Source organism: Tauraco erythrolophus, chromosome 12, assembly GCF_009769465.1.
Source record: "Tauraco erythrolophus isolate bTauEry1 chromosome 12, bTauEry1.pri, whole genome shotgun sequence".
Taxonomy (NCBI): Eukaryota; Metazoa; Chordata; class Aves; order Musophagiformes; family Musophagidae; genus Tauraco; species Tauraco erythrolophus.
In genome coordinates, this window is record NC_141476.1 from 6,248,250 (window position 1) to 6,536,607 (window position 288,358).

Sequence of the window (288,358 nt, forward strand, 5' to 3'; positions counted from 1 at the left end):
CTGGCTGTAAGAAATCCTGTCATCCATATTTTCCTTTGCAGCTTTATTCTTTGGTGGAGAAAAGGATATATTGTGATCCCCTCATAAGTATTTTTTGTAGGTTGCTGCTGAGAAAAGCCACTGTGGCAGATTTGAGAGCTTTTGAGGGATGTCTTTAACTCCAAGGTCTCATAGATCATGTGTAACAAGCAGTTCCAAAAGCCACAATACAGATAATTATTGGAAAAAACCCCAAACCAACACATTCTTAACTCAACAGTGAGACTGGAAAGCAACATCATGAACCAGCAAATACTGTGGGTCAAATCCTTTTACGAGGGAAACTGATGTACTTTGGCAGAAAACAGATGCTGATCCTTGCTATTCAGTCCTCTGGGGTGAATTTGGTAACTTCAGTCTGGAGAATCCTTCTAGGCAGCAGGTAAATCTACGGGTGCTGGTAACTCTTTCCTATTTTTCTCCTACCACTGTCTTTCTCTTAACCCTGCTGGGCATTGGTGAATTTTGCTGCACCCTCTGTTGAGGTCGGTGACTAAAGGATAAGAACTAGCATTAAATATTAGACCATCTAACACGTATTTTAATTTTTAAAATATGCGAATGCCTGGACTATCAATTCAGAGTTGGCTGTTTCAGTTTCTGTCACCCAGGGATGACGTTGACTGTCACAAGATGCTGCTGGAAAGAGCATTGCAAGGTGGAAGTTGCAGGTTATATGGACACAACATCCATAGGGTAAAATTGTAAGCTCGGGCTCACAATTTTGAAATCTCCATTCAATTCTGCTCAAATCAGAGAATTAGAAATGGGTTACAGGAGCTAGAGCTGTAAACAAATCAAAGTTGTCTAATGTTAAAAAGAAAAAGATGGGATATAAAAAAGTGTTTCAGTTATGGGAGCAGGTTGGAATACTGCTTACAATCCCATGGTGAAGAAGCGATGAGATTAGCTTTACTGAATAAGACCAACAGGCTCTTATCATCTGTCTTGTTTTGTATGTCAGTAAAAGAATAGGCTTTTGTGTAAGCAGAATATAATTTTCTCTGTCTAGGACAAAGGAAGGGTGGAGATGGGATGAAATGGAGATATGCTATAATAATATTTAGAAATCAGGTGCTGAGAGAGTAGAAAAGCTATCAGAGAACATGATATTCTTATAATAATCACATCTTAGCACAGCTGGACAGAAAAGGCCACTGTAGGCTTATAACAGTTTTAGGGCTTCGGGTGCCAGAATTTTCCCCTGCCCTTGCCTTTCTGAGTCTTCCCTTTCTCCTACACCAGCTCAGGAGAAAGCAGTGCAAGGACATACCACTACGGCCACTGTGATCTTCCACCTTTTTTTCCCATCTAGTCACTGTCTGTGCTGTTTTGAGCCCGTCAGTTCTTGGAAGTCAAGGTCAGAAGAAAATGAAGCCAAATGAATGAAGCATTCATTGAAGCTGCCTCTTGGAAGTACGCATCCACACTATGATACTTCTTTGTTGCATGAGCAGTTGCTACTTAGCTCATATGTATTTGAGAATCTGATGGCCGAACAGGATGGAGGAAAATAGCCAAGCTCCTTAAGGAAAAGCATCATAGCCTGATCATTCCTCTTGAGCAGCTTTGAACATATATGCCACCAAACGCTGCTAAAAGAGCAGGTAATTATAATGAGGTCGTATGCCTTCCTCAGTAGGAAAGCTTTATGTTGACTGCTGTACTGTGTTGGAAAGTCCTAAGTGCTGTTATCACACATACCCATCAAAGTCAGGCCAGCCTTAGATTGGTGAAAGTGAGCAAAGATACCAATCTGCTTACAGTGGATCCGGTGCAACCCCTTTGGCAGTAGGCACTCAGAGCTAAATGCTAATCTTGCCATTGGCAGAATTAAAGAAAAGCTGGAGAGTGCCTGGAGGTAGCACTGAGAGGCAGCCATGCCTTTGTGACAGGTCTCCTTCCCTGCTTATGTTCATTACTAAGACTTAAATGGGTCTCAAGGTGACCCATTAGAAGCAAAGCTAGTGGAAGATTGGACTAAGGGCTCAAATTCAACAGCCAAGCACATTTTGTCTTTTAGGCTTTCTAGCTGATCTTCAGCATTAATTCAGTATTGAGGTTCTTCACGTTGCAGAATGCTTTGAAGGTTGACATTTTGTTTCGAAGATACTTTCCAGGAAGATTTATTTGAAGCAGAGGAAGGACACGGAGGCCATTGTCTTCAGCCTGTAACATTTCCTAACTGTTGCTTTGTTTTACATTAGTATCTGTGAGATACTAGTAGGGCGTTAGGGACTTGATGCCAGGTTTGTAAAAACTCTGGACCACTTTACATGAGGTATCATGTCAGCTCTCAAGTCTAGATAGCAGAGTTGTTCAGAAAGAAAATGCAACTGAAAGAGCACCAGGAAAAAAGAGTCCAGAAAAAAACCTAAGGTGTCTGTGCTTGGATCCCATATTGTGCACTTAGCAGCAACTTGGCCTGTTCTTCACTCTCTATTTCAAGTCCAAGAAAAATCTGATCAAATTGATAGTGATAAATTTTCCTCTTGCAGAGACATAAACTAATGGCAAGCCCTCAATTGTCACTGTGCCAAGTTCTTGGTTCTGATCAAAGGACATGAACCTGTAGGAGAAGCAACAAACAGGAGAGGTTCAGTGAAGGTGAGGAGCTGACAATTAACAACTCTGCTGCAAATCAAGTGCCAGCAGCATCTGCTTTGTACAATTGGGCACACCTGAGATGGACCTTGTGGCCCTGAGCCGGGAATTGCTGGTGCAGGCAGTGCAAATACGGGGAGCTGCTGGCACAGCAGCTGCAGCGAGGTTGGGATCTCACCTTCCAAAGTTCACAGGAAAAAGGAAAAGAGAGAAGATCATATAAATCACTGCAGTTGAGGGGAACAGATCCCTGAACCGGGTCCTGACAGGACAGCTGTATTTCTTTAGTCTGTGGGGTAGTAGTGGCGATAAAAGACTAATAGAGATGGATGAAAATAATTAAGAGGTGTGAAAGAGAGGGGCTGAGATGAAATGAAAATGAAATGAAATAGGAAATTAAGAGGAATGGCAAGGGGGAGGAAGAAATTGCGTATTCCTCTGAGCAATATTTTAGGTTATGGGTAGTTTGCTTCAAGCCTAGGTGGATCTCTAGCCCTCATTTCTAACTGAATCAAGGACAGTCATCTGACAAGGAAAGCAGATGAAAAATAATAGGAATCAGGTCAGTAACCTGATACTCAAACAAATATATTGTTTCTGGTCATACAAATTTGACCATATTCCTGCATGGTGGGAAAACAATAATCCAACAATGATTGCTGAATGAAAAGATGTCGTACCCAGGCCTGTCATGTGGGAAAGACCTCTGTACATTTCTGAGCTGCACTCAGGAATCAGAGGTACTTGTCAAGCAACAGCAAGTGCTTTCATCCAAGATCTGCCAAGTGTGCTCACAGATGAATATTTGTCAAAAATAGTGATTTTTTTTTCCCCCAGGACAGTTAGCCTGTGTAGTATTCTCCCCCCCGGCAGTTGTCCTCATGTTTTTCAGTTGAGAACAAGTTATTTGTGCTTCTTGTTGACTGGTTCAGGCATTTTCTGGTATGAGGGAAATGTATGCTTTCTCTGCTCAAAATCAACTTTTACATGAAAATCGTTCTATCAGGTGGGCATCTCTGAGAAATTGTGACTTCCAAAAGAAGGACTGTTGGCTAGACCTGTTTCTCAGCCTACCAGGGGTACACACAGCCGTTTCTGCACCTTCTTCCATCTCTGCTTTGATCTGAAAGGTTTGAAGCAGCTTCCACTAAGGAGCCATGAAACCAAACCATGGCAAGACTGCGTCCCTGTGGGAGCAGAAGATGTTAGAGTAGGTCTTGTGGTGGTCTTCCGTGCACCAGTGGTTTGAAAATCCCAGCTGAAGGAACGTGAACAAGCTTTGAGCAGTTGGTGCTTGCAGATGACTGTCCACACTTGACTGCAGGCACCCTAAATCTGCTCTCTGTGACCTGAGCTAAAAGCCAGGGTCTGCTGTCAGTGAAATTTTGCTGATGTGAACTGTAGATGAACCATCTGCAATGATGACCTAAAATCCAGGAGTCCTCAGTTCTACTGCTGGCTCTGCTGCTGTTTTTTAGCATAACCTTAGGCAGGTCTCAAGTCTTACAAGTCTCCATTTCCTACCTGCAAAGCAGAGGATTCCATTTCTTTTCCTCAGAGCAGCACAGTTGTATAAAGTACAAATATTTGTGAAGTTAAGCGTTTTGACTGTGTGAGCATTTCAGAGAAGAAACCATAAATATGTGTCAGGCCTATGATCTGAATTCAAACCGGTGAGCTAGAAAAAGTGTTGACAGCCTTAAACCAACTGCCCTGTACACACATCTCCTTCTGTCTACCTGAAAGATTATTTGTGGAATGTGTTTCTATTTTTCTCTGACAAAAAAATAGAATACCAAGCAAAGAAGCATGACCTATTTCTTTGTCAGGCAAGCTCTAAACCCTGCTTACTGGGATGTGACTGAGGTATTGATAAAAGAGAAGCTCATCTCAGGCCACAATATTCACCCCACCACTGAAGAAGAAGCAGAGAATGTCACCTTCAGATGAAATGGATGTGCTTTCCCAGCCATATTTATCTCCTCCCATATTTATCTCCTCCACAACTTCTCTATGATCTGTAATTATATTTGGGCCATATAGTGAAACAGAAAAGTGGCAAATGAGGAGAGTCAGGAGCATAACAAATCATTTTGTAAGAGGAAAATGTACAAGCAATGCACCACTGAAAGTATCTGCAAACTCTGTTAATGGGTGATCAACAGGGCTGATAAGAGCATCGCTCACCATAAACTGTATCACCTTCAGTAATTTTTGACAGTCCTTTCTCTGTGTAATGCCAAGTTTGGGTGCACATCATGCTGTTCATAACAGTTGGCCATAGGAATAGACTTTCTCCATGGGTCTTTTTTCTTCAAATATAGCATGTAGCATATTCAAAGCAATTTCAAGTCATACCACACTGAGCTCTTTATTACCAGAGATTTTTGGACAGAAGCACATAATCTAGATTTTCTGAATCAATAGGCAGATGGTAGCTACTTTTTTTTTTTTTATCGGTATTTTCTCCAACTTGTACATTTTAGATTTACATAACTTGGTTTCACACATCTGAAGAAGAAACACTGACATAAATCTAAATTTATCTTCAATGCATTTACAAATATTTTTCTTTTTTTTTTTTCCCTGATATGTCTCTGTCTAGACTTCTGCCAGAAAGCAGGAACTTTAACTTTCTCTTCTGTTAATGTGAATACCTTTTAACATTGTGCAGAGAACGACATGACTCTCACTTTCTTATGAGGATGTGGGACCCATTCACTCCATCACTGAAACACACTGGGTTTCCATCGGCCAAGGTAAGCAGCTCTGACATCTTCCCACTAGACACTGTGTTACTGTGCATATCCCTGAAATACATGATCATTGTGACTCCAGGCTGGTTGATTTTTTTTTATTATTGTTTTCAATTTGGTTCACTGAAACAATGAAGGTTAGCTGCATCCAGCTTTTAATTTGACTTCACGTTTTATTAGTCATTATTTTTGCAAAGGCCTTAATTCCCCTCTAAAACATTTTAATTAAAACAGCAATTTCTCAGTGCCGCACTTCATGAGCAGATTTTGCAGCAACTTCAAAGAGACGCAGATGTTTACTGAATTCGGTGTGGTGATATTTGAGGCTGCCTACTGGCAAAGAAAAATTCATAAACATCTCTAAGAAACTTTGCTGTGGTAATGACAACATTTCCTTCTTATATTTTAGCAAGTCTAATATGTCCTAATTCAACAGGCATATTTCATAGACACAGGCATAAGCACCGTTATCTACTCCCAGTTTGAGCCACGTCAGATACACTGCTATGGGGTAAATACCTCTCAATGGTGATACCTTAAGAGGCCATGGGTTAGTTTGTTGTGTGTGTGTCTTCTCATAGGGCATCAGTAGACTGGGAATAAGGAAACTGAAGTTCAATTTCTGCTTGATTTTCCATAGCCCTCCAATGTGATTTTTACTGGCCATTTGGCTTTAAGTGCCTCCGTTTCCACTGGTAAAGGGATGATGACATATCCTGGCTTTTAATCAATTTATCTCCTGGTGGCAGGATCTGTCTCTTAGTGCACCAAAGCCTTTCCAGCTCTAGAGGATGCTGGGGTTTTCTAAAGTATTGTTCTAGTAAAATTGAGAAATGCTAAGGATTTATTTTGGAGGAGTTTCTGCTTTCTTGTGGCAGGTGAGCCTGGAGCTGGTCTGATGATCTCATTTTGGGACCACACCTTTGGGTAACCAGGCAGGAAGTGGTCCTCTCCGAATTGAGGCAATGGGAATAGGGACACATGGCCATGGCAGACAGTTATCTAAAACACAGACCAGGGCCTAGGTATCTTTGGTGACTAGGCAGGTAGCTGTGGCCAGAAAATAGGTGACCTGTCCATCTGGGCCACCAGTGAGGCTGGTCTTTATGTGCTAGGACCTACAACTGGTGCTGAGGCTCATGCTCCTATTTAGTCTTTCTGTGCATAGAAGAAAAACAAGCTTCTTCCTTGGACACTTTTCACTCTCACATCTTTTTGAAGAGGAATTAACAGAAGTACTTGGAAACAATATATCCATTTCCACTGTGAGCATCACGCAAGGACCAGCACGGACAGCCGGCACGGAGTATGGCGTGACACGTCAGGTAGCTGCTTTAATATACAGTGTAATTATAGTGACAAATTTCTGCCTCTTGAAGCATCAGAGATTGAAGTGGTTGCCCTGAAGGAGAAAGAAAGTTAGTGGGAGAATTTGACCAACTCTAGGTCGGGAAGTGCAGCGCTTCCTCTGCATTGGATTAAAAGTGATTAGCATGGCCAAAGGGTCCTGTGAGAGACAGGTAAGCAGGCTGAAAGGAAATTGGAAATATTAAAGAAATGAAGCTGGACTGGATAGAACAAGTTTTACGATTCCCTATTTCCCTTTGATTTGGTAGCATTAGGCATACTGAAGGGTAGATTGCACAGACTTATGCGTGACAGCAAGATACTTTTCCACACGAATAAACCCCCTGAAATTAATTGGACCGCTCACGAAAGTGCCTGGGAATGTGAACTAGACTTGCACATTTCAGCCCTCAGATTTGATCTTTCTTAAGCAACTCAAGGGTCAGGCTGCACGGCGAACAGCAAGAGCTTAGCCAGAAATGTGAATGCAAGCTGCTCGCAGTTAGCAGATCAATGTCTCTGTGGACGCATCCTTTCTGAAAAGCATCTCACCTCAGCTGAATTCACCTTAGTAAGAAACAGATTCAAATTAAACTGAAAGAAACTATTCCTGAAACGAAAGCAGGGCTCAGACACAGTTTGCTTACCCCAAACTGTTGTGCGTTTGCTGCCCCACGGAATGGCCCACGTGTGTGCTTTGAGCTGGTGGTAAATGATCTCGATGCAACTCAGCCTGGCCTGCAACAAGGGAAGCTTAAATTTAAGTTATTCTCCCCCGTGTGCTGTGGGATAAGAGCACACAGCCAGGCAGTGCCTTGCGTGTGGGTACGCCTGAGCGTTCGAGCTGTCCACAGAGGCATTTGCTCAAGCCGAAATGCTTTTTCACCAACTGCAAATGGGCTCGTGTAAAACCAAACCACAGGTAAAATCCCTCTCGCATGTTTGTCTGGAAAGAAATAGCTTTGTCGTTGTGTCAAAGAATTAGTGAGCGAACAACGCAAAGCTTTGGAGTTGGTTACTGGGTTTTTACTGCAGTCTCTACGAGCTATACAAAGTCTGAAGACATTGTATGTACAGTACATCTTTAATAAGAAGGGAGCTCACAGTCTACCAAACTCTGCCAAATAAACTTTTAATACATACTGTACTTCACTCAGTAGTTGTCCATCTCTTCTTCATGGAATATCTAACAGCTCTAAAAATATTTTCTTGGAAGAGGATAGAATTATCATTGTTATATATCAATCAAGTATGGTTAATGAAGCAAAGCCAGCATGCTAGTATTGCACAAGGGGAAAAGCCTCCAGAACACAAAGTGGAACAACAAATGCCCTCAAAATTCTGCCGAAGGGAACAGGGAGCTCTGGATGCCGCATCGGTAGGATTCGTGTAGCTCTTAGGCGTCCTTGTACTGCAGCAGGTTTGCTTTGCCTCTTCACTGCCACATTTCTCCCTGAAACAGGTAGGGATCTTCCAGACCATTACAAAAAAAGAAAAAAAAAATCTACAGCAGCTGCAGCAAAGTGTGGTACTATTCAATTTCTTGAAGAATGAGGCTTTTATTTCAAAATATCATATATTAATATATATATATTTCTATATATATATACTTTAAATGGTATAAAGTAAATTGTAGATCCAAACTTATACTGTTGTTCGTACTTCGCAATCTTGGAAACATTACCAAAGGAACCATTTTCTTCATTTTTATTTCCAGCTGTCAAAAATCAGGGGCATTATTTCCACTGAATACTTTCTTTCGCACAGTAAAGCCACTGTTGTTATCTGGTAAACAGTCAAAGTGCAAATAAGAAATCCATTTGGCTTGTAAATGCTGAGATGGTTTTAAACTTTCAATACTTTGTCCTCATAAATCAGCAGGGCTTTCATTGTCTCCGTGCAGACGGCACTCTGTTAGGTCCTCGGGTGGATCTGCCGTAAGAAAGTGCGAAAGAGTCAGTTAAATAAAATGCATTATGAGAGGGAAGAAAGACCCAGGCTTCATGGCACTTTGCCCTGCTTGTGATATAGCTGAGTTTAAATTGCAATATTTTGCAGGGGTTCTTTACTCTTGGGGCTGCAGGGATTTAAGGATGTGCAAGAGGCTGACCCTGAGCAAGCTCCTGCCTGTGCCTTGGGAGATGCTGGATGTGCATCGATCGCCTGGGCTGGTGGTACAGGACTGCCAGGACAGCTTGGGGCATGGGGCCATGCTCACGCCAGCCTTCCACCCTCCCCTTCTCAAGAGTGATGCTAATAGCTTCTGCTAGACAAAGACATGCAGATGGATCCATCTTTCAGGTTCATTTGGACCCACCACCAACCCACTTACCAAAAGAACAGCAGGCTAGGAGTGACAAGCTATAAAATAGACTGGAAAGGCTGACCGAATTCGTCTGTGCTCCTCAGGTGAGCTAACACGGCCGTAAAGCCATCACTCTCTGACTAACACCACAATTGATCTGAGCGAGTGCACTAATGGGTTGAAGAGGAAACACCACTGCCCAGAGGTATTTTTTTAGGATGCTGAAATAAGAGTGACTGACCAGGAGCAAAAATAGCTCTCTTGAGGAGAGGTTTTTGTTTCTTTCCCGTGCTGATACACACAGTTGAATGGCACAAGGGATCCAATCCTTTGCTAGTCGACTAGGTCAGCAATGAAACTCGAATTGACTTGAGTACTAGCAGGCTCAGGCATTAAATCAGGGCTACAAATTATTACCCAAGCACTAGATGAGATGATGAAATGCAGCAGTAAGTCTTATAGCAAGAGATATTTACTATCTTGTGCTCTACTGCTTTGAATTGACCTCTTAATTAACAGAGACTTTTATCACAAAAATAGAGGGGTTTCTTCATAGCTCTAAAGGAAAATTAAATCTGGAAATCATCTAACGTATTAACCTAGTTGGACAACTTGATAAAAGAAAATAAAACTCTGGAATCATTTACCATTTCCTTCCTTCCCCCACTTCCCATTTTCTTCTCTCCTGGTTTGCCACTGACGAGTGACCCTGCTGGGTTTTCTCTCTTGGGAAAGAATACATCCCTTTCTGGTTTGTATTTTGTACTCTTGTACACTGCCTCAAGGATTTGTATGGTCGGTGCAAGGGCAGGGAACGATGAGGGACCACAGTGCCAAGGGGCTGTGGGCACCTCAGGTGCTATTTGCTGCAGCGTGAGACGAGCAGTAGCTGCAAAGAAATGTGATGCTCAGGTGCCTCAGGGCACAGTAAAATGTCCTGCATTTCTCTGATGGCAAAATGTACGGTAACCCAAGTGTTACTCTGGAAACTGCAGAGCGGGTGGGCTGTGATGGTGGGTGCAGGCTGTGAAGCTGGAGAGATACTCCAAGTTGAGCTGCTCTGCCAGTCCCCAGGTACTCAAGACTTTGTTTTCCATCCTCCACAGTATCAGCAGAAAAACAGCTTGTTGAAGTATTTAGAGGGCTACTACATGAATGTCAGGTGTTATTAGTGTGGATTACTTAAAAAGGGCATTTTGCAGTGCACTGGGCACATGAGCCCAGGCAGAAAGCCCTGAGGAAGAGCACTGTGCTCCTCAAGGGCCCCCCAAAGCGGTGCAGAGAAGTTCATGTATAGACATCAATCCAATGTCAAGAGCTTGTGAGTGACTCCCTTGCTCAGATGGGAAGTGGCAAAACATGGGATGCACGAAGAGCCATGTTTTCCTGTTTTGCAGCAGCTCTGGTTCTTACAGGCATTAGTGTGCCCTCGTGGGCACCATCTCCCAGCATCCAGACTGAGACTGTGCTCTTGCATTTGCCCTGGTGCCAGTGGCTCTGCTGAAAGGTAGTGATGTGATCTCCAGCCAGGTCCTAGTACAGCTCCAAGAGCCCCACATTTTTAAAGAAAGCATTGAAACTTATGGTCTTAAAAAAAAAGGAGTGAATAGAGATTTAAAAAAGCATTGAAACTGCTCCAAAAATTGAATTGCAGTGTTTTGTCACCTGCTCTGACCATCAATAGAAAACAAATTGATTTACAGAGAGTGTGAGCTTTGTCTCTTTGTTTTTAACAACTTAATTAGTGAGCTATGCTAAAGGACAAAACACAGGAATAAATGCATGAAAAGGAATGGAGGATGTGATGGCAAAGCCTTCATTGGATCTGTTGTCCACCTTCTTCTGACACTGATCAGTATTAATCGCAGTAATACAGTACACTGTAAAATCACATATATTATGTATATACGTGTATTATATATACATACACACATGCTTATATGTGATTTACTGTGGGCCTTGAAGAATACACCAACAGCTATTTTAATCCTGTGAGCCATAAATGCGAATGTTTTCCTTGTCAGGCCAGCAGCTGCCTAACGTAAATGCATTTAGTGTAAGGAAAAGCCTTCATTAAAACAGTTTACAGTTTACAGCCTATGGTGACTTGCTCTAGCTTTTTGGCTAATCACCACAGATGTATCTAGGATGCTGACTGATTTGTCTCGTTTCTTCTGCTTTCTTAACTTCCTTAACTGCATAAATTAGACACACATGGCCCAATCTTGCAGCCTGGGTTGGGGTCAATACAGATTATAGCGTTATCTCGTTCTCTGATGCCATCTGAAATGACAAAACAAAGTAAAAAATGCCTGTTTCAGGATCCGATTGCTTGTATTATTTTATATTTATGTTGCTAGACTTGACACAGAAGTACGGATTCAAGCAAAGTTTCAGGGATTATGAAGTAGAATTGTTGTTTAGAAAATGCAAGAGACGGTTGCTAAGCTCATCATGTCATGTTGCCTTTGTCAATTGGGTTTGGTAATGATATTTTAAAGCAACAAAGCAAAATTCTACTGGAAGCAGCACCATAAGGTACTCCCTTCACAAGCTAATTAAAATAACTCCTGTGGGTAAATGAAGAAATATTTTTTCCGTTATGAGCACTCAGTCTGTAAGTATTTAATTTAAATGAAATACAATAATGCATACTGAATAGATTGGACCGTACATCTGCATATTAATGAAGCTGCTAAATTTCTAGCAATCACTTCTAGATGCAGACTATCGCCTAAAACTAGTTTATATGATGAGGGTTGGGTGAGTTAAAAGCAGGACAATTTCACAGAAAAAAGCAAACGCAATTCCTAAATTATATAATTTGCAGACAGACTGCAGAAATATTGAATTATTGTAATTTAACAAAAGTATAACATACTTCTTCATGTTGCTTATTACTCCTTTAATATCACTTTCTTCCATTTTAATTCCCCAATTCAGTGAACAAAATGTTGCCTCACTGAAAAGGACATGTAGTGAGATTTTTTTTTGGTTTATGTTTAATTGCACTGCAAGGCACATACACCAGGGCACAATCTTCCAGTGGTGTTTCAAGGTGGAGAGATCAGTTGTGAGCACAGAACGGTTTGCAGCAACAGTGACACTGCAGGAAGAATTTGAGTCCAGGAATCACGGTTCCCTCCATGCTTTCTCCTTTGCTCTGGGAGATGACAAAGGGATAATACACATCCTGTTTCATGGGCCACTTGCTGCCCTCTGCAAAGAAAACCTCTTAAATTAATACAGCTCCTAGTAATTTAATGTGGTGGTGAGATTAGCCGTGCCAGAAGGCACTGTTCAAGAAACTAGGACTGCAATACAAATAATTCATCCTGAGGTGATGGTATGGGGATCAGTTGGGGTAAAAATCTCCTCCTTCAACAAAAGCCCTAAAAGACATGAAAAATGACTAGGGTTAGGATTGTATAAAAAGGAAGAAGTCAGGAAATCCTGACACTAAGCTTCGTGTTCCTGTGAATTAGTAGCTGGTAAGAGTATGTAGAATTTCTTAATAAAAAGGGAAAAATTTCTTGAAAATTCACTTTTCTTTTCATTGAGCAGGTTTCAAAAGTTATTTTCTACTTCACTGAAAAGCAAAGTTTATTCATTTATAAAAAATACTTTGAGTTGACAACCCTGTAATTTTCTTGGAAAAAATTCAATTGTGGTATGAAAATAATTTAATCAAAATTGTTGAATACAGGTATAGGTGGCAGTTTTAAGAAAATGATTGAGAAATAATTGCACGATGCAAAAGAAAAGCTAGGATCTATTTTTTAAAAATATTTTTTTTCCCCAAAGGTAATCTCATAGTGGGAGAATTTAGTCACCTCATTCACACTTTCTCTCTTTTCAGCTGTATCTCTGCATTTTCCTGGCAAGGCATGGTGAAAATTGTCGTCACCCGTTGGCCTGTGTTACCTGAATCTTCAGCATCAAAAGAGTAAGTCAGTGCATGGGGCTAGAGCTGCTCTGAAGCAGTGATGTGCACTAGTTTTTCCGAGGTGACAAATGTCTGTAAGAAAGTGACCTGGTGATTCAGGAGCTCCAGTCTTCCAGTTATCAAGCTTGGGCCCAGCTGACCAGCCTGAATCCATCCAAATTTTCACTAAATTATGGCCAGAAGCATTGGGTGGCTGGGAAGGTATGCAGTGATCTTTCAGACTTTTAGAGCAGACATGATGATAGAAAAGATATGGGTGAGCAATCACTAGTGATTCCCCTTCCTATTAAGACCTCCTGGATATAGCCAGAAAGACGACTTACTCTGGTGGTCTTGATTTTATTGCCAGTCGCACACATCCATCCAGAATTATCAGGCAACGTCTTACATTCCTCTCCTTCTAGGCAGGGTTCCATCTCACACCACCATTTCCCAATCACTATTGAAGCTAAAAGAGAAAAGACAATGATCGTAACTATGTTATAATGAAGAATCTAATTAAATAACATCTTAAGGATCTAACACTGCATTTAAGAGGTAGAGTGTCCCTTCCAAACCCTAAATTGAAATTTAGTTGCAAGGATTTCACAGTTAACTACTGGTTTTGCATCCTACATTCTCTAAGACAGTGCACTGTTTTCCATAGCTTCCTTATCCACGAGATTTAGTCTACTATTGTGCTGTGGCTGCTGGGAATGCTGTGATGGCAGCAATATTGACCAAAGGACCATCCACCCTAACAGCCCATCTTCGTGAGTAGCCAGTCTGATCTGTATGAACATATATTAGAACAAGGCATGCTGAAAGAGATTTTCCTCAGAATATTCTCCAGATCTTCAGGACTTGTGGCTCAGGGTATTCCAGAATAAATGGTGTCTGCTTTGCTTTCAACACCTACAGTTGGCTTTTTCTTCTACAGATCTGTGTAGATTTTACTGAACCCATGTAGACTTTTAGCCTTCATGGTATCTTGTGGCAGAGAGCGTCACATCTAGAAATAGAAGGTAAAGTAATACTGAACAGCAGCAGAAGTTTGATCTGTTGAAACATGATTATGAATTTTATAGAAGCCACATTATCTCTAGCAGTAACTTTTAATTTCCAAATGTTTAACATTGTAAATACTGACAGTGTTTGGATCTTGTTGTTTGAATTTCATTGGCACATGTGTTTACAGCCTTGAGTGTACTTTAATGAAGTTTCTTGCATGGGAATTGGTATCTGTCTATAACCTTAACTGTATCTTAATGACATTTTTTGTCTGGGGATTTTGATAAACTTTAGCTCACCTTGCAAACTGTGACTAGCTGGTGCATGAGTGGCTCTGTCTGTCGTTTGTATTCCCTGGCAAGAATTAATTTCATGGTTGCACTCATAAAGCCTTACTGTCAAAGCTTCTTGCACACTCACTCCAATAGAGATGCTTAACCCTTTCGCGTCTCCCCCTGTAGCTGCTTCAAGCCCATGAAATATCTTTGAAGCAGCAGACTACCTTGCATCACACCATTCAGCTCTGGAAAATGCCCTGTTGTGCATGCATTGATTCAAGGACATTTCAGAGTTTATAATTAAAGTCTTGATTTATTTTTTAACTGGTAATCTGTTTATGCTTACAAAGTCCTAAGGAAAAAAACAAAGACATATCTGCAGCCACTGCTAATGTCCATCCCCTGAATTCATAGCAACACAGATGAAGCTACAAGTCCCTTTTTCTCTAATCTCTAACATATGACCAACTCACACTGAAAAACAATTGCACCAAACCCGTAGATACTCCTAGACTGAGAAGCGTGTATCATTATTTCATTTCCTCATGCAAGAAAAGGCTCTGCGTGGCATACAGAGCAGGATACTGTAGAAGAAACAGACTCAACAAGGCATAAAATAGGGACTCCAGCATTTTCAATAAGGCTTGAACTGCACACTTGTTTTTGTGTTAGGAGAGGTGCCATGGCTTCAAAGTTATGTAGCTTCAGCATTAGCTACTCAGAATTACACCCATTGCACTGTCTTACCAGACCTGCTGTTGTCCCACCTAAGCTGCTGACTTTATTGCTCCAATCCTAATTACTAGGAACAGTTCCCCTTTTGATCTTAGCTCTCTCATAGGACTGTTCCGATTCAGCACTTTGTTTTCCAGTGTGGTCTATGAAAAATGAACCACAGCCAACAGGGTCAGCCTTCAGCAACTTTGAACTATTCTGCCAACCTCATGTAATTGCCTCTTCTCCTTAATGCTCCCCTCACTTTCTGATCCAGCTTCCTTTGCTGCAGACTAACAAACAGCACACACACAGATGAAAGCATGTAGGTGTGTAATACTATAAATGTATATTTAAAAATGGGAGTTGTATGTACACATGCTTACATCTAAACTAAGCTAAAGACCTTATTCTTTAGGTAAGAATTTGAAAAAGAGAAATAATTTAGACACAAAAATATGTCATGTGCCCAGAAAGGAAGCTGTTCTTATGTAAAGCTGGTAGTAAACTGGGAAATCAAAATGGTAAATATAGAGTGGGAAGTCCTGCAAAGAAGGTCAAGTATACATTCATTAAATTTCACTTTTATTTCCTCTAAACTGTAATTAAGACTTCCTTTGGAAAGGTGAGATCTTTGGTCCTCAGATAAGCTGAAAAAAACAGCCTCTGCCACTTGTTGAGGTACACGGTTGACCTGAATGGCATATGGTCAGGATATTTGGTGGGCCATGCCTGAGAGCATTCAAGTATAGCCCATCTTAGTGAAAAATAAACCAGAATGACAAGCAATATTTCTGGGTCACGTAATGAACTCTAACGGGAAGCTACTGCAATTCAGGAGTCCAAGTTAGCATCTTTAAAACAGACCATCACTTGGTATGTGGTTGTATCAGCAGACTTGCTGAATAACTGTCCCAACAGGGATATGATTTTCACCTGCTGAGTTTAACTGAAACACAGAGAGAAACACCTTGGGTTTGAAAGCTCCTTTGGTCTGGAAGAAGAGTTGAGTAAGTTGGAGCAAGTGAGCTAAGCTTAGTGTAGAACAGAACAGAATTTAGAATAGAATAGAATAGAATAGAATAGAATAGAATAGAATAGAATAGAATAGAATAGAATAGAATAGAATAGAATAGTTGGAAGGGGCCTACAATGATGGTCTATGTCTGTTTTGTCTTTCTTATTTCTTCTCCCAGCTTATACTTGATTTTTATAATGTAATATATCATTTCTCCATGTATACAACACAAAAAAAAACCCTTTACACCTGTGCTCGCAAGGCAGTTTAATGATGCTATTCACACATCATTTCCAGAAGGGTGTCATTAATGATGCTAACAATGGAGAAAAGAGTTATCTCTCTTTGCTATGCATGAAAAGGCACGAGGGCTGAATCTGCACTCTAATAACAGATTGTACAGCAGGCAAACTGAAAAAACATATCCTGCTAAACACTGGCCTTCACAGCAATCATCAGAGCAGAGCAGCCTCTGAATACATGAGGAGAATCCTGTGATACGGAATCAGGAGCAATGATCACAATTATTTACTAGTAGCAGTGCTGTAGCATTAAATAACCATGGAGAAGGATCCTGTGGTGCTGGGTACTAAAAACCACAAAATTGAACACCCTGGCCCTGGGAGTTTACATTGTAAAATAGGTATGAGATGAACCCAGCCTGAGAGGCAGCATGGAGAAGCAATGCTGTTCTTAGCAATTAAAATGATCTAATTACTCACTGATGCTGTTAAATATAGCCCAAGTATTTAGATATTGACCTTGAAAAGTAATCAAGTGCAAAGTCAGTGCTGAACCCTAACGTCACCTGAGTCATCTAATAGTGTGCAGGTTTTAGCATTTGTATTCATTTGTGATCATGGTGCAGTTACAATCACAGGGTAGACCAGCCAAGGGTCCACCTGTCCCTACCCAGTATACCTGGGCTGGAGAAAAAGCTCATTTTATAAAGGGGGAACTAAGGACGTTTGCAGATGAAAAGCTCCTATTTCTCTCTAATATGTAGGTGGGCAAAATCCCTTGTAAGTCTGAAGCACTACAAAGCCCACTGCGGTCTAGTCCTCAGCACCATGCTGTGGCAGCAGCGTCCAGAGCCCAATGAAAATTATTTCCTTTGAGTCTTGTGTTTATAGGGTTTCTCTTCTATTAAGAGCTTTTTAATCTTTAAGACCAGTTGTCCTTTTTTGGCACTGCTGATCCTTTGAGGTCTACTTGTTTTCAAAGTTTTACACCTCCAGCTCTGTTCAAAGAGGCAGGAAAAAAAAACTTTGAAATGAATCACAGTTTGCTGCGTTTGAGATTAGGTTCACCTGTATGGGGAGGGGGGAAAAAGCTTCCCTGAGGAATATAATTCAGCTTCTCTATGTTGAGGTTACGTTGCTCTGAGATGTGCTGAAGCAGCCATGTGAGAGAGAGAATTATTAAAGTTAAGATGCTTTCCCTTGGGGTGGTTTCCAGACAAGATCTCCCAGATCTTGAGGAACCTGAGCTTCTCAGTGACCTGAACAGCTAATTCTGGATGAGAATTGCAGACTCCCATCAGTCACCAAACATCACAAGCTGTGAGAGCTCACATCATGCTGAATTAGATGCCTGTAATGTTTTGGAATGGTTTTCCTTGTGTTCCTCTCATTGTCTGGGGAATACATGAAGCATGGAGTTTTTTCATGCAAGGCTGATTTGACTGAGACACATACCCTCAACCATGGGGAAAGAAAAAGGATATGATATAAAAGAGGCTTGACTATTCCTGCTTTGTTTGTGTTTTGGTTTGGGTTTCTTTGGTCCCCAGCTACTGCTAGTGTAAACAAAGGATTGCTTATATCTAAGTTCTTTTCAAGAAAATGCCTCTTTTATAAGAATATTAAACTCTAAGCATATAAGTAATGGAGCTGGGGAGAAAAGCAACTTCTTTTCTTCTCTGAAAGGGTTGTCAGCCACTGGAATAGGCTGCCCAGGGAGGTGGTTGAGTCCCCATCCCTGGATGTGTTGAAGAATAGGGAGGATGATCTACTTAGGAATATGGTTTAATGGGGATTAGGGACGGTTGGACTCGATGATCTCTAAGGTCTTTTCCAACCCAGAAATCTATGAAATCTATGAAATTCTTTCAGAAAATTCTTGAGGGTTTTTTTTCCAGTTCAATTCACAGTTTTTTAAATCTTTGTTTGCAAAGCTATACATTTTTTTAAATCAAAATATTTAACTTTTTATGTATTTAGTCTGCGTGGATTAACAGCAAAAAAAGCGTTTGATTGAAGTGCCTTTCGCTCATCATGTGTACCAAACAGAGAAATTACTACAGAGAAGAGATCTGGTGGTCAGATTGAATATAGGGAAAGAGCAAGAGAATAGCTTATGTTTGCTAGTGTTTACACAATTCTATTGCATTTTAAAATGAATTTGTTCCCCTAATGCCTAGAGCCTTAGGTGGCTGCAGGGAACTTCCAGCTTAAACTGAATTCAGTGAGCTTCAGTCTGCAAAGTTCAAGAACCTTTGTAGGTTGCTTAAAGGTAGTGACCGCTTTTTGACTTGTTCTTGTGCATCATCTGGAGCACAAAGGTTTGATGCATGAAGAGAGCTGGCTGGGGATGTTTTTCTCTTGAATTTCAGTAACAAATTATTCCATTACGGGATGACAGTAAAAATGCACTGAACACCTTCAAATGTCTACACCTAAACTGAGATTGAATCAACATGGAAACACTAACCATTCTATCATCTGCCTCTTGAATCGAGCAATATCTGGAAAAAAATTACACAATCCAGTTGATTACAACTTCCTTATTTGTAGGTATTCCCAAACTTGTTGAGTTACTCATTCATCGGTCTTTGAGTTATTGCATTAAACTGCAGCTACTCAGTCGATCAAAGTGGGGACTAACTGCCCTCTTACAGGTGATTAACAGGACATGGGCAGCGGATGGTCTGGGAGAAAATGTGCTGATGCAGCCCAGAAACTTGCAGGCACTTGCTTGTGTCATGTTTGCTACTCTAGTGTGTATAAAAAACGTACAGACTTCTTTTGCAGCTAGAATTATCCTTTAACTTTTCTGCATTTGTATTTAGGAAATTGCTTCAACAATATGACACACTCTATATGGCAATAAGTATAAAGACATTATATTTAACAATGTGACAATACTCACAGAGTAACATATAACTTTAATTCATGTTTATGGAAGACTCTGAAATGTGAAAACAGCAAAGTATCATCATGCATTTTTCAACAGTTTAGAGGGAACATGCTATGTATTAAAATGTTCCAAGATTGCTTCTGTATTTACCATTATAAAGCCACTGCAGCTATCTCTTTTTGCCTGTGATACAGTGTACACAGTTTGTTTATATAGAAACAGGATACAAAGGAATGGAGAGATTAGATTGCGCTTCCCTCTGATCATAGGTATCATGTTACTCCAAGGAATAAGAAACAGAGTTCGTTTCCAAAAGCAGTATGACACTCGTTGCAGGATGGGAAAGTTTTTACTGTAAGTATAAAGCATTCCATTTTAATCTAGTTTCCACCAGAGAAGATTGATATAAATAAAATTTAAATAGAGAACGCATTTCACAGATGCCAGCAGCGAAAAAGACTTTGTCAGCTTAATGAAAAGATATCAATTTTCTCCACTTTATTCAATAAATTGTGAGTCATTTTCTAAATGGATTAGATTAAAGGAAAGTTCAAACTCCCCATGAGAGACTCTTGCACTGATGGAGACTTTTGGCAATGGGAACGGCACAGAGGTAGGTAAAATCTTTCAGGTAGTGTTTTGTGTTTTTTTTTTTTTTTTTTTTTTTTTGTTTTTTGTTTTTTTTTTTAAATACTGCTGATAAAAACTAGAATAGGAGAATCTGTAGCCCTGTGCTCACCTATTCCTTATAAAACAAAATCTCAGAGATTTGAATGAGACATTTAATATCTCTTACTTTATTGGGATGCCATGGGGTGTGGAATGAATTTCACGGGTGGGAACACACTTTCTAGAAGGATGAGAAAACTGGAGTGAAAGAGCATTTCATCTGAAGGGTTATGTATTTCATAAACAGACTGAGATACTGTTTACTCTGGGAGTTGTAAAGCAGTAGTATGATAAGTTAAAGAATACAAACCTGAAACAAAAGATTTCAGGTTGAATAATGCTGTCTAGGAGAAACACAGAATGTTTCCTATAGGGAGTTCATCAAACTATCTCCTTTAATTTAATCTTACTCAATTTTAGAAGCATCAATCTAATGCTCACACAGTGTAATACTTTGCAGACTTTGATAACAGACCTCTCACAACTCTGGGAAAACTGACATTCCTCCAGTTTAAAACACAAGCACAGTGCAATCAGCCTGGCAAGTAACGTCTCGTATCTCTAATTGCCTTGGATCCAGTCTTGCTAAGTTAATTTATTATTTTTAAATTGTAGTAAACATTAAAGAGAGATCATCATATTACATTTTTTTCTTTTAGAACTTTCTGATCTTTGCAATATTCTCTAGGTTTTTGAACAATGGTTTATTAATTCACTGGGAGAAACTTTAGAAATAATCGAAGGTTTTAATATCTTTTTTCCATCTAGGATTCTTGATTTTTCATTGCAATATATTCAGCAGCCAGAGTAGGATATTTTTAAGGATGTAATATGTGTCTGAACAACTCTGTGGGCAGCATTAAAATATACCCACAAAATATGAAAGGGCAGATTAGATGCAAAGAATCCATGAACAATTTCCATTTAAGATCTGCATAAACCAGCAAAAAGGGTGCTAATTCAACAGCATGAGAAGGCTCACTAGTGAAAAACCACTTACATTGCCGTTTTCTAACAGCTGGCTTACTGTTAGGTAAATCTGAAAAAATGACATATGCATGTTGTGTACTTCCCTCATAACAACATGACCGACAGAGATGCTGTTGGTTAATGGGCTAAAAATCAGAAACTCCCAAGGCTTGTTTAATCCCAGCTCTGCTTCTGACTTTCTCTACTACTGCAGGTAAACCATCTTTTTGCTATACCAATTTCCAATTTGTAATCTTATTTACTTAAGAAGACGAGTTATTTTTTGCCTTGTTTCCTTGTGTGTTCCCCTCTGTCTTTACTGACCTGTCGAGCTTCAACACTGTATTGCAGCAATTTTGGACTGACCTGTGTTCTGCATTTGTGTAACTAGAAGAACAGTGTCTTGGACTGAGACTGGCTTTCCTAGGTACTACAATAACAAATAATACTAAAATTATATGAAATCTGTGTGCATCCAGAAGGTTTTTAAGCACCTGCCTGACTTTCAGCTGAATAGAGATGGTCTGTTAAAGGGCAGATTTTATCAAAAATAGCTTAGATCTTGCAAAGGAATTTCTAGCCCTCAGTGGTGTTCAGCCTGGGAGGGTTGTACACTGTAGTTTTGTCATTTTTCCATGTCCCCCTCTTTGCACCTTTGGAAACAAATGTTGCTTAGACATATGGCAGAGTGGCATCCATAACTGAAGCAGGACTGTGATTTCTCATGGGTGGCACCTCCATGGTGAGGGAACGTGCATCTTCACTTCCATGAGTGCATTAAAAATGACAGTACTCAAGTCCTCTGAGTACTTACAAAGTGTGTACAAGCTGTTCAGGGGGAAAAAACTCTGAACATCCAGGTTTTAAGAACTGTAGGATTTGTGTAATTATCTTCTGAATCAGGTAGATCTCAGGGATCTCAGTGGCACTGAACCTTTAATGTTTAGCTACCAGGAAGCCAAATTTGCTTCACATAGATGCTCACAAGTAAAATCTCAACTGCGTATGAGACCTGCCAGTAACTGGCAAAACGTCCAGGCCAATGGAAAGTAATCAAAAAGTTTTCTTGGACCCTATAGTTCAACTTGTGAGATCTTTTCAAAGTCTCAGATTTCAAGGTAATAAAAAGTAAAGCTACTAGAAGCTGTCAGGTTTGGAGGCCAATGGGTTGTAGCGCTTCTTCAGCAGGTCTCAGGTCAGTCAAATTGTGCTTGGCAGCTGGCTCTCAACCCCTGTACAGTTCTCATTTGCTAATACTGTACTCAAAAGATGTCACTGGCTTTTTTAATCATTCCACATTCCACTGAGCTCAGACGTGACCAGTGCTTGATGTTTTTTTCTTACAGTTATGGATCATAGCTGATATTTTAGCTGAATCTTCACTGCATTATCTGTCTGGAAACTTGATTTCTACAATGAAAGGCAGAGCAAGCCTCGACAAAACACGTTTTTGCAGATATCTGTGGCAGAGAGAAAGGACATGAAATGATAAAATACACCACGTATGATAAACTCGTTTCCCCAAAAGTGCGTAATGTATTCTATGACCTTCCAGAGTGCTAGGACAGAGCCTTACACTTTTTTTTTCTTGGAAATTCTTGAATTCATCCACACCAACATACATCTAAGGCAAGCGTCAAGCCACCCACCTTTATTTATAGTTTTATTTGTGTGAGTTTATTGGTGTTTGACATAACCTCGCTGCAAAGACAGTGGGTCATTTGAGAGCAACCTGCTGACACTAATGAGTGCTAATGAGACCAATGAAAAAATGAAATGCTTACACGCAGGGAGCTGAAATGAATGCAGGTGACTGAGGATCCCCCCACAACCCGATGGGAAAATTGATCTGTTGTAGGCTAGGGAGACCCATCGCTGCTATTTATTACTGAAGTTTGGAACTGAATCCATCCCTTACTGCAGAATAAAGCTGAGAGCAGCCTGATAAAATATTTGTTCAGTGTAGCAGTGTTATTTACACCTATTTGAACTGCTTCTAGATAGCCTAGTGAAAGCTTAATCTTATTGTTATATATTTTATGAAACGCCAATGAACTGCAGCATAATTATACATTTTTGGAAAGACAATAGGAAGCTGCTTATAAATATTCACACACATGCTTCAGACCAGGGTTGAGGACGGGTGTGCCATCAAAGAAGAAAAATGTCTCTATGCAATGTGGATTTTTCATTAATAATAATTCATTAATAAAGTAAATGAATGAGTTGAAATGCAGAGAGAGAAGACCCAGGCTGTGAGACTGAGGATAAGGGAGGTACTCAGAGGTTTGTGGGTGGCCTTGCAATGCTATTCCTCCAGTGGCTGCAGGGACTCTAAGTCATATATATGTATATATATGTGTGTGTATGGTCCTGATGCTGCTGTGGAGGTGTTTATAATGCTTTGCTTGGAAACGACTGTGTTGAACCAGAGATATAATTGCTATGATGTTGTCCCTCATGACAGTGGAAACGAGCACCCAAGAGGAACAATTATTGCCTGTTTTTGCATTAGAAACCAATGATCCATGTTTAGGGTCTGATCCAACAGTTACTGAAGAAACAAGAAAAAGTCCTCCTTTGTTTTTGCAGGCTTTGGACCAAATCTGGTGTCTGTAAAAGCTGCTGTTTGCTCAAATGTGAATCCCCTGCGCCGCAGGAGGCTGGGTTCAGCGAGGTGGAATGGAAAAGCTGCATGATGGGCTCTGAAGGGTGAAAGTCTATTACGAAATTTTGACTGAATGAGGTGCCAGGAACATAGCTTAGCAGCAACGCACTCTATGAAAGAACACTGAAAATGGATAAATTATATAACTGTAATGCATTTATAAGGCATAACAAAGCATGCATAATATATTGGAGAGTTATCAGTTATGAAATTAAGTTCTGGTGTGCTGCTTGGGTATAAATCGTGTAGTATTTGTCCCCTGTTTCCAGTTCACAGAGAAGATTCCTGTAAATAAATAAGGAAAATTCTTCCATCGAATCTACAGAAATTAATAACATATAATGCAATGTAATTATGTGTTACCAGTCAATGAAAAACACCTTTTTTAGCCTTGTATATGTTTTTCCAGGGGAAAATGTTTTTTAGTGTTTTTTTTTCCTAAATGTAAGCTATTATATTGTCATTGTTTTTTTCTCTGTGAAAAATACTAAGTTCTCTGTGCTTTAAAGACCTAAGGCTGAATCTCTATGCTTAGAAAATGGCAAAATATGTGGCTGGGGTTCCAGGTGTGCCTCTGTAATAGCGAGGGCTATTACAGGTGGGTACCTGCTGCTGAAGAAAGTGTGTGGACAGGAGAAGTGGCAAAAGAACCGAAAGCACAACAATCAGAGAGGTGTGAGCAGTAAAAGGGTGATCTTTCTCCTTAGATCTGGATATCAGGGAATGTTTGGAAAAAGAAACTGCTAAGAGGTGTGAAATACATGAAGCCATTTGCTATTCTTCCCTTAAAAAGGATGGAAAGAGGATAATAATCAGAGCTGGAAAACTCCTGAATCAAACCACTCCATAATTTTGAGCTCATTATAAGAACCTAATGCCCTAAAAGGGTCTGAGTATCACCGCTGGTCTGAGGCTCTGGCTGGGTTGAGCAGTATGGGCAGATTCAGCAACACACTGAGGTGTGTAACTAAACACACATTTCAACCATCACTTTAGTGTTTCCGGTTTGCAATTTTATAGGAGAACACTTGCTTGAGGTATCATCCCTCTGGACGGGCTGACCTCACCTTGTGAGACTGGTATGGGTTAGGGTCTCAAAATTTATCTCAGAAGGGCACAGCTTAAAATCTGTGTGGAGGAAGCTGTTTTCAAAGGTTAAGTTAAACAAGCCAACAGCCACTCCACAAGGTAATTACTGATTTATTAAAAGTGTTGTATTCATTCAAATCTCTTTGTTCTGTGATGTAAGACAAGTCTAATTTTGTTTTAAAGATTAAAGGAACATTTTTTTTTTGTAAACAAATCCCGAGCTACTATTACAAATTACATCATGCATAATCTTGACATGATAGATTTGGAGATATTTCAGTGCAACAATGCCTGTGCAATCAGAACAAGAACTGCGGGACAGAACAAAAGTTGATGAATTGAGCACACGATATTTTGTATCTCATATCATAGCTTAATTACTGCTTCAATATGCATGGAATAAGAGAAGTAACTCAATTATAAAAGCTTATCAGCAAGACTTAAAAAGAGTGAAATTCATGAGTGGATATTAAACTGACCTTAACCAACAAGCTTTTCTTTGAAATTATGTTTTCCTTCAGTGCTCATAATACTTATTTACTCTGAAACATTTTAGAGAGCTGAGAAGTCTGTTACTGGGCACTTGAAATTTCATGGCCGTGTTGGTATTGGCACAGTTGATGTCTTTTTGCCTCCATTCAATTTAACTCTGAGTTGTATTATTTTAAAAGATGAAAATTCACTACCATTTGCAGGTTTTTTTCCTTTTTTTTTTTTTTAATCTTAGAAAAGTCCCTGGATTGCACTTCTAGATAAGTTTTTGCTATAAATAATTTATATGATGACCTTACTCTGTTGTCCTCAGAGTGAATAATCCTGAATTTATACAAGAATCATTATTTCTTATGTTTGCAATACACAAGATGTGCTCTTGAAAAAATAACCAGATGGAAGGAGCTGTGAGTCTTAGACTCCAGATACTCCAGGAATCTCATGCACACTCCTGTCAGATGATTCTTAGCTATGAAGCTGTAAGCTCTATTCTCATCACTACAAATAGGAATTTAACATTTTATTTTTCACAAACATCTGTCCTTGTTCTACTTGATCTCATTAATGCTCATACAAAATGAATGTAAATGGAGCCTGAGCATGCCCAGTGCAAGTTCTTTTACAAATCTGAGCATGAATTAGCATAAAATGCTTTGCAGAACACGTTCAGCTCTGCCAGTTGCAAAATGTATGCAAGCAGAAGCCCTCCAAAGATGAACAGCTAAACAAAGATACTGAGAATTGTTGTAGTTACTAGCAAACCAAACAGGAAGTTGCTTTATACAAAATTTTATGATACACTTTGTTCATCTTTTTCAAGCACAAGGTTGAAATAGCCAAGTTTTCTTTCTAAACAGCCACCTCCACAAATAAAAAGTAGATCAAATAGGAAAGATAATTGGCTAGTGAATCCCCAAATTCTGGGTATTACGTTGCGGTCCTCAGGTTAGTAAAATCTATGATTTTCTGCAATAACAGTGATCACTAATGGAAGAAAAGACGAATGGAGAAGAGAAGCAGGTGAGCAGACAAGTGTTGGAAAAACTGTAAAGGCTGGATACGAGAAGCTAATGTGAACTGTCATTCCTCATAGAGGGGAGTCTGTCTTTACAAGCACCTTGGTTTTATCAACCATGGTGAGTTCATGGTCTGAGACTTTACAGCAGGAGCATCTCCTGGTCTATCCTGCAGGACCATGAACTGACTTTACCAAGTTCTCAAGAATTCCACGTATCCACCTCAAGAGACTCCTTGAACACAGGATGGTTAAGAAAGCAGCACATGGTAAAGGGAATCATCATTGGACAACTCTTTTTATTTAACTAGATTAATTACCCATTATCTAAATTCTGCAGAAGTACTTCAGTCCTGATTGGCACCTGCCATTTATAAGGTATAAAGTTCTTGACAGCCAGACATGACCATGTGCATGAAGACTGGGACTCAAAAGATGGGAATGTCTACAAGGGAAGTCTTCACCTTATCAACCAACATGGCAAAACTAAGAACTCTGAAGCTGAAGCGTCCTCCCATCTGGAAAGGAATTTCAACGTTTTTTCCGGAGATGTTTTTGCTATCCTGCTGCTGTCATTTTTTATTCAATTTTATTCTTTGCCTGTCCTTTCTTATAACAGATCCCCTTGCACTGTTCAGGTTGATCTGCCATAGAGTCATAGGATTGATATTCTTCCCACTACCACTTACAGTATCTGACTTTTCATTCAATCAATCGATCTGTGTGAGCGATTTCTCGTTTCACTTGCTTCAGGCTTCTACTCAGTACCTCTCTTTCTCCTTCTGCTCATTAATTCAGTCCCCACACTTGTGATCTCAAAGTCAAGGCTGGAAACTGATAGCTCCTCCCATAAGAGAGTGAGCATGGGTAATTAAATTGTCACATACTCCATTGTGTGTCACATTTAGTAGAAACAGCATAAGACAGAAATTTGGGTATTTTGCTTTAAACTTCAGGTGCTGATTTTTTTTTTTTTTTTTTTTTGCTGCTACCTAGATATAATGCTTTGACCCTGGACCTTGTGATAACAGGCAGCAGAAAGGTCTTTTTTGTAGAAGGCAGTCTTCAAAAATTGGTAATTTAACTTTCAATGAAGGTAGAATATGATAATTTATTTTAAGCGCCTTTTGCACGGGCGTCCTCAAATATTTATAAACTCATTTAAATAATTAATCCAGAGTTTTAATAAACTGTTTATATTCACAAAAAGAATGTAATTTGCAGGAAGGACTGCTCAGGTGTTAGGAAACACAGACAGACCACATGAATTAAAAATACTGGCTTGCATCTAAAGTTTATATGACCTTTTTACAGTTTGTCTAGGGTTGCTTTCTTGGGGTGAAAAAGTGCTTCTATTGAGCTGGTTTAGCTATGCACCACACAGACTATTTTAGGAAAGAAAAAAGAATGACCTTCTATTAGCTTGGGGATTGTCAAGATCAAGGTTTATCCAAAGGAACAAAACAGATTATATTAATTTATTAATTAAGCATGTCAACATAAGTATTTTTTTCCTGTGGTGTGGTGTTTGTTTTTTTTTTTTTTTTAGCAATGGTGGCTGCATACTATTCTCAGCAAAGAGAAACCAGTTTTTCATTCATTGGGACAAGTCTGCATTTATCACTACAGCAGATCATTATTTAGTCAAGCATAAGCTATCTATATCAGCCTGTGACCATCCTAATATGGTTAATGACAATAAAATCCTATTAACAAAAGCAATTACTTCACAGGAATCCAGCCAGCTAGGGCTTCCCCATGCCGCCTGGGCAGCAGTGATTGCCTCCCTCTGCCTCTGGAGACAAGATGAGCACATAGCTCTTGTAGGACACCTCCAAGGATGTCAGATTAATGCTACCAAGGCTCAAAGGGGAGTAGCACACTCTCAGCTTTCTCCCATACGTCCCTTTCTATCAGGTTGTGGGATATTTGGCTTGTGTTGAGGTGAAGAGCCTGCTGAGCTGAGCACGTCCCTGGCGTAGCAGGGCTGTACAGGCTGCAGGGCAAAGCTTCTCTGCTAGTGCTGGGCGTGCGCTCTCGTCCTCTGAAACCAGCCTGGACCTGATGCTTAACTTCTGCACTACATCCATATAGCACCGAGAAAACTATTGTTTCCTGCCATCCTCTAGTTAATAAGTAATTGCCGTTGCTGGCTCAAGGCATGTCTCTCGATACATGTGTGGGAAACGCTGCCCTTCGCCCCGGTATCATTTATCCTCTTTGAGGTGAACTTTAAACTTTCCATGACCCACCTAAGCACGAGCAGGTGCACGTAGCTCTTTCTGAAACAGAAGCTATTGCAGGTCCACGAGCTCCTGCCTGAGCACTGAGTCTCCCTTATTCTGAGCCTTGTCCCTTTGAGGTGCCAACTACTTCTACTGCTCCAGGCGGTGTGAACTCAAAGTTGTATCACAAAGCCAAACTTTCACGTAGAAATAGCAGGTGGAGTGGAGACAGATTTCTTTTTTTTTTTAATTTTTCCTCACGTCATCTATAGAAGCACAACCCACCTCCCCCATACCACATTTAGAAAGGCAACCACAGATATTTCAAACACCAAACAAATCCATGCTTATCCTGTAACTTCTTCTGCTATCTTAAAACTCAAGGGTACTACGTTCTGCAAACACCTCCTCTTTGCTGCGCCAGTATAAATCACTAGCAGACTCCAGCTCCAACCCTGGAGAGAGCTTTAGGAATTAAACCAAGGTGGAGAGCAGAGAAAGAGAGGAATGTATGCAAATTTCACTGGGGACTCTGTAATTACTAATTCATAGCAGAACAGATCACAGTATTTCACGCTTATCCCATGTAGTTCAGTCACAGCAGTATCCATTTTACTATTAATTTTAATAGAATAATTACCTTTATAAAGAAGAAAGAAACTACTGTTAGGGGGTCAGATCCTCAGGTGAGGAAGATATGGTGATTTGTGCTAGTCTGATGAATTTTGTAATCTTCCTTTTTCCTCCCTTTGAAAAGGAATTCAGTAATTGACTAGTTGCCAGACTTACAGAGATAATCTATGCTAAATGAAGCAAAAGAAGAAATGGTGAAGTAAAAAAATGCAAACACTTAATGGTAAAATTTACATATCTGCATTTGAATGTTTATGTACATGTGTGCCTGGCAGCCACATGCACACACATCACACAAGTGTCTAAACAGGCAGTTCCCGGTTCATTCCCAACACCGTCTGGCAGGAGAAACAGTTCCCATAGTGACACACTTTGCTGAATTTGTAATGTCCAGATTCAGCTCTGCAAAACGGCAAGGAGTTTGGGATTCCAACAACATCCTTTTTGAGTATTAGCAGAGAGAAGAGGTTAGAATATGAGCTGTATAAATGACCTACAAAATAAGGAACAGACAGTATATTATTATCTCAAGAGCCCAGAGAGATATGCAAACCACTTAAAAATTTTGCTCTTGGTCACCAGAAACTTTTGATAGAGATACTTTATAACCCGCAGCTGTCATAGTTCATATATTTTTGAGAATAGGCTTAGACCTTACCCTCTGCCATTTGCTGTCCTCACATCCATTCTGCCTTTTTTTTTCTGTTTTCCCTAACATTTTCCTTTCCTTGTCTTTTTCTTTCATTTTCCTGTCCAGGCTCAGAGGACCAGCTCCAGCAGATCTGCCTTTTGCCAGAGATGTTGTGGTCAAGAGGAGATAGAAGGAGGTAGAGCTGGGCAGCTCCTGCATCTGCCTCTCATCTTTAACCAGCTTCAGCTGTTGTAATTTAGATACTTCAAGGAGCTGCATTATATTAAAATGAATTGCACTGAGAATTACTACCAAGATTAATTGAATTTATGGCCCCAGCCAGGAGTATATGCCCTCTTGTTGTGATTAAGATAATCCATCGCTTGAAACAGAAGTTAAAATACGTGTCAATTTTGTCAGTCAGCAGTGCTGTTCATTGAAGTTTTTTACCTCAAAAAAAAAAAAGGAGAGAATTTCAAGATAATTGTTTCCTTTCTCTCTGCTAAGGTTTCATATTCAACTATTTTATTTCAGAGTTCTGTTTAAATTGAAACTACTACAGCATTATATGCAAAGAGAAATCAATCTCAGAGGGGGAAAAAAGAAGAACCAAATATAGATTAAAAAGCTGCCTCTCCAAAGATTGTGAAATATGAGAAGCCTGGCTCTGCATGTAAGATTAATGACAGCTACGTGTGTGATGAATAGTTCAGCTCAAATCAGGGGAAAGTTTTACCCTAAGTATCTGCTGTTCCGAATGTTGAAAACCTAATATCATCCAGCCATACAGCAGGTGCACAGGGCTTCCTTGTTCTCCCGGGCTGCACAATGAAGCCAACAACAAAGAGGAATAATATGTATGCTTCTAATCAACCCACATCACTTTATGACAAAAAGGTAATTTCTCTCCCTGGATATCTTTTTTTTTCATTATTTTTATACACAGTAATATATCGGCTTTGTTCGCTTCTTATTAAGAAACGTAGATATGGCACCGGTGACAGAGACTTGTCTCACATAGCGGCTTATGAATGGAGCTATTCTTGTACTTCACATTGTAAGTATTTTTTTGAAGAATGGACAAAATGAATATTCAGTGACTGTGTATTCAGGGGCTCAATTCGTGGCCAGGGAGCATTCAAGACTTCCATTCTGCATTGGGAGCTCATGGGGAGACTTTCCAGCTCTGCCTCGCAGGGAACAACAGTCCTGGCCAGGGAAATGCAGAATGTCTTCTGCAAAGGAGTGTCTTTAGTGGCTGACGTGCTTCAAGATTTTGTATTTTAATATAAATGAATTATTCAAACAGTGTCAGAATTTGTTCATTAAAAAGCAGGTAGAAATAGGCAAACTAGGACAGCTTTTGACCTCCAAAGGCTTTTATAGTAATGGGGAGGCTCATGCTGCAGTAAAGTGGGTCCATCATCACACCACAGCAGTTTCCCATGTCTTTTTAGCACCTCCTCTGCAAAGATCTCAAAGCAGTTTCCAAGCCCTGCCTTGACACAGTAAAGCCCTCCCAAGGTGGAAGGGAAAGCATATTCCTGTCTTCAGATCACTATGGATTGTAGAAGCTGCTCTGAAGGATGTGTGCAGAAAGGGTAAAAATATCAACAATCCTTCAGTAGAAATACTGGCTTATATTTGTGTGCTCTTTTCTGGAGAGAGAGGTTTGTGGCAAGTTCCCTTCCACTTTCTGCTGGCAATTGAATAAAAAGAGACTCATGAATTCTTTAGGAATGGCCATAACATTTTATAGAGCTGTAAAAATAAGGTTTTTCTAATACTAAAAAAAAAAAAAATGACCCAAGAGAGATATATTTATTATTATTTTTTGGAAGGAAATTCTTCAAAAGCTAATGAGTTATGTAAACTTTTTTTAAAGTAATTGTATTTGCTATTACTTTCAAATTAAACGAGTCTGAGAAAACAAATTGTACCGTTGTTAGTGCTTTTTGGTTTAAATTGTAATTTTCTATTTAGAAAACCACTGAGGGTAAGCACTTTAGGTGCCCAAATTTGGAATGTAGATGACTCACTGGAAGCCCTCAGTCCTTAAAAGTGAGATCCTACACACTATCTTGCACTACAGAGAGAGAGAGAGAGGAGCAAAGCTATGTCTGCAACCTCATTAGTGCAGCCTGGTACGTACGTGTTCTGCGTCTGTCTTTGGCAGTCTGCAACGCTCCCCCAAATCATCACTCAGCACAACTGCAAACAGTTTCTCTCTATATATATACCTGAGGAAACTATACAGGATGGGAGAAAACAAAATCTAGACAACCCAGTAGCTGTGAAATGGATTACATACATATACACATCCATATTTCTGCGCTGTCTTTTCTTTTTTTCAGGGCACTGAAAGAGATGGGCAATAGGGACACACAACTTTGCAACATCATCTCCCCATGCAGATACCTGGCTCTATTGCAGTGAAGCTAAATCCCAGCAGCATTTCAGTGAGACCTTGCTAAACTCCAGCGAAGCAAAGGGGAGTCAGATCAGCTCCACAAAGACGATGTAGCTACCTATTCAGTACCCCTAAGGGACTGTCTGTACTGATCTCTCAGTAGAGCACGCTGCATCACTTTTTTGTTCTGCAAGGGTAGAGTAACAAATGGGGCTACCAGAAAGGGCCACAGATGCACATTCTGTCATTTTTAAGAAAACTTGACTTGTAAGAAGTCAGCCATACTGTATGCAAAAGAGAGTCTAAATGTACTGGAATAAGATTGAAGATTTGACATTTAAATTGCAAGTTTGAAATTCTAATGCCTTTTTACATGCGTGCTGTTATGGCTAGGTGGGCAGATGAAGGACAGGAATGAGGAAGTGAAGAAGTATTCACCTTCTGATGACGGCTTGCAAAAGCAAAAAGAGACATTGTTATTTACAGGAATGTTGAGCATATCTTTATAAAATGCACTTGCTTATCATTCAGGACAAAGATCTGGAAATCTCCTGATTTTGCAGAAATTGTTGGAAGATGTGTGCAAATAAGCGGCAGGGTTTCACACTCCTATTGCATTTCTAGTGACACAATGTAAAGAACTTGTCCCTTGCAGCATGCTATATGGTTTTCTTGCAGCTATAATTCGTTAGTTCTGCTGGCCACGAAATTAATAGCAAAGTTTTCCCTGGAAGCTGAAGCTTCCTTTCAGCTTCCCTCCAGCTGAAGCAGGCTGTCTTACATCTGCCAGTACCAATGTTTTGAGAAGCCTCACCAAGGTTCCACTGAAACTCTCTTTATGCTGAATGACAAGACAGAGTTGAAAACAATTTATGTGCAGAGTCAACACATTCAAATTGAATAGTTATGTGAAGAATATATTATCTTTACCTGAAACCTCCAGAAGCCCTCAAAGAGCTGTGTTTTGGGGAGGGGTATTTCTTTCTTTTGTTTCTTTTGGGTTTTTTTGGGAGTGTCATGTGGTGGGTTTTTTTGGGTCATAACTAGGGTTACTGTCTGGTATAGTCTCTTACATACCAGCATTTACAAAATAAGCCTCCTTTCCAATACGTCTTGCCTGACCATTTCTCAGGAAAGTGAGCTGTAAGCAGCAGATAACTTTCTAGTAATAAAAATGGTACAAACACACTTCTAGATCTAGGGCTCATGAGAAAAACCTCACAGCTCCAATCCTGATCCTTCTGCAAACACAGAAGAGTAGAGGCAGAACAGCAACACTTGAAGTCTCCAGCCTAACAAAGACGTGAATCATATATTACTGTAGATGGACTTCTGCCAAGGCTCTAAGCTATAAAACATAAAGTACTCTAAGAAAAACAAAAACTCCCTGCCCTGATTCAACTAGAAGGTGATGGCTGCAAACATGCTTTACAATGTACATGATGAATACGGGCAGAATTGAACATTAAATCCACCAGCACTTCATAATGCAGGACTTCTTCCCAACCAGAAACACAATCTGTTATCTTGCTAATTTTGGTTCTGTCTCTTTCTATCATCTTCGTTTTAGTGGTGACTAGATCTGATTAAGAATTAGTTTGCTCCATTTAATCCTAATTCATGTGTGTCTCTGAGACTTCCTACCTTGTCTGCCTTTCCTGGTGTGCATACCTGTAATGCAATAATCTATAGTTCGCAAGGTTTTAATGATCGCAGAAAGCCAGAGAAGAAGCTTCAACTGAGCCAAACCATACCCGTCATCAACACTAACATAAATGTTGTCTTGTTATCTACATGTCATTTGAAGATAGTCGGGGATTGTTGCAAATGTCCATCTTATGTAGAAGTTTGGACTGGACCTAGGCTGCTGCATGGTGCATGTGGCTAATTCACTTTCAAGAGGCTCAGAAGAAGCCAGGGGAGTTTCAAGAGACGATCAGGCACAGCATCAAAATATCCTCTCAGCTGTCTCTCTTCACTGCTCTTCCAGGGAACTGTGTCAGATACTTAGAGCATCTCCTCCAGAGGCTTCTTACGAGGCAACTCAAGGGTGATACTTCACCCCAATGCACAGCAAATCTTTGCTTGCTTAGTGAGCAGTTCATTTGTACCTCTCTTCCTCAGCAGGGTTGAATTGCTCCTGCAGAGTTTTTCATGGCAGTGGGTAGCAGCAAGAGACTGTCATGTGAGTTAGCTTTTGTTCGTACCAGTTGATCATGACAGAAGAAACCAAGATACACGTCAGTCTAGAAACAATACACAAGGGATATCATAGACAGATTAATCTGGCGCCTTGGAGACAGCATAATTCATTTGGATGAAAAGGGGATTCTCCTCAGTGACACAGAGAAAAATCTCCTTTTATCCTTTTCTTGGCAGAAGCATGAAACACAAGGAGAAGCTCTTCTCCATGAGAAATGAGGAATGGTATTATAATTGCTGACACCACCTTGGCCAGAGATACTCAATTAGTCCCATGTCCAATTCCCTTCTTGGCCATAGGTTTCTCTGGGCACCTGGGCTTTGTAATTTAGTTCCTTAAACGTACCACAGACACAACACCAACTCTTTTGTCCATCTGTCTGCTTGTAATGTGAGGACCAGTGATGTTGTGGGCACTGGTGGAATAACCAGAACAGGAGAATTTCAGGCTCTCCTGGGAGCTGGGACTGAGAGTATTGCACAATTCGTACCAGTCTATAACACAGATCAACAAGTCTTCCCTCTGTAAAGGTTAAGTCCAGGCTAACGAAAGTCACAGGACGTCACTGTACGAGGTACAGCTTCAGCACTGCCAAGCTCTGCCCTCCAGCCTTCCTTTGGAAAATACGTTACTGTAAGCACAGTTAATTCCTTGTAGCTGTCAAGAGGCTTTATTTTTTCTTCTCCTCTGTGATGAATTCCCTGTTAACCAAAATAACATGACAAGGAATAATTGTCAAAGAGGTAAATTCATACTCAGCTCTTTTGATGATTTAGCAGTTTTTGAATTTGCATAGATGGCAAGAAATGTTTTTTCAAATGTATTGGACTTGAATGAAATCTAATGTGCTCACGGTAAAATACCTGTTATTCACATTTCATAACGGAGAGAATCATGGACAGATGTAGGTCAAGATTTCAGAGCAAGACTCACTGGATGTGTTGACTCTATTTTGAGATGGGTAACTTGCCATTCCCCGAAGATATTTGGTTTTCAGAGGGAGCATAGGTCAGCTCTCTTAGAAAATGAGACTTCTATGAAGGTCTGTCCATTTGATGCATCATTATGCACCACTTCATAAAATCTCAAGTAGACTCTTCTCTGCTCTAACTGCTATTTCTGCTGTAAAGATGTGCAAAAGGGGCTATACTCATTTCTCATCAAGAAACTGAATCAACACTCCTGGAAAACTCCCATTAGCTTGAATGTGAATTGCCTTGTGCCAATATAAAGTTATAAATATGGAATAGCACCACTGGCACAGAACTGACACTACTGTAAAATATGAGGTACGATTACCTTGGCCTGTTTTATTCTGCGTGCTGCTTCAGTAATACAGCTTCCAAGGCCTACCAAAGTTTGCAATAATCCCCTAATTTGCATCAGATGTCTATCCTCCACTCAATGGCTTTTTAATGTCCCTGTGATTCCACAGGGCAGTGACACTGGGCATACAGCTTTGGCAGGGGGCCACCTGAAATATGGTGTTTCCTTTTGCAGCATTTTATTAGCAAAAGACTAGGTAATGGAAAGAGTGTTTAAAGAGGTGTAAAAATAATAATAGCACTGAGATATTGATTTATAAGGAACTGGTTTTAGATTACAGCAGGATAAGCAATATAAGCAATACCTAAATTCAACAGCAAGTTAAAAAAAAAAGTATCTAAAATATTGCTATGGAGGGAAATGTGAGACACAGGAGTAACAACCTGAACAGCAGGCTGGAGAAGAGAACAAGGTGTATCATCAGCACAGGGAGTCCTAGAAGAGAGTACAACATATCAGCTTGACACTAGACCTTGGAGAAGGTGATTGATTACATTAGTGTTTTGCAGGCAGGGAAAATAAGAGAGATGAGCAACCTGCCCAAACAAGAGCTAGTAGAAGAACCAAGAAGAAAAGTCAAGACCAAGCCTACAGTCTTCATTTCCACTGGCTGTAACACTGCATTCCTTGGAAAAGGAAATGATATTAAAAGATACTAGTCTGAGAATAGCCCCTGAAGACACTCAGTGAGTGTGTGGCAGTGAGGGACATAAAGGATGGAGAGATCCTGGAGGGAAACGGTGTGGCCACAACACCAGTTTAAGTGCAAAAACCAAAGGGGCAGCTAAACCAAAACAGATTGCGTCACTAAATGACATTTCTTTCTGGAAGGGATGAAGATTAATCAAGACAGAACTAAAAGTGAGTCTTTGATAAAATGCTTAAGTGACCACACTTGAACTGCAAATTATTTGCATCTACTAGAGGATGAAACAGTAGTTTTCCATCATGCCGCAGGAAATAGTGGCTTGCTAAATAACTCTTTTAACTTTCTGCTGGCACCTATTGATTATATCCAATAGAAATTAAGAGTAGAAGGCAATTAAGTTCAAAATTTAATGGTGTTCTGCTCCTGTTAATTTACTGCCTGATCTGATCAATACGTTACACTGGATAATAATCTATTCCAGCAAGGCTTGGTTCCTCCAGTGTCCCTTCCACTAAAATTATAATAATGACGAACAATTAGATTTTAAGCAAAAAAAACCACCATAAAAATAATAAAATAACATATAAAATAATTAAAAATTGAATTATTCACTGTAGTGGTGAAAACAACAGCTTAAAACTAAATTGACTTTCACCACACAGAGTTTAGACTTTGTCAAAATATTAGATAAGCTACAACCTCAGCCTCGTAGAACCCCCTGGAAATCGAAATCTCAAGCAAGTTTTACACATCTCACATACACAGCAGTACAAAAACCTGCCCTTAATCTAGAGGGCAAAATTGAAGTGTGAAACTAAAGATCAATGGTAGTGAAAGAAACAATACTGTGCTGTAGTTGTTCTTTTTTTGTACATATTAGTTAAGGTCTCCGGGTGAATAAATACAGAACAGACTATGTATAACGAGCTCTACCAAAACTTGGAAGAAGTTCTGAGTAGATTTGCATTAGGGTGCAGGCTTTTTGGACCTCTCTCTAAAACCTTGTAAGCACTTTTAAAATAACTAAGCCATTTTCCTAAGAAAACAGGGATGGGGTGGTATTTGTCACCTCCTTTTACTCTCAAAGGTGGCACATGAGGAGATGCACAGAGGTAGAGTGAGAGACAGGTACTCGTCCATCTCCCGTCAACCTGCCTCACAGCTGCTGCCAGTTCCCACAGTGCCATGCAACATTAGGTGGCCTTGGGGACCACAAGGATGCTCCTCTGTCTCATCCTGCAGACATAATCCTTGAAGGGGACAAACCCAAACAATGACCAGCAGTCCAACATGTGTCAAACACAGAGCATTTCTCTGGAGGGGTATCTCTTTCCCAGAGCAGAATCCTCAAGTGAATCTCTCTCCCTCTCTGTGCCTACGTGCACACTTGCATGCCTATGTAACTGGCTGAATTTTATCACTTTTTTGCCAAAATTGAACATGTCAGCATAAAGTCAAAACAAAACATGATGAGGTTTTCTGAAAATATCCTTCTCACTGATCAGCTGTATTCCTACCAGCATTCACTGTGTAGCCAGCACACCATTAATCACTATGAAACATTTTCATTTATTTTGACACCAAAGAGAATTGGGAGGAAGAGTATTTTTGGATAGGAATGGAAAGCAGGCTGTAGGAATATCTCCTTTTACTTTAGGGTTTCCCCAGACTGAGTGCAGAACAGGGCCCTGTGGGTCTGCCCCTTCTCTGCCCCCCATGCTACATTTTTTATCTCATCCTTCATGGATACAGCAACAGCGATCCAAACAGCATATGGTTCAAATCTATTTAGTTACCACACACTTTTTCAGGTTTCTAAGAAAAAAATTCCAAATGTTTGAGGTTGTTTACTGTACCCAGTAATACCTAGCACAGCGAGAGCGCTCCCACTCCACAGTGTAAACTCTCTTCACTCCTGTGGTTCCCACAGCCCAATTTTCCCTTTTCCACCACACGAAGCCTGTTCTCTTGCCCTCACTGGATGCATACTTTATTTTGCAGCATAAACTAATAGTCTGTGGTTCCTTGTTAAACTGCGGAGTGCAAGCATAGCCCCCTTGGTCTCTGCAAATTCCTGGCAAGAACCTCTCAACATCTATGGTGTTGTTTTCTTAGTGAAAAACAAACAAAAATAATACTGCAATAATTCCAGGCACCTGTCATTTTTAGCTGAAAAATGTGGAAGGAAGCAGCAGCATCTACAGTCTTTGACATATCATAGTATGCCATGAAGCAAGCAAATACAAGGGTAGACATAATCAAAATATGTTGTACAGGCAGGGCACTACACAAACGTAGCTGATTTGTATTCTACAGAAAGCTACATTTAGCAAAGATCTGATATTTCAGGAAAAGTCAGCTGAATAAGTGCACAATCCATGCCCTGAGCACAGGGATACTGCAGCAAGCATTGCCCATAATTCTGCTTAAAATCTGTGGACTCAGCAGAGCCAGGCAGGGCTCTGGCTGGCCCTTTTGCTTCTTTTGAGATCTGCCAGTGCTACTAATGCTCCTGGCTACACATTTTCTCCAGGTCTATGACCACTAGACAGTTATATGTAGGAAGGGGAAGTAAAATACAAGAACATCAGAATGAAAATGCAGCAAAATTCAACAAAATGCAATTAGTACTTCCTAAAACGGCATAAGCATCCACCAAAACCAAACAGGGCTGGCACTTACAAAGGTGCTGAAGATGCAGTGTAACAGGTCATTAAGATCCAGGTCATCCTTACAGGATTTCTACTAATGATGCACTGTTAAGTCGAAAGACCAGATTTATTGCCTTACATTTTTAGCAGCAGTCAATAATAGAGACCAGTGCCTTGTATTTGCTTCTTATCTCATACTACGTAAAGCAGAGCCTAGCAAATGCCTCACAGTTAGCAATTTATTTGATTTAGGAATGTATTTTGTGTCCATGAACAATCTGCTCACTGATTGTGCTGATTACACTTTGGTTATTTTAGAATTATTTGGTGAAAAAATTTAAAAAGGGACACTTTTCTCTCCAGCTACTGTGGTAACATTTCAGGCATGTGCTACTGAGAGTTTATTAGCTGGCTTGAAATCCTTCAGTCTAAACCACAGCCAATTTATTCCTGTAACACTGCTTCCTCACAGGTCATCATCTGTATGGATTAGACATGAAATCTGGAGGTTGTTTAAAAATATGATTTTTCTATTAGTTTAATAGTAATCCAATAATAAATTATTCTAATCCCCTTTTATTTTCAAATGCCAGACTATTTTTCTTTACAAATACAGACAGTAAAGGGAAAAAAAAAACCTAACTAAAGAAGGTTAAATCAGCAGGGCAGAAGTTCCTTACAGGGTTTAATGTATAAAAGCATTCACAGATAGTTTTTTTCCTATACCAAACACATTTATTTTAACAGTTAGCCTGTAATATTTGTGACATTTCTGCCCCAGACTTCCATATTGCATCATATTCAGAGGCAAGGTAGCCTTTTCATACCACCCTCGACTGACCTTTACGGGACCAGCTTCCTTACCTCTGAAGACCAGAAGGAAAAAAGAGAAAGAAAGAAAAAAAAAAAAAGCCATGCTCAGTTCCAGCTGCTCCTGGTACAAGTGGTAGAGCAGCCTCACAATTTACCTTCTGACTCCCCAGGATCTGCTCAGCCAAAACATCCCAAAGGTGCCAATTGCCCACAGCTGCTCCCCACCGGCAGTCTCGGACCAGCAGCCTCTCAGGACACGGTCCCATCAAACTGGAGTTGGAAACGGTCGTGTGGGGCTCGTGCCTAATCAGAGCTGCTGATTTTGGAAAGTAGTGCAGAGCAGTGGGAGGCTGCCAACACTAACTTCCTAAAGGTTAATACTTACAACTACATTTTGGCTGATATTTTCAAAGCTGCCTAGAGGGAATGGATGCCCAGTCCCCATTAATTTTAATAGGAACTGGGCAGGCACAGCCCTTATGAGGCTCTGACTATTTCAGCCTATTACTGCTGGTGGCATAAGGTTTGATATTGCAGGAGGCTGATTACCTGCTGGGAGCACTGAAGCTAATGCAGCTCCTATATTTTGGCCTGAAAATTGAATATGCAAAACGCATCAAGAGTGTGGCTACGCTTACCATAAGTAATGAGTTTAAAATGAAAGTGGTTCACATGGAACGGGTCTAACCCAAAGCTTGTTCCTGGTTATTCCAGAAACATACTGGTTCAACACAGCGCACGCTTGCAGGAGTTTTCACTAAAGGCCTGTGCATAAGGGTTGCTATATTCAGAGCACAAGCTTCTAACCTGGTTTGTCAATTAATTCCTTTTATTAGGAAACTGTATCGGCTTTCAAAATGTTTTCATTGCCAGTAAACAGCAACAGCAAAACACAGATCTGGGTGGTATGTAATTACATTTGAATTTTAGGCATTTCAAACCCTCCCCCACTCATTTTATTTACCAAACCTGACTACACACAATACATTTAGACCACGTCCACTGCAACCACAGATCGTTTCTGATCACAGTTGCCATCCTGCCGTGTGTTAATGAGCAAACTCAGCTGCAGAATCTGCAAACTCAAAGTGATACATCTTGCTAGAATCCCCACTTGTGGGCACCAGGGGTCATTTGAAGAATACGAGCCAGGTAACGAGGCTATAATTTACTTGATTTGTGTTTGGCAAGTGCTAGGTTTTTTGCAATGACCCCACAGAACTTACAAGCACTCTTTCAGAGAAGTAGCAGAAGTGGATTCGGCAATATTCCCTCATTATTGCTCATCCAGGGAAGTCCGGCACTGCCATTTCCGACAAACAGAACAGATTAAAAAAATCTAAGTCAATACTTACAAAGGAGAATTAATTGGTTCCACTGCTAAAACTGATTTATCAGCACGTTGTTGCAAATAAATGGATAAAAAAAGATATCAATGTTGGCCAACCAAACAATAAAAAATTACTGTATCAAATAAAGTCAAACTGTCACTAAAGACTTCCAAATGGGATGAAACTTTTCCATATATCTGCTTGGCAGTTTCGTCCCCCTTCATTTGTTAATAAATTCACAACATTGACAAAACATTTTTGTTTTCAAAAATTACATTTCAAAACCATCACACAACCCTCCCAGACTTCATCCTTTAGTTGGTATGAAATGCAGCTGTCTGAAAACTAAACTGTTTTGTTTGTTATAAGATTTTATTTTTTTTTTTTGGCCAGATTGAATCAATTCTTGCTATATTAAAGACAAAGTACATACGCAGTTGATTGTGTCTCTAACGTAGGAATGAATTTTATGAGCCTGCTCTACAGCTTTTCTTGACTTATGTCAGTCTGCAGTACCTCCATTGTTCACCAGTATGCTGCAGTGTGATTTTATCAAATAATACTCATTTCTTTGCCTTTTGTGAGAATGGTAAAAGGCACTGGAAGTCTGCAAATCTAGCTGGCATCCCTACTGGGAAGCTGCTGCCAACCTCCTCTAAGAGTTAGGACTGTTCTTCTAATTTCCAAACCACATTTAATGATGGAGAGTTTATATCTATTAAATCCTCCTCTGTTTTCTCAGCCTTTCTCCATTCCTGCTGCTCACACAGATTCATACTCCTTCATTCTTTACTTTGCTGCCCTACAACTCTTTTCTCCCAACAGAGGCTGCCCGTTCTCCTGAGCAGCCGAAGCCTTTCTCCACACCTGAGCCCGCAAGTTAATCCACCTCCTTTTTTGAAGGTGAGCGGCCAGAACTGCACATCCATCCCGGGAAAGGACCCATCACTGTGCTACAGCGAAGCATTACGCTTCTCCAGCTCTGCCACAAATGCCTCGCCTGATTCCCTGCCTGACATTCGGATGAACCAAATCCATCACGATATACAGACAAACGAGAAACGAATAGCACCAGTGCAATAACGAGGCTGGGCCTTTGCTACTGAGCTGAATCCCAAAGGAAACACAACCTGTCAAAAACTATACGGATTTTCTCCTTTACTGCTTCGTTCCTGTGCTCTGTGGTTCAAAGCAATGGTCACCCTCCTTTCCCCCATCCCGCTCGGAGCAATAGGTATCTGTGTCCCTGGATAACAGTCTCACTAATGTGATACAAGTGTTCGTTGTACTAATGGGCTTTATTTTTATATTTAACAGGCACTACAGGTGCTTTTATTTTAAAATGTGTTCATCCAGTTAGCAATTTTCAAGCGGAGGAAAGGAAATTTCCAAAGGAAATAGAATTAGTTTGATATTTGCATAACTATATTACATACAATCGCATTTGATGGTATTTCGGGAGGGGTCTGAAGAAAAAGGAGAGGGCATTTTATAACATTCAAACTAATACAGAGATATGTTTTCTACTCTCATTTGAGTTAATGGGAGATTTGCCATTGTCCTCAGGACAGTGTCATTTGCTTCTCAATTTCATTCCTGAGTGATGTTTAGTGCTGATGTTTCACACCTTGCTCTTTGTGAGTTCTGGGCGCATTAGGAAGATAAAAAAAATGTACTGACCATGCACATGCATCTTGAAAACTCTCCTGTATGCTTGCTGCCTAGGAATTGTAATCAAAAGGAAATGATTACACAAGACGACATATTAAAAACAATCCATCTGCCTGCAGAATGGGTTTTATGTACGAATGACACAGGGCAGAATGCTGAAATTGTAGAGCACAGCTCCTTTCCACACCACTGTTTTTTGTATGATCGTTTCAAAAGGGAGAGGCAGCGCTTTTTGAATATTATTGAATTTTGCCATACTACATCAGCGCTTGTGCTTGTTTAACCTTGAGCAGTTATTGTAGTAAACTGAACGGTCTACGGAAAAGCTCAAGTCCCTAAGAGGAATAATGCTTTCTTTGAGGTACTGGGTTAGTAAACTGCTTTCTGACACCTACATATAAAGACCTCTTCCAAAATCTGCAGGCTAGGTATGTGCTGAATGGTACACATCCTTGGGACAAAGTCTAAGATTTGAAATAAATCCCTTACTTGCAATGTACTTACTTGATTCCTAAATGTAAGGCAATTCTGCGATCTTAATGCATAAAAATCACCCAGAACAGACTATGGGCTGAAAATTGCTGAGGGATTTGGGTCCTACAGCTACCTGGCTATATTCTGAGAGGAGGAACTGGAAATGTGTCCATGATCAATCTTATGGATAATCAATTCTTCAAAACCAATTAACCACTTGTTGACTTGTCCACCTCTAGTTGCAGTTGCCACATTAATTCATGTAGATCAACACAACAGACAATCCCAGTGCTAAATTAGTGACTCTTATTTGAAATCACTGCATTAATAAAAGGATTAACGATGTGTGTTATTCTTACAAAGATTTGGTCATTGTCTCTTTAAAATTTCAGTGTGTAATAACTTCAGGTTCTTGTCTCTTAGTTTAAAGAGAGCACACTATGTAGCAGCATTTCCCATTTTTACTTAATCATCCACTTCTTTTGTGTTCAAATCCTAATCCTACAAACCACATTCAAGCCTTGTGAACCAGCTCCATGTTTATAGATAGAAGGCAGCTTTGAAAGAAAAGCAAAGACGACTTAATGCTCGGCAATACTCCGACCACGTATTTTCTATACTATATCAGAGACACCTGTAGGCAAGCAGGCATTTCACAGCCCTGGTGCACTGAAAATACAGTATCTGATGCAGAAAAGATGTATGACGTGGGCTTATGCGGAATTAGCCATTCAGTAATGTGGTCCTTCCTGCCCAGATAGATTATCATCTGAATTACTGCAAAGATTTGGTGTAAGGGATACAGCACAGATGCCAACCCGACCTTAACACTTCTGTAAGCTCCTCTTGGCCACCGATGAGCTGAATGCTGGTCCCATATATTCCCGAAAGACCCTGAGCAAAGATTAATAACCAGTTGCCATTCTGTTCATTTTCCTAAACTCACAAACCGTGTCCTCATTTGGCACAAACTAGCAGGTCTCTGTGGATTCAAGAGCCAGTTTACACCAGCTGCAAATCTGTGTCTGGGTGTCAAACTGCCTTCTGAATGCATTTTGAATGTTGTACTCGATGGCAGACGTGTGCTTTGCTGCACAAGACGCAGAGAAACCCAGTGTTTGTTTAAAGGCATGGTGTAAAGGTTTAAACCTTTTACTCCTGAGACAGCACACATCTTGTACCAGCTGGCAACACCACTCCACCACCACTCTGCACAGTTTAGCAAATGGTAGCAAAGCCAAAGTCTTTTTTGCTTTTTATTAGATTATTATTATATATTATATAGATATATACCTAGATAAATACCTATTATATTATTACCTATTATAGATATTGGATTGCCACGCAGGGTAGCTACAGACTGGACTCCATACCTTGCCGTAGCTGTGATGGATAAGAGTACATCAAGGGTCTTACATGCAAGTTCCTTCTAGATATTCAGATTTTCTAAGCTACTTCTGCGTTTCCCCCCAAGCGGAATGTTTTGGCTCTGACGCAGTGCTGCTCACCCCAGCCTTGTGATCTCTTCTTGGACACAGGCTTTTCCATCTAGTTCCTGACATTGGAAATCTCTCTCTCAGCATTGCTGGGTGCCTGCTCGTTGTGCGAGGAGCCTCCCTTAGCATCGCTGAAGCTTTTTTTCCCCCTTACATCTATCATCTGTAGATCTGCAGGGAGGTCGCCGGGGGCTGCTGCCCATCTTCTGGGCTAATCTGGGGTCACCGAGGTAGATCTGCACGTGCAAAAGCTGCGAAAGCTCCTTCTCTTGGCTGTTGTGCGTGCTTGGCCAGGCAGCATGCCTGATCCTTGTGCTACCTGAGCTCACGGGCTCACCTGCATGGTCCTGCCTGTGGCTTCACCCCTGTGAGGGAATTTTCTTTACTTTAGGCTCTCTTTTCCCACCCAGCTTGTGCTTCTTTTTTTCCCTGCCGTGCCTGGCACATCAGTGTGGCCAACTGTCCTTCCGTGCCTACACCTCCTGCCTCCAAAACCCCTTACAGGCTCTTCCAGTGCTATGATTAACACTTCATGCTACCTATAAGAGGAGAAAAACTCCTACTGTTTTGTCCATTAGCCTCTAGTGGGCTTATTGCAAGTATTTTAGAGAAAGGTTACTTTCCTCTGTACGAAGGTGAAGTAATTATATGTTCTGCATGTCTTCACGCTGCTACGCAGCCGTGCCGTTCTCTAATTTCCCCATAAGGCTCCTGCTTGTGCACCTTGGCTGGCTGCGAGGGCTCTGCTCCCTCCGTGTCAGCACTGGAACCCATCAGCTGGAGCATGGAAAAATGACCACCCCTCACGTAGATGGAGATAGTGCCATGACTTATGGCTTTTTCCCACTCTTAAGTAGAAAAAGGAAAGGTATTTTTCTGTGGAAATTGGGATTTTAAGTGAGCTCTCTGCACTTCATCAGGGGTGGATTAGTCAGCTGTTCTATGGGCTTGTATAAAAGGGTGGTTGCTTTGCTACGCAGGAAACCGCAATGTCAATTGGAAAAGAAAGAAATAGAAGACATAGGTAGGGAGATAAATTATAGCTGAGATGAAGATGTACTCACATAAACCCACAGTCAGACGATCTCATTAGCCGACCGTCTTTCACACCAGAAAGACATGATCATCCGTCTACTTCTCCCTAATGCCTGGCGGATGCCTGCATGCGGCACAAACAGCGCAGCCCTCACCCGGAGATGGGGAAGCGCCGGACTCCCACAGCCCTCACTGCCCAATTTGGCTCAGGTCGGCTACAAATCTCACCCTTTAACATCTCCCCCTGTGTACCTTAATCACTGAAAACACATACGTACACGTCTGAACAGCATTCTGATGTACTGCCCATGGCAGGACGACCTACAGCGTGTGCACAGATACACCACACACGTATGTAAGTTATACATAACTCGCTCGGGGTTGCTCACGGGTGGTCTGGGATGAGGGAGGAACGATACTGTGCTCTGACACAAAAGCTCACCCACCATCAGCAGGGTCAGGCACGTACCTCCCTCTGCTCTGTTCAGCCTCTGCCCTGCAGATTAGAAGGCAAACTGGTAATGAGAGCTGCTGTGCCTTGGTAACGAACTAATTACTCTGCGTCGTCACTGACAGTTTTGCTTTTGCTCCCCCTGAAGTCAGCACCTCTCAGGATCTGGCTGCAATTTCAGGGTTGTTACAAGGGTGTTTCAAGAAGACATGTTTCTAGACAAAAGCAAAGTCTTAAAATATTTCCAGTACACAGTTAGGCTTCTCTCTCTCTCTCTCCCCTTTTTTAATAGTGCACGTGATATGTTGTGACTTTTTTTTTGAGCTTACTAAATGGGAGTCAGTGGGGAACAGATACATTTTTTTCCTCCTTACAAATGAAGTCATCTGAATTCACCAAATCAAAAAAATACAAGTCTTCTGCTCAGTTCCAGTGGTGCTGCAGGAGGACAGGGCTATAGATTTTCCCAGGAGAGTGGAATAATTCACCAAGCCTGCTCGTTATTCATATAGACAGTGCATTAATAATAGGGGACCCTGAGATCTCTTATCTAGGCCGAAGCACAGCTAGAGGGATGAGAAGCTGACTCCTTGGATTTTAAAAAACATTCTTTCCCCCTTCTTCAAGAAATAAGAATTGATTGAAAGTATTTTCACAGAGTGGAAAAAAAAAAGGCTTTCTGGTGATACCACCTAAAGTACACATTAGATAAATAGAAACTATTGGAACTATTGGCTTTGTGACTGTGACCTGTTTTCACCTGATGTAAGTGTTGATAGATACAGGATTATATCTAACAAGCATTTACTAAGGACCTGACCCAAAGTCAATAGGAGTCTTTCATTTGACCCTACCAGGCTCCAATCCTGCACTCGTTCCAGGGAGAGCCAGGAAGTTGCCACATCTCCCGTGCCCATCTCTTAGCCAGTGCAAGCTGGGGTAGCACGGGTGCTGTGGGAGGATGGATGAGCTGAGCACCAGCTCAGGGACCCACGGGGGGATATGCTGCACCTCTGTACTGCAGGAACACAGCGCTCTTGAATTATGAATGCTAGCTCTACATTAGGCATCTTATCCATGATTCAAAAAAATACAAGAAATTAGCTCATGCCAACAGCGTGGCTGTACTTTCTGTCTGCCCAAGGAGTTACATAGTAGGTGAGACTTTTTCATTTGCAGGTCCTGGATGAGAGAAAGGAGGGCAAACACCAGCAAAGGGAACAAGTGCTGGTGAACACTGTCCTCTCCTGCTCCCACTATTGTGCATAGCAAAAGGAGGATGTGCAGTACCAACCATCCCGTAGCATGACTGGAGAGTGTGAGGTGCTGACCAGAGAGGCGTTAGAAGTCACGGTGCTCCCAATGGCCATTAGGACTTGTGTTTAGTTTGTTAATGCTGTCCTGAAGAAGTCTGATGTAAATTCACAGGGCTGCGTGGTGGCTAACAATGGATAATCCTCAAACTCATAGAAATCTGAAGTATGTACATGCACGTTAATATTTCATATATTACGGAATGATTTGAAACCTGATGTGGTCCAAAGCCAGCATGGGAGAAAGGGAGATACTGGATTAATTTCATTTTATTGTTCTGTATCAGTGAGTGATTCCTCTTTCCCTCGATGAATGACTGGTACAAAATAGGACAACAGACCATGGAGAGTTAAAACACTAGTCCTGCTGCTTTAGAGCCAATGTTTCAAATCTTGTGCTGCGGACAACATGGAACCAGATCATCTCAGATCTCTGCAGAGACCTTTCTTACAAGAATAATTTAGAGGGAGAGATACTGTGCAGCATTTAGTAGCACCTTCCTTTTTCCTTATTTGTTTTGACCAGTGTAAAACCTAAAAGCACAGGCAACATGAACAACCTTCATGAAAATCTCTTTGTGACTGATTTCAAAGCCAGTGCAGGTGCTTTACTGCTATTCCATACTCTGCGGTCCAACAAATTTCACAGATAATTGTGCAAGAAATATTGAGGCTACATCTGAAAGAGTTTAAAGAAGACTGGAAGAAGGCTGAAGAAAAGAGGACAGAAAAATGCAAGCATTAAAAAAATGTGTCCTGAGAGCATCATTGACTGTAACACAGTAAACTTCAGTATGGATGAACAGATTTTGTGTTCAAAACCCTCAAAGAATACATGGACATAACCACCTACTGATGGTGCAGAATGGTCAATACCACTGTGAATGGTACGGTACAAAGCACATTGTTTCACAGTATAAAAGTAACAGTATTAAAATTATAAATATCTGTATTTTTGTTACATTTTTATAGCAATCATATGAAGTATTAGAACTGAGAGAACATTATTAGAGCTTTTCTGTAAATGTTTACTCAGTAACCCATGGGTTCACTTAGCCTCTGTTCCCACCTCCTTCACACTGGCTATTTGTGACTGGTCTGTTTACTGATATTGTGGAAGGAACGTGAGCAGCTGCTGCAAAGTGCAGTGCAAAGTAAAAGTGTGTATCCTTACAGGGAATGGGGAACTTCCAAGTAGGAGGTTTTTCATATACTTTCAACTAGAGTGTAGAAAAGGTGGAGGACTCCCCGTCCAATCAAACATTGATGTTGTTTACACCAAGTACTAAAATGAACTGCTTAAAAAACCCTAAAACAACAAAACTACAACAAAGAAAAAATAAACGAAGTGGCCACAAGACTGTTTTGCTAATGAAAGCAACCAAAGAAAACTGCAAGTCATGTGTAGACAAGCCATAAAGGAAACAAACAAACAAAAGACATTAGTGTATTAATCAATTCCGTGCTGCCACTTGCTCATTGTTGCTCTCTAGCTCACACAGCCAACTTTATTCATGCCACAGAAGAGAATTTTAGATTGTTCAGGAAAGTGACATTAATTTTGCATGAGGATTTAGGTCAATGAGGAGTGAGAGGTGGACATTACAGTCCTGTCCCCTAATATGACAGTGTTGGTATAACCTTACATTGATACTGTCACAACAAGTTATTCTGAAGTTATGAAACCCTGTATGATGCCAAGATCTGGTAGAACCACCAAACTTGGAGCAGTCTGCAGCTTTTTATTTGAAGAGTGTCTTGGGTGTAAGAAAGCAAAAGCAAAAGAAACATAGCTATTCAGGAGGTAGTGTGAATGCAAATCCCTCAATAATATTGAAATATTTTGAGAATATGCTGAGTACGTCTAAAAAAGGTTCAAATAACAATTTTAAAGGTAGTTAAAGTCACATTTTTTCATCAGGGTTTCACTATGCTCAGTGCGTTCCATACTGAGAAGGAAGATGGGGCAGGAAAAGAAAGCTCTGATGAAGTAATGAACAAGATTAAGAACACCAGATACCTCCACATTATGCCATGAACAATAGAAGAAACCTTGGTTCCACTTGATGTAAAAGATATACTGGGAATGGTGAAAAATTCTAAACAGACAAATATCTATAAAAAAAGATAAAATATGAGATTTTTTCGTTTTGTTTTGTTTGGTTTGGTTTAGTGAATTCTTTCAGTTTTACGTGGAATAACAGAAAATTAACTTCAGAAAAAACAACTAGAATTTTGGAGCCGCTGACTGATGTTTATTCACAGAGGTGAACAGATTTTCTACAGGATGTAGGCTTGACACCTGAAAGGACAATCACCATGTGCCTACTGACCCTACCAGCAAGAGGCATTGCTATAAAGAAGCAGAGAACATTACTGGGAACATCTCTCTTAGATAACCGCAGTACCAAAACAAGAAATTGATTAACAAAGACAAAGGGATAAAAACCTCAACCCACAGGAGAAATTTTACTAGCCATGTGATGGCTAGCGAGGGGACAAATCTCAGCTGTTTGTGCTGACACCTGAGTGCCTTCACAGGCCCACAGAGCCTATTGCAGGAGGAGAAAAATTCAGGGCTTCTGGAACGAGAAAGACAAGCTGTTTGTAAATTTAGTGGAGAGGGAAGGTGCGAATTCAGAAGCGTGGCTAAGAAACCCTTGCAGAAATAGCCTGCGTATCACACAAAAAGTGCCTGCAGTAACAGGAAAACGAGAGAAAGGAGGTCCATCAAAGTGTGAAGCTAGAGGGGTCTGCACATTAGTCTGAGCTGCAAATTCAAGCCTTTGCTGGCCCCAGCTATCTCTGAAGTGTGTGGGAAGGATGGTCGATCGGGAGTTGTCCTGGTACCTCCAGAGAGCCAATGCGCACGCTGTGGTCCAACGGCATTCCTGCGGAGTTGGTTACTGATGCTCTAAGCTGCACAGGTCCCCTGTGCTCTGGAGGGAGCTGGGGGATCCCTGGACATGCTCGACATTGCTTTCTCCAGAAAAAGGGACCCTCTCAAGCTGCTGTAACACAAAGTAAATCCATTTGGGACTTGCTCTGGAGGAGTATTTGGGCAAATGGAGAAAATAGTAACAGCCACAACAGAGAGCTGAACAGACTGATGCCCATGGTTTGTGCTGCTGCCAAGTGGTACACAAGACAAATTGTAGGGAGGGAAGGGAGCGTTCAAAACCATCCTTCAAAAAAAAAAAAAAAAAGCCCTTGAAGCAGTGAAGGGAATCATGAAAGTAAATGTGCAACTGAAGAGGCAAAGAAACAGAAACTGACATCTCTGTTTCATGACAAGATTTGGCTTTGTTTTGCTACTATGTGATTCATTGCCGATTGAGGCAGGTTTTAGGACAGTGTCTACTGAATGAGCTGCAAGGAATAATTTATAACTTCTGAGGCTGTCACAGCCTGGCCTTACTTTACTTTTTTAAGATGAGGCCCCAAAGAAAAAGTTTTCTGGACTTGGCAGGAAGCAATGCTTGGGAATATACGGCAACTTCCCACCTTTCATAGCACCAGTAACACATACTCAGCCTGAATTTCAGCTCATTCAGGAGGAGGACTGCATACGTGGGTCCTAGGTGCTATGATGGTGTGCTACCCATGATCAGATCTCACAACAAGAGGACAAAAGGACCATTTATCACCCCTGATACTTATTAAAACGGTTATGCTGACTCCTACGTATAGTTGTATTCTCTCTTAAATGGAAAACAAAGCCAGCTCTCACACAGTCCCACCCACGCAGCCCGGTTGTGTCCTGAAGCAATGGCTGGTAGGAGTGGAAGGGAAGGCAATGCAATCTCTCCTCTGTAACAGAAACTCAAACTGTCAAGGCATCAGCATCAGATGACAAAATTGAATGAGAAACACAAAAGCTGGATTCTGATCCCATTAAGTCATAGTTAGGCCAATGGTATAAACTGGGCAAGGACTGAGGTTCAGCTTGCTTTATACGCACTACTAAATAGTCATCAGGTGGAGGTGGAGGCAATAATCATGACAGATGGGAGTCAAACTGCTAGCATGGGATCTCCCAGTCCTTGGCACCTCTCAAAGGTGATCAGTCTGTTCGAGTGTGAGTATACTGCTGTACCTGAACACCACGGATTTTTAATTAATGGAACCCAAGCAAGCTTTCTTAGTGACAGATTATGGCTTGAAATCATACAGTATAAACCCAGTGTGAGATTAAATCATAGAAGCATTGAATTATACAATGTCTTTGGTTCAAGGACCTTAAATTATCCACCCAGTTAGAACTCCCCTGCCATGGGCAGGGACACCTTTCACTAGATTCAGGTTTCTTGAAGCTTCATCCCACCTGGCCTTGAACACTTCCAGAGATAGGGCACCCACAACTTCTCTGGGCAAACGGGTTCCAGGTCTCAACAGCCTCAGAGTGAAGAATTTCTTCTTAGATCTAACCTAATCTACCCTCTTTCAGTTTAAAGCCATGCCCCTTGTCTGTCACTACACGCCCTTGTAAAAAGTTCCTCTCCAGCTTTCTTGTAGGCTCCCTTTAGGTACTGGAAAGATCTCTTCGGAGACTTCTCTTCTCCAGGCTGAGTAACCCCCAACTCTCTCAGCCTGTCTTCATAGGAGAGGTGCTCCAGACATCTGATCATCTTTGTGGTCTCCTCTGGACCCGCTCCAACAGCTCCATGTCCTTCTTGTGTTGGGACCCCAGAGTTGAACTCAGTACTGCAGATAGGGTCTCATGAGAGCAGAGTGGAGGCGCAAAATCCCCTTCCTCAGCCTGCTGGCCACACTTCTTGGATGCAGCCCAGGGTACACTTGGCTTTCTGGGCTGCGAGCTCACATTGCTGGCTCATGTTGAGCCTTTCATCAACCAACACCCCCAAGTCCTTCTCCTCAGGGCTTAATGGTCTTAATCCTTCCAATATGGTAGGTAAAGAAGGTAGAAAGTTGCAGATGACCTTCTGAAATGTCTTCATGTACAAAAGAAACAGCAAATCTCAAATCTTTTTGTGAGTTAAAGTACTGACGTCAATGGGACTCCCATGGGAAGTTTTGGGAGTTGTCTTAGCAAGAACAGAACCACTAAATAGGTCAAAGTTTTGACTTAAAACAGGTCAGTATGTCAAAGTTCCAAAGCAAAGTCTGGGATAATACAAAGGCCAAAGAAAATGCCCCTTCCATTAATTTTTACGAGCAGCATATTGGGCTTTTGAACTGTTCACCAGCCATCTACAAAAGAAGCTATGGCTGACTTACAACAACTAGACTTGAAAGGGGAAGACATTCCTTTGTAGTTCACGTTTGCTGGCTTTGAAGTCACTGTGAGTCTTACCAGTGACTTCAATGGGACTAGCTTTGCACTTTTATATTAGCCATTGTTTCATCCTTACTCCTTTCAAAATTCCAGACAATAACATTTCTTTTCATTGTAATCCTGACAGAGCAATTAGGCTCCAGTCCACACCTGCACCCAACTTTTTTCTTAACACAGCATTCTTTGAGCTCCTCTTCTCTGAACAGAATGATAAGATCTGAATTAACGGTGTCTCTCTGCTCTATCTGGTGTCTCTGTTTTTCATGACCTGCTGAAGAACATGAATTTCTTCAAGGCTTATACGGCTGATCTTTGGTTAAGACCAGCTGTAGGTTTCACCTAAGGTTCTATGAGTGTGCTTAACAGAAAAAGCAAAGCTTCTTTTTATCAGGGTAATTAAGCAATAACAGAATGACAGAATGTGGATTAAAGCATAATCATTCACAGGTGCATTCATAGCATGTTTTTAGTCATGAGTTCAGAAGCTGAATCACATTCCCAGGGAAACAAGCTATGAAATTCTGCTTCATAATTTGAAAATTTGAAAGCATTTTTGAAATAATAAGACATTTTCATTCTGTTTAATATATAAACCAGATATGTACACAACACAACTACTTGTTGAGAAAACATGAGGTTCTCAACCCTTCAAGGCACCCCCAATCTCTCATCTTTTTGGTGTTGAACATGTAAGCCTCAGAGCTTTTTCTACGCAATGCTCCAGTCCACAACAGTCACCAATTACTCTTGTCTAACTTCGGGCTACAACTGGACCAGCCCCTGCTCCCTTGGAGGTGCCTTTGCAGCATGAGATTGAGGAAAGGGATCCAGAAGAAACCATTTTTCCCATGTTTGCTTGTACCACTGCCTGCTCTCACTCACTTAAGGGGAAGGTGAATGCCAAACGATAGACTCAAAGAAGAAAGTTGGGTGCTTCCAAAACCTGCACCTACACCACCACCCTTGGAAGCCCAGCCACAGGAAGGACGAGGAGAGCCCAGGGAAGAGCCCACCTCGACCTCTAGCCCAAACAACCCTTGGGTCTTCGAAGCATGTTTGGGCTGTGAGGTGGTATAAACAATGGCACAGATGTTTACCATAAAGAATAGTGAGGAATTTTTACAAGATACTCTGTTTCACAAAGCTGCTGCACAGAGGCATTCTGCGGCACGGAGCAGCTTGTTTGGGAAGGGTAACTAATGGGATTAGTACCACTTACTCCCCGCCTTCTCATGCGATTTATGTTTTGTTAAGCACTACCAAGCCACGGCTCTCTCCCCAGTTGCTGCATGATTTCACCCTGCAGCAGTGGCAGGGGAGCCCCAGAGAGGGATACACCCCGTGGAGCCAGACCTGATAGGAAACCCAGACACAAATAAACACGATGTTTTCCTTCAGAAAAAAATCCCCATGACAAGAACAGCACCAGAGATTTCAGAAGACAAAGATTTTTTTCTCAGCTTTCTGCAGTGTTCGTTACAGGACAATACCACAGGATTCATCTATTTATCTTTCTTGCCACTGACTTTTCAAATGGCTAATTAAATTGAAATGAATGGCTGTTGTTCTTTGAAATATTTATGAATCAAAACTAATGTGGCACCAGGGGGGCCCCGCGAAGTGACGCAAGGGATAATTTTGTCCAGTTATTTATTAAGGGCTTAATCCTGCCACAGAATCTGTTATACTTATCTAAGTACATGTATTGAATGCTGTACTCTTATTTTTGTGAGTAAATCTTAATGTGACATGTGCACAGGACCATGAACTAAAATAGCAAGCAAGGTGGTGTAAATGTATGCTTATGTTTACAGATTTCCCTGTTTTGTCAAATAGAGAACACAACAAAGTTCCTATGCATAATCTATAGACTTAAAGCTATTTACTGGATGGTACACAAACAGAGACATATAACAGGAGCAGTACTTGCCATCAACACAGGAAGGTCTGTTTCTTGTAGTCCCAGCCACTTTCCCCAGGTAGACAGGAGCATTTTACTGTTTGTGATCTTTCCTCAAATCGATTCTTATTACAGCACTCTGTGTGCTGCTAAACTTCACACGTTCCTCCTTCTGGCAAAAAGAAAAAAAAAAAAAAAAAAAGAAAAAAAAGAAAAAAAAAAAAAAAAAAAAAAAAAAAAAAAAAAAAAAAAAAAAAAAAAAAAAAAAAAAAAAAAAAAAAAAAAAAAAAAAAAAAAAAAAAAGAAAAAGAGAATATTGACAGTCTGATTAGAAAGAGCAGCAGTGGCTAATCAAAGCACCCAGGCGTTGCTTCTGTCTGCATCTCTGCACAGCCTCTATACAGGTGGGACTACAACGTTATTTCTCCCATTATGCGTGCTCCTGAATAAGCCAAGTGCTGCTATACTTCAGTTTTAATAGGAAATGCAGATAAATGTCCCTCTACAGTAGATATAGCTTGCCTGTCTTATATTAGAAGCTTCTTTGACAACAGCAGAATTTTTGGCCTAAAAACGACCTTGTCAAGATCTGGTCCTGAAGAAATGTAGGCAGCATACCACAGTAACCTGCAACAACTGGTTGGGTGATTTTATGCTTGTAATACTGGAGGCCTCTTCCTCCAGATATTCCCTCGTACAAGGGTAGGGGCTAAGGGAATACATCTAGAAATAAGCTTTTTCTCCAATATTTGATTCCATACCAGTTCTCAGCCCTTAGAGAATGACAGTCAGCCTCTGCAAATTACAGGATGGTCCAACAGCACTTCCCTTTGCTACCCCACTCACTAAATTGGCAGTTTTAAGGGCAGGAAACATTCCCATTGTGTGCGAGATCATCAGGCTTAATTTGTCTGCTCCCTAATTGTTCTTTAGGAACATTTGCAATAGTTTGATTAGGTGGAGAACACAAAGCAGTGACAGACAGATAGACAATGGCTTAAGGTCTACACACACTTGGTGCTTGTGGCACATGCTATGCACAGAAACGAAGTGCCAAGTATATTATTCCCATTCACCTTAGCAGTGCAGTGCAAGGAGATGAGACACCACAGTGGGCTGATGCACTGCCCAAGCAATTTCTTGATTCCTCAGTTCAGATTTTATCTAGCTCATAATCACCAGGTATTTAATAGTGCCAGTCTGTTCCCCACAGATATTTGGCTACTTTATGAAACTGCAGCATAAATTTGGCAGGATTTGTTTAAACTTAGCACAAAACATCATGCAGAGCCTACTAAAGAGCAGGAGGTGTAAGAAGGTTTGCTAGAAAAGCATTACTACTTTATGCCACTATGAAATGCTAACTGTACATTGCTTTTACTATAGCATAAGAAGCATTATTCCTGTCTTTGGTGTTTACTCTTCTTTCTGAAACAACTTTGGGAGCTTTTGAATACTATAGTAACCCTGCAGCCAGGTAGGAGAATAAGCAATGCGGAGATGCTGATCCACATCTGGCTGTGAACAAGGGATTTTGGAAGAGGTCTGGGAGTCCAGTGGTATCTCTCTGCAGGAGCAAGTCTTGTTACCTGGTGATTCCACAAATGCAATATTTCTGTAGTGAAGCACTGGAGGAGACGGACACGGAGGAATCTCCCTTGACTATAAGCTGTTAAGGTCATACGGTGGTGTGCCATAAGGTGTACCCACAGTAATAAGTGGTACAAAAACTACCAATGAACAGGGACTCCACAAAGTGTGGAAATGTTTTATATTATTAAATTTTCAAACCATTGACCTTCCAGGGTGAGTCAGTGGATGAAAGCCTGTGAACATCCATTAGGGTAAATGAGCTTAGGTTGTGTGGTCGTGGGGTTAAGCACTGATGAGTTTGCAAGCATGAGACAAGACTAACTCTGCAGTAAATATTTAACTCATCTGGAGAGAAATGCTGCTTCATGTATTAGTTATCAGGTGCATTTGGCCCACTGACACTAGCTTTTTGAAAGCCAATAGGTGCCACAGAAGAGAGATCCCAACAATTCAGAAAGCCATCATCTGACAAACGATCTTTTAAGTGTCTCTTAGGAGTGAGAGGAACTGTGACAATCAGCTCAGCCCCAAATGGTCGTATTTTTCTATGAAGCATTTCTTCAGATAAACTCCCTGTTCCCCCATCCAAATCACACTGAAAGCAATGAAAAGATTCTCATTGGCTTAACTCATCTTGTGGTCATGCCGTAAGAGAAGAAAGATTTATGATTTTATTGATTGCAACCTCAACAATAAAGATAATGTACGCAGTAATAAGTGTTTCTAATTTTAGACTACATAGGCTGTATGGTAAAGATCTGTGAAAAAGCTAAAGGCTTAATTTTGTCTATTAATTTGCTGTATGAGTACTAATAACCACATGAGCTAGTCTTGCTTGTTTGGTTATCTGTTCAAAATAATGGGTTGTGGTGTATGAGCTTTATAACGCCTTTAATTGTTATGTGGAAGCTCAAGTTGCTGCAGCAATAAAGAATTTAACTCAAAGTGTATAGTTGTTTCAGAGCAGCAAAACATAATGAAACTATAAAAGCAATGAAAAAAACACTTTTTTTTTTTTTACCACTAGACAGTTAAGTACATTAATTGGAACTTTTATCTGCATGGAATATAACTGTAATGCAAATAATAATAATAACAACAGTAACAAAAAGACCCTTTATAGTGCTGACACAGAACAAAAAATCCATCTCACATGGAGAAAGTTGGGTATGTTACACACCCAGTTTTCCTGGAAAATTTGTTAAGTGGGATCACATTTTTCCATTAAAGCATGTTTAGCCTACGAAGGACTACTGGACAGCATTGCATGCAATGTGTTTTGCTGGTGTATATTTTAGCAACCATGTATACACATGTTAGACTTTCTAAAAGCCATATCTGAAATGCGAATAGATAGTGGTACCCACACAAAAATGATCGGACACAGACTAGGAAAAAACCTCATTGAAACAGCACACTGGATTATGTTAGTCACAGAAATATATATCCCACAAATATACTAGGGGACGCACGCACACGTTCAACTTAACTGACTATTGCAGCTGTACAGATGCGGAGACAAGTTAGAGCAGGGAGAGGAACATGAAACAATCCAGTTTCCACCGAAAAAAAAATTTAACATGTTTAACATGTATATGTGATGTATGTATTCATTGTGTTATTTTTATTTTTTGCTTCCAACTTTCAGTTTTTCTGAGGGGGATGGGAGGATAGGGACAGCACCAAGAAATGCCGTAATACCAACAGCTAAGGACTTCTGCTCCTGATTTAATGATTTTTTCTCAGTGGTTCTTCTAGATTATGGAAGACATAGTGAGATGTTACAGTGCTGGGAGTCCTAAAAAAAACATGAATTATTGACCTGATAGGCTGTGAGTGCAGCAAAAGTTCAAATCCTTGTCACAAAACCCAGAAATGTCTTTTTCTGGAAGTTTATGGTCTATCGAGCTAAGGTAGCTTCTGGCTTTGTTTCCACAATAACAGCCTCATCCAACTCATTCGAGTCAATAGAGGATTTGTCACTGATCTTAAAAGGAGAGGAAAGGGCCCTAAAATCCTCTAAGTAAGTGTCTTCTGAATGTTTTGTTGACAGTTACATTTCATGAAGTGGCTCCTTCATCCACCTGGTACGAAAAATAGCTTATGTGATTTTTAATTCCCTCCTGCCCCAAGAAATAAGAAAAGAGATTAAAGATGAAATAGGAACTTGCAAATCAGAAATAGCTTTGCTCTTTCTACAAGAAGCTTCAGAGGTAAATGAAAATGTCCTAACGTGGCTTACACCCTCTTCACACCAAGCATTAGCAGGACTTGATAGTAAGAACAGCCGACTCTTTATGGGCATTCAGTTCACAGGATGCCCTGAACTTTGCATGAAGGAAATGCGGTGCCTACCAAAGCAAGAGGGACAGAACTGGCTGCTGGGAAGGATTCTGGGCCGTTGAAGATGCAGCTATCTGTGGCATTGCAACTCTGCTCATATTTCATAGCCTTTCGGAAGTCTTTGTTCTGCATAGGCTTAAAATACAGAACTGTAGAAATTGTCCATCATCATGATGGAAATTATCAACTACTGTAAAAGAGGGACAACTGTTTGTTACTCCTGCAAATGGTTTAATTCTAAATGGAGGACACTAAACTCCTGAAAACATGCTCACTTTTATTCTATTATAAAGCCACCTTAAGTTTACACACTGCAGAGTGAAATATTTTATCATAAGTAAGAACCTAGTGTGGGTGGCTGTGATTTAAAATATCTAATCATCTATAGGGTCTGAGTGCATGCCTGGCAGAAGCCAAAAAGCCATCTTCTAGTCATCTCTGTTTTTTATATCTCTAGCTGAGAGGTAATAATAAAAGCATATTTTGCACTTCAAAATTATAACTCGCCTCTGTATTCTAGCCAAGCCTGAACTTATCAGTAAACAAACATAAAAAAGGCAAACAGCAGTACTGATTTGTGTTATACATTGTGGAAGCCATTAACTATGACTCAGGTAGCAAAACTTATACGTTCTCTCTTTGACAGTGATGACAATTTAATAGTATTTGACTCCGCTGACTTACATGGAGCATCCTGCAGCAATGAGAGAGGTTGTTTATCATTTTGATAAACATGTTTTCATTTCCTCCTTGGCTGCACGTATGTGATCAGAAGTCTAAGGCCATCAAGAATTCACTTATTCTGGCCACCAGGCAGACATTAAGCTATTCAGGACCATCTGTGCTTGAAATGAGTTCCACTTAATGGACCTTCCTAGGGCAGGTCAGTCATAATGAATGCATGTGTGCATGAATGCATGAGCAAAGCACCGCTTAGGTGAGACATCTTGGGCTGTTCAGTGCAGGCACAGACGGCTGATAGATAAGATATGCCTTTCTTTTTGGGGTCGTACGCTCAGTGATTTTAGAATTCAGATCCTCTGTTACATTTGCTTCTATCTCAGCGTCAACGCTCCGTGTAACCTAATCCAGTTGAAGGTTGTTGTAGGAACTTGTTCATGTTACTCACAAAAAAATAGTGTCACCCAAACAACTGCATAGGCTTTGCTGGTGAAATTCTGCCCTCTGTTACACTATAAGCCACTTACCATGGGAATATAAGCAAAAGAAATCATATAGACCAATTCTGTCAACATCTCTAGAGAGTTCCTTAGAACTATGACTGTTTTTTCTAGCTCTGTTTATTTACAGAGCCTCAGCTAGACATGTTCCAGTGTTGTCATCCTGTTTGGGGTCATATACCCAGTGATGTTATTCTCATAAATGCTAAAGTATATGCAGATGTTGCTAGACCTAGGCGATCACAGAAAACTTTAGAGAGAATTGAAGCTCTTTAGACTTCAAGCAAATGTTTAACAACATGACAGTAAAAAAATTCTTCAGATAATTGAAGACTGTCTGAAAAGGTGCCTATAGAATCTAATGGGTAAAAAATTTGCCACCTCATGTCTTTATACAAACATCTTAGAAACAAAAAAATGCAATCCTGTGATAGCCATTTTTACATTTGCTAAAAGAATTCAGATTTGGGGGCTGCAGTTTGAAGAGTTTGCAGTTTGAACAAGCTTTGGAAACTTCCCAGGTGTAATTAATACATTCATAAGCTTTAATCAAAATGTTTACGCCAGCTAATGTGCCAGAACTACAGACTACACTGTGCTCAGGGGAAAATACTATACTTTATTTTACTTTAAGAAATAATAAGCCTCTACTACGTTACTTACAAAACAACGTTTTTGCTTCTGACGGGGATATGTAACAGATGGATAAAAAAGTCCCATGTTCCTCCACGAGCCACTTCATAAGTGAACAAATAAAAGACTTCTCTTAGCCACAGTGCAATTACGCTCCAATTTGTGTTTTACGTATAATTCGCTGACGTTCTGTATCTGCTCTAGAAGGAAAAGGATCAAGCCTACAGGATGCATTTCTGCACACAGCGGAGTGTGCCTTTCTGTGCATGGAGAGTGACGATGGCTGCAGAGCAATCAGACGGGGCTTAGAGTCTTCACTCAATTTTATAAGGTCGAGGCTAACTGCACCTCAGGTGCCTGAGTGCTATCAGTTCCAATGAAGTTACAAACCAGCTGAATTTGGCCCATGAACTTTTAAGTGGCACAAAGGTACCATCGGGAAATGGACCCGAGTATAAAAAGTTAGCATTAAGCCCTAGTTAATTCTTTTCCATTATGACAACTGATACACACGGATTCATGGGCTAGTCATTATATAGGGAGTTACAATAACTGTGGGAATCTGTAACGTGCCACACACGCTCCGCAAGCCTTCTGGTTATATACTGCATATTATTTGCCCAGTGGATCAAAATAGACTGCAGTGGTCTATTTCCTAAATGTATATTTATATTTTCATTAATATTCAGTATTTTCATTGTTCATTATGTGGGATCTACATCACTTTCAGTTAGGGAAGGCTCTATGCAACTGCAGCAACATAAGCCATTCCTGCTGTGAGTCATTAAGTTTTAGGGTGGGATACTATCTTCTCGAATGTTGTTGCTATGAAAGGGTTCTGAAGACACAGGGCATCTCCTCTAAAGAAAATGCTTTTTGTTTACAAAACACCAGAATAAGTAGTTCCAGGAGGTATGTGGTTAGTGAAATTTGGTTTCCAACGGATTTGCATCTTGTGGTTCATTTTAAACTCCAATTGAAGCTTCTTTTGACATCTAGTTCACTTAAAAGAGTACTCATGGAGCTCACAGCTCAGCCAGGAGCCCATGGGACTCTTTCCTGGTGGGTGGTGCAACACTCTCGTTCGATTCAGGCCCTGATTCCTGCATCACTGATACAACACCACTATTTCTAGTAAGACCAGAAATGTTATTGTCTTGGTTCATGTTGACCCACTGCACATGTGGTCAGAGTCTGGAGAAGAACTGCTGGACAAAGCAGGTCAGGTACAGACGGAAATTAATTTCATACTAAGCCAAAGTTTTGATTGATTCTGGAGTCAGCATTCAAAAGCTAAGAGAGGCAATGTGCATCCTGCACAGGCATCTCTGGTTATTTATGATGCTATAACACAATTTCCTATGACTACTTTTGACAGAAAAGGCCATTTCCATGAAATCAAACTTTTCTACAAAAATCCGTAACAAAAGAATTTCTAGAGAAAAATAATATCTTTAAAATATTTTGTTCAGTAGAATGTTAATATTTCATTTGAATAGTAACTCTTCTTTTCTTTTCATTTGTATTTTATTTCCTATTCAGTATAATAGGGGAAGCAGGGATATGCAAAGCTCTAATTAGCACATGGATTTGTAGTCTTTCACAATTTTCTACTAATGCTGTCTACCATCAGCCACAGGAGGCTTTTTATCTGAGAGATTTACAGATTCTTATACTTAAACTCAGAATAGACTGATCCTCAAGAACTGGTTTATTCGCAGAAATTAAAAATAAGTCTTTTTTTTAGCAGAGAACCGGTACAGATTCTACTCTTGTATTCACAAAGAAAACCCAGAGCACACCAGTGTATAAGATGTGGGTGGATCTAGGGCAGGCTTATGGATTTCCATATCAAACCAATATACACACCAGAGAATAGGTCTTTCTATTAAAGAGCCTTGCAAATTGATCTCCTGAGAAATTTGCACAGGACCTTATTCTTATGCATATTTAAAAAACAAAAAAATCTGTTAAAGATGAATCAAAGGAAAAATGGTATCCCAAAAAACAAGGCAGTCTTCCAGCAGCTACTGCCTCTGGCACATTGCATCTCAAACTGCAGTGCGATAACCAGCGTCGGCTGAGGTATCCAAGAGGACAACAGGGCAAGAGTGGCTGGAGAGGAATGCTGATGAGGAATCTGCTTCTAGCTCTTATCGAAGCAGAGTTATGGCTAGTTTTAATTATGATTTTGCATGCACGTGTACAGTATACACCTACACCAAAATGACAGAGTTTATGAGAAAAATCTCACCCATTGTGTGTGTATGCTGTCCCTGACAGGCAGCAGAGCGAAGGCCATCAGGCAGAGCTGCCTGCAGAGGACCATACACATACCCCACACGTTTGATTGCTTTTTTGTCATGGGGAGTATTGAAAGTGAATTGTAATAGGTACTATTAGCATTCTTGTATTGATGAACTACAAAAAGCAGATATGTAGCCCACAAGGCAGCCAAGAATCCAATGTTCTCCTAGTGGGGATCTTCAGTCTTTTAATGAGATTTTTTTACTTCAAAGGGAGAACAACTTACAGCAGGTTTGAGAAATGGAGGTTAGAAAATTAGAAGTTCTGGTGGGATTTACAGCTCTGAAATGCCATTAAGAGATGCATATGAAAAGGCAGGATTTCGAAAATTCAGAAAGAGAAGAATGTTATTTTTGAGAAATAACTTAAGTTCCATAACAAAAAGTAATAGGCATTATGACTCTAAATTTCATTGGCTTTCAGTGAGATATGACACTCCTAAAGGTCTATATCACTTGTAAATGGGATTTTGTGGTCTAAATGATGTAGGCCTAGTAAGGCTGAGCATAAAATCTGGAATTATCTTTAAAAGAATCTTGCCCTTAGTCACTTGGGTGGTTTGGAAAATTTAATATCCGATTTGTCAGAGAGAATAAAAAAAACCCACAGTTTGGGCAAAATAGATGTAATACGCTGCATTGAAGCAGTGCTCCTCCTTTAACTTAAACTGCAGCCAGCAGAATAAAACTAGAGATTAAAAAGACCTACTATGCTATTCTGATCACTGCTTTGCAGCTGCACAGTTCTTCCCCAGAACAAATTTTCTAGGTAACATAGCTGTGGAGAAATGAACATTGCTGCTGCTGAACAGAAATGAACATTTCCAATAGTGACATCTCCAGTTCCTTGCCAGAGGACAGTAAAAATCCAAAGTGGAATTAGGCCTGAAAACATCCTAAAAACAAAATTTGAGTGAACCACAGAATATTGTTCTTGGGGCCTCAAAACACTGTTCTTCTAACTGCTGCCAGCAAAAGGCCTCCAAACAATGGATGTTCGGTTAAATGAGTCTTAGAAAAGGCACACAATGAAAGAAAGATAGGATAACTCTCTTTTCATATGGAATAATTAGACTGATAAGAAATATGTGATTTAGATACAGCTGCTGCTGAAAAATGAATATAGAAGCGTGCATGAGAAGTAGTTACTAAGAAAGGATTTAGAAATTATTCTATGTCAACCATGTGAGCACTGGTCCTAACAGAGCCTGGCTTTCGCCCAACAACAGGCTTTCCCCAAGCACCTTGATGTTTCCAGATCTCTAAAACTGCCTGATCCTTTTATTAAATGCCTTTATTTTCAGCCTATTCTCCAAATTAGGAAACTTTATTACTTTTCCCTTCAAACTCAAGAGACCCAAAATTGCTTATCATACTCATAACACACCCTTTACTGTTTCATATGATACATAAAAATCTCACTTTTAGGATTTCTTCTTCATAAATAAATCTACTGATTACAAAGAAGACCAGCAATAACCAACTTCAAAATTCAGGCTTTCAGTAGAGGCAAAATGATGGAAGAGCAGAACAATACTGTTATATACAGTTTGTCTTCTGATATGATTGCTGCAGATAAATTCATCCCCAGATAATTTTACCCACTAAGGTGATTAGCCTATGGAGAGTCTATGATGGGTTTACGGAGCAGTTACATAGTTTATGGTAATGCTCTTGTCATGCTTTATAAATGTGTGAGGTGGGTTTTATGAAGTAGTTAGATAAGGGGTGGTGAAAGTAATGTGATCCATAAAGAATGTACAGTGATGAGGAGCTAGAATTGCAGAGATACTATAGACAGGCTGATATAGAGAATTATACCCAGTGTAGAAGCCGCATTAATCTTCCGAAGGATGGCAATAAATAAAATAACAAGGAGGAATGGGACTAAAACCATTTGGCCAATGTATAAAACTGAGATGTTAGGGAGGGATCAAAGTGAAGATGTTTTGAGTAGAATCTCTTACAGACAAGTTGCCTTGTTATAGTGGCAGTAAACATTTTTGTCAATGGGGTTGACCACATGTTACAAAATCCACAAAAAGGAAAACAAAGGACCATAAGTTACAGCATATGCAATGAAAATGTCAGTGTACAGGTGCTGTGTGCCATGAGCAGCAGCAGTAAATTCTATACTTTGCTGTAGCTAAGCAATGTCAAGCAATCACTTCTCAGTCATTTTTCAGCGGACAAGTGTGCACATTATCCCACTCCATGTATTCCTAGCGTCATTCACACTGTGACCACCAGCAGCTGGTCCTGCAGTTGAGTAGAAAAGGATACCTTTGCCAGGAACTAACTGTACAATGGTATGGAAGAACAGAGGATGGAACTGAAGGAATGGAAGCAATGAGTTGTTTTTGCATCGAAAACGTTTTGCACTGCATACATTATCCATAGCAGAAGAACCTGGTAGCCTCCAGCCTAAGGAATTTATAACACACTCATTACTGAACCTTATTTAGCTTGAGGCAGAGTCAAACACTTCAGTAAACGTTACAGACTGGATACGTGAACAGCAATATTTTAATTTTCAGGCTACTATACTGTGGTTATAAATTAACAAGTTAAAAAAACTCTCTCCCAGAACAATCTATTTCCTTCAGACCTAAGCATGATTAAGCTGTTTTACTACCAGTCAGGACCTAAGTAAGTCTGAGGAAGAGAGAGGGAAGCAGAGGATGACGTGGGATTCAGATCTTACTGTCTTCAAAATTTAACTCTTCATTGCAGCCACTTCTATGGGAAGCCTTAGTGGAAGGGTGCTTGTCTCCTCCTCACCAAAATTTTAAGGGAGAGGACACTGGCAATATTTTACTTCATGATAACGCTCAGTTCCTCTTATTTTCTTCTTTTTGTTTTGTTTCAGTGACATTTGTCTCAAACAAAACAAGTCTGACTGATTTTCTCTTTTTTCAAACTACTTTAAACATTCCCCAAACCTCTTTTCCTACAGTCACTATCCTGAACTGCCTTTTTTTGTGTGTGTGAGTCTCCATGTTTTGATGTCTCTCTCCTCCCTGTTTCTGTTGATGAGCAATATTTTATTTCCTGTCACCTTGATTTGCTCTGTCTTTCTGCTCCAGCTCTCAATATACAATTCTAACCCTGATTTATTCTGGTTCTCCTCTCTCTCTTTTTACCTTTTTTGTAACTGCATTGAATGTTTTTCTCTTTGACAATTTCTTTCTCGTCTCTCTTGAAGCTCCTGGTGAACAACACAATGCAGTACTACCTCCTAATAATTGATCATCTGGCTCCTGTTCAGATTTGTACTGCTTCTTTGAATACATGTGCAATTCAGTTCACTCTGTTCCCTTATAATGTGAATAAAAAGGGCTGCATACTTGAGTGGAAATACATGAAGTCTAGTGAGCAAATAATTTCCTACTTTGAAAGCAACGTGTGATACATTACAGCATTGGCTTGAAATTCATATTAATTTATTTTTTATTAGTTAAACAGTAGCAGTGCACAGGGAGCTCTGCAGTTAGCAGAACCAAAGAGGCCAGGCAGAAAATGCGTTTATTTTTCTCTCTCCTGTTTACCCTTGGTAATGATCCGTATTCATCCAAACACTATCTTGAGAATTTGGAATCAGATTTTTTAATTTAAAGTTAGTTTTTAAGCAAATGGTTCTCCTTCCCTCGATTCTTCTTAAGCTTGTCCCGATGCATGTCCAGCTTTGTCTGCTTTCGAGGTAGGCAGAAAAACCCCATTTCATTCAACTCCAAATGTTTTGCCTCAGATGGTTCAGGTTTAACTGCCATTCCATGGGGTTCACATGCACCCAGGGTGTGCAGCTCCAGGTGACCCCCACCAAAGAAACTACCCTAATGCTCTGAGAGCCCTCAGTTCAGCTAGCTGAATTTCCAATCTTGAAAGTTTTGGATAATGTTGAATATAAACTGGGCTCTCATTACAAATAATTAAAAAAAAAAAAAAGAGAAATGCCTACAAACCAGAAATAGGGCATCTCTGCCAACTCTTTCTAATAGTATGTTGGAAATTAGAAGCAGAAAAGGTCATCTTACCCAGTCCTTTCCCAGTATCAAAATGTTTCCCTCTGCACACTCATGAGCATCTTGCTCAATTTATTTTCACATTATTTAAGCAATTGGGCTTCTGCTGGTGCAACAGGGGATCCTTTGAAGATATCATTCTGGCATTTAATGTGATCTACCATCGGGCTGAGCAGCGAAAAAACGTTCTGTGTTTTCTTTTGCTCAGTTTTCCTCATTAACCCTAATTGTAATGCTATGACCAACTGAACACAACTATTCCCTATTCTATGTTTACAGATGTCAGATATGTTTTAGATGGTCATCGCATCCCCCATCATCATTATCACCACTTATCCAAGCTGTGCATTTGCTGCTTCTCTTCATCTTTCTTCATAAGCCTGCCTCCATCACCTTAATTATGCCTACAGCTCTTTGCATTGACATCATTGGTACTGATGTTTTTAAGATTCCACTATATAACAATAACATTATTATTAACAGTGATAAAAATTCTGTCCTCTTAAGCTGATGAGTATTATCTCCATTTAAGAGAGGAAATCTGCCCTATTTCCCAAGCCAACATTTATCCCCAGTCTGTTCAGTACTGTTAACTAAAACATAGACAAGCAAGAGAAGTTAATCAAGTTTCAAAAATATTTGAGCACCAATGTATAAACTACCACATACACAGACATTTACCTATTACTGCTTAGGCACGTAGGCACTATGGAGATAGACCAGGAATGAAAAACAAGGGATAGATAGAAACAAGCACAGATCCTATGTAACAGAAAATCTACCCAACAGTCTGAGTGTGGACAAGGAATGCCATATCTAATTGAAACGGCGCTCTGTGCTTTCCAGCAGTGTTCTCAACAAGGGAAGAGACTATTACCTCCTGCTCTTTGAGAAAATGCCATCACTTTCCTATTTTTTTCATCCCTACTGTAGCAGCTAGCAATTTTCCAGCAATAATACTTGAATACTTCTTTTCCCAAGATGTATTAGATCACATTTTTCTAGTTCCACTCACATTATTTCCTGAGTCTTCAAATTTTTCTGATGCTTTTTATTATGAGTCTTGGACTTCGGTGACATCTGTCCTAACAAGTATTTTAATATCACTGGTAAATGGACAGAGGGTCTTTATATTTATTTTAAAACTTGAAAGATGAAAGTGATTTCTTGTTTGGCAGAAAAGTAGACCAGCACTTGCAATACCTCGGTGGCCCAAAATGGAGAAAGGGGAACAGAGTTTTAAGCCCAGCCTGCGAAGATATTCAGCACTGCAAAGATGTAGGTTTCTCTCTTTTTCCAAATGGAGTCTTCTCCTTAACATTACCAGACTGCACACTAACAAAGAGGGAATTTAACCCTGCAGCCAGGGAAACTGCTGGCTTTCCACTGAACAAACAAAAATGTAATATCAGAAATACCTTTGAGGCAGGCTTGGTTGACAAACAGGTGTTCTCTCTGTAAGACAGTTTTCTTATTGATCTGTGCTAACATCTTGCAGAAGTGAACAATCTCATTGCCATGTCAAAGGCTAACCATCTGTGAACAAGTAATGCAGCCAGAAAATCCATGTTGCTACAATAATAGTTTTAGGACGTGGGTCTTATTTCAATCACTACAAAAAGAAATCCACAGAAAACACCCACAAAATTCTTCTTCTGATAAACTAGTGTATCTAGAAAATTACGTTTGCTTTCATAAATTTCATCTAAATAAATAATGATAATTTACACACTATCAAGCAGGTAAGCTACTGAAATAATTGGAAAGCTCATTTATCCTATTCCTCGTTTGATACTGCTATCACCTTCTCACAGTCTCATGCATCGTAGTTCTTTTATTTAGAAAACACATCTCTCTCATTTGTCTCTCTGTGGGACAAATCATCTCTTCAATATCTGAATATATATGTTAATACCTTCAGGAGAAGACACTTCTTTCCACATCAATAAACAATATTCAGCCATACTGGAATCAGAATTTTAGACTCCAAGACCATTCTGAGGGATTGATATGCAAGCACAGGATCACACTGAGAGGCAGAATAGCAAATTAATAGTGCTGGAACAGAAATCTAATGGCAGGACTTTTCAGACTGGGAGATGGTCTTATAAGAAATTTTCTAGCTCAGTGAGATAGCACTAGGTCTTAAATAATTGTTATGTCAGAAGATGCTGAGGCTGCTGGGCACAGGTTTTGAGTGAGGGATTTAATAATCTGACTGCTCCCTTAAAAACATGAACCAGAAGCTTTCTTATATCAAGGTCATTAATAATAATAACAATAATCATCATTATTGTTATTATTATCTGCCTTTGAGAAGTTACTCAACATTGTCCAGTCTATATTGAAGTGTTATGTGTATAGTTTTATCTTTGAAGAATCTAAGGTTTTGGCTAGATCTGGAAGGCTTAAACTTTGTCCTCCTGCTCACTGGTCAAGCTCAGAGAACAGCCTTGCAGAGTATCACCAGTGTGGCATCCAGAAACTGTGGTTCCCATCCTCCTGAGGATGACCTGCAAGGAGAAAGGATGAGCTTGTGGTCTCTTCCACACAGGCAAGACTGGTGAGAGCACTTGAGTGCAGATGTTTCACTGGCACAGTTGAATACTGAGATGTTTGGCATAGCTAGCAACTCCTGAAGTGCAAATTTCTGTACCTTCCCATTTAGCTAAGATAATGGTGTCCGTGCAGGGGGCATGGAGCAGAAAGCACATTGGCTTGTAACACTTGAGCTCCTGGTCCTGAGCTACAGCAGAGATGGAGTCAGGGAGGGAATCCTTAACCCCAAGACTTTTCAGCTCAGTGCACAGTGCTAGAGAAAACTGGGTTGGGAAAAGGCACAATGGGATACCGCTGCCCCAAATTTCCCATTTTCCTTCCCTGCTTTGTTCGCTCATGTTTTCATTGCAGCAATCAAAAGCCTATCATCCCCAGCCAACAATGGCAAGCTATCTGTGAGGTCTATTCAATTTGTGCATAAATATTCCACTGTTTGCTGCTTTCCAAACAGATCAAATCTCCTGGGCATTTGTGGTCTCCTCCCTGCTATCACTATTTTGTTGACTTGTTTCAGCTGAAAATATGCACGAACTTGAAACACTGATTCCAATTCTTTTTAAAGTAGGTTGGATAAAGAAAGTATAGTAGAGTCTGACAATAGAAAAAACTACTACAGATAGAAAGTAAAAAATACAGCACTGTCAGTAATTCAGCAAAATCATGGTTCACTTTTCTTTGGCTCTTTCAACCCAAAACCTCAAGACCAACCAATTGGCACTTCTTGATGTATATTTGCAAACTTGTTTACTTTTCAAAGTAATTAGCTTTTGAAGTATTACCAGGGAGCTGAACAAATGTACCATATAGTTCCAAAAACAATACAAGAGAAACTGTTTGCATTTGAATGAATTTACTTTGCTGGTACTATGCACGCATCAGCCGAGTGAACACTTAATGTTGAACATTAATTATACGAACAAAAGAAATGGCACAAAGCTGTTGTCTCTGTTAGTTTTCTTCCAAGATTAATCCTTGTTTATGTTGGAAGTTTTGTGTCCTAAATAAATTACGTGACTGCTTCAAAAGGGACGATATTTAAGATGATTGAAAATATGCATTGATCAATGCCCTAGACAAACAAGCTCTTGATGCTCACTCACTGACCCTCACTCAGTAAGAAATTCTTTTTATCATGCTCTGAATTTCATCAGATGGTCATCAGCATGATGAACTGATGAGGCCCCTGCTCCCTTCTGGCCTGTTATCTAATATATGGACTTTCCGATCAACTGCTGTTGGTTTTATGGTTTTGTTTCTGATCCTTGAGAGAGAGAGAGTAAGCACTTGGGCATCAGAACAATACAAAAAAGAAAAGTGTAAAACTCCACTGAAACTTCTCGAAGAAATACAGGTTTATTTACAATGAATGTTTAAGCTAAACTCCCTAGATACATTTGTCTTGATTGAAAAAAAAAACAAAAACAAAAAAGCAAACCAGACAGAGAAAAGTCATTTTGTAAAAGATGATGGTAATCATCTTTACAAAAATGCAAGATTGCAAATGTCAATGGCAAGAGATGAAATCAAATCTCCTGTTTCAGCCAAATTCCCTTGGGTAGGGATGAAATAGTGTCCTAAGAAAACTCCAATCACTTCACAAAGTAGCAGACACCATCTCATCAAGATTATTTTCTGAGAAATATCATCCACTGCTCTTTGTATCAGTCCCATAAGACAGCAAAGTCTAGTTACTGACTGCCACCCTGCAGATTTCTGAAAGGCCTCCATAGAATTAGGCTTCACTAACCTGGTTATCAAGCCATGACGTCCATCATAGCCTCAATCATTGCTTCCTGATACCAGGTGCTTTTGGTATGTGTGCAACAGGATACACGAACTTTGAAGAGCTTAATCAGATTGTAAAATTCTTTGCCAGATGATTTAGGAATGTTCACAGCCACAAAAGAGTCAACCTCTCTACCTAGTTTCCTTCCATAAAGCCAAATCAGGTATCAGTCTCACTCTTCTGTATGCTATAAGAATTGAAATGAAAAAACCCACAATACAAATATCCTATTCCACTAGGCAAAGAAGACAGCAGTGTTAATATTCCTCATGGAACATTATGGAATGTTCCCTCATAGAAGATGCCTAAACACTATGATGGTGAACGCCAACACAACCCACTAGAAAAGAGTCAAGATTCTGACTTGGACTTAAATTCATGCTGCAGGTGAGGATACTCATCTCTTCACTCCCAGAACTGCATGCAGTTTGGCTGCGTGTCACCATGTCCCACCCCAGAGAAGACTGCACCATAGCATGATTTACAATAACTTTATGTCTTATTTCTTACTGCTTTGCATGAGGTAGAACACCTTTTACAAAGCTTACTTGGCAAACAGACCTAACATATCCTGGTGTGACTTCTCAAATTAATTCAGTTACATGCTTTCTCTCTTATCTGTAGAGGTCTGAGATTTCGGTATGGAAGCCACTACCAGAGAAGGGTGAAAATAAGGGCTTATAATTCATCCAAAGTTCACTATTAAAAAAAACAAGCTGCAAGAAAGTACATACATATCTTCAAGGGAAGGTTCATAATTCTGTGTTTAACAAACTTTTGAACATAACTTTTAGTTTCTCAGGAACAGTAAACGACAGTTATAAGGGCAGCTGTTACACACCACAGTCCTCTGAACAGCTGCTCTGACATACAACAGCAATTCTGCAGCGCTCAGCCTGCATGCAATGTTAGCACTTAACTCCTCTTTTAAGAATAACTAAATCAAGTTTTTCCACAGTACCTGCTGATTTTGAGTGTCTACTTGGAGATGTGCTAAGGGACCTGAGTGCTAGAAAAGGTTAAAGATAAACACACTGAAAACCAGGCACCTTTCAGAAACTTCAATTTTGGCCCCTAAACAGAGTCCTCCAAAATCACTTGCTGTTCTGGAAGGTTTTTTACCTTAGGTCTGACTTTATTCATAAAGAAGCCAATAAAAGTTTGTTAACAAAACTCCGTAAATAACAATATAAAGTGAATAAAAGAGGACAAAAAGTCAGCCACAACTCATTGATGCTCTATACGAGGAGATTAAGCTTCCCAATCATAAAAAGTAAATATTAAACTGGCAGTGACTAATACTAGTTAAGAACAAAATTTGCATGTTTCCAACCAGAACAAGAGTGACTTTCTGGAAGACTATTATTAGGAGTTCTGAACAAGAGGTGTGGTTTGAAATGGTGTGTAATCAGAGCACTGCTAAATGTCAGGGAAATATAAATTTTCACTGTGTCTTCCAGTACCAAATCCAGGAATTATGACAGAATGTGCCACTGAAGGTTCAAACAAACAACGGAGACTTTCTCACACAAGGCAGACAAACCGCAAGTTTTCCATGAGTTCACAAAGTGGTTAGATGAGTAAATGGGAGAAAACTCTTTTAAGAGTTATTAAACACAATCCCCAACTCACAAACTACTGAAAATTGGGAAGGTCTAGGGGGAAACTCCTTATTTGTTTATCACTTCTGTACTCTGCCTTAGCATGTGCTATGACTGCTACTGGAGACAAGATACTGGATCCCTTGCCTGACCCAGTATGGTTGCTTTTATACTCCCAGAGATTGTCCCGATGTCCCAGAGGTCATTCTTCTAGTCATCTGAAAATAGTAACCCACTGCAAAGTATCACCAAGTTATCTAGGACACATATTCCTAATAAATCATATATTGGGAATTACATATCCTTTTGCAGGGCTTGCATTTCCATTATTTCTGTTCTTATCCAGAGCCAATCTCCTTCACGCTTCCATCTCCTATATTCTCTTTGTACTCAAACTACATCATTTTTGACGTGCTCTCTCAAAAGAAGACTTGTGCTATGAAATGCCATCAGAAGTACACACTCAAAGGTTTATTTATTTCACCCACCATCTGACAACCTGCCTTGCGGAGCCTTGTCCAGAGTCACTGCTACAGGACCGAACAAGGAAGGAAATGTCAAAGTTGTCATGCACATTCCCCAAATCTCCCCCAGTGCTTTCATTTCTGCTGCTAGCCACTCCCTCTCCAAAACTTCTTTGTGTTTAGGCTTCAAGCTAAGGATGAATGTCCCATGCGTTGGAGAAATCCTCAGAGTGTCTCAGGGTCACTGTTAAATAGCCCTTAAACATGCACACAAATGGCACACAAATACTGCCACTCTAGATCAATTGCCCATCATCTGTTCTGCACTTGTTCTTACAGATGAAACACAAAAGGCTTCAACGGAACATTAAAGAAGCCCATAAATGGGACAGTTACAGTTTAGCCTCCTTACACACTTATATTCTGGGGAATAAGAGCTCCTATTCCTTCGGAAGCATTTTTAATCCCAGGCAAATTCATGATGTTCAAATGATCCAGCAAAATACCCATATTATTTTATGTCCCTTGTACTACCGGTATGCCATGCATTTCACGTACATTACACACTGTAGTAATAAATATTTTAAACCTGGTTCTCCACATCAGTTTCTGAAATTTCTTGAGTGTTTGCACTCATTCAGTAGGAGAGCTGCAAATATAACTTGTTATTCTGTGTTCCATTTCATGCCTCTTCATGAGTTTTTCTCTGCTGTATGTGGTCACTGACATGTCGATTTTCGCTCATATAAAGCTATTTCCTTGCCTCTCAAACCTATTATGTGGCTCCTCTTAGTTTTCACTGGTGCTTTGAATTTGATGATAGAAGGAGGAATGTGAATCCATCAGTAGATTACATCTTAAATTCTCCTAACGACATTCAGGAATTCGCTAGTCAATCCAGTATTTCCCACCCCATTTTTATCCCGGTGTGCTGGAGCAAGCATTTCAGTAGCCACCAGTTTGGGCACACCTGTTTCACTTTGATGCTGTTTTTTTCCCTGATAACCAATGCTTTCATAATGAATCATCCTCTGCAGTTTCACCAGTTGGGTGATTTTTCCCTCAGCACTACAAGCGCAGTAGGTGGCCCCAGGTGGCACCCCTGGGACTACTCTAGCTCTGCTTTGTAATAATTCTTGGTCTCTTTCTCTATTTTCTTCCTATCCTCTTGGGCTTGAGCTTCCGATATGCTATTCTGCAGTCCCTGCTAGCCCTTAGAAACAATTCACCACACGTTCCCCTGGGTGCTCTTGTCTCTCTGCAGTTTACATCTTGACAACATCACCTTCCCTAGTTCTTCACTTACACGATCCTTCACAGATCCATTATTCATTTTCAGCGCACAGTGTTGCTAACCACGTTGGATCGTGTCAACTATAGTGCACAGTGACCAGATGTTCTGCTCAGGAGACGAATCAGGTCTTTGAATTGAGTAGTTAGGATTTAATTAGAGCCCAGTGCTGTGAGGGACATACACAAGGACTAGCTTTGGCCTAGAGATGATCGTTTAAGCGGCACTTTGAATGCCCATCTCCTTCCATTGAATATAAAGGCAGAATAATGCCCCAAGGATAAAATTAGCCTTTGTGATTTTCCTTCTGTGTACAATTTTTTTTGTTTTTATCAACACTGAAAATCAACTGCTCTTGTAGTACCCATTCATCTAGTTTTCTTAGTCCCTATGAGACTTTGTCGTGTTCTTCAAGACTATCAACTGTATCAATTCGTCTCTCCATGTGCCTCATAAAAAATATTTTTTACGCTGTACTTTTCCAAACTTGCCAGATCATTGCCAAAACCTTTAGTAAATCTAATTTATGGTAAATACATCTCTTAGCACTGAATAATTAACATTAAAAATAAGATATAACTGTAATAAATATTTCTGTGTACCGCTGGAAATACTTGAAAGTAGTGTTAGCACATTAAAGGCATTATTGAAGATAATTCCATCATCTGCACATATGCACCCTCACATGTACACACACTGTTATATGAGCATTATTTCACTTTAATTTGTCTTGGCTACCCAAAGATAAGAAGGTCTTAATTTTAAGACTGGCCTGCATGCAGAGTGAAAGAATTACTACAGCAGGGATCACACACACATTTTAGCAGTGGTTGTGTATGTCACACTGTAAAAATTCTGGATGTACATGCACAGGGTGGGCGATTGCGCACATCAGCATCCATCCAGGTCTGCCACTGTCAGTGCTGAGCATGCCTGACTGTGGTCTGTGTGCAGATATAAAGCGTTTCCCATGTTATCCTCACAAGAAAATCTGTGTTCATTAGGGGTGAACAGTACATTTTTCCATAATTTTTCAGAGCATTACAATATGTTCCATAATATATTTTTAGCTCGGTCCATTAAATACGTGCACAAACATGCTCACATATCTATAATTCCGGCAGGCTACTCTTACAGTATTGCTAAGCAATATTAAACACTGCGTACTGCATATTTTGTGTTTTACTGCTACTGCCTTGAGCTTCACAAACTTAATTGCCAGAGTGACAACATTTCAGACAGAGCTGTGAATTGAGGCCGTTGTTGCAAAGGCTGTGTATTACATCAGAAGTGGTGGAGGGCAGATATTTGACATCAGGGGGTTTGTGTGGAAGGGTTAGAATTTTATTCATGGAAAGCCAATTCTGCTGAATACCGTCCATGGCTACAAGGTGTTGTACGTCACTAAGGGATATATCAAGGCCTTTCTACCACACTGCTGATTCTTAATGCTAATCATCAAAAAGCAATTGGAGAAAAGACAAAAAGCTATCACTCTTGTATATGTTTTTTTAAAACATACTTCAGACTGTGGATAAGAGATGTTGATTCCCCTTCCCAAATAAGGCAACAGGTTAATGCCCTTATGCTTGAGCCTTTTCACAAACTAGCTCCTGTCCACTTTGATTTTCCCTGTGATTGCAGCGGGTCACATGCACATCAGTTTAACTGAACAGCAACACCAATAAATATCTGTAATGCTCAACTCAGCTTCAACTTCTCAGTCTCAAGCTAGGTGATGCGTATGGAGTGAGGAGATATTTCTTCATTCCTATACCTGCTATAAGCAAAATAATTATTGAGTGTCTAAAACATGATTCACAAGTAAAACAGAAAGGAAAAGCTGTCTCTTATAATACACTAGAATCAATAGCAATAATTAGCTGATCACATGGTAGCAACATACAGAAGGAGTGGAATGAAGAAAGAAAAAAAGCTCAAGTTCATAATCAGTAGCATCAGGAATTTGAAGAAAATAGACATTTCCATCTCTGGCTCAGCTCTCACTCACTTTGAATTTCCCCAGTTATTTCAAGCATATGCAGCAAAATCCACTAAAGCACCTTTCTGAAATGCTTCTCAGGAATTAATGTAGCTGAAAAGAAACCTAACTCATCAAGACAGCACATAGTGGTAAAGCTGACAGGAGATTTGCTCCCTATATGCCACACAAAATCTCAAGGTGAAATCCTGGTCCCACTGAAGAAATTGGCAAACGTGGGCAGGACTTCGTTCTATCTGCTTAATTATTTAAACTGAAAACTGCCTTATTTATGGAATGTGGACTGCACAAAATTAATCTTCCTTCATTTTATCTCTGTAACCTTTTACAGCCTGTGGTGAAAGATTCCAACTTCTAAATGCAAGAAGGTAAGTGGAATTCGGAAGTTAGTTTTGTGGAATTGCTCCTTTCTCCCCTGTTCCAGGCTGTAAACGATTCAATTACTATGACATCATCAAAAAGTCATCGAAGTTTATCCACCACACTCCCAAGAATCCAGGTCTTTTCTTAGTTAATTTTGTCACACAGAAGTATCTTTCCATATGTGCTAACCTCCAAGATTGGAAGAATTTATTGTTTTCATTTTCTAGCAAAATAGTTCAAGGAAGAAAAAAGGAGGATGAAATAGAATGTTCAAAGGAACATGCAACGCCAGATCAATGTGTCTGGCTGTTGAAGCTGAAGGGATCCAGCTAAAAAACCTGCTCTACTAAGGGCAGTGTTGCATCCCTTCACTGCTTCTAAAGCAAGGCCCCCAAAATGATGTGAATCAGTGCTCCCTGAAAACTTCAGCAATCCCATAGTATTCTTATGACCTTTGCCGAAGCTTCCCCTTTAATATCAAGTGTTAACTACAATATAAAATATCAGTTGAATTATGCCCTGATAGTTTTTGCTTGAGTAAGATAGACAAGGTTTTACTCTTGGTTACAGTAATATTTAATCTGGAGTAAATTCAGTGTCTACTCTAACTATAAGAAAGAGTAAAATGAAGAAATTAATGCCATATTGCCATTAAGGGATGCCTTCTACCACAACTTGTGGATTTCTTTTATGCGGTGCATTTCTACTCTCCACCAGTAAAACGTCACACGGGAACAACAGAAACAGCACCATGGTTGATTTATGAACCTCTAATAATTTGATTTTGTTCTATCTGCTTAATTATTGTCCAAACCTAAGGAAATGATTACAAAAGGAAATACATTATTTTCATTGAAGTATGTTAAAACTGTTTTTTCCCTCTTTCATTATATTGTCAATATACTGATTGTGTAGTACAGTGGTTTCTTGTTCAGCATAAACCAGTAAGATTTCCACATAAATCAGTCCTTTAAGCATCTTTGTGTCTTAGTATGATGCTAAATTGTGAATATAAATGGTTGCATATGTCATATTCATTCGTACAGAATGTATTTCAAGTGACTAACTAGAACAATATTAATAATACAAATTTAGCAAATTCTCAAGCTGCTGATTGAGCCACTGCATCACAGGGCAAATCTAGCAAGTAACTAATGAAGCAAATTTTGCCCTTTTTCTTCCATCTGTAAACTCTTTTGTCTCTCAATACTTATCAGGTGACAATGCAAGTTGGCATATTATTATTGTAGGAAGTTTTGAATTAGCCATGACAATAATACCACTGAGATCTGATAACTAATGAGTCATGTCACTTACAGCTGAAACAAAGTTAAGATCAGGAGTTAACCAGGCAGCAATCAGCTCGGTCCCTGACAAGGTACATGTTCTCAGAAAAGGCATTTTAGGTGTTCAGGTGACCACTTAATAAGCTTTGATGTTTGCTTTCCAGTCCTCCAGCTTTGCTATGGAACGGCTCAAACATCACAGACATGTACAAAACATTATCAAAAGGTGTCCTAACTGTGACCATATAGTATCCAAACTCCTTCACAATTTCCTTCAACAGCCCTTACAAAACTACTCAAAAGTATGGGTGAAAATAATGAATACTATCTGTACATCATAACATTTGCCTTTTCAACTCTGCTGAAAATATTGCAGAAAACTGAAATACTTCCAAACAGAACATGGTTTTCCTAAGAAAATTCATAAGCTTCAGGTATAAAATGTTGAAACCATTTGGTCCTGCATGATGTTTTTACAAATTTGGACAAAATTATACACCACAATTCCCAAAGCTTTTTGAGTAACACATCATGAACAACTAGGAAACTTTCTCATTAGATCCCTAACATCTAATTTTCGTTAGAAATAACATTATGCAATAATTTAGTTTTGACATTGTAGAATTATACTCCTCCCTACATGAAGAGCTCCATCACGTCTCTAAGGGCTGTAAGCAGTGATCACTGCTAGGGAAGAGCATTTCTAGCAGTGCACATCCCACACTAACCCAGCACTAACTGCTTTAGAAACAACTATATCACCTCTTCCCAGGGATCTACTTCCCAGGGATCCATACTAGCAACTCACTGCTATATGCTTAAATTTACTGTATTTTCTTAAAGGAGAGGTTGTTTGTCTGGCTTGAGACAGTTTTCTACCTGGATGAGTTAATAAAGTAACAAAATATCATTGTATTTGAGAAAGGTTATTGTCACAACAAGAATGACCAGAAGGTACTTGGCAGCTTTTTTTATTTTTGGAAAGAAAACAAAGTTTCAGAAAGAACTTGATTCTTGGATTCTTGCACTTAGCTGGTATGGCTGAGATTTTCCCTTTTTTACTACAAGAGTTGGGCACTAATACAAAATGTTTAAAATTGAATGCTTTTTCAGTTGCTTTCACTGTTTTCCAGCTCAAGCAAATGACTATTAAAGCTCATTTAGAACATGTCCAAAAAAGAGTCTTTATTATCATAAAGTAATAATTATATCTTACATAAAAACCCTAGAACCTTGATAATGGCTTTTATTGGGCTTGCTTCATTTACTATTTTGAGTCCAGATAAAAAGCACTGTCTCATTAAAGGTTACTGATACCCTGCATCGCCTGGAAGGTTTCCTACAAACTTCAAACCTCCCTGCAGGACCTCTTCCTGCCTGGGCTGGGACCATCTTTAGCTCTCAGCATTTCCCAGCATGGGCGAGCTCCTTCCCTGCCTGGTGGGTCCACTTCTTCCCTAACCCCATAAATTCCCTTATGAGTAGCTTCTGAAATGGTCCAGGGAGGCAAGAGATGTTGCCTCTTCCCTCAAATATAAGGATGCTTAATGGCAACATGCACACAACTAATACAATCCCATCCCCAGGAACTTCGTGAGATTATTCTGTAATTTTGCTAATTACATATTTTAGATTCACCAACATAATTTGCGTGGTGTCAGTCACTGTAGAGCCTATTCCCCAAATAAAATCAGAATGAGCCCTTTTGTTTGTGGGGTTTGTTTTGCAGATGGAGCACGACATTTAGTCATCATTCTTCCCATCACAGGTTGTAATCCCATTTTCTTAGTGACTATGCCTCTCATTATTTATCTGCTGCTTTCTTGCTGTTCCTCTAATTCTTTTTTAAACTTTGCACTATCCTACAGTTCCTGAATAGTGATGTCTCCTAGAGTCTTTGTCCCTTGAAAAGCCAGATAATGCAGCAAGTAGTTGCTATAAAAGCAAAATAAAATACTTAACCACATAACCATTTGAGAAATACCACCTCTGTTAAAGCTGAGGAAACCTGTTTCAAGTCACCAAATAGCAGTTATTATGACTTTCATGCAACAGTAGGCTGCATTATGTTTGTTCAAAAGACAGAGCAACAGAAGATAGTAAGAGGGTCATCAATTAATGCTAAAAGATATTATTTATTTTCACCTATAAAATCAGAGACTGAGTGTAACTTCATTCCCTACAATCATCTTTGAAAAAAGTAAATAAAGGAGAATAAGAGAAATGTTATGTATTGACTTTAAGCAGGGCGTATTCTGTACTTAAGTGGAGATTATAATGCCATTGAAGGATGTATTTGCACACGCTTAGAGTGAATATCTCTAAAATCCGTGTACATGTGTACAAACACATACTCATTTTTAAACATACATATGCATAAAGGTTCAGCTAGCTTAGAATTTAAAATTCAATTGTATTTCCCTCACGAGTCTCTGACTATCTTGAAAGATATGTGCAGTTCGCAGATAGCTTCAGGTACATTCAAACAACTGCTCTGCCTTTACCTGCTGTTATTATCAGAAAACAAGAGGAAACCAAGCAATGTCTTCTACTCTCCATCTAAAAACACCACAGGCACTAGTAAGTGTTTTAAACTATCTCTGCTAGAATAGCTTGCTTAATGTCATCTGGCATATCCTGACATTTACTAGCTATTTGCAACTTAGGTAAAAAATTGAATGTATAGATTATTCTCTACAATAAAATGTCACATTTTGGTTATAGTCCTAATTCACTCAATGAATACTAACTTCACATACATCCAGACAGTAGAAATGATGATCCATTACGTTAATTAACTTCATCAGAGTTAGTAACTCATTGGATTATTTTTCTGTTCTCTACTGTCTGAAAAGCAGCAAAATCAGAATCCTGAAATGGATCCATGACTAATGTGAATCCCCACAGCTGTTATTGCTTGATATGTCTACTTGATATAGCTTCAATGATTTAAAATCTGGTTCACAAAGCTAACGTTGCCATGAACTGGATGCAGCACCTCCTGCAAAATTATTCCCTTTCCTAACACAATTTGGTATTACTCTTCTTTATTAGTGTCTTTTAGGTCTTTGTTTTAACATGTCAATACACATAAAACTTATGCAGCTTATTTGGTTGTCATGTGTTATCTACATGACGTTACCAACATTATCAAGCATCTCCTGCCTGGCAGTAGCATTCTGCGCATTAGATCATGCAAAGCTTTTGACTGCAAGGGGGTCTCTGAGCTCGGGTGTCAACATGTGTATTGTAACCATCCAAACCACCGTGAAATTAATCTCTCTTTCTGTGTCGTAACAGAGAAGGGAATATTTGTGGGGTTTTTTTTTTAGCATCTAGCCTGAATTCTTGTCAATTTCCAGGTTTGGATTGCCCTAGATAATTCAGACTAAGCACACATTAATGCTCTCATTCTTTGGCACATGTTGAGATTTCTTTTTTTACAGTCTGTTGCACAGTCCTGACTCACGATTGCTTATTCCTGGTGTTCAATTCCCTTGTTTCTTTGTTTGATCAAAGCCCAACTATGTCATCTACAAATTAGTTGTGACAGTTAAATGCAGCAAATAATGTTTTCAAAGCAATTTTGGATACAGAAAGCAACAAGTTTTAGTGATACAAAGAGAGACGAAGACTTCGTCTGCCTCAACGTTTCAGTCTAATCTTTGATCTTGCTGCTCCATGTGTATACCATTATAAAATCATCACCCACGTGTCCCTGAATTCTCATGTATTTATTCTAGTCCTCACTCTTTCACTCATGCAAACACTTATTCGCACAAGTTCCTCCTGTAGATGCAGCAACCGTTTGGTGTAACTGCGGAAAGCAATCTTCCCCACCGCCTCCTTTGACGTTTGGAAATGATGGATAGCGGGGAAACTGTATCCATCTCCCGCCTGCGTGTCTGTGGCTAATGCGCGGGCACACACACCTCACAGCCTTACAGCCCTCATTACGCATCATTACAAAGCATATTCCCTTCTGTTACAACGAATATAGAAAGCAATCCATATTCATGTTGTTATGATATCAGGGAGGATGGATAAAATCCTGCAGCCCCACTGAGGTGATGAAGTCAATGGGATTTCTATTCAGTAAGAATTGAAACAAAGACTTCAGGAATTTGTCTGATACCACTAAGAGGTCCTTGCTGTATTACCCACTGTTTTCAATCGCAGAATATTTTACAGTTTGTCATATTACACTGCGTGCTGTGTAGAAGTCCTTTCTTATTTAGCAGCTCTTACCACTTTCAGATGGAAGCAATTGGACTCAGATCACATGCAAATCTTTGAGGTGTTATTAAAGACATAAAGAATTTGAGGGATTATTGGAAAAAATGAATTTTATGTCTCTGCTTACCACATAGGCAAATGCTTACTTTTATTCCTGTTTCCAGAGGCAGAGCTCCAAAAATGTTTGAACTACTTAGGAGTAAGCTACCACTTACCATGGTCTTTGCACATATTAGAACAGTAACATTAGAGTGGTGCCAAAGAAAGTCCATACACACCCATGTGGAGAGGTACACAGATGAGTATACATAGATGCACAGCACTACTCTTCAGTCCTAAATTGCTCCTGAAATTTGGATACATCAGATTTCAGATGAATATTTATATTACATCTTAAGGCTCTTCGCTACAAGAAGTAAAATAATTGTTATTAAATTCTCAGCAGATTACAAGGCATCTCCAGAACAGAGTGCAAAGGAGAGACTGGGCCTTTGTGGCTTGCAACTTACTGAGCACTGGGGAAGTGGATTTTGCTTTTTGAAGGATATTTGCCTCTAGCATAATACCAATAATGGAAATAATATCAGATCATATAAAGCTGAAGCTTTTATTCTCTATAGAACTAAGGAATGATGAGAGAAGTACTCTGGGAATTTTACCCTTTAGATTAAATATTTGAGTCGTGAATGTCTGAGACAATCAGTTTCAGTTCTGAAATTACCTTGCTATCTCAAGCATAGGAAGAATAAAAGACACTTTCTGTATTACAATTAAGACATGGAAAATCTTATTTTCAACAATATTTTATGCTTAGCACAAGAGAAGAATTTTTTTTTAAAATAGTGCACATTCCTTGACACCGGCTTTTCCAGCACTAGCGCAACTTCAGCCTGTGTGTTCAAGGAACGACCCCACTGCAGTCCGTTCAGTAGAGAAACGCACCATTTCATTGGAAAGCCATTCAGGAGACCTGCTCCTGGGAGCCGGATCGCTACCCACAGCGCGCTGCCAAACCCTGCCGTGCAGTTTGAGCTCATCAGCACAAACACGGCTCCTTTAAACCGACACCACACCTGCTGACGGTGCCAACCTCATCCCAGGATGAGCCACCGCAGCAGATGTGTAGCGAGGGGGCAGTTAAAACCTTTGGGGTACATCACAGGGGCAGCACATCTCTCAAACACCCGTATAGTGCTATAGTGTAATACGGTGTAATAATATGCTTGAGAAATGTATGGTGCCTATTTATTTATGGATGCAATAGCTTACAAGCTTTCGAACTTTCAGGTACCTAAACCTGTACTAAAATTTTCCCAAGGTATTGGACTTTTTGAAAATGAGAGTTTTATCAGCAGTTTCTACAGACATAGGTTCAGGGCATAAATTTCCTATTTTGTGGAGGTTTTTTTGTTTGGTTTGGTTTTGTTTTTGTTTTTTTTCCTAACACAACTGATAAATTTTACAGTGTAGTTAATGCAGTGTGTTGTTTCAAGTTATTGATCATCCCTTCTGCATCAGAACTAAATAAAGCTCCTTCGCATACTTTTCTGTAGCATGGTACTGGCCACAGGATGGTCACATTTGGGTTTCTGCTCTGGTTGGTTACAGAAAGAGCTCCTCACCAAACAGCATTCAAACCCCAGCCTGATGCCTAATGAATCCCAGCCATCTCCCTACCCCGGATGGGCTGGGAAGGACCCCATCTTAGGTCTAAAGGCTTCCTTGTCCTCTTGGAAAGCATCAGGCTGGCCACCAGCATCCTGGGCAACTCTCAGAGCCAGCAGGCATACAGGATCTCTGGCTATCAGTGGCGCTTGGGGAATCATGGCGGGGCTTTCAGAAGTGTTTAGCTCTCAAGTCACAGGTAAGTAGAGCACCTTTGACAAAAGGGTACTTTTTTTTTCTACCATATTTGGAGCTCAACATAACTATAGTGTAATTTCTTTCTCTTTGCATTTTACTGCAGCGTTTCAGGCTAGTGGACAGATGAGCTGCAGATGTCCTAAACAGTTTACCAAAGGTTTGCTCCCAGAAAATTATACAAATAAGCATAGACCACATGTATTCTGTTTTCATTCCAGCAGGGTTACTTCAGTAAGTTAGGATTTTCTCCACTTTATAAATTTGATCTATAAAGCTCTTATAAAATTTCTAAAGAGATTCCATTGTCTAAACCAAATGGATTATAGACATAGACATGATCGTGAGAGAGGGATTACAAATGTTTGCAGAAGTAATACTATTTATTCTCAGGGACACTTTAACAAGTAGAGAAAGTAGTGTGGGACTAGTATGTGTGTGCACATGCGTATTCAGAGGAGTACATTGTATGTATTTTCTTCACTATAAAGAACACATTAGATGCTAGTTCCAAAGAAGTGACATAATCTCTATGTATGTAAATAACATTAAAAAAAATTTAAAAGATTGATATTTTGAGTAAAAATGGAACATGACAGAGGGGATTTGCCAGGTTGAGAGGGGAGATTCAGTTCATTTCTCCAGTTCATTGGCTTCTGCCTCGGTAAATATGCTTATTCAACAGAGTTTACGATGCTCAGCACTGAAAGAGCTGGATGAAATCCTGTGACCTATATTACCCAAGAGAATGGAATACATAATTCTGGTCACACTTTCTGACCTTAAAAATCTGAGTCAATGGAATAACTCTGTAAAAAAAGGAGGTTTCATACATCTTTGAAATCCTGAGTCCGCGAACCTTGGAAGGATTAATCCCATGTATTCCCTTTTTTAGCTTATTTCCCTTTTTCCATTGCTAAAGGATGTTAAAGGCGTCCATATACATAGGAGATAAAGTCTAGAATTTGATGTAATAATATTTCTGCCTAATTCACTGAAGTCAATATATAATACAAGAAAAATACTTCGAAATATCATAAACTGTGCTCATTAAAATGATAAAGCAGAGTCCGTTTATTACAAAAAAAAAAGGAAAGCTGTATGAAATTTTTGGCAGTAATTGGGAAAAAACTTATTTTCCATAGTCACACCTGAGTTACAGGTATGAAGTATTGGAGCTGGAACATACTGATGCTGAATGGAGACAGTTTCATAGCTCAGCTGCAAGTACAACGGTCTGAGCTTCTCTTGGCCTAAAACAGGCCAACACAGATACTCCAGTGGTCTTCAGAGCTACAAAAGGATGACACAAGCTTGTGAGGTGGAAGGCATGCTATACATGGAGCTACCCAAGCTGCTTTCTGCAGGGTTACAAGGGAAAATCCATGACTATGAAGAAACTACAGAAAAATGAACAAGAATATTACTTGTATACATTATTCTTCTTCAAAAGAACTGTTTGCCTCACACCACAGGTATGGGTGGGCTTGACGATGAAAGAGAAAATGTTGCAAAATAGGAAGGGCAGAGAATTACAATCAAAGAAGCAATAGACTATGTATCACTTGGAGACAACTGGGCTACTTTATGATGAGGCTGAAGGTGTGGAGCTTTCTCCAAAGGCTGTGCAAAGGGAAAGAAATTCCACTCACATAATTAAGCAAACTCCAAGAAACAGAACCTTAAATCTAGTGGAAACAGAGACTAGTATAGCTTGACAGAAAACTTCTAAGTGATTTGAGGACTAACCAAGTACTTTTTAGAGGCATAATGATCTTCGGTAGGATGGCCAAAGACCTTCATGCAGTACTTCGTCTCCACTACTACTTGATTGGAACTATGGAAATAGGGTAAAATGTAAGCTTGACTTATACATAGACCTTAAGTCCTGAATAAATAAACAAACTGGACCAATCCTACTATAGCTAGTGGAGACAAAATAAGCTTCTGGCTTGAAGTTAAGCATTTTTTTTTTTTTTTTTTTTTTTTTAAAGAGAAAGCAAGCTGCAGGTAACAATTTTACCACTTCTAGGTTTCAGCATATGGTTAAGTTATTTTCCAGAAATGGGGTGCAGTCTCAGTGGATTTTGGGTAATTAGTCATGTGCCAAGGGAGTAGTTGCAAAATTCAATCCAGATCTGTACTGTTAGGTGCTGCCAGGAGTCTTAAGAGATCACTGATTTGGAGTTCTGCCATTTTGCTAATAACAGCTAATTACCAAGAACTGCATTGCATTTACTGCCGGTGAGCAACGCATACGTACAGAAAAGAAAATTTGTATGAGGAGTAACATAGTTTATAGAACAGGACAAGTATTGGTGGAGTGAGGGGAAATAGCCCCCAGAATATTTCAGCTTTTCCTCATTCCTTCTGAGTTTGCTTTCCATATACATTTATTACTTACGGATTTACTTGCACAACTTTGAACTGAAAGCTTTTGGTACCTTACAGAACTGTTCCCTCTTATCCTATGTTTTCTTGATTCTTGTAGAAGTGCTGTATGACAAATGACATGTTTTTCTGGACCACCTTCCTCCTATTATTTACTCCCACATACATGCTACCGTAGATGCTGTTAAAAGAAAGGGAGGCAGAAGTAGCAGTGCTTTTGGTTTTCTTGACATTTAATTTTATTTCTAAATTAGATGAAAAGCAGGGAAATGATTAATGATATTTTTTTCCCAACTATTTTCCTTCCAGTTTTAGGACCAGAGCTTCACAAAGGCATGCCACAGGTGGGGAAAAACAAAACAAAACAAAAAAACAACCAAGTTTGAATGCTTTGCCTAAGAACAAACTGTGCAGATGATTGTCAGTTAATGAAAATCTGAGATTTGCAACGTTGTTGAAAGGTTTGGGTATCTGAATTAGCCTCACTGAGGGCAATTCTTGTTTATGCAGGCACCAAACATCAATTAGTTCTATGACAGTGAGAAGTGCTGCGTTTAGCAGGCAAACGGAGTAGAGTCTATATGCATAATACATGAAGACAGAGGAAATTCCACACCCCATTTTGCATGCAAACAGTTTAACCGAAACCTTCAGTACAAATGAAAAAAAAAAAAAAAATCGTGAGCAATGCCTACTAGATCTGATCTCCCACCTACCAAATGAAGGGAGACACTGTGGGCAAACACTATATCCAAGAGCCCCATGACAGGTCCTTGCAAGCCCAAGAAAGCCATCAGCTCTCCACACACAGGACCTCCGCAGCTGGACTAAAGAGATCCACTTCTTTGTGATAAGCTATCAAGTTTTGGAAGCAAAGATCAAACAGCCCAAAGACAAGCTTCATAAAATCATGTCAACCATGTTATCAGCCCTTGATTCATCTAAATGAGGAAAGCTCTGTAAAATTAAGATATACTGTATGTTAACACATAATGACATTTGGGTCTGATATATGTGTGATGCTGTTTGAATAGCTACCGTTTTGTCTGGATGGAGATAATTGTAACTTCATGTTGAGCCAACTATTCACAAAGACACCAGGGGACTCCCATTAACAACTAGCTAGCTTCCAAGTTTCCAAGTGAAAGCGAAAGATGCGTTTCAACTGTTTGTCTACAAATATTCAGCAATTATACAGATATGAAGAGATTCAATAACACTCAGTAGTCATGGCAACCTGCTTTCGCTTTATTTGAAATTGAAATGCAAAGAGTTATTTGACTGGAATAAAGTATGCCATTTTTTATTCTTTATTGATTTAGGAACATGATTTTAAAATTTTGTCCTATGTCGTGAACATGTCATTATGAATATTATATCCTGGCTGCATTGTTGCCTTTTTTTTTCTATTTTCAATTCTCTTTCTATTTGTATAAATAATCTGCATTTTTCCTCACTGTCTCAGTTTTACTTCAGATCTGATGGAAACGCACTGATGAACGGGGCCCTTCCACCTGTCGGCCCTTAGCTTTCCCTCCACGTACCCTCACTTTCTTTCTCTCCTTTTTCTTCATCCTCGTACGATGAATCGCATTAAACTTTTAGATGTAAAGACCATAGCACCTGACAGCTCTGTGCTGTTCGTTTGAAATTATGTTCTTGTTTTCGGCTATAACAAAATGCAGCTAATTTCAAGCCGCTTTATATTGCTGGTTTTTTTCAAAGTCACAGAGACAACGCGGACACAGCTTCTTGGTGCAGATAATGCCTCCTCGCATCAGGGGATGTCGTCAGCCAAGGCAGCGCTAAATGGGTGCCACATCAGCCAGACCAGGAAGATGGGTAAGGTACCAGCTACCATGATCTCACATGCTAGCCCACTACAGAAACTGTTTTAATCATACAAGATAACACACCAAACTGTGGTAAAAATCTGTGCTAACCCACAACACGGATGCTTGATTTGAATCTTTCACGCACCCATTTTATACCCTAACATTCCCTCCACATATTTGGGAACAGGAATCCAACCTTTGAGGACAAAAGGGTACACACATATGAATCTGACAACCACCATTAAGAATATAATATTCTACAACTGGGTCTTGTGAAAAACACAGCATGCTTTAAATTTGGCTGGAACAAACAGTGGTTCAGAATTATTCTGAACCCTGAGAGTCCTTGGTCAATATTGTATTGGTATTTCCAGGCTTGAAACCACTCATCTCAGATAAAACTGGTCATACTTATTTTGCTTTCTTTCTATAAAGCAAACAACTGCCTAGATAAAATCTGAGGGCTTTCTTCTATCTTGCTCTGAAGGACCAGCGGAGGGCCGCAGCTGCTGAAGAGGGGCTGCTGTGGACTAATGAAGGAGGTGGCACGGAGAACATGCATTCACAGACTCTGCCTGTTGTGCTTTCCCCTCTTACCAGCTTCAGGGACGGGAAGGATTTTTTTTTTGCTTTGTGTCAGATCTGCAGGGCTTGCAGGATGGTTGTGCCTTCCTCTTTAGGAGATGTGAGGTTTTCTTGCTGGGATCATGCAGGTACCTCCCACTTCAGAAGGTGCCTGGACTCTCACCCCTCTCCTGTCCTCTGCTCACCACATGCTATTAGTGTCCTGAAGGCTTTGCAGTCTCAATGCGGGATATTCCGACAAAACTAAAAGCACAGCAATTAAGGGCAATCTAAGGAGAGGAAACAGTCATCTTTTGTACCTTACATTCCCTGAAACTACCCAGCTACAAAGGTGGATATAGGCCAATAGTGACTTTTCTGCATGCAAGAAGAATTGAAACAACTATGAAGAAGTAGTTGCATAAACTTGCAAGGCAATAAGCCAGATAGTTTTGCTAAGATCATTTCCAAGCAATGTTCCATTCCCAGTGGAGGTTTCTATTGATCAGTAGCTATTTTTGCTTGCATTCAGCCATAGGCTTGAAAAGCCCCCACCTCTCTAACAGAGTATCTTCATAAAGTGCATCAAAACCAGAGAGGATCTTTTGATTACAGTGTACATCCACTTGTTATTTTATTTCCTCTATCTGCCTTCTGTTTGTTTTTTACTATTTTCTTTTTCCTGTTGCCTAGAATCAATAACAGCTCTGCCACAGTCAGACACCTGATTTTTGACATTTGAGTCGCAGCAGGTAAGGGAGCATCAGTCCCACATCACCCCGCTGAAGTCAGTGGTACTCTGTGCAGAAAAGAGCCTCCGCCAGTGGATACCACTGTGGAGGAGGGTGTAGACAACTGGGTTTTCAGCTGACTTTGTACAGAAATAACACTTTGGGTGATTGCCTTCGACGTGCTTGGAGTAGCCTGGGAGTCTGCATACTGCTAGTGAGGGCAAAGGCAGAGTTTATTTTGTAGGAAACTCCACACCTAACCAATGTTTGCATCCACAGGTCCTTCTTTGCTGTTGTGTTCTACTGCAAGAATGATGTTGCCTATGTGAAACAAATACGTATTTGGCTTTAACCACTGCTAAACGTAGATCTTTATGAATGCAGGTTACTATAGTTACACTGGCATTGTGGGTAATTCTTTCATTATAACTGCTGCATGTTTGTATATAAACAGCTGAGCTGCATTTTTTTTTTACTTTAATCTAAGAAGCCACAGGAAATGCTTTGATTTAAAATTTGCTGATCAAGCCTGCAACATTAAAAATGTGAGATCGGGGTGAAATCAGCACAATTTACTGCTTTATTATTTTAAAACTTAAGGAAAAATGTGCTTCAGAAAGCTGAAAAAATGTTAGAATGACATACACGAGTGAGTCCACAATCCATTATGATTAAACATGTGCTTAACCGTTTCACAGATTCAGATTTTAATGCCAAATGATAGGCTTCTGTTAAGCAGACCATGAATATAAAGGCTTGCTGTATGCTAGTGCTTCTGTGATACATCCAGATCTATTAAAAAGCAAATCTTCCTGCTCAAATTCAACTGTTCAGGGTTTTTTTTGAGGGGGTTTTGTTTTGTTTTTCTTTTTATGGCGTGACTAATCACTACAATAAAATGCTTCCTATTTTAATACACTTTAAAAAGAGTCAATAGCAAATTAGTATTTTCATATTAACTTCAAAAAGAAATGGAAGACCCAACGTAATTCTTTAACTACTTTTGGAAAGAGTCCCTAATTCACTACGCAAATTTTCTCCCAGATGTCACTCTCATTTCTTATTGCACTAATCTAAGGATTTGGTAAGAAGAAAAGCCCAAGATAACATCCTGCGCTTCTTGCAAATGTCTTAAGAGCATCTCTGCTTTGTCTGATGTGCAGCTGTAACCACAAAGCAGGGGTTGAACAGCTTTGAGCTTCCAGGAAACATTGCACAGAAGACAAGTGAGACAACTCGAAAAAGAAGAGCATCGTTGTCTGTAGCTGGTGTCTTGTGCAGAAAGAAGCACAGGGCAAGAGCGAGGAGGCTGAGAGGAAACCACAACATGGAAAGCGTATGGCTCCAAGATCAGCTGGAGGAAAAGGGTGGGATTACTGAGCTCCTTCAGGTGCTCCTCTCTCAAGGACTCCTAACAAATCAGAATGAAGCAACAACAGAAATACCAGAGTGGTTTGCTGTGGCCACTTATTTCAGCCAACAGAGAGAAAAAGGTAATAAACAGTTTCTCACGAAGGCAGACCAAGACCAGTCTATCATCAGCCTATCCATCTCAAAATAACATGACCTCGATTTCATTGACTTCCCCTTCAAAATCAGCATGAAGTGTGATAAGAGAGCATGAAAGTCAAAACCAGCTTTCCATCAGGAACAAGCTGAGTGTTTCAGGAACCAGACAGACCTGCTTAAAACCGGTCCAGACCACTGCACATGTGGTGTACAAAGCACTTGTATCAAAAGCAAGGTAGGATAATGAGGGTTGTAATATCTCTTGTAGTATTAACTATAAATGAATATATTGACTCCAAATCAATTAGTGAAGTTCACTAAACAGAGGGACATGGCTTATTGTCCTTAAACTCTTCATTTTGGGTTAATTAAGAACTAAGGCACTGTGATTTTGTGCCTGAGATTCCTGCACCTCAGTAATGGATATTAAGGAATAGAGTTAAATGGATGATAATTGCAATCTGAATGTCCACCCCCATGTAATCCAGAACAGCTCCTACCTATCTGCTCTAAGATTTCAGCAAAAGGAGCAGCTCTGCTAATATCAAGATCTATATCAAGTGATAACCTATCAATAGTTTAAGATACTTTTGGAACTGCAATAATCAACAGAAGAGGAGAAACCATGCTCTTTATGATCCATGCTAACTTTCGCTGAATACACATGAATTAGTTTAAAGGTTCAAATCCTGAATAGGATTTTTGTCTAAATCAACCTGCCAACCACTCAAGACCTGAACAGAAACCCATGTTGCTTCCGTGGATCCACCAAACTCATTGACAGCAAGTACACAAAGACTTCAACAGGCATCTTCAAAACAAAGGACATAGGATAAAAAATAGGGAAGAATTTTAGAGGGTTTCACCCCTATCTTCCAGCAATAACTGTTCCTACTAATTCTGTTCCTTGCATCTTAACCATTGTAATTCACATCTCAAAATTTTTACTTTTTTTTTAATTTAGGTCTCTTACTCTCAGTTCTATCTGTTGCATTTAATGTCTCTGACTTTATTCATGACAGGTAGGATTGCTTATTTAAAATAACATATTTTTAATATATGCATTAGTGCTGGCGTAGGAACAGAGTAGTCCCTACTTGGTCAGATTAGTGTATCTCTCATTTAATTACAACTCTAAAGGTTAGAAAGTTTTATCATGCACACATATTCTCTGGGAATTATCTGACTCTAAAATATAATTAATCATCCTCTGTCATGCTTTTATTATATCCACCGCTCTCTGGAGTCATTCCTTTATTTCTTCTTCATTCATATTCCTCTGACCTTCCTCTTCATTCTGTTACCACAGACCTCAGGTGAATTTTAGCCTACTGCTCAGAAATGAGTGGATATTGTTAAACCCATTTGTCAACCACATTATCAATTCACAAAAACGAGATCTCTGCATATGTTTAGCATTTTCCATATATAGCAGTCCAAGTATTAACATGGATGGCATCTGTCAATGTTGACTAAAATTAAATTTTGGAACTACTGTAAATAATAAAGCAGTCATATAAAGATTATTTCTCTGGAGCATAAGCTACCAGTAAACATGATTTGCATATTGTGCTTACAGCTGTTTCAACATGAACTGTTTGCTGTGGTTCATTAAAATGATTTGATTTGTCAGATTCCAGGATAGTTGCAAGTCTACATATACCAGCCTGGATGAATGTGGTGACAATTCAGGTTTTCAGAACTATGCACATGTGTACTGGATTAGTGAGCTAAATTGAATAATAAAGCTTAAGACGACATCATTAATCACATGTTTCTGATGAGAGAAATGAAAGAGGGAGTACCTCTGAGAGACATTCCTAAGAAACAAAGAGTACAAATAGCAAAGCAACATCCCCTGTGAAAAGAAAACTTCTTTTATAGACCTACATCTGGCTTCCATTCAACACATTGCAATCTTTTCTATTGACTTAGTGGAAGTTAAACTGGGACTTGAGCACGAAACTTAAATGATATTTCCTTATAATACTCTTGATCTAGATAATAACATCCTTATATCTAGGAAATATTTTACTCTAAGTTACAGTAAATCTGCACAAATAATTTTTTTTTTTATGAACGTTTTCTCTATTTCCTTCTCCTATCACAAGAGTCTGGATCTTCTCTCTTTGCTTCCCTTTATACATAATCACTGCAGAGCAGCAAAGAACAGGCAGAAATTTGATTTCAGCTATGGAACCATCTCTTTCCAACAGAGAAAGGGTAAGATGGCACAAAGACTGAATTAAAAGGAATCCTATGCTGTGAAGGCATACGAATGCACAGGTAAGACTCACCGACGAGCCACAGCACTCATCTACATGATTAGGGCCGTATTTTAGAGTTCAGCTATGGCAGTGAAGAGCAATAGAGAGAGCATCATTGACATCACTTAGAGTTTTGGGACTAATTCATCTTTATGCCAGACCCTCTGGGTGTGAGCCTGAGCTGGTGGGGCTGGCTGTGAGCTTGATGCTGGACCCCAGGTGATTTCAGCTTCCTTACATCACACCCCTCAGTACATTCGGTCCCAGGTTGTATGGGAAATTTAAAAGGCAAATATTGTGAGTAACTAGGACAACAGCAGCTGCCCTCTTTTTGGTTATCTAGCCTTCCTTTCCACCACCTTGTTATCCCTTCTTGCTCTCAGCTGTTGTAAGAGAACCTTATGAGAGGTAAGGTCCTAGATGTGCACTGTTTTTTCTCCCTTTGCAGAGTGTACAAGCAACAGAGAGCAGAACAGAGGAGAGGCACTGCCTGGCTTCTCCCTCTATTGCAGACACAGCAATAGACGTTACACCCACTTGAACAGCTGCATCCTGAGCAAAAACATTCCAATTTTGTCTTCTCTGCCTCTGCAACTCCTTGCTCTTTGCTGTCCTGAAGTACTTTTCAACATTACTGAAAGAGATAAGGATACCATAGTGTGGCACTAAACTTTTATAGCATTTGGACATCACTGAAAGTATCAGTGTAGCTTTTAGAGAGATGTGTTCCAGCCAGGAGCCAACTTAACTGGGAAAGAAATGGATGTGATTACGGAGGTTCTGCAGTAATCCTGATTAATCAGTGCTAACCTGAGAACTTTGGTTGTTAACAAACACATGTCATTTGACTCCTAAGTCTTCAGTTCAAAGATAATGGCGATGTTTCCACTGCTCACAGAACATTACAGGTATTTAAATCCTGTATTTTCCACAATAATCAAAGCTCTAACAAAAATACACATAGAATAACTGTTCATTGAGTGCATGTCCGAGGAAAGTGCTCTGCAAAGTATTTTGCAGCAGCAGAGTCTGTCTCAGAAACAACACACAAGGAAAATATTTCAGCAGAAGAATTCTCTTACTAGTCACAGACAGATATATTTGCTTCCAGGAAAACCTGTCCACTCTCAGAAAGTCGGCTAAGGAAATGTAATGCTTCAAGAACACTGAAACAGGGAGAGAGAGAGAGAGAAAAAATAGCTTCTTCTGTTTCCCAGTCAATTCCAAGATTGAGAAGGAAATTGGTTTAGGTCAAAACATATATGCTTTTCAACAACAACAACTAGACCTCTGCATTTAGCATAGGCACCATCTGAAATGCTTCATTTAACCTCAAATAAAGTATTTTATTGTGGTTTTGGTTTATTCAACTCCTGAACAAAAGATTGTTTCCTTTTTTAGTATGTAGAGCTTTTTAAAAAACTAAAAAAATGCTGATTTGAAGCAAAAAGCTAAGAAGTTGGATCATTAAAGCACTGAAATGAAACATCTTGGCATTTCCCATGAAATGGTTTTGAATTCTTTCTTGTTCCTATACTTTTCATCAGGAGCTATTTATAGGATTTGACCCAAATTCTTTTCTCCCAGCCAGCTCCTATTTTTCAACTAATTTATTAGTTGTCCAGTAAAGGAGTGCCCAGATCTAAAGGTAGCATCAGTTTAGTTACCTAAAGAAAGCAGTGAAAAAAAGACCTTGGACAGGGATAACAATGGGAAGAGAATATTTCTTAACTATGCTTCTATTTTTCAAAAGATTTCCTAAGAAGGGGCCTTCACAATAGACCAACTGTGTTCCAAATGCAGCTTCTCTTATTTGACGACATATTCCTTACTCCATGTCAGCCTGCAGGGATAGTTTTTAAGGCTCATACATATGCTGAAGCCCAAGTATTTGTTATGAAATCACATTAGCGCTCCTGCTCTGCCATCCTTAGGCCCTGATGATGGGATTTGGAGCCGTGCATCCTTCTTTGCAACGCACGCAACAAATTCCCACGAATTTCCATGCATTTAAACAGCAACTTGTGCACTGGATGAAGACTTGGGCAGCAAAGACCCTATTTCTATGGTCAATGAAACAGATTTGGGGTATGACAGCCATCAAATTTTCTTCTAGCAGATATGTTGACTGAACCAGATATTCCAGGTGCAATCTGGATTTTGCTCAGGAGCTGTGTTATGAGTGGCAGAGTAGCTACCAAGGTATGCTTGCTCACGTTTTTCACTGTTTCCTATCACTGCAATTTTTCCATACTCGTGTTGTTTTACAGTTTTCAATTTGAAGCAATTTATTGAAGCCAAATTCTTGTCCAGATGCTGACACCAAATAGCACTCTAGAAGTCGCCACAAAGACTACTTGTGGGTAACTGCTAAACTGGCAGATATAGACTCTTTTATTTTAGTGAGCAGAAAGGTTTTAATATAGTTCAAATTATATAACTACATTTTCTTCTAGAAGGAGAAAGACAGACCTTATTAAAGTCAAAATCAAAACTCCCATTTACTTAAAAGGGCCAGAAAGTTAGAAATCTAAAACTTTTGTAGCTTAAAAAGGAGAATCATAAGAGAACCAGCTATCCCATTCATTTACTGGATCTGTCTGAAGAGTCTGGCCTGACTAGCTTTCTTTAACCTCCAATTTTTTTTTTTTTGAGAAGATTGAAGAAAAGAATTGACTTGCAAAGAGGAAAAGGAAATGAATGATTTTTTTTTTAATTCCGCAGGGAAAAAAGAAAAAGTGATCTTAGTTTTAGGTGCAAGTTATGAAAAATCATTGTAATTTGTACTAACTCAGTCCCTACCCTTTCATTAGCAAAGGCTGCTGCCTGCACCAGACTACTAACGATGGCTTTGTGATGGCCATGGCACAACCAAACCCTCCAAACGTCACACTGAGGTTGTTTAGAATCACATGATGCAGCTGTTACCTTGTACTGCAACTGCAAATCTGATTAAATGATGCAAGCTGCCTCCATAACAATGAGTTTTTGAAAGCATTTATATACTGAAGTCATCAGTGTTAAAAGAAATCACAAAAATTTTAAAAAGAGTTAAGAACGAGCACTTGCAAATTCATAAACAGACATTTGCGCTGTCAGTCAAGTCGCCTGCAGCGAGTAAGGAGAATAAGGAACTGTATATTACCCTGCTGAAGGACAATATGCACAGGACCTTGACAGAGCATTAAATGCTGCAGATGGACAGCAACAAATATTAGGTATCTAAAACTCTCACAAATCAGCCTGCTAACAGCACATGAGCAGGCTTGCAATGACCTCAGCACCATCACACACACTCTTATCTGCTAAATTGCTTTGCGGTAACCTCACCTCATGTCCTTGACCATACTTTTAAAAGTATTTGTGTCTTGCTTTCCAAAGACTGACAGTCTTTCTCTGGGGCTTGGGAATATCAGAAGGATAGGGGTTTTTTTTAATTTATTAACTTGTCTTGCTTTTTCCTCTTTGTAGATGTAGTCCATTCCTCCTTTGTACTACTGATACACAACTAAAGAGCTAAATCAACTTTGGAATATGGTATTCATTAATCACATGTACAGCTACAGCTTCAATTAGCCAACAGGTAGTTGGCAAATGGAAGAATTACCTATGGTAGTTCATGAAATGGGACAGTTTCAAAGGATGCTGTAATAAAGCATCCTTTGAAAAAGAAAAAACAGTTTTTCAGAAAGGAAGGATTTAAAAAACAGAAGAAAACCTCAACACAAACCAGTCTTTTGTACGTAGGTACTTTATAATAGCTGTAGAACAGATGTTGGTGTTTTGGTTTTTTTTTTTTGACACACACTGAATATTGCTGCATGAAATAATGAGGCATTTCAGTGGGTTAACTAGGTGACCTAAGACTGATAATCCCACCTCCTGGGTTTGGTGTACACCACTTCACGGTGGATGTTATTCGCTGCCCCCTTGAATGCTCGTTTCAACTGGAAAGAAAATAGGCAGGTAAGTATGGCCCAGCCACATGCCAGAGTCAGCTTACTAAGGGGGAAAACGCACCTCTCCTACGGTTGTGGAGTCTCCTTAAAACCAGGCTGGTGGTGGTGGTGGTGAGCAACACACATTGGAGCCCCAACTTCTCAGCAAATGCAGAAAAAGGCTGACACTGGCTAACTCAAGCTGGTGAGGTATTACTCATGGGGGAAATATGCTTTCCTAAACCTTCCTTAAGGAACGTCTTTAAGACATGCTTGGAATGCCTGGAGAAAAGCCACTATCCAAGTGGATAATATGACTATAGTAAGTCTTTCTCAGTCCTTCCTCTCTTTTCTATTGTGAGTCTCTCTCCTGGTCTCTCTAGTTTTCTAGAATGAAAGTAATTGACTGTGATATTTGTCTCAATTTAGTTTTTTTTTCCCCTTCTCATTGCCTGTTCTACCCCCTCCTACCTTTTCTATTTACACAGCAAACTTTCTGAAGCAGAGACTTCTCCTGTTCTGTCTGTACTCCGTCTGAAACCAGTGTCCCATCAATGATCAGTCTGTTGGCACAACAATAATAGACTTGATAATTGTTATTGGTCCATGCTATTAAGTTACATCAGTGACATAAATGTGCAAAAACATCAAGCTGCTGGGAAGAATATCTGTAATTATCTTAGCAGATGCGATGTGTGTGCGAGAAGCCGAGGTAAGGAGCTAAACAAGTACAAATATGTTTCAAAATGATGAAAACGCTCAGAAAGGATGGAATTAGTTGGCACAGCACAAAATGGAGGTATCATGGTGCTAGACACTTACTTTACCTATCCTTGTTTTACATCAGGGGTCATACTCCATTACCTTTTGCTCCAAGCTGCAAGTCAAATTTGATTAGAGACTAATCTGATTCCACATAATGAGAATACTATTTAGGACGCATGCTTTAAATGTGGCTTTTAGTCCACAGTTTGTTAGGTTAATGAATTTAACAATTGAGATGATTTGTACGTTCCATGGATGATTTGGCACGGAAGGCATTTGTAAAATGTGCAAAACTGGCTAAAAATGGCATTTGAAGCAAAACAAGCAAATAATTACAGCTGATGCTACAACTTGCATTTGTCCTTCACTCATACATAGGTAGTTAATATTTTTCAGAAGTTTTTAAAAGTACAGTTAGAAATCATGAAATGAGGAAGAATTTCTTGGACAGATAAAATGCAAGAAGAATATTTGATTTTCTGAACAGACCTGGTAAGGACTTTGGTGCTACAACCTCTACACCCAGTGCCTCCAAATGAGAATGAAACATCCCATGCTTGGAGCACAGAGCATGTGAAATCAGCACTCTTGTCTAGCTAGTCATCAGCAGATGTGGGTCAGATGCAGGATTTATCCCCCACTCACCAAATACCCTACTCTCAGTTCATTTCTGTGGGAAGGTCCCACCCAGGACCTTCTCTGAACACACCCATCCAGAGCCTCCTTTCAAAACATGGTCTCTGATCAGTCCTTTAGCCTCTAAAATGTAGTTAATGGTGCTGGAGCTTTCCTTTTTGTTGCACAGAAGTCTTGTAGCTAAAGTATTCAACTAGCACAGCAGAGGCACACATGCCCTCATCATCCACCTCTGTTGAGCACTCTGGTCATCAAATGACGGGCAGAACAACCCCATGCTGCTGGGTAGTGAAGATAATGGGAAAGCAGATAACTACCTCTGGAAAGGTAGAAGCCCTTGATCCTGGACCTCACTTCCAGAAGTACTGGCATATTTTATCCAGTCACTTGAGGCATGCTGTTAACCACAGCATTTAGGTATCCCCAGAAGTGAGTAGCTGGAGGAGTTTTCAGAGTTGCAATTTCAAACACAGGATCCTGAATTTTGCCCAAGCCTTACAGTGATGCTCAAAATCTGTATTGGATTTGTCTTGCTCGTTCCTGCTCCAGGACCTGAGAGACAATTGCTTGTCAGAAGCACTGAAGGAGAGTGGTGGGAGGGCAAAGAAACTCTAATAGCACTACAAATCAATAATGACTTTTCTTATATTACAAGTTTTGTTGCAGCACAAAGCTCTGCAATAAGGTGCTGCACAAATCATTGTCCTTTTTTAAAATTTGGAGGCATGGGGACTGTATTGGTGGAGCTGCCGTGTGAAGCCAGCTATTCTAGGGGAAAGAAAATTGTATTTCCCAGGGCACCACGAGGCTCTTCTTGAAAGCAACAGCAACATGGCCATCTGAACAATGTTCTTACAAAAAAAAAAAGGAGGGGGGGGGGGGGGGAAATCATCTACCACGGTTACACTGCATCTCAGGGCTCACTCCACTGTGTTTCCTTAGAGCTCTACTACAAAGATCATCATGCTACCAGCATGTCATAAATTCCTACTCTCTCCTCTTTGAGTTGAAAGTAAAACCAATAGGGAGAAGTGGTGGCACCTCCAGACAGAAAGGATGATGAGTTCAAAAAATATTGGAGTAGGAGGAACCTCTTGGTGAAGAGAAGCCAGGATGCCTGGAAGGAGCCGCAAAACGTGATGAGACACTCCTTCTCCCTCGTTCTCACTCATGACACGGTGTATGCCACCCATGGCAACCTGCCTTCATTGAAACCCATTTGCCTTTACAGTAGTTTAAATATAATTTACAATTACGCAAGACATCAGGTCAGCCCTCTGTGAGTTTTTTGCTGCTTTGAGTGCAAGTCGGCCCTACTCTGCAAGGCGAAGAGAAGTTGATCCCCTGGCCATCCCTCCTGGGTGAACCATGGCTGGTCGGGCCCACATGGAAATACAGATGTATGGCATAAAAGGGCTTTCAGTTTTGTCACACAAAACCCACAAAAGCTCAAAATTATACTGTTCAGAACCACTGTTGTGTCATCCTATTTAAGGCAGAAACATTATCTCTTGCTTTGCTCTCTCTGTTAAGTACGCAGGGCATATCACAGGCTTCGCCTTAGGGCACAGACTGTAGTGACTACACTTCCTAGCTAATGAGCATCTGAGAAAAGGCTGTATAAGGAAGAGAAAAAGAAGTAGCAGCAATGCTTTCGTCAAATATCAGTCATTTGATCAATCTTATTCCAGCTTGATGTGAATACAAAAACATTAAGGTTCATGCTGTAACTTACTGAGCTACGAGTAGCAGACATGATCTGGGGTGCATCATGACTCTTCCACTGACAATCCAGGATCTGTGACTTCTGAGCAACAGGCTCAAGTACCTGACAACCTGATAGACTTTTATAGAAGTATACTTATTATGGGGTTCATCTTAACTGACACAAATGTACTCAGCTGATTTTTGCCAGCTGAGGATCTCTCCTTGGAACGATGACAGCAGGCCAGGCTGGAGGAACATAATGAGAAATAAACAGTTGGTGTAAGTTCTGCTGTTGTCTTGAAGTGCCTCAATTGAGTTTAATGGTGACTGTTTACAGCACAGAGTGCAATACCAGCCATAAAGTGGGAGAGCAAGTGAACAGATGATGGAGAGAGAAAGGGATATGCATTTCCTTTTCCCAGAGTATGTTACAGAAACCACAGCATTAATTCTCCAAACTTCTTTCCTTTGAGATACCTCCTTATATTGATCTGATGATACTAGGATGCTATACAGTCCAGCATTTATAGAAAATAGCTGGCAGGACTATACTAATATTAGCATTTAGGAGAATTTATCTGCTTGAGTTAGCTTTGGACACATGCATTCTGTTGAAAAAGCACAGGAGGGGATGAGCACAATGCTGAAAGCAAGCCCTGTTGATTGCTGGATGGTGACCAATGCATTAGCGATCCCAACAGCTAGGTGTGTTGTGTGGATATTTAAACATATCTATTGCTCATATCTTCTTCACGGTTTGCTTAACGCTGGCCTTCTGATTTCAGCTACTCATAATAACCACGAGTAATTTGCCAAAGGTAACAATGGTAACAAATAACAACTGTACTTAGGTTTAGCTCCCTTATTGCTACAATAATATAACCGTATTAGCATCTGATGGCAGGGAAGTTTTCAAGTCCCAGCACAGTGAGATAAATGTTACTAAACGTTAGACTACTGTGAAAGATTCAACAAAACATAATTACCATGATTATAGGCTATAAAAAGTAACATTACAAAAGAGCTCACTTAATACAAAGGAGAAGAGGAACAAAAAATAGATTTCTGTCTAGAGGTCCCTTTCACATGATTACAGCACATTCCAGCAATCAATACAAAAAGGCAGGTGGTTGTATCCAGAAAAGCAGAGAGAATTGGGTTTTTCGTTAAACCAGTGTTATCTCCCTCCATCTTCTCTCCCTCCATCTGGTTCTACTGGTTTTGTTCTGATGAGAGTTATTTTGACAGGCCATGACCCACTTGTCACCCTACAAAGCCATTAAGACAATGTATCTTTCACATAAGGAGTTTCACACGACCCACAGCAGCAGATGAAATGAAAGAGACTTTGAAAGGGTCCAAAGCAAACCCAGAAGTAGTTGGAAAACCACATGAACATAAACATTCTACCACAGGCTATATAGAAATATTCCTTCTTTTTGGAGATGCAGAGATGGTTTTCATTAGATTTTCTGTAACCAGACCAGTGGGCTGGCCCCATGCATACAGCACATACAGCACACTGTACGTAACAGTAACGTACACGTCTATATTCAGTGCCACTTTGGGATAGCATTCATTTCAGAATTTGCACTCAAGTCTGCTACTTGAGTGAGTATCCACTCTTCCTCTTCACAGTGTCATCTGCATCAGGTCTATATTTCAGCTTTTGGCTCACTCATGAATGAATTTTGGGGACTTTTTGCTGTTCGACACGAGTGAATGTTTACCAAAATCTTGAAGCTGATCTCCTGTTACATTCCGCTTATATTTTCTCTCTTTCCAGCAGAAAAGCAAGCATACAAAGGCATCCCTTACTAGCAATGCAGCTTGTCAAAAATATTTTAACAACAGATGCTACTTTTTTTTCTTTTTTGGTCTCATCAGGCATTCTTCTTATCGATTACATTTTTCCTCACTGCTACAGTCCTGAGTTGCAGTCAGCTCAGACTCTGCTTTGGCCAGAATTAAAATCATAACCCAGAAATTCCTTACAAACTAAAAATGACTGCCAAAATAATTTAAAATTTTAACTAATGATTCTCTTGTATCATTTATACACACGTCACCATATTCTTGCTCTGGGTAACCTGTTATTTTTCCACTACGGGGAGGCTTTTCTTAGCTAGATCGATAACATTCTGCCCTGCCATTTTGAGAAACTGAAGGACACACAAAAAAAGTTTTGAAAACCATTTTGAGCCCTTTTTTGTGCTTCAGAGAACTCAATTCTCTGTGTGTACTGTAAGAACATAGATCTGTTGTGCCGTTCACAGACTGAATGCAAGCAGTTTGAATTCAGTGGTGATACATTAAAAGAATGCGTACAAAGGATATGGTATTGTTGAAGGGAGAAGATTCATATAAAAAATTGAGTCTGTTTTCTGTATCATGAAAGACAGAGGAGAAGGATGGAGTGGTTTTAAAGTCAGAGGCAACCTAAGGTTCACCTAGGACATGTGAGTTCATTTGAATCTCTGCTCTTGCTGCAGCCTTGATGGGAGCGAGGCACAGAGTGATGCTCTCAGAAGTGCTTGCCTGCATCTTTAGCTACCTAAATAGCATAGGTAATCTTAATCATCATCATCAAAATATCACGTTGTATTTACATGCACTGAAGGCAACATTTCTATTAAGTTCATGCCAGGTATTGAACAAAAGAGAAAAGCAGAAATGAAACCAGCATTTACTGTCTTTGCCTATAGTACATTCTCTAAGGGGTATTTACACAGCACGAGGAATGTCCCAAAAAACAGCCTCATTAGTGGTCTCCCACCTCCTCCTCTGGCTGCAATTTAAGGAAAGACTTCAATCATGACACAATCACAAAGTGCCGAAGAACACAAAGCCAGAAGTTGTTCAGAAACCCACAGCATATTCGTTAACAGCCCTGGGAGAGATGTGCATTCCTCCAGCAGCTTTTCAGGCAGATGCACGTATTGATCTCTGCAAGCTACCTCCTTCAGAGAGACTGCACAGCAGTCCTGATCACATCTTCTGGACATCTTCATCTCTTCTGGAAATAACCATGCTCCGAAGAGCAGGACATTCCGGTTTTACCCTCTTCCACCTTCAAACCCCTCCAGAATTCACTTTCTGTGTCTGCGCTAAAAATCTAGTTACAGCAGCTTCCATATCACCTTCCCACTCTCCCTTCCAAACTGGCATGCCACCAGAACCTCTTTTTTTCCTAAATTACAGCCACCAACAGGAAAAGCAGAGTGACGGCAATGGGTATTGGGCAGGAGGCCAGTTTCGGTGGGGTTTGGAGCAGCTGAGCTCAGCCATGCCATCGTCCGCTCCTTGGTCTGGGGAGAAAACTGCTAATGAGCCACCAGTATAATCTTACCAGGCTTGTAGACTGAAACAAGGCATGTTCTGCAGGCAGGACTTCGTTCCGTCTGCTGTCACTCAGGTGACCGGCCTGCCCACGTCGTGGCTCTGCAACCTTTGGTTTAGGCCTAATTATTTATTATTTTGCAACTCAGCCACAAGCACCAGGACATGGCCCGGTGGGAATCTTTTCCACATACAGAAGCATTTGAACTTCAGCTTTGCTTAGCATCACTTTACAGGATTTGCCAATCACTTAACATGAGTAATGATCAAATCGGAGGTAAAAGTTTCCCGTAAAAGTGATAAAAATCAATGAACGAAGCCTTTACAGTCATTCCAATTATTTTCCAAACTCAGTTCATAGGTGACAAATTAATGCTTAAGCATATTGGGGGAGTATGTGCCCTTTATTTAAACAGCAATATAGATATCAATTAAAGGACAAATTAGTTATACCTTTTGACTTATGTGCAAAGAAGAGAATTACTACAGTATTAAAGAGTTTTTAACTGGTGGGTAGTCTGGTAATTAGGGAGCTGTCAGAGCTTGTTATGTTATCTTGCAGCAGTTGGTGTTCAAAATACTTCTTGCCACTCATGATCTGAGTGGGATGTTGTTAATATGCAGCTACAGTCTACAAGAGTTCAAAGGGTAGAATTTAATTACGATACTGTAAATTCTTAATTTTCAATTACTATGACACTAGGGAACTGCCCTTGAGAAAGGGTAGATAAAAGACATTTTGGCATTTACAAATGTATGAATAAATAGGAAGCCAAAGAGAAATAATATTTGCAGGATTGATACATTTGCAAGTTCTGCAGTTGCTTTTTTAATTTGTTTTTGCTGTACTAGATCGCGAAACAGTTTTCCCATGTCAAGTTACAATGCATCATTTGCAGATATTATCTCACTCCAGGCAGCAGTTTCAAGGCCAACAAAAATAATACTTTGATCTGCAGTGTATTGTAAGCCCATGCTCATCTGATGGCCACAAAAGTTATGTACAGAAAACGCTTTTTCTAGGAAAAATCCTTATTTGGAATCAAATGCCCAGCTACCTTGCAAGTCTCCTTTATTGTCGAATTCACAAGACCACCTAGGCCAGTGATATGCAAATATTTGGGAGAAGACCTTTCTCTACCATCCAATTTTATCACCAGTCACCACTGACCTCACCACCAAACTCAGCAGCATAGAAATGATTCGGCTTCACCACCAGCCGAATCCCACCTGGACGCTGTGGACCACAGTGGAAATGATGGATCAAAGCATCCTCCTTCCTTGCTGATGCTCTGTTACTAACTGCAGTTGACTGAATATGCCCAACTCCAGCACACAAGAAGACTTTCTATGAAAGACCATAAATTCATCAAAAGGGGTTGAAGCATCACTTTACAGCATCACTTTACAGGATCACTATCCTGAAGTCGGTGTTAGTAAGGAAAGCAGAAAAGTAGAGGAAGAAAGATTGCCTAGATAAAATAATTAAGTTAAAAAAGCAAGTCACTTTTGCCTTGAGGGCAGTACTTCGGTCCTGTTTAGGAGGGAGAACACTGAACATTGGCCCCATGTAGCTTCTCTTAACAGGAGAGCATCATCCCTGTGCTACCACTAACGGCACAGCTGGTTACACAGCACCTACACGTACACCAAGCGCATGTTGTCAACCTGTTTTTCTCTCTGCTGTTTTCAGAAGTGCCAACACGAATGTTCACTCCAGGGCAGCGCAGCTCAATACAGAAACTTACATATAAGACCCTCCCTCGTGCCCGCGGCGAGGCGAGAAGCAACGCTGCTCGCCCTCATCCGCATGCAGAGCCGTGCGCGGCGAAGGGCTTGCTCACCACCTTTGCCTGGAGCAGGAAGGTTTTCAGCTTCTCTTGTCCTGGGAGTTATCAGAGACAGTTCTGAAACAATCCTTAGCAGACAGATAACAAGCAAATCCCCCACATAAAAGGGAAATAGGAAACACTCCATGACCCTGGGACATTTCTTTTATCATTCAGGAGCACCAGCGACTTGCAATTGAGATTTACAGTCAAGTTACTGTGGCAGAACAAGTTACACCAGGCTGGCAGAGGTGCACTCACCATCCGGGTGCGTGCTCTTCGCCTGCGGTGAGCGCCGGCTAATGCAGCTGCTCTGACACCGCAGGGAAACGGCTTATAGGAGAAGTCGTGTTACCTTGTGCCGGCCACAAAGACCGTAGACAGTTACAGGGGTTCAGCTGACCAGCTGTGTTGTTACTACAGCTTGCTGATTTATGGAGGACACTTCAGCAGACGCGTCACCCGCTAGATTTCTATTTCAGTGGGAAAACCGCGCATCGCCTGTGGAACCTGACCTTCCAGACCTGCTGCAGGTCTATATCCCGATATTCGTGCAGTTCTGAATACCAGAGCTACTAGTTTCACAGCTCCCAGTAAAACTGAGCAAAATCAAACTCATGGAAAACTTTGCATTCCCCTCTGAAGCTGCAGGTGATTCTGTTTTATGATCGTCTTTATGCCAAGTTTCACAAACAACCACTATCTGGGAGACTGCAGCAGAAATCATATTTGTGGGTGTTTCCTACCAAACCTACAAAATAAAGATGAACGCTCCAAGGCCAAATACCTAAAGAAATCTTTTATTCAAGCTGAATAAATAACTACAGTTGAATCCTGTGAAACAGACTGTCATCCGTGGGGGAAGGGATAAATAGCCATAATCGAAAGTTTACGTAGCGTGAGACTCCACAGTGGGAAACTGTGCTATTAAAGTATTTTTTCTGATGTATTTTTAAAACATTTATAATTTATATAAAAACACCAGGTGGTACCTTTAAAGTTATTTAGCATGAAAGTCCAATAAAAAGCTCCTTAGGTTTTAACAGCGTGATACAATAGCTCTCACAGTATGTATAGTTAGCCAACTCATATTCAGTAGTGTGGAGAACAAAAGCACAATACTTAGTGCTCTCTGTCAAATCAAGAAAAAGTCATTTCACCGCTTGCAGTGATTTACATGCATGGCAAGTCAGTCTAAAATGCAGGTGCCTTATCTGAGAAGGGAGAGGAAGTGCAAAAGGTCAGAAATACCATCACAAGCACTAAATATAAAGCAGTTTCATTAGGTTTTCACAGCTATGAGAGGCTGAAGGAAATCCCAACTGAAGGATGTCTTTCAAATAACAAACATGTAGCAATATCCTAATTTACTCAGTTATTCAGCAGTGGAGATCACGTCAGCTTGTTAACAGGTCAATCAGTGTGTGAGATGCCAACACAAAGCGGCAGGAAAACAACCTGTTTTCAAGTTGCAGGTGCACAGAAATAATTTATTTGGGGTCTTTAATTTCCAGTTCTGAGATCTGACTAGTCCCTTGCTTTATTTTTTTTTGCAGAATAAAAAATAAAACTAAGGCAAAACCTCTAGCCTCAGGTCCCACTGTATAATCTCTCACTACAAGTCAGCAGGAGTCTATAGATTGAGCCAAGGGCAGATTTCGTCTCTGTGCCTGTGATTAGCGATTTGAGGAGGTAGGAACAGCAAAGAAAAGAAAAATAGAAACAAACCTTATTTCATGTAGGACAGCTGCTTTTTCGTGCTCTGGGCCACTCTCCATGGCTCTAACTTTGACACAGAGCAGCTTGGAAAAAGCATGCAGTAAAAAGAAATCATGATTACACCGGCATTGATGGCGAAGGCAAATCTACTTCTCATTATTTGTTCTGTTATCAGTCAAGACTGGTGTCAACAGCACCAACAAGATCTAAGCCATTTTCCCCTTACTACAGCTGCCAACAGCTGTGTGCAGCGCAAGTCCTGCATCTCCCTGCACTCGGCGAAGGGACGTACTGTAACATTTTGCAGCGACAATCCTGCAGACCTGTTGAAAACCATACTGGCATATGAGGAAGAGGAGCATCATACCAACAGGAAGGGTATGCAGGCAGTACAAACCAAGGCCCCGGTAGTGCTGTGCATGCACAAATCTGTCGCATAATCAACCTGTCAGCCACTGGCATCACAACACTATTTTGATTGGTTTGATTTGTCCAGAAACCAATTATACTGGATAGGGTGAGAAGGGGTTTATTTTATTTTTTTTTAACCTCTGATAGTCATTTTTTTCTAGACCAACCCCCACAAACGTAATTTAAAAGTGTTTCCAGCTGGTCTTTCAACAAGCTGAAGTGTTAATAGATTATTTACTAGATCCCTACACTAATCCAGATAAGCATCATGCGTAGGCTGAGGAGAAATCTAACGGTTGTTGATAGACAACTGAGGTACTACCATCAATTCATTCAGCTCGGTTAATGGTCAGGGCTTGAGAGAGGGTGTAACAGTAGCTTCATCTTCATAGGGAATTAACTACCACTATTTATACTCATAATCAAAGAGGAAAAAAACCCCAAAGAACAAGCTTTTAAGTAGCAAGAACACAGCTCTGTTCTATGATACTTGGGGAAACAAAGGTTGACTAATCCTATCTGCTCCCAGATCTGGGTCAGCCCATAATACTATGAAGCATCTTCAATCTTCAAACACCAAACTGCTGCTCCAGCTGCCATAAACCCAGCTGTTTGCAAAGCCCTACCACTAGGCAAATCCACTGAGAATGAAATTGCTCGAAGCAGACTTTGGTCCATGGTCTGTGTCTCAGGATCTTCATGGTCTGTCTCAGGATCTCCCTGCTGAAGGACAGCAACCTGGAAAGGAGGGTTCACTGCTCACCCAGATGAATAATCCTCCAAGCGCAAGTAAGCAAAGCACAGAGTATAAAAGTATTCTGGTGTAAGACTATAAGGTGGTTTGCCAGGACTGTATTTCTGATGTTTGTGCACTTGTGCTGATGCAAGCACTATGAAAAAGGCAAGTAATAACTTTGTAAGTGAATGTGTTCAAAGAACAAATAAGGGTTTTTAATTTTCAATCCCAATATCGCATCCCTACTTCACTTTAGAGATAATACCAGAGGAGCTAAGGGCATTATTCTGTAAATATGTCAAAATAGAAATGTTTCTCTGTAATGGACTAGCTCGTCACCTAGGCCAACTTCTCCCTTGATCTACATTCCACATAGCCTCAGCAATACTGTAAGGGCTGTAAATCAGTGAAGAATAGCATCCTTTGAGTCTAAATCTCCCCAGCTGTTCAGAAGTCATGTTAGTATGTTGCTACAGCTGTAATGCACACGAAGCGACTGTCAGTCGGAGCTGTTACAATCGATGGTATTGAAAGAGAGAGCTGTGGTTAGCTACCGTATCGATCACGTTAAAGAGTGATAAACAATTACAACTATCAGCCCAGTATCACTGCACAGGACACTAAATGAAAGATTCCCATGTCTTTAAAGTTGCGGATTTTACAGTTCATTAGATCTTTGTTCAAATTATCGAGTTTTATAAAATCTGTTTTTCAACTCTTCCTAAATGATAATAGCACCAGGATCTGGAGGACAAACATCCTTTACACCAATAAGATGAAGCTGCACTCAGAGAAGAGGCTGTAAAAAATATCTTGTCAAGGTACAAATTTTCTCCTTCTCAGTAACTTTCACCATCTTTGAGCTAAACACCGAGTTTTTTTTTCTTTACCCAATAGCACCGTAGGCTTGACAGTCCTGTGAGCTCATGCCTGGGGCAAGCCTGGTAATAGAAGAGCAGAAACACAGCTCCAGGGACTTGGGAAACCATGGCCTGAGTTAATTTGACAAAGCCAGGACTGGAAGTGAAACCAGCTCTCTTCCATGGACGTGCTTGACACACAACACTGCCAGAACAGAGCACACGTTTCAAAGTTTGTCTTAAGTGAAATAAATACAATTTCAAGTACCTATAGGAAACACAGCCACTAAAAAGCATGCTTCATTTTCTCACCAACACACTTTCCGTGCTAATTTACACCCTTGAGCGTTCAGGAATTTCCACATCTTATCAAAAGGCAGATGAAATCCACCTCAGTACAGAGATGGAAAAATCAATGTTGATTTGTGCCATTGTAGACTACATACCGATACATATGAAAAGAAAAGAAAGGAATTCTCTCCTGCTGCTTCCTCTAAGCTATGTGTTATTTCTGCATTTCACATTATAAATGATAACGCAGCAAATTTGGCTTGCTCAGTCCTGATATAGCAGTCCACCAGTATCTTAACTGGATAACTGAATTGCTGTACAGGACCTGCTCTTTCTGATTCCCTGTGCCGATGTTCAGCTTTCAGCTGCCTAAGTTGGATGTATCTTCCAGACACTCCATTACGTCTTTTGAGCCAGAACAATTGGAGAAAAGTGGCTTTCTCCGGTTGATGCAGAACAGCCAGATCATCCTTTTTTTTTTTTTTTTTTCAATGTAAAATTGCAAAATTATCAGCCATGGGAGCAAACCAAGCAAAGAGACTGGTAGAAGCACTCAAGGGGATAAATGTAGAAATAAAAATTGGTGCCACTGCCCCTGAAAACAGCACTCCCACTATCAGCAGCCATTGATGGGTGTGCTCAAATCCTGTCCCTGGTTTAGTTTAATCCGCAAGGCTCTGCTGTAAACCACTTTCAACTGAATTCACAGGATCTCTTCCCTTTTTGAGCTGAGCAAAGGTAAACAGGGACCTTGACCCTTTTAATACTTTGCTTCATGAACGAAGTCAACCACCAGCACACCGTGAATTGCCTTCTGACCAAATCTCCCATCAGACCAAGAGCAAAACAAAGAAAACTCTGACCTGCAACGGCTGCCTGTTACTTTAGTGATCTTTGCAGTGTCTCCTGTGCAAAAGCATCTCTGTAAGCATTTTCCTGAGAAGTTTTAAAGCAAGTACTTCTCCATCAGTAATTCCTCGCATGTGATTCACTGGAGCTACTGCTGCCAGGGTAGGGCTGTGGGGGCAAGATTGGAGCTTTTCAAAATGTAAGGTCCCTTTTTTCCATAGTAATAACGGCACTGCTGACTGAATAAAGAAAGAGGAGTTAGGCCTCTTAGGCTCCCGCGTTTAAAAGCAGCCATGCAGCATGCGTATTTGCCCATCAGGGGGTAAGCACTGCGTGGGAGCCTTGCACACAAATCTTATTAAATAACCTGTGGGATGCACACCAAAGGCCCGTTCACCTCTTTAAATAAACTAGCATGAACATTTATTTACCATTTTCTTTTTCTGTGTCAGTCAGCTTTGGGGCAAGGGGAAAAAAAAAAAAAAAAAAAAGAGAGAGTTAAATTGTTGGTCTCCACAATGCCTCTGCACAGGAACACTGAACTAGATCGTTGTCTCCAGCATCTTTCTATGCAGTTTTTGACCAAATTTGTTAGCTGATCTATTTACACAGTGCGAAGGGTCTAACCATACATAACCATATAACCATAACCTAATCAAAAGCAAAGGTTGACAAAAGAAGAAAAAAAAATCCAAAATCACTCCGTACTGCAGTGTAGTAACCAACAAATAGAAGAAGGCACAAACCCAAGCAAAACCAAATCCTGAAACATTTTGGAAGGCAGACTTATTTACATAAAACAATTAAAACAATTCCCAACTAGGCATAAAAATAGAAGATTCAAGATTCATATTAGAAAGAAAGTCTCCATCCTCACTGCTCATTGATGTTGTGATTTGGCTGAGCTTGAAAAATAAAACTCCACACCACCTTCCCTCGCCCCCATTTTAAAATATTGCTTTCCAAAGCAATCAAGAATACCTCCTGGAAGAACCAAATCAAACTATATCTTGTCCTTGAGGATATTAGCTGTGAAACGATTTTTGCAAGCTACACTGTAAGGCCTACATTGATCTGATGACAGCTTTTGAATCTTTAGATAGAGTTGAACTTCGGCCTTTTTTTCATAATGCCGGCATGCCTGTCTCTGTGAAAGCCCTCAGAGCCACTTTTTTTTCTTGCCAAACACAAAGAAATAAATCTATGAATAATTCTTTTGCCATTTCACTTCACTCTTCCCATTTCTCATGCGAGTTTGCAGGCTTGCTCCTGATTTTTATCCTGCCATGCTATAAGCTAGCACACGCTTTTAAAGAAAGAGATAAAAGTAATTAGGCTTATTGGGTTTTTCAAGTTACTAGATTTTTAATTTTTTAAAGGAAATTAAATTTTTTTTTTTTTTTTTATGTTTTCTTATCCTAGGACAATTGCCAGCATTTCCACTTTCAGTGTGGGTACATGGACTGATTCAAAACTGCATGCAGAAATGAAGAAACGGAGAACGTATTGCCTAATAAAAAGCTTGTTTTAACTTACAAGATAGCAAAGGGTGGGATGTTTAGGAAAAGAAAATAAAAATCATCTAAGGACTTAACCAGGAAATATCATGTCCTCTATCCACCTGTAAGAACAAAGACTGCTGTGACCACCCTGCTGGCCACTTTCATAGAGTTTATGTCCTGCAAGCAAGAATTTCTCCATAGCTCCCTTATGGCTCCCAGCAGCTTCCACCAGCTGGGGTTTTAGTATCTAATGAAATCTAACAAAGTCTTAAAAAGAATAATTCATTACTGGGAAATCAATTTGATGCCAGCAAGAAAGAAAAGATAAAATAACTCTTAAATACATAGATAATTCCCAAAGAATGAAAAACTTCAGTGCTCAGCCCTTCCATCAAAGCCTGCTGAAGTCGATTAGAATACTTCACTTTGGTTGAAGTCTATAACTTAGCATGTGGTGAAGGCTCAAAGAAAACCATGAAGTTGGCTAAAAAACTCCTTTTTCTCCCATTCTCCACCATCTTTGTAGTCAGGTACCAAAATCAGTGAGATCTATGCTAAGAAATTAAAGTAAAGCCCAAAAGAAGGTTTTTCCTCAATCTTGCACCTCTCAGGCAGATTCTACAGGACTTTACCAGTGAAATCCAGAAGGATATGTCTGGAATCCATACGGCATTGAGCAGTTTAAGTAAAAGAATATCTATGGCACAATTTCTCTTAAATACATCTCACATCTGTCAAACATGCTCTGCAATCAATACTTTCATGACTGTAGCTGCAAGTTGCTAAAGAAACACAGCCGCTATCTTTTAAACTGGTATCAGCTACGTATAATGGGATATCGGAATTAACGTTAGCTCAGTCGAGCATGACAGTTCGGCGTAATGACTAAATGTCAGCTACTTTGAAAGTTTACATCTCTTTTAATTACCACGATTACCCAACCGACTGGTTTTCTGCTCATGTGCCTCCTCAAGGCTACGAACGAGCAACAAACTGTACGACAGACGTGCATGAGCAAAGTTTTCCTCTGAACTGCAAGGATCGGGTGTTGATCCTTATCAAACTGCTGTCCCCTGCTAAGAAGCACATTTTGGAAAACCTTACCGCTGCTTGGGATGGGGAGATACAACCTATTTGTGTTCTTTTACTCAACACAACAGCTTTTCTAGGCAGCGGTAGTTGTGGAAACTCGGTTGATCAATGAGTTTTCTTACTGCAAGGCGTCTTCTGTATCCCACCAAGTTTAGAGTTGTTGAAAGCCTGCTTGTTTTATTTCTAATTAGGGCTTCCCTCTTTTGTCTCCAGGCTAATACAGCTCTTCAAACCAAATCCTGTGGGTTACATATTACGCACAAGAATATGTTTTCCCCTGTGTGCACGGAGAGGCTGGAAACACAAACCTAACTTTTAATGAGTTCTGTTTTCAGCGAAAACACCTTTCACTTTGTCACCTCAAAACTACACAAAGCAGAAATTCCATGTGAGGGAGTACCAGGTAAGTGCACAGCTAACACAAAACCCATTTAATTGGTCAATCCTATACCAGACTTCTATAAGACAAACAGGGACCACTGAGTGCTGTTTCCAGGGAGGACTCTGGGAAACCTCTCCCTGGTGAGTGCTGAATTAGACCTTTTCTGAGAGATAGGAGCTTGTAGTAGGATTCAGTCAGGGAGGGACATCTCTTCACCACCTCTTCTGTCCATAAACATGCTTTTGCTTTCCTAGCCTTCACCCCTCAATTCTGTGGATTGTGTCTCAAGTGTACTCCCCCTTAATAAATTTTTGAAGCAAGTATTGCAAGAGCCATGAGGAGATGTTTTCGTAATGAGGGTAATTATCATTGCATTTTAATGCACTGCAGTAGAGAGCCATGGTTCAGTAGCTTTACTTTAGAGCAAGTGTTAAAACAGAGCTCTTTAGATCTATCACAAAATACATCTGTAACTAACCTTTGGTGCTGCATGCCAGGATTTTCTCATGCTAAACACTAATGAAGTGTGCTCTGACCTGCCTGCAGCAAGTGGATGAGGCTTTTCTAATGAGTCTATAGCTACAGAAAGAAAAAAAAAAAAAAAGGAAATAACTATCAAGTCATTTTGGCCTCTTTTTATATACAGTGCCATCTAATAACTCTAATTGTGACAGAACATTGCTTCCTAGAGACTGACACCACTACATTCCAAAAAAAAAAAAAAAGAAGAAATCAAATCAGAGTGCAGCAAAGGACAGGGGCACTCAGAGAAAAAATAAGATTAGCCATAGCTATGGCCAAATATCGGGACTATAATAGTGTTATAAATCCCATTACTTTCAATATATCTGACATAGTATACATGGATAGAATGTAGCAGTAAAATAACACATAGAGGTTCATTATTTTCCTTGGCATACACCACTTGCTGTATAGTTTCGTGAGAAGGGAAGGAAAGGGGAAGAGGATGTTTAGGGGATGGTGAAGGAGCACTCACCCATCTTTTTCAACAAGAAAAATCCTCATTTTGGACATGCACAGGAAGCCACTCAAAGGAGAGGTGAAGACAGTGACAACAACCATCAGGTACTACTGGCAGCTGTTCCAAAGCCTCTGAGCTTAGCCAAGCCTTGAAAATCCTTCGCCAGGCTGTCAAAGCCCAGCAAGGGCAGCTGAGCCTTGTTAGCAAATCGGCCAGGCAGAATAGGTAAACTTCAGTTATCCCCAAAAGCCAATTAAGAGGACTTAGGAAGCAAGTCTGGGTGGTCAGTAACAGAAAAGAGATTGGCAGCCTTGGCTTGGGAGGTAAGAGCCAAGGCAGCCGGGATAATTACCAAGGTTGTGCGAGTACATGATGCTCTTTGGGTCTCAGTTAAGAGCAGACAGGCAAGCAAGACACAACACAGCAGGAGACTTGGGTTTGTAATGCTCTTAATCGGAGGCTGCAAATAAAGCCAAGCCGGAGCAGAACTCTGCTCTGCCTTGCCGGGGCCCTGTGTGAAGTGTGTTACTTCTGCTGTGCTGGCTTGACCCCTCCAGCAATCCTGCTATTAGACGGCGGAAACATTAGACATGTCACTGTGCCTCCTGCCCAGGTCTGAGTTTTTGCTGAGAAGCAGCTTTTATGCATAAATAAATACGTGCGGAGAATCTGAGACGGAAGGCTCCACAAGTGAGATGAAACTTTAAAGCAAAGCCTGTGAAAAACCCAAACTGGGAGCGGTTTAACTACTGGCATCAGAGTTGGCGGGGGAAGGAAATGGAGCAAGGGAGAGAAAAGAGCACAATGCATAAATTTCAAGGCCTGGGGTCAGTTGGAGAAGAACAGGTAAGAAATCTCCTTTATTCCCACTCTTACCTATTGTGATTTCCCCTGCAGAAAGAGCTTTCCAAGTGAAGAAGCCATCAATGTAAGCCAAGTTTTATGTTGGCTGCAAAACAACTCGCCTATTAATCCTTCCTCCTAGAATCACCATCAAGCCCTTCCTGCACAACGCGACATCTCTCACGTACTAGAAGCTCCCTCCCTTTATGAAAATTGCACTGTTACTCAGTGGCATTTGCCAAGACAAGAGTCTGGCAGCTTCCATCATTTCCTGCAGGAAACCCAATCTCACCCCAATCGATCACTTTCCTAAGAAAGCCTTCCTATTTCTCCATCCCTCAAGGCAGCTAGAAGCTGACTGCAGTGAAGGCAGCACGGGTACAACAAACCTGTAAAGACACACGCTATACAACTCAGAAATGTTAAATATTATTAATGCATTAAGTATCACAGTAGCTGTTTTTGCTGCTAAACGCTTTAGTAATACACTAATCTCACCATCCGCATAATTCTTAGCATTTCCCCAGAGGAGCTGAGATTACTGCATTGGCCATATAAAGTAAAATGTTGCTTTTTCATTGTGATTCTACCCACAACTTCCAGCACTGCCTTATTAAAATAACTTGCTCCTGACTTTCACAGTATTCTGAAGGTGACAACGTTTTTAGACATGACATCCTTCTCCAACAGAGAGTGCAGTTACAGGAGCCTTCTAATGGCTTTTGCAAAGCAATAACTCTGCAACTTGGAAAAAAAAAACCCAAATATGAAAAAGCTGCTTTTATTAAGATCCTCTTTTTCATTAACATTTGTATGTTAGACCTGGAGATCATCCTGTGGATATTGATGGTAGAGAACTAGATACTATGGCACTGAAAGCATCTTCTTCTGGAGATTTATTTTACTGTAAATACTCATCATTTACTTTATTGAAGAATGAAAAAAAAAATGAGAAAAAGAACATTTTGATGTATGCTTTTTTCTCACGCTCAGGTGTAAGGTGTCTCTGGCAAGGATAATCTGTCAGTATTTAGAGACAGAATCAAGTCCATCACAAACATAGATGATTATGCTTCAATGTGTTGGGGAATTCTACCAAGAGGCACTTGGGAGCCCTATCCAAAAGAAGACTCCTGGAGATCAGAAAGAGATGTTTTTTTGGAAGTTTCACTGCCAGCAAAGCTGCTCTTTGTGCCAACTGTGCAGGGATGCTCTCCAGCAGACCCACCACTGCTGACAAAGTTCCCCGGTGGCCTCCCTGCACCTTCCTCCTCAACTGTTCCCACTATGATTTCATTTTGTTATACTAGATCTAAGTCTTGAATCTCCTCACAAGTCATAAAAACATAAATGCATTCACAATAAAAGCACTCACCAACTACCTTGGAAATGGTAGATATCAAGCTCAAGCTGCTATTTTTCCTCACATCCATAAAACTTTCTTCTTAAGTAGCTTGGGAGTACAATTTATTAAAAAAAAAAACCAACTGATTCCATTCCCTTTAACTTCAGCTTTGTCCTTGACTTTTCCAGCAGGAAGATTCTTTTAGTAATTTTACAATTTCAAATAACCAGCACTGCTTCCAGAGCTGCTCAAGTACAACCCCTCTTTTGGCAAGAATCCTTTGCAGGTGAGTTTAAATGTCTCAAGTGTCAGCAAACGAGCTACAGAAGGACATCCTACCAGCCACTTGATTTCACCTAAGCAAGGACAACAGATTTTCTTTTTTATTTTTTTTTTTTAAAGTTACTATGGTATTTGCAAATATCAACCATATTTAGAACTGCTCTGTGGATAATTTTTTAAGAGCATTTGATCAATAAATGCATCTTCCCCCACTCCCAAGATTGGTATCTGTCTCCCCAACACCTGCAGCTCAAATTTTTTTTTTGGCAAAAATAGTTACAGCTTTTGACAGAAATATACCAAGATCACCAACACACCAAAACATCTCCATTTGCATTCAGTGAAGTTATCATCTTTTTCTCTGATTTTTAAGAAAGAATTTCTTTAGAAGCATATCCCAAGGAAACTTCTGCAGTATTGTGACTAAATTTTCATACCATTTGCAATTCCTTCATTGTAAGCATGAAAGTCTGGGGAGAGCAGCACTCATCTCACATAAAGGCGGCTGTGGACTAACAGACATTGTTGAGAGAAGACAGATATAATGGTGAAGTAGGATTATACTAAAAGGGCCACATTTTCTTCCCACTCATCCCAACCACTGACAGAGCACATTCAGACCAAGTATGGCCCCAGCTGGGGAAACACTCAGCTGTCATGACATGCACAATGGGTAGAAATCTCCATTTTCTCAGTTCCCAGCAAGCTGAGAGTCTCTGAGGCCACAAAACAACTAGGGGCAACTTGGAGCCGCCCCTTCAGATGCTCTAATTGAAATCAAGGCTGGAGCAGATGGGGTTTGTGAGTCTGAGACCCGTAATCAGCTCCCTGGTACCCTTCCTTGCACAGAGCAGATCTTGAATCTGGGCCAATATATGCTGCTTTTAGAAGGGTGCTTGAAGTAGCTTAATTAGGGAGATGCATTACAAAAAGCTGTTCTCATACAAAATAATTTACTAGCATGAAGTATGGAAACAATTCAATTGGTTTCTACATGTCCATGTCCAAAGCACTCCATAGAGCTGAGGAGCTTCTTAAGAAAGAACAACAATGGAAATGATGAAAAAAGAGCCCGAGACATAAAAAATCCAGCAATTAAAAGCACCTAATATCATATTCATGCTTTCATGTATCAGATGCTCCCAAACTGTTCTTGCCACATGCCTGAATTCATTACAATGTGTAAAACTGTGAGTGATAGTCATGGTCTTAAGTTAAATTATCCCGCATCAAAAATCAGTGTCTGCACTTCTACCTCAATCTTGTCACGCTGCCTGGCTCCAAAGTTGGCCACTTCCCTTAATACAATCCTTATCTTTAATGCTTCCCTCCCTTCCCCCTCCCTCCACTTAAAAATGCTTTGTACTGCAAAACGTTGTGGCAAAGGATTTTAGGAAAAAGGGGAAAACATCACTGCAGTAATCTCTCCTCATATCCAAGTGCCAATTTAGAAACTCAAAGTGTCAAAAATCTCCCAAGTACCATTTTCCTCCCATATGTTTTCCAACGTTCCCTCCCCAGAGGTGACCCTCTGAGATGCCACATCCCTGGCACGAGCACACCACTACCGAACCCTCTGCTCTGGCTCGACACTGTAATTAGCAGGGAGGTGAGGGAAGAGTGCAGAGCGGCGAAGGCAGCGAGCCCCGTGAGCTGACTGCACAGTGCGGTACGATGCCAAAGTCTGTGTTCAGGAGTGACCCAGGACCTTCCTCATTTCAACCGATGCCAACAGAAAGCACCAGGATTCCCCTCAGACACTCTGGGAATGCCAACTGGCAGAAAAAGAGCTCATCTAGGCTAATTACTGAAAGAGCAGGACAAGTAAATGAGTCACAGCAATGGAAATCTCAGCAAAGGATGGCTGTGCTTTCATCATGTTAAAACCCGGTATTTCCGTCGGGAAAAATCAAAACCATTTCCCTTCTTTTAACGTTCATAAAAATCATGTCAGAAACACCAGCACAGGCTTACAGAAATGTGACTAAGTTTTAGATATGTGGCTTTTTTGGAAAGCTATTCAAACATGCTAAATAATCTTTAATCAATTGAATGCTTTGCACTTGATTTTTTGTGTGAATTGTTTAACGACAAGAGAGGCTTTTAAAGCCACTTTTAGGTTCATTCCAGTCCTATGATACCTCTTCAAAGTTCAGAGCAATGCCTATGCATTCAAGTGCTGCATTACTGACAAATGTACATCAGCTGGAAAATCCAAATGTTATCATATAGACATATGGAGATTATCTGGAAATGAAGATCAAGCAAAAATTTTCAACATGTACAATAAATATTAGGGGAGGATATTATTGTAAATGAACTGGAGAGTTAAATAGCATTATCACAGTGGAGAAAAAGTTAGTTATTATCATTTCAGGAAAGAATAGGTGGAATTTCAAGGCAGTGGGTGGGCTAAGATCCTTCCCATTGAATTCAATGACAGGCTTCGAGAGGAGCAAACTCAGACCAACAAAATTATTGCTTTGAAAAGCAGGGGGTTTCCTGCCTGGAGAGTTAAAAGATCAGAATCTCCGAGGGATCACTTTTCTGTGGAAACCCTCAGAAGTGTACTGCAGGATTGTGCTTTCCTCTGCACATGTAAGGAATCTGTATCACTAAAAAGGAGACTGATTCTGTGCCAAAATTAAGTCAAGTGAGATTTACCAACGTGCAAACAGCTGCTCCTGGAGGAAAGGTAGGCTGTGCAGTTTTTGAGACCACTTCAAAATTGTGGCCCTTTGCAGAGAATACAACATTCAAGTCCTGTGCTCAGGCACCCAAATAACTCATAAGCTTCCCCTCACGGCTCAGGCTCCTAACTCGGGGCATTCAAAATGGGTATCTAAAGTTTTGCATTGAAGTTTCTCACCCATGGGTTATTTCACTGCACTTACAGGGTGTGCTCTCCTCTATTAAAAAAAATAAGAGGGGTTTTCATCAGGGCAGATAATGCCCAAGCAAATATTTTGATACACTTACAGCTGCAGGAAAAGAATGAGCTAAGAACATAATGATCATTGTGTAATCATACGGATCAGATCAAGAGACTCTGTTGTCTATCAGGTTGGCTAATTGTTCCTCTGTACACGACAAATTTCTACTCAGATGAAAAAAGTCAAGTTTTTCAGTAGAACTGTAGTAAGCCATTAAACCCTGTAGTGTGTGAAGGTTTGAAATGTGCCTAACACACAATATCAAGGGTATTTCAGGTCTCACTTCATGTCACATCAAGTAATTTTCTTTTCTTATTGATGCATTACATTCCTGGGGTTGGGATGGCAGAAGTTGCAGGGAGGTCTCTGAGGTGCAGGTCTGGGTAAAACAGAGCATCGTGTCATGAGATATTTATCAAGTGATAATGTGAACGACCGAAAAAGAGACGAGGTGGGGACAAAGGCTTCTCTGGCTGGGAAGTTATCGAACAGTTGGAGCCGAAGAACAGATAGCTCAGTGGCAGCTGGCTGTCCCTGACTCCCTAAAAAATTAATCACTGCAGATAAATGTATAAAAAGACAACACCTCAATCTGTTTCCCACTGAAGTTGGTGGCAAAATTCCCATGTCTTGTTCTTACCCACTGTCCAATCTGTGCTGCGAGGCCCAGAGGTGCTCCCAGCAGTCCTGGTGTCACGTTAGAATAAGTGTGCTGGCACTACTGGATTTTCCCAGTGGTGTCAGTGGGGAAAATCCACAGGACCCATGTCCTATCACTGCGTACTCTCCCCTTGCTCCCCCTGCACCCTGCAGAATGAGCTCCCAGTGTTTGAGCCTTTGCAAAGCCAAATTTACAGATTTGGCCAGCCGTGTGGAGCAAAAGAACACAAGCACGAGCAGCTCACCTTAAGGAATTTGCTTCTATACCTCCAGATACAAAATCTGATTTATAGTGCATACACAGAAGATTATGGAGGTTGTGACTGCACAAAGAACCTTACTATCAGCCTTTCCTGGCATTCAACAAATTACATTTGAAGCCCTAAAACTCTGTTAACACTGGAGTAAAACTACTCGCCTAAGTTGCTATTGTTTTCAGTAGGCATTTTTAAAAACAATTTTTTACAATGTTAGAGCACTCTGTGATTTCAGAACAGGTACATGTGTGAGCACCAGGAGTAGCCCTTGCAAATATGCCTTAGTTTAGAAACAGTTATTCTATGAATATTTGAGTTGAAAAAAATGATATTGTAGAAATGTTCATAGAAAATTAACACAAGTGGAACACAGAATAGCCAAAGGAAATTAATTTACAAGTGTGATGGAACGAATATTCCCAGGAGATATTGAGCAATTGAACTAACCTTAGTTATAATAACTCTCTCTGTGTTTTGAACATCAGCATCATGCTTAGAAGAAAAATTCTTCTACCTCCAGCGGAACGACAGATGCATAAAGAGCAGATAATGAAGCCCAGTTAGGTATCTTTCTCCACTGGTAAAAGTATGTCTTGCAATTGCTGCATAAGTACCTATCCGGTGTGAAACTGTAGCAAATTCCTACTCCAGGAACACACACAAAGCTGACAGAAGTACCTTTACAGTCTAAATGGGACAACGCTACTTATTTCATCAAAAAGAACATTCAGCACTACACGGCTATGTAATTCCAGGCTGCCGGCAGCTGATACAACTCGTTTGCTGGCATTTCTATGATGTAGACTTGGCATTTACTGTGCCAGCTTTTTGGTTTTAGAGAAAGGTGGTTGTAAAGACAGCACCTGACAACAACATAAGCATCCATGGAAAACAGTTCTGGGGAAAAGCAGGATGGGATGATACAGCTAATAGGACTATGCTAGAGGTGTTCTCACCTCTTGCCCCCATCTCTCCATAACCCCACCACTTCCCTTCTTCCCAACTCCATTACATTAAAAAACCTGCATTTAGGAGCAAGAAGGTTTTCAGGATGTGCAGCCACGTTGAAAAGGAGGGAGCTGCCTAGCAGCAGCAACGTGCTATTTGGAGGCATAAGTTATGTGGATACTTTTTCTCAAGGAAGAGTATTGTTAGGGAGGTGAACATTATTTCTCGTGCTACTAGGAGTGAAACGGGTTGAATAAAGTAAGTTTGAAAATAGCCACTATGTTTGATTATCAGATAAAAATTTGATTTCGTTTGGGGAGATTTTTCCTTGTACACGTAGCAGTGATACCCAGCACCTAGTGAAGTCACGGAGGCTTTGCCATTGCCTCAACAGGCCAGGGTTTCCCTCTGTGTATACAGCAAACCATAAACATTTCCCAAATGATTACAATCAAATCCAAATAAATATATTTAATAGACCAATCTTCTCAAGATTGATTCTGAAGAAGCTCTATAAAATGTTACGTGCTTGTGCATATAAAATAAAGTAAAAAAAAGTTGGTTTTTTTTTCCTCCGTGTTTTAAATTACTGAATTCTTCAGACTGGTGCCTTTGATTTTAATCTACGAGGCTGAATTTGCAGATTGCCTAAAGATACATGAATATTCGTCGTCTGTCCCACTAACATTTTTCTAATATATTGCTTCTCCTTTTGGCAAAGCTGCTAAGATTTGCGTATAGTTTTTATCTCCTGTTGTAAAACCAAATTTGTTTTGAACGACAAATAATTCATTACAGAATTCATTTTTCACCTTTCCATGCCTGAGCCATCTTTTCAATGGTTTCAGGGCACTGTTGTAGTCAAAGCATCAAATCCGCTCTTCTATTTATTCCACCAAGCAGTGTGGTGTTTTGCTCTGGCAAGCTGCCAGCTGAATTAATTTGACATTCGCTGATCAATCAAACTGTCTCATTACTACCTTCTGCCCGCCTTGTCATCACAGCCCACTGTTGACAAGAGTAAGAAATGAATCGCCGCGAGGTCACCTTCAGAAAATCTTTTATTTAATTGTAGTAGACCTACTGCTAAGCCCCGGGGTTATCTGCCATCTTCCTGTGTGTCTCTCCTTTTTCTTTTACATGAGAAGTGAGTTATTTTCCATAGGCTCGTGCAGTTCACAGATGGAGCGACTCCAGCAGAGTTATTTAAGCAGTGGCCTTAGTAATTACACCGAGTGTTCGTATGAAGAGGATCATTTTATTTCAAAAACCACATGAATGACAGGCCAAGTGGATCATTCAGAGAAAAGTATTCAGAAAGGGGTACTGAGGAAAACTGGCAAAACCCTTAGTGTGGTGTTGTTTATGTTCATTACACAAGCGTTCACAAGAAAGCCACTTTCCTTGTTATGTAGTAAATTATTCTAATTACTTACTAGTTATGAGTGCCAATTGATAAGATGAACTTTGCCTAAAAAGATTGCAGCATTCCTCACCAGATCTGGTACTCTGCCAGAGGATTTCCAATTTCTGTTTACATTTGTCTGAAATAAATTGACACCTGTAACAATTGTTATGAAATTCTTACAAAAATAAAACCTATGTGTCCCATGCAGAAGTTAGAGCATTTGGAAGGAGATATTTCATAGATTTCATAGATTTCTAGGTTGGAAAAGACCTTAGAGATCATCGAGTCCAACCATCCCTAATCCCCATTAAACCATATCCCCAAGTAGATCATCCACCCTATTCTTAAACACATCCAGGGATGGGGACTCAACCACCTCCCTGGGCAGCCTATTCCAGTGGCTGACAACCCTTTCAGAGAAGAAATACTTCTGCTCTTCTGAATTTTTCTGAGTTGGTTTAAATTTTCCACAGGAAGGATGTGAGTCTTTTTCAGTCACTCTACAATATTTTGTCATGGAGATATTCCAGTTCACATTTTACATGAATGATTAGTGCATTGGTACATAGTACTGGAAAGGGAACTGAAGTCCTTTTTCTGAGATAAATACAGTACAGTTTTGGTTATCTTTGGTTACACATATTCATGGATTAGAAGCATCCTAACATTTATTGCCACTTACGATCACATATGACAATGACCTTTGTACACCACCAGGTTTCCCAGGCAATTAAACCAGAACATGGATTTGATATTTCAGACTGGTTCTTTTTCTGAAAAACATATCATGTTCCTCAGGCTGACTGTAAGATTTGGGCTGCTGTGGTGGAAAAGTAAGAATGATCTAATAAATAAGACTTGTTTATTTCAACACATTGCCTCTAATGTTGAATAGTTTCTCTTCCTTTTTTCCCATTTCTTAGAATTTTTTACTGAGAAACTTCTAACAAATAATTCAAGCAGTAATTTCTATGTTGCATATAATGCCTTCTCCATTAAAAAAACTTTTCTCTGTGTTAGGTATACACGCTGATTGGAGTTCTGTGTGTGTACACACAGCAGCCAACATGCCTCAACGTTGCAGGCATGCAGATTATTAATCAATTATGACATGATCACCAGCGTAACACAGAAACTCCATCACTGCCACAAACTCGGTAAGGATACTTTTGTAAGACATAAGCTGTACAAGGAATAGGGTGGATGTTTCAACAAGTCAAAGTCGTAAGACACCTTGGGACCAATTTACTAGGTACTTAGAAACCAAAGGGTATCATTAACTTTAAGAGGAAAGCTCACTTTGCAATAAAACACAAGACATCAAACTGGAGATGGGAGAGTTAAAGGAGTTATTAAAAGGATAGGAAGTAGTTTGGCAGCAAACCTTTCGGTGTACTTCCTGAATGCAAAGGGGAATTAAGGTACTGCCACTGCGGTCCCAGAGGAGAAGGCACTGACTTGCAAAGAATTTGTAGAAACATATGGTTAGGCCTACACAAGGTGCATCTAAAGCAGAATTAATAATCTGCAAAACTACGACACCAACAGAGGCAAAGTCGAAAGAACAGGAAAAATCAGGAAAAAAAAAAAGAAAAAGAAAATTTTGCTACGATTTGTTACACTGATAAGCACATTATTAATTAAGTCCTGAATAAAGGCATTGAGGTAGATGCCTCTCTTGCTGCATGCAGATGGGAAAAAACACTTTTTTCCTTGACATTCAGTCTAATGTCTGTTGCAACACATAATTTCTGTCCTCCTGGATCTTAAAAAGGGCTAAAAAAAGGTGGGTTTGAGTAAAAAAAAGACATTTTATTTTACTTGAAATGAGAAGTTTTATATGATTAAGTTTTCCACTTGATCACACACTCAAACACAACCTTCCCTCCCTGAATTATGTTTGCAAATTTACAACAATTTCACAGGAACTGGCCCCAAATACGCAGCTGAACTCATACTACAGTGGGTCCATAGGATACATCTAACAAAAACAATATTAATGTCACGGCTTAAGCAAGGGCCACCCATTAAGTCCTATTCTTCACACTCACTCCCACATCATACCATAGTCTACTACCATCTAACTACTGTGAGCCACTGCCAGGCAACAGGGGCACTTCTGGGAAACAGAACTAACATAGTGAAGAAAAACTAATTTCTGGAACCCATTTTTAATAAAATGTAATGCCATTTTTAATCACAGTTTACGGTTCATCCAAATTTGGAGGCTTGCAGCTTTTCTGCACACAGACGGATTCATCTGGGCCAACTGGTCAGGTTGTTGCCAGAATAGAACAAACTCGTGAGGACATCAGTCTCACAGGACATGGAAATAAACTTATGAATCACTTGCTAAAAATGAAAGAAAAGGGGTCATGGAATGCTTAAAATATGCTTATACATGAAAGAAAAGGGGACTTGAGCATCTTCACAAAGTGTTGCATTATTTTCATGGTACCATTCTGAAAATACGCTGCAGCTTCAAGAAGTAGCGACTCTTATTTCATTTTTCAACTGCGATTAGTTTGGATGGGCTTGACTGTCACATCTCCTGATTTTGAGCAGTGAGACAGGCATTTGTGTAGGCATGATAGAGAAAGGAGAGAGAGAGATATTGCTTTGAAACATGATCCAGGACCTCGCTCTGACTCAACGTACAACACTGTAGAAAAGCGCAGAAGACTTCTCCTAGCTTCAATACCTGGAAAGACATTCCATTTCCAAATAAGAAGTTATGGTGTTTACATAGCTCGTGAGAAATTACTAATTTGTTCCAAGGAAACTTTAATCCATTGTGCAAAGTGCTATTAACACCGTGATGGACTTCCATGAAACATTACTATTTGAAGCCCTGCCTTCCACAGTTTTCATTGTGTATTCTCAGAGCTGACTGCCACTCCAGTTAGGTGTTGCTGTGTGGTCTGTCAAAGGCATTTCAAAGGCCTGTTTGTCCTCCGTGAAGAAAAGTCTCTCCAGCCCTGGATTATAGGTTACAAGCCTCTGGCTCTCAGCCCTGCACCCTGAGCACTAAGCTCAAATTCATTAATTCAAGCAGAAGTGCAAGAGTACAATCATGTTTCCACTGGGTACCAGGAGAAATATTTGTTGACATCAAGGGAACGCCTGAATTTTGTTTCTTACAGTTAAAGCTTTAATAAACTGAGAATCCTTATATTTTCCTTCTATTTTACAGAACAGAGTTGCAAGACAGGTGGTAAGAACCCATATAGTATAAGGAAAAGGGGAGCTTTAATTGGCATTACTGTTAAAAGGATTACTGTTTGAGAAAGGCTTGTATTTTCCCCTACTAAAGGAAGGAAACTAGATCTTTGATGGAGGTTTAGTGTCGTGACTGAAGAAAGTATATATTTCATCCTTGGGATGGATGGTTTATTTACAGCTGGCTGTGTAGCATTAGTTTATCAATTACCTCTCAAAATGTGATTTACGTATCTGGAGGAAAAAAGTGTTGTTTTTATTGTCTCTAATGATTAGTTCTCACAGTTCTTGTTATTCCCAGCTGCAATAAAATAGTTCTAGTGACAGAAGTTTCAATGTGTTCTGCAAGAGGTTTACTGCTGTCAGCATAGAGTCGGCACACATCTTCTCTCCATCTTCTATTTTGTGCCATATTTCTTTTAGATTGCGCTTGTATTTGTAATGATAGGAGAAGAAATGTTGGAGGTTTTTTCCCAGCAGATTAATCTGTGTATCTTTAAAAAGGATATATTTAAAAGGAAACAAGTAAGGAACTGCCAAGACCACTGAATTCATCTGACTGAAATTGAAGACAATCTTTCTTCCAAGGCCCAGATAGGAAAACCCACAAAACACCCATTAGACATACAGTAGGATGCAAACCAGATCCCAAACTGTTTCTGTCACTGAAATCTCTTAAGGATTCAGTAAGCTCTCAGCAGTAACTGATCACGCACAAATCTCATACATTGTCCGAAATCTTTCCGTGGTATGATTCTAGGAGGATCAAATCTGATCCTGATTTGCCATATTCCCTTCCATTGGCTCACCAAAGCCCTAAACTCAACGTGCTACAGCTTTAACATCATCTCTATAAGCAATCATACCTATTGAAGGATGCTTTTTCTCACCTACCTGTGTTAAATGAAAAGATATCTTAGGGAATTTCCTCCATTCCCCTCGATTGGTGACAAACTCATCCCCAAAGGCAAAGGCTGATTCTCACCCTTTCCGCTGTGTTGACAGCAGGTTGCATTTCTATTTCATTTGCCTGTGGAGCTACAGGGAAACAGCTGGGATGTGACTATTTGGAATGAGCTCAAGAATATTAGGATTCAGCATACTAACGGCACAAGAGTGACCGCTTAGCATAAAGGGAAGAGTGAGAGAGATCTTGTTGTTATCAGTGCTGGTGACAAAGCCAAACGGAGCCAAATTTTGTACTGAGTAGCTTCTGGATGGAAGGAGTGAGCTTTTGCTTTCCCCTAGTTCACCTGTTCTATCTTTTTTTTTGGATTTGTGGGAAATAACAACATCTTGGCATGAAGTCAAGTGTCAATAAGATTTCTGAAAGCGTGACCATTTCAGTAACTTTCGAAGCGTAGCGCTTCCTATCTGGAAAGGACTTCTTACTATCTTCCCTGTTTTCTCCTTCTTTTGCTGCATACTGTTCAAGTGTTGGTAAATTAAGTCCTTCATAAGGCAAAGGTTGTAAGCATGTGATTAACATTAAAATGGCCTGTCAGCAGTCTCAAAGTGGATTTCATCATGGGACTACTGAGGTGCTTAATGTTCAGCATGAATTAAGTGCTCTGCCAGTTAGAAGTTCTGTTTGCCATGTTGTGCCTATATTACCGCTGTAAGTTAAATTACCACAGTCTATAAACCACCTTGTAGTCCATTTCTTCTGGATGAAAGGAGCTATGCAGAATAAATTGCAGTTTCTGAAACACAAACACCCACCTGAAATGACGATGGAAAAAAAAACAGGAAAATGGTTGTAGATATATTTTTATTCCATTTCAGTATTGAAAATTTCAATGTATTCTTTGTATCAGATAATTCTGTCTTGCTAATTTTGCAGTTTCACAATCACCAATTACAAGCAAAATGTCAAAATAACAGGAAGGCGAAGCGTCAGGGGTATTATTTGTCTATCAATAAGCTGTATCTACTCATAACTAAATCTAAAATACAGCTCAGATATTTTATGTCAGAAATCAAGGTAAGAAATCTTAGAAAGAAAAAACCCAAGCATATTTCTACTCTATGAGAAACCCACTTCAGACTAATTTTAGAACATGTTAGCTGTACATTAGAAGAAAGAGACGGAGCAAATGTGTGTATGCTAATATGGCCTTCAATACCACATTTCAAGGGGCATAAAAGCATGTCAAACTCTTCCATCTTTTTTGGCTGGCCTACAAGGAAATAGCATTAGTAAGTGGCATAAAATCATTCAATTTTGAGCAGTAACCTGACCCCTTGTTTTCAATTGTGTCAGAACTGAGAGCTTAAAGGGACAATGGGAAAAGATGGCACCCTAGAGACAGATAGATCACACATTTTTTTCTATCAATCAAATAGTCTTTGTGCTCAGGTGGACTGAACTCAAGAACGTGGCTCGAATTAGAATTCCTGTCATAAATTTATCTTGTGTTTGATATACCAACTACACTTTCATGCAAGGATTAAGAATTTTTCACTGATGTGGTGAAAGTGATACCTTGTTCTTTGAATCATCCAAAATGACTTAGAATTAAGCAGAAAAAATTGACTCTGACCTTGCAGGCTAGTTACTGAGGTGCTCTAAGGTATTCTGAGGTGGCACTGACCACCATATACATCCCATAACATATTGTAACCTTGCTGAGAAATAAACACAAGTGGAGTCAGTCGTACACGTGTTTTAAGATCCTGGCATGTCAGTTAGTAACGTCCACAGAGTTTTTTTGAAGAAGTTAAATGCTAAGGTTCTTAGTGGCTATTTGGCATTTGAAAATATTTTAAGACTAGCATTTAATTGATGCCATACTGTAATCAATTAAACTGACATCATTAATTTTACAAGAAAATTCAGAAACAGTTTTATTTGGCAACTTGGAAAAATTATTTTAAAATTATTTGCTCTCTAAAATGATTAAAATGATTTGTCTCAGGACAACAAAGGGAACTGGCTGAAAATTCAGTTTTCTTCAAATGTACTTAAGCGAATCTCCCAAATAATTGCAAAAGCCACCTGTTACACAAAGCTTGCAGTGATACTGACAGGACCCACAGCACTGAGCTTTCCACTGGACAGCAGTTGAACTTAACAGGATCCTGACCAGGTCAAAGAGACTCTTTCCTTGGTGTCTGTGGTCCTTCCCTTGGGTGCTCCCCGGGTGGGCACCCAAATATGTACCCCACGCCTGCGACGCCAACTCGCATCTCAAAGCGCAATCCACAATTAGAAAGTCCAATTGCAAAATTAACACTTAAATTGTGGTTTCAGATGGGCTGAGAAATTGAGGGTTATGGGCAAGGGGAAGAAGATATTTATGGCTGATATTTGAAAATAGATCAAGAGTTATTGCAGCAGAGATATGCCCACAGTTTCTTCCAGAAAACTGCAAAGAGGAGGAAATTCAAACACCAGCAGCTGTGGGTGTGTATGGGAATTGAGATGAAGTTTCTGTTAAAATAAAGGGATGAGTCTATGACAGAGGTATGCAAACCTTCATCTGCTGGAAAGTTTCATAGACAACTACTTAATATTCAGTCTTTTGGGCTGTAATGTCTGATCCGTTTCCCTGAGCATTAAACTGAATAGAGATAAAATGAGATTATATTTGTGCAATGACGTGCCTGATGATGAGTAGGTGGGAATTTGTCATTAATTTCTCCTTTTGGTTATGTATAATCAAGAAAAAAAATATATATGCAATATAGATAGATAGATACATAAAAATCTTTGCACCTGGTCCGTGGGAGCTTTGCAAACTTGTAAATATCATTTAGTGATATTTAACAAACCAGCCAGAGTTCGACAAAAATAAACAGCACCAGTGTGAAAGAAAGTAAGCATTTTCATTAAACATCTTCTGAAATCAGTTATATTTAACTTCCTTAAAATGGCAAAAACTCCAGTACCTTGGCACACAAACTGTGGTGGTTTGCTTGGCACACTACGTAGGCTGCGTCTCGTGCAAGGAAGATAACTTTGGTTCTTCATTTAAGAATTATAAACGATTTAGCATGAATTGATTTAAAAAAATATATATATATAACATATACACGCAAAAATATATTTGTGAATATGTAAATATATATTCAAAAGCTTTTAAATCCACATACGCACATTTCAAATGTGCACATATATATGCACATATATGGATAAATTTGACTTTCAAGCCTGTTCCCTAGCTACCACAGAAAAGGAATCCTGCTACATTTTCAAAGCTGGGCCTCGCATCACAGGCTTTTTCCCTTGGAGTTTTGTAAAAAGTCAGAAAAGCAATTTCAAAGCACTGGGACTAGGTTTTCAGTCTTTAGCTGGGAAAAATCAGCATAGCTCTGTATTCACTACAATGTATAAAGTCACAAACAGTTTGGTCACTGAATTTAAAGCCTTAAAAAAATCAGCTTTACTTCACACCAATTCACATAAGCTGAAATTCAAGGACCACAAAAGCTCTCAACTTGAGCAGGGCTTTGGAATCACCCAGTGTTGGCTTTACTGCCTTAGCGCTGCTGACTTAACTAGTGGCAAAAATATGTATATAACACACATGCTGTAATGTTAACTCTGAACATCCTGATAATATTAACTGAATCATGCAAATATATTATAAATGCTGAGTCAATCCTCAGCAAACTTCCCAAGAACATGAAGTAAAACAGAGACAAAACCTTAATCAAGACTACGTCAGACAGTAAGACGGTGAAGTGCCCAAACTAGTCAACCTCTGTTGGCACGAATCTCACAATGTCCTGCTCAGATTCAAATGGCAATCACCAGCCACATGAAGTAATTGTTTCTCTATTCCCTGTACTATTTCTACTAGCATTCTAGAGATTTAGGAAATTAGAGTCAATTCCTTAGCTAGAATCTCGCAGAAACTGGGCTGGAAGGCAGGTTAAACTTCCTGTAAGTTGCTTTTTTTTTTCCCCTAGAAGTGCTACATTACTGTCATTATGTTAATGAAGTCCACTTAGGTTGTGTGAATGGTCTCCTATTTTTTTTTTTTGTAAAAGAAGTAAATTTCTTTTGTGATTGACAGCTGCCAGGTAACACACAGGGCAATTCAACTACCAAGAATTGCTGCTGTTTATCTGAGCACCATAAAAACCTATTGCAAAAGCTGATGTTTGTGAAAGGGTCTCCTGAAACAAAAGCCTGGCAAACAACTGTTTTTATCATTTCACTTGCTTTCTCATAGTTTCCATACACGAGTTAAAGCTGTTCTGATCTGAAATTAATGTAAAGAAAAATCTAATAGCAGTGCAGAGCATTGGCTGATTTTCTGGAGCCAAATCTTCAGGCTAAGCAATCATTACTAGAGTTTTACGCAAAAATACTAACTATGCTATGTGATGTTCTTGTCACTCTTTCTTGAAACATTTAATAAATTTGGAGTCTATAAATATCTGGCAAGAATCAGTATTTCCCTAGAAAATCACTTCACGGTGGTGAATAATTTGCCATAAAGAAAGCACCCCATTTTTCTTCTTTGTGTATTATCCACAAGCAGATCATTGTTTAAGCAAATATATTTGTTGTGCACAGTTATTTACCATATAATTTCTGTAAATAACTAGTGTTCTTTAGCTTATTCATAAACGATCAGCTATAAGTTTGCAATATCAGAAGTGGGGTATGGTCAGCACACACTCAGCAGGGGCTAGGCAATCTTCGTGTCACGGTTATGTGAATTCTACTGGTTCTGTTTCGCAAATGAAATATTTTTCTTTTCCCAGAATCCTAACATAGTCCAACACACTGCCATTTCCAGAAACGCTCTCTCTTTTTCTGGAGACTAGGAAGGGTTACAGCATTTGGTCACAGTCCTCATCTGTGATCCTGGGCAAGTCCATCAGGAAATCACTTGCATATTTAGGTTCCTAAATACATTTAAAGACTCGAGGCTTAGGGCAAGTCTGTATTATAGATAATATCCAACGCATTGATCCCCGAGCTGAGGCCAACCAGCAGAATTAACTCTGCTCTGAAGGACTGCTGACATGGCGATGCTGCTCCTGTGATGGAGCCGGCTCACCATGCTGGACCGGGAATACAGAAAGCTGCTCTGCTCCCTGCCAGTCCCCAAAAGGCAGAGAGGGGACAGGGTTTCCTCCTGCACAGGGCAGCTAGTGGGCTGGAGAGTAGCAGAGAGATGCTCAGACTACAGCCTATTGGAAATCAAATCATCACAAATTCCACTCCTATTATTTATTAAATCATTCTATTAAATTGTTATAGTTTCTGTTATTAATTTGACTATAAAATAAATAAAAGATGCACATGCATAAATCTGTAAACAAAAGCAGTATTTCATTACAAAAGAGACTGTGTTCATTCATCACAATTTAAACTTTTCTTAAACAGATCAGGATCTTAACTAACCAAAAGAAATATAACACTATAATGGTCAGTGCAGGAATGCTGATTTACTCCAATTCAACGTCTTCCTAATGATTTGGAGCTGTCTAACACGACACTCCCACACCGTCTACTTGTCAAAAGCTCTGGTCCAGAAAATATTTTGAGGACAGAAAGCAGAGAGAGGACTCCCAGCCGTGCTGGGGATCTGCCAAAACAAGTAGTAGTGCTGTGCAGCTGGGAAGACTATGCTTAAAAGATTTAGCATTTGTTACTTTCATTTCAGACTTGTAAGAAATGAATAGTGTAAAGTTATTTTAAGCAAATATATTCTAATGATGCCACATAAAGTTGGTACCATAGTCTCAGACATAAAATTTTAAATGAACTAGAAGAAAAACATGGCATTACTTATTTTTTCATCCTCAAAATAACAAGGTTGGTTGTCACTTCAGCTTTTTACAAGACCTGTCTTTTCTGCTGTATCACAAGAGAGCAGCTAACAAAATAAACATGCTAAAAGATCATTTTTGCATTTCCTACTTAACAAAGGCTTCCACTGCAATTTAGCCATAGGAAGTCATCCAAACTCTCTCAGTTCTCTGTTCTTCAGGAAGATGCCAAGGTCACTAGGTGCCAAAAGATACATTTACAAAATGCCTACAGAGGTTGTGCTCCCAGGGAATTGGATGCCCAGCTTAATTACTGGTCTTGAAAATTGCTGTCTCTATCTTAAGATACTTTTATAACCTTGAAAATTTGGCCTTAAACTACTTCTGAAAATGAGATTGAGAGACATAATATACTGTTGGCATTTTATCTAGGATCTCAATACCAAAGAATGGGCACCTATTATTGAATAATTAAGGAGAAAACATGAATTATTCAGGAGAGCTGTGTTTCCCTTCCCAAAGGAAGCTGTTACATCCCAAATCTGAGCCTGCAGACAAACAAGCTTGTGTCCTGCTGAGTTACAGCCACCCCAAGCTGTATGAGGGCAATCGCTGCAACTGCTCCACCTCCCTCTTGTCGTCCATCGACATGTTGCCAGAGGCCATTGCTCCCAGGAGGGCAACTCAGGGACTTGTTGTAAGCAAGAGAGTGTGTTTCTGTCCGGTTAAGCCTCCTCTCTTGAAATCCTCACTGGATGGACCTTTTTCTCCTCACTGTCCAGAGACCCTACAGGGACTTACAATCCTCTACCTGGGGTTAAGTCTGCCCTGTAACAACCCAGCTTCTGATGGAGAGCCTACCACCAACCCCTCCATGAGATAGTATCTAACATCCATTCAAACTGGAGCACTTCTGCCTTGATGTGTGTTAAGTTTCCAAAAAAATCAATTCAGCCGGACAGCAGATAAGCCTGGGCATGGACATTGGCTTCCCTGAGGTGTCTGGAGCTACAGAAACTCCTGTATGATGGTCGCCGTAGGAGACCCCAAAGTCATGCCCACCACCCTCACCTGAGCCATGCCAGGTCTTGTTTTAACAGCAATAAAAAGCACTTTCCCCACTCCCATCCTCTGGCAAAGGCAATCGAGAAGGTCCTAGAAGCTTTTTCCTCTCCTCACCTACAGGCTTGATGACTTGTGCTAATATCTAATTAATTAATTAAGGTTAGCCGAGGTCGGGGCCTGGAATCTGAGCAATTAAACTGTTTGCTCCCCTGCTAAAACAAACCACGTGCACGAGGCGAGCTGCCAAGTTTGGTGTTTGTGAAATTTGACTCAGGAAAGGAGCTGCCACGTGCCTGTCCCTGGCGGGTGCGCTGCTGGGATCCAGCTTCGGCTGCGGGGCTGCACCGCGGGCCAGAGGCAGCACGGGAGAGGAAGAAAGAAGTCGTGATAACTTTTGTTTTAAGGATGACTTCTCCCGTCCTTATCGTGAACTTGAATATCTGGTATTTTAATTTTAAAGCCCAGCTCTTGAAATCGAGTGATTAGATGCAATATCTTGCCTTTGACAAGACAGCCTTTGTGGGTTCAAAGATGAGCTGGAAAATGAAAGCTGATTAAAGCCTGAAGGGTCAAAGCCAAGGATGGAAATAAAAGTTACCTGACACGGGCTTCTTTTGAAAGATCACACACATTTAATTCAATTGCATGATTTTTGACTTACATAATTTAGCGGTGCAGAAGCAGAACATGTAGTTCACAGAGGGACAAAGGTGACCTGGGCTGGGCGAGGTGGTGGGAGCAGGGGCTCTGCGCAGGGGGCTCTGAGATGGCAGTGCCTGCTGAGGTGAGCTGCCCCCCCAGACATTAATCACTACCTGGCCTGTTATAAATCTATAGACAGATGACTTCTGCTGTAAATAGCATAGAGCTACCAGCTGTGAGGATTGTACTCATCAGTTTAAAAACTAATAGTATTTTGTTGTAAGCATGTTTTTGCAAAACCTCTTCATACTCTTCAGGCAAAAGAGGATGAGCTGGAGAACATCCTAAATACCACTATAAACAGAAGACGAGCACGCAGCTCATGGAAATCATATGGTCACAGCTTGACAAAGCCCTCAGCAATTGGATCTGGATGGATCACGCTTATTATTGCTTGGATTTTCTGTCATTCCCAGGAATCTCCGTACTTTGAACTTGTTAATTAATCCAAACACCTTGTTAAGTGATCCAGAAAGTTTTTAGAAATCAAAAAGGAGAATTTATCAAAAAAGTCTGTCCATCCCCAACTCTCAAAGCACTGGCGAATTGATAAGGACAATCTTGTAAGTGGTTGGAAAGGTTGTACTCACAGGATTTCATTCCTATTATGGCATTTTAGACTAAACTATAACAGATTAGAGGTCACTTAAATAATTATAGTTGATATGAAATTAAAATAGCCTTGACAACACATCCCCCTCCCAATTTTAAATAAACTTTTTCAAATTAAAAAAACAGTTATTTACTCTAAAAGATTTATGTGACTCACTAACCTCTGCAGCGTCATATATTTTAACCAACAAACTATGCTGTTTATTGATCAGAAAAGACCTCAAAAAAACAAACAAACAGCAGAAAAAAACTCACAGGATTTTTCTAAATAAAGCAATTATTCAGAAAATGGTTTTGACCAGTTTACAATGAGAACATGCAGAGCCTCACTGAACCTGGAGCACAGAGGCCCACCATGGGAGCCCATCTCCTGGGCTAAACCAAGACTTGGAAAAACACTTTCAGAAACAGAGAGTTGCTGCCTCCTATTTTAAGGGCCTCCTCCAACTCCAACCTGGAACCGCCCTGCTACGGCAGAGGTCCAGTCTTCCTTATTCCAGATCAACAGTCTGCATCGGGGGGAACGGAGGCAGAAAGAGTCTACCAAAGACGCAGGGCTCTTCCGAAACACCCTGTGAGGGCAGTTTTAAAGTGAGAAGAAAGGAAACGTATTTCCTTCTTGCTTCATTTGACAAACAATGAGGAGGAATCTGGTCATCAGGAAGCATTTTTTGAAATAAAATCTGCTTTTGCATGGATTTCAGCTCTTGCACCCCTGAAGAACATATCTAAGGTTAACCCACTTCTGCAATGCAACACCTCCTCAGGCCCATTTCCTTCCTAATTTGACTCCCATTCCCCAGCTATTGATATACCAGGTGTGACGTGGAGACGTAACAAGGTCATGGACAGGTCTCTACATAAATACTGCTGGTGAACTGCCTCCATTGCTCGCTCAGGGAGTTCACAATGGATACACAGTGAGCTGCGACTGTAAAAACCTGCTGATCATCCCTTCTCCAGATAGGATGATTGTAACAACTTGATAAAGTCAAGATAAAGAAGCCTGTGTAGAAAAGTAGTCATTAAATAAAGTCATATATAGAATTCCCTTTTGTACTCAAGCCCACCCAAGATTTTTGCCCTTGAGTACTGCATGATCTGTATGCCCAGAAATAAATGTAGGGGACAGCTTGAATGCTTTTTATCCTGTGATATCTCTTGGATCTAGCATAGCAGGAACTAATGTCCCTAATTCCTTCTTTATTCATCCTCTATACACAAGAAGAGAGGCCTTGATGCAGGAAAATACTTGAGAGGCTGTTTGATTTACTTAGGTACATGCTGGTAATCCTGAGTGAAGAGCTGAACAGAGCTAGACTTAAGAATTTATTTAAGTATGGGACCAGGATGATAAGAATGGAGCTGTAGCAAAACACAGTGAAAATATGGTTAAACTTATATGGCAGATACATGTTAGCAAAACAGTAAACGGGGATGGTCAAGCTGTCATCTATACAGATGGTTTTCCTCAGCCAGAAATTTGCTTTATTCTGGCACATAAAAAATTAAAACACCTTGCTAAAGAATCCTCTGGTTTACAAGACAAGCTATTCTGGAGAAGAATATAAATGTGTTGGCTGCTTCATTGACAGTCTATGCTTCAGACTTATTTTTTTAAGATATAATGTCTGAAGCCATATTTCCCTAGTGATAAAAATCCCGTTAGTAATCCTGACAAAATCCTGAAGGGCTAAAAAGCAATGAAGAGGATTTCTAATGGTAAGTTATAAATCCTTTTAGAGAATATCTTGGTTTAAAATAATTCAGGGGAAAAAAAAAAAAAGAATCTTAGGAATGAGGTAGTTCTACTTAAAAATCCTTTGGCAAGATCAAGGACACTTAGGAGAGTTGCCTCTTCCTAAGGCAAGGAGATGGCACTGAGCAGCAGTTTTTGCTGGTCACTGGGCCAGTGAGGCACCAGGTACCTGAGGCCAGGATAAGAAGAGGAGAGATCATTTGTTCAGTGCTGTCTGTAATCCCCTCTTCCAGAAAATATATTGAGTTCTCCCCATTAGGTCAATAAGAAGATAAGTCAAGATCATGAGAAAAAGTGGTGCGTGCAGCTGCAGTAAATGGGGTCTTCAGAGCAAACAGTGGTGTTGAAATGGAAGGAAATAGCAGAGCATGGTGCATTTGGCTGATTTCTCCTGAAACACAGGCAAGGCTTCCTTAAACCAATTATTCTCATAGCGAGCTTACTTCTCTACACAATGTTTAAGACCTGATTTTCAGGCCTTTTTTTTTTTTTTTTCCACAGGGCTATTTGTGCCATGTAAATATCTCATTTATAATTTTAACTATTGCTCTAGAACACTTGTAATTTTTATCTATAATTTGTAGGTGAATTAATGCACATCTTCACACTCAACTGTAGCATGCACATTGTGAAACTCACACCTGGGGAATACAATAGTCTCTGCTGAGAGACAGAAGATATGTATGTTGAAAAAAACCCTGAAATAACTTCAGTAAACCTCAAACACTGCAAATATATAGTTCATTCTACAAACTAAATGGACCAGCAGCATATCTAACATTATTCCTTTGCTAGATTTGTAATAGACCTGAATTTGGCATGGAAACTGCTCATTGAATGAAATAGGGGTGGAGGGGAATTAATTGGGGTCTTTGCACCTTGTGTCATCAAAGGCAGAGCAAGAGCTGTGATTAATAATTCATTGCCTTCAATTATTAATTTATTAAAGAGGCTACATTCCTCAGTCACCTGGGTTTTAACAGGGATGAAATCAATTGGATTCCACAAGAATCGATAACCCTCCTAACATTTAAATAAATAATTATACACCTTCTGGAGATTTTTAAGCCCGTTTATAGCCTTCTAGGGCAGAAGTGCAACACTTGTTAAATTCTGCAGGCTGCAAAGCAACGATTACCATTCTTTATTGGCAGTGATGGTACTGCTTTTTACACGGCGAGTAATTAGAAAAGAGAGCCCAATGCTGAAACACACACGACAAGAGGCTGGGAGAGGCCAGGAAGTCTCTCAGGGACAGCCTTAGGAAAACGATCTCGATAAATTGGAGAAACGGACCGAAATCAAGAAAGCAAAATTCTCTGAAGACAAGTGCAAAGCATGACGGTGTGGAAGACAAATCGGATGTGCCAACACAAACTGGGACACAGCTGCCTCTGGAGGTACAGTGCAATGCAAACTGAAAATGAGGGAAGACTGTGGCAGGTTTTGTGGACACCTGCATGGGGGCAGGACCTGCGCAGGTGTCACCCACCAGTGCGAGCAGAGCAGCAGCGGCTGCTCCGTGGAGTGGGGGTCTGAAGGATGCTCACGTGGGCAGCCCCTGCCCACCTCCTCATGCTGCCTTCTGCTCCCCTTTAAATGCAAAAGTTTTCCTTGTGTGATGATAGCCCAAGCCCCCAATTGGATTTAGCCTGAAATATTCTGTTCAGCAGATTTGATTTCAGCCTCTCAGCGAGGAGTTTTGGGATAGCTCCAACCTCTATATGCGAATAACTTAAAACCTGAAAAACATTTGCCTAACCCTAAATCTAATCTCAACCTGAAACACTCACTGTGCGAGCCGTAGAGGGCTTTCAAGGTGGAAAGTCACAGGAAAATGAGCTACAGGCAGCAGTACAAAACTATACGAGTTGCATGGGAAAGCAGTGGGTAAGAGATCTCAGAGTGACCTTGCTATGGGATTCAGCCTGAGAGAAATTAAATCACACATGCAAGGGGCTACTGCGGGACTTTCGTGGGCCGCCTGGCCAGTATCTGAACAGCATCGTCACACTCTCCTCTGAAGTGTCACAGATGGTGAAATATATTTTAAAGGGACTTTTCATCTAACAGTAAAGTTCCATTTATCCTTTTTATAACTGCAGCAACTCCTTATCAGGATGTTCCTCACACAGCAATATATGGCACAATGTTTTTTTTAGAAATGGTTCTCAGTCACACCTTTGCTAACTCAAAATGAGAATGTAATGGTATGGGAAATTAATACTGTTTCTCTGCTGTGTCACATAAAACTTGTTCCATATTCATGTAATAGCTTATTACTGATATGATAAAAGAATATGGACACTGAAAAGCCATTTGTTTCAGAAGTGCTGCGAACATTAAGCCTTACAATAACTATATTGACTACTAAAACACATCGCAACACTTACAAAAAATCTTGCGTGACGTATTGCAATCAGTTGCTGAATAGGCTTCATATTAAACAAAAATAAAGTCTGGCATAATAAAAGTACTTTGTGATGAAGTGGAAAGGCTTCCTAAGTGCTTATGAATAACACGTATTGTGGAAAACTAATTAATCAAGTCAGTCACCTACTTAAAAAGTGATTCAGGGATCATGTACCTCAGAAGACATCTTAGGCAGGTAAAATCATTTATGCGTGTCAGCCTTTTCCATCTCATCTAGGGAAGCTGGTCCTGCCAGGAAGCCCTACCCAGGAGCAGTCCCTCTGTCCAGAAGAAAACGATGACTTCAAAGAACCATGAAGAACAGCTCACGAAGCTTCTCTGTCACTTTACTTGGCCTTGGATTAGGCCAGGCTTTGGATTTTGACCACGTATGATCCAGACACAGCCTTTCTCTCAACTTTTAGTTTACAATTATCTACAGATAAAGTTAAGGAGTGGCTAATTTATGACAATAGTTCAGAGTCATTGACTTGAACACACAGCAGAGAGGAAAAATTGGCACAATTGGAATGAATTTGATTCTGGAAGTCAAAACCTGGTTCATACAAAATTGACAGCAGTCTCCATGTGTCTGAAAGAGCTATCAAGCTAAGGCTACAAGGCTATTGAGATGATACTTATAATACAGCGGGAACAGACACATATTTATAACCCAGCCACATCTAGTACACTCATCCAACTATTATATGCAATCAAAAAAAGGGATTGCTCCAACCTGTACTTGAAATCTGACCTTAAATCATACAGTTTATTCGTCACCTAGAATTTTCCTAGAGTATCCATCTGTAAAGCATAACTTCTTACAGCAGATGAAAACACTATGCAGGCAACAAGAAAATCTACCTCTCACAGGAGTTTGTATTGGAAGATGAGAGAGACTTGTGGTTGTTAGTTAATAAAGGCTCAGGGGAAAATCATTCATAAATACACAACATATTTCAAAGCACCACAAAATGAAGAGTCTGAGACATTTTAGCAAACCTCCAAACTACGTTTTAAACTCTCAAGTTATGAAACAAATTGCTCCACATTGAGTCACTACTGAGAGGAAACTACCTTTAATGCTAGCAGAAAGAGAAGTGTATTGCAGAAATTCCTCACATCTGCAAAGTACCTTACTTAAATGATAATTATCTCCTATAAAGTGCTTTTACTCTTAGTCACTATTTGCTTTATCTATTCTGAGTCATATTAAGCTTAGTGTCTCAGCTGCAGAGAATTTCATTATACCATTTGTTAAAGCATCTTTAATAGGCCAATTTCAGCATCCATCTACTGTATCTCACTAAATGGTTTTTATTTGCTAAATGGTACAGTTTAGATGAAACACGCTTCAACAGGAGCTGTGGCTGTACTACTACAGATGTCACACTAACAGCCAGAAGATTTCTCCGAGATCACTGTGCCTGCTAGAGAAGTGACAGTCTGCAATCAGTGAGCTCAATTTTGAATCCTTACACTGGTAAAACTTTACTAAATTGCTTGGAACTAGAACTGAAATTTGACATTAAAACACCGTTTGGTCATTTATTCAGAAGAAATAAAAGTATTTCTTTGGTGTTTTAATTATAACTAACACACAGATTAAAAGGTCAGATAAATACTTCAAGGACTTTATTGGCTACTCAGTTTCAGCCATGGTATTTGCAGTAATACTTTGTATGGGAGCAAGACATTCAAGTAAAACAAATTAATCTTGCATTGTAAATAAAACACAGTACAGCAAGTCTTGCTGGTGCTGTTACCTGCTCTAATTCTCCATAGGTCTCTCCATCTACTTTTCTGTAATCAAGTCATTTATATTTCCAAAATTACATACTTCAAGTGTCCTTGTAGAAAAACAATCAAGTCCAATTCATACTAGAATATTTTTAGTCATGTATATCTGTAGCTAAGCAATGCACTAGTACAGGTAACAGCTATACTATTGCTTCAGCCTTGTTTTTTTAACAGTATTTTTTCAAATCCGTGTCCTGGCTTAGCCTGGACTAGACAGATCTGCTACTTGCAGGCTCCAACTCTACATGAATTGATCTTTATTTTACACTTTGCTGATTTTGTAGTGGTTTTGGTTCCTACATCTATCTTCCTTTTCCTTCTTAAATACCTGATACTTTCTACACAACTAAATCCAGGAATTCAGGGCCCTTTCAGTCTCCATTAGGTGAAGGAAAGAGAAATATCACTTCAGTTGACACCACTGAAGTGATGCTATCAGTTACATTAATGCCTAAAAAGAGTATCTCCACTGAGAGCTGCCAACAAGCAAACATGCCTTGAATTCAACAGTAGCTTTCAGGCACTAACTATAGACGATTTGGCCAACCTGGTTACTTACAATTTAGTTCCCTTATTTGACAGTACTCATCCCCTTCTATCCAAATAAACATATCTCTCTCCACCTGCAGGAGTCTTTGCACAGGGCCAAAGCAGGAAAGAAGCCAGTGCATGAGCTGCTGACTGGTGTTTCCTTACTGCTTTGAATTCGTGAGACTTTTAGACATCCCAGGCAGAGTCCTACATCCTGATCATCTCTACACATCACAGAAGTTTCCAACAATAAATATGTACATACAGCGTAGAGTTTGAGGTAAAAAAACACCGTAGATTTTTTCCTGAGAATTGGAGAAATCCACCTTGCTAAATAAGGTGAAGCATGTCTTACCGCTTTCTTGGACATGTTTGCTCAAGGTGAAAAACCTCAACAGCAGAAGATGCTGTTTGCAGATGAAGTCAAGGCAGATGTACTGCTGCTATGGCTTTTTGTGGCCAGCACCTGAGAAGATCTGACAAGTAGAAGTTGAGATTAAACACCTACAGTGTCCCTCGCTCAGCTCGAGCCTTTCCACCCCTCTGAGGGGGAAAGGAGGAATGCTCAAAGCTATCTTTAAAGATAACTAAGGTGCAATCAATGAAAGAAGCAGCTGTAGGGGCAGAGACACAATGAAACCCTGTAGCAGAGAAGTCCATTAGCCCCATGTCTGTTAATGGAGGTGAAAATTCTGCAGGTTTGCAGCTAATGCAAAAGGAAAGGTGGCTGCTCTCTGATCATCACCTGCCCTGGATTAATCACTGGAAAGCCAGCTCAGGTGAATGCCATGCAGCGATACAGAACCTTGAATTTTATGTGAGGCTGAGGTCAGCAGCAGCTAACGATGGCAGTCCTGGATAGAAACAGCCAAAGCAGCAGGTGATCTGGAATGCAGCTACCTACAATTAACTTCCCAGCGGACTTTGGTTTTGTGCTGGTTTTTTCCTCTCATTAATTAATTCCCTTAGGTAGTTAAAAGGAATATGAACTGTGTGTCCACTTTTAAGGCGTGAGGAAAAGTTTCCTCTTTTTTTTCCTCCTCCCTAACATTTCAGTGCATCACAGCATGTTTTGTACTTGTTGGCCAAGGACTGACAGTTGCTTTTCATGAAGCACGCTGATTTACTGACTTTTGATGCTGAACTAAATTACTAGCCCTAGCTATACCTTTGTACTGTTTTCTCCTGTATGCATTTTCTCTTTAATTAAAGTTGTTGGAGGTCATTGCACATTGTTGAAATCTCTGCAGGGAAAATAGTCTTCCTCTGTTTTGGTGCATTTGAGTCTATGACTCCTTTCTTATTTTCAGTGAATTAATGTTTTCTTAAAGGACAGAACTATGAAATGGGAGTTAAGCTGCAAATGAGTGCAGTTTTTGTCAGGTATCTTTGCAAAAAATTATGTACCCTCTTTATCGTTCAACCCAGCCAAGCACTTAAGCACCTGCTTAGCTTTAATAGCTCCACTGAAATCAATGAAACAACTCACATGCCAGCAAGATACTGATCAGGGGGTTTACTCCAATGGATGCTTTATGTCTTATGATTAAAAATAATTCCTACTTGGGAGCTGGGAATGCATTTGTTCAAGCCTGCTGTTTACTGGTTCCTTCCATGAATGTCCTCTTGATTAGAACAGCATAAGAACCACAATCTCCATATGAAATATTTGGAAGATACATATTTTCTATGTATCCAAGCAGTGCTTTTCTTTTAAATTGGATGGGAATGCCAAGGCAACTTTATGCTCCTTTTCTACTCAAACGCTCTGCTGCCACATGTCTGTAATGTTCTCTGGCAGGTCTCACGAGTGCCAGCAGTATAAAGTACACCTGCTGTGGCTGTCTCGGTGTTTTCTTTTCAGTTTTTGTTGTGGTTGGAACATATTTTTCTGATTACTGCCTAGCATCCTTCAATGAATTTCATCCTACTGAACCGATCTGCTGGATTTTTAACTACATCCAGCTCTTTTGCCAACATCATAATCTCAGCAATGTTTATTGTTCTCTTTATTTAGCTCCTGACTCCATCTCTTTATCACATGCCCTCCGTCCATTGTTATACCTGTTTTTCAGGTAAGAAACTGCAAAAAATAATGCAACTAGGTTCTTGGTGTAGATACATAGGAAAAGGTCTCTGATTACAAAGGCTGTGCTCAAGACTGCCCCTTTTCCACAACAATCTCTGCTGTCTCCGTTATCACCAGCAGAAGGGCAGAGAGAGCCGGGGCTCTGCCCTTCCCTGGCACGCTTGGGAATGAGCCCACTGGGTTCAACCAAAGCACCAGGTCAAGCTCAGACTGTGTCAGTCCTTCAGGAGCTACTCAGGACTGAACTGCATGACAGATGAGTCTGTCAGAAACTTTTCTGAGCGTCTTCTCCAAGGTCTGCAGTACAGAATTGAGTAGTTTTAACAATATATATTTTCATAATTCCTGTAGTTTTCCAGAATATTGTTATGACAAATTTGTCACTGAATTTCCCAGACAAGTTTTTAAGCCACCTCCAGGCTGCAACACTGAAGAATAGCTCATATTTATAAAATTACAGTAATAAAATCCACATATAAGGACTGACTCCATAATAAGACTTTCATGTTATTTTGCTGCTGAGACGATGTGCCAAAACTCATCCAACAATCAAAGAGGAGGTTTGTTGTCTGTGAAGATGCAAATCCTGATTCTATTCTTTGGCGGTGCTGAGAGCAGGAGCCCAGCTTGCGTTTGGTGTGAATTCAGTTAGTCTTTTATGACATTATAATATGCAACTCAAAAGAACTCATCAACTTGATCTAATCTAAGCTTCTCTACAGAAAACTCAAATAAGCTTGAATTCTTGGATTAGTCAATGTTTGCAGCCACTTGAATTACATTTCGTATATACATAAAGTGAGCATATGAATCTCAGCAGCTAAGTACTCTGCTGTCAATTTCCTTTTTTTTTCCTTAAGAAAAGAGTAAAACATATTTAAACTCATCACTCTGAGAAGTAGTATCTGGCTGTGATCTGATACAATCAACAGAAAGAAAAGAAATAGCCATATTTGCATCCATAATCTTTTTTATCTTGACACTGAAGGCTAATTGTCATATCGGTAAATGCAGAATGAAATACAGTCTATGTGCCTGAAGGTACCATATTTGCAAAATTGCTTAACAGCAGCTACTACTTGCTGTTTTGACAAAGATATACTCTTGCTGTCTGATAGCACATTTCTGTAGGAGATAATTTTGAGTAGTCCCTGTCAAATAAAGTTAGATTTAATGCAGCCTCAATACTAGTAATAAAGGGAAAGCATTGACATTTTCTTCTTTATAATTAGATGTTGCCACTGATGTCCAGAGCGAAGACACTGCTGTCCTGAATTGTGATTGTTGCTGGAATGTTCATTGCGTTTCCTGAAATCTGTATTGTCCCTGCGGGTATGGAGCACGCACGCACGAGTGTTGGACTTCTGATTGAACTGTCACAAATCTATCAGAATGTGACAGAACTCCACCAGATGAACCCCACCTGTGCACACGGCGAATATATCCCTCACTGCCACTGGTTATTTGTATTATATTTCACACTTTAGGGACAATAGTAATGTGCTATGCTCTAGGAAAGTGTTTTTTAACAGCCTAAAAATTAATAGGGGCTGAGATCTGCTTTCATACACCTCACATGCCTGGGGGGTTTTGTTGTTGTTTTTTTCTTCTCTGTGTAATCATTTATCTGAACCCAGTTATCAGTTGATGCAATGAAAAACAGACACAGCGTTACAAGAGTGCTGTGACAGCCTAATCAGGACCAGGATCCCACTGTGCTATGGGGTGTAAGAACATAGGAAATGGAAGGCTTGCTATCCAGCAATACCCACAGACACTGGAAAGAAGAAAAGTAGACAAAGTTTACATGTAGTGAGAGCAGAAATCTGTACTGCTCACCATCCCTAAGCATCTGACCACATCAAATACTGCGAATATCAAAGAGGTCTGCCCTCACTGCAACCCAGGTTCCCGGGAGATACGGGCACTTCCAGAGAGGTCAGGACTGCGTGGCCATTGCTGCGTCCAAAGAGTCTCCCCAGTGGTCATTTAGCCCCAGGGGCTGTTCTTATAAACTGAAAATAAGGAATAAAGATGGATATATGACTCTGTTCTTCAGTAAGCCTTTCCTAAGGCAGATACGTCCTACAATCAGTTTCTTGAACCAATTCACAGCATTACATTCAGCTTATGTTTATCTTACGTAAATACAGCGATCGAGAGAGATGGAAACAAAGGCAGATGAAAACAGAAAATACAAAATGCAGCTATAAATATTATAAATCCTGCAGCAACCAGGTAGCCTCATTTTATCCCAAAAAACAGAGAGATGGAACTGATTAGCTCTCGCTGAGGAAAGGATATTGATGTTTAATACTCTTTTGAGGCTGTTGAACCCAGTTATTGGATTCAAAGCAGGATACCTGACGGCACAGACAGCAGCATATAACTAGGTTTCCTTTCCTAACAAGGGAAGTCCGCAAGAAAATTACCCGTTTCAGCTTAGAAATGAAGGTGCCCTTTCGTTGACTGAAAATCATTTATTTATGAAACAATTTTAAATTAGCTGCCATTTGCAATACCAGGAAAAATCAGCACATTTCTTAAGCAAAATTGAAGTTATCTCTCTCTGCAGTGATGTTGAGAATGGCTCTGTAGTTTGTCATCTTTTGGGTTGAATTTGTTTTGGTTTTGCAAATGACAATGCATACTGTTAAGCCAGATTTAGCCAACACAGATAATGTCAGAGTGAAGATGGCTGGGTTTTCCTCTGGGGAAAAAAAAAAAAAATCTCTGAAGGCGAAAAGAAAAAAATAATGAAAAATGAATGACCCAAGAAATAAAAAATTGAAAAGTGAATAGTTTACAAACAGAAAATCGCCATTCTGGGGTGAAGTCCGTAAAGATTTTGTTGGGAAAAAGAGGTATTTATTTTTTAAAATTTGAAGTACTCATTTGGTATTTTCAAAATGAATTTTTATTTGTTTGCTTGTTTCAAATTAAAATCTGATTTAGCCACTCTATAAAATGCCAGAATATTAAAAAAATATACATTTAAAGCAGATTAAAATCCTTAGAAGTACAAACTATCATTTTTATTCAACTAAAATATTTTTAGTTACCTAAATTCAGACTTAATTTTTTTTACTAAGAAAAAATATTTTGCTCCAGAATGACGAAACTAAATAAAATAAAAACCAAAACCCAACCAAAACACCAAACCCAACACAAAAAAGTTCAGCTATCAAACAGACCTATCAATTATTTACGCAGCTCTGCGAAGAGCTGTTTGCAAACTCTCTAGTACAACTTTTATTCATAGAATATGGTTTCTAGCAACCAGACATTGTACCTGGCTCCTATTTTAAATAAGAAGACAAAGTGATTATAGAAATGACAACTGCTAAAGAATGGGCAAAACGCACCTGATGCAGAACATGAGACTTTGGGAAACAGAAATATACACACACACAAAACAGTAATACAGTCATTTTCTGCTCCTGGCCTCCAATCCTCCAAAGGGGAATTGAAAATAATATAGCCTAATTACAACTCTGAATAAAACAGTTTTATTACCAAATGAACTACTCTAATTCTTTGTTTGCTCTCAAATGATACGTGAAAATTAATACATGGCAAATCAACACCATGAAATTTGGGAGTGAAGGATTTTTTTGGGTTTCCCTATCTGCAGCGAAGGAATACAATTTCTCTTCTAGCATCACAGGCAAAGAAGAAAACCAGATTATAGTAATGATAGAAGTTATATAGGGCTTGCCTTACAACATAATTCAATCAATCAGAAGTCTTCATACCTACAAATGTGTGTAAAATACTTCTCTAAACTGAAATTCGACTGTATTACTATGCACCAAGCTTTACACCTCACTGGAGACAATGCAGAGAACCATAACAAGTCATGAAGTGCTCCAGTGCATGATAAGGCATGGCTTCTAGTTCATTACATCCTTACATTATGACATTGCTCTTCAGTACCAGGGCATAATTAGGCACTCGAGGTGCTATATTACCACATAATGAAGTCCAATTAAGATTCATTAACCTCTGACCTCCTTCGCATATTTGATGGCGGGTGAGCATCTTGGGGAAAAAGTTAAAAGGTGAACTTGAATGAGCTCAGTTCACTGGGTGACATTTTGAGGAGTTAAAGATACCTTAGATGATAATTTACATTTGATGCATCAAGGCATGTTGACATATTGATTGATAAATGGAAACATTACATGAGATGGTCATGCTGGCTGAACATTTAGAGTGATTTATGCTGAAACATTTGCTTTTTAGACGTGTACCGTTGTTTTATGTTAACAATAAAGTGCTGCAAATGTTACATTAGTAATAAAATATGTACTAGATATGTGCTTTATTGGTTTTATTTGTGTATTAATAAACACCACCACATCTATGTAAAAGTGATATGGAATTAATATACCTAGACTAGACACAGTGATAACCTGTAACTAACTTAAGGTAAAATTAATGTTGAAATCTAAATATAGAAGCCTGTACAAATCCAAGATGCAGGAGGTATATCTTAGTACTATGCTTAAGGAGAAATGTGTCAAAAAAAAGTGTTATTAGGAAAGCAGGAGAGAGGACTATGCTGAAGGAACATCACTCAACTCATACATGCCAGGGCTTAGATATAGTTTAGACTTTTGATGTTCGTTTGAGATTAATAAAACCATCACTTTATGTTATATGCACCTACACATGCAGAGTTACGCCACTGTCATATGAGACAGTGGTGTAGCAATTACAGAAATGTTAGAGAACTCCCAAGTATAATGATGCATTTATAGAAAACTCCAGAGCAGAGGTAGTGTTCCTTTGTGATTATACACTTTTTTCCAAATGTCACATACTTTTACTTTTTTCTTTTTTTTATTCCCCCAACAATGAACATTTTATCACTTCCTGGTGATCAGTCCATTTTCAGATGTAGCTGGTCTTCCTTCAGGAAAAACCACTTTGAAAGAGGGGCCAGCACTGGGCTTCCCTACACTGTGCACCTACAAGCCATATGCTCCAAACAAGCTTTCCTGGAAAACCAAGTACCCTGCTCTGTGACCATTACCCTATGCATGTCTTGCATATGCGCAGGTGCCCCTGGGAAACATCACTATTAGTGTGTATGCACAACGTAGATGCTCTGTGCACTTTCATACGTGACTGATTTTCCAGTCATGCGAAGTAAATCCAAAGATTTCATGAAGTCCAGGACTTGCTTTATGGGTTAGTCATAAATATACAGTGCATACACCCTATTGTCAACATTTAAAGGGTTAGCATGACTTACTGCACACTTGCAGTGCCCCTGACCTTCACGCATGTCAGTAAGACACACAGGAATTCTGGATATAAACGCTACCATGTAGCTCTAAAAACATTTAGTAAATGAGCCAAAATTTACTTAGAAAAATTTATAGGGTTGAAAAGGAAAAGAAGTAGAGAAAACTTCAGACATGTGGCACCTTGAAGTTTGACTCATGTTGTATACAGGAGATGGGGTAGATAGTAGAATTTGGAAATTCATCATAGCAGCAGTTCTGAGCCAGCAGCAAGGTGCTGCTTGCATTGAGCAACTTCACCTCACTCAGATCAGCTGGCTCAGGCATAGCCCAATGCTAATAATTTTTTTCTGAGCTAGGTGAGGAATCAGGATTCATGGAATAAAGAAAAGCCACGCAAGAGTGGAACTGTCGTGCAATTACTGCAGCACGTTGGGCTTAATACACTGAGTGCAAAGCTTCAGCTCTAATGCAGGTTGTCAATAGAGTATGGATTATCGCAGCATCACACACCTGGGAAGACACTGTGCTGTCCTGAAATTCAGCTGACTTTCTCTGGGATAATAAAGCCCTGACACAGTAGGGAAGCTCTATTTTGTTGACAAAAATAACCACCTTTGAGGGGACAGAAGGGATGCAGATCTTCACCCAGGGCAAAGCAGAGCAGCGCTTTCATGTCAGTGGGTTTCCTAAGGCTCCGGCCCCCCCCTCAACGCAACCTTCCCCATTACTTCCCTGTGCAAATTACAGTTACAGAGGCAGCAGAAACAGCATGTACCTTTTATAATCAAAGATCTCAATAGTTACAGAACATTGTGTAAAAACCATTTCTTCAAGTTCAGCAAGGACTAAGTGGCAACAAGGGAGAGGATGAAGCTGGGACAACGGCAATTAAAAGCAAAAGGGATTAAAAATATTCCCAAATGCCTCAAAAGTAGGAGGAAGAGAAGACCACTTAATTCTTAGCTAGTATTAGCCTCTTTACATGGAAACTGAGTCTAGACATATAAACTGTAGTACCCAGTGTTTCTTTGTTATTCACAACATACAGTGGTGATGTGAATTCGTGGAGGGAGAGGGATCACACACCACTTAGCAGATAACAATTACCCCAAGTACACGTAGGCTCACCCACGTTTATCTCAGACACACACAAACAAGCCTGCTGGCACATATAATGCACTCCACAAACCCAATTTGTTTTCACTTTGTTATTTTCGAATACATAGGGAGAGTTCTGGGAATGCGTGATGTTGCTATGCCAAATTCTGCAGAAATACAAGTTCTTTTGGTACTAACAGGAGCCTTTATACCATTTTCATTCTAATTTTCTGCTACAGCACTGCCAAACACCATTTAGCTTTGCTCAGAAAGTTGAAGCTTTTGTAGGCAAAGCCCCAGAATCACTTCTTTTTTTTCTTTACTCCTGCGAGCAGCCACATAAATCCCAGATGTTCTCTATTCTGCATGAAGTAAATATTGAAATTGTGCTAGGAGATATTCAAATAGAGTTGAGAGAGATGTGAGCCTGAGATCCAAACCGTACTAAACTTGAAACAGTTCTATCAGCAATTGCCCACTCTGACAGTGCTGCATATCCGCTGTCTGCAATCAGTACAGAGTGCCATATATCTTCCTAATCACCTTTCTTTCCAGTGACAAATATGAGCAAGTTAAAGCTAAGGTCAAATGAAAGTACTAAACACCTTCAATACATCAGGAAAGTTACCCTCACTCAGAACACGAAGCTCGGTATCTGGCAAGCTTGAGTGATGCAAAGCATTTTGGGTAGAAGGTCTGTCAAAATCACAGCATGCAAATAACCAGATGCCAAATGCCTCGAGGTTTGTGGAAAGCTGGAGGTGATTCACTCCACTGAAGCATTGTCTGTGAGTGCAGCTATCGACACATCAGACTCAGCCATGGCGTAAGGGGCATTGGTTGCCACTGACATATATAATTGGTCTTCTAAAAGGAAGCAGAGGTGTGGTTCCACGGGCATGTGTAAAAGTCTTTTATGCAAGTGCCACCGGTTAGTGAACTCTTGATAGAGGCTGACCCAGAGGGATCCTTCTCCCATCCAAGCCCAGCAGAGAGGATCCCTCAGGGCTGGACCACCGCAGCCTCAGCCTCTCAAAGATGCAATGAAGGGCAATGTCCTATCTCGGGGCAGCTGCCAGGACTCAGAGGCTTTCAGGACTGAGACCTGCAGATGTTCCCCACCTTCATTGCTCATCCCTACCCCTGCCTCACTTGCATACCAAGGGATGTCCTTAATTCCTGAAGAAAGCTGTGAAAAGCAGCTGTGAGACATACCTCAGTTTTTTGGTTGAGGTTCACGACGGAGCACAAGGGAGTTAAACAGTCATATGTTGATGACCTGGAGTTAGGTGACTAACTTCCTTCTTTCTTTTGGAATGAACAAGGTTTTAGAAACTTTCCTCAAGAAGAGGAGAAGATTAAGGAAAGAAAAAAAAACTACACCACCAAAAAGCCCCCAACTTAATTCCCTGTCTGAGCATCTCAACCAGATGACAGAATCACTTTAACTTGGAGTGAACAGGGTGGATGTAGAAAATACAACTTTTACCATGTACAGCAAGCACGAACAGGCACAGAGGTATCTGAATGAAAGTTTAAATCCGAACTTTGTGCTAGGCACTGTGAGTAGTCAGTAATTATTTATAGCTACAGGCCAGTGCCTTCTGAGCATAGCAGAAGCACTAAGCAAGCTACCTTTCACCATGAAAGAGGCTCTGGGAATATTTCAGGAGGTTATGGGAAGAATATCTGTTGAGGGGTCAGGGCTCAGGGCAGGAGGCTGCCTGGTACAGTATGAATTGTATTATTTTATTCTGCAACCCCAGAATGTTCTACTTCGTCTGTCACAGAGGCTGTCAGTCAGTTTTTTAGCTACAGCCTGTATCTAAGTGCATTTCTATTATTATACAAAGGAGAAATGGCTTTTCCTTCCCCCAAATGAAACCCTTAAACTTACTGAATCCACCACACAGAGTCTAAATTCTCAGAAACACAAGGAAGCTTTACCCGAAAAGCAAGGGAAGAGCAGTGCCAAACCCAGCAAACATTACAAAGACTAGAGGCACATTTTTGTTCCAAGCAGCTGCTGTGAGCGCTTGGGTTGGGGTCTTTGCTGTGTGCTCCACCACTCTTTTCCTCATCCTTCTCATGCTCTGTTGCCCCTTCAAGGGCTTTTCAAAGCAGTTTCAGATTTGTAGCTCCCCATGACAGGCAGACTGAACTCCTCTTCCTGCAAACTCCACATCAGTCTGAACTGACATCTTAACTGATATATTTGTGGCTCTAATTTGTATCAGTAGCATCCTTTTCCATACAGCTTCCCCCAAAGATGTTAGTCAAGAACAGAGGTTATTCCTCTTATAATCTTATACTCCTCATCTGAGAAAAAAATACAAGTGATGTAGTCTTAAAATTTCCAAATAGTTCATTTGCTAAATCATCAAACAGATTTTCCCATGGGAGTGTGCGCGCCGCACGGTCAACTAAGAGAAACTCCACCTGCTCCAAGTGGCCCCTCGTCCAAAATGTGGATTATTCACTGGGATATTCTTGACTGCACAGAAAACTGTTTTGCTTCCCCGCTATGTGAGTTTCAGCATATGAATTTGGTATCTGAGTCTGAGGGCTGTACCCTTGGCATGGTTCCCAGCTACCCCAGCAGGTCACTTGCCACAGTCCAAGTGGCCATGAAGCACTGGCACATCCCACGCACAGCTGATGCGTGGAATTGCCCCTCTCCCACATGTGCGTCCACAAAGATGCAGCTCTATGGAGGAGATCAGACCAAAACTACTTTAACCAAGAGTTATATTTCCATTATATTTCCAGTTTAGACTTGCCTCTAAACACCTTCTAGAAAAGCGCTGGTGACATGTCTGTTTGGTATTGTGCCACTGAGAATAAGGCCGTTGTAACATTCTTCTGGGTCTCCCAGGAAAGTCATGCTCCAATCCTCAACGTTACCCTGCGACGTACCATCAACACGTGCCACGGTGCTCGGTGTGCTGAAGGACACAACCGAACGAAGAAATGCAAGGGGTTAGAACGCAGCTCTGCCCCTGGGCTGCTCAGGGACCTGGTTTCCCAGTCCCACGTGCATCGCTCTGTCTGCCCATCAGTAGGTCTCTCGCCATATCTCTGCCAGGTGGCCCCACGAGCGCGCTGTGGTGCAGACAGCGAGGAGGAAGCCACGTTCCCACACGCAGACGCGGGCTTTGTCAATGAATTAGCCTTCTCCCCAGATGCGAAGGCGGCCAAAAGTACCCTGTTGTGTTACAGGGTAATATAAATGTTGGTTTTGGACTTTGGTGCTTCAGTGCTCGTTTTCCAATTATATAAGGCTCAATTGTTCATACGAAAATTCCTTGTTGACTAATTGGCAAAAACATATACACAGCTAAGCAGCACACTGTGTCCTACTTTGATGAAATGTGCTACCATTCCATCCTAATTAGAAATACTCATTTGCTCTTTTAATTGCATACCTTTGCATATTTACAGCAATTAATATACTGTAAAAGTGGAACATACTAAGTCGATCTAATATTTGCATTTCTGCTAGTTAAGTCCGTTAAGGAATCACTTCCACATTAGGATTTAATTATGTGAGGAATGCGAAACACCTGATGCCATGCTGGAACTCAGAATAATTTTCTTTGGACTCTTCTACCTGGTCACTGACCAAAGCAGTGTTTTCCCCATAAAAATTGGCTAAAGATCTACTTCCCATGGAATTAATGCTGTAATTGAATGCATTTTTCTAACAGGGTTTTATGTCCTTGAAATACTGATACAATCTTAATTACAGAAGTATGAACAATACCATTATCATGAACTGCTTTCTATTTTATGCCAATTATGCAAGTAATAAACCAGATTCAGTAAAAATAACACCTTTTAGCAGTGCTCAGGTCTTTTCTATATTTTTAGCAAGTTTAGGAGATGCTTATTTTTGCTGCCTGAAATATCCTGCCACAACAAATATTCTAACAGTAAAATGGATAAATGGTTTATTTCTGAAACCTGCTTATTAAACAGGCTGAATTCTCAGTTGATTCTGATTTGAACTGCTCTTTTGGTTTCATTGAGACAATACCAGTTTACACTAGCTGGGATCTGGCTCACCTGATAGCGTTACAGGAACTGGTCATGTTGGTATGGAAATTCAGAAGGGTCCTTTCTCTCTTAAGGATTTATTAACTATCAAAAGGAGGTAATTTATATATATTTAAAATGTTCACACACATGCATATGAAGACGTAAAACATCCACTCTATTTTAAACTGTGATTTGTTTAGCAAATCAGATAGCAGCAGGGAGGTTTTACATTCAACAAGCTCAACACAAGAAACAATGAATTATTTTCTTTATACCTTCGTACACACTCACTGCTTTCCAATATCTTACTAAATCCACTCACGACACTCTCATGAGATGGCAACCACAAGATTACTCACAGTCCTTGTTGCAGAAAACAAAAAGGCAGCTGACATCCCTGCCTGAAACATCTGGCTTTACATCTTACTCTGGATTAGGATTTTATCTGGTGGCATTTTACGTGGCTGCACCAGTGCCAGTAGAGCTCATCTGTCCAGCCGAGTTGAAAGCCCTTTCCTTGCCACAGCCTTTATTCTTTCTGGACTCAGAAAGAATAGTCCTTAATATAATAGGTCCAGCTCACAGGATTTTTTGTTGTTGTTCATTGCCTTGGGAAAATAAAGAGCATGGCAGGAGAAGAGAGCAAATACAGCACTACCAGCAGCAAGTTACTGAACCACTGTTTCATATATTTCAGCCTGCAGATAACTGGCGCTCCGTGGCAGCAGCGAGGAAGATGGGACATGAGCAAAGCGTAGCCTAACTATAGTTTTTCTCAGCATTTTGTGCAGGAAAGTCATGCCAGAGCAGTCTGCACCATGGGGCTGGACAAGGCACTAGCCAAGGTGAAACCAGAGCTGCCCGGTAAGAGTGAGCTGGCGTGTGCGGGCAGGGATGTGCTGGCTGGACACGGCCGAGGGATGACGGCTCCATCCCATGGCAGTGAGCAGAGTCAACCTTTCCAACGTTTCATAACACACATGTTGCTCAGTGGTTTCAGAGGTTGCATTTAAGTCAATTTTCTATTTATTTAATGGTATAAAACCAAGTCTGAGTTTCTTACGTCTTAAACCAAAATCACCGTCATTCTCTAAAAGTTATTTCTCACTCACTTCTCTACATTTCACATAACCATAAACATTTTAGCCGTAGTAACATCTTTATACGTTGCTAGAGAGCAGGATTTGATTAGCAAACTCTTCAGCTGTTATATTTTGCAGATAACATTCAAAATATCAGGCCTAGATGGGGCAGAAGCAAATCTTGCACCATTCCCTCCACTCGGAGGGTGTCAACCTCAACTCTGTCTTTTCCGATGCCTTTATGCCACCATATCTAAGTATGCAGTTATATTTGCATGCATTCATTCATTCAGAACTAAGACTGGCATTTGTAAAAACACATACAGTTGGTGAACAAAAGAGTTGTCTTATTTTTCGTAAGTAGAAATTCCAGATTTTAATGTCATAAGATAAAAAAAACTGTTGGGTTTTTTGTTTGTTTGTTTGTTTTTTTAATTCTTTCACTGTAGGGACAATTTTTTAAAAAGGGGATTTCAAATTAAACAAGCAAATTACGTTTGCACTGCAGCTTTCTTCCTTACCAATTTCTGATGTTTTCAGCATGGCCAGCAGGCCCAGGGAGGTGATTCTCCCCCTCTACTTTGCTCTTGGGAGACCCCATCTGCAGTACTGTGTTCAGCATTGGGGCCCCTAACACAAGAAGGACATGGAGCTGTTGGACCGGGTCCAGAGGAGGGCCACAAAGATGATCTGAGGGCTGGAGCACCTCTCCTATGAAGACAGGCTGAAAGAGTTGTTGGCATTCAGCCTGGAGAAGAGAAGACTCTGGGGAGACCTTATAGCAGCCTTCCAGTACCTAAAGGGGCTACAAGAAAGCTGGAGAGGGGCTTTTGACAAGGGCGTGTACTGATAGGACACGGGGCGATGGCTTTAAACTGAAAGAGGGGAGTTTCAGATTAGATCTCTGGAAGAAATTCTTCACTCTGAGGGTAATGAAGCACTGGAAGAGGTTGCCCAGAGAAGCTGTAGATGCCCCATCCCTGGAAGTGTTCAAGGTTAGGCTGGATGAGGCTTTGAGTAACTTGATCTAGTGAAAGGTGTCTGTGTTCAAGGCAGGGGATTGGAACTAGATGATCTTGAAGGTCGCTTCCAAGACAAATCATTCTATGATTCTACGAAAAAGGGGAGGAGAAGGCTATATGAAGAGGAAAGGGAAATTTACTCCAATGGTGAGCTTTCAAAAGCTGAGAGCACAAAGAAAACCTGATCAAAAACTTATTACCAGAAACTGGAATGACTGTGTGTGTCTGAGAAGAGGGAGAAATGCAGTACTCGCCAGTGAAGAAATTTCAAGTACGATTAAAAATGGTGCTGGATGGCCACTGGGAGACAGAATGATTTCCTCCGGACTCATGGGAAAATACCGTATGGATATCTGTACAATGGGTCACATATCTTGTGTCGAAACACCACCAACATTTACTGAGTTACATTCAGGTACAGGTAGGGCTTGGTTTGTAAATAAACATAAGCAAATTAAATGACAGACTTGCTGCTAGAGACCTGATTTTATACCAGAGACAAACCTCACCAATATGACTGCAGGTATCTGCATTTTTTGATGTGAAATAGTTTGGAAGTGTAAGCCAGATTTAATTTAAAATGATGCCCTACAGGAAAGCATATATTAAGCATTTGATTCTCTTGCTGTCTCATAAATTACTAAATGTTTTTTAAAAATTAGTATTTTTCTTCTCCATTACTGACACAAAATGGATTTATGCTGTCAGATCCCAGCATTTTTTAGTGAGCCCATTAAGATCAGCAGTGCATAGCCAGAAGGGCAGGGCCAGGAATGGTCTTGAAGGCTACTGAGGGAGAGCCTAGGATGAGCTTGAACATTTTATGAGGTTCACAAGAAACCACGTTGGTTCCTGACAGTCTGCACTCCCAGCCATACACATGCAGTAGGTAAATGGCTCCTTAGATAATGTACCAGCACAGAATTGGAGAGGTGATGTGGATGATGCAGAAGGAAAGCATGCAAGACAGGGTAAACTTGTTCATTTAAATAAATTTGCTCCCTCCCCCAGGAAAATGTTTAGTTTTCCACTGAAAGTTCTCTGGTCATCTGCAAAACTCCCAGAGGTGACATCAGACAAACCTTGTGAGTGTTTTCATAGGCAGATGCTCTCTGCGGAGCATGCCAAAATGCCTGAGACTGAAGATAGCAGAGGTGTGCAAATGACAGTGATATGTTTCCTGCAGATAGAAGACCACTCCTTTCACAGGAGATGTAAAAACTCAGTCATGATGAGGATAGTCAAGAAAACATAGCTAGAAAATCCCCTTCTTTAGAGTTATGCAAGAACAAGGTAACAATACAATTATGGACGCAATTTTGCAAATTTGGTGGAAATAGATCTTTCCTAATGTGTAATTTCCGGTTGATAAAACATTCCTAGCATAACTGGAAAATCCTCTTACACATCGAACAACAAGGCTATGATTGACTGTCTGCACAGAAATGAGTTATAATAGGATTTGGCACCTCTGAGCTGGGAGCACACAGGGAGGCCAGCAATTGTTTGCGTTTCTGGAGGGGTTATCCAACTTCAGAAGTGTTCAGCAGCGTTTCAATCAACAGCAGGAAAGTACAGCTATCTCCATTTTGAAGAAGTTTAATCTATGGCTCCGATCCAAAAAGACCAAGTGTCCTCTGAATTCAAAGGCAGCCAATCTTCATAGACTTGAGAAGAGATTATCTAGAGATTATGTTGGTAATTAACTGAGGAAATGGAAAGTTGGTCTAAACCCTGTGGATCTGTCTCAAAGTGACATTGCTCTTTTCTTTCCACAAAGGATGTGTGTTGGAGGCTGTGGACACATTTTAAAGAGGAGCACGTTGCAACAGGGGTAAAGCAACTAGGGGAGTCTGAATACAAGTGTCTTTCTTAGCTAACTATCTTTGCATTGTACTGGACAAGTGGGTGGTTGACAATAGATAATTTCTTTTGTGAAAATAAAATTAAAACTAACAATTACCCACCAATACCCAGCAATCATCATATCAATGCTAACACGTGTTACTGTCATTAGTAGCATTCATTCGAACGAATTTTTATTATACGACTAGTTTACTGCAATTACTCCCAATTAGACCTAGACTGTGAGCACCAGCTTTTACACTCAGTAAAGCCCCTGTCACATTCCAGATGAGCTGAAGGACCCCTCTGCTGCAACCCTGTTAAATGGATAGACTTCATTTTATCTTACTCTAGAAAGCTTCTCCAGACAAGCGCTTCATTCTTACATTACATTTTTTCCTCTTATTTGCATGGCAGTGCTTCACAGTTCTCCTAAATCTTCAATTACTCAGTAACTATTTTTCTTTCTCATCTGATAGCAGCGTGGAGTGTAATAAAAGAGTGCTGCATAGTTACCCACACGCAGCAGTCCTGCTATTTAGCATTTAGATGGTGCAACTGAAAGGGCTGATGGACCAGATAAGCGTTGGGCAGGTGGACTTGAGCAAGGACAGCTGGCTGGACAGAATGCCCTCTCTGATTTCTTTCACTGAGGTCCTTGCCAAAAACATTATGCCATTTCAGGCAGGCAGGGTAAACGTGCCTGCTTTCCACAGGTCTGCTCTAATCACTACATCCCGCTCTACCGACATTTCTCAGGCTTTAAGTCATCGCTGTTTTGCAGAGCAAAGAACAGCTGGAGACAGCTACAAGAGGGCAATAGAACCCCATGCACCAGGCAAATCTCTCGCTGCAGATCGAGTGTGTAAAACAGACATGAACATTGATATCCCACAATTCATCTTCACATAACCCCAAACGATTACCAAATCCCCAGTTCCCCCACCACAAGCTTAGCCTCTTAACCCAGGATATTCACGGATGCCTGTGAAGTTTTGGAATCAGTGCTCCATTTTAAATGATCCTTCCACTCTTTCCCACGTGAATTATTGTTATTTGCATTAGCGAACGCAGTCTATGCCAAATTTCCCACAGGCCTCTTTTCAAATTAGCCATCTGCAGTCATGTGAAGCTTTACATGCACACAAAGTCTGTGGAAGGATACCCAAAGTACCATCAAATCACATAGGTACTTATCCACCTCTTCACATATTTCATACACATATCAGCCATTTCAGGTAGAAGCAGTGTTACTGTGAACAGTGGAATAACATCTGAGCAACCCACATGCATGATCACGGATTCCTGGCCACCGGTCTCCAGTTGTTGGATTTAAGGAGGTGGTAGCCACACAAGAGGAAGCTCCCAACCCGAAGCATCCTTCATTCTTTAACAAAAAGGTGGTGTTTTTCCATTATTTGCTCCTTCACAACAAAACATTTAAGGTCTTTACTGCCTACTGCAGAGCGTTAATTTTTAATGGGAGAAGCTACACGCTGCTTGATTTCTTTAGCACAAGAAGCAGCCAACCAATCGTGCATCACCTGTAACTCCAGAAGAGCAATTTCAGCAAGGAGTCTTTACAGCTCAGAGCATCCTTGAGGGCTAAAGATGTCAAGCAGTTTAAATGCCAATGAAATCAAGAAGACACCAGGCTCAGATGTGTTAGGTAAAAAGGACAGGAAAATGAGGACCTCTACTGAGGACATAAAACGTTGCTCTGCATGAAGAAATAAAGACCCACTTAAAACAACTGTAAAGCACTTGCCTGGTGAAACGGGGAGAGGAATAAGCAGCGCCAATGACAAGTATATAGCAAATTTTATGACGAAAAATGAGTCAAAAATGGGCTGGAGGCCATGTGAGAGTGTCCATTGCTCACTCTGCTCTAAGACAGAATGAACTGCACCCGAGGTGTTACTGACGCATGCCTAGCCAAGCCTGTCCAGTTTGAGGTCTGATGATGGAGACCCTACAGTGACCCTAAGCAATTGGTTCCAAGACTTAACAATTAGAAAGTTTTTTCTAGTAATTCTCTAGAGCACTCAGACTCAGTGCAACTGTGCCCATTGTCAATCTTATAAAAATCCCAGGCATTCATGTAATATCAGACTTCCTACCCCTCAAAGTTAAAGCTCACTTGCTAAAACTGTTAGTTTGGGCATCCTCCCTGTCTATAAAGGCCATTCCTTCTTGGGGCATGGGCCCTTCTAAGAAAGACCATGTGGCTCCAGCCCCTGCAAGAAGTACAGTGCAGAGGTATCTGCATCTCAGCAGCTCCCTCTGAAACTGGAAAACAACCCTTGAAATGTACCAGATCGTTTCAAGAGATCAAGATTTCAGTGGATAATCTAAGCTATACTGCTGCAAAGGTGCAAAGGCATTTTTTTTTTTTTTAGCAGTAATGTTAACAGTTTTTTCAACTTTCCAATGTGCTTTGCAGCAGGACTGAAAGTTAATATCCATTTAAGCCATTGCCAGAATAGAGATATTTCTGCTTTTGTATCTTTAAAAATATCTTCTGGAATGAAACCGTGGTTGCCAAGTTTCAAGGTTGAGTGAATTTTTATAGCAAAATTATAAATCCCTGAAAATGCAGGATAAAATGAAGAGTGTTTAATAAGCCTTAACTGAAATACTGCTATCAGATGCCCCTTTAATAATTTTGATAGAAATGTATCTTCCCTGAGATTATCCTATCTGTAAGTACAACACAGGTGTCATTCTGCTGGTGGTCAGTATTTAAAGGTAGAGTATTTGAAACATGCTGGAGAGTGCATAAGACCTGTCAATAGCACTGTGGCTCTTCTGCAGGCAGAAATATGACAAAACACAAGCTGGGACAGCAAATTTCCCCTAGCCCACTTTCAGGCCAGTGGTTGTTGTGAGTTCAGCTCTGCCTTGGGGGATGAATCTTTTCATGTCATTAACGGGGTGTTGGATGCTCCACACAAGCACATACAGACTGGGTTCCCACAGCCCCAGCACAGTACAGAGGAGCACTGCTGATGGTGCTCCCACCCAGTGAGCATCTCTTTAGTCTTACCATGGAGACCTCAAGGTATAAACAAGTTGATGTTACAGTGAGAGAAGAGGGAACTACTACTGATATTAAGCACTTAGGCTGTGAGCAGCACCCTAGGAGAAGGGGAATTTTTCCTTGCCATGTGTGGTTTAATCATAGAATCACATAATTTAGTATCTTAATCTTCTCTAAATTACACTCTTGCCTAGAAGAAATGGTTACTGCCAACTGGGACGTGCCAATCTGAAATCGTGAAAGATATGCTTTGCAATTCCACATACTGACTTCAGGAGTATTTATGGTTGGCTACAATCCACTTTATCCCTGTAATTCACAGTGGTTTAAGTTCCTTTTGTAATGACATAATCACACTGGTGCACTCATGGGCATCCCTGCACTTCAAATGTTAGCAGCAACAAAACGCATCTTGATGATCAAAAATAATGCAAAAGGACAGCAGCGCGGGTACCAGTAAAGGGCTGTAGCCCCAGTCAGCCCTTGGGCTGATGGCTACGTATTGGCAACGATACATTTGCTTCCAAACTGGCACATGGCTCTCTGCTGTTACTCCACCTACGGTTATTTCAAACACTGGCTGTTCTTCAAGACGCCCAGGAATACCATCGGATGCTACCCAACAACTATTGAACAGAGGTATTGGTCTGCTACCCCTATAACATACTGAGAAATCTTCCCTGCAGAGATATTTTTTTTTTTTTTGGCACTTATGCTAATTTTTTCTGTGCTAGGTCAAACATTTACTCACACTAATTTTTCTGCATTCTCTCTTTGCTCAAGCCATCTTCAGATCAGTTCTTCCCAATTCTACAGAGAGGATATGCTTAAGTGAGGAAAAAACCTCCACCTTTTTTGGCCTGTCCCCATTTTCAGCTTCAGGCCCTGAGCAAATGAAAGCATATACTGACAGCACTGTAATATGCAAGACAGAACAACTTCAGCCAAGGCTCCTTAATGGAAATGGCAACTGCTATTGATTTCCTAAACACAGAGGTTGAGCCCTTCACCTCTATGACAAATCAGTTAGTAAAGACTTGGGACTCAAGGGAAACCCCTCGGCACGTAAACATGAACTTGTGGTCTACCCTTAACACAATATACTCTACAACTTCTTCTACAGTGAAGTCTGGGAAAATACAGGATGAGTCTGAAGGTGGCAAACAAACCTATTCACAGTAAAAATAAATCACTAATATAAATAGAATGGAATTCAACAGGCAAAAGAAACGGCAGGCACATAAGAATACCAAGAAACTGTGGCTGGCCTTTGAATTACCACTAAATTTATAATCAAATTTTTTAAAAAATCAGATTAATTCTTAGTTGTAATATAAGACATAAGGTGATAAAGAAAAATAGCTGTTATTTATCTTCTGATAACAATAAATTGCACTTAATGCAATTCAAATTAGTGTAAGAACTCAATTTGGCAAGAAGAAACGTCTTTATCATTAATGGCTGTCATGATAGAAGAGACAAATAATATTTTTCCAAACGATAAAATGAGGTTAAGAAGTTCCTCACTATTTGATAATATATTTTATGTTTTGAATATGAGGACCATCCCATTTAGTAGCAGAGCAACTTGCCCCTGAAACATAATTCCTTCATAACTAATGTTTTCACAAGCGTTACCGAGGATAGAGAATACAGGCAGCACTGGAGATGTTTGCAGCCCCTCTTCTGTCATTACTGACAGTAAAGCAGCATAAATAAAACCACTCACTGGCCTGGTGGTACCAGCAGAAAGATCAGACAGACTGCTTAGATGAATAAAACAGAATAGAATAACTTATTTCGTCCTTGAAACAAAAGGAACTTCCTTACACCCCTTAAGTTAATAACGCTTTATTTTGTCCCCAGCTGTTAAGTTTATAGAAATTAAAAGTCATGACTATTTGTCTTTTGCCAGCATGAATTTAAAAGTGCCTTTAAAAAATCTCATTATCATTGTGGTTTTTTTTTTTCAAGCAGATTCAATACAAAACAGATTACATCCTGCCTGCACTAGTAAAGTGCACATAAATTTTTCACAAACCAATTTATCTTAAAAATTTGTCTTTCCTCATCTTGATTCAGGACACAGTGCACAGCAGAAATAGTACAAGTATTTTTTAGATAACACAGTTTTAGAGATGGTGATGCATTAGTGTTTCTGGGGTCTTTCTGTGTTATAACATTATTTCCAGACCATCAGAAGGCACCTTTTAAGAAGTGGAATGATCTCATATGAAACAATTATATTACCATGAAATTTTAGTCTGATGTTCAACATGAATTTTAAGATCAGAACTACAGTATTCATTCACAGGTAACAGAATAAGAGGGTAAAAGTAATTTCCTTGGGTAAGGAAAGCTGGACACATCTGACAAATTGTCTGCAAGGGAGTTGCATAGATTCCCTGCACAATCATTTGGGAAATCAGCAGGCCCGCAACAACACAGCTATGGGACCACCACTGGTTCCCCACACCAACACCAGCGACAGCCAACCGTACAGTCACTTCATCAATGAACACAACATTTTGGAGGTGCAGGCCATCCTTCTTGAGACACAAGAGTCTTTAAGAGCGATGGGAAGACAGACAAGATTTCGAGCTCTGCAGGGAAGCTTTTCTTTGGAGAACAGCCCTTCCTCTGCTGAGATATTACTTAACCATGCTTGGGGATGGTCAGGAGGTACTGGTTGAACAATCACTTTCAATGAAAAATTACACTACACTTGGAGCTGGCAGAGATATTTATAGTCAGTTTTGTTTGATTTGCTGTAATAGCTGATGTACCACTTTTGTTCTACTAGATGGCTCCCAAAAAATCAAGACAAGGACACTTGTGGAGCAGGAAAACTTTCACTGCCACTTTTCACACAGCGTTTCTCTCCCTCTGGCACTGATGACAGCCTTTTCACAAGTAGCATAGCTGCTTTACAGAGAGAACAAGACATGAGCATCTGTCATGACATGAGCACACAAAAGACCGGAATAAAAGGTACCTTACACAAGTCTGAGTCACTTACTGTTAAGACATACCAAAATCATGAATCTCTCCTATTCTTTCATTTGCTTTCACTCCTGCCTAAGGAAGGTTTTTGAGTACACTTTCATTTTAGTTAATGAAGTGATCACTAGTAATGTATTTACAATTAATAGTATTGTTGACCCTTCGAGCAAGACAAGCACTGACTGTCTAGGAACAGTTAGTGAATAACTGGGCCCAGCAGAGGAGAAAGAAGTTATTTCTTGGATATTTGGGTGGATTCTAAATGTGTCATCTTATTCCTGCGTGGTTTCTAGTCTTGGAGCAGAAGTGGTCAGAAACAAGAGTGTGTTATTATCTTCTTTAAGAATCTCAGAAATAGATGGTCTCAAGAAACAATCCTAATTAGAAAGCAATGTGCAGAGGAAACAGTTCTTCACCCACAGCAGGCTCCTGCTGCAATACTACAATCACGGCGCTTCTGCTCATGTTTGAATATTTGCTCCCATACCAGGAAAAAGAATTTGGAAACCTGGAAGTAGTAGAATGACCCATAACACATTAAGAACAAAGCTGTTGACCAGATTTTTCTGTTTTGGCCAGAGTGCTTAGCTGGCCAGAAAGTAGAGATTCCTTTTGCTTTTTTTTTTTTTTTTTTTTTTTTTTAAAAATCACCCTAAACTATAAAGAAACATAATTCTCTGTGCTCCCCAGTAAAAGCTTCCAGAAAAAGATAAAAACTCCATCTAAGCATGGATGAAATTGCTGCCCTGGGGAAAAATTCTTGCACATTCCTTTCCCTCCAGCAGACAGGCAATGACAGTAACATTATGGTCCTTCAGGACAGCCTGCAGAGGTACACTAGAGAAAACTTGCAATTTTCTTTTCCACATTAATTTGCATTAAGCTGACATTCTTCATGAGGGGCATTTTCGAATTTGGGAAGAAAGATGTTTTCTTTTGGAAAGTCATTTGCCAGAAAATTCCTACCACCTAAACTTTCAGATTCCTCCTTTATCTTTAGTAGGGCTGCCTTTTGAAACACAGGTGTGAGAAGACACTTACCACATCTCTGCAGGTGCACAGTCTTTACCACCACTACATTCCTGTGCATTATAATACATCCTTCAGAAAACAAACAGTCAGAAAGAGTAAAATTTCAGCTTCAGGATGTTAAACCTTTCTTTATCACCAAAGGGCTGATGGGACACTGGTTAGAAGGAACCAAAAGGCAAAGCTGTTCCTTATACTTCCTTCTCAAACTGGATGCAATTAGCCCCCTCCAGCAATGTTTTGGCGAGCATCGACTCTTCTGCATTGCTGCACGCTAAACTGGGAGCGAACGTCCCACGATGAGCCCCAGGAGGCCACCTGACTCAGAGACGCATCTCTGAATCACAATCACCTACTCCCCGTGGGAGGGAAAGGGTACTGCTTTACCGCTGGCCTATACCAGGACTAAATTATTACCTCCCCGCACGCAGGTGCTGGCTCAGCTATTTCGACCCAGTGAGTAGGAGGGCTGAGCCAAGGTGTTACCCAGCCCTTGGAGCTACCCACCATCTCCTGGTCTACTCACTGGCAGAGGAGGTTTAAGCAAGCTGCAGAATGGAGGCTGGTTTATACACTCTCTTCCTACCTTCTCTAGACAGATGAAGCCACAAACCAATTAAAGTACAAACTATCCCACGCTTATTTTCAAATTAAAGCTGTGTTTAATACACAGTCATTGTGTGTTTCACACAGTGAGTTCTACTCTGAGAGCCTTTCAGAAAGCATGAACAGATAGAAGGAAGCTAGCAAAGTTAGCAAAAGATGTGTCTTGTAGCATCCAGAAATTGCCAGTATTGTTAAAAAAGAGAAAATTATTCTATTTTTATACACCTTTGCCTTCTATTGATGCCAAAACCAATCATAGTTCTGTCCTTATTCAAGACATACCAAGTTTAGGATGACTATCCTTGATATGTCTTGCAGAAAACCAAACACTGAATTACCCGTATTGTGTATCGAGCAATTCTGTGGTCTGGATAAGCCTATGTCACCGAAGCGTTTGAGTGGAGTGCAGCAATAAAAGACCTGAGATACAAGAGTAAATTTTCAATGTAGCAAGAACCAATTACACAAACAAGCATTAAGGTTATAAACTAAAGTTCATTAGTTCAGCATGCTTAGAAACCAACAGCATAAAGCAAATAACAATGCTATGTGGCAATGGCAATCATGAGCCTAAATAGAAGTGTTTTAAACGGCAACAAACTCCAGAAATAGGTACCTTTTTCTGAGCCAAGAAAACTCAATTTCCATTTGGCACAAAAGAATCAATTAGATACGGCACTTACTGGTCAACTGAGAGTTGGGTACACCTCTCCTCTCTTCTAACACTTCAGACTGCATACAAATCAATAATTAAAATAAATATAATCATACAAGTTTCTGAGTTTGTCATAAAGCCATTAATTTCTGAAGTTTGTTGTTGTGCATGAAACTTTCTCATAAAAACAGAGATAGGTGGTGTCATAACTAGTGTCCGTTGCTTGACGAAGGAAAAAGGAATGGAAAAATCATTAGGTTTCGAACTAAAAACTAATTGAGCCATTCCCCAACACTGTATGACTTACAGGAAGACAAGGAACCATTTAATGACCGAGATATTTTACCTCTAGTCTAGGCAGCTATGTGGCTTGGAAGAGTATTTCATTTAAAGACAATTTCAAATGATGTGGATAGGCAGAGAGAAGGGCTAAATCCTGTTCCCTCGCACAGTGAAGTGGATAAGACGCCAGTAATGCAAATAACTTCTACAAAGGCCAGTGGAAGCCAAGTTTTAGAGGAGACTTCATCTGAGTCTAAGGAAGAAAAGAACCCTAACTGGAACTGGCTTAAGTGCAAGGCCTGGCGGAAGAACCAACTTATGAGATCTGGGCATCTCATTATCCTTACAAATTCTGGTATTATGCAGAAAAAGGACTTTAAAGTGACTCAACCGACACATTAATTTAATGGAATTATGCTTCATCTATTCTATACTTCCTTGGAAAGAACAGCTTGAATAAAGTGATTTGAAAATGTAGCCTACTGATAACATTTTTCTGCGTTTCAGTTGTTCTTTAATACCTCATTTCAATACAGTCAGTAGAACAGAATCATAAACCAGCCAAGTTGCCGTGTTAACTCAGGTTTCTGAACAGTACTCCCCCTAGTGAATAATACTCCCCTAATCTGATGTACAATAAACTCCCACTCATCTTTCCTCATTTCCTAGCCCCCTCCCCAACACTGGCAGTTCCTTTTTATTTTTTCTTCACTTTCTTCTTCATTTGTCTGCAATGTTCTTAATGAGCATAACAAAGAAACAGAAGAAACATGCAATTAACTTTTTAATCTGTTTTTAGACTCTAGCACGAGAAGAACATATGTACTTTGATTGTTCCCATGCAAACGTTCCCACCATTGGACACTCCGACACTTGCACAGATGTCAGGACAGACATAATCAGATTATTCATTCCAGCAACTCCTGTGTTTTTTGGAAGTTATTTACAACATTAATCCTTAATTCCTTCTAATTGAAGCTATCTGTCTTGATATCTGCCTCTTCCATCTGAGGAGCCTGCGTCCCCTTATGCAAGTCTTACTATTCAGATTCCAATTCATCTTCTTGTTTGACATTTTCCTAGCTGGAAACTATATCTGTAAAGCACCTCCAGAAACGGAGGTGTGATGTTTGGTAGTACTTAATATCCTAGATCAGCTGAAGAATATTTAGCTTGCTCTTACCATAACTATTACTGTGCAGTTAAATGATGCCAAGCCACAAAGTACATCATCTGAAGAGAGGGGATTAGTCCATTTTGTGACAAATATTGCAACTGCAAAAGCATCTATAACAGAATCTCACGATAAGGCCAGAAAACATTTCTTAGCATGTCATCATACTCACTCAGATCACAGAAACTTCTGAAATACTGAATTAACACCCCTCCCCCCAAACCTGCAACAAAAATTTTACACATCTTCGAAAATGTCAAGATGGATGGAAAGGATTCACTCTATTTTTGTCCCAGGACCTACATTTCAGGGCAGAGGAGTGACTTTATACAAGGCAGAAAGTGTATTCTAATAGCTAGAACTGGGAAAATTTTCCGGACAAAAAATATTTCACTGAAAATGGAATATATAACAAATTAATGTTGTTTCCAGGAAAGATTCTCAACCAACCAACAGGTTCTTCAAGGAGAAGAGGCTTATTCTCAAGAAATACAATACCTTTGAATCAGGGATGGAAACTACAACATTAGTAACCTATGGTAAGCAACTCTACATCTTTCTCGGACTCAATAATTTTGTTCTGTTTAGCTACCATGCTATTTAACTTTAGTGTGGCTTCTTTCAGATGTGTTGTTACATTTGTTACATTTGTGGCTGAATGAGGAAAATCCTTTGAAGTAGTGTAGAGATAAAAAGGAAAACTGAAACTTTCTTCAAGGAGAAAGCAACGAAGGGAAGAAGGTACTGGACTGTTGCCATTCATCAGAGACAAGAGGCAGCTAATACAGAGGGCAGGAACGGGCAGAGACCAACACTGAGAGGAGATCAGAGTATGTCTCCTGTGCTGATGGAAAGGTTTGAGTTTCCCCTAAGCAGCTTGTGGATAATGGGCTCATCACTCTTCCCCATGCACTCCCATAGAGACAGCAGCCACGGAGCAGTGTTCTCAGGGATGCAGACAGTAACTGAAGCTCTCCGTGTCGCCTTCTTTTCCATCTTTATCCTGTGCAGCAAAGTTATGATGTTTCTCTAGAGAGCCAGTTTACCCCAGACCTGTTGAAGCGATAGGCTTCTGCTATAACACCATTTTTTTTTCCACGTAACAAAAAGCAAAATAAGACATGCTGAAAGATGGGGAAAAAAGAAAGCCAGGGTATGACCTGTATGATGTGATTCTCAGTGCTTTGCCTGTACATTCTGCAAAATGCACTGATCTGAGGACTGGTTATAAGGCTACTTGGTTTTTGTTTCAATCCAAATGACAGGAATATCTAGAAGCAGAAGAGGAGGAACAGGCTGTGAATATTAAATACATATTTGTGCAAAATATGATGTCTGTTTTCAAAGTGCGTTCCCTAATCTGAAGGTAACTTCTCCAAGAGATTGGACTGGAAGATGAAAGGTAAAGGTACTGTATTTGGGAAGAGCTGAACAACAACCATCACCACTCAAGCATGGAAATACAGAGTAAGGGTTTCAGCAGCTCACATCCCTGAAATCAGTTATCTAATGATTCATCTTTGCCAAAATAACTGTTGCAAAAATCAATTCTACAGCTTTCCTCCAGTCTTGGGCTTTGCATGGAAAAGCAATTATTTAAATTAATTATCTAGCAAGTACTTTCAAGAAGTTAAAATACAGCATCCAGCTGTGCTGTCTCTTTATTTCACAATCATTTAATTTTTTTTAATATCAGCATCTCAGATACACAGATACCTGATTAAAAACAAACTGTTGTAAGAAATGTCAATATAAATAGTAGACAATGAAATACAACTTTTTGGTTCATTAATATTTGTATCTTAGGTGACTGCAGGTGCATCTTAATGAATTACATGACTAGTAAAATACAATTAAATGCAGCTGCATATGTTTACAAAACTGCAGAACCAAATTACAGGTATCAGTAGCGCCCATAATTCATCCATAATTGACAATTTTCATATTACCGGAATAAGGAATCAAGTCATGCAGATGATTACTGCATTTGCCTTTGAGCACTAGAGACCTAGGTTCATTTCCTATGCAGCACCACAAATGAAACAAATTACATGCTTTCAGATTAAGATAGACCTGAAAGCAAAAGCACCCCTGACTGACAGCCAAACCCCCGCATCATTCAGGTCCTATTTAACTGTCAATAAAAGTTCATGAATGGCTGATAGTTGACATAACTTAAACACGTTGTTAATGAAATATTATTCTTTACAGAAGAATCATCATGTGTCTGCTGTAGAACTGGGTCCTGACCTGAGTTATTCAGGGGTGGATTTTCTGGCTTCGGGGAGATGACAAGAACATAACAGAGAGGAGAATTTGTGCCAAAGATTTTGAGTTTCTTCTGTCTCCCCTTTTACACACAGCATAGTGATGTTCTCTTTTTTGGCAGGACCTTTTCTATTTCAGTAACTCCTGTCTGCATTTAATTTTAGTTTCACCCACAGACCTTGTTAGGACCTTATGTAGCATGGCTTATTCAGACATTGACTAGAGAAGCTCCTGAGGAGCCTGCTCTACGTGTTCCACTCTGAGCAGACGTTTAGACTAGATGATGCCCAGAGGTGCCTTCCAACTGACAAGAGCTCATGACTGGATTCCCTGTTTCTCTAATTATTTATAACACTCCCTATAGCAATATATTACCAGGGCTATATGATGTCCAGTCAACAGCACACTGGATATGGGACAGCTGGATTCGGGTATTGATCGTTTCAGCCGTATGAAGAGTTACTGGGGAGAAAATATCTCAGTGTGCATGCTGGCAGTTAAGTGTTCAGTATGAAACAGTGTCTGGTTTTGGAGACAATCTCAGACAGATCTCTTGGAACCCCTCTCCTTGCTGCACACCTCTAACTGGCCAAAGACCCAGCCAAGCACAGACACCAAGGAACCTCTGCTAAGGCAGGATTTTGGATGATAGCATCAAGAAAGTGAGCGAGGCAAGAAAGGCAGGCTCCCCTCCTCGTGTCTGCCTTTCCAGCTGTGAAATAGGAGCTGGCTGCAATGGGCAGTGCTTCCAGACTTCAGTAGTGTTTGTTAAACCACTTTGATGTCCTCAGAAGGAAGGTGCTATAAAGCGTTTAGTTTTATTTATTTAATTTATTTATTAAAATGTTGGTGGGAAAGGATTTTTTAACTTTTTCTGAATGTTTCCTAATTACTGTTTGCTTTACCCTTTCTTCTCCCCCCTTCAGCTCATTTCTCCTGCCCTAAAAAGAGCAGAGCTTGAAATACAAGGCTAAAATTATGCTGATATCTCTCAAAAAAACCCCAAAACAACCTCAAAACCAAACCCACACCACCCCACCATTTTTCATTATAGAATCCCTCTTCTTGGTTGTCACAAAACCTGTTTACTAGAAGAATATTGATGATTCACACATACCTTTCTTTTTGGAACCGATTAACATTCCTAATCTCCAAAAGGTTATGAGCTTAACATTTTGGGCTATATTGAAAAGCCCAAGCCCAGGTATAGACTAGTTTATTTTTACCCACTGCAGAAGAATTACATGACCAAGTGATGGGAAATCAGCTGTATTCTGGCATTTCACATGAAGTTCTTTCTCTGCCTTCCTTTTTGTTGAGGTGTGCAAGTAAATTACCAAGTCTTTTGTGATAATAACAGCATTTCCCCTTATAGGACTGGATAGTGAGGTGTCTGTTTGGGTTTTTTTATTTTCTTTTTTTTTTTTCCTGAGCTGAGCTACCAGAATGAAATTGCAGCCCTAATATTTTTAGTAAATAAAATGATGCAATATTTTATCTTGAACACTTTGAATCTAAAACAAATACATAAAAATTGATTTCCTGTTTCCATATCCTGTTTCCTGGTGTGATAACCAGTTTCCAATTTTGCCTCCGGAGGAAAGAATGGCCACAAACTTAGGAGAGTTACAGGAGGATGACAGGATCACCATTCTGTAAGCCTTCCTCTCAAAAGAAGAAAAAAAGAAAAGAAAAACCCACCCTCTCCTCTAGAATGAACTGCCCTTGGAATCCAATCTATAACCAAGAAGTGATCTAAAACCTGCTCTAGAACCAAGAAGATATCTAGATCCAACAAATTATCTAGAGCACACTCTAGAACCACAAATCGCTCTAGGCAATGCTCTAGAACAAGTATTAAGTTAGATTGCAATCCAAAACAAAACAACTGTCTTGACCCAACAAGTGAGCTAGAAGCTCAAGACCATCTTCCTGAACATGAAATTGAGTACATAACAATCAGGAACCAGTAAGCAAATCGAATCCCAAACTAGTTACATAACAATCAGGAATCAAAATGAATCCCAACCTAGAACCAAGAAGTGATCTGGAACCTGCTGTAGAACCACAAACCGAGCTAGAACCCCGTCTAGAGCCCTCTCTACCAAACTGCCAACTCCACAATTCATCCTTGATCTTGGGAACAACTGCACCAACACCACCCTCGATGAAAATCAGACTCGAAAAAATACGGACCCAGACTCCAGGGCCCCAGGTCAACAGCAAGCACACTTCTTTCTCCTTTTCAAGCAAAGGGAATGGGAAACAGGCAGATGGACACTGATATTGTCTGCCAGAAAAGTTGGCAGCACCACTCCAACACTGATGGTAACTATTTCAACAGGAAATCATCTACAGGCTATAGAAAACTGGATCAAGGCAAAAGGTTCTATATTCCTCAGGTGAACAACTCCACCACGTATTTAGCTACGTTTATAAATAATTAGAACCAACGTTACTTGGAATTAGAATTTTAAGTTACTTTGGGGTTTTTTTTTTTGTACTTTAGAGCAAGTTTTTCATTTTATCCTCAAGACAAGGATGTGTAACTCTTGAGTCTCTAGTTTCTTAGTTTACATGGGGTTGGATAACTTTCCTTATGGTATGTACTGCAGAATGTCCAAATTCACAGCACACGCCACAGAGTAATCAACACAGCAGCATGCACGAGAACATAAAAATGCCAGGTATGTTCCAAAGAATCTGTGCTTCCACTGAACAAAAGTGCATGCCAGGGTGCATGCCAACAATTAGAAAGACTCAACTTCTGCAAAATATTAATGCCGCATCAGTATGAAAATGCAACAAACTAAAGAAGCTTCTAGAACAGAAATCAAATTTTAGTGGCATTAAACCACAGTTGTTGTCTTAAAAAAAAAAAACAACAAAAAAACCCCAAACCAACACCTTATCTGCCATATATACGTAAAATCAGTATTCAAATCCAGCTCCTTTTTTCTTTTATAAGAGAATCAATAGGCACAAAATGGCCTTTCCAGCTTGGACAGAGTGCCGAATCCTTGAGGATCACCTTCTGAGGATTCCTTTGTAAGCCTCAACATGAGAGAAGTGGTGCTGCTACAGGCAAATCAGGAGCTACACTGAGAGCTTAACAGAAGGTGTTAAAAGTTAGAGACCACAAAAAGCTTTCCTAATCTGTTCACAGTTTAAAACTGGGAGGATGAAAAAAGTGAGTTTAAGCACATTGTAGTCTCTTCCATTCATCCTAATTCTTTCTCTGGGACTTTGCCTCTTCTAGATTTTGGAGCCCGTGAATATTTGCAGGGAATGCTTTTGGTGAGGCAATTAAAGTTTTTCAGATTAAAAAGTAAAAAAGTATCAGCCATTTTGGGTGACTCGGTTTGCCAGATTTTAGACTACAGCATTCATTTCTTTCAAACAAAATTAAACTTTGGAGTCCCCAACACAAGAAGGACATGGAGCTGCTGGAGGGAGTCCAGAGGAGGGCCACAAAGATGATCCGAGGGCTGGAGCACCTCTCCTATGAAAACAGGCTGAGAGAGTTGGAGCTGTTCAGCCTGGAGAAAAGAAGGCTCTGGGATGATTTTATTGCAGCCTTCCAGTACTCAAAGGGGGCCTACAGGAAAGCTGGAGAGGGACTTTTTACACGAGTGTGTAGTGATAAGACAAGGGGCAATGGCTTTGAACTGAAAGAGGGGAGATTTGAGATTAGATCTAAGGAAGAAATTTTTTACATTGAGGGTGGTGAGGCACTGGAACAGGTTGCCCAGAGAAGTTGTGGAAGTGTTCAAGGCCAGTTTGGATGAGGCTTTGGGCAACCTGGTGTAGTGGAGGATGTCCCTGCCCATGGCAGAGAGGGTGGAACTAGATGATATTTGAGGTCCCTTCCAACCCAAACCATTCTATGATTCTGTGATATGTGAAAAAATAATTATATGCAGCAGTCTCTTTGCTTTAAAATGGGTGATAGCCAGTTCACATTTTTAAAAGCAAAAAATAATACTTTCTGGAAATCAAAAAGGGAAAATAATTAATTTCAAATGTTTCTTGATGGTGCACTAGCTGATCTTATCTTTTTATTATACTAAGTAGTTTTATTCAAATCCTCCAAAGTATTTCAGCACCAAGCCCCAGTAGATTTTGGCGAGAAGTAGGTGCCTAAAATAGACTAGAGGTTGCTGATAGGATGTGAGGCTTCCAGGTCTGTCTTCTTCGGCTGTTATTCAGAGATGGTTTTCAGGGTGTTGGGTCAAAGGCAAGGTTGCTTCCTACTCAACACAGTGATGACCGTGTTCCCCAAAATAGCAACACGGGAGTGCTTCATGTAGGGATTGTGGTGCACCAGTAAATCCTTGTTGAGGAGCAATGCAATACCTGCGTATCTCCACACACAGGCATTTCTTCTTAGGTGCAGTTTTGGGCCATGCTCAGTAGCAAAACCTCCTGCCTGCCTGCCCCTGTGACAGCACACCCCTGGGCCAGCTCTGCAGGGGTCAAGCCGCCTGGGGAAATCAGAGTATGACCCATGCTTTGCGTGTCCTCTATTACTATGCCTGGAAGACAGGCTCAACAACCTTTTCTTATGTTCTCTACCCTGCAATGGGGCTTTTTGAAGGAGGAAGAAAACTGGGGTGGATATTCTGCTCAGAGGCAGTATGGCAACCGCAGATGCCATACATGCAGTAACCACCCGAATCAATTAAGCTATTCTGAGTGCATTTAAGTCTTCATAAAGCTAGGGTCCAAATGCTGAAAGAGATGAAAGGGAGGAAAGATAAAGGAAAGAATAAAAAGGAGACAAATTAAAAAAAGGGGTAGTAACACCTGAGATGCCAATAAGCTACTGCACATAAGCTATGCCTTCCAACAAGGAACTTAACTGACTACTAATTTATCCTTAAGGAAACATGTGACTTCACAGAAAAGAGCTGTTCATTTTATGACTTTTCCAGTATTTATCTTATCAACTGGAAAATTTTAGCTGGCTGCACTGTGTGCAGGAACAGTATCCAGAAAACCACTGCTATGATTTCCCTTTACAAAATCATTGTGGGTGAGATATGAGATGTAGCAAGTCTAAATTTCCAAAGACAAAGATAAAAAACAATTTCCTGAGATCATCTGTTTGAAAGTCTCTTTGCTGGATTTGAAGTGTAAGTTATCAGTCAGATTTTATTTTAAAAGAACGGAAGGACAATTTTGCAAATTTATACTGACAAGTAGGTGTTTGTTATCGCTTAGATTTTGTAAAATGCCATCGTTTTATTTTTGGTTGTTTCATGCATTCTATTACTGAAAGAAGTCATGGCCACTTCTCTACATAACCAAACGGATGATCTCTTCTGTTTCATACTTGCAGAACTTGAGATCATGATATGTCAACTCCCATAAAGGTGTTCAACTCCTTGAGCTCCGTCGTTACTTGTTAGAATTTGAGATGCGGCATGAGTGGATAACACTATGGGCTGAGGAACCTGTAATTCTCAGCACAGGATACTTGGAGAGCTTTCATACTGTTAAATCCTATCGTGCTCATTTGGTATCTGAGTATGCCCCACTGGTTCTGGATGCAGAACAAGGATATTGCAATGTTCTTAGCAGTAAAAATTGTTTCTCAGTCTAAAACAACATTTCTTCTATGCTTATGGAGACATAAAAAGGATACTTTTCCAGATCAATACATCTTCAAATACCTTCAGCTGGACAGTCACAGATGTGAAGATTGAAGGTTTCCATTCTTGGCTCAGCAAACCTTTCTGCAATGTTTTTTCCAAAACACCTATTTGCACCACGTCTCACTGCACAGAAACGCTGTGTGACACTACACACCATCAACAGCCCTTTCTTGCATAATCATGGCTGAAAAGCTGTCCCTGGCATGGACAGCTTTTCCTGTGTGGTGTAATTGTTTCAGTCCTAGCAGTGCTCAAATGGTATTCATGGTCACCATGGTCACTTCCTAACAATGTCAACAAATCCCATCATCATCTCAGAAATCCCAGAACACCAATTAAGAACATTTTAAAGATTACAAGAAGAAAAACTACAACTGGGCAGGAAGAAGCTCACCGTGACCCAAATGTCACAAACTTTAAGACAATGTAACCTTGAGGAGACATTGTCATTTCTGCAGAGTCATTCCTCTAGAGAAGATATGGGCCACATGAGAGCCTGGGACCTACTACTTACACAGACTTCCTCTAAGGTTGGATTTAGTGTCCCTCCTTGACCTCTACAGACTGATTAGTTTTGCTAGTGACTCACAGTGAACAAGAAGAATCCGTATCTACCCTCTGTGGGGACACAAAGGAAGGAGCTTCATATGGACGTTGCCCCAGAACATCCACACCAGCATTTCAGACTTGGTGAGGACATGATTGAAAGCTATTGTGAGCCTCTATCCACACAATTCTCCCACGCCTCTGCCCCCCGAAGAAAGACAGAATCGTAATACATCCCAGCCTTAGCAGGAGCTACTTATACCCTGTAGTAGGAGGCTTTACCAGCTTCGCTTAGTTTCTAAGTGATATAACACAAATCTGTCACCACAGATGGTCTAGCTGATAGCATCTGTGGCTGAAGTGCCGAGAAAGGAAGCCATGCTTCTTACCACTGTGTATAAAAAGAAAACTCTCCTGCAGTAATATTTCATCGCTGACAGCATAGCATCTTGGTTAAAAAAAGAAACACTCATGTATCCTAATATTCTGCCTTCCTAAATAATAAAATCAATCTCTATGTTAGCAGTCTGTCTAGTCAATATTTCCCCTATAAAGCTAACTTATATTCCTTTTCTATGCCCAGGATAATGTTTAATGGGAGAATAATCAACACATTAGAGAGTCCTGATTTTCTGTATGTTACAAAGATTCGTCTGTCTTCATTAACTAAAAAGGAGGCAGCTTGCAGGACTATTTTTCAACCTGACTTCAACAGCGTACACTATGCTGTTATTTTGTAAAGGTTTAACTTGCACACACAGATACGCGTGGAATTCACCTCATGGATTTCTCCTCCATATCTATAATCACAGTCATGTAATTTAGCCTCACATCCATGACTACATTGCCTGCCTGCTAATTCGTTTCTGAAATTTATTTCAACGTATCAACACAATGGTATATCTTCCTCAGGATGCTCTAATGGTCACTTTTAGGAAGGAAGGAAATCCCTAAAGTTATCAAAACACTCTTTTTTTTCATTTTCACGAAATGCAGAATGCCTCTTCACCAGTTGATATTCTCCAAGCCACAGGCATGCCTAGGCTTTGCTTTTGGCCAGTAAAAGCTTTTCTGGAAGTACAGATGTCTCAGTGTAAAAGTCCGTTATCCCACATCCCTTTGAAGATCTAAGCAAGGGCTCTTTCCTTCAGAAAAGATTGCACAAGCGTAAATTCAGTATGACCTGAAACTCCAGCCCAGCAAGTAAAACTTCTTTACTAGATATTACACATGCATTTAGATCTCAAAAGCATGAGTCTGCAAGATAAATGCCTTGACTCTTTTTGCATTCTAATAGGCACTTGAAAATTAAGATCAGTTTTAACTGCTTCATAAATGACAGCATTTCGCTTATGTGCTACCTAAATCTGGACATAGGATATAAATTTAACAAAATATATATAGACAGCAAGCCTAGCAGATACGTTGTGATGGAGATTAAACAAACATACCTTGAGAAAAACATTACACTGTAATCTACTCATGTACCTTCCATAGCCAGAAATGTAATTTGACAGGAGCATGTGTTAGGTTTAGCACATTTAACGGGCATTTTTAAGTTTAGAGGATATTAACAGATACAAAACCCTTTCTTTCCTTAACGCCTCAAAATTGTAAGCTGGACTCCTGATAAATTAGTTTTTCACATCTAGTCTACTGCCATTGTGTCATTAATTTGTAATAACAGCTGGGATGCTCTGATCTGAGGAGGGACCTAATACCTGGCTCGCTAGATGTTAATTGCGACAGCAAGATGACATGGTATGGCACGAAAAGGGTGCTACCTTGCTTATGATATCTCTTGCTAGTTGAACAACTGACAGAGATGGACTTGCCATGTTATCTTAAAAAACACCACCTTTCAAGTAGCTGTATGTTTCAAATGTGAACAGCTTTGAGGGGAAAGAAAGGAAAACTAACCTACAGAAACCTATAGAACAGGTGACATATTATTTTCTGAGAGCAAGGTAGATATGACAACCTTTCCTTCTTTGGCCTCCAACCATGGAAATTATGCCCTGTTCTCCTTCTCCCATATGCCCTGTCTCTTGATTTGACACACAATCATTTCTTCACCATTTGGATAGCCACATCCTGGGGTCAGCTGAAATTAGAAAGTAGAATTCCTTTAATTGTGCGGCACAAGATCTAGTTCGAGTGGAAAAGGTTTTGAGTAGAAGGATTTTTCTCAGGAAAGCTGCCAAAAGGTCACTAAAGATATTCTTTTATAAGCAATAACGACACAAAATGACTAAGAATGCTAAAGTTGCAAAGTCAAGTCCTTAGAAAGCGGGATCCAATCTGCTGTCAGGTCTAATCCTACAACGGGAATCCTGTGCATGAGCTGTACATAGCTCCATGCCCCCTGCTCCTCAGGACCCTGCCCAAATCAGTATGTAGTTCAGCCAGCAATGCAGACTGAGCAACATTTATGGCTCCCTTCAGCATTCCATGTGCGGTCCCTCTGCTTCACCCTTTGCTCAAAATCCAAATCCAGCAATAAATGAAACAATAAACTTGCTGAATTCCCCACCAAAGAATACTTCACTCACTATCCTACTTACACAAGCAAAGAGATGGGTGTCCTGAGGACAATACAAGCACGGAAGGAGGGCTGCCTCAGGGAGAGAAGCAAGCTCAGGAGGCTCATGGAGGAGATGTCACTTCGTCTAAAATCTGCATGGGATGGACAAACGGGATAAATGGATGCTTTAAGATCCAGCTGTAATAAAAAACAACGGCATCAATCATTTTATCGCTGCTGCAAAAAGGTGTTTCTCTTTGCCATGCGGGGGAAGCTGATCCTGTCTGAAACACACTGCCCGTGGAAATTCTGCACTCTCGGCAAAGGCGACCCATGGACCACAGCGAGGATCCCGCCTGCCGCCCCAGCTTTCTCTAGTGGTCCGCAAGACACCAATAAGCATTTCACTTTGACCATGGAACCACGTTAAGCCATAGAATGTAGAGGCTGGTTTTTTTTCATGTGATTTTTGGTTGTTTGGTTCTTGTTTGTTTTGTTTTGTTTAATTATTATTAAGTCTAGTAATAAGGCTAACATTGCAGAAATTACCCTCAGTAATTTTTGGTTTGTTGGCCAAAAGACCAGTACAACCAGTAACAAATGGTATCATGTCACACCCACTTTTATCCATTAATTATATATATTAAATCACTAATCTGAGAGTACTTGGAGAATTTTGATACTTCTCAATTAAATAGAATAGTCCACATTTCTGTGATAAAAATAACCTATTGTTTATTTTTTATTCTCCCGGTAGAGTGATATCTATCATTTTCAGCAGGAACCAGGGCTATTTGTTTTTCAAAGATAGCTCTTTGGAATTAATTACTCCAGTGTTAGACTAAGTGACAAAACAGGTAGTGCAGAAATGAGGGTAACAAGAAATTTTGTCTCACAGCTTTTTAGAGTCAAATTATTCTCCCAACCTGACTGACAGTATACCATTTAATCACTATTACAGCCAAGACATATTAAAAAAAAAAAATTACATTTTTCACTGCTAGTTATGCTAATTTCATTTTTTAATTGCTGGCTTAATTTTTTAATGCCAACAAAAGACAATCCAATTGGTGTTCAAGCCAAATATATGTAATGAAAACTTAATAGATGCATTCTGCTTAAGATTCAGTTAGAGGTTCTTCCATCTGATGGCACCATATCAAACATGACAGCTGCTCTTCACTGCCTGACGGCCAGCCCACCTGAGGTACCGCTTCTACATCGAGCGAGTTTGTGTGTTGTTTTGGTGATAGTCAGAACTGGCAGACAGTTAAAACCTCCACTGTAACGTTAATTATTAAGCTGTTTCCCAAGATGTCAGAGCTAAGATGGCACTTGCAAAATGGCTGTCAACATTTTGACTGAAAAATAGTAGTTTAGCTTTATTAACCACCCTCTCTACTTTGATTGTCAGAAAATAGCAAAAGGCAGTGGTTTATAGTGTACCAGCAAACTTGTGGATGCTGCCTGACGAGCTCTCTTTCTGATGCTGAGAGTTGCAAAGAAAAGAAGAAAACTGAGCAGCTCCTGCTGCCATGCATAAGCGTTGTGGCTCAGGGCACAGCGATAAATCAGGTTAAATGAGAAAGCTGCTTTATGATGTTCTCATCATCCTCCAGCAAACTCTTCCCACCTTCTGCCATGGTTTGTTGCCATCTTAGTTCTGCAGATAAAACTCTTTATTGGGTCATAATATAGACTGGATCTCTAAAAGCGATGTGCATTGCAGGGAGGATGAGAGCAGCATGTAACCAGAGGGGTGAGCAGCTACAGAAAGACAGACTCAGGGCCAGTGTTAGTTATCCTGGATTTGCTAAAAATCAGCCAAAAATCATCAGATGATCCTCACAAGAAAGAGCAGTGATTTAAAATTAAACATAACCTGCAAAAACTTTCAGAGGCAACCTTAAAAACGACAAAATAGCTCTCACATGGGGTGTAGTTCTGCTGAGAACAATTAGATAACATCTTTTATACGTCACATTGCGTGGGTTTTCAGGTGAGACAAAGGTAAAATGGCCTTATATATCAGTCTAAAAAAGCCACGTGTGAAAACCTGCCAGCCAAACTGTCAGTCAGCAGTGTTTCAAAAATCATGTCACTGGGACAGGTAAACTCATCCGCCAGAGTTTCCATATTCATGTGTTCAGCAGAAAGGAAAGGGCCCCATTTTACCCTATTAGCCTTTAAAATGTGGCTCAGCATAAGGAACTGAATACAAAATACCGTGCCCAGTATACAACGATAACCTGACATTAAGAAATGAATCAAAAAAAAGACCTTCCAAAAGGATATACTATTTCAAAAGATAGTAACCTCCAACAATAGAAAACTATTAAGAGAAGACAATTTCTTATGAAACCCTTGCTCTTGGAGTTCTGCTCAAAAGCACACTTGCCATACTAAAATGAAAAAAGAATATTAAGAAGAAAATAATTGGATGTTTTTCCTGACTATTGTATCACTGACAACAGATGTGCTTTCTAGTCTTGCAAAAAAGTACAATAGTCCCTTTTTTTAGGAGCAGAACTGCATGTGGAAGCATCATCAATGATCCAGGAGATGAGTCCAATGCGAAAGAGAATATCCAGCCACAGAATATTTTGCTCTCTTTACTTTTTAGGACAAAGGTACAAAACAAAGCAAGCAGCTAACAGGCCCTGACCTTCAGCTGAGCCATCTGACAAGAACGTAATTGTGAGGACAGGAGAAGTAGGACAATTAATTGTCAGATCGAAAGCAGACTGTAGCTGAAAAAAAGAGGGAAGAAGAAAGTTTGTGTTAAGGAACTGTTGGGGTGGATGTGGGATGATTGATCAAGTCAGCGTCGCAATGTCTCAGAGGCTCAGGAAGGAGACGTGGAAAGACAAGATAGCAAATTTATTTTTAACTGTATATGCTTCCTCCCACCCCTCCCAGGACCGGGAAAAGGTGGGGATGTGAATGGAGAGAAGGACATCTTTGGCCAAATCCCATACACCTTTGCTTGTGTCTGATTCTTTTCCTGTCTCTCTTTTTAGGGCAAAAAATAATTAAAATATACATCCTAATATGTCCTTTTTTAAAAAGAGGTGAAGATACAAGACTTATTTGAAGCAGTTGCCATGGAGAAGCTGTTCAACTGAAGAATAATTACTAGGGCAAAATCACACACAATATGGGGATTGATCCTTCAGCTTTTACCCATGCAAAACTCCCACTGAAGTCAACTTGTTATCACACATTTTTAGCAAGCCAGGAAAAGAACTCATACTTCACTCCTACTAAAAGCAAAAAGAAATCATTTGTTTATGCAAGGCAGCAGAGAGGATAGGCTTTTTCGACAAAAGTCATTTTTCTAAAGAAGACTCTGCAAGCCACCTTGTAGCACAGGTGGGATGTTTTCACTCTTAAGATCAAAGAAGCTAATTAACAAGCAGTAATTTTTAAGTGCATAGTATGCTCTTTCCCATACTATCAGAAATATTGCAGAATGTGTACTTGAAACAAAATTAGGTCCCTCTTTTTTATTTAACCAAAAATAATAATTGCAAAAGCAAAGAGAAACATTTTTAGGCAGGTTCCCGCTGGCTGTTGATGCTGACTTGCAGAAAGAAGCAACATTTCCTTGTCCTGAACACAGATAACTCCAAAATTAGAGTTTTGTCTCTTCAAATAATAGTTGTTACACAAAGACTCCTAATGCTTTTAACTGCACCTTGCACAAAAACTCCAGCAAATTAATTCCCCCCTCACCTGCGTTGCCTTCTCTACTCTTAACTTAGCCAGTCTCAAAGCAAAGCTCTGAGCCTGGGAGCATTCTCCTCCCAGCCCTGAAGGCCATACTCACAGATCACGCTGCTTCTACATTTCTTGAAAGACTTCCATGCCTTGGTTGTTTGATGATACACTATAATATCATCTTGCTGAAAGTGCATGTCACTCCATCTCTTTTCAGAATCTGTGATACTGAAAGAGACACATCCCTGCTAGATAACTCCTTTCAATTATTCTGCAGAGGGAAGAATTTCTTCCTGAGATCTCATCTAAATCCATTCTTTTCTTTCAGTTTAAAGCCATCGCCCCTTGTCCTATCACTACACACCCTTGTAAAAAGTCCCTCTCCAGCTTTCCTGTAGGCCCCCTTTAGGTACTGGGAGGCTGCAATGTGGTCTCGGAGCCTTCTCTTCTCCAGGCTGAACAGCCCCAACCCTCAGCCTGTCTTTATAGGAGAGGTGCACCAGCCATCTGATCATCTTCATGGCCCTCTTCTGGACTTGCTCCAGCAGCTCCATGTCCTCCTTATGTTGGGTACTCCAGAGCTGAATGCAGTACTCCAGGTGAGGTCTCATGAGAGCAGAGTAAAGGGGCAGAATCCCCTCCCTCAACCTACTGGCCACACTTCTTTGGATGCAGCCCAGGATATGGTTGACTTTCTGGGCTGCAAGAGCACATTGCCGGCTCATGTTGAGCTCATCAACCAACACCCCAAGCTCTTCTCCTCAGGGCTGCTCTCAATCCATTCTCCACCCACTTTGTATTTGTGCTTGGGATTGCCAAGTGCAATCCCAAATGTCACAGTGCATGTGTGATAAACAAAAAGAAAATAACCCTCATTCTGGAAAACATGGGGTATTTATGCTGGTACAATTAAAGCTGTATAATTACACTGGTGTAATTACACCACTAAATTTCCCCATGTGGAAAAGCCCTTAAGCCTCTTGACTCCAGTCGCTGCCAAATACCCACAAACTCTCAATGGCCTGTTCCCAAAGCAGCAATTACCATTTATGAAAGATCTCTGGAAAATAAGGACAATACTTAGAGAGATGATGATCTTAAAACCATTCAAATGGATCTCTCTGCTGTGTTTTCTTCTGTTAAACAGACTACACAAGGATTGGATTTTGGTGTACACCCTATGATTATAACACACCCGATGGGCCTATTTCTCTTCTCCAATATCCATTTCAGAGGAACAATAAAGTCATTACAAATTGGGATCAGGCTTAAATGACCCATGATCCTCACTCTGCAAATGAATACGGAAAGGAGTGTGGGGTATAGGGGTTCCCAGCAGTGGTACGAAAACCAACATTACCAACTGCAGGGCTGTTAGGAAGTCAGGTCTGACCCACCAGCCGCATCAGCCAGGACTCTCGGCATCTTCCCTGTGTTGTATCTGGCAGATGTTTCCCCACAGTCTGAAGCAGTTTAATGTTATGGGTATTATACTGAGGGAAACCTTAAATAAACAAACAAACCCTGCAATCCAGTAATAAGAACTAGATTTTTTTCTTGAATTACCCAGATTAAAACACCAGTTATTACCTTGTACAGCAGTAAAGAGAGAGCACAATTAGAAAATTTAATTAATTAGGCTGAAAGCAATGATACTTGTTTTAAAACCCTCAGTGCAGTTAGATTAGTAGACCAGCTCAGTGAAGCAGTAAATACTTTGCACTGAAGGAGGCATCAAGCCCATTCATTGGACTCTGCCAGTGGACAGCTGGCTGGGGTAATCCATCCCTCTGCAAATGAGCAAATATCCTATAGGTGTCTTCTATATTCTTCTCACAACTAGAGTTATAGACAGAACAACAGTTGCCCTCTAAGTCAGACTGAGCAATGTGAGAAATAACCACCCTTGGCTTGAGCTAGGCAAGGCAAAGCTGAGGATGGGGGTACAAATGTATATTTTATCATTAAAAATGAAGACATTGCATTCCATCGACAGCAATAAAAATCAAGTAAATCAGAATGATTTATATGATCGTAGAGTGTTAAAGGCTTGGCCGCTGTCAGAGATGAACCCTCAGCAGTATCAAGAAATGCAGTAAGGCACTATTAAAGCTGTAGTTGGACATTGAGGTTAAAGAAAATCAGCAGTAGGATGGTATCTAAGCTGAAAACTAATAGATAATAACAGTTAAAAAGAATTAACTACAGTCTTATGAGCTACACATAAAATAAAGGAAATCAAACCACAGTGAGGAGGAACTAACAGCATTATTCACTACTATTTTTATAAAATGTTGTCATGTTTGCACAGATGCTGAGGAAGCCATCCCAGCTTGAGAACCCAAATTGAGGTGGAAAATATGGGGCAGGATAGGTGCTGAGAAGGGTGACTCGGTTAACATCCATGAGGCAGCTGCTCTGCCGATTCCACACTCTTGCTAAAAGAAGGAAATCGTGAGGAAACCAACCAGAAAATCCATCACGATATTTACAAATTCTGTGCACTAATAGGGGGAAGGTCCAGATGGTGCAAACCCCATTTAGAGACAGAAGAGAAAAAGCGTGGCGTGGCTAAGGCAGATGGCTGAGTTGGAAGGGAAATGCCTCTTTCAACTGAAAACAAACCAGTGGAAGAAGCAGCGGATAACGGATGGGCTGTGAACTGAAGCACGGCCTTCAGAGCCTGTCCACATGCTCCCAACATCTGGTTACCCAAAAGCCACCAGGGATCAGCCAGCAAAACACGGTGGGTGGCTTCTTCAGAATTCAAAAAAATGTTCTTTTCTGTGCTGCTTCCACCATGGTAGAGTGTAAAAGCAGTTCTGATGTAAACTGAAATAAGCTGCTATGAACAGGAATAGCTGCACATTCTTTTCGTCTAGTTTGGGTAAAGTGGTGTAAACCTGTTTGTCAGCCGCAGCCCTGAAAAGAAACCAGAGTGCCAGGAAAAAGAGGGAGAGGAGGAGGGTGAGGAAAGGAGGATGGTTATCACCAGGAGAGCAACCATCCAGGGAGTGGAAGAGCCAGAGTAGGTGAACCACGAGGGTGTGCCTTTAAGGGGAAAGTAAGGGATGGGAACACAGAAAGGAAAGAGGGAAAGAAAGGAACACAGGGAAAGAGAAACAGCAGCAAGACATCTAGAAGAGAAATAGAAAAACTTTTTGATGAGTATGGGAAATAAAAGTGGCCATGGAAGGACAAGAAGAACAGCAATGAGGGAAGGATGGAGCCTGGAGCAGCATTCTGTGTCCTACTGGGGACTGACTTTGGAGGTATGGCCAGAGGAGAGAAGGCACTTTGATCCACATGGCAGGCGTTCAGCAACGGCAGGGATGGGCTCGAAAGGTGCAGAGGACACGTGAAGCTCTCACAGGAGTTCTGTACAGATCTGGGGTAAAAAAGCCTGATGCAGGAAATAGGCAGGGAGCAGCAGCCTACAACTTATTTTTTGGAACTGGCAGTAGTAAATACTCTTGTTTGCGTTACTGAGAGTGCCAGAGACATGACATTACAATGCAAGCAAGCCAGCATTTAGGAAATTTTTTCATTACTTTTTTTTTTTTTTCTAGTTATAACATAGCTTTTCAATAAACAAACACAATGAAAATAAAATGCGTACATGCATTTAGTGTTGTGGAAATAAGATTATTGAGAAATACACATGGAAATGAACTGATAAGTTACACCCAATTAAAGATTTCCTGATTTGCATTCTCCCATGATTTTCTGCTGACAAGTCTATAAAACTGATAGACAAACTTGAAATACTGCCGACGAATTCCCAGAAGTCCAAATAGCACATTTCTCAGAGCTGATATCTAGCTAATAGAGACAGAGAGAAAAGCAATTAAATAAAAATATAAAAGCAAACTCATCCCTCGAATGACTCATTTCTCACTTAAAAGGAGTATCTTTCCTCTGCCTCCACTGCCCTTTAATAGCTCCCTCATGCTGACATCACTTGAGATCACTAAAGGATAACAGTCCCAGTTCTTTTCTAGATGACTTCTCGTTATCCCATGCAGAGTGCTTGGTGTTGCCTTTTGCTGTACAAAGCTGACTCCTCCTCCAACCTGAGTTTTTGATTTCTCCCCCCTCCCCGGGGACTATTTTTGACATCTTCTATCAAGGATTTCCTTCCGTCAAAGAGCACTTGCTGATGCTCCTGCATATCAGCTATTCCATCAGAGCATAGAGCCATCTCAGGTTAATTTGTAGACGGTCCCTTGTTTTTGGGAAAGCCAAGGTACCCAAGGCTTGGCCGCGGGTGAGTGTCCCACTCCAGCATCATCCATGCTGACAACATTACTGCTGTACGTGCTGCGTCTTGTGCGTGTAGCAGCATTTGGTTTTGTGCTTGTGCATCCCCAAGGAACTCTAACACTCACAGGTAATTAACCTATAGACCCTTTGACATTATTTGCAGCAAAATATGTTTTAGATATCCATACAGGCCCTATGAGCATAATAGTTGAGAGATGGCCCATTCTTGCAGCTGATGATGTATGAAAATAACTTTCCATGACTGCTTCCACATAACATCCCTTTTCACTTGCAATGAGGAGTTGGATCTCCCACATTAGCATGTAAGGTCTTTGTTTCAGATCCTATTTGGAAACGTGTCAAAGTCTCACTGTTACTGGATAAAAAAACATTACATTGCTCCTGAGCACAGTGGTCTGTCTCTGGAAATCTGGACGTAGAGGGAGGTTGGTACCAAGAATGCTATGGTACCAAGAATGCTATACGAATGCCTGTTCCTGTAAGGATTAAAAAATCATGGGAACAGACACTTAAGTATTCCCATGTAGACGAGACATTTCCATCATTACTAGAGATGTCTTACATTCCAATTACAGGGCAGAGAGAGGAAAAGGTTATAAAATGCTGATTTTACTGTTCTGCCAGATAACACAATAGGAAAAATAACAATTCAGATGTCAATCTTTGCTCTTTCTCTTTTTATTTTGGGACAATGAATTACTAAGAACTGGCACAAGCAAGCAATTTAGTGCTTAATAAGTACTTAAGAGAATTAGGATTCTAATGACTACAACTGAACTACTCAACAGCCCCAAAAAATCAATGAAAGCATGGGAACAAACTGAAAGAGAAACTGAATTATGTTCTTCAAAACTATTCCCCTCTCTTTCCTTTTAAATTGGATTTAAAAGCTTCTTTTGTTAATCACTTGTATACCCATGCTTATCAAAAGTCAAATCGGACCATACCCTTGGTTTTCTGCCAAGAATGGAATTTTGGATGTTAGGGTTTTTAATAGCCAATATCACAAATTGTGAAACAGTTTTAGGAGGTTTTATTGTTGTTTTGGGACTTTTTTTTTTTTTTTTTAGCTTTTCAGCACTGAATAACTGTCCTTCACTTATCTTTCTGTTTAGGTATCAAAATGACATTATAGGGGCCACTTGCAGGGGGCTGCAGTAATGGGGGCTACAACCAAGGACATATAGGACTCTGCAGTCGGGTATCAATCTTTGTATTTCTCAGATCACGTTAGGATCTGGCAATTGCAGCAGACCGTACCTTTTTCCAAAGGGTTTATCAAATAGTTAAACACTAATATTGTCAACATATATTTCACAAAAACAATTACAATAATCCATTTTTCTGAAACTCCCCATCCCCGCAGTATTTAAATAATTTATGCAAAGAGTTGTGAAGTTAAGAGACTTAATCCTGAGTAGCCTTTCAGAACACAAAGACAAAACTCAAAGACAGGAGTTTCTAGCACTTGCTTCCCTGGGTCTTGATGCCAAAAGGCAAGCAGTTGCTTGGCTTTTGTGTGCCTACACGTGACTCTCAAAACTAAGGAGAAAGCAACGTAAAACTTTCAGCCCAAGAAAGTGGACTCTTTTGCATTTTAAGGAGAAAACACTTCTTGCGTTTTCAAAAGAAAAAAAAAAGATGAAACAAACTTTCTGAGATCTAAAGGCCACACAGAGTAGCGAAGTATCAGGAAGGCTGAAGTCATATGTTCCAAAAACCCAAACAGTAAGTGCTGCTTAAATTAAATATACAACCAGACTCTTGCAGCTATCAAAAGCTGCTTATTAAATTAAATAAACAAAAGCTGATTAATAAGACACTTGGTGTTAAATGGTTAGCCTCCTGCTTGCTCTGCAATGTTCATTCTACAACAATAAATGAAAAATCATCATGCCTAAGCATGTCTAAATCTGAGCTATAAGGATTCCTAATATATTCCTGCAGTGAGGCAGACTGAACAAAGCATTACTGACATGAAAGAATGATACAGCAAATACTAATGGAAAATTTGAAGCACTATCGCAATTAAAATGAGGTCTATTCAACTCTCAGTGAGGAAATAATGAAATTTGTTAGAAGTTTTCCTTTGTGGTTAAGATAAAATAGGATTCAAGGGTCCTACTGTCTAAAGAAGAGTTTCACAGTGGTTATGAGACGGAAGAAACCCAAGGCTACAAGTGTCTGCACACACAAAGGTTGTTCCCTGTCCCCCTTAGTGGTGCAGATGAGGACTCTAGTCCCAGCCTTGTCCTCCTTAGTCAGGTCTGCACCTGGTGCAAATGCCCTGAACAGAAAGATCTGGTCAGAGAAATCCCACTCAGTACAGAAAGCTGCAAAAATCCCTTTAGCTTCCATTGTAAGTAAATCAGGTTAGTCTTCTGTTTTGTACACCAATATCCCCAGAAAGGTTCGAAGTCCATCTTGGATAGCCTGAATCCCAATCGATCACCTACCTTAGGGTGTGAAGCTATAGCACCCACTACTCACCAAACTAATTAGACTAGAAGTGAAATACCTGTATCAGCATGGTACTAAACTAGTTTCTCCAGATAGCCAGGATAAGTAATTTTGGTAGAGTGCTTCTGTGACATGGCCATGATGCTTTGGAGAGCCCAGCCAGTGGGCATTAGCACGCTCAACACTGCTCTCTCCTGACACCACTGAGGTTGGCATCAGCTTCATTGCTCCTGCAGCAGATGGCGTGTGTAGATTGAAAACCTTATTTCAGGACTTCTTTGTGTGCAGAAAAAAAAATATTATAAGGAGCATTAGATTCACATGCGCGGGATGCTGAGCTTTCCCAGGTTGAAACAGGAATTACAGACCCTTCAACATCTCCTTTTCAAGAACATTCACTTGAGTCAAACTCAGAGAAACATTCACATTGCATCAACCAACCAAACAAAAACTCCTGGACGCAGTGCGGCTCACACTTCCCAAGGAGCAGATGAGAAGAAAAATACATACCAGGTATTAACCATGCTGCATAATACACACTGAAAGGTGTTTAGGTACATTTGTGGATACGTGGCTACAAAAACCTGCAGAGAATAGCAAGAATGACAGGGATGTAGCCAACACTGAGATCAGGTCTTTGCTTGTTGGATAGTCAAATGAAGTTTCCAAGACCTTTAGCTTAAAAATAATTGTTTTAGGGCTTGCCCTCACACAAAAATTACTGAGAAGCAAATTACCAACGTAGCCTGCCTTAACTACTCTACAAAAACTGTGAGGACAGCCAGGGCACAGTAAGCATAGGGCAGAATATTAAACTCACTTATACTGTAAAAACAAAGACAGACAATTAACTGGTATTGAGAGTTCCCAGATACAACAGCAGCAACAGATAGAGCACTGAGACTTTGTAAAGCGAATGACTTCTGTTAGTGCTAAATAATGAGCTTGTGGCAGATAAAATCTAAGTTATTAGAATGAAAGGTTATTTAAATAGCCAGGTAGTTGTTTGTTGATGATTTCTGAATAAAGGAAAAACTAGAAGGCAGAGGCCAAGTTATTTTTTTTTGCCTTTCAAAAGCAGTGCTCTGCAATTCAAATTGATGCTTGTCATGACCAATGAAGAAAAGGGGTTTCTAAATGTTGGTTTTGTATAAGCCATTATTCAGTTGGTTAATAAGAGAGAAAAAAAAACCACAGTGACACAATCTGATTTCTAAGAAAGAGTAACAATTACCCATGAGTTATTTGACAAATTTTATTTGTTGATTACACCTGGTGGTGGGTGGAAAGATTGCTTTGCCTCTAACACAGCACAGGATGGAAAGCGACATCTCCTGAAAGCGTGCACCTTGGCACTGAAGAAAATCTAACCCAAAACATTTAGATAGTTAAAAGCACCAAGTAGCGGAGCTGCACAGGAGTAAGTCACAAATACTGACCCCATTCCCCAGTGGGATGGTACCAAGACCTCCACACCGTACTAACGAGGGAAGTAATGAGTGTATGCAGAGGTGAAATGTGCATCACAGCCTACGCGTTAAAAATTTGGGTCTGATAGAAGGGGAAAAGAATTGAGGGCCAGTGAGTTATCCGTTCTTTGCATGCACTGAACAGAGGAAATTCAAGGGAGACCTGGTCTTTCCTTAGCATCAACATGGCAAAATACTCCTGTCCTGAGATGGAAGCTGTCTGTATAAAACACCAACAGCAGCATAAAGGGGACGGAGTCCTGCGTGAGATGCGACGTGTAGTCTATCTGCTCTGCATGCCATGCTTCAGCTGTGAATCCAGCAATTGGGAAACATGGCTACTTGATTATGACTGCACGCCCTGGAGTATGGTATTGCTCAGATAAAATTGCTTTTTCATTTTTTCCCATAAATATAACACCAAAAGAGGTATCCTTCCATCATTAAAAGTAGTTCACATCCAATTAAAAATTGGTCCTCCAAGGGAGTTTCAAATCAGGGCTTGGGCTTGATTTGATATCCCAGGCACTATATCAAGAGGCTGAAGAACAACTCGTTCTCATTCTGTGTGAGTCACATCCTCTCAGCATCTATGCACTCAGGCATTCCTCTAAAGAGAAAAAAACCCTATGCTAATTTCCAGGCATATGATCCTCCTCTGGGGTTTTTTTTTGCTCTGTTTAAGATTAAGCTTTTAGAGTTATAATGGATATTGCATCATCAGACTAGCTTTAATATGTAAAAGAAAGGCTAATTATATGCTGTTCAGTGGTAGCAGCAAAAATATAAAAATCAAAGCTGTTTTCTTTATCTTATTTTTCCTTTGGATCCTCATGGCTTAGGGAAAGGATGAAGTTGACAGCCTTGGGCTATGAAGAAACGCAGGGTGAAACTGGCCCCCATGCAGACTACAGGCAATAGGCTTGTGCACAACTTTCTCAGGATTGATGCACTACTGCAAGTTTAATTTTCATCTCCTAGAAGCAGGGGATGCAGAGACATGGCCCAGCTTTCCCTGTCAGGGAGACCAGTTCAGCCCATTCCATGCTGCTGTCCTTGGAAGTGCCCGTAAAACGCAGAGCAGCGGTGGCAAATGCCACCTGCCCTGGGGTAGGGTGTGAGGCAGAGGTGTGCCCTGGCCACCACTCTCCAGTGTCTGCGAAGCAAATATGGATAACACAAGGCCTGGGACCTGCTCAGCATAAGAAGGCATCTTGCATATCTTCAAAGTCTAATTCTGGTTGAGCCACCCCATGAAGGTCTGGACTGGAAGAGTTCTTACAACCCAAGAGGCTTTGTCACACAGTCTGGAAAGGGAAAGGATTTGCTTTTTTAAGGCTTTGTGCCAACTGAATAAAGGCTAATGCCCGTTATTTTTCATATTTTCCTGAGTTCCAAATAAATTTCAAGACTCTGCCAGAGTCCTGGGGCTTTTGTTTAGAGTGCTAAGGAATCAAACTGGGCAGACTGCAGGAGTTCAGCACTGTGGGAGAAACTCCTCTCGTCTCAATGCCCATGTTTTCTAAACCAGAGCCAAAGGCAGAGCACTTCACTGTGCATCCACCAAATATCAAGGTTTCCCTGAATTGCAGATTTTATTCTCCGGTTAATCACTAACAAAATAAATACAGGCATTCTTATTTCTGATGTAATGGCTGTGACTCGGTAAATCACCCCGGCTGCACTCTGGCATTGTGCCTCCGTCCAGTGCTGCATCCAGCCATACAGAATTCACCTCTTCAAAGTATTCTCTGTACTTCCTAAATATCTCTATAAAGGTACCACGCAGTTTATATACTACACTAACTGGGATCTGCTTTTAAGAAATAGCTAGATAAAGAAAATAACATGGATCCATCACACACTGAAACATATGCACAAACTCACACCTCAGTAGCTTCGGCATTTTTCCCTACGTTCAATACGATGGATAAGGAAATAGATGTAGGAAGAACAAAGCGAACAATGCAAAAAGTAAATCTTTGCTAGATAAGGAACACAAACACGCATTGTTTTGGCAGAGGTCTCTAAATTTAGTTTGGGTTTGTTTTGTATATTGATTTTGTAATTCCCCTACAATTCTCCATCCTAAGGAAGACAGCAAAAGTTGCTTTTTAATAGAGATTTAAATGAATTAATGGAGTTGCTGGGGAAACAGAGGTATCACGCTGCTCGACAGCAAGCACTTGCGAGCAAAGACAGGCTAACGTAGATCAGCAGCTTTCTCTGTGCCATAAAACAGAGAGCACAGACAAACCTCCTCAGAGCTGAACTAAACTACCCCCACAAAAAATGACTCCAGCCTCCCAGGGGAACCAGACATAACTGCACCAAACGTCTTAAGTGCCTGTTCATGTAAAAGGATGACATACCAGCGCTGTGTAAATCCTGCTCACCTGCTCCCTTCTCATTTATCGCGTGATTTACTGTAGTGAATTGCAGCCCGACTACCCGATCTCTCCGTGACGACGATGCCAGGTCGGGGTCAGCTTCATCACTCACATGGGGCACCCGGGCTAATTGGGGTGCATCCCACACCCTCCCTGAGGAACTCATTTGCCCCCTTTCACCATGTGAATGCTCTATGCACCACAAACTATTCTGCTGTGTGTCTGCCCCTCGCTAGCCCTCTAAAACAGAAATGCAAAGAGAGGACAAACTCATTGCAAAGCTCTGACAAACAAAAGTCACTCTTGGCTTGTGCTTCCATGGCACCACATCAGTGATTTCCAGGCAGGAACAGTCTGAGAAACCTCCCAAATTCAAACCCCACAAATTTGGCTTCCGAGCTGAAAAGCATCTCAAGTGCTTGGCTTCTCTTATAGCACCAGTATTAAATTGATTGTCCTTCCTAACATCCCTGTAATCCCATCCATTCCAGGCATGCTTGTTTGGAGTGATCAGACTGTGAGAAACATTTCTGCCCCATTCCTCATGAATGTACAGGAAAGGACATGTCTGACTTTGAGCTGCATAAACTTATTTTGTGACCATCTTCAGCAGAGGTGATCCCAAATACATCCCAGGAGTACAACTGTTGAAGAAAGCGTCACTTCTCTATTGTAATTTTTCCAAAAGCTGCTCCTTTTATTGAAACAAAACTTCCAGAAGCTTGTAACCCCAGATGCTTACTGCTCAATTTTTTCAAACTAAATATTCTGAAACTCTACAAGCAACAGATTAAACTGCTTTTTATATGGCAGATTATTTAAGAAACTATATTGTTAATATACCTACACGTAGTCGGAAGGTATTGTGTAGAGTTGACTTTGTGTAGGGAGAAAACGTAGATTTTAACTTGTGCTGCCAGTTACGAGGGAAAAGAATTTAGCTAAACTCATCCTTTGACTGACTAGAAGCAAATTAGTAGGAGGTTAAGATGCCAGCTTTGTATTGTCTTCTAGCAAGAAAAGAACTCAGAAAATGTAGGTTTCCCAGCTAAAGACTTCAAACATTGATTTCAGAAGCTGGCATATTTCTAAACAGCACTGGCAGGAGGAGGTTTTTTAATGCAAGTGCACGTAATTTGTATTATTCTCAGAGAACCGAGTGATTAATCACACAGGAGTGAAATTCATTCAGCTTTAGTGCAGCTGCTCTTACAGAAAGCCCTGCTCTCCTGAGGTGCCTTTCTACACCTGGGGCAGAGCATGGCTTTCACCCTGATAGCACAGGAACACGGGTCAGCAATAAAAATGCATAACCAGGAGCAGAGGAGACAGCGCTGAAATTTATGCTACGCCTTCCCCACGCCAGCTGGAGTAAAGCTGGCAATTGCACAGCTACCAGGATTGCATCTTTCCTGGGGCCACTGACGTACCTTCAGCCGCATGGGTAGAGTTTCTTCACACAGATATTTTTGTCTGTCCCTAAGGAGGGATACTCCTGGGAAAGGGAGTGAGTGTGGCTTACGCGTGCTCCGTTTGCACTGCGTATCAGGAAGGAAAGAGTGGAAAACACGGGTCTTGCTCGGTGAGCAGGGCAGCGGCAAGGATGAGAAAGGATCTAGAAGATGGCCTACAGTCCCTTTAGAAAGGCTCTATTTTTTAAAAAAAAGTTTAAATTCACCTGTCATGCACAAAGCATCTTCAATTTAGAAAGAAGCCTGCCCCCATCCCAGGTCTCTGCCTGCCCTCTCTACAGGCTGCATGTCTCCGTGAAGGTACCTGCCCTGAACAGCTCCTTGAAGCAAGACTGGGACCACGGGTGACAAATGCCACAGGTGAGGGAATGGAAAAGACCAGCTAGAGGTGAGTACATAGAGTGGGATCTTTTTTGTGAAAATATAAGACAAGCATCACTTGTGAAAGACCACTACTTATCCAGCAATATTGAAATGGGTTAATTCTACAGTGATTCTCTCTATTTGGAGTGGAGTTATGCTTATTTTCAACCAAAAAAATCCGCAAGAAGAAAGAAGAAAAAACGGTTCTTTGCACAACAAGAGAAACTTTCACAACCATTGCATAACCTATGAAACAAATTGGAATTTATCAGGCACCAAAGAGAAAAGCACTGCAATGCAGCGCATCCCTGGCTGATGTGCAGTGCCCGTGCCAACGCAGCCTCCATGCTTGTTATCGCTGCAGTGCAGAATGCCACCAACAGCCACCAAAGTGAATCATCACATTTATTTTCCAATTCCTGATTTGTTGGTTAAATCAAATCTGATTGCTATCCAGTCAAAGGCTTTTTAACCAGTGATTTCTATTTTTCCTATCTCTTTGTAGAAATACATTGCATGGTCTGGTTAATAAAGCTCTTAAAAAACCCGAACACCACCACCCCAAAACAATACCTATCAGATTTTTCTGAGGTGACTTGCACCACCAAGCATGAATGCACTTGAAGTTTAGTTTAATTTCAAGCTAAGGCAAAAATCAAGAGACTATCCTAGCTATTTTGTTTTTCAGTGCACAGCACTAATTTTATTTACTACATTGCTCGCAGGTATTTCCCTCCATCCCCTCTCAGACAAAACAATTAAAAAACTTCTGAGTTATATTCTGAAGAGACAATCAGTCTCACCCCTGAGTTACAACAGATAAAATATTTGAAGGTGTTCATGCCATGGCTTTCCTTTTCAGGAGACAGGGGTTTTATTTTCGTTTTTCCTTTTCAATATCAATACTGGCTTTCCTTGAAGCCCTGCTTCTTTCTGACTAGATAGTAGGGATATTCCTGGTGTAATACTTTACAGCAATTTAATTTAATTTCAGCTCTTATGTCGTCCCTGCCTCTAGGGTGCTATGTCTTCTTTTCACTTCTCTACACGTTGGCGTGATTTACTTTGCTTTTCTTTCAGCTATGATTTTTTTTAGCCCTTTCTCAGCCACATCCTATCTCCTTTTACCAGTCTTGCCATACCTCATACCTACTTAAGGGCATACCTGTCTGGGCATTGTAGATGGACCCGAGCTCTTCCTCTGTGGCCCAGCACTCACCTGGCAGCCATATAGCCAAAGATAACAGCAGCTACTTAAATATATGAATTATTAAACCAAAGGCAATTTACTCTTAACACTGAACTGGCTTGTATCTTTGCAGGTAGACATACGGACGGGATATACGCAGAGCTTTTTGTTCCCACAATGTGAGAACACCTCAAAACAGTTCAGGCATTTACCTTTACAGCATCTCACAACAGCAAGAGATAGAGGCAGTCCCACTGACAAAGGAGAAGCTCAAGGGGAGATACCATGAACGACCCCATGCCCATGTTGTTGAGAAATCTGAGAGGAGGACTAAAACAGAGTCAAAATAGATCAGACCTGTATATCCACAACTTACTCACCACTAAGCTAGACAAGATCTCTCCACTGGCTAGAATACATGACAGGAAATAGCCAAAATCTTGAATCTGATCAGTGCTCAGCAAAAAATGTGTGAATTGAATCTGTCCGACCTGAATAAAGTTTACATAGAAGTATGATGAATGCACACTTACTAGCACATTTTAATTTTTGCCACTAGTGACGTTCACTCATTGCTTATTTTTCTTGCCACTAAACATTTTCAAAGTGCAAAATAACCCAGTATATTGAAATGAATGTAGAGCGAAACAAATCCTACAAGAGTAATGTACTTTATATTCAACACACTGGTGCCAATTACAGTGAGTTCATCTGATGTTTGTTTGAAAATTTCTGAAGTGTTTAGTTTTGACAAGAGACATTTCAAAGAGAAGTTGTGTTTTATTAAGCTGAACCCTTTAACACAGGAATCACTGCAACTTAAAAGAAACATCATTTCCACTACAAGCACTGGACTGTAAATTGCATTTAACTCTGAATCTAAAGTGAGAAGAAACTGTGTAAGGACACATCACTTACTAGCTTTAAAGTAACTTTTTCCACGTTTTATTTGTTTTAACACGACTGGAGAAACCATGCCATTGCCTAAATTTGCATCCTACACTCTGACACGCTCTGTGAGTGAATGCCTTCAGTTTACCTTCAATTAGCAGATACCTTCATTAACCCAACAATCTTCAGAGGTCTTCTGAATGGCAGCTCTCTTCTGTTGCAATGGTACTTGGCCAAATTCCTGTACAAGTCCTTACAATGGATTGCTATTCCCAGCTGGGGCTTTTAGGCCCAATTATTTAAGAATAACAATACACATCACATATATATACAGTGCTCACAATTAAAAATTTAGTAATTTAGTATTTCCTCCAACAGTTAGAGTTATTTGAGTTATCATTTGTTTGTGTGTATGCCTGAATTAGCAAATAATTGTGGCGAGAATGCAGCATCTGTAAACAAATTCTGAAATGTTAATGGTAACCACTGTATCTGTGCAATATTATGTTGTGGTATGAATATTTAATTGGCACTCATTAGGGACATCTCCACTGCAGATAGTAAACTCCCAACGAACTTATGAAGGTCATCTTAAAGAAACGACTGTGAGCTCCTTGAAGTATTTTAATTCACACTACTTAAACATGAAAAAAAAATTTAAAGCGTTTAAGGTTAACTACGGTAGTTTTCTTTTTCGTTTCAACTCAATATCTGGTCTAATTTAGTACCAGGAGTACCTTTACACCCATCTGAAAGACTTCAGAAACAATTTTGCACTAAAACTTTCCATACACCAGTGGTTTATTTTAGGGTGGGTAACATACAACTCTTTGGAGCCTGATGTAATGACTTCTCATTTTGGGAAACAGGGAGCCTATTTCCATCTTCTAGTCCTGCAGGGCCACTGGAGACTGCACCTCAGCCCTCTGAAAGATCCAAGAGTGAATCCAGAAGCAACCGATCTCACGCCTCTGGTCAGACTGATTCCTCCCTCCGCTCCACACTGACAGAGATGTCAGAGAGCTTTTCCAGGGTACCTTGATTTAAATATGGCAACTCAGGTAAAAGAGGCTGAAGACTATCCAGTATTATTCCACAACAAAGTTTGTGAGCTGATTGTAGAGAAGGTGACTAAAGATGTGCATTGTATTACCATGAATTAGTTGGTTTTGTAATTTATGCAGGAGCATTACTTTGTACAGACAGCTAATGCCCACAGAAATATTTCTGCATCAGATAAGGAGGTTGAGCTACAATTAAATTTACACATACATAAATTTTGGTTTATATCCATACCCAGGTATCATATTATCAACAAGTTGCTATAATTGAAACAAAGATTAGAATCGCTAAGTAATATAAATGAAAATAAATCTTTAAGCAAATGCTTAGGAGAGCTCTAGCAACCTTTGCGGTTTCGTACTAATCACTTCGAAGTCAGACAACTGTGGTTCTGTATCCAACAGGCACAAAGGAGACAGTTGCTGGATTTCTAGCATGTAAAAAAGCACAAAGACACTAAACGACCACAATTTGAAAGCATGTAAGAGCTTTCATAAGAATTTTAATTCCAGATAGTAGACATTAAAGGCTGATATTATTAACCATTTATCATTATCAAAGGTCTCCATCCCTGAATGACAAGTGGCACTGACAGTTGTACATATCTAGCAAATGATAACCAACCCGTCAATCTTACAAGGCTCCAAAGGTAAAAAGCACCTCAGGATTGGCAGAAAATAATTCACAGCATTAAAAAAAAATAATCAAAACCTTAAAGAGAAAACATAACTCAGAAATTTAACTCAGAACACTGCCACAAAACCAGATTATTTTACGGCTTGGAAAGGCTTAGGAAAGAGCAGCAACTCAAGGGCCAGATTCGCAACAGTAAAACATTTACTAAAAGGAGCAGACATTCAGAGAGATTTTTGGTAGCATCTTCCTGCATCTTTAGATACCTACTTATATGTCAGTAGCTGTAGCCTTGTTTCCTGTCTCTACAGCAGATCAAGAAGTCGAGCAAGTGCTGTAGGACAGCAGCAGGGCTGAGATTATCACGTGTCACGATTTTTAGTCCTTTTTTATTTATTAGTGTCACGATTCTTAGCCCTTCTCCACGGGTCTTCATCCCTAAAATTGACCCCAATATACTTATGCCACCTTTACAGCCAATCCTGTAAAGCATTGAAGACAACATGGGAGGCTCAGTGTTTTCAGCTCCCAGGGGAAAATGAAGGGAATCAATCCTTCATAAAAAATATCTTGCATTTTGCAGAGTGTGGTTCTTCATCAGTTAACTGATAACCACATTGCGAGAGACTTGGCTCCAAGCCGGCAGAATGGTCCTTTCGACCTGCTCTTCCCTGTGGAGTAGATCTAAGAATATATAAGACGCCAGCCAAGATGTTTTTACTGTTTTCACAAAACATGTTGCCAAGCATTCATCTCTCCTGATACAGCAAACCCAGACAAAAGCACAATCCCTCTGGAAATGGACAGAATTAGGAATTTCTTTCAGCCTCAGACTAGAGGATCAGCTTCTTTGAACAAAGTGGGATTGTTTTCAGGGGTTCGTTTTGCATCTTGTGATTCAGACTTTGTGTAATTCTGATTCAAGCCTCGTACAACAGGTATCCAATAGTAACTAAGCCACACCATTTGCACAACACAAAGATTTCATACAGCTCTTAAAGCCACAAGTGCCACACTGGAAAATGTGTGCAAACAGAGATTCCCACCTCTGAGAGAGTAAACGCAGCCTTGGGATTTGAGAGGCATCTTGTCAAAGAGACCCTTCCCATTCTATGGGATGCAGACAAAATTCATGACAACCCTATAAGTGGGATAGTGTTCAATCATTAAATTTTAACCTCCATGTTTCTGATCAGTGTTAAGCTGTTGTGTCCATGTAATTTAAAATAAGAAGCTCTAAAAGACAGCAGAGGTGTCCACTCTGACAACTGTTGATGCCTCCAATGTACACTCTGCTCATTCTGGGGGTGATGGGTCCTGCTCAGGCAGGGGGATTGGACTAGATGATCCTTTGAGGTCCCTTCCAATCCCTAACATTCTGTGATTCTGTGATAGAGTTTTTTGACTAACTGCTCCTTTTTTTTTTTTTTTGACCTGAGAGATGAAATATGGGACCATCAGGCACATGCTTGAAGATTCCTGGGGACCTGAAGTGAAAAGCTGCCACTGTCACCATCAGCTCTCCAAAGAGCAACCTAATAGCATCACTTTGGTCATTCTTACAGGACAAAATTAAGGTTAATGGCTCAAAAAAACCTAATGGGAAAGGTGGAAATCAGGCTAAAAAAAAAAATCAATACAAATTGAGTTGAAAAGACTAGCTTAGATACAAAGCAAATGTTGGTAAATATCATTCAGTATTTGTTTATAAACAGGTTTAATACATCATGCATGTATTTGCCATGATAGTATTACATCCTAAAAAGCTACATTCCTTCCAGAAAGCTTGGACATAGGATACTGAGAGGAACTGAAAGCTAAACAGAAGATTAATCTTTTATATTGGATAATCTGAGATTAAGTGGCTCTGGAAACAAGCTAAACACATTGCAAAATAATCTCAAAAGTATTTGTCAAAATCATTGAAATTTCATTCAGTTCTTCCAAAGCAGCAGCCTGGCTTCCAGTGATGACCAGAGCTGAATTTGTGTGGTTGTTGGCAAGGGAGTAAATGAGAAGAGTTGGAAAACTGGGATAGGAATTTCTCCTTCAGATTATCATTACAGTGGTACTTTTCCCAGGACTTGAGAAAACAGCCAAAGCACCCTCTCTCAGCCCAAACTCATATATCTCTGTCCTTTCCCAGAATATATGGAAAACGCAGGAAACCAGGGAAAGATCGAGGACTTTTTCAAGATGACACATTAGCACAGGAATTGCCCTGTGGGTCTGTGCTCCCTCTCCCACAACAGCAATAAGGTGCTGTTTAGGGAAACCTCCACCACTTTGTGCCATCCCACCCCCTTGTCGTTCCCCAGCACCTACAGCCCTGCACCGGGGACATTCAAGGTGACAAGTGTCCTTTTAAAAATCAGTTTTCTGCTCATTCACTGGGTATCCATAGCTCTAATTTTGAAGGATGTGATGAACATCTCTACACTGGCTGTTTCTTCTGTCCTTGTGAGGTGGTAAGGCATGTCCATGTCCCCTTCAACATTCTCCCCTCCAGACCAGACCCTCAATTTGGTGCTGTGTCTGGAGGCACACTACATATGAAAATAGATTTGGCATCTTCAACCTATTGACAATAATCTCAGAAATATGCACATTAATAATTCATCTAATCTATTTAGGTTGACATCTACCACCCACTTCTCTAGTATACAAAGACTTGATTGTGTCTTGGATTTCAGATCATCATGAAATGGCTTTAGGAAAGAATAGCTCTTCCTTCCCTCTCTCCCACAATAGAGGCTGATTGAGAAAGAGCTAGCAAGAATAAAAAGTGTGTGTAGCACCAACATTCTGGAGTTTCTGGTAAGGACCTGAGTGTCATGAAGGGTCTTTTCCACCTTATGATATATTTGTTTGTAGAGTCTTGGATCAAAGTGCTGGTCTTTGTCAAAAAATTTACTTTTTTTCTACAAATTCTATTGACTTCAATACAAACTTCAACAAAGATATTGTGGAATATAATGTATTCCAGTTAGGTCTTTTTAACTGAAATTTAGAGGGTTTTAAGTGGAGTAGTAAAATAATGTGATTTATTTCACAATTTACATGGTTCTTATTATACTCATATTTTCAACATGGTGGTAGTAATATCCTGCACTATTTTACTATCGACATGCCTTAATGTATGATTTTTGTACAAGTGTCAAACATATCCTTCATTGCATCTCAAAGCAACTACTTTGCTCTAGGTAAAGGGTACTGTGATTTGATCAATGCAAAGCAATAATGATTTTTCAAAACAACATGGAAGAAGAGACAACATGAAAGATGAGTTGAAACAGTGAACTGCTGCTCACTCATATAAAAGTATTGCAAAATTAATAAATATAGTATAAAAAGCAAGAAAACGAAAGCTATTTCAAATCAAAAATTAAAATCCCACATCTTAAACAGCCCAAGTCCTGATATCCTATTGGATGAGAGTGGCTGTGGACACTCACTCACCATCCATGGAGGGGAAGAGGCAATAATCAGCTGGGACACTGCATGAGCATGAGCCACAGAACCTCCCAGCCCGGGGCATCCCGCTTGGCTGCTCTTCCCAGGACGTGTCTTAAAGCACAGTCAACTTCTCAGTGCTAAAACACTGACCAGTGTAAGCTTTGTCCCCATCTCAGCTGCTCAGTCAGTGCAACTGGTGGTAGCTACCCAAGGTAAAATAAAAGGCAAAGTAACAATGCAGCATATTCCAAAGGTACTGGCAGTTCTGAAAAGTCTCGTGCAGCAGTGAAGGGAATTTTGCCCATTCCCTCTTCTGCTATAACAACGCGTCACTTGTAAGCGCTGCTGAGAGGATCGCGGGAGGTCATCAGACTGGAACTCCTTACAAACGCTGCAAATGGAACACCACCAAACACCTTGTAACAGAGGAAGGAAAAGTGAGCAAGAACATTTCACTTAGTGATGAGGTAAAACGGGCCGTTTATCTAGTGCTTCCAGTGCCACCTGCACTTCGCTTGCAGGAACAAAAGAGATCCTGAACTGGAAAATAAAACTAAATGCCCATTTTGGTGTTTTCCCCTCTAGCTAGATACTGTAGGAAATGAAGGAAAACTGTAAGGAGGGAGAATAAATTTTAGAAGACGTTACCTGCTCTGTAGGAAATGTAATATCAATAATTATCGAGCGATTGATAAACAGAAGTCACCCCAATGATGAAAAATCAGGTGAAGCTTTGTGTGTTGTACACATTTTGTGAAATGGGAGTACTCCAAGTCTGATGATACTAAGGGAATAAAGGGTGAGCCAGGATAAATGTGCTTCCTGCCTACATGCCTCCGGATCCGTGCTGCTGAGGGGTGGAAGGCAGAAGCACTGCATATCCTCTGCTGAAGATACAGATGATGTCTGCTCCTTCTCTCCTGGCAAGGAGCATGGAAACAGAGGTAAAGTCATCTAGCAGGCCCTGGTAGGGCACTCGGCACCAAATTGCATTCAGGAAATAGCAGTTGGACTGATTATACATGTATAAGATTCAGGCCCTCTCTGGAAAAATTTAATTCCACACCTCCTAATCTCATCAGCATTTGTGGCTTAAAATAATTTTCAAATCTTTTTGCTAGCCTATAAACGTCATATTGGTTGAAGACATTAAAACATGACTACTGCCAGAGAACCAATATCATCTCTTCTTCTTGAGGATCATGCGATACTAAAATTTCAAGAAAATCCCAAACAAAAAACCAAACCCCTCCCTTTACCAACAGACACTCCCAAAAGGAAATCAGTCCTGTCCTGCCAGCAGCAGGACAGGAAGTGGGCTCCCCTGTTACCATAAGGACAAACTTCTGGTTAGAAGGTTACCTAACACGTTCAATATATTAAGGCATACTTGAAATTAATGAATAATTCTTAATATTAATGAAATATTAAGGCATACTTAAAATTCCTGTTTGCAGTCCACAATACTACAGCATTGTTCTCTCTTGCTTGGCCCTGAATTGCATTGTAAATTATGGTCATCCCTACTTTCTGCTACCAAAATTAATTATCTGATAAATAGAGTTAATACACATGGCTGCTCTGCAACAATCTGTTTGACGAAATTTGTGTTTGGGGCACCACAGATGGCCCTGCCAAGACACAGCCGCTGTAAACATTTTGGTTCTATGACTGGATGACTCACTGCGAAGCAATCCCTTCGTGCTCGTTAGGAGCTGAAGGGCTCTCCGACACTCGTGCTGAGTCTATGGACAGTCCCACATCTTCAAACCAAGCACCAAACTGATGCTTCAGCTCTAAATGTAAATATCAGCTCCAGGTGCCAAAACATTGCCTTCCAACATCAATATAGCTAAACACATCAGAAAAACACACATGTGTGTCAGTGCACAGCCACTTTTGCTTGGAGGCGGCCTGGCACGCAGGCAGTTGCTTCCATGAGCTCCAGATGCTTTGGATGGGAGAAGACAGAAAGAAGAGTCAGTCTAACATCAAACTGGGAAAGAGGTGTTTTTTCCCCACCACTAAATTAGTATGTGAAGAAAAAGCAACATCAATCAACAAGAGAGGCAGTAAACCAAAATAAAGTGTCTGAACTACTATGAGTTTCTTCAGCATCTCAAATCATGCCAACTAATTAATGCTGAAAACACCCTGTGGTGGGCTCTTCCCATTTCAAAAAGGAAACGGGAAGCAAAAAGGTAAAATGAGTAATAGAGTTCAATGCTAGAGACAGACCAGATTCAAGTAGAACAGCCTTTATTCTCAGCAAGAACAGACTATCCCATGATGAATTCCATGCTAACTCAACAAAAAGACACTTTTTCTCTCCGTCCTGTGATTGTGATGGTCTGTGTAAATGGAGATATTCAGAACAAAGCACAAGTTTGAGTGGAGAAAACAAAACAAGCTTGCGATTGCCAGTTCATGCATCCAGACCCAAAATGGTAAGTCCACAGCTTGTTCCTTCAACACAGCCAAGGAACTAAGCTGAGCCCTGTCCCCAAAACATCCCACATTTTTACCCATTTAAATGCTGCCCCCACTGTCATCATTCCTTGAGGAATTATCCCCACCCATTACAACCTGAAGTGACCCTTTGGGAAGTCCAAATCGCAAACACATCCCCCAAAGCAGCAAACCCAAGCAGAAGGATAAGTGAAAACTCCATCCCAGCACTAACGGCGCTGCACGCGCTGACGTCCGGCACATCGGCGTCGCCTGACGACGACTGACGCTCGACAGCCGGACAGATCCCTGATCTGCGAGGAGGAAATGAACGGGGCCCTCAGTAACCTGAGGCGTCTCTTTCAGCAGATGACAGTGACAATTTAGCAGTTTGTTATGGCAAATCTAGCAGCATTTAATTGCATTTAGACAGCCAAATTGGAAGAGCGGTTCCTTCCATACTGCGCTGACCAGCATTTCTTAAAGATCACAGTTAATGACTCGCTGTTTATTTACAAATGGTTTTGCTTTCAAACAACTGGAAGGAAGTAAAGCCTTTTCGGAAGCAGTTAGGGCTGTCGTTTTACCTGCAGATCTAACAGAGCTAGAATGTAACAAAACAGAAACAAGAGACTGTAAAAGAAACGTAAAAGCAATAAAATTGTGTCAAGATCCTCTATCCCCAAACATGCTGGAATGAAAAAGTGGAGCAACCTACATGAATCAGGGTCTGTTTGATTCAGAATAACCATATAAGCCAAGAGCTAATTATTCACGATTCATTTTAGTCAGTAGGCCAAGTTACAGTCGCCTTTCAGAAGTTTGAAGTAAAGAAGCTGAAGGATACAAGCATGAGAGCACTCTACATTTGGACGATGTAGGACCACTGGAGACGTGAAATCACTCTTACTGCAAAACAGTCAGGAGCCTGACTGACATTTCTGCCATCTCCAGATCCATGGGTGATGTCCAGTATCTCCTGGATCTCAAAACTTTTGACCTTTTGTCAAAGATCAAAGACATTCAATATGTTTTTTTAATTCAAAGGAAACCACTTTTTATAAAGTGAGCCACTGGCTTTCAGTGTCGCTCTGTTGAATGAATCAGATTGCTTCAATTAGTTGATGCAACATAAGCCTGGAAAAATGTGGATTTATCCAAAATGTAGCATTCCAAACAGGGAATGTTATGGGCCTTCAGAACATCAGCAGCATTGACACGCTCCTGCACCCAGGACAGCCTGGAGATCAGAAGGATGTCCCATCCCAGCTATATCCTGCCGCAGGTGCTACTCTTTCTTGGGAAACACTAAAACATTTAAATCTGCAAATCATGAAAGTTCAGAGAATGTTGCAAATTCAAGATCTCAGGAAGGCCTTGGGATTTCAAGGAAACAGAAATTTAACAGGATTCTCCTGGAGAAACAGTAGCAAGCCTGTGCTTTTAGAATAGGCTCAAAGATTCTCTGAACTCAGAGTCAGTTTCTGTATTAGTTGACGAAAACATACAACATGGCACTAAATTCGGAATTAAAACCAAGTCTTATACTGGAAATCTATTGCCTTCTGTAAAGTTAAGGGAAAAAAAAAATATGCACATCAGGGTTTTGGGAGCACTGAAGTGCCACCTACAGTTGAAGTGATTGACATGAAATTTTGTACTATTACTTTTCTCCTCCGCCTGTATAGTAGAGTGCAAATGCCATGATGCCACCTGTGTAATGCAGACACACGTACCATGTCACAGTGAATCAAAAGCCTTAAAGGAAGCCTTTTTTCAGGGTCAAATGTGTTTGAGTATCTAATGTAGAACAGAAGAATGTAAACAGGCACGAACTGCTAGGTTTCTGAAGGGCTTTTCATTCAAGTTCTCTTAGCATTGTGGGCATCAATGCCAGAACATAAAAAAATAACTAGAACAAAGGAAAAATAGTTAAACAAGAAAGAGAGCTTCAAAGGGATGATATGCTTCAGGCTCAGTTGGAAAATATATCACTGTTGGCAGATCAATATTACCAATTTCTATCTGCACTCCCATCTCTGGACAAAGAAAACTCTTCTAACAGTTGCCCTCACAAGAAATTCAGATACGAAACTGCCAACACTCAGATCATTACAATATTAAAGCAATAATGGTTAATTACACAACGAGTTACACCAAGTACTCGCTAAGGCCACTCCAAGAAGGCAATGGGATAATGACTGCACAAGGATTCTCAGCTTTTCAGTACTTATCTGATACTAGAGATGATATGCTCTGTAAAGCCACCATTCAGATACAAACCTAGTCATTCCCCTTTTGTCCAAAATCCCCCATATTCTTGCACCGTGGTTTTCGTTTGGTGAGGAAGAAAACAGACTCCCTAACCCAACCAGTCACAATTTCTCATGATCACAGTTCTCAGAAATTCACTCTTAAATTGAAGAAGTTTGGGCATGTTGAACAGTCAAGATAAATATTCATAGCCTCAGAACTGATAGCATATAGACCCAAATATCTTTGCTGCTCTGAGTTGAATTAAAAATGTCATGGGCAATTTATAATTAGATAAGTATTTGAATTTTTATAAAATGATAGCCAAAATGCTCAAACCTTAGACATTGACCTTAAACATTGGGGACAAGCTGTCTGACAATCTCATGAAACAGATTTTTCAGATACACATCTCTGCGTTGCGCCTGCGTCTGAGACTAGTGCCAAGCAGCCACGTGCAACAAAAGTGAGTTCCGAGCTCTTTCCAAGAAAGGCACGCACGGCTAGAGTACAAAAGCAAACACAAAATGTCGAAGTTCAACTGGTGCTCGAGAAACACCAGGCCTTTGTCCCTGAACAACATATCTGCTGCCTCCTCCTCCTTTTTGGAAGCTCATAGGGAAATACCATATGTCAAGCAGGATTTATTAGAGACTCGATATATACAATTAAGTTCTTTCTCAGCTTCAGGCAAGGCAAAATTAATTTGACTTTAAAACAAAGCAAATGTTAGTCTAATATGTGCATGTTTTCTGTTCTTCCCTTAGAGAGCAGATCCTGAATTTTGCAAGCAGTTGAGATTCCTTCTGAAACCAATAGGCATTTTGACTGATTAGTCACTAAGGATTTACTGCTTGGTGAACAAATGATGATATATTATCTAAAAGAAATGGAGCAAGTGGTGTCTGTAGAGATGTGTCTGATGACCAAACAATGAAGATAAGACTTACATCCCTGCAAAAGGATACCTATTGCTTTAGGTGGTACTATTTGTGTAGAAATACAAGCAGAAAATACTGTTTTCATTTGATTATTTTTAATTTCTGTTTTTCAAGGGTAATCAAACTTACTGTTTCAGCCCAAGGAGACACATCTGTATTCAAATTTTCAGTAAGCAGAGCTCAGAAATAGAAATCCTTGAAAAAACATGGCAAGAATGGCCAGTATTTAATCATTTTGAACTCAAGGAACTAGTTCATTGGATTTTTGTGCTGCATTGATCATGTAACCCTAATTACAACCTTGATTTAAAACTTCAGTTTCTTGGTTATATGAGTTAGCAGTTAATTATTATGTAAGTGTTAATTATCCTTAGCCTATACACATTTACTGAAGTCTTCAGGCTCTTTTCCTTTGCCTACAGATCTAAAGAAAGTATTTTTTCCTGCAGATTAAGCTTTTTCTCTAAGCTGTAATATCTACTTTGCCCTCCACTTAAGATGAGAAACTCTAAGTTTGTGCTCAGACCTCCGTATCGTGCAAAGAGGTGACCCATCTCCACAGGAAAGGCGAGGACAAGGAGCTGGGTCCTGCTGAGGGTGCTAGAAGCCTGGCCCCACCGCGGCAGCGATAAGCACAAGGATGTTCTGCAGCAATAAAAAGGGGAAAACATGAAACACAGAACAAATCAGCAACAGCAGCTAAGGATCCAAGCTGGTATCTCTGCACGCCACTGTGCTGTGCTCTGTGCTGATATTGGCCTGCTTGGAGCTAACCTGCTCATAACGCTGCATTACACAGATTGGATATTACCCTTTGGTACCATCACACCACAAATAAACAAGAACAGAGAACAGCGCATGAGCTTTGCACTTGTTCCTTGTTTCAACCTGTTTGAAGTCCAGTGGGATATTACAGAAGAATCCCAACTACCCCAGACCCTAATTAGCCCAGTTGATCATCCCAAGGCATGTATTCATTTACTTTTAAGTAGACCTGAGAAAAATCTGAAACAACTGCAGTCATCCTTACTTCAGAAATTTTTCTAATAACAAATAATTTTAATGACAAAAATTATATAATAGTCTCAACTGTGTCAGAACATTTTTCAGGTCTAAAACTATAAGGGAATGAAACGTTCTCTACAGCATTAATGGGCTTTCTCGGACAAGTTATGTTTCAATGAAATATTAATTCCTGATCATTTGTCATGTGTTAATTAGCAGAATAAGCTGTAGGAAGTCTAGATTACCATGCAAATGTTAATTAGGTCATAATTTATGTTAAGCATTTCTAAGTATAGGAGCACCAGAACCTCATTTAGGAGCAGCTGAACTTTAGAAAAAAAAATTTGCATTTGCAACAGCTATATTTCTATTTAAATTTGATAGTTACTATATTTTAATAAATATAAAAGATTTTTTTATTTAATTGTTCAAGGTGTCTTCTCCCCTTTCTACCTAGAGTCACACCTCAGCTAAAAGTTTGTCTCTGGCCAGGTACAATGAGAAGTTGGGAGCAGATGGTGAGGTTGCTTCCAACGCAACAACTCACAGGTGCTGTAGGAGATCTGGAGAAGAGATAATGCCTTTAATTTATATCAGGGCCAAAACACACAGCCCTGCAGAGGCAGCAATGCTGGCTCATCAGAGTGGTGCTGGAGCTCACCCCACATTCAGTCAACAGCAGCAGCAACACTCCCAGAGTCACCTCTTGTTTTTAAAATAAGTGACTCACTATGGCACTTTCCCAGGGAAGGGGATAAAGTAGGTGAGAGACAGGGGAACCCTTTTAAATGTGTCCCACTGCTCCCCTCAGGAATAAGGACACAGATGATAAAAAAAAATCACAGGGTGCTGATTTCCAAATCTGTGAGGCAGGAGCATCCTCCAACCTCAAGCTTCTCCTCAGAGGGCTTCACATATTTTGCTGTTTACAGGCACAGTTCCTGGCAGTGTTTTTTTTTGTCAACTGATAAAGCAGGACCTGCATCTAGCCCAAGGCACACGTGGCCATACAGGCAGCATTCAGCCCTGCTGCTTACCAGCCCGTTACCTGAAAATACCCATATACTGCAGCCTCTTTGAGGCACCGGAGAAGCTGGCTCTGCTTCGGTATTTTATGTGGAACAACTACTGAAATAAACAGCTGCAATGACACACTGTAGTGGGATGAAGATAAATTTATTTTACTATTTCCACACTCCCACAACTTTTACACCTCCCCACACAAATCTGCCCAAGCTGCTTCCACTTTGCTGGCATTATCAAAGGAGGAAAAATAGCACTGGGGCTCTGAAGGGAATACTGGCACTGCCTCCCCTGCTTCACTTTGAAGACCAACGTTAATTGTTATTTTCATTTATTGAACTGCATTTCAATTGATTTCTTTTTTCAGTTGTTTTTGTTTTTTTAAAACAGGGATGGGGGTAAATAATTAAATCCTACAAGAGTTAACAGAACAGATGCAATTCCATTCCAAGTCATAACAGTCAGCTGTACTTTCTCTAAGATATTTCTGAAGTAAACAATGTCAGGTTGGAAAAAAAATGATAGTTCGGCCATAATGTCAGAGAATTTGGGAGCTAGAAAAATAACAGCTTAGGAAAAAATTGGTAGAGAAGGAATATAGTTAAATCAGACTAAAAAAGGGTAAAACTTAAGATCCTCACCCTAGAAAAGGCAAAGTGAGAAAACTGGGAGAGACAGACACCAGTAGAAGAACTGAAGGGAATCAAGGGCACTAAACAGATTTAAACATTTCATTTCCAGCAGGAACAAATAAAGGGGAGGGACACAGGAAAGCATAAAAAAATAGCGGATGACATGGAAAGACCAAGCAGTTATTTACCATTCTTCAAAATGCAAAACTGGCGAAAAGCATTAAAAGACATCATGTATCAAACTGATTTAGATGGGTAATTTTTAAAGTGGTATAATTACTATATGCCACACTTACTAGTATTTTACTCCAGTAAATCTATGTGCTTTACTGCACAGTAATTACTTAGTTCCAGGTCACTACACAAGTTCAAGCTATCCTACCAAGAGGTGTAGAAAAGCTAGAGGGGAAAGCAGGACCCCGTATCCCAGTGCTGCAAAGGAAATAATTTGTTGTGTGGCCTCTGAACCCATCACCCGGTCACTGACCCACAGCACTGGCTGGCAGCAAGGTCTGAAACCCAGAACCTGCCAGCTCTACACCAGCCCTCAGTCGCTTTGTCTGTTTGGTAAGCAGTCCTCAGCGAGTAAGGGACACTTCGTGAGCACTCGCTACGTCTAGCAGCTGAGCTACAGAAGTAGTGAGCACCCATGGACATTTTTAAAGCTTCTCCTTTTCAGAGAGTTGTGTTTAATAAGTATTACTGATGGTATTATGTGTACTATTGACTGCAGCAATTTAAACCCCTCAACTCTGAGGGAATTCCATGTTCCACATTTATTTCCTTAAAAACAGAACACAGTTATTAATAACGATTATTTCAGTCGAGATGAGCTACAGTATCTTGCCTTTTTTTTTTTTACTGTCACATTTAAATCACTATGTATACTATGACAGTGTTGATCTCACAGCACTTCAAGCCAAAATAGCTTTCTTTCACACTGCCTATACATTCTTCAGGGCAGAGATGCAATCGATACAAGCAAAGGAGTCTGAGGAACCCAATAGGAACAAGAATAGTTTTTGTGGAACTGATGTCGCCATGCATCCATTAGCCCCACTCAGTAATTAGGAAATTAAAAGTGTCTGATTGCTCCCCTCTACTGAAGGTCACCCTTGAGGCCCTAACATTGGGTTTAGATGCTAATTAAGTGTTTGCTGACTGCTGCCAGGGCACAGGCTACAAACGCCAGCAGAAATCCTGTTCTAAGTCTCTGATTTATTATAAACAAATGCATGCACTTCTCTATAGGGGATATTTTCAAGAGTACCTAAGCCTCTGGTTTATCACCACAGTTTGTAAGGCAATAGCCTGGCCATACACATATACTTCACTTTAATATCATAGTCCTTCTTTCAGAGCAGCATAGTTTGGTTCAGATTAATAAACCAGCAGCACTCCACATTCTGCATGCTCATATACATAGGTGATTCAATCAATATTAAATTTTAGCTACACCTTTTAATAATAAACTAACAATTATCAACAACAAAATCTGAGAAACATACAGCACACACGTGTGTAATTAGGATAATCTTTGATGAACTCTTTGATAAACTTTAAAATACTGAATTTTGGTCTTATCAGCACCTAAACTGATATAATAGCTCAAAACTAGTCTACAATGAACACCTGAGTGCAGAAGGTGGTTTTGCAGTCAACACGTGTGATGCTGAAGAAGCTGGCCCAGCTCAGGAAGCCGGGCACCAAGTGAACACAACCACCAGTTCGAGCTAATATGTCCTGACGCACCTATGTTGGCCCTGGAGATACTGCAGGCTCCAACTAGGGCATCTCTGTTTTCCTTTGCATTGTGTGGATATGCCCAGAATCATCTTTTTATGAGAGGGGGATATTCAGAGGACTAAGACCCATTGAAATGAAATGCTTACACAACTGATCTTTTAAACTAGATTCCTGGAGACTCATGGCTGAAAGTCACAGCTGGTACAAACCTGCATTTGGGTTCCTAAACCAGTATGTCCCAAGAGATGCCGCTATAGATCAGACATGGTTCCCTGAGTTTAAGAATAATTTACCTGTTATTTTAAGTACAGATTTTTGATGATGGATTATCTGAAGAAAGTCTTTCTTTCTGCAGTTATAGAGAAGTTACTATAGAGTATCAGACCAACAGTTACATCCAATCCAGTATCCCAACAGCAGCTAAAACTATAGTGGCTTGGTACTTTAAAACAGTAAACAAAGTACTATGTGAATGAACCACATGAAAGCCTGCACAATATGAGATACACATGAAAGCATGTATAACGAGAAATAAATCTGCTGAGAATAGACCAAAGAGACTGTTAAAACCCCAAAACAAGCAGTTTACAATTGGCGTAATAGCAAAAGGGATATCAGGACAGAGGGAAGATGAGGTACAGGCTAAGGACAGTCTGCCTTATCATTGACAGACAGTAGCATAGTGTAACAAAACTTATGAAGAACAGAAAAATGAAGGTAGAAATAACCAAGGTATGACACAAGAACCTTAACAAGACTTCTGGCTGCACATAAAAACTTGAACAAGGGCTCGTGCAGCATTATTCAGAGGCAGCTAGTATGACACAAGCTGATGAGCTGAAGGTGACGCTCCTCTTACAGGCAGGTTAGAATTATTCACAGTGGACAATACTGAAAAGTAAGATTTGACACAATGATGAGTCCTGCTTTAGCCACAATAATAATTCTGTTCTAGTTATATTGCATCAGACTTAAGCCAGATGTCGTGGACATCAGAGAGACAAGGGTAGATTTTAGTGCAGACACAACTAGGATTTGCACTAGAGACATGAAGTTAAGGGGTGGATAGCAAGCTTATACTGTTAAAGTGAAGGTTATAAGCTAAAACACTGTATCTGAATGTATCTGTAGATGTTTTCATTAAACATCTAAATCTGGGGTTTTTTTGAATCTTGGCATATTGTTGACTTGTGATTGGAATAACACATTGCAAGATGGTCCTGTAGCTTTGGGCTCACCTTATTGAAGAAGATTGCTACCTGTCTTCCTTTTTGACTACCCAAACACTTGTCACCTGCAGAGCTGATTATGTACTGCTCACTCTTGTGGACCTGCAGAAGAGTTTTCATGACAGGTTTTCTACCTCAGCGGAAGAGATTAATTTTGCACTGGTTAAGATAAAAATGCTTTGATTAACCATTTACTCCTTTCTGTGATGGTTCACTTAACTCATCTGAAATCCCTCACATGAATCAAAGAATCTCATTCTGTAAGCAGGTCTAAAGGTGCTATTATATATAACCCTAGAAAACAGTTCTCTACTGCCTCAAGCCTTTCGGACAATGCTTGTAAAATGCCATTGAATCAGCATGGTCTTACTTGGTGCCTACGTTCTGCTGATGGAGTAACACTATGACAAAAACTCAACTGAGAGCCAACTGCCTGTTTTGGAAAGATTTCTTCCTTTTTTTACAAGAGTAGCAACTTCTTCCATCACCTTTTTCTTGCCAGTTTTGGAGTCTGAGTTCCAATGTTTGCACCACCTCATCGTTCACTGAGCTTTCAGAAACGCTGCCACCCTCACAGTTTAGTTCCTTCTCCCGCACACTTCCCTGCAGCCAATCTCAGCTGATTGCATCTGCCTTCTTCTGCACGGCCAAGCTACGGGAGCCTGGGCTGATCTGACACCACTGCCAGATGCAAAGAGTATCCTCAGCTCTGGTGTGTGTTGTATTTTTTAAATTGAAGGTAAAGACTCTGAGCCCTACAACTGAAACAAACTCCAAGAAACACTAATAATTCTATGCTAAAAAAAATAGAAAAAAATTTTTGCAAAGGATGGTCAAACCACTCATGTTGATAGCAAATTCTCAAGAAATTAAGAGGTGACAATATTTCACTTCAGAAATTCCAAGTAAACTGAAATACCCAAGTAATTGGATTTTTTAATTTGAATTTTCCATAAGTGTTTTCAGATACATATTTTTCCTCAAATGGGTCTGACAAGAGCAATCATAGTCACAAGCAAGTCTGAACTGATTTAAAAATATGTAGTCTTGTTAGCAGGTGATTTACTACAGCAGAATGTGTGTTAGATCCAATGGTAAAAGCAAATTAAAATACTTTGGTTCTTCCTAGTCTGAGTTATCAGGTTTTAGTAATCAAAAAAGATCAATACAGTGATATTCATGACCTCTACCCGTAGATGACAGTGAAGAAAACTTTTCTCTCTTCAGAAAATGAAAAATTCATGGGAGGCTCAGAAATTGTAATTAGTATTAATTGAGCTGATTGCTCACTTAGATAAGACATACATAAAATGGTTTCAGACTTTAGGGGAAGCAGACAGCTACATACACCAATTACCAAATTTTTAAAAGACCTGGAGATAAGTGATTAATTAGAGGAACCCAGGCAATAAAAGGATTCCAGCTAAAAAAGTCGGTGGCTCTGCAGACAGGAGCCAAGCAATCATTTCAAAGAGGACGCAGGACAAGAGAGGAGCAGACCCTCTCTGCAACGCTCTGCTTGCCAGCTCCACAAGCAGCAGGGATCAGCTCAGCTTAATTGAATTAAGCACAGTCACTATAGCTAATTGGGATTTCTTTTTGAGGAAATCTTTTTGTCTTCTCATAGCACGTACTCTGTACAGCTGAAGCCTTTTGAGGAGGAGAGCCGCTTGGCAGTAATTTTAATGGGAAAGAGTTGATCAGAAACAAGGCAGTTTTTGGTCAAAGGCACAGACAGACCAGAGCAGCCTTGTCAGGGCACTTTCCTAGACTATGAGTAGCAAATGAGAACTCTTTACCCCCGTAATTCAGGTAAGGACATAACTGCATTTCCCATACTGAACATCACTGCACCACTACCACCCAACATAGAGGCCCTTCAACAATCGATGGACCTTTATTTTGTCCCATTCTCCATCAAAACCTCTGAAAGACTTGTTTCATCATTAAAAATACTTACTTCAAAGCAAGAACTGTTTATCAGCCAAGTCTAATTGTGAAGCATAACTACCGCAACTTGAAAAATCATTTAGAACTACTAAATAGATGGGAAATGACTGCAAGCCAAAAGTTGCAAGGGTGAACAAATGAAAAAGTTCTTTTAAAAAGGGCTCCTGATGTCAGTGAATCTGTAATTCCTCCTTCTTTATATTGCATGTCCTTGTTAATGAAGAAATTGCTCAGCATTTACCAGTCAAAACCAGTTCTGCTTTCTATTCAAATGGCCAAAGACCTGTCTGGGCTGCAATTAGGAACCAGTGTCATAATGACATGACAATGTAATGTTACAGTTGTAACGAAAGCAAATTTAAAGGATTGCAGGGTTTTAATATTTCAATAAGGTTAAAGCAGGAGTATTAAATTATTTAAGTGCTGGAATAAGATATGAGAACTAGAGCAATATTGCATCCATACTCATGTATCTTTTCACGTGTAGAGGTGATATCTATGTGATAAATCGCAAGAGTGTGAGATAAATTAATTTACTATGCACTTGGATCACAATACCTTCTCCTGGCCTACTAATCCACTTCCCAGCAGACTTGCTTTAGCACCTCAAATCATGGAACACTTTCATTGCTGCCATTAAGAGCAATGTTTCATAGTCTACCTCTTTTTCACCTCATAGGCGTGGAAGTTTCTCTCCTTGAAAAAATAATAAATATAAATTAAGTTACAGAAAAGCACACTGATGAAACCTTTATATCTTCTACTCCTCCATATTATATAACTATATAAAAGAGACTTAAGAGAAAACATCTTCAAATACTGACAGCTGGGTGAGATGCTGTGATGTATGTGTTTCTGGTGGCGGAGAAAAATGAATAAAGAACAGATGTATAGCTCTCCAACTATGGTGATTTAATATTGCCAATAAAGAAATAATACAGATATATATATATTTCCTGGAAAAGCACTAGTAGTTAAACTTAATCTACAAATGTACTCACAATTTGACATTTTCAGGCTATAGACTATTATGCGATAAAAATGCTAATTAATATATCTATCACTGCCAGAAGAAGTGGGATGAAACCAAAATGTTTGGCAAGCTTATTGTAAAGAAAACTTGTTACTACCTCAAATCCCCACTCACTGCTAACTAGCAGGTCTTTATAACCCATCCGAAAAGGCAGCTGCACCACAGGGCAGCCACAGAAGCTGACAGAGCAGTGAGGGACCGGTCCCTCCCCAAGGAGGTCATCAGCATCCCTCATGTGTGCACACACATGCTGCCAGGCAGGAGGCTCCTGGAGCAGAGGGTATTTACCCCTTTCTGCCCACCAGGCTGGCAAGCAGCTGCAAATCCAGACTATGATCTAACCCAAAGCTGAACAAACTATAAACTCTCAGGTGTTATTTACCAGATCACCAAGTGGATTGATTTTGTGGATTTGAAGCTTTCGAATCTTACCACACATTCAGAAGCATATAGTGCCTTAAACCCCCATGAAAGAAATCTGTACAAATGTGAGGGATGTGAAATAGGATATGATGTGGCTTATGGTAAAGGTATGGATGTGTATACATACAAGCACCACTTTCCACCAGTTTACCTTGGCTTTGTGTACAACATGAATTGCACTTACACTACCATTAAATACTGACAGAAAGTCATGGCAAACTTAATGGCATTTTGGGCATTTTCTTCTTAAGTTAATATATATACTTTAGAATTTGTTACAAGAATCATAATTCAAAATGTAATAAGAAAAATGTTTCTTGAGAGAAGAAAGGCAGGATAATTGATACTGTTCCCAGGTTTCATACATTTATTCTTTTTGATTTTAAGTACTTCATTTAGAAAACACAATCCTTGTAAGCACTAAGGTCTGCCTAACTGTGGCCATCAGAGCATAGAAGATAAAAGTAAAAAAATAAATTAGAATGGGGTATCATCTTTCTTTGGGGTGAAGGTAGGCAGGTAACAAAACAAATAATGAATAAACACGTAGTTTGATAAATATTTCTAATCCATGAAGTGATATTTCTGAAGGTTTTCACTGCCAGGAAGAAAAAAATAAAGCAGATCACAAGTGCATATAAACTAAAGAGAATGAGAGAAGCCCTGTCCTGAGATGGCAACTTTTATTCTCCCAGGTGGGCTGGGACTTTGCCTTGTGTTGGCAAGAGACATGTACAACATCCCCTCGAGCAGGAGCACAGCTCACCAGCTCCGCTTCAAGCCTGGCAGGGCTGTGCCCTGAGGACAGGCAAAGCTGGACTGGCCTGAGGGAAAACGGACAAGAAACACAGAAAATTAGTGCGTGCAGAGCTTCCAGCACCACAGCAACATCCCTGCTGCTGCCCTGGCCAGCACAGCCATTGACACATCTTGCTTCTACAGCTGCAAACAGATGTCTTTACTGCTATTAGGGGAGCTGCAGAAATTCTTTTGGTGAGGGCGAAAAAAAAATACACAAAAAACCACCACAAGAGTCTGAAAGCAGCAGCAACATTCACTTTCCCTGGGCAGTGCAACGTGGGGATTTTCTGCTGCCCTTTACAATGCCATTCCTGCTGCTACTGTGGCCTGTGACAAGCCATGGTCCTGGGGGAAGCATCTCGTTCCAAGCTGGCACTCTGACAATGAGGAAAGATGCTCTCAGCAACAGCAAAACTCAAAACACTTCAGTCTTCATCACGACCCAGCAGAAACACAGCCAAACTCCAGACCCTTGTGACTATTTGAATAACTGACTGCAAGACTTGGTCAGTTGATGGAAAACATTTAGCACTTAGTTATCCGTTAGCGTGACTAAGACCTTGCTGCTTTGAACACCCCACTACGGACTATTTTGAGAAGATGAGAAATAAGGGAAGAGCAAAGGACAACATCCTATGAGGAAAGTAAGTACAGAATGCAGATCTGTACACTAAAATGGGTCTCTGCAACACAAGATGAGGTAACATACAGAGGCTTGTACGGGAACTTGGCTGCACCACTGAGAACACAAAGGTTAGACACGTCTGGCCACATGTGTATCCACACATTCTTATTTTGGGAGATGATACATTGCCACCTTCCTCCATCCTCCTCAAGGAGCAATGAAAGGAAATATATAAAACAATAGCAGCCACAAGTAAGGAGGCTTTGCAGCAGAACAAAATTAAGCCTCCTTTTCTTACATCTTTCCAAAACTTCTCGTTACAGAAGAGGGCGATGCTTCAAACAAAAGAGGGCTTCCAAAGTGGGTGAATTATTTACTGAGAAATAGTTACATTGCAGATGTCAAAGTATTCAAATCAGAGTACGATGGGAAATCTTCATCCTTTTCCTGTTATACAAGAGGTGGATTTTTGTTCTTTTGACATTTAAATGACATAGTAAAAGCAATGAGAAGAGATAGGCAGACAATGATATAATCCAGCATAAAAACACATGGGTTTGTGTTAAAAGTGTTAAAAAAATAAAAATTTAGCACTTTTTCCTTATGGCTTAATGTCCTGAAAATGTGAAGCAGCTTCTCTTATGGGATGGCACCACTACTTTCTGCAGATACTATTCTTGGGATGTTTCTCAAAACTTCACCACAAAAAAAGCACTTGTTCATTCACAGTATCCGGTAGCTGCCTCCGTAATTTATGGGTACCATCCTATGTAAATCGTTGCAAAAAGTGACAGATCTTAGGGGCTGTTTGTTGTTTAATCTCAGTTTGTCATGATTCAAAAAGAACGATGTGAAAATACAACAAAAGTCATCTATAATGGTAAAAAAAGATTCTTAGACATTCTTACTTGTTTTCAAAGAAGCATAAATAAACAGCTCTTTGTCAGCTGTGAAACAAATCTACATTTTTCTATCCCACAGGGTTGTTTTTGATGGCCCTTCATAAGTGTTTTACACCCCATTCTATTTCTGCTGGCACAAAGTTGGGGCTCTGCAAGATTTGACAGCTACAGATCGTCCACCAATCTGGGTAACATGAAAAGACATCATGCAGAACAAGGCTGGTGCTTTTACAAAAATCACAAGGCTCTGGAAAGAAGTTTGTGCTTTGTGCTGCTGTAAAACAGTCCTTTGTCTTTATGCTGTGCTGCTGCCAGGCCATGCCATCAGCTCGCTGTGTGCTGAACAAGTGGCTCACTGGTTGAATCAAACTTTCTCCCCAGGAAAGTAAAAATTCAGACAAAGTCAACAGTCCATTGAAAGACTGAGACTCAAGTCCTTCATCTGAATCAGCTTCCAGGGGAACATCTAAACCCCCACACCACTGATCATATTGTTGATAATATCTCAACCTCTCTTTTGTTCTGTTTTACCAAAATTTGGATCCTGCCATAACTTGCATGTTCCTACCAGAAGATTTGTATTTTTTGACAAGTCTATGTATTTCACTAAAGGTCTCCTCTGGCATATAATCCCTAACTCATGTACTGTAAATACATAACACCCAGTATGGCCACTTACGAATCCCACCACATTCCCCCCTCTCCCCCAAGAACTCGTCACAAAAAAGGCAGAAGCAGATACCGTTTAAATAACTGCTGGATTTAGTGATTAATATTAGAGCACTCAGACAAAGCTTCACTGCTGATAGACGATCACATTTTCTCCAGAAGAGAACAGCGGTGCTGTGCAAAGCAGAGCTGAGTTTACATAAAAACGACAAAAGCAGATGCTATCACTCAGATAAAGAAACACATTCCTAATACTAAGACTCGGCTTGAAAAAAAAAACCCAGAAGCATGTCTCAAAATAAAATGATATTCCAATCTGTGTTTCTTCAAGGACAATAAAATAATTAGAGAAGGAGTATTGGTCTCTGACATGGATAACTGTCACCTTGACAAGTGAAATTGGCTCATTAAATTGGTAAAGATCTTGAGATGACCAAGAAGCCAAACACCTCAATAGCACCACAGACAAACACCAGTTTGTCTGAGCTTTGCTCTCCCTCCCTGTGGGCTCCTGCTTCTTTCTGAACAGATAAACAGAGGCCATGAGTAGTGCTCCGCTGTGGCTGGGGTGCAGCCTTGGCCTCCTCCAAATAGAAGCAGAGAGAGAAGCCACAGTTCCAACCTTACATTCAAATGTAGCAGAAAAATAGCAGATCTACACCTACTGCTCTGTGCCGAGAGTTAGCAGGCAGGGGTTCAGCTTCCCTCTTCTCAAAGAAAGCCAAAACCATCCCAAGTATGCCCTTCCTAGAGGTTAAACTTTGCAGCAAGGTGTTTTTAAAATATCCATCCTTTGTTTGTTAAAGCCTCCTTTTCATGTGCATTTAATTCTCAATGACTAGTGTCTGCCACCAACATCCAAGAGCTCCACCAGCCCAGAACAGAGCTGCGTGCTCAGTTTTAGTGGCAGTGAGTTTGGAACTGTCTCTTCCATCTCTTCACTTTTTGGCAGCAGTAGAGTCCGTCTCAAAGCCGGTTCAGCCTTACAGAAAGCACTACATTAGCCATGGAGGCTGTGAGCAATGGTCTGACTTTTGTCGCCCTCCCACCGAAAATGGGAGAGAACAATCCTAATGTCCCATCTCTGCTCTCCTGATAGCATAATTATTTATTCAAAATGGAAAACTCAAGAGGTATCGGAAGCTTCTCTCTCTCTGCCAGCAATAACTTAACACCACAGCTCTACTTTCAGGAGAAATAAGATGGTCGACCCCTACAGTAGAATATAGCTTCTGATTAGAGATACTCTGAGTTAAATCTATTTAAGGAAAGCTGTACCATCTCTAGACTTTTTTTATTAATTTAATCTAGCTTTTTTCCCTGCTGTTCTTCCAGTATTTAGAAAAATGACAAATTGTTTCAGGCTTTTTCTTTTATTCTTTTCCAGTTAGTAAGAAAAACAAGCAAATTGTTCTAAACTAATTTCAAAATGGAAATACTGCACCAAACCAACACTTGATATCTTGCTTTGGCTGTCAAATAAAAAAAAAAATCAATTATTTACACTGCTTTAGTCACACAAGAAAAGAAACACTGCTTTGCAAAATGCAGAGTGTTAGCCTCTATTCCTTCAGCCTACAAAAATAAACAAACAATTGTCACAATAAAGAAGAAAATTTGCTACAATTCCTCAAGCACATGAAAGCTTATAACCACAAGAGGTTGAAATGATCAATTTTTACCTTAATTCAGCGATATGGATGGAATCAAGTCCTAATTTGATTCTCAAGGTCTAATAAGAGCATCTAGATACTCTCTGCAGGCCAGGCAGTGGACATCAGCTGAAGCTCAGTTGCTTTATTGCACAAGAGGAAAAGGATCCTGTGGAAGAGGATCCCTTGCCAGGACTCCCCAGTTCAATCAGGTGGCCCTGATATGAACTGAGACATGGATGCCTGCTGTGCCCCTACAACAGCATGAAATCCTGCCAGGAAACATGACAATACTGGTAAATAGCAATATAACCTCTGAGCTCCTGTGTTGCCAATACAGAGGTAAATAATGGAGAAGACCTCTCCCCAGCTTGGAGGTTTTCTAGGTCCCCGCATGCAAGAAGCAAAACTTCTGCAGTTGGCTCAAAATCCAATCACAGCAGCCAAAAAGGGGCCATTAGTGCTGAAGGACATGCAGAACCTTAACAACGTCCCAGCCCTACCAAGTCTCCACCAGGCCTTTGGCTGAACCAAACAAGACAGCATTCACACCTTCAAAGGTGATTTTCCATCTAAGACCCCCCAGAGCACAGCCCTCTTCTGGGACATATTCTAGGTCTTTCCCCAGAGCAATCTGTGTCTTTCCCCAGAGCAATCAGGAGATTAAGGTTTTTTCCAATTGTGGCAAGTGAAATAGTCTGAATTTCCCCCTCCCTTACTAAAAAATTGACAGGATTTATCTTGCCACAAGTTTTTATGCTGCAGTCGCTGGCCTGCAAGCGTGTCGAGATAACAGTGTGCAGTTAATAAGATTTGCAAGTCAGACATGTTACAAAAATTACACTTTGAGTTATGCAGAATCAGTGTTAAGCTGCCTGTAAAAGATTGGAAGCATCATAACTCTGGTGGGAAGCGTAGCCTTCAAGTGAGAAACGCTTAAAGCAGAAGCCTTTTTGTCCAAAGACAAGCCCAACCTTCTCATCTCTTAAAGGAAACAATTAAGTAAAAAGTGGAAAGCTCCACATTTGAAGCAACCACTGGACTGCCTGTCTGCATGCACTGAGCCTCTGGTTCAGCCGAGAGAACATGGACACGGGAAAAAATCCACTACAACAGTACAACTTGTTTGTCAATTGAGTAGCAGTAAGTGAACGTGAAGGCTCTTTACACCTCACAGCTGTGGCAGTCTGATAGATTATAGCTTAACCACCATGAAAGTTAAAGCCAGCGTGAAGTTGGCTTACACTAAAGCACTTGATTTCATGAAAAGAGGGAGCTGAGAGCCTCCATGATCCATCACCCAGCCCACAGCAACACTTGTAGTTGCACATCAAGCCACGCCAAGGATGGAGCGCACTAGGGACAGGATGCCAGCTCTGGGTACCAGCTGGGAGGACAGTCTGTCTGGCAGCCACCAGCCTCACTTAAAGAGGCTGTGTGAGGAAAATAACAAAACCTCACTTATCTGCATCTCAACTGCCCTAAAAATGCCCGTGAGGAGATCTGTTTCCTCAGATGATCTTTTCCACTGCTGGATGTTGAGTACAGACTGCACAGGGGGATCGATTGTCCCTTGGTTGGGCATAAAGAGAAGAGAATCAAACAGAAAGGTGGGTGTTAGCTGGGTGTGCTGTAAAACTCTGCGCTCTTTACAGCGAATATCGATGTTCTGAGATCTGCATGTGTTATCAGAATACAAAATAATCCTTCCTGACAAAGGCATATTTGTGTTTTGTTTGTATCTTTGCTTGGTTCCTATGTGAAATCCGAACATTAAAGCACTTCTTTCAAAGCAGACAGGTCACAGTTTACAGTAGAACCTCTGAAACTTCAGACACTAATTCATACAACGCACATGTATTATACAGAGGCAACGATTTTGCTAATTTTGCAATAGTTACATTTAAAAGCAGGTTTGCATTTTAAACTCTATATGCATTTCCCCTAGCAGACTTTGATTCATAGGTTCCCTCAGGACTAAGGGGTAATCCCTTCTCACCTGTTAAAGAGCTCAGCCCCTCAGATGTAGGGAGCAGCATACTGAAGGCATACAACCCTCATCAGAAGGATTTCAGTGTAAACATGATACTGCTTGTGGTGTTTCCATCTCTAGACAATATAGATTACACCTTTTCCTTTGATACACTAGAAAACAAATCAAAACAGAATGTAAGCAAATAATTACATTTACACAAGAACAGGATTTAGGGGGGACTTGCATAGCCTGAACCTCAGAGGAATATGACTGGTACAAAAGAAGCACTTGATACCACACTGCTCGTAGGAGGTTCATCATCACAAAACACCGTGCAGCCACAGGCAGCTCAAAGCCAATTCAAATGCAATCTAGAAAGTCAGGCAACTTTTACTAAGGGAAACCATCAAATGATTCACACCGTAAGCAGAAATCCCTTTCCCTTTAATTTGCACCTATCTTTGTCACCAACATTTGTTCATTTTCAGAACTGGTCCTGCTCAGTCAAGAGTTTGCTTCCCAGAGCCTGCCTCACCTGGTCTGACCAGCGTGCTTATTATGCCTGTGATAACATCATGAAGGTGTCTTGACTACACTACAGAGTCAAAACAGGGAGAAACTTTGGGAGTAGGAAGGATGAAGGTCTGGTTCCAATACAAATACACAAAATCAAAGCATAAGGGCAGAGTGGGGAAACAAAAAAATCCCCACAACTTAGAAACCACTGTGATAATATATTGCCTTGCATATAGTCTGCTGCAGAGACAGGCAAAAAGCTACAGGTGAATTTTTCCCATTGGAAAATTCTGATCAACAGAAATAATTTTTCCTATGGGTGAAAAAACATTATAAATTATATTTTCCCCAGTTTTTGTTAGAAAATGGTGTCAGTATCAGAAAGTGGAAAATGCATTTTAGCATTTCAAATTTTTTGATCAAATAGCTCTGTTTTGATTCTTTCAAAATAGCAATGTTTGAAGCTATTTCATAAAGATGTGGGTGGTGTTCTAATTGGGATGAAGTCAAGTGGCATTTTGTTGCTGAAACACCGCATCAAAGCGTGTTGACTCTAAGAGGAGGTGGCTCAGAGAGCATTTTCTAAAAGTGAGAGCCATAAGAGCTCACATAAAGAAAGATTTAAAAGAAAATAAAGGAAACTGATTTAAAGGAAGGGAGATAGATTTAGAAATAAAATAAGCAGTGGGGGGGGAAAGATTGAAAAAGAGTGAAAACCTAAAGAACACAGCAGGTGATCTGGCTACACTGTGGTCCTTCCACTAAATTACAGCCTCCGTGTCCAGCACCCTCCTAAGGGTGGTTTGGGAGGGATGGAAATACAATGTGCAAATGTGCACAGGATTCTTCTCGTCCACAGACTGCTCCCAGTCAGGGCATCTCAAAATTCCCCTCCCACAACTGTGTCTCAACTGTTCCTCACACCATCCTTTGAGTGGGGAACTCGGTAGAGCCCACACTTACCTTTTATGACTCAAAAGTGTCTAACCAGGCTCATAAAGAAACTTCAGTAACAAGCACAAACGTGAGAAACACCTAATAACACACTGAATTGAACAAGTTGAAAGCAGTTATCACGAGGAAGAGATCAGCATTATACAATTATCAATTCTGTCCTCAGGAAAAGCAAAACATTTCCAACCAAGACACAGAGGAAGACAGATTCCACCTCGATGTGACTCACTTAAGCACCCTGCCCAGCAGCTATTCTGAGTCCCAGTGTGCTGTGACAAACTGGGGTACGCACACTGGAGTATCACTAATGGTTTTCTCTACTTTTGCCCAGCTGTGAGCCCCATCCCTCTCCTCTGCTGGAGGTGCAGATGGGTTTTAATAGACAAAGAGAAGGTCCTGATATCAAGTAGCCCTGGGAAAGCCAGGAGCTCCCATGGACACTTCTCCACTTAGCAGCAGTCACTGTGCACTACCCTAATGTCTTAAGATTCCAGCAAGAGGAAAAAATGGCAATGGAGGGGACAGAAGAGTGTCACCTTGCTTTAGGCATTGAATAATCTCATTCTGGGACTGCTGTCACTTGTGTTTTGGCCTCCTTAATTTTTCTTCCAAAGTTAGCATTCAAACACTCACCAGCTTTTGTCTACTGCTGTCAAGGCATTTGCATGGACTAATCCATGACAAATGGTTTCATTTGATGCACATCTGATTTCCTTGCCTGCCAACTAGAAAGAGATAATAGAAATACGGAGAGAAAAGAAATTAGAACGAAAGGAGGCACCTATTTGTTGGAGAAACTCAAAACAAGGTTAAGATAAACACCACCCAGGCTGCTGACTTAATGGAGAAAGCACAGAGGTTTCAGCCATGGAAAGATAGTTTCTAATTACCGGGGAGGGGAGGGAATGCTGCATTTTAAAGCCTCACAAAAATATTATATTACTACAGAAGAAAATATACTACAGACATGGGAGCTGGTGTGGACACAATCATTCTCTGTCAGATCCTGCCCTAGCACACTGAAACCAATTACAAACTAAAAAACTTCTGGTATCTTCAACTCAAATCCTGAGTTTTTATTTTAACCTACAAAAGTGACTTCTAGCTGACTGGCTACCCAAATCTGAAAGCACCCCATGCAAGTAACCAAGAGAGGAACTTCATGAGGTAATGGTATTCACAGCAGTGTTTAGTGTAGCTCTGTATGTGTATAGTTCTTTGCTCTGATAGCTTACGATTTAAGCAAGATTTTTAGATAAGGGAAATATGTTTTATTAGAACAATAGAGATTCGGAGAAAAAGGGAACTTCTGGAAACACTAGATCTTCTTTAAGTTCATTGCTGCTGCAAACCAAAAGAAGAGCTGGTACCAGCTAGAAGGACACAGAAGACCTTCACATTTGCACTGATATTGAGGTCCGTGAGGGCTTGATTTCTTTCAGGAAAAAGCTGCTGGTATACCTGAATACATGTTTCCAGACAGGATTTAGTAATGTAACAGGATGACAACGTGTTTCAGTTAACTGGTGGGATAACAGAGAAATCTTACACAGACAATTATTTTTTCGATGAGGAGTATCAAGGCAGAAAGGAATGCACAAAAATATCAAACTATATTTTTAATTTAAATTAAGAGTTTCAACTTGGGAAACTGATTCCTCAAAAACATTAAATCCTTGTAATTCTCCACTCAGTTATGATTTTAGCATTAGAACATGAAATAAACTGGTGTTTGAAAGCTTCTGAACTGTGAAATTAGCTGATTTTAAAATGAATGATCAAAAAGATAGGAATTACTATAGCATAGAAATACAATATAACGATATTGTATTAATATCATTATTATAGGAAATATTTATCTAGTCATATTTTAGTGTATTTCACCACAGCCTCCTTATCCAAAGCACCTTTAGTCAAATTCAAAATGAAGGTACGCTTTTACCTGAAATGCACTTTTCAGAATGCATTGTTCTGAACATTACCTTGCTGTTAGTTTCAGCGTTACTTCATCTCATTTCTATTTAGTTTTACATTTTATTTAAATTCATAATTATTCAGAATGTGAACATTTACTTCTTAATAGGTTTGTACAGGCAAATATATATAATACAGATACTTTTCCATCCTTGAATTTGTTCAAAGTCAAAACTGTGTTATTGATGATTTCTGGGCAGCATTTAGGGGAAGGTGCTAAACAATAGATTCCCTTCATTTATCCATGTTCTTTTAAAAAATAATCATATAAATCAATGAAACTGATTTTCCAAATAAACTATCCTTGCTTGCTCCCAACCACTTAAACACAATTAACTCTAGTTTGTTTTGGCAACCAATTAATGTCATGATCTAATATAAATAGACTCTGCAAGAAAAGATTATAATTAATAAATCCTTAACAATACAGTAAAATTACACTGAAGCTTGGCTTGCCAGAAATATTTCACAGCATTTTTGAAGAGCATTAATGAGGACACTAAAAAGTAGATAATGAAGTTTTATCAGAGTGTGTGCAGTGAAGATCCTGAGGCTCTTGTCTGCACTCAGACTGATCTGTAGACCCTGTTGGCTGCTGACATTATTTACAACATAGAAAAATCACAATTCCAAGTTCCCAACCTTCCAATAAACTGACATCTATCTTCATAGGAGTCTTCTGTTCAAGTTCTCCATCAGCATAACTCACTTGCACACAAGTTAACTACAGAAGTGATTTTTGTTTACTGTGTTCAGTGGATTCACAATGAAGGCTCGATTCAGATTATCTACAGAAAACAAAATCAATCTAATAGGAGCTTTGGATCATGCTTGAGGATGGATTAAACACATATTTTGGTCTGAACCAGCAGCTCTCCTAAGAGACCAGGATGCACATATGTAAGCTGCTTTTTAATTGCCTATTCACTTAGTGAAGGCAAGGTGCATGATATCCAAGTAAAACTTCACAGCTCCCAGGAGAGACACTTTTGCACGAGTTTAAAAAGCACTCCACGACACTTTTGCACGAGTTTAAAAGACAAGGCTCCACAATGAGAGCACCCTGGCAGTAGGAAATTCAGCCATCTCAGATGACAGACAGCCATGTGTTCCGCTTCACTTGGTAATTCTCAGGGAATCACATATCATCCAAAAACTAGTAAGGTCCTCCATTCCTGCCATCAATTCGGTTCCCAAGCAAAACTGTTCTCTCAAAGTGAAATAAGGATTCCAATGGAATACTATGACATGATTATTGGTTATCATATGATAGCAACAGGGATCCTGCACCCGCTGTTACTGAAGTGACCTTTCAAGAAGGGCAGGGCTGGTTTCTTTGCCTACTGCGAAGGAAAAAGGGAAAAAAATGTTGTTCTGAAAGGAATACAGAAGGCAAGAGAGAGATGTCAGAGAACAATCTTCTAAATAGAGCATAGAAATATGAGTCAGAGATACATACATGGGCTTTGTAACTTCATTCAGCTTAATTCACACCCCCAATTCCCCATTGTGCATCATTCACTCAGTCTCATAAATTCAGAGCCCAACTGTGCTGCAGTCCTCATGGTCCTTGCCTAGAGCACAATCAAAAGAAATCTCCAGCACTGCTCCCATGCAAAGAAATAAGTTTAGCTGGAGAGAACTGTTCTGTACAGAGCATCTGGAAATAGCAAAAATGCTGAATCCCATCAGGAAAATAAATCTTGCTCACAGCAAAGGTTGATTTCACAGCAGAGTGGAAAAGAAAACATTCAAAAGGAAATACAAAGATAGGGGATAGGATAAAACAATATGAAACTTAATGGGAGAAAACATATCTATCTTATGAGGAAATGCACTTGGATATTGCCTTTTAAAATATAAATGAGCCTTGGACTAAAGTAGGCTAATCATTAAAGGCACGTTTCTGATGTTATCAGCAGAAATACTCCAGCGCAGAGGAACAGAGTTTGCCTTTGGGGGTTATATTTGTAGGTGCCAAGATTTCCTTGGGACTTAACCACCAGAGTATGAATTCTCACAATCTCTAACGCCACAACAGCGAGCTACAAACAGTGCAGTGCACGGAAAGGTCCCTTCGTGACTCCCCAAGGCTGCTCTCAGGGCTGGAGGCTCAGCTCAGGGCCGTGGGAGGAGAAGCCACCTGCAGGGCCACCGCAGTGAGAGGTCCCTGTTTCCCCAGAGCAGCTTCTGCCATGCAAAGAGGGATGCATTTCACTTCTGCCTGCGTGGCTGCCTGCAGAGGGGCCTGAAGGAAAGTTGAAATGGCATGGCTTGGGGACAGGAGCACGGCTGGTAGGAAGGACAGAGGGACAGAGCAGGGGGGACCAAACGAGAGCACAGGCACTGCCAGTACAAAGCACACACGCAAGAGGCACGTCCTTTCTCCTGAAATACCACTGCCAGCACCTTGCCATTGCTCTTTTGCACAAGGTACATGGTGAGGGTGATGGCAGGGAACGCAGCCGTGCTTCCAGCAGCTCCCGCAGAGCCGTGCTGGGCACAGCGGTCTGCGCAGCGCCCTGCTGCACACCTTGGCCATGCTGTTCTTCACAGCCCATCAAGCTGCAACACCTGCTTTCTCTCAGGTTGCTTCATCTCCCTGGATCAGAAGTAACAAGGCGTCACGTCCAGCAGCATGACCCGTGACAGCTTTCCTCCACCTGCAGCCGAGCTGTGAGCCTTGCAGCTATGCAACCTTCTCCAGAGAAGGAGGTGGCTTCCTGCCTTTGACTCTTCATTGAGCACTGGTTGCTCCCTGGCAATGCCTGCCTACACCTTCCCCTTTACCCAAGGGACAAGAGCCCTTTAAAGTAACAGCTTACAGACCCCAGAAAACAAAACACCAGACATAGCTAGCGCTCTGGCTAGAAATACACCCTATAGTCAACATTGTTTCTCTTTTGGAGGTTGGATTTTTCAGAAAAAAAAATAAAAAACAGTGTGCAATACTTCTGATAAAGTCTACTGCTGTAAACAAGTGCATCACACAAGCACAGTAGGCAATTCATCACCATCATGCTGCTAGTAATCCTATCTCCTCCTTAAGTGATGATTTCACTACATCAGTTCTCTGACTACACAAAATACATAAATATGTTTGTCCACATATTTCCAAATATATTTTGTATGTGATCAGGGACAGAGTAAGTACCTCCAACCTGGATTTCTTTACTTAGCAGTTGGTAGTTTCATATTTTCAAGAACAGATCTTTCTGTTCGGTACACCTGGCCTTTACCAGTATCATGAGATGATTTCCAGTGAGTGACTGGAACAGCTTGTTGTGAGCAGGTTTTTCTCATCATGAACAAGCTGGGATATGCATGGTGCCTCCTGTGCATTTACTAGTGTAAATGAGACCTGAATCAGGCCTTAGAGCTTATCAATTTGTAGCAACACAGCAAGAAACACTCATTGTCAGCTTTCATGTCCATGACATGATCTACTGGACCCTGGCTAAGATGTTGCATGGCAATTTGGACACTGTACTAAAGGTAACAGTTTGCATGATCAATGGAATACAATTCTGGCCAATCACAGAAACCATATACATTTATACATTGACTACCGAGTCCTACACTTGCTTCTATCAATACCAAGAGCAAAAATTCTGTTGAATTCATCTTCAAAATCTCAGTTGCACTGCAAAGTAAAGACAGTTTACACTTACAGTTTCCTGAGGAATTAGATTCAGACCAATATTCTTCCCAGCCTGTTTTGAATGGAATAGCCACATATATGGGGCACAGGAAAACACAAAAACCTTTTGAAACTCGAAAATACATGTGTCCTGGTTTCAGTGGTTTCAGCTGAGACTGTTAGTTGTTCCTTTCTAGCAGCTAGAAGAGCTCTGTGTTTTAGTTTTAGTCCAGGATTTGTTATGAAAAGAATGTTGATGGCACACTGATGTTTATGGTTGGTACTGAAGCAGTAAAGACCTTTCAGCTTCCTGTGCTTCTGCCCAACAGGCTGGGGGGGGGGGGGGGGGAGCAGGGCCAGGACAAAGGGCCCACAACTCCCCTTAGGATTTGAACCTAGACCCAGGATTGAGGGCCAAATTGGCCAATTAAGTATTCCATATCATACAATGTCATGTCCAGTGTACAGATGAGGGTTGAGCAGGGAGAAATTCTTGCTCTTTCAGAGGCATTATCAGACTCTTAGTCTCTCTGGGAGAATCATCTCTCTCCTACTTGGGCCTCCCACTCATCCAGGATTGCAGTGTTGGGACTTATCTGTTTCAGAGTCATTTACTGGGACGGGACAGGCATTGGTAGGTGGGTGGTGAGCAATTATGCCGTGCATCACTTCTTTAAAGATATTACCAATGTATATTCATATATTATTTTATAATTAGTATTTTTAATTTCACAGTACTATTATTAAATGGTTCTTCTCTCACCCCACAGGTCTCCTTCCCTTTTCCCCTGTAATTCTCTTCCCCATTCCCCGGGGGTGGGGAAGGGTGAGCAAGCAGCTGTGTGGCATCAAGTTGCCAGTTGGACTGAACAACAATAACATGGTTCCCCCCTCTCAAGGCTATAAAAAAAATCAGCAGGAAAGCCAAGATCAGAACTAAGACTTTTTTGCTTACAGCCACAGACTCAAGTTTCTGCAAAATGCTGTCTACGGAGAAACATGCTCAGAGCATCCTTAGGTTGATATTGCTATGAGTTTGCATAGAATTGCAGAGACTGATTTTTCCTCCTTGTGATATGAGATACAGACAATCGCTTCTTAAGATGATTTTCAAGGGGCACATCATTAACTACTGCCACAATAAAAGGTACTTCATGTTTAGTATATGATTCCAGCCTTGATTCAGTCCATGATTTTTTTCCTCTGAACAAGCCTATTTCTAATTAGCATATTTGCAAGTGTCAGCATTGCTACAGTAGGTACATGTTTCTGTGTCTGCCTCACATCTTTACACTGTATGCAAGACTAACCTAGCACCCTTAACGTGTATCTGATTATTTTGCACAAACTTACAGGTCAGTTCAATGTGCTTTCCTGTAATTTTAAGCAACACGTGGTCAGCATCATCCACTGCAATTCAGTCCTAGCTGATGGTCCTCACCAGGAGCAAAACATCCCTCATTTATTGAGCAAAGCCAGGAAATTTACTAAGAATTGCATGATTGAGGGGGGAGTGGTTGTTTTTTTAATCTTTTAAACTTGAACCCTTTGCTTTGTTAATATCTTCCTGTCTTGCCAAACGCCAGCGCTTACTTCTTACCTCTGGGCGGTGTCAATCCTGCCAATGGGATGATCAATGGACTATCACAGCATTCAGCTAACTCTGCAAATCACAACCTGTCCACTCTAATCCTCAGGCCAATTCAACAGCTTTACAACTGCGTGTATCTCAGAGCCCCAAACGGCCAATGTGGAATTCCTCTCATTACTGTTATTTTTATTAAATCACACAGAAACACCATGCTTGAAAAAAATGAAGATTTGTTTCCACATAAAGTTATTTCCTATGAATGCTTTCACGTGTCCTTTGCCTAACATAATCTTCATGAAAATGAAATATAGTCATAAAAAAACCTGCAGAAAGCCATGTGTATTACCCAAGGGGAATTACACTGCAATGATATTCAGCTAGCCGCCTCCAAAGGTCTCCTCCAGATCCCAGCAAAGCAGCCTGAAAAATCTACCCTGCCCACCTCACCTATAAGAGTCACAGGAACAGCCACCAATACTTAAGGATACTTAACAGCAGCATTCAAACTGAATGCCAACATTTCACAGAAAATAAAGCTACAGTCAATTACAAATCCTGTCACATAAAGCAGTTTATCGCATTAGTTTTCAGGTTCATCCCTTCTGCTAAGTTGTCTAACTGAATAAAAAAAGTACTGAATTGTAAAACTGAAAAATTATATTGCACTGAAAGGAAGTTTTAAACTTTTGTGACTGCACAGTGTGTATAAATCTATTTCAACCCACTTGGACACTTGTTTAAGAAACTTTCAGAAAAGACAAAGAGCAAGCTCAGAAATCTCTGATAATAAACTAAGTTTTTCATATATTGCCCTTGATTTCCAGGGTTTCAAAACTCGATTAACCGCAGTGGTACAGACAGATATATTCGCTGTGCTAATCCACTGAGCTCTGTTCAAGTTTGTTATGCCAAATACACTCCATGAGGATTTAATCTTTTACCTGCACCTTCCTGTGCTTGGTGAGACTCTTCTATTCTGTAAGACAGGGTGGAACCTGCCTTCTTATTTATCTTGGACCAAGCAGCCCCACAATGGAGTTGAACAGCTCAAATTCTCTTATTTTAGAGCATCTCATTATCTCTGGAAGATCACGAACTGAAAGAAAAGGTATGCTGAGCATGCTATTGATTACAGCTATATTTGCCATGATTCAATAAGTTGAAATTTCATATAACAAATATTAAATTACTGAAATTATGCACTGGCTCATCTGCATCCATTTTTTATTCACTTTTATTTGGCTGAACGTTTTAATCTTACTTACACAGTGACTAACTAAAAGTAAATGACGCATTCCTAATATTATAAATATGAAAAATAGGGTGTGCTCAGGGACTGCAGTTGAATACATTAAAATCACTCAGTTTGCTAGTTAACATATTTCCATCCCTTTTATGTACAACCTTTCACATTCAGTTGGCAGATTGCAAATTCATGGCCTTCTAAAAAACACTGTCTTGATTTTCTGTTGTGACAACAGAAATTGTCCGAAATCTAACCATTTCCCTAAAGGACGTTCACTAGCTGGTACTTCCCAGGTGCAGCACAATCTGAATCTGAGGTGAACATCATGTCAAATTCCACTCATCTGTCAATGTACTGGATTATTTCTTGAGAGACTGAAATTGGCTGCCTGGGATCAGAGCACCATCAATCTTATTCACGTAGGGTGCGGAGAAGCTGCCTGAGAAACGCTCGCAGAAGGAAAAGCTTGGCTGTTTCTAAGTAGGTGATGAGGCAGCTGTAAAACCTTCACTCTATCTGTATCACATCTCTGAGTGAAAGATTTTGTAATTTTTCACATTTCCCCAACACTTGGTATGCATTCAGTGTCTTGCTGTTCTTGCTTCATAAAAAAGGTGATTTTTCAACCTTAGGCAAATGTTGCAGAGCTCTGAACCTGCCCAGCTCTCATTTTTTCTCATAATGTCACTTGTTTCAACTGATTTTGCAAAACAAGATTATATTTTCTTTTTACCTTTCTGTTTAGCTAGGCTTTTTTTTTTCTTATTTCCTTTCACTGAGGGACAGACTCGAAATTACCAGCATTACTTAAAATTGCATGTAAGAAATATTTTGTTCATTTCTTTGCAAGTCCCAAATAAGAACCTCACCACTCAAACTTCAAATATTCTCAAACTTCCAGTGCCAGCTAATAAAGATAGAGCACCAGATGAACTAATGCTCTTAACATAGCTACCAAGAGCTGGTCTATCGAAGATTTAGGACTATTATTCCTCCATACTGTGTGTATTTTATTACAAGAAAGCAAGACCATGCCAATACCTATGGCTTTCAGACGAGGAAAGTAGTTGAGAAAACTGAGTCATTAAGGTTGCTAAAGATCTGTGGTTGAAAGCATCTGTCTTCAAGTATGCCACTAGATTAAAAAAATAAACTATTAGTTGCCACATCATTATTAAATGATTCATCTTGTAAGTCAACATTTTCCATCTTTCATTTCTAAAGATCTTAAAACCTCTCTCACCTTTCCTTGGACCCAAATTTGTGAAGCAACATTCTTGGCCCATCTAATTTTAACCAGATGGTAATACTGTGCTAGAATATGCCAACTCCTCAATTTTTAACACGGCACGTATTCTTCAAAGCACAATTAACAGCTGAAAAAGTAACACGATCCATTTCTATTAATAAAAGCACAATAAAACTACTAATGTGCAGTCTCTGTGGATCACAACAGTCAAAGTGAGCTGCATACTCCACTGCTAACCTGTGGGATTTATTCTGACTTCACAGACATTTAACTCCATTGAAAGTCCCAAATTCTCCTCTGGGCTGTCCTTCTGCAACCCCATCAGTTTTCAGAGGTAAACTCAAGAACCTTAGAATTTGTGTGTCTCATTTATCCATTTATGCTAAGGCAAACACCCAACCTCCAGTAAATACCAGTGACTATGAGTAAGATTCAGTGCTAGGATTTTAAGTAACAAACCCATGTCCAGTTTGGGTCAGTTACTGCAAAGTTATCCAAACTTGTGCTGTCACACAAGTTATATACCCACTCCAGAACTGGACCAAAGGGGAGCAGGGGAGATGGAAATAAGGACAACGTAAATGTTTATCCAAAACAAGATTCCTGTGTTGGGAAGTTGTTAGAAGATGACTTTAAAGGATGAATATTCCAACATCACATAGCACAACACATTAGACCAACCCAAAAAAGATGCTGTGCAATATAAAGGCAAGCAACTCAAAGGTTAAAACAATAAAATATAGATTTTACAATTACTGAATCATTTATCAAGACAGACATAAGCACGGGTAGAAAGTCTGTAATCTTGTGGCATCCCACAGCTGATCTCAGTCCTACCTGGTCTGTGCAGGTGATGCTGCTGGAAAGTGTGATGAAGGGACCCCTGACAGAGCAGCATTGCACAGGCACTTATCCACAAATACAGGACCCAGGACATTGCAGAGACCACTGCCATTCTCTAAACAAAATATTAGACAGACGTTATTATCCATTGACTTGCAGCACACAGAATAGTCAGCTTCCATTACAATAGTATTTGTTTTGTTTATTTTTCTTTTTGACTCCTTTTGCTAAATGTCTTTTGTCTCTGGGTTATTAGTCCCTCCTGCAGGATGCAATTGTCATACAACAAAGGTCATGTCCAAAAAAGGACAGTTGAGGTAACAACATGTCAACACAGGAGCCTGGATAACTTTAATAATTCAGTGGTAAAAATGAAACTGTAATGATCTGAGTACTAAAAAAGCCAAGACCAATGTAAATAGAAAGCTGGAAAATATTCCCAGTGGTCCATAGCTGAATTTACAAAGGAGCTGAAAATAAAAATAATCACATGGCCAGCTAAAAACAAAATAATAAATGTTCAGACAGTATCAAAACTACTTTAAACACATTACAGATAGGCATACAACATCATCAGATATCCGAGATGCATTTCAAATACACACCAGCCCCAAGACTGGAAGGCTAATAGTGACTCAGAAGGTAACAGTTTATTGTTTTTGACTTTTGCAAGCATTAATTTTTAATCATGATGCTGTCTGCTAAACAAAGTAATTGTTTCTCAGAATTATGTTCTAATCCCCAGATGAAATCAGCTTCCTTTTGTTCGACCTGTGCACGTAAAGGGACTGGAGTATGGCCAGTCTGAATTTCACACGTACTCTATGGAAGATTTGATCTTTTCACAGAACAGATTGTGTTAAAATTATAAAGAGATTCCTATCATAAAGGGAAAGAGCAATTTCTTTGTCTCCCAGTGCTGGCATACTTTGCCATCCAATACAGACAACTGATTTTTCATACTTGCATTCATTGTTGTACTAACTGGCTAAATTTCCCTCTGACTTTTTAACTTCAACAGCTCTTTCTCAGTGCCTGCAAGGATCGGGAGGTTTGCAAGGCTCAGCTACGCTACACATCGTCCAGTTCCCTTAACAACACCTTCTGCTGCATTTCATATTGCCAAATTAATCAAACTTCAGGCACTCTCCTTATTCAGCCAATGACGTGATGCCATTTTCTGTCTAAGAATCCAATCGGCTGAACATCATTTTCACAGAGAAGGAAGGACTTTGAAAGATTAAATGTCTTACATAGAAAAAGCATGTCTTTAAACAAAAAACTAAAAAATAAAAAGTCTGCGTGTGACATATCAGAGGGATTACTGCAGTAGGAAAATTAACAATATTAAAATAATAGTGAGTTACAGTGGTAATAAAATATATGTATATAAAAATATTCTTTTGTCCCCAATTTTAAAGCTGCAGACAGTCTTTGGGAAGCTTTTTAAGTCTACTTGGCTGAAAAGAACCACATAAACTGGCAAGCATAATTAATAGAAAATACCAAAACATTATTTTGATCAGCATGAGGCTCTTCCTTTCTCTGTATTGAGTGTTCAATGCAGCGCTTAGTAGATAATTTCATTTTGCAGTACACAGTGTACTTTTTCTCCTCTTTTTTTTAGACCTATTTATCTTGCAAAATAGATTCAGTCCCCTCAGATCAGGGAGCTCCCAGTAGGCTTCCCGTGTCTTCAGGAATTAATGCCTTCTTGTCATATTTGGTGCTCCCATGCTTTTTATACACAGTAAGAGGGAAAGGTGACTCGCACATTGGGATAGTTCAGTTATTCAGGTTATTTAAACTGAACTTTAAAAATCCTAGCTGAGCAGCGAAGCAAAGCCCAACTTCTACAGCCTGCTAAACGCTCCTGTGTCTTTCCTCAGGCATCATATTCTCAACCACATGGACAGCAGACTGACTTAACCCACTCAGGCTTTATTATTAGCTCTCTGGTTTATTTTTTCCTCCCTTCTCTCTCCTCTTTTTTTTTTTTAATAGAAACCTTTCTCAAACTACACTATTTCAAACTACCTTTGCTCAAAACCCAGCACTTCTTACAAACATTTCTTCATGCACTTGTTTGTCAGCAACCTGCTGCCATACACACACTTTTACACACAGATCATCTCATCATTAGTAAGAAACACAGCAGTGAATATTCCTCCACTTATTATCTGATGAGTTCCAGATCTGCTTTCTGAATCTTAAATCCTAAAGAAGCTCCTTACCTGAGTAATCCAACCAAGAGCAGAGCACTCTATTAGTGTTCATTGGAAAGATCTAACACTTTTTTAAATCCATCTGTATCACAAATAAGGGATTTTTAGTAGCTTCCCAATAATCTTCTTTATCAGGATTAAAAGAAAAAAAAAATCTCTTTCGTTACAAATCCTGTTCCCAGAGTAAAGGAGACATTTGAGCTCTCAGACTCTGCCGTCAGAAAAGTGGCCAAGGTTTGAGGGATGGAAACCTTCTCATTTTCACCTTTAAATCATCTCCTAGCATCACCTTCTGCTCGACGAGACCTTTCAAGTGATCTTGAGATAATTTGCAGCTTGCAGGACACTTCAGGACGAGGAGCAGTTTCTGTTTAAGGGCAGAGCAGCCTCACTCCAGCGGGCAGTGCCGAGTAAGGCGGCTGGACGTACACTGCTACACGCTGCTGTAAGTACCGGAGCCTATTTCAATCCATCCCTGTCGGGAAAGCATCACATGCCTTAAAGCGACACAGCCCCCGGTTGCAAACCCCAGCCCGGCGCTCCGCTTCCCAGCGGGGCTCGGCGACGAGAGCACCCCGGCACTCGGACTTGGCGAGAGAGCGGAAGAGCAGCTGGTGTCGTCGGCGAGGAGCAGGTAGGAATGGGCAGAGGAGGGTGGGAGAGCAGCGGGGGGAAAAGGCGAAGCACCCGCAGCACCCACGGAGCGATCCGGAGCCGCGCTAATTCCGCCGGCGGAGGCTTTACTCCCCAGGCGTTGTCCCGGCACTTCTTCGCGGGAGGCGGGTGAGACTTCAGGGATTCTCTTCCCTTTCCCACGCTCGGGAGCGGGGAGGGTGGTGCAGGGACAGTGCAACACCGCACGGGGGGGCGGGAGGGGGCAGGAGGCTCCTACCCGCTCCCGTGGGCTTTCCGACACCTGGCCACAACTCTCAGGGAAATCTTTCCTTCCAACTCCATTTCCGCTGCAGTTCAGCAGACAATGGAGAAAAAGCTCTGATTTACTCCTCCTAAATGCTAACACTCAGATACGCAAGATTATTTATTGCAGTTATTTATCTATTCTCTGCGTCTTAAGTGGCCATTTACAGGAACAGAGTGGTTTCCTCTCCCTCTCCTACCCTAGGTAATGATTTTTTAAAGAGCCATTGTATAAACTTAATACACACCATTCACTTGGCATTATGGCTCTCCCATCTGCCTACAAAAGAAAGAAGGCTTGGAGACAAAACAGAAACTTCCATTTTAAGAGCCCGGGGTGGATGCTATAACATAATGTTGATTTCTTTTTTCCCACCTTGATAACCTGTGGTAGAAGTATACTACATTCCTCACCAACTCCTGACACCAAACAACAGTAAATAACAGTAATAAGTACCCTTAGTCTCAAGTACCTCTTCCTCAGCACCCAAGGACACATACCTCAGCAGAGACTCTCACCCAGCGAGTTTACTTGGCAGACCATACACTCCTTCAGAGCTGCTGCATTTCGTTGGGTAATGCATATTAAGAGATTGGCCCTGCAGACTGGCAGGAACTTCACACTGGTCTCTGCCACAGTGCTGAGAGCAGCTCTTTATTATGGCATTGAAGCAATAAAGTAATTGGGGGGGAAGCAGCAGTGACAAAGCGGCACAGGAGAGCACTGGCAAGTGGAGCTCCTCCATACTACAAGCCACCACTGCAGCACAGCTCCAGCAGGTCCCTGAGCAGCCCTGGGAGTAGAGGGTGGCTCAGGACAAGCCTTGTGGTGACCAGAGATGCTTTCAAGTGGTCAACATTTTCTTCAGGTGCTTTATACGAAGACACATGGCACAAGTATGGTCAGGGATATAACATTCTGTTTAATAAAGGTTTTCTTGTTTTCCCTCAAGAATTTCCTTAGACGCTGGAAGTAAGCCAAGAACGGGGGCAGTTGCTGCTACTTTCTGGCCTCAGAAGGGTCTAGAAACATCAAAAAAAGCCAATGAGAGGCAACCAAGGCACACCAAGCACCATGAAGTACTGATGAGCAAGGAACCAGGACCTGGGCTCAGGTGCAGCCCGTAGCAGAAGGTGGTAGGTGGCAGGTTGCTACGGTTTGCTGCCAAAGCCCCAGAGAGGCTCAAAAACTTCCCTCTTTCAATGGGAATATGGAGGGCTTTCTGCAGCACCTGAGACAGGTAGGTGATGGGAATTTATTTTAAAATAACACCTGTTAAACAAGAAATGTTCCCTCTAGGGCTCATAGGGAAACTACAGGGAAAGCACATGGAGTGCAGAGGTGTGAAGCAAAAGGAAGGTGAGAGGCCTCAAGAAGAAAATAAAATCTTCTAGGAAACTGAAAGGCCTTGTGGACAGCAGGAGGGATCAGACAAATTGTGGCCGCACACCTTGGCAGAGTAGGCAGAGACAGATTTATGCAAGATACAGATTTATGTAAGGTACAGCAGAACTGTCACTCTGCCAAGCACCGCTAACTCCCAGCTCCATGAGGCTAATGCCACTGTAACCCCTGACAGATGCTGCTATTGCTCAGGACAAGCTCTGCAGAAACATGGGGCATGTTGGTTCTGCGGGGTAGGAGGGAGATCAGAGGGACAGAAGAGAATATTAAACAGGCTGCGCTCGCAGTCTCTTCCCTGCCCTGGCTCCCAGCATCAGACAGGAACAGAGGAGTCCTTGGCAAACCTTGCAGAAGCATCCTCACACCTGCTTTGATATCTTTGCTGCCAATTTTAACATTCAGTGGACCAACAAGACACAAAACGGCTCCTCTTACCCTGCTTTGAGCTAAGCACAGGGTCATCTTCACCTGATGCTTTAGTTAGCCTCCTCAATTCAGGAGTCGCTGGCTTTGACAGGAAAAGGATGATGGTTTATATGTGCCCATGGCTTTGCGTATTGAATGTGGGGCTACTAGAACTGACACACTAGAAAGAAAACAGGAAGGGAAAATAAGACTCTACTGAACACGCTGCACGTTTCAAAATGCTTTGTCATCAAAAGGGAAGGTTGAAAGAGTAGTTTGTCTCCACAAAGAAGGTAGATGGGCAAAAGGTTGTGTCAATCATCCTATGCAATGGCAGCTCCCATCAGCACTGGGGCAGGATGGATCCAGGCAATGCAGAGGGACAAGGACCCAGCCTTTGGGTTACATGGTCTCTGCCTCGCTAATGTGAGGTGAAGTGTTAAAAGGAAGCCCTTTCACCTCCACTCTGACACCTGATGGCAAACAGAAGAAAGGACGGAGACCAGGACCTGAGCTATCTCAGTCAGAGAGCATGGAAAACTGCCTATCCACAGCTCTGATTGAAAGGCTCCATGGGGTTGCTGACAGGGTTGCCAAAAGCAGACCATTACACTGACATGATACTTCCAAGGTAAATTTAGGTTATAAGGGGTCAGCAGGCATCAAGCTCTCCTTGAGACAAGCTGCTTCACACACAAGGACTGTATTCATAGGGAGAACAGCCTTTTCCTCCCAGTTCCACCATTCATCTAGAGATGCCAAGTGAGTGACAAAAATAGGTAAATAAAAATAAATGCTCTTCACTGCCTGAACCTCTATTTATCACAATTTTCTGTGCACACAGAAAAGGAGAGCATATGCAACCCAGGCAGACTCATGCAGACAGCAGATTGGTACTTGCACCCAAATAAGGGCCTCTGGCCTCAACTTTCTGCATGCTGCCTCCTCTGCCTCTCTCTTCTCCTCCCACACACACACCCTTTCCCCATGTAGAGATTTAACATGACAAATCCCAGGCATGTATTTTACAGGGTCTGAAGAAGGCTCACCACCTCTGAAATGCAAAGCTCGTTAGTTCTAGTGCTTCTGGGACAATGAAGCTTTGCTTTTCACAGATTGTGTTCTCCATCCCTCCCAGCTGCTTCCACCCACCCTACAAAGCTCTTTCCTTTAGACCCAAACTCAGTCTTGGCTGCTGCCTGGGCAACAGGCAGTGCACATTGCAGCTCCTCAGTACCTACATGTTCCTACCCTAGGTGAGCCAAGTGCAGTCTAACAGCAAGTTTTACTTTACCTCCACTGAAAGTCAGATTGCTGACTCTCTTGTCTTATGTCCACAACATTTATGGAAGCTTTTCTTAAAATCTGACAGAGCAGAAGTTTTGCTTGGCCCCATAGTCTCCCCACATAGCTTGTCTTCCATTGAAAACCAGCCCACATGGAAAACCAGCAGCTGAGTGTGTGAAGATTGATCTACCAATACACGATGGCCCGAACAGCAACCACAAAGCCCAGAGTAAAACCAGCCAAGTGGCAATCCTCACCCAGGGCCCTAAGCATCCCTGTGTGTTTCTAGCTCTTGGTTTCTTTCCCCAGTGGAACAGGGAGCACAAACACTAAAGCAGGATTCTTTTGGTGTAAGGAAAGCACAAGATCTATGGACTTCCTAGAAAACAGCTGTGGACACAGCTTTGCCCAGACAAACACTTACATGCCACATCCAATGCATACAAGTGGAGCAATATTCAACATTTTACATGCACATCCCCTCTGCTCAGCCAGATGCTCACTGGAATCACCTCTAGAAGGTGATCTACTTCCTTTCTAGCACTTTTGATAAATTCCCAGGAAAAAGTTCCCAGCCCTGAGACTTCCCTTTCTTAGTCCCCACTGCTTTTCTTCCTTTCTTGAAGGAGGTCTGGTCCAACCTCAGTGACTGAACTGAACTTATTTCCTTTCCTTCCTGTGTCTTCTACAGTAGCGTTAAATCCTTTAGTCTATTATTGTCAGGCTGTCTTCTCTTTTAGCTTCCCCAGCAGCAAGGGAAGATGCACTGATTTTCCTAAAGGCAACCATGCTGACCATGGAAAGCTCAGCTAGAAAGCTACACAATTTTTCACGAAGGAAAAACATCAAAGAAAGATTTGGTGATTTGTCTGGCTGTGACCACAGCCTCTGCCAGCCACACACAAAGACTATACACACAAAAAGTCTAAAGAAGCAGAGCTGAACAACGATATGTGCAGGTAAACCATTTCCCATGGGAGCCCAGGGACTGGTTCAGACAGTTATTGTCTCACATCAAGTACAGGGTGCTGGGAAATTTGCTCTGTTTCCAGTAAAGGTAGAAGGTAGGTATGTAGGTATAGGAGATCAGCTGAGGACACAGCAACACCAGGGAACAGCACAACACACTCAATGGAGAAGCTCCACTTGGCACCTAGAAACCTGGTGGCTCCTTCCCACCCTCTTATCTCATGGCACATCACTGCAACACTTCTCGCCTTGCTACCTCAGCCACAACAACCTTGCTTGGCAGAAGCAGCAGTTTTGTCAGCCATTCCCCACCTCCAAATGTACATGGAAGATCCAACCAGAAAGATGGCAGAGCCAAAGCTATTAAGAGAAAAAAAAAAACAAACAAGCCACAAAAGCACCATAAGTATCTTGATAACAACTACGAATTAAATAACAAGTCTGAATATCGACCAAAGCAGAGAAGTGAGAGCAGAGCACAAAAGGAAAGATTTTCCCAGCCTACCTTAAAGGTTCTGCTATTCCTTGTTAAAGGGATGTCTTCACAATCACTGTGTTTGAGAGGCAATGATTCTGCTTCTTGCAGTTTTTCCACGCCTAAGAGAGGAGAGAAAGAAAAAAAAAGAACACATCTATATTTGTCAAGGAAGTTTATATCAAAAAGTTTGCGTCCTAGTTATTTTTAAAGTATGTAGGACAACGCACAAAAAAATCTCAACCCTTATCTATAACTTGCCATTAGCCAACAAGATCAGTACTTGTGAAGGATTAACAAGATGAATTATCTGTGCAGCACGTTATCATCATGCAACAAAATCTCAATAGCACTCAGCATATTCAAAATAGAACCATAAAAACATGATTGTGCTCAGGATATCATGGCAGGTGAACAAAACCTTCATCTAATGAAGACAAGTTGTTTATTCAGTTTCAGTTCAGAGACACAAAAAAGCAAAGAAATCCAAGCCCTAGAGTGATGCTGGTCATGGTGTTCTTGTCAAGTAGTAATACTATTATCTTTTATCAGCTATACATTAGCTAGAAAGATCATCCTGATCTGAAAATCCAGAGCGTTCTCTTCTCTGATTCTCAACTTCTGCTTAGCATAAACTCAAGACTCTTCAGCCCAGACATTCTCATCGTGGCCTAGTTGAACCCATTACATGAAATATTGTTGAAATACTCATAGTTTCAGAATAACTATTACTATTGTCAGTCTGGAGTTGCCTTTCCAGACCAGCTAAAACCACATTACATGCAAGACCCATGTACAGCAAATAAATCACAGGCCAGAGAACATGAACTGAAAATTAGTGCGTCTATAGTCAGAGAGGACACTTGGTATTTGATTTATCAGTTTCAGTATGCAAATAGCAGTCCTCAAGCACAGGTTTAGAGTTTACTTTTGCTACTGAACAGTGAATTTTCACATGAAGGTACAGGTGTTTTTAATATTTGCAACATAAATAAAACAAATCTAACAGAAGCAAAGCAATTGAGACTCTGGGAAGCAAATTCACTATGGTGAGTTCAGAAATTTTCACTGGGCTGTCTTCTCTCCCTCCAGGCTTGCTATGTTCCTATCTTTCAGTTAAGCTTCACAAACAATAGGTCTTCATTACCCTCAAGTAATAAAAAAAGGAGGCTTCAGCAGCTAAAGTAAGCCTCTTCTGTCAAAGTTCGCATATTTCAGCCATCAGCATAGAAATGGGGCTATCTAGGAAGCAAATTTCTCCCTACAGCATTGCAGCAAGTCACCCTCAGCTTGATACCTCATCTTCTTCCCAGTTGCACTGTGGCAGACTCTCCTCCAGCACAGCCAACCTCCTACCTTCTCCTGGCATAGGGAAAATAGTTGGAAAAGCAGCCAGGAGCCATACCAAAAGGCTACCACACAAACTAAAATCCAAAAACACACCAACCCCTTCCTAGCCACCCCCAACCCTCCCATCACTGTGAGGAGTAAGAGCTTCCACAACACACCATGAAAGCCCAAACCCACTCCACCAGCCCCAAAAGCCTAGTTCCCAAGCACCAACCTCATAAAAAACAGGCCAGAGTTCTTGTTTCTGTCTCCCCTTAACTGAAAAACTTCTTTTTATAAACTTTTGGCTGCTTCCTCCACTTCTGGAGCAAACACCACGAGCAAACCCTACTCTCATTACCTCCTCCCACAGATCAGGAACTTTTATAAACTCAAACCACCTGAGCCTTCAAAGGGTTCACAGCCTGGCACAGGGATGAGCTGGTTTGAAGGCTCAAGAAACCACCAGGTGCAAAGTATTTTTTGATTAGAGTAAATCCCAGGTGCAACCAGGCTGATTTGAGAAATATGCCAGGATGGCTGTGCCGTGTGCTCAGGAACATTGCATGGAGCTCTGCTATGAGCTTGATGCCTCTCCTGGCTATGAAATGTCTCCAGGCACTCAGGTACACCTAGGTGCTCCAGCACATATCAAATGCACATCCTGGCACAACCCAGCACCTGCGCTCAGAAACATCTTATTTGAGAAAGAAAACTTTGGCTGGTGCCTCTGCAAAAGGAAAATGGAAGGAGCCGATTCAGCTCTGCAGTGTTGCACTTCTGGGCCAGGTGCTACCCTGAAAATAACACTTCAAAGTCTACTAACTCTGCATCGGCCCCAGCTGCAGAGGAAATCTCAGCTCTTATATTACACTAGGGGATTGACCAAATAGCTTATTTGCAAACCCGTGTATTTTCTTCCACTTTATCACAAAGAAAGCCAGTGGTGGAAAAAACATCAACAAATTGAGAGGTTTCTTCGCTACTTGCCCCCTGCAGTGTGAGCTCTTATAATGGATTCACTATATGATCTTAAATTATACTTCAGTTTATTACTTTGAAAATGCCCTGGATTCAGCAGGGACACGGTGTGCCTTCCATACACCTACTTTAGCATGCTTGGAGATCCTCAGATTAAAGATGCTACATAAGGAAATCTGTTTATGGATGAAATACACTAGTGTGCAATACTATAGCCTAGAGGTTGTAGGAAAATCCTTGAGAACATAAAGCAGACAGACAGGGACAATTCCTTACTTAGGTTATGTTTATGGAAAAAAAAAAAACCAACCCAACCATTCAAAAAAATTAGAAAGCAACACAAAAGACACCCTTAAATAGGTGGAAACGAGAGATTACTAGAACAAAAAAAGTGAGAATTGACTCGAATGTGTGATATACAGCAGCCAATACTTCCCTGATGCCATCACTTTAACAAACACAATAGCTAGAGATTTAATTCTTTGTCACATCTATGGGCTTTGCCATTATTTCAGAAAAACACTCCAAGCACTCTCTTTGCACCTCACCTACTTGTTTGCAGGGCTGGGCACAGAGCTGCAGCCAGAGCCCCTGTGCTGTACCAGTGCTGGAAATGGTTAGTTTCTGAGTAAGGAATTAGTGCATGAAATGAGCATGGAAAAAAAAAATAAAATCATACACTGTTCTGCCTTTTGCTTCAAAACAGGTTAGTTGATTGACAGCAAACCATATATAATAATTCCTTCCAGGCAGATGGCAAGATCACGATTTGCTCTTCAATTGCAATTTTCTGCTGCCTCTCACAAGCAACCCAGCTACATGATCTACCAAGCAGAGGGGTCTGGGCTGTTTTGTATGTATTTCACAACGCTCACATCAAAACGTATGGATTAATATTGTGACTAGTTCTCGGATTCCGTTTTGTAAAAATTTGCCTTGAATTTGCCTCCAACATCTCATAGCTGATCGAATATAGATAATAGCTTCAGAAATCCACACAAAAGCACCTTGTAAATTCCTACACCACCCCTGACAGACAATACTCTTTTGAACGTTTGCGTAGGTGTTGAAAATCTTGCCATACATCTCGAGCTCTCTCAGCACATATTGTTTTTAGGCTGCCATCTGCTAATGCACGGTTCCACCCTAAGAGAGATGCAGGAGCCGTCTCCAGTCTGTTCTGTTTTCAGATTTACTCTTTTTTTTTTTTTTTCTTCCCCAATTCCCAACACAGATTCTGCCATTCTTAACCCTGGCTCTAGTTACAAAGTTCATGAGAGCCATTCACACCATTGCTAATTTCCAGTGATAAAGAACACTTATTGAACACGTGTCCAGGCATTTGCTTTGATGGACCAAAGCAATGCTTCGTGCACGGGTATCCCTGGAAGCAGATCCATTTGCCTCTGTGTCACCTGCCATGTGCGTAGAGAGGTGCTGAGCCCATCAGGAACTTTTGAAGCACTCATTTCCAGCGCATGTATCCTAAAAACATGTGTATTAAGTTGGTGGCAAGGGAAGAAGACAACTCCCAAAGAAATAATGTGGGTAACATCTTGAATGAAGCAAGCCATGCACATCTCATCGCAGAATGTCGGGATCTAATTATCATAGTAAATAAGGAATGATGAACATTATACTTGACTGATTTTGCTCTTCACTGAAATTGTCAGCAGTACGCTTTTTCTTACTGCTGATTTTGCTTCACTACCAACCATATTAGCAAAATTTATACGATTATATTTAATTCTATTTTTTTTTGTTAGAAGATAAATTTATAAGGGATAATTTAGGTTAAGTCTGCTATGCGGGATCCATCACTAAAATATATTGGAAGCTACAAATTTAACTCTAGGAAACTGAGGAGTATGTTATCACATGCCAGTTGAAATTTATCTGCTTTGATCCTTTTTTTATATTCCTCTTCTCCCACACATCCCTTCTACTACCCCACCTTCTTCTCAGGTTTGCAAAGATTTTGTTGTCATTTGCTTCTGAATAAAATACTTGATTCTTTTGGCATTATAGGCTCTGTGCATCAAATTGTTGTTCGTGTCACACCCTGACTTCTGTGCACCAAGCAGAGAAGTCAGAATAAGTGAGCACACACCATGGTGCAGAAATCCTTCCCATATTGCTTGCAAAGCATGAAAGTGAATAAAAGAGGACCAAGCAAAGAAAATAGAGATTGGAAATGAAAATATAAAGGGGTGTATGTTTAAAGGAGGCACAACTAGTAGTTTTGGAATTTTTCCAGCTTGTACAGCAATCTTCTCTCTCATCCCCCAAATTGTACAAAAATGGTTTGGTAGACTTAAGTTGTATGTTTTCCTTGATTTCAGTAATCAAGGTAAGTCAGGGCAACCTTTTCTATTGAAAAAAAATTATTTTTACACCTAAGCAACAGTAGTAGTTTTAGTTTCTTCTATCTACGCTCCAGTAAAAGAATCGCAATTGCTTTTTACAAGCTTCTAGTTGCTAAAGATATAAACTCTCTCTCCAAAGTATGGCCGATGAATTCTCATGCAATGAAATATGATACCTTTCAGAGAGCCTGAAAGCAACTAATAGATTTTCAGGAAAATATTGAAAATTGGCTTAATGTTGCATAAACAAAGATATTTATGCAACCTGGAATGAAATTTTACCACAAGCAGAAGGCTAGGCCCTCCTTATGATATCAAAACCTTCTTTTGACAGTTTACGTGGGTCTTTAATGGACATGGGTCATTTTCTGGCCTTCTGAATCTCACCTGATACAGTTATCATAGCGAAATTTTAAATATGAATCATTTTCCAGGCAACACAATATCCAGTTGGCTCCTCCTTCCATGTCCCCACAGGGGGCTGAAAAATGTTAAACTGTTCTCTTCACAATTAAATTCATGAAACGCTTAAATTCTGTGGCAGCCAGACACCAAGGAACAGGAAAATCATTTCATCTCATAATGTTTTAGAGCCCCTAGGCAAATGTAAACAGTGTATGCTGTGATAGAGGAAGGATTTACTGCCGCTGCTGAAGAGAGAATCTGCTGATTTATTTTTAATTCCAGTAGATTTTTCAGGGTAATTTATTTATTACAGAATTTTGGTGGAATTATTATTTAGGAAGTTTGAACACACTAGATCCATTCGTGTATAAATGCATTTTAAACAAAAAGATACGGAATCCAGATCAATCTGTATTGAACTAACACTCATCTGTAATAGTGAATCATTATTGTACTCACTCTCCTGCCAGAGCATAAAAGGGGTTTGAGCTCTCTGGCATATCACAGCTTCTGGAGTCCAAGCAACATTTAATAGGGTACCACTGGAGGTGCTGCTGAAGCATGCTTAAGCTTAGGCAGAGAAGTGTCTATGCCACTTTTATATTGTTGCAAATATTTTACCCAAGATTAGTTTCATTGATTTTGCTGAGAAAAACATCACTAAACTCTACACACAAGTGCTGTTTTAAACATTCCTTTATATATGACTCAGAATGACAAAGGTTACCATTTTGAGTCAGTACATCTCTGTTAGTATATCAAATTCATAGAAGCATTAGTAAAAATATGACTTTATGTCATGCCACTTACTTTTACAGTAAGCACTTAGCTTTACTGGAGTGCACTCCTGCGCTTCAGCTGTACTCAGCAGCCTTGGGAACTCTTTGGAAAACTAAAGGAGGGTACACTCATCTTCACTGCAGTGGTCAAGCCACAAGTCTTCAAGACAAGTGTTGTGGGTTAGGCCGATCCGGCAACTAAACCCCATGCAGCTCTCCCACTCCAGTAAAATGGAGAGGAGAAAAATGTAATAAAAGAGCTGAGGATTGAGACAGGAACAGAGGAGCACCCACCAACCATGGTCCCGGGCAAAAGCAGCTCAGTTTCCTTAAAGCAAAACAGTTTATTAACAGCTACCTACAAAGAGAAAAGCAAACAAAAATGGTTACTTGAGAGGATAACAAGAAAACAAGGCCAGGTCTTAAAAACAACACCACTCCCCCGCTTTTCCCGGCTCTACCTCCTCCCCCCAAGCACGGGGGCAGGGAATGGGGGAGTGAAGGTCAGTTCATTCCATGTTGTTACTGCCGCTTCTCTTAAAGGAGAAGGAGTCCTTACACCATCATCCCTTGATCCAGTGAATCCCCTACTCATGGGGAAAGTGTGAGGTCCTACCCGCAGGAGGCAAATCCTCACCCCATCGGATTGCCCCAAGTGCGGGCTTTACCAGTCTCAGATTCTTAGGGAGTTGTAGCCACTCGCTCTGGCGTGGGTCGTCATATCGACCTTAAATGAGTCTTCATACAGACTTAAAACGCGTAAATGCGCCTCGCCCTGTGCCCAGGATTCACAACAGTCTCAGGCTCAGGCATCTCCTTTAACGAAACACCTCCCCGTCGGCGGGGGCATCCCATGGACTCTAGATGCCTACCGTACTCAGGCTCTGGCATCTCTTCTCGACGTGGGTCCTCCACGGGCTGCGAGTGGGGCTCTGCTTGCTCCACTGAGGGCTGGTTGCAAACGGGCCGCTTGCAAGGGGGACAAGGCTGTGGCACATGTTGTTCTGTTCCATCTTCACTGACCTGTTATCTGCGTGGCCGTTTGTCTCAGATCTCAGTCTTTTCTGGGTGAACTCGGCCCGGTGGGCACTCTGGGAGCGGAACTCTCCCCGAGTTCCCCAAGCGGCTCCATCGGGGCCATTCCCAGCGGATGGCCCCGGCCCAGCACGGGCCGCCTGGCCGGGCACCGGGGAGCAGGGGCAGCGCCCCCCTCCCTTCTCCTCGCTCCTGGGCACCGGCACACCTTTCCGGTTCCTTTGTCCCGACGTAAATAGGGCAATTCGCAGAGGCGCCGATTGGCTCAAGCCCCGAGGGGGATGGGATTCCGGTCTGATGGGCAGCTTCTGCCACCCGGACCTCCCCCCCCACTTCAAACCATGACAACAAGTTAGCAATGGATGTGTGCATGTAGGGACAGCCATCCACACACCAGATGTCTGTCTCTGTGGCTATCCAAGCTCCAGAAATGGTCTGTCATCTTGTGTCCTCCTATCCTTTTGTCCTGTCCAACCTGCTGACTCCTATCGCAATCTGTGGGTTACTACTTTGGGCAGAAGCCACCTGCTTCATATCTATGTGTATGAGATCTAGCACCAGTAGGCTGAGATGTGACTAGCGACTGTGGCCATGCCACAGCACAGCTAAAGAAAATCAGGAGTTGTAATCTGATCATCACCATATTTGATAATTCATCACCTATGTCTCCATTAAAAAGTGCCTGCATATTATGCAAGAAATTAAAAATGCTTCTTGTTCTCTTCTTAACCTCCATGCTTATTTAGTAGGAGACTTGTTTAAAAAAATGCATAATTTCTGAGTTTCATAGAATCATAGAATCATAGAATGGTTTGGGCTGGAAGGGACCTTAAAGATCATCTAGTTCCAACTCCCCTGCCATGGGCAGAGACACCTTCCACTAGATCAGGTTGCTCAAAGCCTCATCCAACCTGGCCTTGAACACTCCCAGGGATGGGGCAGCCACAACTTCTCTGGGCAACCTGTTCCAGTGCCTCACCACCCTCAGAGTGAAGAATTTCTTCCTTTATCTAATCGAAATCTCCCCTCTTTCAGTTTAAAGCCATTGCCCCTTGTCCTATCACTACACGCCCTTGTAAAAAGTCCCTCTCCAGTTCTCTTTTCAAAGATTCCAATTCTTCAGTTTCTCTTCAAAGATGCCAGAAATCACTCCAGAATATCTGCCAAACTGGCATTCCCCTGAGACTGCTTTAGCTCTTTGCTCTGGCTAACTTGAAGCAAGAACTTGTACCATATCTCAGATAACTGCTGTAGAAAATCAATTTTCAATTTCCTGCTGAACTTCAGATATATATTTAAATACTCAGTACTTCTGGCATCTGGAAAGAAACCAACAATAAAATCAAATGGTCAGACTACTCACCTGATAAGAGAAAAATCTGCAATGAATCAAACAAACAGGAGACTCGGACATGGGCATGAAGGGTAAATTTTCTCAGTACCAATGTAAAATCAGTGCCACAATCTTACTGTCTTTTTGACAAAAAGTACCCAGTTGCACAATGGCAATTTTGTCTAAACCAGAATATTTCTGTGGAATTCAAAGTTCATTTGAAGAAGTGTAATTTTTTAGTGGAAGTGAAAAAACAGATGAAGTTCATAGTGAGGTTGAAATCAGAAAAAGTGTTGATAGTGACTTAATTAGAAACAAGGCTCAGTGAAAGAAGGAGAACCTCTGATCTTACAAGAGAGATGCTGGAGAAATTATCTTCCTGACGACAATGAGAGTTTTGTCATTGTTCAGGGCCAGACCTTTATCCTAATAACAGACTCTGCACCTCGCTGTATATTGTTAGCAGGACATGAGTCTCAGCTCAGCAGTCTGCAGGTTGGCCTGCTGCCTTTATTTTTCTCAATCTGCGATGTCCTTAATAATAAACAAATAAGCAAATACAACAGCCCCTGAAGAAAATTCATGCTTAAAACAAGGCCATTGGAAAGGTTCATGTGAAAAGAGTTATAGCAGTTTTGGTTGTGGTGTTATTTGAACGAAATTTTACCAAATAGATCGGTGTTCCTCAATTACCAAGTGAGAAACAATGCTTCCTGGCTCAGCCTCTAAACAGACCAGCAAATGCATCTTACTGCATTCAGAAGACAAAATATTAATTATGCCCACGGAAAATCACAGCTGTGAGGACCTATTAAACTGGAGTACACAAGCTAGGAAGGATGATAGTAAAAAAATCACAGCACCTACAGTTGTCCCGCAGTCTTGCAAGGTGTTGCTGCTTTAAGGGAATCAGAACAATAAAACACCTCCCTCCCCTTCACCAACTGTTGTAAGGCTGTTTTTGGAAGCAGCTGATTGGAAGAATGAATAAATATTTTTTTCTACAATGCTCTGAATGTAGGAACTTGTAAAACACTTCTTTGAAGTCAAAGCGATTGCAAACTGAAGAGGGAAAGCCGTGCATACAGCATTAAACCTGCGTCTCTGGGAGGTTTTATTTCCAGCTAACCTGCTCCTGCAGTTTGTCCAGACAGCTGACATGCTGGGAGCCTGCTCCAATTTGCAACGAGCCATCAGCGTCTTGCAAAAAGAAAACAAAGAGAAATGACAACAAGGTATCAAGTATAAACTCATCTTGATGCCACCGTTCAGGAGGGAAGCAGCAAACAAAATAATAGGCAGACTGGTGACAACTTCTGAATTTTTTTTTGTTTTCAGAGGTGCGAGAGGAGAATTGGAAAAATTAATTGGGTTCCAATTTTACTCTCGCTCTGTGAAAACGCATGAGCAACTATGGGCAAAAATGCCAATAATAGTAATAGTAATTGTAATAATAAATATGACAGGAACTGCCTGAGAAATACTAATTTGCAAAGTTAGAGCTTTTCAAAATTCCTACCCGAGGGACCTTTGGAGGCTCTTTCTTGCAGAATGACAGAACATCCGTTTTAGTAGAGTGAACCAGGATCTCGAGACACGTCCTGCTGTGTGGTACCCCTGCAAGGCAGCATAGCAAGGCTCCATACTTCTGTGGATGTGGGGAAAAAGATCGGCTGTGTCTGAGGAAAAACAGTCTGTGCCATAATGCCTTCCCCTCCATCTCTGTGCACCCTGTCTGTTGCTTTCCCTGGCTTTCCAGGCCAGTTGGTGCCAGTCTAAATGCAAGAAAAGCAGTGGTTCTCCATGGCCAAAAGTGAGACAAAAGGAAGGAAGCCCAGCAGCACTCCAACTCAGCTTAGCTTAGTCATTACATCATCCCTAGGTTTTAAAATATGTTCAGCATTTTTTTTTTTTCACAGAAGAGGTTTGGAAAGCTGTACTCACTCTAATTCTACTCTCTGATGGAAATCAATAGCAAAGCTCCCATTGCTTTAGAAGAGCTAGATGCCTATCAGTGCTCTGCAAAATCCCACCCTGCTGTTGCAACGCCTTCACCTGCCTTGAAAACACACACATCATACATGTAAGTTGAGAATGTCCCTCTTCAGTAAGGGGTGACAGCATCGACACAGAAGAAGGCTCTTTGACAACCATCAAATGAACATCAGTGTGGGCAGACTTGGCCATCTCTTCATTTGGGGAAGTACGTACCCTGCGTATAGCAGCATGAGCTATGGAGGGGGCTTCAGGCGCTGCCTCCACCTTGGTCCGGAAACGGGTGGTAGAACATGGCCCCAGCAGAGAAGATCTTTTTGTGCATTAGTTCCACAGATATCAGTGGCGCACAGGGGATTGATGTAGTTAAGAAAAGAAATCTAATTCAAAGTCATTTGGCTCTAAGGATAATTTAACCATCCTGGTATTGCTGAGTGATTATGTATATTTGAAAGCGAGAAAAGCAAATACCCAAAGGCCTCTTGTTTACAATGTTGCAATTCCAGGAAGTTGCTATATGGCAGAACCGGGTGCTGATAACACCGGAGATAATCCGGTATGATAGTGCTATCAGCACCTGAGGAGTAATAACTGATCTACTTCATATTTACCAAACGTACCAAGCACTCCGCAGTATGTTTACCTAGTGATTAAAAGGAGCAGTAAATGGAATGACTTTCTTTTAATCAGGATGTCAGCTTGAGCAGCATAATGAAATCAGCCAGAGGTGAACATGGGCGTCTGAGCCAAAAGGGGCATTTCGTTGCAACTTGTTTCTAGAATCCGTAACATCATTGTTTCCATTGCAGGCCATTGTGTGATGCTGGGTTCCTCATTCAAATACAGCATATCCAAAACTAAAAAAAAAAAAAAAAAAAAAAAGCCTTGTTTCTGTATTTTAGTGTATCTACTCTCCTAGCTTGCAAGTTCACCAAAGTCTCAGACAAGGATTCTTGTCCTTTAAGACACATTTATTAATCATTTGTTCATGTCTACCTAGTTACACATGGATGACATCTGACAGTTTATCCCAGTTCTCATTAATAACTATTAATGACCCTGTTGTTACAATCAAGCTGCATCAACTCATAGCCTTACTTGCATTCATCTAATTTTTCATTTAATTATGAAATTCAGAATGCTTCTGTTACAGGCAAGCTTGCTCACTTGAAGGGGCAGGGATCTGTCCATTCGATTGCTTTTGGAAATGTGGTAGATTACACTATTTAGCTACTCTTATTGAGATGTGGAATATATAATGCGTTTCCCTAATCCTCAAATACAAGTTATTGTCACTCCCATGCAAGCTCCAGCATATGAAAGTTTTAGATGCAAACAAATCCAAATTGAAAGAAGACATGTTTTCTCAATGCTGAGAAGGTTTAACAAATTCATGTAGACACTAATGAGTATTACTAGGCTTATGTAGGGTCATGGAAAATTAGACTGGCTTTTTAAGCCATTATTACAGATTTTCTCATTGTTACATGCTAAACTCCCTACTATTCATAGAGCTTACTTTTGCTTTCAGCGATAGGACAATGTTTGAGGTTCAATGGCATGGCTCTCTTTCCACATTTTTTTTTTGTTTCTTTGGTAACCATGTGTTTTTCTCAACTTCAAGGCTTTGGCAGGATTTCATTTCTAACTTTAGCTTGCTGGTTTCTTCCAGAAATTTGCTTTGTATCTACTCTGCAAAGAAAATTGTCATGCAACACAGAATGCTTATTTACCTCATTTTCCAATCAGTACTTGGTGAAATGGTGTATGTCACTGCTGCTGTAAAAACATCTATAATAAAAATATCAGTGTCTTAAAGATACAGTGTTGAGTTCTGGCCTGATTAAGGACCACTGTACCACTGGAGTGTGCAGCTATTAGAGTATAAATGGGAGCACAATTTGGAAGTCTGTATGTAGAGTTAGCATACATAATATGTGTCCTCATTCACAAAGTATATTATCCTGTGTTTCAACACAGGATAATGAATCTGCCAGTATCCACAACTTGCTCAAAGGTGAGGAGCTGAGCTGTGGATGTATTTCACCCAGTGCAGCTTCTTGACATTAGAGGGCTCCATAATCCACGGAGTATGGCAAAACCAGTCTCATTTTGAGGTCAGTAGGGATGACACTGGAAAGAGAGTTATAGGCTCCTCTTGGAGCTGTGGTTTGATGGTACAGTAAATTCAGCTTTTGAAGCCCTAGTAAGTCAAAAGCATCACAGCTGAAAGTGTAAAGAGCTGGTCTGGTACAAAATCATTCTACTAGTTCATATTAGTTTAGAAAGTTTGAAAGGGGCTTGATTTTACCAAGAGTAGATCACATATCATGGATCTCTCTCTTTTGTATTATGACGGATCTGATGTTATACTGGTATCATCTATCTTCCCAGGACTCAGAAAAAAACTGCCATACACTGTATGTCAGGGGATCCTGTCAATGAGACACAAATGCAGGGAGTGTCCATGCTTGATACAGATGAAATCTGCATCTAAACTTGGCTATAACAATTTCAAAGACTCAGCTGCATGCCACACTTGTCATCCATCACTATCGGAGTTCTAGAAGGAGCTGCCTGCACAGTGGCATGACACCAGGCAACGGAGCAGGAGCATGTGGTCAGAAAGCCTTGGAATAGTGCATGTACAGAAGGGAAATTCAGAGGAGGTTCTGAGACAATAAAGGAAAATAAAGGTCAGGGCAATGGACTTGCAAGCCACTACTTGATCAACCTCTGGATAAGGATAGGGTAGAGTGTGTTTTCCAGTATCCCACCCTACACCCATAAAGATTCTTGAAATCACGCTAGAACTCGGGTTAAATATTTCTGGGTTATCTTTTGGCATAATTGACAAACTAGCATGCCTTTTTCTGTCTCCTATTGTTATCAGCATGGGTTATGTATGAGAAGCAATGTGGACCTGCCCAGGTCCATGTTTAGTGGCTATAGCACATACCTCTAGACTGAGATGGCACAGACACACCTAGAACAGTAGGGTACCATTCACATGACTACAGTACGGTAGGGTACAACAGATAACAGTTACGGTCCTTATTTTGCAGAAATCATCATAGTTTCATTCTATTATCTTGTCCTATTATGCTGAGGAAGAAATTTCTGTGACCATCACAGAATGCCACAGAGCAGAGTTCGATGTGCCTTCAGGAAGCCTCTATCTTTGCATAGGCTGAGCATAGCTATAAAGAATCACTTGCAGAAAATCTGCATCATGAATGATGAGCTTTTCCTTGACATAGATAATGTAATAAGGTAACCATTATGGAACAAGAACAAATATTTGAATGCCATTATCTCATCTTCCTGGCTCAATCTATTAGCAAAAAACACTTCTGAAATATTTTAAATGGCCAGACTTCAGAAAGAGCTTTTACATAATGTCATAGCCTTTAGAAGGTGCAACTTGCCTTTGTCGCGCTTCAAAAGTCTAATCCTAAAGGCATCCTCCTAAGGAATAAATATGCTCATGAGTTGAACTAACCCCATTCCATGGAAGATAAAAGAGCTTTTCCAGGTAGCACTTGTACAATTCCAAGCCTGCAAAAGTGAACTAGCACTTTATTGAGGCAGATATTTATAGAGGTGCTTCATTCAAGCCATGGGCCCACACACACACTCTGCCCCATCAGCCCTTCCTTTCTGCACCACCTGTATTCTGAAGAAGTGGCTACTGCAGGTTGATTGACTTCTTAGAGGCTACACAAGAAATCAATGTCTTGGAGAGAAAACTCTTTTTCTTGTGCTCAGACATGGTTTTCTGTAATTAATGATTTATATATTAGTGTAACTTTCCTGGCAAATATTGAAAGAGGGTTGGATTATTTTGGTAGGGAGAGCCAGATTATTACAAGCACACTGGTTTCCTAAAAGAAAATCAAGCATAGCTGGCTAAAGAAAATCTCATGCTGTGAATTTTTGTCCTTGTCCTGATATATGATCCGTGTTTTTCTCAAACGCTGTGGGCATAATTTGGTCACATATTTCTGAAAAATGTCTGTACAAATCATCATTTTACTAGTCAACAACAAAGACAGTAAAAAGGAGAAGAAAAGTGCTGCTCAGAGCACAGCCACCAGTAAAGTGTGGAAAATCTCAGTATCTTTTTCAAAGTTACAGAGCCGGACGCTCCAACTTCAGCACTTGCAAACTGTGTATACCCAAGATAGCAGGAAAATTCCCACCGTGAAAAGTAGCGTCTGCTTTTGAAGCAAATGTGTGAAATTTACACCAGCTGAAGATCTGGTACTTGTTGTTGAATTTATTGAGCTTGAACCAAATCCCACTGTAACCGATGGGGAAAAAAATGAAAGGGAAAAAACAGAAAACCCTTCACTTGAGTGCCTTACAGACCAGAGTTGCTGCGTGTGGACCCCTTTGGGCCATGTGACACAGACATCAGCAACTTTCAAACCATGACCATCTGATTAATCCAAGGACACTGACTCATTCCTGGTTTACTGAAAAATCCCGTAAGTAATATAAGTAGCATATATTTGGTCACAAAACTGCTATGAAATGCTTACAGATTTATATATCTGAAATGAAGCACTCTGAAAAATTTGGGGGTGAGAGGGAGTAAATTGTCACTTTCGCATCTGTGTCTGCAGTGTATTGAGGCTGGTACCCAAATCACAGATCAATAATGTTCTGGCAAGATGATTTCTCATCGTGCTTCATTTTGAGATAAATTCATGTAACGCGAGAGGCAGCTGTAGGAGGAGAGCAAATAAAAACCCAGTATTTCCTTATGGCAGTTGAAATTTTTGCTGAATTTCTAATTTTGTGTCTGCATTTGACGGGTCACTGATTTAAATAAATTAAAGACATAAATCACATAAAAACTGTAAGTGAGGGACTACTTTTTCACTTTAGGTTTATAAAGTATATTTATTTCATAGTGGTTTATGGCCTCAGCTGTTGTTATACTGAGATAGTTCCTTCCTTGGGATTTCTCTCTGCCTGGTTCCCAGAATCATAACCTGCCCATTTCAATAGATTAGGGGATCCCTGCTAGCTAGGATCTAGCTGTTTTTCCTGCCCAAATTCCACCATATGACAATACACCCTGAGACACCTCTGCCTGACAAGAAACGCCCTTTCTCTGATGACCCAGACATCCCAGAGGCTGCAGGCTCCCATCAAACTGATTTTGGCAGCCAGTCTAATCATAGAGTTTACCAGAGCACAGCTGGGACTGAAACCAAAGTGGCGCAGCGCTTAGGGATGCTACGACACTATGTCAAACACTGGGAAAAACCTGGGATAAATGCAACCATCGATAAGGTTTTCAGGGACCATCTGTGGCCAGAAAAGTGACTTTACCCAATGGTCTCCAAGATGACAGTGAGGTATCTCAGGTTCCAGGAGTTAGCGATGGATGCGGACCATTTGTACAGCTCCAAGCTTGCAGTAGCTTTCCAGATCTGCCAACAGCCATAGCCGGTTTGCACCATCCCTAACAGCCAACTGAGGAGTGCCAGACTGGGTGAAAAAGGCACAGAATTACATATTCTAAAAATGCAGATGTGACTAACATTCTCTAACTTGCCATGCAGCCCAGTCAAGAAAGCAAACTGTCAATGACACATCTGCTCACGCTTCTCCATTTATTAAATTTGAAACAGAATTTTGACAGCAATAAAACAGAAGGAGCAGTTGTGTGTTTGTATTAAAACATCATTTGGATAAGCAATAACCAGTGATTGGTGTAAAGGAACATCTGTGATATTATCCTGCTATTTTTGTCTGAGTCATGTCACACCGAGAAAGGCAAAGAAAAAAAAAGAAATTAAATTATCACGTGTGATGGTTCAAATTTATCGTTGTTAAAGACACACTCCATTCCATTTTCCAGTGCAATTCCCATAGAATTAAGATAAAGACATCTGTCTTTTCCATGGAATCAAATAAAAATTCTGGTATTCTGGTTTGACTATGAATCATGCTCCTAAAACATTTTTGGTGATTAATTTTTAATCCCAAATTGATAAATTCCTGCTCACAGAATAATGTTAACATTAAGATCCAAGTCTCTGTGAGCCCTTAATCTGAATCTCCCTTGTTATTACTAATGGGGTTTATTTTTTCTATGAGAAAAATAATTAACTATAGCAGAAAACGAGGCTGAGATGAAAAGGACAATAGGAAAGATAAGATTTTTAAAAGCTAAAGCATGTTAGCCTCTTGTTAGGTAACAACAAAGCCACTTTGGTTATTAGTATCCACTACGGAAAGACTGAGGAAATTTATTCTAGCCGCAGAAAAAGCACTTCCACTGTTGTATAAAAGCAAATATTTTCTTCATGTGTACTGGGGGGGGGGGGGCAGCGCTTAAAAGCATTTGTAGGACTTTCAGCTCATCAGAGTTTATGTCAGGCAAGAAAGTGATAAAAGATGTTGATTTTATTAATAATTTATATAGCAGCAGTATTTATAACCTGCTCAGAGTGTGGTAAATTGAAGGTCCACAGTAATAAAAAGCTCATTAGAAACACTAAGCATTTGAAGTGTTTAAATGTACAGGAAACCGTTCACAACTACATGCAAATCATTAAACCCCTTTGAAGGAATATATGCACATATCTACACGTGTCTCTTCCTTCTGGAAAGAACAATTTCACCTATTTCCCTTACATCTCCCAGGGCTCACTGCCTGCTCCATTATTCCTATTCCTGAAGGTTATTCACGACTGGCAGCGATGGTCCCCGAGGACCAGTGCGAAGCTGACCAGTGTGTGATCTGAAATGTTTGACCCCCACAGTTCACTGCCTAGATGTTGCTTCAGGTGTTTCTTTTAAAGAATCAATTCTTTATGATTAATCTGAGAAAGCATCTATTTACCCGCCCCCCAACCTGAGGTTAACAAGGATGGAGTATTGGGTCTACGCTTTTGATCTTAGTCCAGTGGATAAAAAATCCAACTTTTTTTTTTTTTTTTTAATGAAAACGTGACTGATAGCAATATTCCTCAGCAGGAATCTGTATAGTGAATTAAAGGAAAAAGCTCTTAGACGTAGACCAAATCTTCCTCCTAAGCACGGCTAATCTCTGTGTCCCAACGGCAGTTTATGAGTGACGCTGCTGTAACACATGATAAACTTTTTGTTAAACGTTTTGGGTGGAGCTTTTTCGCTGCTTTCCCTGGGTATTTTTCAGATATTGAATCATTATCATAGGGGCTGGAAACTAGGGCCAGTATCTAGTTCAGTCCCCAACTTCCACTAGAAAATCATTCAGATCATTTACTTTATTTTATGTCTCCAGTAAAATTTCTTAGCTGACACTGATTTATGAGGATAACGTTTCCTACATGATGAAATACTGAAAAGACCAGATATTGAAGTGATGTCAAAGTTAGCTAAAGTGTAAGCTGAAACAACTAATTTAAGACCTAATGCTGTAATGCTCGCATTGATCAAATTTCTACTACTGCTTACATTAAAGAGCTGCTTCATTTTGTGCATAGGTGATTATTATTAAGAGACTGCCTTTAAAAAACCTTTTCTGTACACATTAGATCAATAATCTGTCCAAGAAGCAAGAAGCTGTGGAAATGAATTATAGAGGGAACTGTGAAGATAAATTATATGGAATAATTAAATAAAAAAGCACTGCATGAGATTGACAGGAAGAAGACATTTTTGTGAATATCTAGTCAACATTTTAATGCATTTTTTTCATTCTTTAAAGATACTGAAAAATTCAAATTAGGCCTTTCCATTACTGTGGCTTTGGTACCTTTCTTAATTAAATCTAGTCTCAAGGGAAGGACTTGTTTATGATTCTATACTGTATGCAGGACTGCCTAGAGAAGAGCAAAGATATGAGAAAGACACCGGTACTTTGCACTCTCCTGGTGCAAAAGAAGCAGAAAAGAAGTGCCAAGAAGTTATAAAGAAATTGTAACAGATGGCACAGGCTAGAGAAGAAGAAGAGCAGGTCATGAGACGGAGAGAGAAGGCTGGAGCCAAATTCTCCGAATGGCTACAGGTCTGGGCCCACCACCCAGCAGCTCCCAGTGTGGGGAGCCAAACTTGACCCTGATGTCTGAAACTGGCCACCTTAATAACCCAACATGACAACTCTTCAAGTTATCGATTTGATGGAAAATGGAACAAATACTCATTTTCAAATGTCAAATTATCTTGTTAATTAGAAATACCAGCCTTCTACATACATGTCTTTTAGAAGAGACTTCAAATGTTAAAGAAATGCTTCTAGAACAGTAGGTTGGTATGGCTGCACTTGTATTATTTTGCTGCTTAATGGCCTAGAACTCAGGACACAGTGCATGTCTCAGTTTATTTTCCTGAGACAGCAATTGATAATATAAATTAATATGATATATGCTTTTTATTCATTTATGGGAAGCCAAAAGTGATGAAATCACATGATCTGAGTTTCACAGGCACAAGTCATATTTATTTAGTGTGCCCTATTTACAATGGATTTTTAAAAGCTGTAATCCACATGAGTGCCATTGTATTAGGATACAAGAAATTGTTCAGACTGTTTCCTGTTTCCAACTTCTGTACTGGGGAATAAAATGCTGTTTTAAAGATGTAATAATGCGTATGGTCGTTCATATTTCTGATTATTTTTATCGTACAAATATATTTATCACAGAGCAATGGAAAATGCAATAATTTGACATATTCTGTATTTAAATATGCACGCTTTGTATCTAGTATATACTTATAGACATCATGTTTGTATAAGTCTATCTAGTAAGTTAGAGGGGTTTATTAATCTTGGAATTACTGTGATAGGAAAAGCGTTATTTCTTTAGCCTCTCTAATGTTTAATAGAAATGACAAGTAGATCAGACATTGGGAGATGAATGAAGCAGCATCAAGAACAGTTCCCTTGGAAAAAACTCAATAAACATCTACTGTTGTAAATCTAACCACTTTTCTTGGCAAAACAACATTGAAGAACTGTTACAGAATTATGAAATGTTGTGAAGTGGTCTTTTTAGGACTGAACAAGAATTTTGTGCTGTTCTGTTAAAGAACGATGGCTGATCACAAATCAGTTTCTCCTTTACACTCTCCAACTTAATTCATAGAAATTACATACTTGTAACACTGGCTGCTTCTACCACTAAATGTTAACATTATTGTAAATCATATGACATTTTAGCCAGAGCCTAGTAAACCCAGCAAGGACTGGCTGCAGCACTGTAAGATCCTGCATTTAATAATGCAGTTAGTTGGGATTACTCATAGGAAATAAAGCTGAACAGAAATGTATTGTAGGCTTGTATTAGAGGGTGTATTATTTCCAGAAGATAAGGTGCACTATACGTGCTCCTAATATAGTCTTCCATCAATGCTCAGTCTTCTAAAACAGTGAATGGAAGTGACTGATCTACAATTTGCATTCTCTTTTCAGTCCATCAACAGAATATTATTAAAACCATTGAGCCAAAACCCATTAGAACAGCACTCACGTATGAAACAATGCACAGGTCTGCTTGTTCCCATTTTTATGCACTGCTATAGGACTATAAATATTCATCGTAATGTAACTGAAAATTATTGAAGTGAGAAAAAAGAGAAACAGGGAAGCCATTTGCTTCAATTCATAAACAGCATCTGTTGGGAAGTTATTCATAGATTGCTTCAGGGCCTGCTGAGCAGTAAGCCCATGGAAAAGGATGCCATTGCAAGCAAATTGGCCAAAACTGCAATGGAGATGCTATTAAACATGATTCACTGACAGCCAGGGAGAATGATCAGGCACTGGGTTGTTTTATGTCTTCTTTTATCACTGGGACACAGAAGTAGCCTCCAGCCAAAGTCTCATACAGTTCAAATTAGAAGAGCAACCTTCTAAGTATATTAAGGCCTAACGAGTGGCAGGAGAAAGTTGCATGAAGTGATATTATAGTGAATATAGTTGTTTATTTGTCCCTACCTGAGGCACATGTAAAATCCCCTTGCGAATCAGGGTGCCTATAACCTTTCCTACCATATATTTTTGGCCAAGAGGTGTTTAAATATCTTCTTGTAAAAACGCAAAAATGCAGCTGAATGGATAAGTGAAATGTAATTAATAATGTAATTAGCATCCTTTAGCTTCTCATTAAATTTCAAAAGACATTTTGGCTGAAAAGTGACATGACACCAAAGAAAAGTCTATTTGTGCAAATCCACAGGAGAGAGTAAGTGCAAACATTTTCAAGTATAGTTTATTATTGAGAATAGAATACCCAGCTGCCAAATTTTGTTCTGATTTACAGAGGAGAGTGGAAAGGCAAACCTGTTTAGCACTTCTGAATTCAATACAAATGGTGCTGCGTTTTCAGCTAATGATCTGGCTCAAATTCTTTTACCACCTGTGGGATTTATCATATGAGGAATTTGAAAAAAGTATTTACAATCAATATGTAGACAAATAATTCTCCCAGCTCAATTTGACCTCTTGTTGCAAATTATTTATACTTTTAATTAACTTCAGCAGTTCACTGACTGTAAGTAACTGAAAATGCAATCCCCTTTGTCATCAGGATGCTACATAGGCTCACAGTTCACAAGATGAAGTGTTTTCTTATGTATTTGCTCTGTTTTCCTATGCTGTAACAAACAGCAAGAGAGATGGAGCTATTTGAATTATCTTTGTTTTGCTTGTTTGTACCTGTTACTTTTGACTATTTTTAAATATCCCATAAGTTTTCTCTTTTCACAAAATTGTGCAGAAAGAGGTGTTCTTCAGCTGCCTGATGTGCATGAGGTGGGACACTTTCAGGTTACTGGTAGGCTTTAAATGAAGCCTGTAAAAATACCTGAATTTACAAGCAAAAAATGATATTTTCTCCTAAGCAAGCATTAATCATTTGTCACTTGGTATTTACTTTTTCTTGTTAAAGTACAAACTTGCCTGTGACTCAAGTGAGTGAAGGCCTTTTGCACATAACAAATACTATTTTGTTTGCATGCATTTTTGGAGGGATATTTGTGACTAGCAAATGCATTTGCACAAATTAAGACTGTTTCACGCAAGGGGAAAAAAAAGATAATTTATTCACTAAGCACCCTGGAATGTGATAACTAGTGGACATTGGTTACATCTATTCATTAGACTGCTTCTCAGGAAAGAGAAGTTAGCTTTAAATTATTCATTTAAAGGTTGACACACTCTCCAGGAACAGTAAGAGATGTGGTGGGTGTGATATATTTAAGGGGTAACAAATGCTCAAGCACAGACAAATCTCCACTCAGCCTTTAAATGGAAGAAAAACATTTTAAGAAGTTTCATCCAAATTTTCTTTATACTACCTTTTGCCATAATATGCCCCTTTGGTATTTATTTGCATGAAGCTGTTAGAACAACTGAGATTTTACCAATAAGAAATGTTACTGAGAAAATAGTTGTTGTCAATAAATTACATATCTGAACACCTACAGTATGAGGTGCACAGCTTCAGCACTGTCTTATTCAAGATGAAGAACTATGCCACATGATTAACAACACATAATCAAACAACATACCCTGAAAGTTACAGATCAGGCAAAACTATTCAAATCTGTGTGATATTATCAAGAACTAGTAAGGCTAAATGAGCAAATCAATGTTTGACAAGCAAAACCAGATCTTAACTTCACAGATTAATTATTCATTGCATATAACTTGCTTGTGCTTTCATCTCTCCATGCCCAGATTGTGTAATCCTGTTAATTCCTTGGACATCCTGATTTAAACACATGAGGATGTGATCTGGCAGTTCCAACTGGAGTCTAAGTGTAGATTTTCTAGCTCAGGGGCATCCTGGCCTGGGAGACAGTTTGGGATTCACAGGTAGGCTGCCAGAACTGCCTTCAGCCCAGTTCTGCCATGCTGAGTAAATCCTATTACTGTCCCTTCTCTGTCAAGTCTAGTACTAAAATTAAGGGCTCAAGTTTTTGCAGCCTTAGGTTCCATATTCTCCAAGGAACTGCATTTTGGGGTGTATTTATGCCTCTCCTCTCACACTTCTAGCACAAAACAGCAGAAGGTATTTGAACAAAACACTTGTACGTACAAATCTCCCTATTCATAACTTCCCTACTCCTCAAGTGAAGTTTCAGGGACAGTTCAACCAGAATTGGCACAAATTTAGACAAATTAAAGTTATTTTAAGTGTGACAAAAAAAACACCCTATTCTTGTTTACGGAGAAAGATAATTAATTTTTCAGAAATGCTACTTAATATATTAGAGTAGTTAGGAACAGCTCTAATTTGCACTCAGACTATTTATGGAGATTTCAATTTCTTTATTTATTCCTTTATTAACTAAGGGAGATGCCATAGCAATCCCTGTCACACACTTCCACTCATGTATTGATTCTGCATTATTCAATCTATGCAGGTTTTATTGTGGCCGTTGTCTCACCTTATGCTGTAGGCTCTCCAAATCAAAACCATTCATTGTAATCCTTCTGCATTTCAGGGCTCTGAATAACTTGAGACAGAAAAACAATCACCCTCAGGAAATGGTTTGGGTCTAAGAAGACTTTGCCTATGAAGACTTTCCCCAAATCTTTGCCTCCTAACCCCGATTTTGTACGATCTCCATCTAAAAAACCAATTAGCCCAAAGCTCAGTCATTCATCTGAATGAACCTAATTTATAGTGAGAGGGAAACCAAACCAATATGCCATCAGCTTTGAAACAGTCTTGCTTTGGCACATTTCCAGCAAAATTCTGTGCTCCTCATAGGAAGGTACTCTTCCAAGCAAATTATTTTATAAAAGCTATGTTTCTCAGTATGATTGCAACATTTTACCATTGTAAACATTTTCAGCCATTCACCAAAACGAGTTTATTCCCTTACGTGATACAGTTCATACCCTAAAATGATAAAACCTGGATCATCTCAGCTTTCTCGTTAATGCCACAAGTGACTCGTGGTATGACAATGATTTTTCCTCCTGCATATCAGAAAGAACCTATACAATAGTCCACTGAACCACTGAACCACACAATGCCATAGCATCACTCATGGGTCCATAACCAAGCGTGAGCCCAAAACACAGGAGCAGTTTAGTACCTATATACTCATAGAGCATGGCCTGGAAGTGTCCCACCTAACCAGCCATAAATTATGTGTCCAGCTGTTCTTAGGCCATTGTGCAACTTTCTGCTCCTTCCTGTAAGGAAGCTGGAGTTCAGTTTCCTGAGCTGGGATTCACAGTTCAGGAAATAGAAACAAAATACAAATAGAAATAAAGTAGAAATAAACATCAAAGTTTATTTCTACAAGCCCTGCCTCTGCTCTGTGGAGACGGGAGCTTACTCCTTATGCATACCAAGTCATTCCAGATGCCCCGTGACCACATCAGCCCAGCTTCAAGCCTGTCTCAGGAAAAGCAGAGTAAATTAGTTCAGACTTGGACACGCCTTAGTGTAATCCCAGGATTGAGAGATAGAGAAGGTACCTCCCCCAGCTGGCAACGGGGGCACAGTAAAGTCTCAGGTAGACTGACCCTTGAAAAGCACACAACTGTTCAGCACTGAGAAACTCTGGAAGACACCTGGGAAATCTTCCTTTGAGTTATTTACCTTCCCTAGGAACTAACACTTCTTTTGCCTGTTAAGGTTTTGATGCAAAAGAGAAGAGTTGTTCCCCCACAATGTGAGAGAAAGTTGGATAACCACTTTTAATGGCATATGGCATGTCCATCTGTTAAGGATATGGCACGTCACACATCTGTTTGCTGGCACTGGCCTGGGAGCAAAGCTGCTCCAAGCTGCTATCAACACTATCAGCTCCCTTTCCAAATAACAAGCGATGGCTTTCCCAGGAAGGGAGCATCGAGCAGTAAGCTCAAATCAGCATCTCGAGCCACACCAGTATGAATTATACAAGTGCTCGTGCCTTGTGCACACAGATTTGACGGGGTGTCAGCAACCAGCAATGAGAGCAGACTTTGCCCACGCAGACATCCGCTCCTTGTACATGTAAGAAATAGGAGAAAAGGGAATGAAAGAAAAAGAGAACAACTCTACTGTAAAAGCTTTGTTCACATCAAACTTTCTTGACAAACCTGACCCTAACTCTTCTCACCAAATAAGCTGTTAAGTAAAAGCACTGGTGACATTGTCCGTATCGTTTTGGTTTTCTGATCATGCTCTGAATCTTAACAGATCTGAATCTTAAAATTCCAGACCTGCATTGTGAGGTGCTTCAGCAGGCAGCTGTATCCATAGTTATATTGAAGACTCAAAAAACCTAAAGGTTCCTTTCTTTAATATTCATTATTCTTCCAGGAGGAGAACTCAAGAAGCACAAGACCAGGCAGTGATTAATTCTTAGGAAAAATCCACTGAGGCAACACCCAAATTTAACTAATCTCATTAGTTTCCTCCTTTAGGGGCAACTCTAACTAATGTGTGATGTCAGCTGAGGAAAATGATGGAACCAGAAGTCTTCTCACAAAAAAATTTTTACCAGGTTTAGAGGCTCTTTAGGATAATAATTTTACTAATCTAATTATATATCTAGTCCAAACAATTACATGAATAGGAACAAAAGTGAGAATTTCACACAGGTCATTTGAAATACTGTTCACTCACCAAAAAATGTAATCGATGTCTCGGAGGTAGTTCCAAGAGTGAACATATAATCATAAAATACGGGAACAGAGTGTGTTAGCAGGGACAGAAAAAAATCAGAACAAATGACATGGCTTCAGCATGTAACCCAGGAAACAAAAATATCTCATTCAGCTGGCATTTTTCAAAGTGATGTATGTCAATACTGTTGTTCCCTTGTAGGTTAACTAAATCTATCAAAAATGGATACAGACTAAGACTTGGTAAAACAGTCTTTTTTTTACAGCTTGCTTTCTTCAGAAAGTTCAATTTCTATTATAGAAGGCCAGCAGTTAGAGAGTCACATATCTCTAGCCTGCTATTCTCTGCCTGCTTTTGATTTTTATAAATTTGTGCCATAGTATAATCAGAGCCTTCAGCACTGAAAACACGCAGTCCCTTTTGTTAACACTTTAAAATTTGAAAACTCAGCAGCAGGAGGTTAAATCAAAAATTGCTTGTCCTTATTCTCTTATTCAGTGGAGGAAAAAATAATAATAAAAAGAAGCTTTTTGTTAGTGAGAGAAAGCAAGCTCTTTAGGCACCATGAACAGAACCAGTACAAGGGATTTTTAAACAATGGGCTGACAATTGCTGATCCTGAAAGGTGAAAAATGGCATGAGTCTGAACAAAAAGGATTCAACTGCTTCTTCACTTCTGCTTGCAAAGAGAATACGGAGCATCATGCAGCTTTCTAGCACTGTTATTACACATAAACAAGAAACAGAACATCATATGCCTTTCTAGTACTATTATTTTGCATAGTTAAAGCTGGACATACAGTACAAGGTAGTGACTGTACAGAAGATCCGAGTGAAGGGTTTCCCAAGGCATATGGATGACAGTGTTTCGACTCCTGCTTGTGGAAATCTCTGTCTTTGCAGAAAGATTATTCATGCAGTCTAAAAGACTGTCTGAAAGTGTTCATACAGTCCATCCATGTAATAGGTGAGGGTGAGCACATCGTACATTAGGAGTGCTTATATCCTGCAACTCTGTGAGTCCTCACGATCTAAGCGAGAAAAGGATATTTTGAATATTAAATAATAGTCACAATACAATGTACTCCAGAGAACACTGTACTTACCTCAAAAAATTTCCTCTTTCGCTTGCCTACAACTCAAGGATACTCAACTTCCATGGAGGGATAAACTATCTCACAGACTGCTTGGATTCTTTCCCTATTTGATGTTGTGCCAATTCGCTGTCATCCCTTTGTCCTTTAAGAACACTAAGTGCAATCTGTAGCGCCAGCGAGCTTTCTGTATAACTAAAGTAACTTTAAGAAAAAAACAAAACAAAACAGTAGAGGAAAGAGGTGGTGAAGGACAGAGTGGTATTAGCCTTTACAGCCAAGAGCAGCTGCAGCTGCCCAGCTCTGTGGCACCCCCAAACTGTCCATTGGCTCCAACACCCAGCAAGTGACTGGGTAAGACACCAGGAAAAAGCCACCACTGAGCTTTGTGCTGTCATGCTAACAAATCCAAGGCTTGTTAGTTTAATGCTGCCTTTGGTGTGTCTCCACTCCATAACATTCACAGTAGCAACTGCAGCATAGACTTACCCAGGGAGAGGCCAACAGATGTGGTGAGTTGTTGTCACAGCTAGAAGTGCAAAGTGTTTGATCAGCTGCATGCAGATAATTAGTTCTATAATTTAAAAAGTTTCTGTTATTCCTTAACATCCACGCTAAGCTGCAACTAGAGAAATGCTTCTCTCAACACTAAAGGCAGAGGAAATTTCTATTCACAGAAACTTTATTTTTAATTCAAGGAAGAACTGAAAACAAAACAAATTTATAAGAATGCTCAGAAGACTCACAGGCCAACCTTACATTATTTCTGTAAACTTTAATTTTTTTTAAAAAAAAGATTAATTCCCAAATGTTGTTTAAATGATCCAGTAAGAAGTGATGTGACAAACATGAAGCTAGGTGATCTTCCAAATTAAGTATTGACATCTTTTTGTCGGAAAATTTTTTAGACCACAACAACTCTGAACTTTGACAGCAGTGAGCATGTGTATGCAATATTGCTTGATCAAAGGAATGGAAATAGCACTTGCCCAATTTTTGCATAACACTGTATTTTAAGGATTAATGCTAACCAACTCTGTTCACTGGTCAGCTGCTAGAAGACTCCAGCTACTTTCTATTTTCTAGGTGCAATCAAACATTAATATCTGGAGGGTAACTTGCTCACAGCTCCCTTATGCCAGCTCAGTGAGAATTTTCTGTACGGAAAAAAACGGATACCCACTACAAGTCAAATTGTGGTTCCAGTCGGAAAAGAGCATACAAGAACATCTTTTTATGTGCCCTGTGTCCTTTTCACACATTGGTCGCCTTATCCTGTTGACTGTTATGACAGAAATTATTTTGATTGTTCTCTGTTCCTGAAAACCAGATCAGAGGTAAGAGAGGAATGACTTTGCACCAGCATGATATAAGCTGTTTAATAAGTTTTAGTCTTGTGCAGATGTATTAAAGAAACTGAAGTTATCGAGGTATTAATTTGGGCCTAATTTGGCGTAGAGCCTTCATCTTTGTTGTCAATGCTTGTCATAGAAAGCTTGCACCTTGACTTCCAGAGTACAGGCTAGAATTTGGAAAAAGGAACAGAATATATTTCTAATTATAAATTTAACAGGTTTTATGTTGGATCCTTGAGTGACAAACACAAAACTTTATAAATATCATAGTCATGGTCATTCATTGAAGCAGAACAGCAATGTTAAAAGCTTACATTTCTGATATTATATTTTTCTAAGTCCTGCATAGTTTTGCCACACAAAAGCTTGAAAATCTTTGAATGAGACTTCTGGTATTTCTCTACATCCTATTGATGAGAGCACTACTGTCTTCCCCCCCCCCCCCGAGTTTTTAATTCAAAGTATGCATCTCTTTTTGGAATACATAGAAACGACTGATTAAAGCACTGCCCAGTGCAGTGTATCTGACATTTAATCAACATTTACCCATTATGCTGGATCTCAATACCAACAGGAAGATAAGGACTTTTGCTGTTTTCAATCCATGCATATCTATGCATGGTTTTAAAAAAGAGTCACTACTTAATTTCTTCTGAATTGCACTGTTTCATGTCCAGCGTAAAGCATGGTCATATGAATCTGCTACTTTTGTGCATTTATGTGGAAGAGAACTTTAAAAAATGTCAGATTATCAGCCCATTTATGAAAATGAGCATGTCATTATTCAAGACAACAGCAACCCAGTGTAATACAGCAGAGTTCAGGCTACAGATGAGAAATGGCAAGGAAGGACTCCTGGGTTATACGCTTACAGTCCCTCCCTCTCTCTAGTTTTATGAATGTACCTGGTTGTTGCCAAAAGTATGACAAATCTCAGTCCAGGAAGGTTTGCTTGAATGTAAAGGGGCCGGATTTGATCAATCATCATTGCTGCTGTTTTTTCATCCATTATTCTTACTTTAGATAAAAGGACCCTAAGGCCAAAAGGCTATTACACTCCTTTGATGTCAATGAAGTCCCTTACTACAGGAAAGCCAGTAGGTTTGGGGCCAATTTAAGGTATGGACTGGACTATGGACATTAATGGGACAGTAACAGCATCCTTCAGTTTTGGAGAGAGTGGTGGCTGCAGATATATAAAGACTGAGTCTCTTGTAAAAATTATTTTGGAAATCAAGGGGAGAAAAAAATTATGGGATGATTTTCTCTCAATCAGTGAAATGATGCTCTGTGGAGCATGTGATTGCTTTATGCTGCCAAGTAACCTACAGATACACTTAAGAAGCAGGGGGATTAAGCGTGCTGTTTGTTTTGCATTTCTTGATAGATTACCTATGATAAAGACCTTGAGATTTAGATCTAGAATGCTTACTTTAAAAGTTTCCTTTGTATATACAGTGTCCTACGTGAATAGAGCAAAAAATATGTTCAACCTCTATACCCTTGTTTAATAATGTAGAATTTTCCTGTTAGTTCTGTATCAGTTTCTTGTAATTACGGCATTAGATGTCATTGTTACAGAAATATAATAAATGAACTTCTGCCTTCAAACTACCCTTACATAGCGCAGCTTTTTGCTGTAAGGGAGATGCATAAAGTGGCTGCTGTGTCACTGATGTTCCTTCATCATGCTACACTGTGCCCACCGCAGAGAAGTATGACCACAGAGATTTCTTTCCCCTTCTTCCATAAGGTACTATTACAATCTATAAGGGGTGGGAGAGTCTGAAATAACTCAAGGAAAATGACGTCCAGAGCAAATCTACTTTTTTTTTTTTTTTTCTGAATATTCAGGCAGAAAAACTAGAAATATCAAATCCTTTTCTTACCACCATTCTTGAACTGCACTCTGGTAACCTTTTATCTACACTTGGAAGCAGGGACTAGTCTTCAGCAACTGGTATGCAGTTAAATTATCTTCTTTGCATCTGTACAATACATGCAAAAGTTTAATAAACGTATCAGATGACAGAGTTTTTAAGGCCTTAACCCGGCTGGCAACTAATAGTAGTTCTCTTACCTGATGGCCATGAGTGCTTAGAAAGACTATTGTTTTTAAAACATTAATGACATCCCAAGGCTACTGCAGCAGCCACCCTATATATTAATATAAATGTTTCAAGGAACATAAGCACAGTCAAGCCCTCTTAAAACCAAATAGATTGACTTCATTTGAACTTAAACATATGCTTAGAGCTATGCATACATTTAAGTGTTCTGCTGAATGGCATTTTTCTTCAAAGCACAGCCCTGTTAACTTCAATAAGACTATTTATACGATCATGTTCTTCTAGTCTTAAAGTATAAATTTACAATCCATTAATTGCAAGCCCAAACCTATGAAATACCATTATAATGAACTTATTTAATAAAGTTCTCCTTTACTCAGTTCTAAGCCTGATAATATATCCGTAAGGAATCTCAAGAACATTGGATTGCAGTATTTAAAGGGCACTGAATATGGAACTTTAGAATTCGCATCCATAAATCAGCTTTTATCTCCTTTTATTAGCCAGGGTATTTAAAGGAGGTCTTGATGCCATCTCAAATATGATTTTGCATCCAAACAAAGGTACTTGGGAGCAACACATCACTGTTGGCTACTACTAAAACAATGGAAGGAAACAGCCTAGAAATGCAGAAACACTGTTCAGCCTTTTTATAAAACACATAAGGCAAGTTGTGTACCAAAGCTGTCTCTGAATTATGCTTAAAAATCAATTTTATTAATATTAAATAGGCCATATAACACCTTTTGATTAGGCAAAGACTTCCAGTTTTCCTGTGAGTGATAGAATCTGTTTATTCTCAATCCATGCAGTAAGATCCTTTGAAAGGGCATTCCCATTTGCAGGTGGCCATTTTAGGAAAGAGAATATTGTTCCTGATCACGGGAGCAATTAAACATGATCAGAAGAAGGTTTCAGGGAATATAGCATGTGGTGATCTGGAAGGAGCTGTGCACAGCAGGGCACCAGGAGCCTACAGCATGCACAGAGACCAAGATCGCTGGGAGCAGCCAGCTGGACCTTGGGAGTTGTAGCAGGGGCTTATGAGGGACCAGAAGGGAAGAGGTAGCATCTGCTGCAGCTCAGAAAGTCACTTAGCTGGTTTGCCTGGATGCAAAGACTCACCAAAGATATAGCAGAAGTGAGAGGGAAGAGTTTTTATTAACATTTTGTCTGGTGCAGTCACCTTCAGATTTATTTATGTACCAAGCTAGCACATCTCCTGGAATGAAACAGCAAAAAAATACATACATCAAATTTCAACTCAGGGCTTGCATGATGTATATTGTACCAAAACCTGAGGGATACATACTGGGGTGGTAGAAGGTACATGGAGACTCTCATCCCTGGCGATCCTGTGCATCCACTGGAGAAGGGGTGGGTTTCCCTGCAGCATAACTCAGAGCAGATCTGAAATGTGACATACATTCACCATGATGGGTTTTTTTGTTATATAAGTAACAAAGGAAACTACAAGGTAAAGCCAATGAGAAATTCACCACCTTGGATAGTGGATCCATCAATCCACCATGCAGAAGTCCATCTTTCCATGACAGAAATACATGTCATCCTTTCCACCTATTTTCCTTGATTAGAAAAGGGAAAATATTGTTTTTCTCTTTCAGTGGAAGAATTCCTTATTTCCTATTTTGTGACCCAGCCTTCAGTGGCTATTCCTCATAGCGGTGAGATTTGGATAGACAGCTGGAAGACTTGGAGGATACCAGCTGACTCAGGAAAACTAAAGAGAGACCAAGAGGGAAAGGAGACAGATGGGTGTGGGATGGGGGCATAACCTCATCAAGCAGCACAAATGCTGCAGAAGAGAATGTGTATCTGCAGCCTTACATTCAGTTATGGGGAGTCAGATGAGGCACGAACCAATAATATTTGTAGCATAAGTGGAAGGAGTATGCATGGATAGGGGCATATGAGTCTCTTAAATCCTTTCAGCAATCATGTGTTAAGTTCTGCTCTCACCGCCACAGAGTTACTTTGCAGCATAATTCTGGTTATACAGTGAGGTAACAGACCGAGAACCATCTGTATGTCAAGATGACATTACCTGTGAGTGATTTCAGATTTTCTAAGAGATTTGGACACTTAATTTGCTTGAAAATCTTAGTATTGGCTTTCTAGGAAGTTCTGCCATTGATTTCCAGGGTGCTAAGATTTTATCTATGGCTTCACCACTACTGTTGTAACACAGAACTGCTCTTATGTGTCTGGAAAACCAAACTGTTTTTTGGTTTATATCTAAATAACAGCAACACCTGTTACATTCATCATTAAGAATGTTAATTGTTAAAGTGTTAATCCTTTTAGAATAATATATGATTTACTCTTGAATTCAACTTCTAGTAAGATTAAAAGAAATGAAAACATGATGGTGAAATAGCTAGAACATTGGCAGACTTTCATATATCTTTCTCCTGCTAAAAGCAACATTGCTACTCATTCTCTCAAGTTTTAGTAAGTTAAAAGGTAGAATGAAGCAAAGAGAAGTTATTAGGTCAAAGCATTACATGAAGTACCTAAGCACAGAAAAAGCAGTCTCTTAAGAAAAGTCAGAACAAGGAACAAAAGCCTAATAATTTACAAGCCTGCTTCTAAAAACAGACACTGCAAAGTGTTTTCATTGCACTTGAGGCAACATTCCCCACTTTTCATTGAAAAACGAGGAAAAGAAAGGAATAGTTTGTCATTGCATCTATCAGTGGTGCTTGCAATATTCATCTATGTGACCTGGCACTGAGAGAGAGAGAAATGAATTAAAGTACTGTTGGAAAAGGAGGGGTAGAAACATCTGAGTGGGTATTGCACTTTGCTAGAAGCGGTGAGCTGTTCATATTGTATTTTGGTTTTGTAGACTGAGATAATTGGCAGGGTGCTCAGAGCAGGTGGATGGTTATTTCTAGTCTAGTCTATTCTGGTCTAGATCAAAACTAATAAATAAAGTAGAAAATGCACTCAGCCTCTGGGTCCTTAGATTGGTTTTGGTTTTATTACTTATGTACTACCTGCAGCCTCAACTATTTGCTTAGTTTTGGTGTGTAATGAATTGCTATTTTCATTTGTGGCTGTAAGCGTGACAGAAATCATTATATCATGCCTTATAAGAAGAAACCTTTTTTAATTTCACCCTGCTTCGGTGACTATATTCGGGCTATTGTGTGGCATAATCATCTCTTATTACCACATGTTGCACTTCAGAACTGGCAAAGCAGAAGTGCCCTTTAAATGGAAATCGTGTTCTTACCAACTGTTTTCAACATCCAAGGCATGCCTGCTTTTTTATCTGATTTTCTTTCTCAAGACCTGCCCCTCTTGCTATGAGTATCACTCAGCTGAACAGCTCTATCATTAGACTCTACAGAAAGGCATGCAAGAGCATCTGGGCAGGACTTAGCACGGCATGCCTCTGAGACAAGGAGTGAAAAATGTCACCGGCTGCATCTCAGACTGCTGACAAAGCAGGTGGTGGCTGGGGGAGGCAAACAGAAGCAATTCAGTAAATGATACACAGTCCCTGAACTGATGTATTCTGGAGTTAGAAAGGAAAGACAAGAAAAAGCAATCAGGAAATGCATTTGCCATGGTTGCTAACACTATTCCAGCTCATCATGAAAAAGGGAAAAACTCTCATTTAATATATAGCAGTGAAAAGTGTCATCCCCATTTGGCTGTCAGAAAAAGTCTATTAATAATACTCTCTACTAAATAGCTTATCTAAATTGCTCAAGCTGCTTTTTAAAGCTGATATTATTGGCTCCATTAAAAGGTCTGCCAAGCTGAGGTCCAGAGATGCAGCCTTTCTAAGACTGCAGTTCTTGGTTCCTGAATAATCAACTTCACATCAAAGCTGATTTTACTCTGTCAGTGCTGCAAGATGAATTCTGGGTTTGGGAGTGGATTTGGGCAAACTCATCCATGGCATCGTTATGCCTTCTAGCACAGGTAAGCTGAAGATGTCTGTATTCATCTCAGGAAGATATGGATTTGAAACCTGAAAGGGACTGGACTTGAGCTCATTGGTGCTCCTTCCAGTCAGACCACAGGAATGAATAAGTGCTCAGACTCCCTTCAGGTCTATCGCACTCTAAAGAGCTCCACATATGAACACAAAAAGTATTCCACCAGGAGGTAAAAAAAGAGCCCTTTTCATTAGATTCATCCTATATAAAACACACCTGCCCTTCAAAAGCACAGAATTTCTTGGGCAGAAGAAAGAGTGACCAGGGAACCTGACATTTCCATTAGATAGAGAAATAGCACATTATGATGCTCTTGTCTAGTCTCCAGGTCCTGAATTTTCTCTCTTTAAATGGCCATATAAATCTAGTGCCATAAGCAGGCAGTTTGTCAATGAATGAATAACCACCAGAGCAGTGCATCATGTCACCATCCTTCAGCAGCTATTGCACCTGAGAAGTATTTTTCTGAAAAAACTGGCAAATATATGTAGGCTGAAGCTTTCAAAAGAAACTAAGGGAAGTTGCACCCCTTCATTTCTAAATTAGCAAACTAATATTCCAACATGGCTTTTTCAAAGGTTAAAGATTTCCCATTAAAAATTTCTTTATATTGTAACTCTATGTTAAATCACGAACAACAAAAAGTAACTCTGAATTATTAGTACACATTCTTGCTTCTTGCTCACCAAAACCTCTGAGTTTTGGTGAGCATAGCTACAAGCCCAGCCAAAACAGCACAATATTAAATCTACTTACATGATCCAAAAATCACTGCTATGTTTTCTTGCCATTTAAAATGCTAAAACCTAAAAAAGAAAAAAGAAACGCTTTGAGCTCTCATTTTATACACTTCACACCTTCACAGACTACATGAGAGAAGACAACATTTCCCATCACAGAAGGTCATGATCTTGTCTCTGGAAAACAAAACAAAACAAAACAAGGCCAGAAATAATTTTTATTTCTAAATAAGCTTGAATCACAAACATATATTTCAGGCCACAGCTCTGCTTTACACAAGTTGGAATTCCAGGTAACCTAGCAGGAAAAAAAGAAAATTACTTTTTTTTTTTTAAAGTCTGACCTTCTGGGTCATAAGTTTATACTATATTCAGAGATTTAGAACTAGAAAACATTTTTCAAGTCTGAAAGATTTGGCAAAACCCAAACATGAAATGTGCATCTGGAAGATTTAGACAGTTAAGAGTTTTTTAACACACTCTATGTCAGATATCTAATTTCAGTGTCATGAATGAACTAGAAGCCCTTGAATTTTTTTTTTCACCAACTATATAGGAAGGTCAGGCTTCCAAATTTTGGGCCTCTGAGTAGCGTTTTGCAGAGATGCCTGAAGCAGTCTCAGGGGGGTGATGTGCTCGACCCTTTGCCACATAGCGCAGAAGCAGCATTTTGCAATGGAACTGGAGGAAATCTTGGCACAAACTGGTTTGCACCCATTGTTCCGAGATTTTTAAGAATTCTGAGACCAGCAGCTTGGTTCTCAGCAGCACAGACATTGGTGCCACACTTCCTGGGGTATAGTGACACAAATTGTACTTGCAAGCACTTCTAGGAGCCACAGTTTTACCTGTGCTCACTCCAGTGACATTCTATGTGATCTGTCATATATCACAGTCTCAGGGTAAATTAATAAAATAGCCACCAGTTTCAGTCCTGATTGAGGCACAATATGCAGACCTTTCCCACCTATATATTCAAAAATGACCTTGCATGACATTGCTAAAGATAATTTACAACACGGCAGTTGATGCCAAGGAGGCTGGGCATTGAATACAGTACTCTTTAAAGACTGGTATTTTAGCAAAATGACAAATATTTGGAAACAATATCAGTTTAATTTCCCTTTCTGCCCCATGCAAAAAAGATTTAGTGTGTTGGATTTTTTCCTGTAAATTCCTTAATTTGATTGATGTAGATGACTGAACAAAGGCTAAGGCCATTATCTTCATTTGTTAGCACATTTTTGTTTTGTGTAAATATTTGGTTTCGATTTTATTCAGGTTCTTACACTAGAGAACATTTTTCAAAAGCAAACAATTTTTACTAACAAAAGACTTGTCATCAGAAATTTCACTCCCCAAAGGTAAAGAGGAACTGACTTAACGAGCTAAATATTACAGCAATCTAAGTGAAATCAGAAGCAAGAGACTGACTGCAAAATGAGCAACGTGTTGGAGAGTGCTACTCCTCCTGGTCCCAGCAGCTGAGAAGCCACGGCTCTCATTTTGCCTTGACACTTTTTCCAGCATGTCAAACAGCAAATTAATACTTTATTTTTTGAGCTGATCCTCATTGGCTAAATTTTACTGAACTACAAGATCCACTTTGTAAAGCAGTTGTTCTTTTGGTAATTGTGCTGTGCTTCGTTTAGGAAAAATACTGAGCACAGTGAATTATGCCTATGGTGATAACAGGCATTTGGCTCTCAGATTTTGATTGTGTCATTAAAAAAAGGTGGAAAGATTGTTACTCGGAAAGAAGGTCTTGATAAATGTTATGCTAGAAGAGTTAGAAGCAGTGTAGGGTAAAGGACTTTCATTTGAATTGGCTTAATTATTGATTGAAGAAAAATGCTTTTGTCCTAGGAATATCAGTACCATAAGATGATGGTTCTAAAGTAAATGCGTGTTCTTTCTTGTTCACTGTGGCATTGCTTTAATTTCACAACTCAGTAGCCCTGGCATCACCTGAGTTCCAAAAGAATTGAATAATTGATCCATAATTAATGGATGCACAAAGCAGGAAAACAGTAGCAGGATACTAGTTAATACACTAGTCAACTATGGGGGACGAGGTTGTGTACCTGTCTAGTTTTGTGAAATTCTTTTATTAACTTTTATTGGATCTACATGGCCACACGCTGAAAGACACTTTTAAGAGCAAAAGTAATTTGAGAAAATGTTGTGTACAAATGCCAAATTACGTTCTATGAAGAATAACCTAAGATGTTTGGTAAATGGACACAGAATTGTTTGCATGATGATTAAAATTCACTTCATGGCCACAGTAACCAGGAACTTTTCTTTGTACAGACAGAATGAACTGAACAGGTGACACTTTCACATTGAATCACTGACAAGATACCTTAAAGTTTACATGAAATAGAAAATTTCAGCACAGAGGCATCCGTCCCGCCCTCATCTTTTCCCCAAAGTTTGATTTACATTGTCTAAAGAGCAGAGTCCTTGTTACCTGGCCTCTGGGCATGTTTTAGTATAACAAGTAAACCTTCCTTGCTTCCTGGGCTTGTGCAGTGTGGACCTTCTTGCTTCCAAACAGACTGCTGAGGCAGGCAAGATCCATTCAAAGGCTTCCCATATTTTGGATTTTCCCTGTCACCATCCTCATGCCAGCATTATGCACCCACATGCATATGTGCTCCATGAGTATGGGTATGTACTCTGCAATTAGCTCAAGTTTAAAAGACTCAGGTTACCATAACACCCAGCTCTCAGATATGAACAGATGGCATGTATAAATGCACAGGAACTAGAAGGTAATCCTCTAAAGTAAGTTTATTTCTGTAAGCCTTTCAGAGACATATGAAAATGATAGAGAGTATTAATCCATTGATCTGCTGAACAAGAGAAACAGAGCAATCTGGCTTGTCCAAGTATCTTTGGCTCTTAGTGTGACTATTAGCAAATGAAAACGTGTGTAGAAACCGACCTAGTTAGGTTATCAGTTATGTCTACAGTACTTATTTTGCAACACTGGCTACTGACCTGGTGGCTATCGCTCAGTCTCAAGCTGGTCTCATCCCCTATTTCTTTGAGCATGATTGAAATGTTCCCAAGAAGAGGAGCCTCAGAGAGCTGCATAGGAATATCCCTATCCTGCAAGGCACCAAATATCTCCATCATGATTGCTAGAAACTTTGGAAATCAGCCAGCAATGTGCAATTGGAGAACACAAATGAATAGGGTTAAGAGGCATGCACTTTAGTGAACAGACTAAAAACAAGGGTCCTGTCCAGCTTCAAGCGCTGTGGATCTCTGAGAGCCTCAAGATAACAGCAGTTTGCAGAACTGGATTCTAAAATAAAGATTCAATTTCCCATGTACAGCAGATGGAACTAAATGACAGAATGTGGATAAATATAGAGGACTGAAAAATATAGTATCTATTTGAAGTAAATAAATCACCATGCTCATAAGCATGCCAGGAAAGGTACCCACCGGAAGGGGCTGACTGGCATTAGCAAGCTCCTCCTGAGTCCAAGCTGTGCCCCCTCAGAAGAACACGGGCAATTTATTAGGCATCTGACAAGCACCTGCCTAAGGAATACTCCTAAGACGCCTGGTCTGTGGTCATGAGTGTTAGAATAACATATATAAAAAGTGGAGAACTTCAGACAGGCAGCTTTTCTGTTCATTGACTGCTGATAAAATTGGATCACAGGTATGTGTAACACGAGAGCTACTTTGAAACGAGTTGGTGAGCGTGTCAGCTAGAACACGTCAGGACCAATGTTAGTGCTCTTGCCTGGGATTTACAGTGATGGAGTTCCTGACTGATCTGATGATCCAGTGAAGAAAAGTACCCCCACAACAGGCAGAGGCACTTTGCCTTTTCCTGGTCTAAAAGTCTACACCAGATTTCATCTCCAGGCTTCTTGAAAACTGGTGAGTTAAGGTTGGATTTTTTTGCTTCATGCTTTTTGTTGATGCTAAAATTCAACAGTAGGTAGAATATAAATGCAGTCTAACATCACAATGGATCTGCCTCATTTTAAAGAATGCGCCAGCACTTGTCCATTCAACTGATGCATACAGATACAAAGTAATTAACATAAACACAAGTATCATCTATGTTATGGAGATGGATTCCTGTCAGGTGGGTGTGCACTGTTTCAGTGTGGAGAGCCAGATGCTCTAGTCATTGTTTTAAAGGACCTAGAACATTTATAATGATTAATCACATTTCTAAAGCACTAATGTATGCTGCCATCTGTTTAATTAAAGCTCATACTTCCAGACATACGCCAGTCAGCTTACAGGGTCAAACATTATTTCCCCCTTTTTTACATTAGAGAACAATTGGCTTACACCATTATACTTTTTATTCTGTCCTGGTTTTAGGTACCAACCACTAATAGAGATATGACTGACAGTGTGACAGGAGACAAAACTATTTTAAAACATTGAGGTCTGACCTCAGATCTTTTCTTCTCTACAATTACTCTACAGTTTTTAAGCACTCATTACTTTGCACCTGAGACAGCTGTAGGTATCCTACTCTAAAATGAACTAAAAGAACAAACTCAACAGGTTACGAAAAAACTAAACTACTCCAGAAACATGTGCTCATTTCTTCACACACTTGAGTCCACATGCCCAGAGGCTTCTGTTTCATTCCGTGTAAAAAGGATTTTGAAAGGGTTGTATGTAACATCTGATCCTGTCCATTGCAGGAGATTTGTCACTATGAGTTTTGAGTTGCCTTATACGCCTAAAGCCTTTTTCACCCATTTCTTTGTACTGATTAAGCTCTTGGTTAAAATGCTCAAAAAAAGTAGCCTTAGGGATTTTGAAAATTATCATCTCCTACTTTCATTTTGTGGAGATACTAAGCTATCTAGGTTTGAAGTATTACCTTTAATGTAAACTATTGAAGCATGCTTTATATTTCAAAGTGAACTTTAAATATCACAGCTCATACAGACCTGCACTTTATTAGCATTGCTACTGTGGGTTTTTTCCTTTGTTTGTTTGTTTTAATAGAGGAGTTGCTGAACTGACAAAATCTTCCATGATGCAGTATCTCAGGAGCATTCCTGCCCTCCAAACGGTACAAGCTGTTTGAATCCCACCTGCTGCCTTTCACGAGGAGTGTGCTAACCCTATCGTGCCGCTGGAAAGAATGAATGATCATTTCAACTGCACTGATTCTTCTCTGAAGTGAGAAAGATTGTTCTAAAACATAACTATTGCTCCAAATAACGTCTGATGCTAGAGTACATGAGTAGCTACTGAATCTGCTATATACACAAAAAGGGGAACTATTTCAATACCATGTACTTGCTATCAAGATACATCCGTTTCTTACCCAGATAACACTCTCACAAATTGGCCTGGTTGCCTGAAGGAAAATTACTGTGTTTACTTGCATGTATAAACTTGATGGCTGGTTTATGTTAGAGTGAAATTAAGCAGATTTATTACCTAGCTATGCTTGAGTCAAATCTTCACACCATTCAGTGCTTAGTAATTTTGTAAAACTATTCTTGAATTTAAACCTTAAATTCAAATTGTTTATTGAAGGAGAGTGACAACATATGTTAACTTCTAGTGAGGTGCTTACTGGAAAATATTTTGCTTATTTTTATTAGATGTGGGAACCTATTTATTTTCTTGTGTCTTTTCAATTTTTATTTGATCATGCCAGTATTTAGGAGAACAAGCTTTCCTATAGCAGGTCTGATCCTCATATCCAACAATGGACAGATTCAGTAGACGAGGTAAGAAAACTCTTCTGGGAAGAGTCTTGGCATAATGTGAACACTAACCTTTTAAGTGGTTGTCACCATTAGGTACTCTTTACAGGCATGGCTTGTAACTTCTGCAACATTAATCTTGAGAAATATTCCTTCTGCATACAGTAGTGAACTATTATGTAAATCTCCTTAAAAGTATTTCTAAAAGTCACACTAAGTGAGATATTCAGCCATCTAAAAATATCTGCAAGGCTGAACAGTTCCTCAGTCAGACCTTCGCACCCTGTTCTGATGTCTGCATTCACTTCTGAACTTACAGTAGCTACTCTAGCTTCATGCTGGGAGGAGAGCATATTTAACATCACAGTGTGCAGGCTGAAACTTTATTTGGGGTAGAATAGGAAAGATCCTATTAAGACAGAGGTCCTTGAGAACCTCCCAAGATGAACAGAGATGACAGCACTCTTTGTTGATGCAAGTACCACCATTACCACAGTTTCATTCTTTTCTGTTGTTTGAAATTTAACATTGTGACAAACTCTGGACCCTTGGCAAGGGAATGCATTCAGCTAATCCTCACTGTCACAGAGGATTCTTCATGGCAGAAGAAATTTCCTGTGTGCTTTGGACACTGAACGAATAGAAGAGTTTAGAAACTACCAGACTATATAGATTAATGGATCTGAATGCCAGAAGAGGATCCTGTCAGAATGTAGTTGGATTTGGTCCCCCTCTACAAGTTCCAGTTTGGTTTGATTGTTTCCAAAGGGGACATCCAGTACTGCTGGACATTTTTACAGAAACAAGCAGCTTACGTATAGATCTCATAATCATTGCTTCCTAAGAAATCTGTTTGGCCAATATCCCTTTACATAAAGAGATCTCTTTAAATAATTCCCATTATAAATATTTTAATAACAGAAACGGTTATTGCAGAAAAAAATTATCTACGATTAATTTTTCAAAGGGGTCAGCACCCACCCAAAAGTCACTAGATAAAACAAGCTTGCACAATTAATTGTTTAGTCACAACACTTGGACTTGAAGATTGCATGTATCAAGGTGTGAGACCTTACACCTGGTGTAATCCCATCTCTGACAGACTGTTCAGACAAGGGTAAAATAGAAGTATCACTCTTATTGAAGCATCAAATGTTGACGATTACTACAGCTGAAATGCAGGACTACACATTGATCTGCTAAAGTAATGTCTGTTCTGAAGTGTTTTATTAAGCAGGCCCAAAATAAGCAGGTAATTTTTAGAGCTAACTTCACAAACATTGCAAACCTAAGTCAGAAAAAAAACCTGCTTTTGGTTTCTCTGGAGGCAAGATTTCCACCCAAGTACCTAGTGAGTCTTGAGTTTCTCACATAAAACTCTTATAGTTGGGCATTTTGAGTATAAACCATAACCAGTATAGACATACATTAGATGAAAACAAGTAGGTTTACCATAATATGAAATTTTGGAACATTATAGGGCTTTAATCTCTCTGACACATCTGAGCTGGCACCTTATTCTGTTTCTTCTTGAACAGATGGTGACATTATAGTCACCACAAACACTGAAGAAAAATTGGAAGAAAAAATAAATACTTATACACACAAAATTTAGAGTTTGTGTGATGAAAAACATTGTTGATGCAGTCTAACACTCCATTTTGAAGTCCGTCCATATTTAAAACCTAAATCCCTGGCAGAGTACACAGCTTCAAAGCCTAATAATCTAAGTAAGATTGAGTTATTGGAAGCAGGTGAAAATAAACATCTCTTAAAAGTTACGCTAACAAAATTAAGTTTTCATCATTTCCTTTCCTAACATTTAGTGTTTTTTAGATTCCTCCTATAAGGAGAGATTAAAATAGCATCTGGATGAGACTAGAGCCAGATCATCTTCTTGTCCTGAAGTTTCTGCCAGAAAAAGCACTAAAGCAAGAAAACCTCTCCACAATCTCATGTAGATCCACAGAGATAAAATTCTTTAGAAGGAAACTGATTATAACCCATGATCTGAAAAAGATCTCTTACGGATTAGAAATTTGGAAGTTTGTCTACATGGATTCTCAAGCCTCTAAACTATCAATACAAACCACGTGTCTGTGCCCCACACGACAGGATGGGTTGTGTTCTGCCTGACCAAGAGGTCACTGCCCCCAGCTTTTCAAGTATCACACAGAGAGCAGATGTCACCATTGTGGGGATAACTGGATGGTTTGTGAGAAACCATCGGATACAGTAGTTTTCTATTTGGTCTATTAGATAACATGAGATTGGTTCACTTAATGCACCGACTTGGAAATGGAATAGTTTTAGGAGTCTTTTATAAGACGCTCTGGGTCCCTGCAAATAGAATGAAAACACATGTCAACAAGGATCAACCAGAGAGCTGGAAGGTCTAGGTGCACTTGAAATCCAATTTTAATTCCCCAGGTGACTGTTGAAGCCTCTTCTGACTGTTTTGGTCTTGTAAACATACAAACCTACACCTGCCTAGTTTGCCCCATCCAGTGAGAAAAACGTCAGATTGGCAGCTACAGCTTCGCTGAGCTCTGAAGCTGAACAGACACTTGCTCTTGGTTTTCCCAACAGATAGCCCTATTGGATTTAGCTGTCAGAGTTGATACTACTGTCCCCAGCTATGGCTTGGGCAGGTGGACTTGGTTAGCTGTTACACCTAGAATATAGTCAGTCATGGTCCAATAGTGAAATATTTTTACAGCTGTTAGTTTTGAATGCTCTATGGTACAGGTCAAAGGAAAGATTTAATATATAAAGCCTACTATTATACAAAATAGCAATCCTGCTCTGTACCCCACCAAGGTTGAAACTCAGGAGGGTAAAATAATTGCAGTATCTTTCAGATCAAGAACCATTCGAAACAATAGTGATCATCATAATGGGAAATGCATAACAGGGAAATATTAGGGAATGTAACCAAATGAAATAAAATGCCTCTGGGCTGAAAAGCAGTAAGAGAAAAGCTGAGGTAAACCATTGCTGCATTGGATTAAAACATGGAGTTGATCGGGTGATGGCCAGGAAAAAAAAAAAAAGTGCTGTGTAAGAAAAAGCCCCATTTATTACTGTTTGACAGCTAAAGCAGTGCTCTCATCCCCCAGTAACAGCTTAAAACAATTGCTAGCAGTTCTCTGCAGCTGGAAGGATTATCTGACTCTTACACAATTCCTGTTACTCAGGTTCATTTCTGAGAGATGTGGTTCATAAACCTAAAGTGATTGGTAGTATTTTTGGGATTGCTATAATGTAAAATTCACTGCTAACATGATTACATTCTGATCATCTGCTAAAGGAAAGTCTGAGTTACCCAACAAAAGTACAGTGTGCTTACGACTCAAGGCTCCAAGGGAGACTGTAGCAGCTATCGGACCTGGGGGGAATTAGATGCATTTACCAGCTTTGGAAAGTTTCCAGGCTTTATCACCGAAGACTGTTGGAAACACTCCTAAGAGCATCTGGAACTTATAACAATATTTTCCAAAGGTTTGCTGTAGTTCATGATCCTTGGGCAATTTCCAAAGATCCTGGGCAATTTTACAGTTATTAGAAAGCAATGCAAAAGCCAGTGGCTGAAATTCATTTCCCTTAAATTGCAGGATTAAAAATCTCAAGAAGGAGTCAATGGAGTATGAACTTGGCATACAACAAAATTGAGAGGTCCACCTGTGAACTGCTATGCCTGTGTTTCACACAAATCTGGTTCCATCAGAATAAAGTGGGCATCATCAGTATTACAGTGACTCAAGTCATACTCACCTTCCTCCTTAGCTGTCCTTCCACTGTGACTTCCTGTGGGGTGTTTCACATTCTACTTATAAATAACAGGAGAAAATCCTATTTAATAAGACATTTTAAGAACTTGTATGCAATATCTTGAAATCAATAGAACTGCAGTAGCTCAGCAGCCCTCAGGACACACTATGAAGCTATTATCACAAACTGTGGGATCTTATTTCAGTTCCACTTGGCCAGATAGCAATCATTCCTATTTCATGTTATTAAAATATACTATTTAACAGTGCTAACTTTAAGTCAGGGATGATTTAGATGGATGGGGGCAGAATAAATTGGTATAAATAACATGGTAGCTCACCTGAGAGAAAAAGTAGCCAGCAACCTCTGCTCAACACTGTTTTTCAAAGGAGAAGAGGTTCAAGAGTGAAATTAAAAAACTTGAATATCAGACAGACTTTCATATTACCAAATATCCTAGATGACTAGTGATGGAAACTGAGATGGAAGGCAGCACTATACTTAGAGTCAGTTTTTCAGATATTTACATGGTCTGAGACTATATCCCTGAATTCCTAAACCCAACATAATCTAGTAGTATAGCATAACTTAGTATCTTCACAATACCCATTCATTGCTAAGCTGCAGAGTATTGATGCAAAGTGCTGCTCTAAGTAATTACCCTCTTGGCAGCACTTGTAGGTAAGAGCTGTCCAAGGGTTAATCAGATGGGTAGATGCGAACAGTTACTGACAAAGCACTCAGAAATTTACATAGATGGAAAATTAAAATTCCAAGAAATGCAGCTAAACTAGATACATGCTTCCTCCCTTAAATCTATGGTTCTGATATTTCCCTATGTGGGCAAGACTAAGAATTTCTCTCTTATCTCATCTGAAACATGTCTGCAAGTGATAAAAATCCTCCTCCAGATTAACATCTTAGATATTTCACTCATACTGCCCCTTCCTTAAAAAAGCAAGCTTACAACTGAAAGAAACACTGCCCTCTTCCTACAATTAGGAAAGTCAGCTCTCTGATCCTTTATAAGCTGCAGGGACTGCATTATACTGTCTATTACTCACCTAGGAGAATGGACTAAACGAGGAGATAAGGTCTTTGAAGCATGATTAATTTCCAGAGGCCTTCTTCCTACAATATAAACTGTTGTACAGAAAGATAAGCACAAATCTTGATTTATTTTTGATACAAGAATGACTGCAGCAGTGGGAACAGTGGTTATTTGAGCTACTATATCTGCATCAGTCTTCCAAAGTAGAAAGGTCTTCAAACTACCCTGCAGTAATAGGGCACTTTTCTGCAGTACCAGATGATTT

At 40.2% G+C, this 288,358-nt stretch overlaps 1 protein-coding gene across 1 annotated transcript; it reads right to left on the reverse strand.

Annotated features, from left to right (window-relative positions):
* Positions 1-8,660: 8,660 nt before the first annotated feature.
* TAFA1 (TAFA chemokine like family member 1) lies at positions 8,661-235,948 on the reverse strand. Its single transcript, XM_009981931.2, is given in 5 exon segments — positions 8,661-8,678; positions 13,321-13,445; positions 54,576-54,621; positions 54,623-54,717; positions 235,831-235,948. Coding segments are annotated over 5 exon segments (402 nt in total).
* Between the last annotated feature and the right edge of the window lie 52,410 nt (positions 235,949-288,358).